We start from the raw sequence: 288,358 nt of genomic DNA, 5'->3' as shown, positions 1-288,358 counted from the left end.
GGGACTTGAACAAAAAAGAGAGCTTTACTGAGTAGTTAACTAACTGATCTGCAAAAACACCTTTCTAATTTAATAACACTCTGCTTAATGCTAAAAAGCAAGATAATGTAGCTAATGAAAAAATGGAAACAACCTAAATATCTTTCAATTAAAACGGATAAATAAATTACAGTGCTTTATAGCAGTTAAAAATGAATGAATTAGACCTGCGTGTGTTAACATGGATAGATCTTGAAAACATATGTTGAATTAAAAGAAAACTGTTGAGATGAATGGATAAAGAAGAAGTGGTATATATATACAATAGAATACTATGCAGCCATCAAAAGAAATGAAATCTTGCCATTTGCAACCATGTGGATGGAACTAGAGGGTACTGTGCTGAGCGAAATAAGTCAATCAGAGAAAGACAATTATCATATGATCTCTCCGATATGAGGAATTTGAGAGGCAGGGAGGGGGCTTTGGGGGGTAGGGAAGGAAAAAAATGAAACAAGATGGGATGGGAGGGAGACAAACCATAAGAGACTCTTTATCTCAGGAAACAAACTGAGGGTTGCTGGGGGTAGAGGGGGTAGGGAGAGGGTGGATGGGTTATGGACATTGGGGAGGGTATGTGCTATGATGAGTGCTGCAAAATGTGTAAGCCTGATGATTCACAGACATGTACCCCTGGGGCAAATAATACATTATATGTTAATAAAAATCATTAAAAATTTTAAAAACAGAAAACAGTTGAATGATACATGCAGGACAATACTTCTTTTTTTTAAGATTTTATATTTATTTATTTGCTAGAGATAGAGCGAGAAAGAGGGAGAGCAAGTGCACAAGCAGGGGAGCAGCAGGCAGCAGGAGAAGCAGGCTCCCTGCTGAGCAAGAAGCCCGATGCAGAACTCCATCCCAGGACCTTGGGATCATGACCTAAGCCGAAGGCAGACTCTTAACCAGCTGAGCCACTCAGGCATCCCAGGACAATACCTCTTAAGTAAAATTGTAAACACAAAGTAATATATTGTATTTTAGATATATAATACACATAGCAAAAGTATAAAAATACAGACCTGACCAGTTAAAAAAAATAGAATAATGCTTACTTCTGGGGTGGAAGGGGACTGGAAAGCTATAACAATTAATTATAATGCATAAACTTTATTTGAATCCTTGTTTGGAGAGAAAAATAACCATAAAAGTCATTCTTGGAGTAACTGGGGTCATTTTAACATGGACTCAACACTATAATTTCATCAAGTTACTGTTAATTTTTCTAGAGATAATGGTATTATGATTTGTGTAGAAAGTAAACCTTATTATTAGGAGATACATACCAAAGTCTAATAGTATCTGCAACTTACTTTCAAATGATATAGCAAAATACATGTTGTACACACACACCCTAAACAGATAAAATCACCATAGGGCTTGGTAAAGAACAAGAGTCCCTAACTGACCTGAGATACTAACACAATGGTTGTTTCTAAGAGAATTACAGATGAAGGTTGATGTTTTCAGACCCAAAATCCCCAGTAGGAGAGTGAAGGCCAAAAACCACAGGCTTGTTTCTCTAGTCTAGCCTACGCTTGGATGATTTCTACTACCTGCAGGACCAATCTGTCCTCTCAGCACACTCTGCTCTCTGCCATCATAGCTCCAATTAACACACAGAGCAATTTTCCATTTATTTGTTTCTATCCCCCACCAGTCCATGAGGTTCATAAGGACAGGGATGGCGTCTGTCTTTTTGCTCTTGTATCCAGCACCTAATACAATGCCAAGGTACATACTAAGCACTTAATAAATATTTCTTTAATTAGTAATTATGGTCATCTTCCAGGAAGAGGATGACCCATTTCCTCTCCCCATCTACCCATCCATGCCACAAGACACAACAGATCTCATAAACTTGCCCCTTGGAATTGATTTCTGATCCACAAACATTTGTTAAAGCACTTTTATACTGGAGTCACCGCTGAAGCTGTCATAATCCCTGTGCCTATCCAACAGTTACTTTAAAAAGTGTTTATTTGCACCCACAGAAAATGTTTGCATGGTAGGATTTGATGAACCTAAATATTCTTTACTTTCCTTCTCATCCAAAAGCATTTACAGTCTCTCTGAAGCCCTAGAAACAGTGCTAGGCAGATAAAAATCCCCTGCTCACTTATACATGCAAATTAACTAGATTCAGAAACTTCATTCCCTAAATCCATTACAGATTCAGTAATCAGAAATCTCCCCCATGTTCTGACATAATGCTTAGTGCTTGCATCCTTATTAAGTTTTCATAGATGGACAGACTTACTATATATACCCACAACTTAAATACACATATTTCACTCAAAACATTACCTGGAATATTCAGTAGGGTAGCCAGGGGCATTCTTATTCCCTTGTAGTGGCGGAGAGAGTGGCCAGAAAGATCAGTCTGGCTGACCAGGAAGGTGTTGCCAGAGAAGAAAGGGTAGCATGAGGTGAAATTTGAAAGAAGAGGTTGATGAACTAGGTCAATAATGGAATTACTCCAAAAAATTAACAGGTAAGGAAATATAAGAGGTATTTGCAACAGGCAAATACGATTCTCAAGAAATATGGAAAGCAAAGGACAAAGAGAAGAAACAAGAGAAAGAAGTAAAGAATGAAGAAAGCAATAATAAGAAATTCTCTGGGGGGTCCTGGGTGCCTCAGTGAGTTAAAGCCTCTGCCTACAGCTCTGGTGATGATCCCAGGGTCCAGGGATGGAGCCCCACATTGGGCTCTTTGCTCAGCAGGGAGCCTGCTTCCCCCTCTCCCTCTGCCTGCCTCTCTGACTACTTGTGATCTCTCTCTGTCAAATAAATAAATAAAATCTTAAAAAAAAAAAAAAAGAAAAAAAAGAAATTCTGTGAAAGATATGTAAACAGTTCCAGAAGGTTGATAAGCCACATCTTTCTACCTAACTCAGACCTTCCTACTTAATGCAATTGATGTGCAAATACAATTTCCACTATTGAATTATTTTTGAATGTATGAGAGGGGTTTGCCACTTAAAGTAGTCCTTTTGGTAAACTGTAGCTTTTTAAATGAAGAATCACTCGGTAATTTACCTTTTATGCTGACACAGATTTTCATCATTTTGTTGGAAATCTGGAACGCCTGTAATTTTACCATTCTTTCTGAATTTGTAGCCAAAATTTCAAAAATTTCCCAGAAATCCTAAAATTTCCTGAAATTTTATTTCGATCATTTAGCATGAGGAAACCGACACTAATCCATTTCTTAAACCACTAAATTGCAAACAAATCTTAAAAGTTAGAAGGATGTGATGTTCTCATTTAAAAATATAAATACTGTCTAATTAATATAATACTGGATACAACCAATGATTTCCAATGAATCTTCATGGAAACACTTTTTCAGAATATTTACTAGCCCCTACCTCTGATAACACTTTAAATCTTTCATGTCAAATGTTTTTAATTAATCTGGTGTTCTAGTTCCCTTAGGAAATAACTTTTGAAATATAAGATTAATTATATTGCCTAGATTAAAGCAAGAGGCATTTTTGTTTTATTTTTAAAACGGGCTTTTCAGTCTAAGCTACAGCTGCAGTAATCTTTTCTCCCCCCAAAAAAATCCTCGTAGATATCAGCCTTCAGGAAAGTTCCTCTATAGCAACCAGTGGCCTGCCCACAAACCTTAATTAGTTTGAGAGATCATGACATAGACCCTCTTCAAACTGGATAGGAGTGGTAGCTCTCTGTGGAGAAATAGAGCTAGCTTTTGTACCAGGTAATTTAAGGAGCAGCAACAGGCTAATATGTAGACAAGAGAGGGTAGAGCATGTGGTGTGGTTCTCAGCAGAGCGGCAGGCCTCTAATGAGGCCCAGTAGTGGATAGCAGCTGGTAAACTTGGGGCTCAAAATAGGAGGCTCTGAGGGCCTTTATTTGCTAACAAAAGACTGCAAATTGCTCAAAGGCCTGAGTAGGCAATGAGAACATGTTCATATGGTGAGCCAGTATATAAAATTTTCAAAACAAATATTACAATATATGAATTTACATTGCAATAAGAATCAGAAGGGTTCCGTGATTGTAGACATTTTGGTAAGAATAGGTACAAAAGTTCACTATTAAATTTTGTGTAAGAAAATCACCACCTGCTCTCTGTCTGTTCTGGAATACCCCGACTGAAATGCATGCAGGCCGTGTTATAACCATTTGTATAGCCATGCCCTGCGCTCCGTCTGCAAGCCCAGCAAATGGCAGTGAAAGCATGATGTGCCTTATAGAGTATTACAAAATTAATGGAATTCATGCATAATGGAATTAATTCCTAGATACCTAATAAAAATAATATAACAATTGTATGAACCAGAAGAAAAAGCTCAAATCTCATGTGATAGGAGCTGGAGACCAAGACTGACCCAGATCTTTAGGACTGATTCTAATTAGGTTCTTGAAGATCCTTTGTACAGTTTGTTTTTGAACAGCAAGCATTAATTTCAGTAGTTCAACTGGCAAGGAGGCATAACCAGGGACTCCCAGAGCACAAACCTCCATAGGAATATTAAATATACAATTTGGTTAAACACCAAATTTGATCATTTGCCGTTTCCTAGCACTGCTCTGAGAAATTTAAGACTGTTTCTACAATTCTGTATCTCTTGAAAAAAAATTTTTTCAATCATTAAAAAAAAGCACCAGTATAAGTAGTAATTATTCTGTGTGTCCTCTTTTAAGTAAAAGGAGGATCTCCTTGCATCCATTACAGATCCAAAGTCAAAAAAGGACTCAGACTTGAAACACTGTATCACAGGCGATGCTCCTTCCATTCTCTTCTGATATGCTGAACCACTCGTTAATCACAGAGAAACCCCCTTAGCAATTCCTGACATATGTCGTAATTCCAGGGCTTTATTACTACTCTATTGATGTTTCTGGATCATTCTAATTGTGACCCCACGGTTGCTAACTGGAGGTTATTTTTGATTCACATTTTCCTCCACATCTTCATCACCACGTTTTTCCAATCCTTCATCTAGAACATGTCTCACTATGTAGCCACACTCCAGCTCAAGCCACAACGTCTCAGCTCTGGATCAGTGCTGAGAGGACACACTGCTACCTGCTGGAGTCCCCATCTTGTCAATGCTGTTCAGCCCTTGAGTGCCTCAAGCTCTAACTCTCTTAACCAAGAGCCTACAGTAGCTCCTTATTTCCTGAAGATCTGTCTAATGTTGAAGCCTTCCACCAACCATTCTCAAGTCCATACTTGGTATTTCCTAGAAAGCTCTACTTCCCCAGCAGCCCTCCACTCCCTCGTGCCAGGGCCTCATCCCTGTTCCATCTATCTCCCTGCTTTGCCCCTGCCATCTCCCATGCGATTCTTTTCTCACTGTTGCACATGCATCTTGGTACTCAAGCTAGACTGAAGGCAGGAAATTAATTTCCTGCTGGCACTCAAGTAATTTAAAAAACACATATTGAGGGCACAGAATGACTCAAATATGGTGCTTTTTAATTTCTGGTACTCCAGATATGCACACTGGAAATGCAGATTACAACCTACATCACATATCACATACAATTTTTAAAGTTTATTCCTCCATTTGGGATGATTCATGCTACAGCCTCTGTCCATCAGAGAAGATAAACTACATTATCCAAACAATGACCAATTCTTTCATGTCACCCAATACGTACACATTCATTCAAACACTCTCTGTCTCCCCTCCCTACCGACTATGCAATTCATTAAACCGTATTCATTGTTCACAATGTTGCCTGTAACAGCCTCACTAGAAATTGTCTTGTCAGCCATTGGTGAATAGGCTAAGTATTCAATCAGCAGAAAATGTGAGCAATAATTAACATAGAGGAAGAGGACAAAGACATGTAGGCTCACTTTTGCCTGTTCACACCATGTACCCCTTATCCAGGCAGAGACTTGACTTCATTCCCATTAAATCTTGGTGTCCATGACAGACAATGAATGAGGAAGAATCCTGAGATCTAAAGAGAGTTTACTTCCATAAACGGTGTCCACAGCAAGCTGATCTTCCCAACTAGAATTTTTTTTCCTGTTTTCATTCCTCATTATTACTACAAACACAGATTTTTATTTATAATTCATGCCACAGTAAACTGATAAGACCCTTTATTTCTGATTCGCTTCAGCAAATGGCAGCAGAAGCAGAGCATACAAACCAGCAAGTGTGTCCCTTGGCTGCCATTTCAAACCCAGTCCCCCACCACCCACTCTCCCTCAACACAGCCCTCTTCAAACCCTGAGGAGCTGAGCCCATCAAAAGTCTCTGGTGTACGATGCTCATTCAATTACAAAGTCCATTCGATGTTATTATGGACCATAATGAAAATACGCGCCTTGGGCTAAAGGAGTGGTCTGGTCAGAAGTGAGAGAATAGGAGCCACTCAGCAGGGGCCAACCAGAGCACCAGGCAGCCAGGGTTGGTGGCCCTAGGGGTCAGTCATTTGTCACAACCTGCAGTCACTGAGCTTCTGGCAACATTACCTAACCACCTCCATGCCACACTACAGTTCCCCCACTGACAGATGGAGCCCTTGGTTGAAATATTCCTGGGCCTTTGGTGAAAAGAGTTATGCTTGATTTTCATATTAGCAACTTTCTTTAACCCATAAAATGATCATTTCTAAGACTGATTTTGCGCAGTGACCATCTTCCTTTCAATTTTACTAGGAAATCCCAAAACTGAGAGTGACCACAGAGCTATTAGCTTTTACTCCAGTGGTAAGGATAACACTCTTTGCAGACATCTTCTCTTGTGTGTATGAGTGCTTGGACAACCATTTCCATTTAAAAATATGATTACTAAGCATACTCTTTTTTTTTTTAAGATGTATTTATTTATTGGGGGGGTGGTCAGAGGAAGAGGCAGAGAGAGACTCTCAAGCAAACTCTGCTGAGTGTGGAGCCCAACATGGGGCCTATCTCACAACCCTGAGACCATGACCTGAACCAAAATTGAGAGTCAGATGCTTGAATGAGTGAGCCACCCAGGCACCCATGTTAAGCATGTTAGCTCTCTTACTCATATGCTAGTTAGAATCCCCCATTGTGTACAACACAATTTTAATTACTTTTTCAATTTCTTTCTTCCCAACTGGATTTGGAACACTGAGGAAGGAGACAGAAATCACTTCTGTTTTGTTCATCAGCATATGCCCAGCCACTAAGACAATGTCTGCCCATGAAAAAAACAAACAAACAAAAACAAACAAACAAAAAAAAATTTTGTTGAATAAATAGTTAAACTGTGAAAGTGACATATTAACTTTGATTCTCATTGCTTATCATCAGGACATCTATGTCCAGCATTTAGATATAAGACAATGGCTTCCAGCTGTTGCTTATCTCAGTATCTAGTAGGAATGATCATCACCAAAAACTATACCTTCTTCAAATACAGAGTAGAAAAAAATCAGGAAAATCCTGAGAGAATAAAATCCTAAGAGAATAAATCCCAAGAGAATCACCAATACCATCTTAGCCTTTTGTTTTGTGATCTTTTTAAATGATAGGATTGTTCTCCTCCATGCAGCCTTTGGGTCTTAGCAAAGATAAATTGCTCCTGACATCCTTTACGAAGCTATCCCGGCTGAGTTGAGTCTATATACAAACAGGATACAGAGATGTTATCTCTGGCCTTCTTTGGCTTCAAAATTTACACTGCAGCAATACCAAAGTATTTGCAGTTTATACCTCCACACCTTTGTCCATAATCTTCCCTCTGCCTGGAAAACCCAGCCTTAACACCATGCCCCTCTTCATTTGTTACCACACTCTTGTCCTTCAATTCTTAGTTCAAATCACTTCCTCCAGGAAACTTTCCCTGACTTCCCTACTCTGGGCATGGCAACCCTCCTTGTACCTTCCATAGAACACCGTGCTACCTTTATCACCACATACTACATTATATTGAAATTATCCGTTTACTCATCTGCATCCCCCTAGATTATTAACTCTGAAAGTGCAGAGATTGTGTCTTACTCTTCTAATTTCCTCGCTCCTAACACAATGCTGGACAAAGAGTAAGCTCTTGCTAAATGTGAAATGAACTGATTAGACCAACAGTTGTTGCTTAGGAAGGGCAAAGATAGAAAGGCCTGGGCACATCCACCTGGAGAAGCAGCAGGGCCTGAGTTTAACAAATTGTGGTAAATCAGGGCAAGGCCAAAATTGTTCTGTGAGAACAATGGGCTGTGAGATTCTGAAGGGAGCAAGGAAGAGTGACAGAGGACAATGGTCCTGACCCTTTTATCCACTGAAGTTTTGTATTTGGCCCAATATGTTAAGAAATTAAACAGACCAAAAATATAACCAATTCAGAAAAATGAATGAATAATAATAATGAATAACAATAAAAGGTTAGTATGGGACAAAATGGTAACGCAGATTACATAAGTAACTTGTCAGAAAGAACACATGTTCTTGCCAAGGAAGACCCTTGTGCTGGATGGACCACAATACAACACTGTGGGATCTAGGGGCACCTGGGTGGCTCAGTGGGTTAAAGCCTCTGCCTTCGGCTCAGGTCGTGATCTCAGGGTCCTGGGATCGAGCCCCACATGGGGCTCTCTGCTCGGCAGGGAAACTGCTTCCTCCTCTCGCTCTGCCTGCCTCTCTGCCTACTTGTGATCTCTGTCTGTGTGTTAAATAAATAAATTAAAAAAAAAAAAAAAAAACACTGTGGGACCTGAATCTGGAGGCACATTTTGCTGGCAACAGCACTTTCTGTTACTAACTGGGTACCTTTCCATTTGAAAGGTTTGGTTTGTCAGGAGAGGTAAATCATATCTCATTTTCAGCTTATCCACTGCTACCTTTTCTCACTGCCATAGTCACATTCTTGCTTCTGTGTAACAAGGGCACAATAAAGTTTCAAAAGGGCTCAATGAATTGAGTATGAAGATCTCCATTAAGACAACCTAAATCAGATATAACATATAATTTATATTTCCCTAAAATTCCATGATCACGAACAACTTTTGATGACTAATTAGTACCCACTGCATGAGTCTCATCATAAAATAGAAAATCTGCTTTGCAAAGTGTATTTTAAAGTCATTTTTATTTTTTAAAGATTTTATTTATTTATTTATTTATTTATCTGGGGGGTAAGGAGGCAAGGGGCAGATGCTCCTAAAGTCATTTTTAAATGTCATGAAAAGAAATAGCTGAAGCCAGAATTCCCCCCAAAATTGTTCTTTTAAATACAAATCCCAGAAAATGTTAATAAATAAGGTGACCTGTAGGGTTCTAAGGCAAAATAACTTTCAGAAACACTGAATTAAACACAAACAGCCTTCTTTACTACAGGACTTCTTGGGGTCTGTAAGTTAATATGCGTTGTAAATCTCTGAGACAATGATGCCTTATGCAGCATTTTATCAGTGAATCTGAAAACCCTTGTTCATAGCATCCTTTGGGATGCCTACACTAAAGATCTTGGAAGTTGACTGGATAGTCTTGAACCAGTTGGTCAATAGCTACTGGTCCATGGTAGAAACAGATACTAGTTCCTAAAATTATAAGCCAGCTTCCAAGCTATCCATCCCCATACAATACATGATAACCCTGGGCAACGTCTGCTCCCAGGTCCTCCCAGCTTCCTAAGAAACCTCACAAAGACATAGCAGATGCCAGATGAATCAGCTGTACTCAAGCAACCTGCATCCTTGGGCAGGAGGATAGGGAAATTAAGTAATGCAAGTCAAATACACTGGCGTGTCCAAAAAAATCCCAAGGATCTATTGCCTAATAAAAGATACTAGATATTAGATCTTTTGACCAGATTCAAATATCAAAGGAAAGCAAGACTGTACCAGAATTTTATTTTATTTTTTTTAAGATTTTATTTATTTATTTGACACAGAGAGAGAGAGAAAGATCACAAGTACACAGAGAGGCAGGCAGAGAGAGGCGGGGAAGCAGGCTCCCCGCTGAGCAGAGAGCCCGACCTGAGCCGAAGGCAGAGGCTTTAACCCACTGAGCCACCCAGGTGCCCCTGTACCAGAATTTTAAATAGTTCATCTAGTTTTATTCTACATGGAATTAAATTGGCATTATGGGTCAAAAGTGCCCTTTGGAAAACTGAAAATTATAGGCATATAAATCAATTTGTAATGAAAAGAAGAAATAAGGAAAAGCAGCGGCTCCAGAAAAATCACAGCCAAGTTGCAGTGCAGGCTGGAAAGTGGGCCCCCAGGAGCTGGAGGTAAAACTGGGAAAGACGAATTGCAGTGGACTGTCCTTGGTTTTCTGCGTCTTGCCTCACGATGAACCCCATGATAAGAAAAGCAGCCACTGGTGACAGCATACCAACGGCCTCCCACTACAGGGCAAGCGACACTATGCAGCGGCAACAGCAAAGGGACTGGGATGGAGCTAAACCCAACGACTGTCCTCTACAGGCCAGACACAGAGAAGAGAGGATAGGGGAGGAAAGGCCTCCTCTCCTTTGCTTTCTCATCTTTCAGATGGGAAATCCCGTCTTCTTATGCAAATGCATCTGACTTGGAGAGAAACTACAGAGCTGAAGGGCTATAGATGCAAATGCAGAGAATTACCTAATTGTTCCATTCTATTCTATCCTATTTCTCTTCAAAGTATAGAAATTCTCAATCACATTGATTTATTTCCTCCATTCAAAATGTTGGTAAAATTCAGTTATTGCTGTTTTCATAACTAAATTCCCAGGTTTCTCATTTTCCCTAATACGGGGTTGGTTTCTTAAAAATGGGGGTTCTGTGGAACGAGAGCTATTTAACAACTAGTATCCACAGGGGTGGAGGACATTCTTGCTTCAGATGGTTTCTCATTTATTCTAAAACCACATAAAATTTTTAAACTCAGTTTCCCAAAAGTTTCAGATCCAACCACTGATTTCAATTGTCTATTCTTGAAAATAGAGCTTGAAAATAGAAAGATGCTCTGCCCATTCTGTGTTTGGGGGAGATGGATAGCCAAAAGAAACAGAAATCATAGATAACTGAATGCCATATATATATATATATATTCACACACACACACACACACACACACATATACACACACACATGTATATATATTAAATATATTATATATATACATATATATGTATATATGTTAAATATATAATATATATTAAATAATATATAATAAATATATATACTATACATATATAAATTTTTTTCCATTTTTCCTAAAATTTCTGTTGTCATAAAGTCATTCCCCAGGGCCAATCTGGTCATTGATATACAACGTAAGAGGGTTACAACACTACCTCATTGGAAGCCAAAACTCAATTCAGTGAAACAGAAAATAAAATGTTGTTTGTAAGACAATCTATATTTTTTCATATTCTATAAGGATCATGATAATATGCAGCCTAATATTCATCTTCCTCCAAATTTATTAGAAGTATTCACCAATTTTCAAATTACATTACATTTTTAGACAAGCTTGTATTAAAAAAAAGTCAGTCACTTTCTCCAATGAGTGTCTTTTTCAATGCTAATTCATTTCAAAAGATTACATAAAAATACCTATGTTACTCAAAAAGTGACAAAATGTTGCCAATCTGCAGACAAGTGGAAGCACACGCTTGCAGTCCTAATGCGCCTTCTCCTATTCTGGCGGTGAACCAGTTTCTACTCTTGGAAGTCAGCTCCAAGCAGCCTTTTGTTTGTTTGTTTGTATCTGCTAGAGGCAAGGCCAGAGGGCCCGGATGTATAAAAGTAACTCACATTCAGCAGGAAGGCCTCGGGCCTTTGTGCCAGTAGATGTGCAAAGAAGCTTAAGTAAGTGTGGGAAAACAGCAACTGTGGATCAGAATTTGCCATAAGGCAAGACCTAACACGGTTTTTTTTCTGGTTTACCACAGACAGATGGAATAACAGCATAATAGACTTGGGCAAAGGGTCTCCTGAGCTATTCTCTCCATTGTACACATACAACTGAGACAGTAAAGACACAAAGGGACGGTACTTAGGAAGGAAGTGTCTCCTTCAGAGCAAAGCCCTCTCTCGTTCATTATTTTCATCAAAAATCTGAAAAAAAGCATTGATGCAAACTGTTCCTACGCTTCATGCTTGAAGATCAGTACATTTGTTTTCTGAGGGTCAGATGTGCCAGATAGGTACCAGTCTTCACACTCCATGCGGCAGGCAGCTAAGGAAAGGACAGCCAAGATTTTCATAAGGCTGTGTCTTAGCTCAACACTACCTTAAAACGTAAATCTGTCCCTTGAAAAACTAGCAGGATTTTAGCCCCTGGATATCACAAGAGCAAAGGACAACAAAAAGAGCCTCAGGAAGTGAGGTAGCCACACCCATCCAGCTGAACCAAAACTCCACGAGGCATAAAACTGAACTGTCACTCGAAATGAATGGGAACAAAAAGGGCAGAAAAAATTCCTAAATAATTTCTATCATTGACTCACCAAGGACTTTTATAGTCAGTTAAATTGTGACTGTTGAACAACTGAAGACAGAAAGGATAGCAGAAAAGAGACACTTCTCTCAAAACCACTTACACAGATGGAATAAGTTTGGCCATGAATTTATCATTGTTGAAGCTAAGAAAGGTTACCTGGGGCTTCATTATACAATTTTGTCTATTTCTTGCATATGTTTGAAATTTTCTATAAGTTTTTAATTATATTTGTATAGCTTTTCAGTTTTTCAAACAAAATCTGCATTGTTATAAAAAGTGTGATGCTCGTTTTACAGATTTTTTAAAATCTGATGTTAAGAAAACAGCCTGATGAAAATAAGAATCTGCTTCCAAACGCAATTATTCCCATAAAATAAGTTGCTTTCAGACACCAAGAAGGAATAACTTAACTACATAATCCTTTTAGAGAGATTTGAAAGTGATTTGGGGAGTTTCCCCAAATTTTCTAAGCTTTTCTAAGGAATATGATCCTGAGTCAAAATTTACAATATGGAAAGAAATTAAAAATCACTGTATTCCTAAGCACAGTCTTTGCTCAAAACCAAATGTCTCTAAGAAAGTCACCCCGCTCTCTAGTGTCCACTAATATAGATTAATACATACCAAACACATCTCAACATAATTTCAGTCTGTTCTCAGCATATGTTTAAATTCAAAAAGCAAAGCCTTCTCTTTTCCTTTTTTGCCAGCCTAACTCTTTATGTACATACTATGAGTATAGCATATATGACCCTTTTTTTTAAATTGGGGTCTTCTGGGGCACCTGTGTGGCTCAGCCTGTTAAGCATCCAACTCTAGGCTTTGGCTCAGGTCAGGATCTCAGGGTCCTGAGATGGAGCCCCTGCTAGGACTCCTCACCAGCAGGGAGTCTGCTTGGGATTCTCCCTTGCCTTCTGCCCCTCACCCACTCATGTATGCATACTCTCTCTCTAAATAAAATCTTAATAAATAAATAAATAAATTAGGCTTTTTCCCTATCTTTATTGGGTAAAACTGACAAAAATTGCAGATGTTTAAGGGGTACAACTTGATGTTTCAGGATATGTGCACATTGTAAAATAATCACCGCGTTCAAAAGTAATTTTGAAGGTTATCCAGCAGTAATATTCATGCACAAAGATTTATTTTAAAGCCACTGAATATTTTTTCAAGCAAGTCCCATTTATTTTATTCAATGAAGAAAATTTCTACAATTTAATGTTACCAACATATAGTAACATCTTTGGGACAAGAATCAAAATAACATGCCTTTAAATAAGACTATTAAGACAAGATTTCCAGGTAAGCCTAAAAGTGACATTTGGAGAGAAGTACATTATAGTTTAGAGAAATTGCTGGATTGGTTTAGCCTATGTAATTGAAAGTAATGAAATAAATAAAATCTTTAAGAACAAGCTGTGGCAATTTCAATACATCAACTTAAAACACAGTGAAGAGAATACAACCTAACTTACACCTAAAGGAGCTGGCAAAAGAATAGAAAAAAAAAAGCGTAAATCCAGCAGGAGAAGAGAAATAATAAAGATTAGAGCAGAAATCAATGATATAGAAATCAAAAAATGAAAACAAAAATAAAAACAGAACAGTTCAACAAAACTAGGAGCGGTTGTGTGAAGGAATTAACAACATTGATAAACACCTAGCCAGACTTATCAAAAGGAAGAGAGAAAGGACCCAAATAAAATCATGAATGAAAGAGAAGAGATCACAAATAACACCAAAGAAATACAAACAATTACAAAAGAACATTACGAGCAATTACATACCAACAACTTAGAAGCAATCTGGAAGAAATGGATAAATTCTTAGAAATATATAAACTACCAAAGCTGAAACAGGAAGAAATAGAAAACCTGAACAGACCCATAACCAGCAAAGAAATAGAATCAGTAATCAAAAATCTCCCAACAAACAAGAGTTCAGGGCTGGATTGCTTCCCAGGGGAATTCTACCAAACATTTAAAAAGAATTAATATTATTCTTCTGAAACATTTTCCAAAAAATAGAAGGAAAACTTCCAAAATCATTCTATGAAGCCAGCATTACCTTGATCCCAAAACCAGACAAAGACCCCACTAAAAGGAGAATTACAGACCAATATCCCTGATGATCATGAAGGCAAAATTTTCAGCAAGAGGTGCCTGGGTGGCTTAGTTGGTTGAGTGTCTGCTTTTGGCTCAGGTCATGATCCCAGAGTTCTGGGATTGAGCCTGGAGTCAGGCTCTCTGCTCAGGGGGAGGTCTGTTTCTCTTTCTGCCCCTCACCCTGTTCATGCTCACTCTCTTGCTCTCTCACTCTCACTCTCTCTCTCCCTCAAATAAATTTAAAAAAAAAAAAATTAAAAAAAAAAAAAGAAATTACCAAACTCAACACCCAAAAAAACAAAAACAAAAAATCTGTCAAGAAATGTGCAGAAGAGGGTCACCCGGGTGGCTCAGTGGGTTAAAGCCTCTGCCTTCAGCTCAGGTCATGATCCCAGGGTCCTAAGATCAAGCCCTGCATCAGGCTCTCTGCTCAGTGGGGAACCTGTATCCCTTCCTCTCTCTTTCTGCCTCTCTGCCTACTTGTGTTCTCTCTATCTCTCTGTCAAATATATAAATAAAATCTTTATTAAAAAATAAAAATTTAAAAATACTAAAAAAAATAAAAGGTTAGACAAACCATAAGAGATTCTAAATCTCAAGAAACAAACTGAGGGTTGCTGGAGGGGAGGGGGGTGGGATGGATGGGGTGGCTGTGTGATGGACATTGGGGAGGGTATGTGCTATGGTGAGCACTGTGAATTGTGTAAGACTGATGAATCACAGATATGTACCCATGGAACAAATAATACATTATATGTTAATAAATAAAAATAAAAAGTTAGGAGAAGATTGGAATGTCATTACAAATGGCTAACAGACACATGAAAAAATGTTCATCATCACCAGCCTTGAGGGAGATTCAAATCAAAGCCACATTGAGATACAAGCTTACACCAGTTAGAATGGCCAAAATTAACAAGACAGTAAAAAGCATGTGTTGGGAGAGGATGTGGAGGAAGGGGAACCCTCTTACACTGTTGGTGGGAATGCAAGTTGGTGCAGCCTCTTTGGAGAACAGTGTGGAGATTCCTCAAGAAATTAAAAATAGAGCTTCCCTATGACCCTGCAATTGCACTGCTGGGTATTTACCCCAAAGATACAGATGTAGTGAAAAGAAGGGCCATCTGTACCCCAATGTTTATAGCAGCAATGGCCACGGTCGCCAAACTGTGGAAAAAAACCAAGATGCCCTTCAACGGACAAATGGATAAGGAAGATGTGGTCATATACACTATGGAGTATTATGTCTCCATCAGAAAGGATGAATACCCAACTTTTGTAGCAACATGGACGGGACTGGAAGAGATTATGTTGGGTGAAATAAGTCAAGCAGAGAGAGTCAATTATCATATGGTTTCACTTATTTGTGGAGCATAAGGAATAACATGAAGGACATGGGGAGATGGAGAGGAGAAGGGAGTTGGGGGAAATTGGAGGGAGAGATGAACCATGAGAGACTGTGGACTCTGAGGAACTAACTGAGGGTTTTGGAGAGGAGGGGGTTGGGAGGTTGGGTGAGCTTGATGGTGGGTATTGTGGAGGCATGTATTGCATGGAGCACTGGGTGTGGTTCATAAACAATGAATTCTGGAACACTGAAAAGAAATTTTAAAAATAAATAAAAATTTTTTAAAAAGAAAGAAGAGAAAAGATTGGAATGTCATTTCCTTGACAAGCTCCTCATTCATTAATATGAACATTAATATTTTAAAGTTCATATGCCAGTGCTCTATGATTAATATCTAAATTCTAAAAGTTAATAGAATTTTTAATAAGTAATAGCATTTCTTATCTACTAACAATTCAAAATATATCATCTATTTGACTTCTTGATGTAAAAACAAAACTGAAAAGTATGTGCATCTGTTTTCATTACAATTGACATCCCTTATTCATTTTATACTGAAAACATCTACACCTGAGTATCTTTCTCATTCTTCTTACATCTTGCAAGAAGAAAGGAATAAGAAGTGGTCAGTCTAGTAGCTCCCTGCAAACAACAATAACTCTCCTTGGATCCAGGGGGAGTTTAAGGGAAACTGTAATAGAGGTACCACTTAGCCACACAGCATCACAAAAGTAGTAATTACCTACAAAACCTGCTGCTTCCCTCCCATTTCCCTGTTTTCCTCTCCTGACATTACAAGTGGTGTCGACAGTAAAATAAATAAGCTTCATGTGAGCCCCAGGAGAACCGAAACAGAGTCATGTACTAATATTTTTAAAAGAACAGAAAAAATAACCTGAGAGGAAGTATTTCTATTATTGTTACAGGAAATACAAAAATAGATATAAATAAGTACATGTGATTATTTAAGTTGAATATTAACTTCCATTGGTATATAGGGTGTGCCTCACCTTGTTGGTCATGCTTACCAGGTCACCTGGGTCCACAGCCCCTCATTAAATGTCGTCCTCTATTGCCTAAGTACCCTGACACCAGCACTCTAAAAGGCTCAAATGGGGAATCAAAGCAAATGTACAGCTCCAGAAAATTTAGAGTTTAATTAAAGAGGTGAACATTTATGAAAGACAATTTATAACCAAGGGATAAACAGCCTCATAATCGTAAATTATGAAGAGGTGAAAAATTCATACATAAGAAGTAAACATAAAAACCATAGGACTTACCATAGAAATCCACTTATCTTTTGCTGGTCCATCTAGTTTTATGAAAAAATTAAGATGTTTCTCCATATTCTATAACCCAGATTACAAGTATAGGAGAAATAAGAAAGGGGAACCACAGTTTCTTTTCGTTTAGACTACAACAGTAGGAAAGAGCTTCGTGAAGGGAAAGACGTGAGCTAAGACTTAAAGGAAGAACAGAAGACATTCCAGGAGTAGGACACTGACAGAGCATGGCACTTGCACGGGACAGAGAAGATATTCACTGAGGTTCCATTTGGAAGATTATGGAGACAACAATAAATGAGGTGAAATTAGGAACAACTGTACATAGAGGAGTGGGGAGTTAGGAATTGAGAGGCTGCACAATTATAAATTCTTAATGATAAACTCACAAAATCATTCAATCAGAGAACCACAGGGTTATAAAGGATCTCAGAAATCACTTAACAGAATTTCCAACTGCGTGCAATAAGAATATCCCATGTGATCATATAGCTACTTCTAGAAAAGCTGCAGCAAGGGAAAGAAAATTCACCACCTCTCAAGCGACAGAGCTAAAATCGTTAGCAATGTCTCCTTTATGAAGTTACCATTGTTTGCTGAAATTGATCTAGGGAAATATATAAATATTTTTAAATATGTCATCCCATTTTCACATGCCAGGCTGTAAGTGCCAAGAATAAGTTTATGTTTGTGGCACTGCTCAGAAGAATATATGAGAGGGGCACCTGGGTGGCTCAGTGGGTTAAAGCCTCTGCCTTCGGCTCAGGTCATGATCCCACGGTCCTGGGATCGAGCCCCGCATCAGGCTCTCTGCTCAGCAGGGAGCTAGCTTCTCCCCTCTCTCTCTGCCTGCTGCTCTGCCTACTTGTGATCTCTGTCAAATAAATAAATTTCAAAATAAATAGATAAAAAAATAAATAAAGTATGCCAGTTTAGCACATTGCCTCCATTACCTTTCTGCAAAAGTAGAAATTAAACAAATTTCTACTTTAATTATGAGAGAGTGGGGTTTTTTTTTTGCATTTTTATTCCATAAAGAGTCCCCATGGGAAATTCATGCTTTTGCAATTCCAATTTTTCTGCTGAATGAACTATTCCCCAACCCATATAAATAATTTGCTGTTGAGAAGGGAGAGGATCAAATATGCCACAGTGGTCCCTTTATAATCATACGAAGCAGGATTTCTCAACCCTAACACTACTGACATCTTGGGCCAGATGATTCTTTATTGTGGAAGACTGTCTTATCCATTGTAGGATGTTAAGCAGCATCCCTGACCTCTGCCCGCTAGATGCCAGCAGCATCTTCCTTCTCCAATCCCAAAAATCACAAATGTCACCAGATATTGCCAAATATCCCCTAGAAGTCAAAACTGTCCCTTGTTAAGAACCACTAATATAAAGTTATGGTCTTGGTTAAAATCTACTCTGGGCTCTGCATTCCAGGCACATTTCTAAAGTGGTGGAGACTGCCATTTCTGGCTTACATCCACATAAAATCTGCTGTTTACTCCAGTCTCTTCAGAGAAAAGTGTGAACACCCCGATCCTTGACAAATGACTTTGATTATTAGATTGTACCACAATGTGCATCAAAGTACAAGGACAGAGCTTTAGCTCTGCTGTCAAGACAACCGCTGCCTCTTCAAGCAAAAGGAAAATCAAAGACTTGTAGGATGCCAGTTGAGTCGGAACCTGAAGCCAAAGGCAAAGGCTGTGGCCACGGCTGAGCACCTGGCACTTCCCTACGCGAGCTGAACACTCAAGAGAATGGAGACTTCAAATGAGCTTCCACCTAACAAGCTGCAATTTTGTTTCATTGGGGGGAGAGTAGGGGATGAGTTATGGGAAGAAACCAGAGGAAAATTCAACATGACAGTCCATTTGCTAATTCAGCGAGGAGGATTTCAAGACAATCTTCAGAATGCAGCAAGACAAAAGCATCATTATCCATAATTACTGCTTACCAGTAGCACGGATTGATAACAAGCTTCCTCCGCTAATCTTACCCCGTCATTATGAGAAGAGGCGATTAAACTAATTAACAAATCAACTTTTCTGTGCAACACTGAGTTCAGTAGCAAAAAATAATGAGCAAAAGCTAGTTATTCGATGAAATAACTAGGAACGAAATGAGAGAGAAATCTGAAGTTAACAACAATATGAAGTGGAAGCTTGAATAATTGACAAATGCATACATTTTGGCATTAGAAAATCGGACGGTGCACTGGCAAATATTGGGCTATTTGTTTAAAGCCCCAGTTTAAATGGAAAGTGCTTTACTAGATCATGAAAAGCATATATAATTTTAACAATCATACATAGTCCTGTATGTGTGACATAAACAAACATAGAATAATGCTCACTATTGAGAAGTCAGACTGCCAGGGATCCTCAGTCATCTTGGTCATGGATACTGACTCAAAAGGAATTTTTGAAAAGTCCTTGCAGCCAGGGTGCCTGGGTGGCTCAGTCAGTCAAGCGGCTGCCTTTGGCTCAGGTCATGATCCTGGGGTCCTGGGATGGAGCCTCATGTCAGGCTCCCAACTTAGCCGGGAGGCTGCTTCTCCTTCTCCCTCTCCCTCTGCCCCTCCCCCTTGCCAACCCCCAACCCACGCTCTCTCATGTACTCTCAAATAAATAAATAAAATCTTCAGAAAAAAACAAGTCCTTTCAGCCATAAAATCATATTACTCTATAGGTAGAAACAAAGAACTACTCTCAGAACATTACTGTATTTTGTACTCCTCTCAACTTCCCTACTCTTTTTTTTTTCTTTAAAGATTTTATTTATTTATTTGACAGAGAGAGAGATCACAAGTAGGCAGAGCAGCAGGCAGAGACAGAGGGGGAAGCAGGCTCCCCTCGGAGCAGAGAGCCCGATGCGGGGCTGGATCCCAGGACCCTGGGACCATGACCTGAGCCTAAGGCAGAGGCTTAACCCTCTGAGCCACCCAGGTGCCCCTCAACTTCCCTACTCTTGAGGAAATGAAAGGGAACCATGTCTTATAATCTATCTCTAGCTTAATGCCTTCATATAGATCATAGGTGCTCAGTAAGCATCCTTAGCAACACTGACCAATGTGGTGGTCACAATCACAAGTGGCTACTGAGCACCAGAAATGTGACCAGTGCGACTGAGGAACTGAATTTTTAATTTTATTTAATTTTAATATATTTTAACTTAAAATATATACTCAATTTGTTTACTGGGAAATTTAAAATATTTGAAACAACTTGGATATGTGAATCTACACTTTCAACTGTAAACTTTATGAAATCTAAGTAAAGAACAAGTATCTAATAAAAATTTAGCATTAGAATTGAGATGTGTTGTAAGAGTAAGATATACACACCACATTCAAAGATTTAGTATGACAAAATGAGTGTAAAATATGTCATAATATTTGTATACTGATTACATGTTAACATGATATTTTTATATATTGGGTTAAATAAAAGAAATCCCTAGAGATCATTACACCTGACTCTTGTTATTTTGCTTGATGTGGCTATTAGAAAATTTTAAGTTACGTATTTGGCTATTAGATAGGACTGGTCTTTAGAGTGAATGAATGATATGCAACATACAATGGCGTATTGGAATCAGCAAGAGAAAACTGACTGATGGCAGCCAAAAATGATGTCTACAAGTAGAGAGAGACCAAAAAAATCAACAATGCATAGTTACCTAAAGCCATTTAAAGTATGGGTATACATTCGTACCTACTTCAGAGGTGACTAAGAGTATTAGAGTTATTTATTCCTTATAATTGTTCACCACAAAAAAAGGGAAAAAAATCTTTTCTGCCTACCATGTTTAAAAAGATGTGATAATGAATCTCATATTTTAATATTTAGTAATAACTTCCATTTGTCTCAAAATTTCACTAATAATTAGCAACTCATTAATTCCCACAACAACTTTGAAGATAGATATTATCATCACCTTTCCCATTTTGTAGGTAAGGAAACAAGCTGAGAGAAGTTCAGTAATTTGTCAAGGTTGTGCATTTTTACCAGAGTACTCTAGTATCTCTCTCAAAATTATTTTCCAATATTCACATATACATGTGCTTGACCAAAGCATTGTTTTCCTCTGTCTTTGAATACTATCCTCTTTAATGGAGTCCTTGACCTGGAGAAGTTTGGTCAAATCCACCCTGGGGATGATATCCTGCTGTATGTCACATGTAGACCTTCATAATTTTCTCAAACATTAGCAAATAAAATCTAGCCGCTGATGAGGCTCCAGGAGGAGATAAGCTGATAAAGTCTTCCTCTTCGTTTCTGATTAGGAGTAACTATAATTTCTAAAATTCTCTATGGTTCTTCTACATGGTGAACAATAACCTAGCAAGGACTTAACAATAATACAGGAAAACGAGAACGTGACAATATTTGTATTTCATTCCCCACGATGATATACGAAAAGGAAATACAAATATTGTGATTTTTTTTTTTAGGTAAGTAGAAATTATCCTTAATCTCTGTGACTTCTTTCAATGTATAAAAGGTTTCATGAGATAAAAGGTAGAGAGAAGAGTAAGATGTTCTAGGACACCTAAAAAGATGAAAGGTTGACTGAGAGTAGAGGAAAAGGGTGAGAATTAAGAAGATTAAATAATTAAGCAAACAGATTGAATGAAGAGAATCAAGGGATCAAAAGGCAAAATGCGACTGAAAGATCAAAAGATCTAAACCCCATGTGAAATACAAGGGAAGTGAAACTGAGCAGCTTAATAAGGCTTTCCTTTAGAGGGGGAATAGCAGCTACATTTGAGAAAATGGAGCACTTTTTAAGCGTAAGCATTAACTAACGTAATAGCACAGAATGCTTGATACGCTATGTACTCAGCAGCTTAGTTTCTCCATTTTCCATCCATTGCCTTGTTGTTTCCTCACTGATGATTATTTACTTTTTCTAAACAAAAACAAATTATTACACTCTAAGTCCAGGTATTACAATTTCAAGACATGGAAAAGTAAGCATATAGAATGAGATTCTTAGTTTTCTTAAATGGAAGATCAGAGCATCATCTCTTAGTAAGCCATTATCTGCTTTTAACCTATATGGTTGATATGAGGAGTGAGAACAGCTATTTAAAAGGCTTGTGGACTACAGAATGTCCAGGTGTCTGTAAATGGTGACCACTGTTCTGCCTTTTCCTGTGAGTGCCTTGAAAAAACATCAATCTACGGACCTTTCATTTTCTTCTGGTAGCTTCAGGATCATTTGTTCCTTGTTAGGATCCAGGAATCAAGTTTTTCTTTAATCTCATTAGGGCCCCACAGTGCAAGCAGACTTTCCCAGAAGCTGCTCTGTGATTTGTATTTGCTGCATTTTTCCAAACAGGAAATGCAAAGGGAAGGAGCATGGGTGGCCTGTCAATTCTGGACACTTTGCCAAAAGGTCTGGCAGTCATCACAAGGATTTACCCAGCTTGCTTTGCAGGGCACCTAACCTGACCAGAGTCAGCAAAGAACCGATACCTGAGAGCCTACCAAATATGGTGGAGCAAGACTGAATATGACCAACAGTGTGTGCTGTCACCAGAGACTTTAACACAAAAGGCTGGGGTCAGAAAGAATTACTTTATGGAAAATATAATGTAGAGTCTTCTTATCTTGAAATGATACCTTTCTCCAGATTCTTCTTATTACATAACTTTTACAGATCTCCTTATGCTTTTGTCCCTTAGAAAACATGTATCTTTAATATGACATTATTTTTTTAAATCCATTATGTTTAAATCCCTTCAAATTATTAAAGAGTCATAAAAGCAATCACAATTCCAAACAAACTCAACAAACAAAATCCACATACAGAGATGTGTTTGCATATGACTTATTTTTTTGTGCTTATAAATATTCTCCTTTTCATCTTGCTTCTTTTAAATAAGCTTTTGGACCTTCAAAAAGAATATACTTTTTTTTGCATTCATTTGAACATCTTTTCCAGTTTAGAACTTGTCTCAAGAGGAAACCTTGAAAGAAAATTAAAACTTCTTTTTTAAAGCCCACAGCAATTTATTAATATTTTACAGCTTTTCAATATAGTTGTATTCACAAATTGGATTTGCACTGTTTGATATAAAACAATTGTTTTATTCCCACTTCAAGTGCTCCACTGTTTTCAAGCTTGTTAATTAAATGTTTTATTTTTTAAAAATACTGCACAAGTTTCTCAAAACTTCATCTGCACCTGCTCCATACATGAAAAGATGTCCTTGGAACAACTCCAGTTTATTAAGTAGGAAGCCATTATTTTCACACAAGAATTCAGTCTTTTACCTGTAAGCTTTAACAGGAGTTACCACGCATTGTATTCTTTCATCTTTTATCTGCTGTCAATTAATACAAGCATTTTTAGTGCGTGGGGGTGGGAAAAGACATGTCATTTGGAATGTCACTTCCATTGCCTGATATTCCCACATGTGTGCTCAACTGTCACCTTTGTAAAGCTATTTGGTGGTCCTATCTTCCAGCCTGGCCCTTTTGGTCTTTGCCCATCATCCTTTTCCCTAACAAGATTGTGTAGTATGATCTGATGAGATATAGGGACTGTATGGAGCAGTAAAACGGCTACAACTTCTCCAAATGTCCATACCAGAGCCCAAATTAGTAAAATGCTTCCTAGCATAGAAAAGAAATGAAGACACTGAATCCTATAGGAGCGGAAAGACCATATTCATTCCTGCCAGCAACGTCTGAAATTGGAAGACTAAACACCAAGATAAACAAGACTACAGTGAATGCATTTTGATCACACATCAATTTAAGATGTCTGAATGTCATAATGATGGGAACCATCTAGGCTTGCTTAGGAAAGAAAGCTCATAGTTCACGCTAAAAGAACGGCCAGGGGTGCCTGGGTGGCTCAGTGGGTTAAGCCGCTGCCTTCGGCTCGGGTCATGATCTCAGGGTCCTGGCATCGAGTCCCGCATCGGGCTCTCTGCTCAGTGGAGAGCTTGCTTCCCTCTCTCTCTCTGCCTGCCTCTCTGCCTACTTGTGATCTCTTCTGTCAAATAAATAAATAAAATCTTTAAAAATAAATAAAAATTAAAAAAAAAATAAAAGAACGGCCAGGATTCAAAAATATCAATGATATTTTGTCAAGTGAGAAAAAAATGGTAGATTACAAAACCATGTAAGGTAAAATTTCATTTATATGAAAACCACATACGTCCACATACATGATAGGGCAGAGTCTGGGAGGTAACAGACCAAAGCACTGACATTGTTTTTAACTAGGTAAGTAATATTATGGGCACTTTTAAAGTGTCTTCTTTTTGCTAATTTGAACTTTCTGATTTTTCTGCAATAAGTAAGTACTTCTTTTCTGACTTAGAAGCATAAGCTTTTTAAAAATATTTTTAGGGGCGCCTGGGTGGCTCAGTGGATTAAGCCTCTGCCTTCAGCTCAGGTCATGATCTCAGGGTTCTGGGATCGACCCTTCATGGGGCTCTCTGCTCAGCAGGGAGCCTGCTTCCCCACCTCACCCCCCACCTACCTTTCTGCCTACTTGTGATCTCTCTCTGTGTCAAATAAATAAATAAGAAATCTTTTAAAATATATATTTTTAAAAGACATGTTGAATGGGGTAAAACAGCTCTTTAATCATCAACTGAATCAGTAAAATAAATCAAGAAAATTCATTTTTAGAAGATATGCGTATTATTTAATAAATAGTTTTAAAGATATTTTGACAATCATAAGAAAATTGTGTTACAAAGTTTTTAAGAATAGGGTACCTGGGTGACTCAGTGGGTTAAGCATCTGACTTCAGCTCAAGTCATGATCCCGCAGTCCTGGGATCAGAGCCCCCGAATAGTCTTGAGTAGGGTTCCCTGCTCAGCAGGGAATCTGCTTCTCCCTCTCCCTCTGCACCCACCTCGTGCTCATGTTCTCTCTCTCTCTCTCAAATAAATAAAATCTTTAGAAAAAGTAAAGTTTGTTGAACACTATATCACAAACTAATGATGTAACAATGAATCTTGGAACACTGAAGAAATAAAGTTTAAAAAAAGGAAAAAACTAATGATGTAAGTTGGCTAAATGAATATAATAAAAATAATAATAAATGATAAAATAAATAAAAATTTAAAAATAAAGTTTTTAAGAGTATGAAAATATCTATGTCTCAAATATTTTTTCTTTCCTTTTTTTAAATTTTTTTCCAAGATTTTATTTATGTATTTGACAGACAGAGATCACAAGTAGGCAGAGAGGCAGGCAGAGAGAGAAGGGGAAGCAGCCTCCCTGCTGAGCAGAGAGCCCGATGCGGGGCTCGATGCCAGGACCCCAAGATCATGACCTGAGCCGAAGGCAGAGGCTTAACCCATTGAGCCACCCAGGCGCCCCATTTTTTTTCTTTCTTGATGTCGTAAGCAACTAACATTGCTTTACAACAGGCTTTTTTTTTTTTTTTTTTTTAACCTGCTAATCCAGACATCTGAACCCAGACTGGACTCCATAATATTTCATTTCCTCTACCTCCATATAACCTGAAGATAATTGGGTCCTACTTCTTTGTCAGTATTCTATCTCAAAGATAGATGGACCTTTAAAAAAAAAAAAAAAGACAGATGCATCTGTCCCATCAATAAAGGTAGAGATCTTAAAGCAAAGAGAAGAAAAACTACATGACTACATGCAGTCCCCCTGGAGTACAGTTGACAATCTAGTACTCTAGGTGGTACTACTTAGTGTAAGTGGGTTCATGTCCCAAGAACATACTGGCAACAGAGATACAGAGGTTTGTTCAGTTTTGTTTTCACATTGTTTAGATGTTTTGTTGTTGTGTATATATACCATATTTTGTTTATCCATTCATCTGAAGATCAACACTTGTTTTGCTTCTAACTCTTTGCTATTACGAATAATGCCGCTATGAACGTGAGATCGCAAATATCTCTTCAAGACACTACTTTCTATTACTTTGTCTATGTACTTAGAATTTAAAATTACTGGTTAAATGGTAATTTCGTTTTCAATTTTTTGAATAATGGCCATACTGATCCCATAATGGTGTAGAGATCTTTCACTTCTTTGGTTGGGCTTAATTCTCAATATTTGTGGGGTTTGATGATGTTGTAAGTGGAATTATTTTCTTAATTCCCTTTACAGCCTGTTCATTTAACCTACATTTTTGCTTATCTTTAAAAAGCTTCATTCTTGGGCGCTTGGGTGGCTCAGTTGGTTAAGCAACTGCCTTCGGCTCAGGTCATGATCCCTGAGTTCCGGGATTGAGTTCTGCATCGGGCTCCCAGCTCCACAGGGGGTCTGCTCCTCCCGCTGACCTTCTCCCCTACCATCCTCTCTCTGTCTCTCTCTCAAATATGTAAATAAAATCTTTAAAAAAAGAAAAAAAAAAAAGCTTCATTCTTAGTCCTGATCTCAGCACGTGCCCCCCGAGCTCCCCACCTCCCCCTGCCCTCCAGCCCAAGGCCCCCGGAACCCAGGGCACAGTTCCAGCAGCAGCACAGAAAGTGGCCAGTAGCAAGTAGCGCTATAGAACCACTATATCAACAACCTCATGGGGCCTGTCAGGATGGCCGTCCTGTGCTATAAGGACTCCCCCTCCATCTGGGCCACCAATCTGGGGAAATCTTTGTCAACATCATGCCAGCTGAGGTTGGTGTCCTGGTTGGCAAAAACAGGTCAAGATCTCTCACAAGTGGGCTGACACCTGGAGACCAGAAATGTTCTGTTATCCTCGACTCACTGGTGCGGAACAGAAAATTTACCATGGATATTCCTACCAAGAGCATCAGCTGAGCTCCCACTTTCAACATCACTGTGACCATGACTGCTGCGTTGCTAGTCCTGTTGATGGGCAAAGAAGGTGTTCACGGTGGTATGATCAACAGGAAATGTTATGAAATGGCCACCCACCTGTGGCGTTGCCAGTACTGACCTTGTCTGTCCCTTTCCTCCACCACTCCCACTGTTTTTGCCCCCCTCTCCTTCCCATACACTCACATACACCATTTTAATTTGAGGAGGGACATAACCCCACATCCCTTATTGCTGCCAAAACTATGTGGCTGGGGGCTGGGGCTAGATGGACAGACACCTCGCCCTACACATACCTATCCTGTGTGTGGCTGGAAAACTTTTTTCAGATTTTTTTAAAGATTTTATTTATTATTTGACAGAGAGAGACACAGAGAAAGAGAGAACCCAAGCAGAAGCAGAAGGAGAGGGAGAAGCAAGAATCCCACTGAGCAGGGAGCCCAATGCGGGGCTCAATTCCAGGACCCTGGGATTTTGACCCCCGCCAAAGGCAGATGCTTAATGACTGAGCCACCCACCCAGGCACCCCAAGGTTTTGTTTTGTTTTTTTAATAAAAGGGATTCTATTAACAAAAAAATAAAGTAAAATAAAAAATAATAAAGATCTTCATTGTTTCATTAATTTATAAAATGCATCCACATGTCAGGTCCCCTTATTTCATAGATAGTTCTGGAGGCTGGGAAGTCCTCAATTATGGCACCAGCAGATTTGGTGTTTGAAAGGGCTCACTTCCTCATTCATAGATGGCACCATCTCACACCTTCAGATAGGTTTTGGACACCTGTTTATAACTCTCCTACCTCCACTTTCTCCTCAGCCACAACTTAGAGCAGCTGCCTCTGGAACCATTTCTCCTCTTAAGAGCAGAAACCAAGCATACATTTTGCAAATTAGTGGCTTTCCCATTTTACAAGGCTGGCAGAAAGTCAGGAGCCAGAATAATGCGTTCTATGGCCTTAATCACATTGCCTATGGACTCCTACCTCAGAAATACCATGAATGATAGAGATGTATGAAAGGAATGAAAAAAGTCCATCTAAAGAAGTTCCCTTTTTCCTCCTCAATGAAGGAAGTATTTTGGCATCACAGTTGATACTGATTTGAATAAATAATAAAGTATATGCTTCTCTATCTGTCCAACAGAGGTTATTTGGATAACTTCTAAGATGTAAAATAAGGCACGTTGTGTTATTAAGTTCGTCATGATGATTGGTTATTGATCTGGCAAGGGACTGGCAATATCATTAACTGATACTGCTCTGTGATTGATTTTAATGTAATCCTTAAAATAGTTTTTATTTAAATGTCAAGTGATAATTTAATAATTCTTTTTGTCTAATCAATGTTGAAATATTTTTCACTTTGATCACATCTTAAAATCCAGTCTACAAATTTAAGGCATTTGCTTTATCTCTCAATTTAGAAATTTACTTTCTCTCTCACGAAATATAAAGAGACAGATTTTATTTTATTTTTTTAAAGATTTTATTATTTATTTGACAGAGAGAGAGAGCACAAGCAGGGATAGTGGAAGAAGGAGAGGCAGGCTCCCCACTGAGCAGGGAGCCTGATGTGGGACCCAATCCCAGGACCCCAACATCGTGACCTGAGCCAAAGGCGGTTGCTTAACCAACCGAGTCACTCAGGCACCCAAGAGACAGATTTTAATATAGAGATAAAAAGATACAGGTATTATAAATATATAGATATTGCTAAATCATTTGAGAGTCAGGTGCATATATTACAACACTTCAACCCTAAATACTTCAACATGCATCTCCTAAGGAAAAGGACATTCTCCTTTACAACCTTAATACAATTACCACATTTAGATAAATATTAATTCAATGCTATTGTCTTATATATAATCCATATTCAGATTTTCCTTGTCCTTTCAAAGTGGGTTTTGGGGATGTCTGTGGTATGTATGTTTATTTCCAACCCAAGATCCAATCAAGGATCACACATGGCATTTAACTGTTACCTCTTTAATGTCCTTTAATCTAAAACAGTTATTCAGCTTCTTAGTCCTTTTTAGCCTTTCATGATATGGACATTGAGAAGAATCTAAGCCAATTACTTTGAAAAATACCCCTCAGTTTGGGGCGCCTGGGTGGCTCAGTCTTTAAGCATCTGCCTGTAGCTCAGGTCAGGATCCCAGAGACCTGTGATCAAGCCCTGCATCAGGTTCCCCGCTCAGCAGGGAGTCTGCTTCTCCCTCTCCCACTCCCCCTGCTTGTGTTCTCTCTCTCACTATCTCTTACTTTCTGTCAAGTAAATAAATAAAATCTTTTAAAAAATAAAATAAAAAAGAATACCCCTCAGTTTAAATTGACCTGTTCAGGGTGTCTGAGTGGCTCAGTTAGTTAAATGTCTGCCTTCAGCTCAGGTCATGATCCCAGGGTCCTTGGATTGAATCCTTGGTTGGGCTCCCTGCTCAGTGGGGAGCCTGCTTCTCCCTCTGCCCCTTCCCCTCTTTGTGCTCTCTCTCATTCATTCTCTCTCAAATAAATAAATCTTTAAAACAAATTAGTAAAATATATTGACCTGTTCCTCATGATCAGGTTTAGTTTGAACATTTGGGGCAGGAGTGCTGTGTGGTTGCCACTGGGTCATTCCAAGTGCATTTCATCAAGGAACACAAGTCAGTTTGTCCAATTACTGGTATATTAAATTTGATATATTGGTTACAATGCCCTTGACAGATTGAAAAGTTACCTAACAAATTATCTGTGGTGTGGAATTAAGATTTTAACACCACCAAGTTGTAACAAATCTGTCCCAAAGCTTTATAGTTTTATGCAGAAATTATATAACTCTTATTACAACCCAAATTCCAAGTCTAATAGTTTATCTTCTCCCCAGCTAGTTCTGAGCCCTCCCTCCAGTCCTCCTCCCACTCCTCCAACCTTTAACCCACAGCTTATTATGCTATCTTTCCTCATCTCAGTCTTTTCTATTTTTCCATTTGAGCCCGCATTCCTTCATCAGCAAGTCCTCCCATACCCTGGGAGTTCTACCCTTCCATGAGTTCTCCCTATACCTCCAGAGTTAACTGAAACCTACACTTCCCACCATCCTAGGGCTCAGCACCCCTGCAGTCTCTTTCTAGTGAAGAACTATCCCTTACTGTTTCTCAAGGGATTCAGGGACAACATTCTCCCATCTTCTTTTGCCTTCAGACAACTCTACTTCCACACCAGTCTTTGAAAGCCGTGTTGTGCTTCTGCACCACCTTCCACAGCTCCTCATAAGTGTCATCTGCCAATCTCCAGAGCTCTCCTCCCATGATCATGGCACCTGGTTATTTTTTTTTTCCTCTGTCTTGGCTACTTTCATCCTTCTTTGGGACCCAATATCCTTTTTTATTTTTATTTTTTAAGTTTTCCAACAGTATCACATTTCTTGAACATTTTAAACCCTAAAGATTTTACCTCCATTCTTCAGCTGTCCACATCCATCACCACAGCTTGGATCTTAAAATCACCCAGAAAAGTCTCACATCTAAAATCTCAAACTCTAATATCCCCTCATCCTTCAAGCTTCACCCCACCTGACTCTACTGTACATGTAATCTTCGACCACATCATGCTGAAGCATCTCAACTCCTTCTTCTCCTCCAAGTATAACCCTATACAAACTCCCTGTGCAATTGCAAGGCCATCACCTCCTCCACCCCCTTTGCAATGACTTACTAGAATGACCTCCTCACTCACATTCTCTTACTTGTACAGTTGCTAAGCTCTTCAGGAAAAATTGTGAGGAGCTCCTGCTTCCCATTTCCCCAAATGCTCCTCCCCAGGCACCATCCCAGCCACAGTATTACCAGCCACCCTGGCTTACACACCTGAAATATTAAAAGTTAACAGTGATTCATCTCCTTCCTTAACCTCCAGCATGAAATCCATCTGCAAGTGCTTTAGGCCTGTCTCCAAAACATATGCCAGCATCCAACCACTTGTCATCACATTTGCTAGTAACACTAGAGTCCAGGCCACCATCGTCTCTCCCTTGAAGTACTCCCATCACTTACCAGAGAGCCTTTCCTATTCTACCCAAGCCTTACTCCACAACACTTTCCCCACCCAGCAGCCAACATAATCTTTCTAAATATCACTGCCCTGACTAAAACCTTTTCATGGCTTCCTACTACACTTAGAACTAAAGTCATTGTCCTTAACTTCAGTTGCTGAACCCAGACTGACCTCACCTCTACCTGCTTCAGGTGCCTCAGCTCATCCCACTCTTTCTTCAGAGTACCAGACTCACTGCTGGCATAAGGCACTTGCATTAGCTTTGTCCTGTCCTATACCTTTGATAAACAGTGTCTGGCTCCTCTAGTCATTCAGGTCTCATCTTAAATATTACTTCCTCAGAAAGTCCGCTCTAGGGGCGCCTGGGTGGCTCAGTGGGTTAAGCCTCTGCCTTCGGCTCAGGTCATGATCTCAGGGTCCTGGGATCAAGCCCCACATCAGGCTCTCTGCTCAGCAGGGAGCCTGCTTCCCCCCCTCTCTCTGCCTGCCTCTCTGCCTACTTGTGATCTCTGTCTGTCAAATAAATAAAATCTTAAAAAAAAAAAAAGAAAGAAAGAAAGAAAGAAAGTCCCCTCTAACAATCTAATCCATAGAAGCTCCCCATCCCTCCCTGTCACACCACTTGATTTTACATAGCACTAGGCCCTGGTATCATGCTTATTTATGCATTTGTCCCTGTTGTCTTCTGCCACTAGAATGTAAGCTCCATAGGAAGGAAATTTGTTCACCACTATACTCACTAGCACCTAAAATGTTGCCTGACAAAAAAAACAGGCACTCAAAAAAACTTTGCTGAAAAAAATGTACATTGGAAACAAATATAAATTTATGACTTCACTATGTTTTCTCATCAGTAAAGTGAAGAAGAATAAGATTATGTAATGTATAGGATAATGATGAGAATCATAGAGTTAACAGTATGTATAAAGGGCTGAAAACATCCTATATTGTTTACTATAGTTTGCTATAATTATTTGTTAAATAATTATTTAACTGTTTGCTATAATTATTTGTTAAATGAATGAAATAACAAAAACAAAAAGGGTTACCACTCAGTAAAAAAAACTCTGCCAGAACATCCACATACTGATTTGCTAGTTTCATTTAAAAATATGTATCAACTGCCTACTGTCTTCCTGTTGCTATGAGTGGCCCTGTAGTTATTAAATATATGTGTGTGTGTGTATATATATATATATATATATATAGTTTCAGTCCTTCCAGAGCTCATATTTTAGTAGAGATCATGGATTCATAAATAAAGATTTAAAATGTATTATGGGGGTGCCTGGGTGGCTCAGTGGGTTAAAGCCTCTGCCTTCGGCTCAGGTCATGATCCCAGGGTCCTGGGATTGAGCCCCGCATCATCGGGCTCTCTGCTCGGCAGGAAGCCTGCTTCCTTTTGTTTCTATGCCTGCCTCTCTGCCTACTTGTGATCTCTGTCAAATAAATAAAATCTTAAAAAAATAATAAAATGTATTATAAATACTATAATGTAGATGTTTACTAAATGCACTAGGAGTGATTAGTACTGAAGGAAAATCCAGGAGATCTTCACCAAAAAGAGGACATATGAGAGGACATAGGAGCTGGACCTTTCTTTCACACTGAGGAAAGAAACAGCACTGTAAGCAGAGGTAACAGCAGTAGCAAACTTCCGTCCAGGCCTCAGTTCCCCTGTTCTGCCACCAGCCCAATTCATCACCCCACCTATAGACCCAGTCCTACCCCTGCTCCAGTGATGAGGTGATACAGTGACATCCTGATGGGCCCAAGGTCACAAGAGATCAAGTGGAATTAAGACTACTGTCTGTCGGACACCCATTCATTTCATGCTGAATCAGTAGTATAAGTGCCTTTCCTAGCTGCCAAGCACTGTCCACACAAGCATGCTGGATCTCTGGGATCCATTTGTCCTGCCATCTCACACACATGGAACAAGTAGAAACCTCCCCCATCTTACCTTGATAATAAATCAACATCATCGCTGAGTTGCAAATTGGTTTGCCATTCCTTCTTTTGCACTCCCATGGGATATCTCAGAAATCCTTATTTACCTGCCTTGGCCCTTTCCCAAACCATATCCTCTTTAAGAGCCCCCCGATAGCCTTTCTGATTCTACTCTTGCCTCATTCCACAATACCTTCCTCACTCAGCAGCTCCTGTGATCTTTATAGGTTTTATGATTGAATAGTGCCTGGCATGAACCAGGCACTCAAAAAATGTTTCAGGAATGAGTGAGTGACTGAATGAACAAAATAACCCACAAATGGATGGATGTAAGACTTTATTATATATGCACACATCCTTTTTATTTTCAGTAATATTTATATAGATATGCTAAAAATATTGCTGTCTACATATTATGCTGCATATCAATATCATTTCATGTGAAACATTAGAAACTATTAGAAAGAATGTAATTGATACTATAGTATATGATATCTGAACATACTAAATACAAACATAAAATGTTAGTTAGCTATAGGTAGATAATAAATCTATTAAAGTAGAAAAAGCTAAATGTTTATTTTTGATTAAAAGGAAAACTATTATTCTTTTACTGCTCTTGGGACATATAGACAGTATACATATAACCACTCAATGCTATCACTAAATGGGAAAGGAAGCTCTGTTTTATTTTGTGCTCCTCAATTTCCTGCCTTGTTTTTCATAGGATGTTTCCTAAAAGAACAAATAACCACTAAACCCAAACTTAATGGGGAAAAAACCATACATGTTTATGTAACATGTGTTATTACCTACCAATCAGAAGAGTTGTGGGTAATTAGACTTTTTTTTTTTTTTTTTTTTAATCAAGGGCCACTTCTCCTTATACTGGCAGATTTCCACTTGTTTGCCTAAATTCTGTTTGCTTGCCTTGGGTCTGACAGGCAAAGGATATGGCCAGCTGGTTCCCAGAGCAATTCACTCCCTGGTCTGAAGAAGGCCTGAGAGACATGTCATAAAACAGCTGCCTCTATCTCCCCAACCAGCCAGAAATAAGCCGAGCAGAACAAAACCTTGAATTTAAAAAAAAAAAAAAAAAAAAAGGAAACCTCGACTTTTCATGCAAGGACAAAAGGTGGTTATTAGGCATACCAGGGAGGTTCTTTTATACCTGATAATTACATATAAATTCAGGACATGTAACAAGAAAAAAATCATTTCCCTCTTCATTTCCTTAAAAATGTGATTTCTGCAGTCATTATATAATTACTGGTATTTTTCAGTAACATTATTAGGAATAAATGGGTTACTGTTTCTGAAATTATCATAAAGATAAAAATACTGAACTTCCTTGTTAGAACTGGTTGTTGAGTAGGTGAAAAAGGGAAAATGGTTTGTTTCTCTAAAATTCCAAACTGAACTTCTTCTATGGCAAAAGGGATCAATCTGCCATTTTTCACCTTTAAGAAAGTGATTCCTCCTATTTTCTCACATACCCTTTTATGCTGTTCATCTTGCTTCAATTCTGCCTTCAAACTTCTTTATTACTGCTGACCTATAAGGAAAACTCCCCTAGAACCTAGAATCCCACTGTTCCATGCTTCCTGGCCAACATGGTAGTGAGGAAAAGAACAGGAAGCAGAGTCCCATTTTTAGTTTCTAAGCTACTTTGAGGGTTTAACCAAAGTCATCTTTAACAGAAGTCTAACGAAGTGATTTCTCATATCTTTCAACGTTTTTCTTCCTCTGCCTTCTACACCCTCAACAGTTTTCCTTCTTAGAAAACCCCACATAAAAACCTGGACCAATGGAAACCTCCTTACATCATCCAAGCTAACAACCTCAAATTCCATTCCCAGCTGCAAGTTCCAGACCCAGCTATGGAGACAAGAGATGGTAAGCAGCTAACCATAAGATTAAAACATTCCTACTAATATGATTATTCATGTGCTAGTTTTTGCTTCTCCCATTCTCCTTCCCAGATAATATCATACCTTAACCTGGTTACAATTCACACGTAAGCATAAGGTCCTTAAGGGAGGACACTACTGTTGGGGTGTCGCACACGATAGCCAGAAAAGAGGAAAATATTTTCATCAGGCCGACCTTTCAGCTATCCTCAAATCATACAAACATCAAAAACATCAAAACTATGCCAGGGCATAAAACTGACACTATTTATAATTGTCATTACCTCGAAAGTTTACAGCGGAGGAAGGGACAAATCTCCCTCTGAAATGCTTGTTCCAGGCTATTTCTCAAAGCCGTGTCAGAATTAGAGTAAGCGAGTTATAGCTGCGCCAAGAACTTAGCCACAGCCCACTCCTCGGGGAAGTGTGAGTGAACTGGCTAAAGCAACCAACTACAGAGACCTAAAGTTCAAGAAGAAGGAATGACAAATGCAGAAGGAATGGTAGAATTAGAAAACCACCATCTTGCACCTCTAATAAAAGAATGGATGTAAGCAAGTTTTATCCGTGGCTGCCAAAAGCATTTGTTGAAAAGACGATGACTACACCTGACCACAGTAATCAATCTTGGTATCACTAAAAATGAGACACGCACACCTTACACACCTCCTGAAGTGATACAAAAAGAAGCCATGTAGCCTCACCTATGAGGTATTCTTCCCCCCAACACACAAAAACACTGAACCCTAATCTAATCAACTCTCTAGCTGTTACTACCAGTTTACAGAAAATAGAGGGGGCAGGGAACAGAGGAATGTGTTAAATAACTATAGGGAAACAAGCAATCAGAAGGCAGAGTCGCAATGTGGAAACTGTGAAGGACAAATGACCTGGTTTCTTCAGTAAATAAAAGTGGTGGTGGGTGGAGAAGGTAAAAAGAAGAGAACTATTACAAATGTGAAAGGACTTTAGAAACATAAAATCAGCGCCATCAGTGGACCTTGTTTAGATCCGGATTCAAACACATTCAACTGTAAAAAGATAATTTTAACACAACTGAGAAATTTCAACAGGGACTGGGTATTAGATGGTATTAAGGAGTAACGGTCGATTCTGTCAAGTATTAAGAACTGATAAAATGCTTGGAATTTAAAATACTTAAGTGAAACCAAATGAAACAAGATTAGTAAAACATCAGGAAGTTCATTTTGTCTCTATATTGGGAGATCTTAGAAAATGCCCATAGTAAAACTCTCTTCCTTGTTTTTTGTTTGTTCATTTGTTTGTTTGGGGCTTTTGTTTAATTTTATAAAAGTTGTGAGACAGCCTTGATAACTTTATTAGGTAGTTATATCCCTCAATATTTCTTTTTTTTTTTTTTTTTTAAAGGCCTGATTTGAGTCAGAAGGTCCAGCTAGTTAAAAGAAGAGACAGTTCTTCCCACAAACCATAAAGGAGGTAAATCGACATCTTGGCCAGGTGTTTGGGAACTGGCAGCACCAAGCAGAGTAGGGGAGGCTTGTGTGAAATCTTGGGACCTTCCACAACTGGCTTGACAAAGACAACGATCCAAAGTTCCTCACCCGAAGCACAGACCTGCTGGCTGGTTTCCCACTCCTCTTTGCCAGCTGGCTCCAAGGGTCTAAAAGCCTATGCTCTCAGCTCCCAGGAGCAGAGGGCAGGAAAAAAGAAACAGCTCTACTTGCAGATGGAGCCCATGGTCTCTGAGCCAGCTGTCCTCCTCCTAGGGCTCCCTGCCGAGAGACCCAGAGGGCTGAGACTCACCGCCATGGCACCAGGGACCTGGGAGCCAGTCACTCTCAGCACTGAACAATCCCACTGGGCTGGGCAGACTCAACACGTTATTTCAATTTTGAAAAGAAAATGTAAACTGGGAAAATCTGACTGTGGAATGGGTACTAGATATTAAGGAATCGTTCACTTTGCTCGATTATATTATGGTTCCGGAGAAAATGTTCTTTTTTTTTTTTTTTAAGATTTTATTTATTTGACAGAGATCACAAGTAGGCAGAGAGGCAGGCAGAGAGAGAGAGGAAGGGAAGCAAGAGCTTCCCATCTGAGCAGAGAGACCGATGCAGGGCTCGATCCCAGGACCCTGAGATCATGACCTGAGCTGAAGGCAGAGGCCTCAACCCACTCAGCCACCCAGGCGCCCGTCTGGAGAAAATGTTCTTGATACACACTCAATTATTAAAGGCTAATACGTCATTATAACTATAACGTACTTTAAAATACATAAGCAATGAAAAATAACAAAATGTTAACAATTAATAATGTCACAGAACTACACTTGCTAAAGTAAAATCGAACAGACAACGTAGGGCACATGAGAATATGTTTAAGCACCGCACAAGGACTTTCATGCTCTGCGTATTACTTTCTAGTCTTTACATAAATACATATACTTCAGTAACTACAATCATAATGGACAATCAGTTTTATTCAGCTTTTCTCACTTAATATTTTCACAAATACTCTTCCACTGTTTTATCTTAGTAATTATTTTTTTAAGATTTTATTTATTTATTTGTCATAGAGACAGAGAGAGAGGGCACAAGCAGGCGGGTGGCAGGCAGAGGGAGAAGCAGGCTCCTCACTGAGCAGGGAGCCCAACGCAGGATTCAATCCCAGAAACACAGATCATGACCCGAGCAGAAGGCAGACCCTTAACTGACTGAGGCACCCAGTGTTCCTCTTAATAATTATTTTTAACATTGCTTCATAGTATACCATAATATTGATGTTCCCTAAATAACCATGTTAAGTCTGAGTACTTAAGTTGCTCTCTTAGTTTTCCTTTCTCTCTTTACTATAAGACTTAGTGCTGCAGTGAAAAACCATGTGCATATGGCTTTATGCTTTTGCCAAATTGCTAAATGTTTTTCTAGAATAAATCCTCAGAAATGTGAGTTCTGAGCACAAATATATAGAGATAGAGACAGAGACAGAGATATCTATCTTCCTGGCAATTTTTTTCCACATTGCTGGACAGTTTTAGTGACATCAACAAAACGTACTCAATACCAATTTCAGAATATTACTGGCATTATCTTAAATTTTTATCTAATTTTCATATTTAAGGACATTTTAATGTGCCTATCTTTGATTTCTATGAGAAAGAACATGTTTGCACACCTTTGTTTACCAGCCACTTGGTTAATTCTTATTGTCTGCCATTTAGTTACTGGAGTCATGAGACCTCCTCATAAATTTTAATGAGCTATTTACTTTTTAAATTTTTTTTTTTAAGTAATCTCTACACCCAGTGTGGGGCTTGAACTCACAACTGTAAGATCAAGAGTCTCATGCTCCACTGACTGAGCCAGCCAGGTGCCCCATGAGCTATTTATATATTGCTATTACCTTCTGTTATTGGCAAAGCTAGTGTTTTCCTTACACTATAATTATCTCTAGTTTTGTTTTTGTGAGGAGTTAACATAAACTTTTGTTATTTATATATTGTAACATATCAGACTTTTTTTTTTAGGTTCTATTTCTCAACAAAACAGAACAACACCTCTAAGATCACCCTGACCTGAAATGATGTGTATTTACCAATAGCCCTGGACACAGTAGAATACTACTGAACACTTTGCAGCTGTCCAATTATTAATATACTTGACTCCTTTCTATTGCTCACATTCCCCTACTCAGTCACAAAATCCTATGGATGTTACCTCAGATTTAACTCTATGCCCTCTTCATCCCTATTTCCACTGTCCCTCACAACCTATCAACTGAAATGCTAAATACGACTGCCTCCTAATTGGTCTCCCTGCCTCCCAAACTGTCCTTTTACCATCCAAACTGCCTGTCAGTACCAGCTTAAACGTTACAGGGGCCCTCTCTTTATGACCCCTGTGCAACTCCCCAGTCTCTTAAAAACAATTAGCCAACACGCTTTGAATGTTTACCCTGTGCTATGCACTTTGCAAACAAATTCAATTAACCCTCACAAGAACACTTTAAGCGGAATGCCAGTGTTGTTCCCATTTTACAGATGAATACATTGATGCATACAGAGGTTAAGTAATTCAGCCAAGTTTCCATGGCCAGGAGGATACAGAGCCAGGATGCAAACTTGGCTCTGCCTAATTCCCAAGCCCATACACTCTCTCTTTTTTTTTTTTTTAAAGATTTTATTTATTTCTTTGACACAGAGAAAGAGATCACAAATAGGCAGAGCAGCACAGAGAGAGCGAGGGGGAAGCAGGTTACCCGCCGAGCAGAGAGTCCGATGCGGGGCTCGATCCCAGGACCCTGGGATCATGACCTGAGCTGAAGGCAGAGGCTTAACCCACCGAGCCACCCAGGTGCCCCCAAATACACTCTCTTAACCACCGTACCACAATTTCTCACAGATGGATCCTCGACTCTCAGCAATACTGCCTGCCTGCCACTCTGCCCGCCAGCAACACTGCACTGCCTAGAATTTCTCTCACTCTGCTGCTGCTCTACTTCTGCTTGCTGAGTCTCTACTCAGCTTCTTCGTTCATGCTATTCTGTCCCTGGAAATGTCCTTCCATCTCCCTTTACCCTTGACCTAGATGATGCCTACCCATCTTTTAAGACAGTTGCAAGTGTCACCTCCCTATTTAACTCTTTTTTTTTTTTTTAAGATTTTATTTATTTATTTGACAGAGACCACAAGTAGGCAGAGAGGCAGGCAGAGAGAGAGGAGGAAGCAGGTTCCCTGCTGAGCAGAAAGTCTGATGCGGGGCTGGATCCCAGGACCCTGAGATCACGACCTGAGCTGAAGGCAGAGGCTTAACCCACTGAGCCACCCAGGCACCCCTCCTATTTAACTCTTTTAAGTCTTTCCCTATTTCACTCCTTCCCTACTTTCACCCTCCTCTCTCTGACTGAGAGGTGCCCTTCCTGTGTGCTTATCGCCATCACTATACCCAGCATATCATGCTTTCAGTTTCTGTTTCTCTGTTTGCCTCTCTCACTGGACCATGAGCAGCTTGAGACTATCGCAATCACCCTGTATCCTGAGCCAGTAGAATGCCTGGTACACGGTAGGCTCTCAGTGCTTCATTGTAGTTTTCAAAAGAATCAGAAATTCAGGGTGTCTAATCAATTAATTCTGGCATATTTGCTGAATTTCTATGTGTAAAGCATGCCAAGGATATGTTTTTGACTTATTTATTTATTCCAGAGAGAGAGAGTGAGCAAGCATAGTGGGGAAGAGCAGAGGGAGAGAGAAACAAGCTGACTCCATGCTGAACATGGAGCTGACATGGGACTCAATCTCATGACCCTGAGATCACAACCTGAGCCAAAACCCAGGGTCAGATGCTCAACCAACAGTGCCACCCAAGTATCCCTGCCAAGGATATCTTTAAAAGCAAATGACGTAATCCAATATATGCATTTGACAAAATAAGTAACTTATGAGTATCACAGACCACCTGCTGTGGAAGTCCAGAAGAAGAAAAGACGACCTTGAGCTGGGACAGTCAGGGAAGGCTACAGAGAAGAGGGGAGATTTTAAAGGGGATGGAAAGATGAATAAGGCTCAAAAGCAAAGCTACATATCAATCAAGTCTAATGTATAAGCAAATATCCGGGCTGGGGACCCACAACTAGCAATGGAAGGCAAAGCTGAGAAGTTGATGCTCTTCCTCTTGATCTTGTGCTCTATCAGACCAGCTGTGCCTTTATCTGAGTGCAAGGTGCCAGATTCAAGTTTTATTCCAGAGCATTTGTCAGTGATGAACATCTCACCTTACCTCTGTGACAGAAAGTCACAGAAATGCTTCTAAATAAAAGCCTAGAGATGGTTAGATCATGAGATACACTAATAATGATAAAATGTCAGAAACATGTGCACCTCCATGTAATGAATTCAACATCTTTCCTAAGGTCATGGAGGTCTTCCTGCAAAATACATGTCATTCTGTTTACATCAAACACAGAAAACTCATTTACAAGTGAATGTCATTTTCATCTTTGTTCCATGGCCAAGTGCATCTCATTTGCATTCATTTGTTTCCCTACTGGAGTGCCTGCCACTATTCTACAGCTGGTGTGGATTACGCTCTGTACGTACTACTTACCATAGGCCCACACTAAGGTCTGAGTTATAGGTCTGAATTATAATCCCAAAGATGGTTTTACATAAAGTGCTTTTAAATAATACACATCACAGGGAAATCAAAATTTGATGGTAATGTTCACAGGAGAGAATTTTAAAAGTTCAAATGCATGTGCACACAAAAACTTATTTTCCATGTTAACCTAACATTAGGATTTCCATGTTGCCTGACCTGGAGAAGTACAGTGCTATAGCTCAGGTCTCCCAAAGATTATCTGCCAAATTCCCAAGAGAACAAAAGGACAGATGGAGGCCCTCAGTGTTTGGTCTCCCTATTGCAGAATATGGTCAAGAGCGAAGGGTGACTAAGCCTTACAATCACAAAGACAAGGAATCAGCAGTCAGCCAGTCATCCATGTCCTAGGTTGGTCTAGTTCTGACACTGCTGGTCAGCTCAGTTCACTGACCACTTCCCCACATGCACCTCATCTACAAAATACCTGCCCCTCACCTACAAAATCACTTAGCACAAGCTATTCATTGAAGCTTTCTTTATAGAAAATAACCCGACTGCCTTCAATAGAAGCATTGGTTAAATAACCTATGTTTGTGTATATGATAGAATATTATGCAGCTGTAAAAGGAAAAATGAATGAGGAAGCTCATTTGGGGCTGCTCTGCAAAGAGCTTCAGAGTATATGATTTTTTAAAAATTCGAACACAAGATACAGGGAAAAAATCTCCAGCTTAAGTATATCCATTCTTGAGTGTTTATACTTAACAAAAAGAAACTAAAATAACTGGTTACAAAGTACAGATCCAGATTTTGTAGGTTCTGCAACTCCCAGAACTTGGCAAAATCACTTTAAGAAAAATAAACTTAAGAAAAATTTAAGAAATTAAAGAAAAAGACAAAATTAAGTACAGGTCCTGCCAGTGAGTTTCACAATTAATCTACCACTAGCAATTATCTCTGGGTGGACAGGAGTGTACAGAAATGAGAAATTAAGACTTCTAAATATAAACTTATTTATACAGTTATTATCTTTGAATACATGAGCATATTGCCTCTTTTAAAAAAACAAAGTTAACTTATTAAAAAATGCCTCTAGGGGCACCTGGGTGGCTCAGTGGTTGAGGCCTCTGCCTTCGGCTCAGGTCATGATCTCAGGGTCCTGGGATGGAGTCCCACATCGGGCTCTCTGCTCAGCAGGGAGCCTGCCTCCTCCTCCTGTCTCTCTCTGCCTGCCTCTCTGCCTACTTGTGATCTGTCTGTCAAATAAATTTAAAAAAAAAAATCTTTAAAAAATGCCTCTCTCCAGGGTCCAGTGTTGAAGGTATCACTCCTTCTCTACCTCTTTCATTCTATCCCAACCTTCCTGTTCTAGCTTGATTTCATTCCTACTACCTTGTAACTACTGGGATTCTGCCTGAGCCTGGCTCTTTCCAGATGATAATGGGCCTGGCATTCTATTTTGATTTTGATTTGAGCCCTGTATTTCTCTTTCTGATCACCCTCAGGTTCACCATCGGCAGAGGAGCTTCAGGCCAACCCAGCCCTACCCCTGCACCTTGTGTGGCCCAGACTCCCAGGAATCCAGCCTGCTACATGAGAAAGGAGTTTGAAAACTGACAACTATATCACTGGTGATCAATCCCAAGGGGTGCTAGAAGCCTGGGAGATTTTTTTAGGTCCTAACTTGGGAATAGGTCCCAATAAGTCCTGGAGTTCTCAGCAGAACCCAACTACCATACCTTTCTTCCTAGAGTCAGTAGGAACACTGGTAGTGTACTCTAGACTAACCCCTATATGCACATCTTTGTGTTTAATAAAACCAAATCAGGGGGCACCTGGGTGGCTCAGTGGGTTGAGCCTCTGCCTTCAGCTCAGGTCATGATCTCAGGGTCCCAGGATCGAGCCCCACATTGGGCTCTCTGCTCAGCAGGGAGCCTGCTTCCCCCCTCTCTCTGCCTGCCTCTCTGCCTACCTGTGATCTCTGTCAAATAAATAAATAAAATTTTTTAAAAAATCAGGCTAGACTGAACTGAACCCAGCCTTATAAGAATTTACCAGAATCTAAATAATTTCAAGTCCCTACAAGCCAAAGATGGTCTCTAATTTAACTCTGGTTCCAACTGGAAGAGTCTGGGAACCCATTAATCTTTCAGCTCACCTCATCTCTGTCCTGTGAAACATTCACTGGATCCAGTTACTGAATTTCCGGATACCTCCTATGTCAGTCAGATGACAGTGCTTTAAAGAGAACATACAGAATGTTGAGAATGAGGCTGTGTAGTCATCAGGTCTAGGGATGAATCCTGGGAATATTTCTAGCTAGCTGTGCAACACAAACCTCATTTGCCTTATCTGGAAAATAGGTTGTTATAAAGATTAAGTGAGATAATGAAGGTTTAATGAAATGAGTGCTATCCAGGAAACTTCAAGGCAAAGCTGCTTTTTTCTCACTTTATGAGGAAAAATATTGGCCAATATGAATATCATTAATTCCTAAACTACCAACTCAAACCAATAATACATAAATTGATTTGGGAAACAAATGTGGGGCACAATATATGTACAATCATATACAAATGACAAAAGCAGTACCTGAGACCACATTTCAGCAATGTAACTTTAAATAATTCAGAAAGCCTATCATATAAATCCTCTAATGTGCTTTCTTTTCTCTATGTCTTCTTGGTTGCTAAGGCATTTCTTTCTCCAGCTTGCTGAAAATTACAAATAAGCTTATAAAATGTGACATGTTACATGGACTCATTTCTTATTGGATTGACTTTTAGCATACCTGAAAGCATTCTGTTGCTCACAGATGTGTTCTGCTATGGTCCAATGCACTCAAGTGCGCTTAAACCTGACCTGGTCTTGTCTCCATTTACCTTAAGGTGATAATTCAGGAATCAACTGCTCAGTGTCGGGTATAGAATCTTATCTTTCTGCCGGTTGTCAAGGATCTAATAAATAAATAGATAAATAAGTAAACAAATAAATATCTTTGACCTTTACTATGTCCTTATGTAAAGCCATCTGCTACTGCATTTCTCTTCACTATATTTCCTGTCACATAAGACATTTCCACCTGAGGCTTTCTACACAAAATCGCTGGAATTGAGTGTCTCCCTTTCAAATACAACTTGCCATGGAACGTTGGATTTTAAATCACTCTCTACTTAAATACTCATAGGAACATTATGATACTGCCAACATTAAGAATAGGAAATGTGTATTTGCAGCCATTTCCTACAGTATACAAAAGCATATGTGGATAGGAGGGGAAAAAAGGCAGACAATATTCATGATATTTGGATATCGAATAAGTTTCATTTTGTAATAAAATTTCCTCACTCTACATGAAAATGTTCCTCAATCCGTTTGATTCTAATTGCAAAAATCTGCCTTTTATGCTATCACGTTCATCTTTTTAATAAATCGTGCTTTACTTCTTATCTCCTTACATGAACTGTTAAAATTTAAACAAGAAAACATATTGCACTTGAAATAAAATCAGTGTCCTTAAAGGATTTACATGCATACAAATAGTCCACCCAACCTTGGTTCCTTTTTTAAGGACCTCGAGACCGTTCTCAAGCCAAAGGATTTAACAAATTGTCTGTCGTACAACTGGTTACACCTAATTTGAATTAAACTACAGTCGCAGATGACAGAAGCGCTCCTTTCATCTTTTGTAGGAAGGTCACCCAGCCCGGAGCGAGCGCCACGCTCCTTCTGGAACTAAACACGTGGACCCAGACGTCTGTTGAGTCCTCCCCTTCACAGCTCACACCTGGGTGGTCAGGGGTCAAGTCTGACCTCCCCTCGGCGCCAGAGCCTATGCACCCCCCCCCCTTCCCTTTGGGGAGGCAGCAGATGGCGAGGGCGCCGCAGCGCTGGTGCCGCAGCTCCCAGCCACAGCAGGGCAGGGGCACGTCAGCAAGGACTAGTCAGACGCCAGGAACTCCCTCCGCCTCCTGCTGCGCGCCGCAGGGGTAGAGGGTGGAAGGCGGGTCCCGCGTTTCTCTCCCCACCAGGGCTCCCAGGCACTACACCTGAACGTGGCGAGACTCCCACACGTCTGCCCCAACCCAGAACCCAAACACCCCTGTTCCCAGGGAAAGCGAAGCCGTGAGCTGCAGGAGCGCCACACTCACTCCCTGACGCCGCGGCACCCACTCAAGCTGCCACACGGCCAGTGGGTCCGGCTTCCTGGGAGGCCGCACCTGCCCAAACCTTCGCGCGACGCCAGCCTGCGACCAATAGCATCCCTGGGCTCCAAGGGATGAGCCAATGAGAGCGTTCGGACTGAAAGGGAGCAGCCAATCACTGCCCTCACGTTCCGGGTGTCCCAGCACCCACACCACCAAACGCTCCTTCCGCTCCCCTGAAGTTCAGGTCTAACCTGGAGCCCCGCGGCCACTAACCCCCTTCCCTCTAGTCTAGGCGGGAAATGAACTTTCCGCAGAGCAGAATGTTGAGGAATTAATTGCAACTCTTTCTGTGTGTTTCGCTTTCTGCTCGACACGGGAGGGGAGATGTGCTCGCGCTCACCTCCTCCGCAGGCTTCTCCTTAAACTCACCGCACAGCCTTGCGTGTCAGAAATTAGTGAAAACAGACAAAGAGCGTTTTTCCTGTTACTTAACCGCTATGAGGCGCTTGAACAGGTCGATGTCTGAGCTTAAAAGGGGAAGGTGACTTGATAAGGGGTCTGACGAAATTTCTCTTTAGCCACAGTATGAAAGTCCTTTATTTACTGAAGTTGGGGCGAGTTTGTCCTGGGCTAGAAGTGACCCAACAGGAGGGCGAAGTGCTAATGCTTGTAATAGGGCGTCAACCCTTATCTCGTTGGTCGATGTCCACAAAATCAGAGTTGCTAGGGTTATTTTAATATTGTCTGAGAGCCTACTATATGCATCAGGCTTTATTCTAAGCAGTTTACCTGCATTAACTCATTCAATCCTCACAACCTCCCTATTGCTTATTTCAACCTGTTTTACAGATGAGGGAATTGAGGCAGTAGAGAGACTGGCCCAAGATACCAAGTAAGTAAGTGGGAGAGACAAGAACCAGTGTCTGATTTGTTTAGATTAGCAAAACATTTTAATGTTCAAATTTACTAAGGTCCAAACAACCTAGATACTTTTACTTCTAAAATATGTAAATCCTCCCATCATTTTTTAATCTCTTTATGCAAAATATTTAGTTAAAATCTTAGAAACTTCCAGTGGCTTTAGCATAACCTTCAAAGTTGTGGTTGTGGTTATCAGGATGAGAAGGATGGAGTATTGGAGTCTGATAACGGGAGACAAAGGGATTGGAGATTAAAAGAAGCCATCTGAGAAACACTAATTCAACTGAGTCACTTAAATAAGTAGAATTAATGTTACTGATTGTATATATCACTGATTTGACTTCAACATTAAAATAATCACATTCATCATATATGATAGTGTGCACATCCATGGACAAATATACAGGTTATCTGAGGCAACCTATGGAGAGTTACAAATGACCTGCTATTAAGACCCTTTTAAATCTATATTCAACTTTCATTTTTTATACTGAAATTTATTTTAATAACCTAGTCAATATTAATTTATAAAGGGGAAAAGAAGGCTAGGGGGTTTGTCGTTTTATTAAATCTTTATCAATTTTTAATGTATTTCCTTTGACCAAACTTTTTAATTTATTTCTCTAAAACAGTAGTTATAAGACTTAGTAGTGAGCGAGGTAATGAAAGAAAGAAACAAGATTTTTACAGCAGAGAAAATTTTCATGTTTTAAATTTGGGCAGCCTTTCTCACTTTCCCTGAGGACTTACACAGTCTGATTGCAGGAAAGTTTTCCAATATTTCCCTGTAAGGATGGATTTTGTTTCAAGCAATAATTGCTTGGAAGGACAGGACTATGATTCTACGTAGGCAGTGAGAAGTAAGTCCTGGGTACCTAGAGCAAGCTGAACAGGCGAAAGCTTGGGTTTACATGCAGTCTGTGTGTCAGGGCATCACTGAACCTAGTGCGCCAAGCCCATGGTCATCTTCTGCAGGGAGGAAAGAACCACAAATAGCACGAGGATTTGGCATAGAGTAGGCCCTCAATAAGTGGCAGTTTCATTGTCACCATATAGACATGTTAAGCCACACATATTTTTTCCTTTCTTTTTGAGCTTTCTTTTACAAAGCAAAACATTTTCTGATCAGTCGATGCTAAAAACCTAAAATTCCCTCAATAAGTTTTCTCATAGGAAAAATGTCCTTTTGCTGATGAGCCCCTATAGAAGTCAGATACCTTCTCCCTCCCTCCACCCATGTCTCTTGCTGTGATGGGTTAGAAAAAGTCCCTGCCAGCCACCCAGGGACTGAGGACCTGGTCCCAACTGGGAGACAGCAGGGAGGTGATTGCTGCAGTACTCAGGATCCAGAAAATAAAAGTCATTTTTACCTGAGTTAAGTCATCAGGATCATATCCAGGTCATTTAGTGACCTACAAGAATCTTCCCACCAACCTCTAGGAAGAGCACTACAGACCTGGGCTCTTAGGGTACCCGACCTTAGGGGAGGGGATAACTAATCCTCCACTTTGAGGTAACTTCAGTGAAATCCTCCCCTGAATAAGGGGTTGGGGGGGGGTGGCGTAGGAAGGGGAGAGGGTGCTTTCCAATTTTAGCGCACAGAAATCTATTTTTTATCATAGTCTTCCATTAGCTAGCATTAAATTTTTATATCCATAAATAAAGTCATTGTTTCTAATTCTGTTCTTCTCATTGTGGCCTCCCAGTGACCTTGAAATGTGTATTTTCTTGGGGCGCCTGGGTGGCTCAGTGGGTTAAGCCGCTGCCTTCGGCTCAGGTTATGATCTCTAGGTCCTGGGATCGAGCCCCGCATCGGGCTCTCTGCTCAGCAGGGAGCCTGCCTCCTCCTCTCTCTCTCTGCCTGCCTCTCTGCCTGCTTGTGATCTCTGTCTGTCAAATAAATAAATAAAATCTTTTTTTAAAAAAAAAAGAAAGAAAAAAAAGAAATGTGTATTTTCTTGACGGTAAAATGAAACACATACCAAAAGCACAAGATCATTGAAAAGAGTGCATGGAGAGAAGAAAGCTACACAGACCAGTAGATCAGTACCTCCCTTTAGCATGTGTTGAATGAATGCTAAAGTGTATGAATCATAAAAAGCACTGCACAAGTTTCCCTCATTTGCATCCCAAGGAAAATCCCCTTGTCAAAACAGTTCATAAGAAGAAATAATGATTCTACAGTTCTGTAAGTCTTTTTGATGAGGAATATGCATTTTTTTTTCCTTGAAGGTCATTAGTTCTTTCCTAAACACGAAAACTCTTAGCATAATTAACAATGGTTTCAGAAAACAATTGCTTTGCCTGCTATCTGGGAGCCTGTGAAGTGCACATATTGAAAATGCTGTATTTCCCTATTAAAACACCACTTAACATTTATTTTATGAATAATCAAAGTCTTAGGAGTGTCCTATGATTCATTTTGTTATGGAGTCTCCTCACAAATTGTTTTCAAATTAAACTCTCTTTAAAAGATCTACTGAAATCGTTATGTGAAGAAACTCATTTGTATTTTATTTTATTAAAGATTGCACAAACTGGAACCAAGACCAAAATACTGAATCCACTGTACACCATTCAGTGTAAAACAACATACATCACATTTGTACTCTACCAAATAAGACATTTTCCTTAAAATTATATATTGCGTGCTTTTAGATTCATGCTTTAGATATTTTACATTTGTCATTATTCTCTTATAAATAATTACAACTTGACCAATTTGTACACCTGCTACCACTATATAGTCAATACGGGAAGGCGTCGTCTTTGACCCGAGAACAGATGAAATGGAAACAAATGTATGGTTGTCACATCTACCGAACTGTGACTACTATTTTGCCTATATCTTGAAATGCTAATGTAAAACACACACACACAAAAAGTCGTTTCAAAAGGCACAATTTCCTCCACAGAAAAGAATAATTTTAAAATACATGGCAATCCAAAATTGGCGCCCTCAAGGGCGCTGTGAAGTTCACATAAATGCGATCTTAAACCTTGAGAGTAGACCTCCTGGGCGTTTCGTGGGAGTGCCTATCCGCCGAGTCCAAGGGCCTAGGACGCGCGGACACCCGCCGCCCTAGGGCGGCGCAGAAGGCCAGATTTTTTTTTTTTTTTTTTTTTTTTTGAGACACTTCTAAACCTTTGCTCTGAGTTTAAGCAGCGGACCTGGAACCTCTCACTCTCCCAAATCTGGCGCCCGACCAAAATAAAAACGGCTCTGTCAACCGGATCCTTCGTATCTCCCGGAGCTCCTCTTCTCCCAAAACAAAGCCACCCCCACCTTCTCATCTCTGTCCACGCCCCCGAAGCCCACCCTTTCCCGAGCCGACTCGTTACGAGTTGCGCTCGCCGCCGCCTCCAGCTTCGGGGTCACTCTGGTCGTCCGTGAAGCAGACGTCCACATCGCTGTCGTTGTCGCTCTTGGGCTCCCCGGGCTCCGGGAGGTAGTCAGGCTCTGCGCCTGGGCCCTCGCCCGCCTTAGCGAGCAGGTTTTGTCCGGGGTGGCGGGACTTGACGTGGCGCTCCAGGTCCCGGCGGCGCACCAGCACCTTGCCGCAGAACTCGCAGCGGTAGGGGGTGTTGCCCTCGGCGTGCAGCCGGATGTGCTTGTTCAGATTGCTGGGGTCGCCGAAGGGCCGCAGGCACACTTTGCACTTGAGCGGCTTGTAGCCCGTGTGCGTCCGCATGTGAATCTTGAGCCCGTATTTGCGCGAGTACAGCTTGCCGCAGTAAAGACACAGGTGGCCGGTCTTGGGCTTGCCGGCGCCGCCACCTCCACTGCCGCCACCCCCAGGGCCACCCGTCGCCACGACGGCCGGTGGCAGCGTCCCCGAGTCCAGGCGGCCGCGGCTCTTTCCGGCCGCCATCCCCGACAGCTGCTGCGTGTGCATGGCGATCTCTCGGTCGATGCTCGCCAAGGAGCCCAGCTCCGCAGGGCTTAGAGCGGCTGCGGCCGCCGCCGCCGCCGCAGGCCCGCTGAAGTAGGAGATGGACTCTGGATACTTGAGCAGCCCGCCGAAGTGCAGTTTGAGCGGGTAATAAGCGGCGGCGGCCGGCGAGCCGTAGAGTAGCTCTCCGTTGTAGACGGTAAAAGCGGGCATGACGGCAGGCAGGTGGCTGCACTCGCCACCGGGGTAGGCTTTGAGCCCGCCCGCGTCGAGGGCCGGCAGCGCGCAGCGCTCGACGGGCAGCCCGGTCGCAGAGGGCAGCTGGGCGAAACGCGCTCCCGGCAGCGCGGCCGCGGCGGGCTGGGCGCGCTCCACATGCTTGAAGGCTGACGCCTCTTCCGGGGGGCCAGGGAGCAGAGGGAAGCCGCGCAGGCCCCCGGAGCAGGGTAGGCCAGGCGCAGGCGGCGGGGGCGGTTCCCCCGCGAGAAGGCACTTAGAGTGATGATGGTGGTGGTGCGCGTGGTGGTGATGGTGGTGGCCCGTGCTGCCCGCCGCGGGGTTCTCTCCGCTTCCGGGGCGCCCGCCCGCACGGCCCCCGCCCAGCAGCCTGCCTAAGGCCAGGCCGGACCCCGGTTTGCCGCCACCCTCTTCCCGGTAGGGGTCGCCGAGTGCAGCCGCCGCCGCCGCCGCCCTGGCCAAGCCCGCAGGCTTAAAAGCGGAGCGCACTCCGGGGTAGAAGGCCAGGCCGCCGCCCCCCGCTGGGGAGCCGCCCACGATGCCAAGGAAGTGGCCGTGTCCCCGGGAGGCCCCGCTCATGTCTAGGGCGCGGTCCGGCTGCTCCTTGCCCTTCTTGGACTGACCCCACTTGGCCAGGGGCGGTGAAGGGGCGGAGGGCGCAGAAGAGACCTCCCGCTTAATGCTCTCCCGCGCTCCGCAGGCCTGGAGGGGCGGCGGGGCCTGCGGGTGGGACCGCAGAGGGCCAGCGGGGGCGGCCGCGGCAAAGTCAGGCGCCGGGGGTTTTGGAGAGAAGTGAAGGCCATCCGCGGCCGGGGCAGCGCCTTGGCGAGCCGCGTGCTCGTGGTGCAGGTAGGCTCGGCTCCCGCCGCTGCTGAGCACGCAGTGGAAACGTAGGTGGGCCTTAAGGCTGTTGGGGTATCTAAACGTCCTCCAGCAGTACCAGCAAATGTAGCGCTCCTCCCCTGGGCGAGAAAGAGTAGGAAAGCGACCCAGTGAGAGGCGGACTAGCAAGAGAGAAAGAAAGCGCACCCAAGGCAAAGCCCAGATTTTGACCAGCGGTATGAGGAGGAAGAGGAGTATTCTTGGGTAGAGCGAATAAGTGAGTTAGTTCGGTAGCCCCCCGTAGCAAGGACCCCGAGAAGCCCCAAATGGCCAACTTTGTCGACATCTCCATCCCCTGGGATTACTCAAGAGGCCAAAGGGGTGACCTGTGCCTTTCCAACGAAGACTTCCTCCGGGCCATCCCAGCAAATCCTCGTTGGGAGGGCAGCGCTCAGGCAGACTGGCCGGGGAAGAGACCAGAACAGAGAGCAGCTGTTGCTTTAAATCAAGTGTTGAAGCTGTGCTGTGCCTGGGCCCATCTGTTGGCGTTTGCAGAATAGGTGGCGTATGTCAAGGAGTTTGGATAAACTGAACAAAGACCAATCTAATGGTCGTGAGCGCCTCATTACCAGGCGAGACAATATCTTGTATGTATGGGCCATATGTAATCATTCCTTTTCATAGAACAATGCCTTTTATGTCCACTATGCACCCTTCTCACCCCCTCCCAGCCTTAAACATTTTGCCTGAGGTTTTCCTGGAGCGTGACCAACTGAAGGACCACATAGGGACTATGATCTGCTATTCTTCAAAATTATTTGTATCTTTATTTCCTCTTTAACCCCACTTAATTTGATGAGAGAAAAGAAAAAGCCCTGTGTCCTGATATTCTAAAAAGTGAAGGATGATGTTGCATTATCTTGTCAGTTGTTTCACCTGGAATAATTAATTAACTCCTAGATAGCTACACAAATCCAAGCTTAATAATAAAGTTCTTGGGAAAGATAGTTTATTTTTTATGAAATAAATGAATATATAGATAGATACATGGAGATACTCAGCTTTTAATAAGTGTACAACTCTCTACCAGGAACGGTATACAAGTTTTTGGCATCAAGTCTTTTTTCGTGTTTAATATTATTAACATTACTTCTTTTAATTTTGCCAGGTTCTGGGAACACAATTAAGAGACACATGTATGAAACAGATTTTGATCACATGGTAGTTAATTTTCACTTAAAAAGGGCTCCTTACATCTGGACACAGAACAACGATCTTGCAGTGGGTTTCTTTTTTAATGTTACAGTTGATTGATAATACTGAAGGGTGTTTGTGAGAAAGAAGTTAGTTGAGCCACAAGGAAGTACCTAAAATATGTCTGTCTCATTAAATTTAGTGGAAAAGTTAAATTCCCTTCCCCCTTGTACACAAGCAGTTCAAACTTCTAAAACATCACTATAAAAACAACTGGAAGAAATTCCAGATCTTCCTCCCTTCGTGTATTTTACTTTTGGCTTTGCATAAAGCAAGTAGTCCCCCTAGATAACTAAGATGGAAGTTCAAGTAAGGATCTGTTTATTTCGGCTGGAGCCAAGGTAGAACAGAAAGCAAAAAGGGGGAGGGGGTTGCCTGTGAGAACTTAACCTATTTGTTTATGGAAGACTTGGATAAAAATCATTTCAATGGTTTTGCTACCTTGTATTGAGCAGCTTTCAAAATAAATCTTGGTTGGGGGGGGGGAGAGATTTCTTGGGTTCCCTTAATGGGTATGCTGATTTAATATCTTAAATAACCTCCCTTCTCAGAACCTTCCTCTCATCACCCCTTTTTAAAGGAGTTTTCAGAGGCTGCCCCAGAATGACTCTAGTCAATTGCAAAGCCAAGAAAGCTTTATCCGTAAAACAAAGGGTTGGTACTTTACTTAAGCCTACCATGGAATTTAAACCCACTGGAGTTAGTCAATAATGGAAGAATGGCAGCCATCTCTACTTATTTCTTCCTCTTTTCAAGGGGTAAGCAAATGTGTTCCTGTTTCAATATGTTCCTTTTTCAGTTTATCCTAACCAACTGACATGTTCTCTGGACTCTGAAATCCAGCAAGGTATGCCAAAAGTATCAGACACACTTCATAAGTGACGTTGCCTCATCTCCTTGGTGTAACCCTGAGGTTGCCAAGATTTCAAGCATTTCAAAGGTGGGGAAGTCAGGGTTCAAAATAACGCATGCATTCCCAAAAGGAAAATGGTGTCTATTCTGACATCATTTGGCTGAAATGAAAACACAAGGGCCACCACTCAAACAAGTTGCTTTTGTACTATTTGAGAGTGCCTAAGGAGGGGTGTTCTGTGTAGAAATGTCTGGCCCCGCCCGAGAGGTCAGCAGCTGTTAGAATTGTCATGTGGTGGCTGATTTGAGAGTTCTCCACTACAGGGCTTTTATCATGTTTCTCTTTTACTGGAAGAAGTTGACAAGAGAATTTAATACAGTGTGATACAAGGAACAAACTAGGATAATGTTTTATGAATACTGTATGCACAAATCTACCCACAAAATAGTGATACTTTGAAGTGAAGTGATTCATCCTTCCGAATAAACTTCGTTCTGTCTTATTCATGAATGTTTCTTAATGCTCACATTTGTATTAATTTCTTTAACCCTATTTCTAAAGTGATGAGACTTAAGCAGGCAATTCAGGAGAAGAGCACGTTAAAATATTTTACAGAATTCATTGTGTTGACTTTAAACATAACTGTGTCTTTAGGAGAAACTGCACACTAAAGCAGTTGTGAAGGAAAAAAGTCTTGGAAGCTTTGTCAATAAAAAGGGAGGTCTCAAGATCTTAACTATTTTAGCACCTCCCAGCTTTCTTTCACAGAAAGTGTTCTTCAGTGTTCTAGGGAGGTTTGGAAATGTTCTTCTCTTTAGTCACTGCCCCTTAATTTGCATAAATCCACTCTTGGCTTTGGAAGGGATCAAATAAATCTGAGAAGAAACTGGGATACATCCCAGATTCAATTTAAGTACGGAGGGGAAATGAATAAATACCATTTAAATGGTAGGGCCTCAGTACCTGCCAACTGACCAGCTGTAAGTACCGTAATGCTTCTAAAATGCTGTAAAAGTACATCACTCTCCTTCAAACCAGTGAAGAGAAGCCCCTCCACCTTCGAAAAGCATTCCGAGTCTGAGTTATGCTTTTTGGAGCTCATGATGTGATTAATAATATGTTAAGTCTTCTTTATTGATTCTTAATTGAGTAAATGATTGTCTCTGGGTATGTAATAGGAAAAGATGACCCCATGAAGTTCATAAAGAATATTTTGGGGGGCATCTGTGTGTGTCAGTAGGTTAATCACTCTCAAGGTCCTGAGATGGAACCCCGTGTGGGGCTCCACACTCAGCGGGGAGTCTGGTTGAGGGTCTCTCTCTCCTATCCTTCTGCCCCTCGTCCCACTTTCTCTCTCTCTCAATAAATAAATCTTTTTTTAAAAACAGTTTTTTGGGATGCCTGGGTGGCTCAGTTGGTTAAGCCGCTGCCTTCGGCTCAGGTCATGATCCCAGCGTCCTGGGATCGAGTCCCACATCGGGCTCCTTGCTCAGCGGGGAGCCTGCTTCTCCCTCTGCCTCTGCCTACCACTCTGTCTGCCTGTGCTCATGCTCTCTCTCTCTCTCTAACAAATAAATAAATAAAATCTTAAAAAAAAAAAAAAACAGTTTTTTCCCTGCAATGATGAGGCAGATTTTTGTCTCTGTTATCCTTTACTGTTGATTTTAAGGAGGTAGTGGTGACATTGCTTAGCGTGAATTCAGTTTTTTTTTTAAGATTTTGTTTAGTTTTTCAACAGAGAGAGATCACAAGTAAGCAGAGATGCAGGCAGAGAGAGAGAGAGGAGGAAGCAGTCTCCCCGCCACGGAGAGACGCCTATGCGGAGCTCGATCCCAGGACCCTGGGATCATGACCTGAGCTGAAGGCAGAGGCTCTAACCCTCTGAGCCACCCAGGGGCCCCGTGAATTCAGTTTTATACAGCTCAGGGGAAAGGCCCTGTCAGTCCAGGGCTGGACTCTTACCCACCCAGCTGGCCAGAGACCCTCTCAGACTTGGTACCTTTCTCGTCGTGTGTTGGAGTTGCAGTCGTGGGGATGTCAAACCACTGAGCTAGAGAGTTGGAATACCACACCGTCAGCTCCTCCCCTGGCTGGACATCTCGAAGCGCTCTGTAGAAAATCTGGGACACAAGGAACAGGACAGCTTGCTGTCATTTCCTGGATAATCGGTCTAAACACATCTAAAAAGAAAGGTTGGAATGCTTGTTCTGACGCTGTGTGACCCTGGAAAATCTATTGGCTCTCTCTGAACCTTATTTCCCTCATTCTTCAAACGGGGAAAATAATAGTATCTACTTTACAGGGTTGTTGGGATATTTAAATGAGACCTCCAGCTGAAGAGCTTTGCTCCTGATATTGGTGGCCACCTCAGTAACGTTAGGTAGGTAGAATTGGCAGTGGGGGGAAGCCCACGGTACCTGTCCTCCTGGTAAGTCTGCAATAGCTTCCAGAGTCTGTTCCTGGGGGTTCCTGGCTGCCCGGATTAACCCTATCCATTCCAGAGGAGAGCCCCCCGACTCGTCCACCAGCTCCCCTCTCACCATGCGCACCTGCAACACAAGCAGTGGTCGTTCTTCCCCGCGCCACGGCCAGGCCCACAACCTAGAGGGAAAGTTTATCCAACACCCCACCGGACTCAGGAAAACGGTTGTGTTCACGGTGGCCAGACCGCTATGGGCTGCTGGGAGGAAGGTAATTCCTAGGACCCTTGCCTGAAGGAGGGAGAAGAGGCTGGCTAGTATGACAGTTCCCCCTCTCCCCCCACCTCGGCGATACCAAGGTCGAGAGCATCCTCCCTGAGCGACTGGGGGTATCTGGTACCTAGACTTTCCCCACTCCCACCCTCACCCCATTTCTCGCTCCTGCAGTTCTGAGACTTGCCCGAATACCAGGGGAGAGACGATTTGAAGGCAGCCCCAGAACCCAGAGTTTCCTCCACCTTCTTCTCATGCCTCCCGACGCTCGCTGCACAGCACCTAGGTGCCAAAGTGCCCGGGAGCCCGGTAGTGAGAGTGTGCGAACAAAGCACTGGACAGCCGGCCATTTAAAAGCAATTAAAGCGCATTTAAAGAAGGCTCTAGACCGCGGAGGGTGGAGGGGGTGGTGGGAGAATGATTACGAGAGGAGCCAGATGCAGGTCCCGCTGGCAGGGCGCCTGAGCAATTTCTTACAAGAAAGCTCTCAGCAGAGACTAGGCAAACCTAAGGACCTCCTTCTGCCGCCCCCACGGGACTCCTGCCTTCTTTTCCCGGTCGCTGTGAGCCGACACCTGCCTGCTGGGACGCCTCAGGGCGGGCGGGGCCCTAAAACCCCGCTGCGATCAGGGGTCTATCCGCTGCTCCAGAGTCTGAGCAGGCGGGCTGGCCCCGACGCCTCCCAGTTGCGACCCTGGACTCCCAGAGCCCGGCTGCGGGCGCGCGGACCCGGTGCCCCACGCGGATGGGCCCTTCTCGCCCTGGAAGCCCCAGCTGGAGCCATCACCTGGCTCACCCTCTCTCCATTTACCCCAACCCTCCAGCAGACATCCGCGGAGGGGAAGAATGGGCGGGGGGACCTGGGAACTGAGAGATTCCCAAGGATTTCCCCCGCCCCCCAACACATGAAATTAAGGTAAATGCAAGCCTTAAAGTAGCGCGTTGAAGGGAAGAAGTTAAGAAAAGCCTTCAACGCCCCGTGCGTTGTGAAACAGAAAAGGCGAATTTACAGAGAGGCCGGGCCCCGCCACGCCTCTGCGAACGAAACCCCGGAGTTCCAGGGAAACCGTGGGTTCCGAGTGGTCCCTGCGCGTAAAGAGTCCCATGCACCCCACCAGGGGCTGTCCCTCTCAGCCATGTTCTTTCCCCTCAGCTCGGCCCACGTCCAGCTCTCACTTAATACGACTTGCGGGGAATTACCGGAGTCCCCCGGGCCACCTGGCAGAACTGGCAGGTAACGACTCAACCACCCCCTTTCCTCCACTTGCCCTATCTACCCCTGCCAGGGCCAGGGCAAAGGAAGGCGAAAGGCTGTGGGCGGAGGTCGGAATGGCTAATACCTTTTTCCTGGGCCCTGGTTCCCTGCGGTCTGACAGGTACTTGCCCAGCTTGAAGGTTCCGGGCACCGGCCCCAGGCGCAGGCCGGCCGGAATGCAGCAGTCCGCACTCACGCTGGTGGCCGGAGCGCGGGCTGCTCCGTGCATTGCTGCCGCCGCCGCCAGGCAGACGCTCGGGTACGCCGGGTCCTCCGCAGGGCTCGAGTGACAGTGCCCGAGCCGCGCGTGAGCCAGGGAGCCGCACCCCGACGTGCGTCCTCCGCCCGCAGAGTGACGCGGGCGGGCATGCACTGCGCCTTTTCAATCGGGGCGGGCGCCTTTTGGCACCGCGAGCGCAAGGGCGCGGAGTTTGGTGAGAGAGTTGCTCTGCGGAGCAGCTGCAAAGTCCCACCCGAGAGGGTCACATGGAGTGGTTCCCTCAGCCCTCTGCATAATCGAGGCCTCTGAATGGCTGGCGCACAATGGTCCAGGCGACCTTCCCATTCCTAAAAATCCAATTTGTCAAGGGCGAAGAAAAGGCTCTGGTGAATCAAAGGTCCGGCGGGACCATTAATCCTCAGCATGGGGTATTGTCCTCGAGACAGTTACGATATTTTAAGTGACAAATCCACTGTATAATTTCTCCATAAATTTTGCTTCCTTTTATTGTTCTCCGACAAACCAGTTTTGGGAAATAAGTGACTACTTTAAGTCTACTTGGCTGATTCCTTTGAGCCTTGGTCTACTTCAAAGATTTTTAATTCTCTCCCCTTGGCTTTATTGTAAAGGAGATTAAACAAAGAGATGGGGACTGTTTGGAGGACTTGTTAACTTCTATTGATTTCTGGCGTGTGCCATACAGAAATTAGGCAGGTACTTGATGGGAAAACACCAGAAAATACCTACACTTTTTAAATAACGACCATATTACCATTTCAGGGGATTGGGTCCACGCCAGTCGTCTACTTAGAACCCCTTTTTCGTTTCTTCTGTCCAGTTTCGCCCCGAAATATGAAGCGTCCGGACTAGTTTTGGTAGACGTGGTCCGTTGTGCACCACTGCTCTCGGGGGCACCCCGGACCCGCAGTTTCTCTGGGATTGGAAAGCGGCCTCAGAGCCACGGCTTTGCCGGCGAACCTATGCCCTTGTCCCCAGCAGAGGGTTGAAGAGAGGGGTGTGCTGATTGGGTCTTTTTAAAATCAGGTCTCCCTCACATGCCAACCGACCAACTCAAGCCCTGATTTGCTTTTACGTTTTAAACGTAGAGGAAATCCTTGGAGTTAACTTTTAAAAAAAGGGGGGGGGGGGAGTACTGTATTAAAGGTTCCGGGAAAAAAAGGTGAGGTGGGCATTGGGAACTCCTACTTTGAGCCCAGTTCATGAACTATGAGAACGTGCGTACTTCGGGATTTAAACCAGAGTGCCAGAGTGCTCGTTTTCTTTTAAGGAAGACTCCGATTTGTGCAGAGACATTTCTTTTCATAAGATAGCTGAGTAATTGAGTTCATCAGATACTTGTGACAGTTCTTCCTGCACCTGCCACGCTACGCTCATCGTGGGAGGCCCTCCCCAAACCCTACGCACCACGATGCGGGCCCAACGCGGTATTCCGGGAGCGGCGTGAGAGGCTGTGGGTTTCTGGCGTGTGTTGGAGGCCCAAAGATTGTACACTTGGGCGGAGGACTCCCAGCAGCCACTACACCGAATTCTCCACCGGCCTCTGCCAGCGGAAGTTGTGGTTCTTAGGTCACTGGCCGGGGTGAATGTGATTAACAACAGCGGCCGGACGCAAGGTGGCGACACTGGTAACTCAGCGGTTGCTCTCCATCAGGCCCTCAAAGAAGCTCCGTGGCACCCCTCGATGGAGACCTGCGTTCACCATACTGGACACTGTCTGGAGGCTCGGGGTCCTTTAGTCTGTCATTCGAGACTCGGGGAAACGTCAGTGGATTACTTCAGAGCCTCATTCTTCTAATCCATAAAATGGGAACAATAATGGAACTTCAGCTTCCACTCAGCGTTTCACTCGGGTTTTTTGCGAAGGTCAACAGCAATGATCTGTGCGTAGAGTGAGTGGCTCGCCCAGACTCGAGGTTTGCATAAGGGGGGAATCCAGGTCAGGTCAAGGGTCTCAAGTCTAAGCATCTCCAGTGAAACGGCGCGGTAACACGTGGGGGGCGGGTCTGTGCTAACTCAAGGCCTGTATAGACCCGGCTGCTGGGGCTGGGAAGAGAGACTCTTGGCGGGTCCAGGCGGCCACATTCTTCGGCCGCTCTGACCAGGCAGCCGCGCCATGCCCAGGGCCACTTTCTGAGGGAGCTGCCACCAATTTTTCCTCTCAAACCTCCAACTGCCCCTCTTCGTGCCGCGCAAAGGCTGCGCCAGCGACGGAGAGGAGGGAGCCTTTGATCCGTCGGCCCATGAATGGCAAAAGCCGGGGGAGGGGAGGAGGAGAGGAAGCCCCTCCGAAGAGTCGAGGGCAATAAATTTAAGCCATGAACATGTCCCTCTAACCTCTGGCCTGGCGACTCCGGGATGACACCCAGTTTAAATTACCAGCACTGCGAGCGGGAAGGGGCGAGAGCGGGGCCTGGGTTCGGGGCTCCTCCCCGGCCCTCCTTAATGAGTGAAAAAGCGTGAACGACACGCGAACAATTTTATCAATAGGACCATGTAAAGGCCGACTGTGAGGAAAGTTATTTATTAATATGGCCAATTGTGGCTGGTTCCCAGCCCCTCGAGAAGAAAGGGACTGCGCCAGAGGCATTCACACCAGCTCGCCGAGTTTTATTCTGTCCTGTGGCTCAGAGTTGAAGTTCCCCAAGTGAAATAAATTGTCCACAAAGGAGGAAAGGAACACATTTTCTTTTATTTTTTCTCCCCTAAAAAGCAAGGGTGAAACCAATCTAATGTGCCCAGTGGAGCAAGATGGGCCGTGAAAGGCTGGGTGTTAAAAGTAAAAGCGGGCTGTGCAGCAAATGGGATGGAAAATTAAATGAAATTAAATAGCTTGAACGGCCGTATTGTCCCTTATTAAAAAGACACATTAATTACATGGTCTCAGCCTTATTCAAAGACAATGTTGAGACTCAATCAAAACATTCCACTCGGCTTTTTTATGGACTTAAAATGGGCGTCCAGAGGCCCCGTTAAAGCGAAATCCCTTCTGTACGGAGGTGCGGGGAGAGGCGGGTTTGGGGGCGGTCCTGCACACTGCCCACCGCGGAACTGCGCGGGCACAACTCCCTCCCAGTAACCGGTTGCGGGTAAGGAGGCAAGGCGGCTGAGGGCCGGCAGCAGAGAGCTAACTCCCCCCACTGAGTTGCTTCCAGACTCGGCTGCGTTAGGGGGGCGGTCCCCGCCCGCGCCGCGCAGCGTCCTAGAGCCGAGCTGGAAATGCTGCGGGCGCCGAGCACGTGTGACCCGGCTGGGCTCCGCCTAGAAAAGAGGCCCTCCAGCATATGAGCGCTGGTTTAGCCGCTCTATTCCGAACACCCTTCTGCAGAGCTGGGGGTGGCCCGGGCGCAAAGCCCTTGGGCTTCGGGTCCCCAGGGGGGCCGATTCGGCAGCATCCTGAGACCCTCTCTGCCTTGAGGCCCCGGGTGTTTGGAGAGTCGCCCGCCCCAACCCTGGCCCGCTCGCAGAGTGTCGAATCCCAGGATGGAGGGAGCTGCCCGAGATCAGGGACCAATGGCGAGGACGCGGGGCAGATAGAGCCCCGGAGACTCCGCGGAGTTGGGGCTTGAGGTGACCCGGGCCGCGGCCCCCGAGGGTGTCTGCCCCGGCCCGGCCGGCGGGTCAGCGCGGACCAGCTGCGCGGCCCCCGAGGCGCGGGTGGGACATTAAGGCCGGGTCTGAATAGGGCGGCGGCGACGGGCTCTGGGAACGCCACCAGATGACACGCAGGCGACGGAGCCATTTTCTCCTTAATTGCGAGGCCGGTGGGTGCGCCGCGGCCGGTAGACTCCAAACGCACGGCCAGGACGCAGCCCGGACGCCGCTGGTGGGTTTTGTGGTGCCTTTTTTGTTGTTTTTTAAGTCCTTCATTGGAAGCGGCTCAATAAAAGTATTCAGAGTGCCTCTCAAGTTGCCTTTTAACCGGAGTTCCCCAACTTATTTCTTGGTTCTTTCGGTTGACATGGTGCAAAGAAAAGTCAGCGAGCGTGTTGCTGAATTGCAATGTCTCCGGGCACCTCCACATTCAGCGCTCCTCTGCCGGCCGCCGCCGAATGAGCCCGCACTCAATTCGATTTTCCTTGCTGTTGGGCACATTTAGGAGCGCCTCTATTTGTGAAGTTCATTTCTAGGCAAATGTATTCAAGAGCTGATGGGAATGAATAGGACCGTGTGTCAGCCGCCCCTAATTGGGATTAAAGCACTTAGGAGCATATGCAGAGAGTGACAGAAATTCTCAGGTTGCATTGTGTTCAGACTTCCACCCGCTTGGACACTCCTCCTCCAAGGGAGATTTATAAAGCTTGCAGGGAGAAACTGAGGAAAGAAAAGCGAAACGGAACAGAACCGGGCTAATGGCTCACGATGGGGCTGCGGTTCAGCAAGTGGTGGTGACAGCTTCTGAGAAAAGATGCTGGGGGATAATTGAAGGCGGGCGGGGGAGCGGGTCTCAACTCTTTAATCAGAAAGGCGGAGTGTTAAAAGGCGAAATAAAGATGTTCTGAGATTCCCAGACGGTTTTTTCCCCCTCTTTCCTTCCCCCCACCCCCGTCTTCCCCTTGAAGAGCTTGGCTTTCTTTCTTTTTATCTCTGCCTCCCATTCCCACCCCCAAAGAACATACCATCTCTTGGGCCAATAACAAGAACAATTTGGTATTTGAATTAGGAAAAAAAAAGTCAAAAGAAACAAAAATATGAGGTTTTTTGTATGTTAAGGAGAATGTCACACCCAAATCAGTCAATGAAAATGTTTCCTGATGTGTTGAAGTGTGTGTAAAATACACACATGCTGCATTAAAACACAAGCAGAATGATAAGTATTTATATAAATTCAGACTGTGGAGGTAGCTACATAGTCTCTTGTAAATGGTCACCCTGAGGTGGCTGTGGCTTTCCCAGCAGAAGGTGACAAGGACTTATAGAAGCTAAAAATCAGCCTGGAGCTGAGGCTGAGACAGTTGTCTAAGCAGAGAGCAGTGACCGCCTCTTTTAGCCCCTGAGAGCAGAGGAGCCAGAAATGACAGATGAACACTGAACAAAAGAATATGAGAGAGAGAGACCAGATATTTCTAAAATTACCTAGATTTCCTTGTTTGTTTCTGACTTTATTTAAATCCACATGGAAACATTGGTTCCCTGCAGGGGTGGGAGTATCCAGTCCTTGAGGACAGGAAGACTTCTCACAGTATCCTTTTTGGTGTCATTTTGGATTTGGTACCATAAGAATGTATTTCCAATTAAAAGTTACTTTTGAAGGAAATCTTGCCATCTGTGACAACATGGCTGGAATTGGGGGCATTATGCTAAGTGAAATAAAGATCTGACAAAGAAAAAAAAATAGAAGTTATTTTTGAGATTTAAATTCTTTAAAAATATATGCATGAGGCAAAAGAAAAAGAGGGAAAAAAGAAAAGGAGGGTGATGTGTGGATCTGAAGAAAGGGTAATAGCCAGTAGTTTTATTTTTTTAATATTTTATTTATGTATTTGTCAGAGAGAGAGAGAGCAAGAACAGGCAGACAGAGGGGCAGGCAGAGGTAGAGGGAGAAGCAGGCTCCCCGCCGAGCAAGGAGCCCAATGTGGGACTCAATCCCAGGACGCTGGGGTCATGATCTGAGCTGAAGGCAGCCGCTTAACCAACTGAGCCACCCAGGAGTCCCTAGCCAGTAGTTTTTATAGTAAATCTTTACTCAGAGTTAGGCTCTCAAACCCAGTATCTCTAAAGACACCTGTTGACACCACCCAATCCAGGGTCCCGCCCCTCCTGCCTGAGCCCTGGTGGGAAAATGGGTTCTCCATCTTCTACAAAGGGGATTCTGAGCAGAGAAGATGATCATGTGACAGAGGGACAGTGATAAGCCAAACATTTTTTCTCTTTCAATTCCTCAAAAGATCTCAAAACCTCGTTCCTCTTCAGGCTGTTCCACCTCATGAAGCAACAACTTTTAAACCTGTGTTTAGGAGGCACAAATTTTTCCTTTAATCCATGACCCGGTTTTCAACTCCTTGGAAAGAGATGCATAATGGGAGGAAGGTCTCCTGGCAGGTGCTTTCATGGCCCCTAAGACAACCTGTGAGCAAAGGAAGTTCATTATATGGTTATTATGATAATAATAGGAAACAATAAAAATACCTGGCTATGTCCCAACTAAAACCAAAGTCAGCTTCATAGCCAGCATTTCTGAATAACAATTAGTTAAGTTCACTAGTAGTATCCTGTCTGTGTATTCACCTAATGTCACCACTAATTATGTATTTGTCTGATTTAAAATGCAATATGATCACTCATGTTATTCATGTTCATGTCATTCATGTCAATGACCAAATGATGATACATTTTAGTTTCCTGAAAGTATATTTGAATTTTATATATCCTTATTTTATAGCAGGGATTCACATTCAGCTAACTTTTCAAATCTGTACATAATCACAACATAAAATTAGATAAGATTATAAAAGATGAATTTTTATGCACATACAAGCTATTTTCTTTGTTAAACAACTTTATTGAAACAAAATTCATATAACATTCAATCCACTCATTTAAAATGTACAGGGGTGCCTGGGTGGCTCAGTTGCTTAAACATCAACTCTTGATCTCAGCTACTTTATTTTTTTTTTAAGATTTTATTTATTTATTTGCCAGACAGAGATCACAAGTAGGCAGAGAGGCAGGCAGAGAGAGAGAGAGAGAGGAGGAAGCAGGCTCCCTGCTGAGCAGAGAGCCTGATGTGGGGCTCGATCCCAGGGCCCTGGGATCATGACCTAAGCAGAAGGCAGAGGCTTTAACCTGCTGAGCCACCGAGGTGCCCCTCAGCTACTTTAAGTAGATAGATAAATAAAATATACAATTCAGGGGCGCCTGGGTGACTCAGTGGGTTAAGCCACTGATGATCCCAGGGTCCTGGGATTGAGTCCCGCATCGGGCTCTCTGCTCAGCAGGGAGCCTGCTTCCCTCTCTCTCTGCCTGCCTCTGTCTGCTGTGATCTCTCTTTGTCAAATAAATAAATAAAATCTTTAAAAATATATATATACAATTCAATTTCTTTAAGTATATTCACAGGGTTGTACAACCATCACAATATAATCTTAGAACATTTTTATCCCTCTCCCCAAAAGAAAGCCCACGCCCATTAGCTATCATTCCCCATTTGTTCCCAAACTACTGGTTTTACGCAACCACCAATGTATTTTCTGTCTGCAAAGATTTGCTTTTTTTTTTTTTTTTCCAGTGGGGGGTGGGGGGAAAGGGAATCAAGCAGACAACACAGCCAGTGTGGAGCTGGCACAGGCCTCGATCTCACAACCCTGAGATCATGACTTGAGTTTAAATCAAGAGTCCAATGCTTAACCAACTGAGCCACCCAGGTGCTCTAAGATTTGCTTATTTTGTATATTTCATATAAATGGAATCACACAGTATGTGGTCTTTTGTGACTGGATTCCTAGCATAATTTTCCAAGGTTCATGCATGTATCAGTATGTTTTTCCTTTTCGTAGTTGAATATTATTCCATCGTCTAGATATACCACATTTAGCTTATCCGTTCATCAGTTGTTAGGTCTTTGGATTGTTTCTACTTCTTTGCTATTATGTATAATGATGATATGAACATTTGCATATACATTTTTGTATGTATATGTCTTAGTTCTTTTGGATTTTGTATGTATATGTATGAGTTCTTTTGCCTATATATCCATGAGTGGAATGGCTTGGTCATATAATAACTCTATGTTTGATTTTTTTAAATAACTATCAAACTGTTTCCAATTTTATAGTCCCACCAGTAGTGCAGGGGTGTTCGAGTTTCTCCATATCCCCTAATATGTTTTATTATCTGTCTTCTTAAATTATACCAGCCTGGTAGGAGTGAAGTGGTACCTCACCGTAGTTTTGATTTGCATTTCCCTAATGACTAACTGAATAGTACTCAACCATTCTTTTATGTGCTTCTTGCCATGTAGATCTCCTATAGAGAAATGTTTATTCAACTTCCTTGCCCATTTTTTAATTGAGTGATTTGTCTTCTTATTATTGAACACCATACTTTTTTAATCATTTTTAAAATGACCAACACAAAACAGATTGTTAGGTTTAACCATCATAATGACACTAACAAGGAGATTTTATTATTTGTATTTTACCAATGAGGAAAGTTCAGAGAGGTTAAGAAGCTTGCTTAGGGTCACATGGTAAATAATAGATAAAGAATTCTTCTTACATCCTTCTGAGTTCAAAGCCCAGGGCATTGTCACTTGACCACCCCGCATTCAGAAGAGTTAATTGACTTCATATATCTGCTGGCCTCTGTGAGGATCATTAAGTTATCATGGAATGTCCCAGGATTGAGAGAGGTGGGCCCTGGAGTCAGACTGCCTGGATTCAAATCCTGTCTCTGAGTCTTATTAGCCATATGAATTTGAGCAAGGGTAACCTTTTTATTCTTCAATATTGTCATCTGTAAAAATGAGTAATAAGACCTACTTTGGGATTCCTGGATGGCCCAGTGGGTTAAGCGTGGAACTCGTGATTTTGGCTCAGGTCATGATCTCTGGCTTGTGAGATGGGAGCCCTGCATCCAGCTCTAGGCTGGATGTGGACCCTGCTTTAGATTCTCTCTCCCCCTCTCCCTCTGCCCCCCCTCCCACCTCTTTCTCTCTCACCCTGTAAAAAAAAAAAAAAAAAAAAAAAAAAAAGACCTACTTCACAGAGTTGCTGAGAAAATTATGAGCTGTTGATACAAAGTGCTTGTCATAGCACTCGGGACATGGGATATACTCAAAAATGCACTCAGTCGGGCACCTGGGTGGCTCAGTGGGTTAAGCCTCTGCCTTCAGCTCAGGTCATGATCTCAGGATCCTGGAATCGAGTCCCACATCGGGCTTTCTGCTCCTCAGGGAGCCTGCTTCCTCCTCTCTCTCTCTCTGCTTGCCTCTCTGCCCACTTGTGATCTCTGTCAAATAAATAAAATCTTAAAAAAAAAGAAATGCACTCAGTAATGATATTAGTTATTAATATTTTTATGATAATACTTATACCTACCACTTTCTGAGACCTATAAGGTACTGTACTCACAGGCTGGAAATTGTACATAATAAATCAAATGCAGAAGGACTTCTTGACACCGAGCAGGCACTTAGGCAGTCACATAAGATACAGGTGTGTGTACCTCAGGGCAACAAATAATGGATGAGGCAAGCCTTGGTTTATAGACATAATCCTGCTAATAAATGAAGACGGAGTTCAAAAATACAAATATTGTTGTTCTGCAACACTTCATAAAATAATGGAGCAAGGTGCTGGGCATCAAGGGGCGCCTGGGTGGCTCAGCGAGTTAAAGCCTCTGCCTTCGGCTCAGGTCATGGTCTCAGGGTCCTTGGGATCAAGCCCCGAGTCAGGCTCTCTGCTCAGCGGGGAATCTGCTTCCCCCTCTCTTTCTGCCTGCCTCTCTGCCTACTTGTGATCTCTATCAAATAAATAAATAAAATCTTTAAAAGAAATAACTAGAACCCAAAGAGCAAGTCAACTACATATTACATGCCTCTGAGTGGAAGTATGCAACATAGGTCATGCCAAAACAAGGAAGCAAGCAAGCAAACAAAATTAAACCTGAATCTGATTGTTTTGATAATAGGAAATGGAGAGACAGATGAACTTGATAAGCAAATCCAGAGGCATACTATCGGGGGAAAAAAAACCATTAATTAACAGACTATGGAGCCCTCTACTGAACAAATGATCTGTTTTGTTTTTGTTTTAAGATTTTATTTATTTATTTGACAGACAGAGATCACAAGTAGGCAGAGAAGCAGGCAGAGAGAGAGGGGGAAGCAGGCTCCCCGCTGAGCAGAGATTCCCAGGACCCTGAGACCATGACCATCATCCCCAGTTGAGAGCCACTGGATACAGATGAAACCAAATCAGTATTTGTTTAATTTAAGTGACAGTTACATGGGGACTCATTATACTTTCCTCTTTACTTTTGTATGTGTTAGAAATTTTCTAAAATAGAAAGTCATTTAAAAATAAGATTTTTTAGGGCTCCTGGGTGGCTCAGTCATTAAGCGTCTCCCTTCGGCTCTGGTCATGATCCCAGGGTTCTGGGATAGAGGCCCAAATCCGGATCCCTGCTTCTCCCTCTCCCACTCCCCCGCTTGTGTTCCCTCCCTCACTGTCTCTCTCTCTGTGTGCCAAATAAATAAGTAAAACCTTTAAGAAAAATAAGATTTTTTTAAAATCCAGTAGGCAAGAACAGATCTGGAGCAGGTAGTGGGTGTGTATACATTGTCAATATTCCACTGAAATCTGTGGGAAAAAATAGGTCCTTTGGTTACGTGATCTTTTAAGAAGCTGTAGCAGAGATGAGCCAGAGAGAATGTGCTGAGTTGTAGAGTCTTCAATCTAAAAGGCCATCTGGAATTCTCAAAGCTACAGGGGTGCCCCACCAGGCCTAAGGAGCCCACAGGCAGTGTCCAAAGCTGTCACAATCAAAAATGTCCCTCCTGTGGCATTGAATAAAACTCCTCCTCTTCTTAACTGGAACAGAGTCCACCAAATGTGGTCTGTGGTTAAGTCAATTACACGTGGACTAAATTCATTATATTTATACAAATACCTTCCTCTAAGAAAATCAGTGAAGTTATTCTACATTCATCCTTGACCTTTGCAGTCTCGTTATTTCTCTTATTGAAACCAATAGGTGGGATGGAAGGCAGTGGGGAGGGGGTGAGTCCCCTCTATCATGGAGTTTGGGGATATGGTATCCCTAATTTGATGTCCCAAGACATGTGTGCGTCATTGGAAATTCTTATGTATTATGGGTTGAATCGTGTCCCTCCCCCAATTCATATGTTGAAATCCTAACACCCAGTACCTCAGAATGTGACCTTATTTGGAGACTGAGATTTCCCTACCACAGAGGTAAGCAAGTTAAAATGAGGTCATTAGGATGGGCACTAATCCAATGTGACGGTGTTCTCACACAAAGGGAAAATTTAGACATAGATATGAATGTAGGGAGCACATATGAACGTGGGGATGGCCATCTACAAGCCAAAGAGAGTCCTAGAATGGATCCTTACTTAAATCCAAGGTTGTTCAGAGGAAATCAAGTCTGCCAACACTTTGACTTTGACCTCCAGAACTGTGAGACAATACATTCTATTGCTTAAGCCACCTAGTTTGTGGTACTTTGTTATGGTACCCTAGCAAACTAGTCCACGTACAAACATCAGAATCCTCTTTTAAAGTTTGAATCATAAAAAGATATTAGGTGGTTCTGAATCTAAGCAAATGGCAGAAAGACTGACCTGGAGACTACCACGCCACCCCCCCCAGGAAAACTGCCAAATTTAGACCACAGGTGGCTCCACTGGAGATAGCCACTGCACAGGACACAGATCCATAAATTGCATTGCTGACTCTGAGCATGGACCTCTGCCAATACTGCCTCAGGGAATTTGATATCTCTGCTACAACCCTCATGAAAACGGATTCCATGCAAGTATTTGCTTTTTTACATTACATAATTCCAAATCAAAGTCCTGGACAGTAGCATCTGACTTAGAGCATAAACCACATTGCTATGACCTAGATGCAAAAAGAAATATGAGAAAGTGAGCTTCTCACTTACAAACAGGGGAAGGATGAAGCCACAAGGTAGGTAGTCAATAGATGAAGGTACAAGGCAGTTAGAATTGAAGGGTTTTCATAGATTCTAGTGGCCAAGAAAAAGCATGATGTAATTTCTCCACATTGCCTTAGTCACTGTTGCAAAATCTTCTGTTTGCTACCCATGTATCCATTCTCCCCATCGTCTTCTTTTTTTCTTTAAGATTTTATTTATTTATTTGACACAGAGTGAAAGAGAGAGAGAGAGAGCCAAGTAGGGGAAGCAGGAGAGGTAGAAGTAGGCACCCCGCTGAGCAGGGAGCCCGAGTCGGAACTCTATCCCAGGACTCCGGAATCATGACTTGAGCTGAAAGGAGACATTTAATGGACTGAGTCACCGAGGTGCCCCATTCTCCCCATCTTCTCACAAAACCCTGACTACATTACATTACAGCTGGCTATTGTTGTCTGGAACAAAGACTATGTGTTCCAGACTCTTCCTAACTAGATGTGTTTGGGTAAGTTCTGGTTAATGTGATATAAGCAGAACGTTTTCTGAGGCGAAGGAGACAACTTGGACCCCTTTTGCTTTTTCTCATGTCTGAATGCAGACATAATGGCTGGTGCTATAGAAATCATCTTGGTCCATGAAATGTTTTCTGTATATGGAAACCATGTGCTAAGGATGCATAAATAAAAGATACAAGGAGGCAAGACACCAGATGACTTAATGGGCCACCACATCAACACTGGATTATCTATGTCTGGACTTCTTTTAGGTCAGAATAAATCTGATGTCTTTGGACCATTTGTTTGAGTTTGTAGGGAAAATGAGCAGGAGGGGAAAGAGGGTCTAATTACTCACAGCTAAAAGCAATTCCTAAATGGTACACTAACAAATGAAACATGTTGGTTTGTTTCTTTTTGGGTTTTGAATTTGTTTGTGTGTTATTAAAAAAATGACTTTTTAGATTTCCTTGTAATTTGTTAATTCTTGTATTTGGAAGATTTATAAATAAATAAACCTTTGAAATTGAGATACCACTGATTTTATTTTACCCAAAATACTTGGAGAATTAAAAGGAAATTATAAGTTATTACTGAAACAGGAAACCTTCTCCTGAAAACTGCTGTTTAATTTTTTTAAATAAAGACATCCTTTGGGGCGCCTGGGTGGCTCAGTGGGTTAAAGCCTCTGCCTTCAGCTCAGGTCATGATCCCAGGGTTCTGGGATCGAGCCCCGCATCGGGCTCTCTGCTCAGCAGGGAGCCTGCTTCCACCTCTCTCTCTGCCTGCCTCTTTGCTACTTGTGATCTCTGTCAAATAAATAAATAAAATATTAAAAAAAAAAAAGACATCCTTTGAATCCAGTCCAACACTGGTGTGCATTCAGGGATTTGTGGTCTGTGGTCTAAATTGTAGACATTATCAGTTGTCCCAAGATTTGAGTATATTTTGGTAGTGTAGTTCTTAATAAAATACATCAAACTATCTGCATGCCATCAATCTTCTTCGGTTTCTTATTTTTCACAACTGATTAATTTAGACATCCCTAATATTAAACAGCTATGTGACATATTTTATTCTTCTCCAGGAAAAGTAACAAATGCAAAATTGTGTTAAGTGCATGACGAAAAAGCAGCTTCCCATCACTGAACATGAAGGAGGTAGTCCCCTGCTTTCCAAGATCAAACCAAAGGCCATAACAATATGATCTATAACTTTAGCCCTGGTAATGACAACAGAGGACTTTATTTAATTTCAGCTGCTTAATTTTAAATCACGTAAAGAGTTGATTTGAGAGAAAAGAATAATAAAAAAGAACTGGGAAGAGAGAAAGAGGATCTAGAGGGGCAGGAGAGAAGAGGAAGAGAAGGGAGGAAAAGTAAGAAGCTTAGAATTCTTTACGATTGAACAACAGAGAAAGATGGAATGACTTGTGGATTAGTATGATTGCAAGCACGGGAGAAATGGATTCTGCTGGGAGAGCATCCAGAATGAAGACATCATAAGGAAAAAATATATTTCAGCAAGAAACTTTCTCTCCTCTGATGACTTAACAGACATTTCAGTGTCTACTAGTCACAAAAAGAGCGGTATAACAGAAGAGAAGCTCTCAGAAGTCACTTATTCCATTCTTAACCCAGAGCAGGAAGCACATGTGTTTTTAGGATATGTAGCCAAGTAGTTAATTAAGTTGACAGGCTGAAGGCAAGTTTCTCGTTCTTTTTAAATAACAACTTGACTTTTGTTTTTACAACCCAGTGATGTTGGGTAAAATAAGACCAATAGACAAATACTAAATCAGGACAAAGCTTTGTTGTTTTGTATAAGAAAAATATTTAGGGAGCACCTGGGTGGCTCAATCAGGTAAGCATCTGACTCTTGGTTTCAGCTCAGGTCTGAGATCCATCCCAGAACTGGACTCGTGCTCAGCAGGGAGTCTGCTCAAGATTCCGCTTGAGATTCCCTCTGCCCCTCCCCCCGCCTCACAGGTTCACACACGTGTGCACACTCTCTCACTCTCTCAAATAAATAAACAAATAAAATATCTTGGAAAAAAATTAAAATTAATTAATTAATTAAAGAAAGAAAGAAAAATATTAGGGCACCTGGGGGGCTCAATCGGCTAAGTGTCTGACTCTTGGTTTTGGCTCAGGTCATGATCTCAGAGTCCTGGAATCCAGCCCCAAATCCAGCTCCATGCTCAGTGAAGAGTCCACTTGAGATCCTCTCTGCTTCTCCCTCTGCCCCTCCTGCTTCTGCTGTCCCTCTCTCTCCAATAAATCAGTAAATCTTAAAAAAAAAAAAAAGAGAGAGAGAAAGAAATTTAGAAAGATGCTGCATTTTTTTAACTTTTTCTTCTTTTTTTAAGATTTTTTATTTATTTGAGAGAGAGAGAGCGTAGACAGAGTGAGAACACAGTGGGGGAAGGGGCAAAGGGGGAGGGAGAAGCAGGCTCCCCACTGAGCAGGGAACCTAATGCAGGACTCAATCCCATGACCTGAGCCAAAGGCAGATGCTTAACTGACTGAGGCACCTAGGCACCCTGAAGATACTTCATTTTTATCCCATACCTGGTTCTATTACCTTCAACCATACTTGAATTCATTTTTAGATAATTAACTTATTAATTTTTAAATATATACTAAATTGTGCAAAGTAAGAGTTTTACCCTGCTGAATTCTCATTTTTGCATCTCACTCTGTCACATCTTAGAGAAGTTATACAGCATTCTAAAAAGAATGCTTTGAGTTTCACAATTCTTCCAGTAATTTTTCTTCTCTTTTCAATAGTCTTCTCCTGTGGTCCACTGGTACATAATCATCCTCCTCAGATCAAGCCTCCTGGTATCCATGTTCACGTGTAGTATCCTCTCAGGGAGACTCCGCACTTAGCCATGTGACTTGCTCTGCTCAATGGGACATGAGTACATGTAACACCAACAGAAACTTGATAAGTATGTGCACTTTGGGGCTTGCCCTTTTTGATATACTGTTGATGACCATGTGAAGAAGCCTGATCTCATCTCCATAAACATAAAAGATCACATGGAGAGAGAGAAAGGCCCAGCCCCCAGCTGCCTACTGAAAGATTACGGTCACTTGAATGAGCCTAGATGATACCAGCGAAAGATCCATCCAGGTAAGTCCAGACCAAACTGCAAAATAGTGAGTAAATAAATAGTTCTATGCCTCTAAGTTTCAAAGTGGTTCACTATTTGGCAACAAGTAAGAGACAATACTTCCTATGAGTGAACACGATTAAATATAATAGATATAAATGGGAGGAACTGCCTTGATTTAAATGAGCAGCTACCTAGAAACGTGAGAGCAACCTATTTAGACAAAAAATAGCCAACAAAATGGGAGTTTTGACTCATCACAAGTGTAGGAAACACTATTGAGATGTCCATCCAACTGTCATTGTCCCCGCTTCTTTCTTGCTAACAGAACCTAGACTGTAGGGTGCCTGGGTGGCTCAGTGGGTTAAAGCCTCTGCCTTCAGCTCAGGTCAAGATCCCAGGGTCCTGGGATTGAGTACTGCATGGGCTCTCTGCTCAGCAGGGAACCTGCTTCCTCCTCTGCCTGCTTCTCTGCCTACTTGTGATCTCTGTCTGTCAAATAAATAAATAAAATCTAAAAAAAAAAAAATAGAACCTAGACTGTATTGGTTAAGTGCTTTAGGGAATGCTAAAACCCTTTAAATCTCAGGAAGTGAATCTTGATTAGTTTACTTCAGCCACAGCAATTCTTTTCCTTTTGTTTGTGATTGCTTTAGGAATGGGCATGTGAGATGATACAGTCCAAAAAGACATGAAGGCAAGTTTTCTGGAAATAATGGGAAAAGCTTAGCCTGATCTTAAAAAGAGGTGTCCAAGAGGAAAGAGTCCCATTATTTCTGTCTTTGAATGTTGTATGAAGACGAGACTTTTAGAATAGCAACAATCAATCATGAGGGAACAAACCTGAGGATAGAAACCAGCATTCAGGGGCGCCTGGGTGGCTCAGTGGGTTAAGCTGCTACCTTCGGCTCAGGTCATGATCCCAGGGTCCTGGGATCAAGCCCCACATCAGTAGGGAGCCTGCTTCCTCTGCCCTCTGCCTGCCTCTCTGCCTACTTGTGATCTCTTTCTCTCTGTCAAATAAATAAATAAATAAATAAATAAAAATTTTTTTAAAGAAAGAAAGAAAAAAGAAACCAGCATTCAAAGGAGGGCAGTGACTTGTCTTTTAAATAACCAGCCTTAGAACAGTTCTTCTTTAGGTAAATAAACATCTGAAATGATAAATGGTATTAAAAAAAGATAAAAGCAAGTTAAATGGTAAAGTACTGATGGAGGAATGTGCTATTTTATGAGAAGGCTAGGAAAGGTTTCTCTGATAAGAGGACAGTTGAGACTCAAAGGATGAGAAGGAGAAGGCCATGTAAGATATCTGGGGGAGGTGCAAAGGCTCTGAGGCAAAAGTGTGCCTAGTAAGTTCCAGGTATAGCAAGAAGGCCAATATGACTAGAAAAGATGGTGTGAGAGAAAAAGTGGTAGATGAGATTAGAAAGAAAATAATTGGGCCTATTCATGTAGGGCCTTCTGAGTCATCTTAAGAACTGTGGATTTTACTTTAGTGATGTGGGAAATCATTACAGAGTTTTGAACATGTGTGTAACACATTAGAATTTTAATTTAAAAGGACCACACTGGCTACAATATTGACAATAAACTAAAAGGGACAAAAGTAGAAACAAAGACTAGTTAGGAGACTACAACAATATCCAGGAGAGAGATGATGGTGGTTTGGACCAAAGTGGTGGTGTTGATGAAAAGAGGTAAACTTCTGGAGATGTTTTTAAGGCAGAGCCCCCAATTTTTCCTGATGAATTGAGTTAGAGTATGAAAGAAAAAAGGAATCAAAGATGACACTTAGGTTTTTGGAATGAGCAAATTGTTAGTATGGATTTGTCATTTGCTAAGATGAAAAGCACAGATGGAGCAGTTCATGTTAAATTTGAGCTGTCCGTTAAACATACAAGTGAAGAGGGAATTAAGTAGGAAGTTGGAACATACAAATTTAGACTAGAGGAGCATTCAGACTAGAGATATAAACTGGGAAGTCATCAGCATAAAGTCTGTACTCAAAGTCATGATAATGGATGAGATTGTTAAAGGAATGAGTTCAGAGAAAGATGAAAAATCCAAGGACTGAGCCCGGAGGTAATTCAACTCTTAGAAGTCAGTGAGGTGAGGAGGAACCAGCGGAGAAGACAGCAGAACAACCAGTAAAGTAGAAGGAAAACTAAAGGAGTAGTGTCCTGGAACTGAGGTTTCTAGAAAAAAAGAGAAAGACAATCTTTGTCAAATGCTCCTGAAAGGTCAAGTAACAGGATTAAGAGTTGATCATTAAAATAAATAAAATCTTTTTTTAAAAATAAGAGTTGATCATTAGATCATGCTGGTAACATGGTGGGCAAAGCTGACTTTGGCTGGAGTTTCCAATGGACTAAGGGGTTCAAAAGAGAAAGGGAAAAGCAGAAGTAGGGACAGTGACCATAAGCTACCTTTTAAATGAGTTTTGCTATAAAGGGAACCAGATAATAGAGGGTGGTAACTTTAGAGGGATATGAGATCAAAGAGTTTTCAAAGTTTGGTTGATACTACAGCTGTCTTGTCTGATCATGGTACTGATTCACTCAAGAGGAAAATATTGATGGCTCAAAGAAGAGGAAGGGACAATTGCTGAGTTAACTGAGGGTTAAATCAGTATGGCCAGTGGCAACATAGCCCTGAAAACATCTGGCATATTGGAAGACAGGCTTAACAATTCAATCCCTAATCCTATCTATCATCAATTCTCATCAAATCACAAAACTGAGAAGGCCCTAATGGCTGTCTAGTCCAGCCCTCTCCATTTTTAGAAATATCTCATTTTATTTAATTTTATATAAATTCAATTAATTAACAAATAGTGTATTATTAGCTTCAGAAGTAGAGTTCAGTGATTCATCAGTTGTATGTAGCACCCAGTGCTCATTACATCATGTGCCCTCCCTAATGCCCATCACCCAGTTATCCCTTCCCCCCACCTACCTCCCCTCTGCAACCCTCAGTTTATTTCCTATAGTTAAGAGTCTCTTATGGTTTCTTTCCCCCTCTGAGTTCATCTTATTTCATTTTTCCCTCCCTTCCCCTATGATCCTCTGTTTTGCTTCTTAAATTCCACATACCAGTGAGATATATGGTAATTATCTTTCTGACTGACCTATTTTGCTAGCATAATACCCTTTAGTTCCATCCACATAGTTGCAAATGGTAAGACTTCATCTTTTTGGTGGCTGAGTAGTATTCCATTATGCATATATAATATATATGCGGATGACTGCAGGCAGGAAGGCTGACCTGAAGGGTCACCCTCAGCATGGCCACCAGTTCTCACATGAGTAGTGGTAGGGCCCCAGTAAATTTGAGTGAGCAGGATCTAAACGAGCTTTAGGGGCATTCATCCAAAGAGTTTTGATTCTGGGGATTGAAATCAAGGTAGTTTATAGTCTAATTTGAATTGATCACCTCCTCTGGGCAACCTTTTTTTCTCCCAACCCTGACTGAACTTCCACCTTTTAACAAAGTCCTACCAAACACCACCATAACCTAGTTACCAGACAACTCTGAAAACTTATTTGTATTGCATCTCATGAAGTCAGATATCTCAGAACCAAAGGAACATCAGGAGGCTCCAGATCCTAACCTTCAGATATTTTTTTAAAAGATTTTATTTATTTATTTATTTGACAGAGAGAGAGAGAGAGAGAGATCACGAATAGGCAGAGAGGCAGGCAGAGAGAGAGAGGGGGAAGCAGACTCCCCGCTGAGCAGAGAGCCCGATGCAGGGCTTGATCCCAGGACCCTGAGATAATGACCTGAGCAGAGGCTTAACCCACTGAGCCACCCAGGAATCCATAAGCTTCAGATATTTTTTAAAAACACACATATATATGTACAATATAAGTCAAATAAAATAAATATGACTCTTCTAAGTTGCCCAGTTAAAATAAATTCCACAGGACATCTTAACTTGATACTTAATGATACTGGAACAGGTGAACATTTGAGAGATGTGGGTTCTTATTTCAGGTCTCCTTTTTACTCCTATACTCTAGCCATATTTGAGCTTCCTTGGCCTCAACATTTTATGGTCCAATAAAGGAGAGATACTTCCTCTCTCATTATAACAACTAAATAATTCCCCAAAATGGGGGAAATCCCACAATGTCACTTTCAAGTCATCAAAAAACAAGCATTAATTCAGGGCAAGTTATTATTTCTAATAATTCTCTGTAGACATAGGCTATGGGTAAGCTCTTAAAGTTTTAGTGTGCTTAAGGACAAAACAATTTAAAGGCAACTGAGGGGTCCCTGGGTGGTGCAGTCAGCTAAGCGCCTGACTCTTGCTTTTGGCTCAGGTCGTGATCTCAGGGCCCTTAATCTCAGGGTTGTGAGACAGAGCCCTGCATGGAGCCCCGAGTGGAGCACCCACCCCATCTCTGGCTCTGCACTCAGCACAGAGTCTCCTTGAGATGCTCTCTCCCTCTCCCTCTGCCCTATTAAAAAATTAAATCTTAAAGGTAACTGAAATATTTAAAGAGGTGTACAAAGTAACAAAATGTTTATATAATAATGAGAATACTAAAGATACAGGCTACACTTTATTCAAATTTAGTCCATTTTAAGGAACCATAGCTATGCTGTCAAGGCTTAGCTCCCATATAGCCAATAAAGCAATTTTAGAAATTACTGATATTGCTTAAATGCTGTATAACATTACTGACAAAGTACTAATTTTATTATTTTATATGACGAAGATTATGACAATGGAGAATTAACTAGACTCCACACAATATTTACAAGGACAATAAAGTAAATTCAATGAATGTGTTGATCATGAAAACCACTCCTACTTGTTTTCATTCTGTCTATATAATGGAAAACTAATTCTCGAGCCTTCCTGTTATTAGGATGGAAGGCTGGGGGATAACACATGGAAAAGAAAAGTAAATATTGCTTGATCTCAGGAAGAAAGTTTTATGCTCTTCTAAGTTGGAAAGAATTTCTGAAGTAAGGATGGTTGTAATTTCTTCAAAGCTCTAACCTATGGCATCTCTTTCTTGGCACCCAAGGTAATAAATACTGGAGAAAGTTAAAATTAAGAATCTGTCCCTTTTTTATATTACAAAATAAATCTAAGACTAAAGATACAGAAATCTGGTAGGCTGAGAAATTCATTTTAAAACTAGATACTTGCATAAAAATGGTATTAGTTGGAAAAGAAAAGAAGAGCTTTTGCTCTCAGCAAACTTATTCCTTCCAAAACACACTCCAAATTAGGGAACACTTTCTACTTTGTTTGGTAGAATTGTTCCATCTGAGAAGATCAAGGAAGGTTTAGCTTGCATATACAAATTGAAAAGAACCAGTGCTTCAGCTACTGGTGAGTCCTGTCCTAAAGAAAGTTTCTGCCCAATAGGGGAGAAATAACTTCTGCCCAAAGTTTCTACCTACTTTTCAATAGGTAGTTAGATCTCCAAATCAAAGAGAAAAGAAACTTCAGATGTTCATTTGAATAATTTGATGACAATATCTGTAATCTAAGTATAAGATGTGGATATTTTGCTTTGCTTTTTCTCTTGCAAAACTGGGGATTGAAATAGGAAGACAATTGCTGGAAGACAATAAAAAAGAGGAACCAGTTTTCAACAGTTGTTTTCACTAATTTTTGTAGCTAGTATTTTCCCTTCTGTATTTACAGCTAATTTACTTTTCAGCATTGTTTGGCCTTTTAAAAACTGGTTGGAGGGGCGCCTGGGTGGCTCAGTGGGTTAAAGCCTCTGCCTTTGGCTCAGGTCATGATCCCAGAGTCCTGGGATCGAGCCCCGCATCGGGCTCTCTGCTTGGCCAGGAGCCTGCTTCCTCCTCTCTCTCTGCCTGCTTCTGCCTACTTGTGATCTCTGTCTGTCAAATAAATAAATAAAATAAAAAAAAAAACTGGTTGGAAATTAGTAATAGCATCAGAACTCTACCTCCTTTTTGGAAAATAAATTCCAACAAACTATTCTACATTCTAGAAATATCGAATGTTACAATGAGTGCTGGGATCTCAGAAAGATTCCTCTTTCTGGAGCAACGCAATTAGCCAGTTTTCCAATGATTAAATGCGGTCATCTACAAAAAAAAAAAAAAAAAAAAAAATTGCTCGGGCATAAGATTATACTTCCTTACATCTAAGTGACGATCGGGTAAAGAAAGTTCCAAGTAAATCTCCCTCAGACAAACACAGAAGTGAGAAAGGAATGAAGTGTGACCCCATCAGTCCCCCCATTTGCTTTTCCAGCACCATAGCAAAATTGCGTGACCTCGGACGGATGCTGAGCAAGCCGTAGCACTGAGAGGAACGCCGGGGATCTTTGCGTGTATGGCCGAGACCCTCCCCAGACGCCTAAGAAGGAGGTCCCAATCCCTGTGCTAACTGGGACGGCACCACACTCGGCGCTGCTAAGTTCGCTGCGGTGACCAAAGAGGCTTCACCGGACAACCGGCCTCACCGCGAGGCCTCGCCTCTGCGCCTATGGCCCGAGCGCGGGGTGGAGGAGCGCCCAGGTTTCCTCTGGGGCTTGGAATGGATGGGGTCGGGGGCCTCTCCCCCCTCTTTCGGGGGTTGGACCCTTCAGGCGGTCAGGCTGTTTTCCTAAGGAGGCGGAGAGGAAAGGCTCGCCCCAGATCCCCGCGCAAGACCTTTCCCTCTTTCCTGTGGACATTTCAGGCCGCTCCAATACCTTCATAGAGGTCGGGGTGACCTTGGGATAACGCACTCACAGATAGCCACGCCCAGCCACAGAAGCCCTCGCTGAAGTGAATGCACCCACGCGCCTCGGGGCTGGTTCCAGAAGCTGTTGGCAAGAGGCAGGAGCCGCTGGACAGCTCCTCTGTGGCTCCTCTTGGCCCTCTGCCTGGCACTACCACCCCGGGTGCCGAAATCAGAGCGAGGCAGGTGCCCTCAGGACTGTACCAAGCTGCCGTCAAATTCCCAAAGCAGGAAGCGTTTTAGTGATAAAGACATAAATGATGATAAAAGAGAGTTCGGAACTCATAATCGTCTGTTAAAGTTTGAGTAACAGACCTCTCACAGTGAGCACCGTACATTAATTCACGCATCATTCATGCTTCCCATGAACACGTAATGGGTGCTTATTATGGAGCAGCTGTGCTCTGGTTGATTAGCATCATTCTAGGCCCTTCTAGGCCCTTCACATACCATCTTCCCCCCATGTTTTCAGGAGCACTGCCAAGTGACTATAAACAGTTTCAGAAGGTCTGTGAAGCTTGGTGACCATTGCAAAGAAAAACAGGGTCATGTGCAGGAAAAGATTGTCCAGTTCACTTTCGTGGTCCCAGGCTCATATTTGGAATCAGACCAAAGTTTTGATGTTTGGGAGAAAATTGTCCAAGGTCAAGGATTTGGTGCACCTCAGTCAGTTCTTGCGGCAAGATCAGGAAGACTCCAAACACTATTTTCATCATAATTATTTACTTATTTTTTTTAAGTTTTGAATGTGTAAAATAATTCCCCTTAGTCAAAGAGTTAAAGCCACAGCTGAATAAACCTGCAGTCAAGTTAAGTATCCAATCCTAAGGATAGATACAGACAATCGATGAGGGTGACTGTAAAATGTAGTGATTGGTTTTCTGTGTCCCACGGCGGGTAATAAAGTTCTGTATATTATGAAACACAAACAAAAATGCATGCTTATCGAGACGGAAGACTTTTTCCATTAGGAAACTTTTGTAGGTGGAAATGTTGAAATTGTCAGTTGAACTGTCTGGTGAAGTCTAACATTTTCCTTAAGTAAGACACAAGTGACAGGAGGATACAGATGCAATAAACGTAGTGGGAAATTAATTTTTCCTTTGCTAGTCCTAATTTTTCCTTTGCTAATCCCACCCCCAGCCCCGTATTCGCCACGCAACAATGTTAGCGTTGGCAGTGTGTGGAGACGTCAGGCAGAGTATGTAACAGGGCATCAGAACTCTTAACTTAAGTAAAAGCACGTTCCCTGGGCTTCCGAGGCCGGGCAGGCTGGCAAAAGCTGGCTCAAAGAGGAGACTCACACCGCCGGCTTGCGGGGCGGCTGCGGCTGCTTCCCGTGGGCCCCCCACGCCGCAGCCGCGCGCCCTCCTCGCGGTCTGTCGCGGTTCTTCGCGTGTAAGATACAAGAACTTCAAGTTCTGTTTGGAATTCCGTGCGTGAGACCGGCCCGCGGGCACCGCAGGTTTCTCCGGCTCCAGCTGAAACCCGAGGCTTGGAGAGGGAGCGCCGCAGTCTCGGTTCGCCGCTCCGGACGGAAGGGAAAGCCCCCCCGCCCCCCGAGGACGCCCCGCACCCTGCGCGGGTACCCGCGGGAAGCAGCCGGGGGGTGGCGCAGTGCCCCAAGCCGCCCTCTAGGCTGCGCTTCAGGCACTAACTCGGCCTTCAAACCCGAGTCCGCGCCTCGTCCAGAGCGAAGTGGGTGGCGTCGCGAGGAAGAACGTGGCGGGGTTTTGCTGTTTTTGTTTATGTTTACGGGAATTTTTCCTTGGAGGCTCCCCCCCTGCTACCTGGAGGAGGCGGGGGAAGGGCATCGCTCCCTGGAGTCCTGCAGGACTGAGCCGCAGCAGGGCCGAGGCAGTCGACAGGTGTGTGCCCGCGAACCCTGGAGCACCGGGAGGCGTCCGGGAGCGAGAGCCGACGCCGCCAGGCGAGTCTGTCGGGAGGAATCGTCTCGCGTTGAGCCTCTCCGGGTCTGTTAGTGGCGCTGTCCGTCGTCCGGCGCTGCGGGAGCCGGAGGTGCTTGAACCGGACGAACGTGGACCCGGTAGACGCGCACGCCACCCAGCGCCGCCCTGCTCCGCTTTCAGCCGGGAGGGACGTCCTCGGTTCGGCACAGTACTTCGCGTCTGGATTAGTTCCCTAGTGGCAGCCTCCGAAGGAAGCGCCATGTAGTCGTCACTTCCCTATTCCCAGCTTTTAGAGCTGTAACCAGCGCACAGAAACGCTCGGGAAAATAATGGTTCATTCATTTAACAGGTGTTTGTTGATTGCTCATGATGTGCCAGGCACGGATGCTGACTTGAACCACGCGGACCAGGCATCTGGCCTCAACACGCCTGTATTTACAGTTAGTTGAATAAATAAAGAAAGAATTAGGCACCAAGAACAGCTGTAGAAAAGAAGATGGCACCTCTGGGCCACCTTTCCATAGGTCACCTCAAAAAGGACAGGACAGGAAAACGGAGTCCGGGACATAGAACTAAAACCACCCTTCCCTCTTCCTTGTGTTTCCAGGGTGAAGGGAATAGGGTAAAGGATGACAGGAGGGATCTCCCGCAGTGATCAGCTCTGCATTCTGTGGGCAAATTACCTACTTTCTTATGGTATGAAATGCTCTGGTCTGAATGTCTGTGTCCTCCCAAAATTAGTAAGTTGCAACCTAATGTCCAGTGTGATGGTATTAGGAGGTGGGGCCTTAAGGAGGTGCTTAGGTCACCATAATGGCCCCCTCATGAATGGGATTAGTGCTCTTAATAAGAGACCCCATAGGGATCCCTTCCCCTTCTGCCATGGTGAGGACACAAGGAAGAGACAAGCTGCCCTCTGTGAATCAGGAAGTAGGGTCTCACCAGAGAGCTGTCTGTGTCATGATCTTGGACTTCCCAACCTCCAGAACTGTGAGAAATAAATGTTTGCTGTTATTAAGCCTCTCCAGTGCATGGCATTTTGTTATAACATTCTGAATGGACTAAAATGGTCCATATATATATATATATATATATATATATATATATATATATATACATACTAGGGAGAGAGGTCTGTAAGGTCTAAATATAATTTGCCAGTCTACTCTCATGACATTAAGACAAAGAGCATAAATAAGGAAATAAGGGACAATAAATAAGAGAATAAGGGAATAAATAAGAAAGGGAATGAGAAGAAAGGAGTTCAGTTCAAGGATTGAAAACAAAGAGAACGGGGACGCCTGGGTGGCTCAGTTGGTTAGGCAGCTGCCTTGGCTCAGGTCGTGATCCCAGCGTCCTGGGATCGAGTCCCACATCGGGCTCCTTGCTTGGCAGCGAGCCTGCTTCTCCCTCTGCCTCTGCCTGCCACTCTGTCTGCCTGTGCTCACTCTCGCTTCTCTCTCTATGACAAATAAATAAATAAAATCTTAAAAAAAAAAAAAAAAACAAAGAGAACGGTGGGCTTAATACTACGTCCCAGGTCCCTTCTTACAAAGAAACTGTAAGTTTAAGTTTAAGAATTCCTCATTGTTTTAACATAGATCAAGGACTGATAAAGGAATTAGAATCACAGAATAAGTAGGTCCTCACCCTGATCACCTCCTTGGGAAGTGGAAGTCTTGATGATACTTGTTACTCCAGGCCACCTGGGTAGCTCAGTTGGTTTAACATCTGCCTTTGGCTCAGGTCATGACCCAGGGACCCTGAGATCCAGTCCCACTACCCTCTACTCCCTGCTAGATATCTCTGTCTTTCTCTCTGTCTCAAATAAATAAGTTCTTTAAAAAACAAATAACAACACTAGTTACTCCACTTCTTTTTAAGCTACTTTAGCCTCTGGCTATGAAAAGATCCGCTGGGATCATGTTCTGTGCTTAGATCTTATTGTAAAGGTGACTAAGTAATGACACAGAGAGGTCAATGCCACTGAAAGAAAATTAACGTTACTCACAGTTCCCCTGGAAACAAGAGGCGCAGCTCACCACATAAGGCTACAGGAGGAACACCAGGTTTTGGTTAGGAAGAAAAGACAGGAGCAAGCAGTATGTTTAGGTGAGAATCTTTATTTGGGTTCCTGTGGTAAAGGTAAGTCAGGGCAGAGTGAACAGTTTAAGTTTGGCTAGTTTGGATAATTTCCTCAGATTTGGGGCTATATGGGTGGTCCCTAATTGCCTGGCACTTGGTCCTGGGATGATGGAGGCAGAGGAATATTGCCTGCTGGGGTATAAGGGCTAGATAAAGGAGCTCCAGCTCTGGATCGGCTGGTTTGCATATCAAAGACATGCCAGGAGCTGAAAGCTTCGAAATCTCTACAAATTGGCTAGCCCTGATAAGGGCAGTCGCTCCCCAGCCAGAAGGATTTTTTAAGATGTCAAAACATGGTAATAGACAGAAAGTAAAAAATATGATTAATACAGCCTGGGGTAAGAGAAAGGAACAGAAATTTCTTGTTTTCTTTGAACAGAATGCCCCTGAGAGTCTAACCTCTGGTGGGCAACATTCTTTTCTTTATCTCTAGAAAATGACTTTGGAAAAGCTGTTGATTAGTTTGGATGGAGGGGTGATGGAATCAAGTGAAAAAGCCAGAAAAACAGGTTCAGAGAAGTAGGATCCAAGGAAAGAATGAAGTCATCAGGCAGACTCGTGGTGGGATATTGAGGTAGGTTTATACCATCATCAAGTCTGTGTAGTAGGGTTGAGCTGGTTTTTCCAAAGGAGTGGTTCCCTGTCTAATGGGCTTCTTTGAATTTGGAATCTGAGTCTGTAAAATCTTTCAGTTATTCAACAGATCTCATTTTCCCAAGAACTTCTCTGTATATGACCCCAACATTGGGAAGTAGGCCCAGCAGGTATTATTATTCTGATTTTAAAACTTAGTCTCAGATAAATTAAGTCATTTGTCCAAGGCTCTGTGATTAGTTCATAGAAGAACCCTTGTTAGTGTCTTGGCCTGGGGCATAGCTCGGTATTCTGTGTGCCATTCCTAAACAATATATTTCAGCAAGCACATTTTTAAAAAAATGTAAATCAATACATATTCATTGAGGGATTGCTAGTAATTAAGTGCCTCATACAGTACGAAGGCCTTTGGGAGTGTGATTTTTACTGGTCCTTAATTTATTCAGTGTGGACACATAGCTGGTTTGTTCCTTCTTAGCAGTATCAGTAGGACACAGAAGTCATACACACTCCAGATACACACACTGGTTTTCATCTTGGCCCTGCCATTTTATATATGTGGATCTGGCTCTTCACTTAACCTTTCTGCCCAAGTTTTGTCATCTATAAAAGGAGCGTACCATCTACTTAACAGGCTTGTTAATAGGACTAAATAAAATATGTACCTGCCACTATTGTTAGCTATGATAACGTTTCAAGTGCCAAATTCGATTTGACATAGATAGAAGGTCAAGAATTGATCCCCCAGCAACTAAATAAGGATTTCTGTAATCAATAATGTGAATTTAAAAGAGAACTCATGATAAAAATGTTTCAAATTGTTATTATACTTATCATTTGTAAGGAGAGATAGCATCAGAGCAGTAACTCACCAAAGTCAAGTGTTTTCTATTACAGTTAGACTGAACCATGGTTTTCAAATTAAACTTTTTTTTAAAAGATTTTATCCATTTATTTGACAGATTGAGAGAGAGAGAGATCACAAGCAGGCAGAGAGAGAGGGGGAAGCAGGCTCCCTACTGAGCAGAGAGCCCAATGCGGGACTCGATCCTAGGACCCTGAGAGTCGAAGCCAGAGGCTCAACCCACTGAGCCACCCAGGTGCCCCCAAATTAAACTTTTAAGTGGGCTTATCTAAAGCAATTCCCTTACTGACCTTGGGTAGGGATTCTCTTGCCTCCAGTGTTGCCATTAATCACCTCTAGTTAAATAATTAAGTCCCATAAGACCATCTGAAGCCTTTCATTATGTGCTATATTTCTTGATATCCCTCCTCCTATCACATCAGAAAAAGAGAAAAGAAGAAAAGAAAAATATGATAATGTTTCTCAACCTTGGCACTATTGGGCTGAATAATTCACTGATGTGGGGGGATGTCCTGTGCATTATAGAATGTTTAGCAACATCCCTGGCCTCCAGCCAATAGATGCCTAGAGTGCCCACCCCACTGCTGAAGAAAAATGTCTTCAGAGAATCCCAAATGTTCCATGACTGTCAAAATAATCCCTAGTTAAGAACCACTGACATACAGATACAATAATGAGCAGCAACAGAAAAGGGAGTGATTTTCTCCCCCTCCAAATGCTTCAGTTTAAGACCAGGGACGACCTTGTCCAGAACCTCTCAGTGGATTTTTTTTCTATTGCATTAGCCAGGATTGCACATGCCCATGCCTCAACCAACCACATGCAAGGCAAAAGGGAGCCAGCACTGCCTTTAGGGTCAGTCAGGTGAGATACTGCTCTAGTATCTGAAATTTAGAGTATATATCATTTAGAGTATGTATAATTCAGGGCCTGAAATTTAGAGTATATACAATTTTTACAATAAACCTTTTTAGAAAAAAAATACAGAAAAATTGCAGAATAATATACAGAAATTTTCTGTATATCCTTTACCCAGTTCTCACTCAATAATATTAGCATCTCATATAACTAAGGTACAACTTGTCAAAATTAAGAGGCTAATACTGGTACTATTAACCAAATTCCACACTTTATTCAGATTTTTCCCACTAATGCTCTTTTTCTGTTCCAGGATCCCATCCAGGATATCACATTATATTTAGTTTTCAAGTCTCCCCAGTTCTCTCTGGTCGGTGAGAGTTTATCAGTCTCTCCTTGTTTTTGAAGACCTTGGCAGATTGAGGAATCCTAGTCAAGTGTTCCTTAAAACATCTCTCAATTTGGGTATGATGCTTTTTCTCATGACCAGTTATGGGGTTATAGGCCTTTGGGAGGAAGACCAGGAGGTAAAGTGCTCTTCTTGTAACATTGTGTCTGGCGTATATACTATCAACATGACTGACCACCGCTGTTGTTAATTTTTATCATTTAGTGAAAGTTGTGTTCGCCAGGTATCTCCTTTACAAAGTTACTATTTTTCTCTTTCCATAATCCATTCCTTGGAAGCAAGCCACTAATCTTAGCTCATACTCAAGGGGAGAGGGATTAAGTTCCATCTCATGGTGGGGGATAATATTTACATATATTATTTGGAATTCTTCAGTAAAAAAGTTTTATCTCTTTTTATCCATTTATTTATTCAATTATATATCAGTATGAATTCAAAGAAATGTATTTTGTTATGTGAGTTATAATTGCTCACGTTGTTTCAGTTTAGGCTATTGGGGTCTCTTTTAGGTTGACTCCTGTGTTCTGATATAGTCCCAATCTTTTGTTTTTGGAGCACTTCTTTTCTCCCTCATTGGTAGTATGAGCCAGGACCACCTTGTCTTTTCTCTGCTCAGTCTTAGAATTAGCCATTTCTCTAAGGATCCTGGGTTCCTTTTATTGGAGTGTGGTATTTACAAACCAAGATTTGGGTGTGAGTATGCTCATTACAGTTGGGTATCAGTGCTTTCAACTCCTCTCAGGAGATGAAACTAAAAAATAGATATGTTATATACATGTATATGAATACTAATGCCTGTATACAAACTTATGTATACCTACTCCATACCTATCTGTATATACACGAGCAGAGCTAGTTCTGTAATCTCTGATTCTAATCCATTACCATAGAGTTCATTCTGTCTTTCTTTCCTCGATGATTCCTAACTTCCTTCTCTGATGATGAGAAACCTGGCTCCCATTATGAATTATCCACTTATGTGTTCAACCTCAGCATGCATATTCAGAATTATTAATCTATACTCCTGTGAGAAACCATTTAAAAACCAAAGTACAATGTTTATGTACAGTTCTTTCTGTTTTTAGCCTTTCAGGTTCCAGTGGAATACATTTTTAAATGAGAACGTTTATAGAGAAGGAAATCCCACAAAATTTTTTGCTCAAAGCCTCACACTCTAGCAGTGGTCCTGTTCTCTTTTCCATTAATTCTATTATTATTTTAGTGCTTGGTGCATATTCTCCCACATTTTTCTTCTTGATCAAATATAAATAAGTACACAAGGATATAAATACTGTATAGGTGTATTTGTTCTACAGAAGACATTTGGCCTGGGGTTAGAGTTTGAGAAAAGGAATGTTTTAGAAGCAACCCAAGCACTTCTAAGGCAAAGTCATGGTTAAGGATCACCACTCTAAGCCAATCATGGTCATTCTAATCAAGGCTACCTCTAGACAATACTTTTTGTGTGTGACCTTTACCTATGTAGACAAGCAAATAGAAGAAATAAGTAGAAAATGAAGTAAAGTGGAAAGCTTATGATGTAGACAAAAGCTGAAGAGCATACCGACAAAGTTAAAGGGAACAGAGATGATGAAGGAGACAGAGAGTGGGGAGTCTGTATGGGCCAGTTGGGAACAAGAAAACAGAAAACACACAGAGAGAAATAAGTCTCAATTCAGGACAGTTTTCTAGGTACAATTCTAATGTCAATCATGTTTCTTTATAGTGAACTGTAAATTTCCGAAACTTTAGCAACCAAAAGAGTCTAATTAAAAGATATAGATTGAAGTAAGAGTGAATGAAAAGAAGGAAGGGAATTGGCAAGTGTTGCAGGGAATAAAGGATTGTAATGGAAGAAGAGAGCATTCTGTTCATAACCAGATGATAAGATCTATTCTGAGTTTGGGTTTGAAGAGAAAAATATATTAAAGTCATATTTCAATCATTTGAGACAGATGGACTTCCTCAAGGCTTGGGGATCTGAGTCTCATTCTTGCAGACTCAGAAACCTAAGCTTACCATATCTAGATCATCTCTCAGGTGTGGCCACACAGTAATCCATCCCGGAGAAATTAATATATTAAAAACCTAATATAAATTTATTGGTTTATATGGACAATTAATAATTGACAAATTGATCGGTTATTTTTGTTTGCTGTTGAAAGCATTATATTTCCATAGGCAAATCCATGTGAAAAGCCAAATTACTATTGGGAGATTGCTTGGTAAGTATACAATTTAGATCAATAGGAGTTAGTTGCAGTTAGTGTTATCAAGTTACAACACTCATATGTATCCACTTCTATTCTAAGAACATACCTGCTGAAGAGCCTCGATCTTTGAGTCTTTGAGCCAGAGCCACTGAAGGTACTGCAGAAGTCAGAATAATACACCCCGCCCCTGTAGTCAAAGATATCTCAAAACTTAATACCCAGAACCTGTAAATATGTTAGGTTAAATGGCAAAAAGGAATTAATATTGCAGATGGAATTAAGGTTGCTAATTGGTTGAATTTAAAATAGATTATTCTAGATTATTCAGGAGGGTCCAATGTAATAAACACAAGCTTTTTAAGTATGGAAAAGAGGCAGAAGAGTCATTGTTAAAGTGATGGTTTGTGAGAGTTAATTGGCATTATTAGCTTTGAAAATGAAAGGGACCATTAGCCAAGGAATGTGGGCAGCCTCTGCAAGTTGGAAAAGGCAAGAAAAACAGATTCTCCACTAGAGCTTTTAGAAAGGACCACAGCCCTGCTGACTCCTTGATTTTAGCTCAGTGATACCCACCCATTTAGGACTTCTGAGCTCTAGGATTCTGAGATTTTAAAATTGTGTTGTTTTAAGCCACTGTTTATAGTAATTTGTTATAGCAGCAATAGGAAAATCATATATTCTGCTAATTTGACCTTTCAGATTACCATTTATATATTCCATAAATTTTCCTTTCTTCCTTTCCTTTTTAAGCAAAATAATGTAATAACTTAGTGTTAACTTTTAGTTGCGATCACAATCCTGACAGGCATCCCCACGTGGATCACCTTGACCGGACTGAAGTGTTTACCCATATTTGGATTTCTTTTTTGTTCTGGGGAATCTTCTTAGAAATGGGTCATTTTTTTGGTCCCAGGGCTCTTCAGGCAATAAGAATATTAGGCTCTGGTTCTCAGGTTTCTTTATGATATACACTGTGTTCTCTCAAAGGCCATTCTAGACTCCCTGAAACCAGAAAGTGAATTCTGGAATCCCTAAACTGTTTGGGGATTCTAGACCTAGAGGTATACAGGGCAGAGCAAATGCCTCATGGCATAAGTAAACTGGCACACTGTAAATCAACATACTTGATTATTTTTCCCTGTGGAGTGCAGAAGGATTAAAGTATCAAGGACTAGAATTAAGAAGCAGAGTACCTATTTGTATCAAGGTAGCACTATTTTCCTTGTCTCTGAAAACAGAGTTCTTTATAGTCCAGATTGTAGAATCTAAACTTGTTTTAAATAATAAAAGCTAAAAGTACAAAAAAGTAAAATGTAAGAGTTATTGAGCTCTTACCATGCACTAGGCACTATTCCAATTTCATTTAAGGTTCATTTAAACCTCTCCAGAACTCTATGGCTTAGGAATTATGATTGTCCCTGTTTTACAAACGACGAAACTGAGGTTCAGTGTGATTAAGTAGTTTGATCAAGTTTACTGGCTTAGACGGAATGGAATTCATATGTGGAAGTTCTGATACCCAGGGGTATTTAGAAATGGGGCCTTTGGGAGTCAGATAAGTTTAGATGAGATCATAAAGGTGAGGCCCTCATGATAGTATCCTTATTTTCTCTCTCTGCACCACTTTTTGTGAGGACTCAATGAGAAGACACCCATCTGCAAGTCAAGAAGACAATTCTCTGCAGGAATCAAATCTGCTGACACGTTGATCTTGGACTTCCCAGCATCCAGAACTGTGAGAAATAAATGTCTGTTGTTTAGGCCACCCAGTGTGTGTGGTATGGTTACAGCACTCTGAGTTAAGATGGTTAAACAACTAGTAAGTGGCAGAGCTGTTACCTGAACTTGATCAGTCTAATTTAGAGAATGAGTTTTCTTTTTTAAAGATTTTATTTAGTTGACAGAGAGAGACACAGTGAGAGAGGGTTCACAAGGGGGAGTGGGAGAGGGAGAAGCAGGCTTCCCACTGAGCAAGAAGTGCAATGCCGGGCTCCATCCGGGCTCCATCCGGGCTCCATCCGAGGACTCTGAGACCATGACCTGAGCTGAAGGCAGACGCTTAACAACTGAGCCACCTAGGCACCCCAGAGACTGAGTCCTTAACTAGTATCTTTTACCATAAGTTAGCGGTTTACTCATCATCCGCAAATACATGTATCCAGAAATTAAAATAAAGGGATGCATAGTGAATGACTAAATAGAGGAAAGGATATTTCCACAATAAAGACTATTAGTACCAAGGCAAATTACAAGAATACTTTAATTAAAAGTGAGAAGATGTGGATGCCTGGAAGGCTCATTTGGTTAAGAGTCTGTCTTCAGCTCAGGGTCATGATCCCAGGGTCCTGGATGGAATCCCGTAGGAGGCTCCTTGCTCAGCCGGGAGCCTGCTTCTTCCTCTGCCGGCCTCTCTTTCTCTCTCTCCCTCTCTCTCTGTCTGACAAATAAAAAAAAAAGTGAGAAGATGGTCTCCAAAAATAGTGTTTGGGAAGAGAAACTTCTACTACAAGCCTGGAATAATGTGTTTATAGTAGTTTAATCATTATAGTTTTATCAGGAAAAGCTCACTGCACTGGGAATCAAAAGAACTAGATGCTTGCTGTTTTCCCACTAACCAGCTAAGTAAGCTTGATAAAGCCACTGCATTTCTAGGCTCTAGTTTCTGAGAATAGCATTCATACTTCTGAAGAAGGCATTGTAGGAAAAAGAATAAAGGGGCACCTGGGTGGTTCAGTCGTTAAGTGTCTGCCTTCAGCTCAGGTCATGATCCCAGGGTCCTGGGATCGAGACCCATGTCGGGCTCCCCTCTCCCACTCCCCCTGCTTGTGTTCCTTCTCTCTCTATCAAATAAATAAAATCTTTTTTAAAAAAGGGAATAAAAACAAAAACATTTTATTGTATCCACAGGAGAATCAATATTAGCATCAAGAATTTATTGATCATATGCCTATTTGAAAAGTACAAGGTAAGTAAAAAATTAGAAGGGACAAGACTGATTAATTCCAGTAAGTGATTAAGTTAAGTAAGTGATTGAGTAGTGAGGACTGAGAAATAATGCTAAAATTATAAAGAAAAGTTAAAAAAAAAAACTATCAGTAAAATTAAGCCTACATGACTCGTCTTCTTTTGCATCCAGGTAAAGTGGGATTTCTAGGCATTTTAAGAGCTTTTATAAATTGCTCTATCCCATCAGAGATTTCCTTAAGTTAAGTTGGCTTTTGGTTCAAGTCAGTTCAATTCAACCTACATTTACAGGGTATCTTCAGAGATGATTTGCCCTGAAACTAAGCTTCATTCAGGACTTGAACAGCCACTGGGAGTGCCAGAGCTGCTAGGAATATGAAGTTCTGGTGGGAAGCAGAAACCGGGTTGCAGACAGAAAGCATTTCTATGTAACATTTTTGGTAAATTGCCTAAAAATATCCACAGAAGAAAGGGACCTGATCTCCAAGGCCTTAGTCATTTGTTCGATTTCTATTTTGCATTCTAAATACTCAGTTTTCAACCTCTGTCCATAACACTACATTCTTTCTCTTTAAGCACCTTGCCCTCCATTTATACATCAGTTTCAAATACCAGTATCTTCTGTGCTTACCATGTGTTATGCCTTGAACTGATAGAGATACAAAGACAAAGGAGCACACAGTTTTGTAGGAAGAAGAGTGCAGAATTAGACATAAAACAGTACTAGTCTAGTGGTAGAAACAGAGTGTAATCGGGGCGCATGAACAAAACACTTGACAATATTAATTTGTGTCCTTATCTTTTGAAAGATATTAAACTGCCCAAACCTCTGGGAGTTGGAATTTTGAACCTCTGTGAAGTAGTCTGTGGCCTGGTGTTTCTTAAGCTACCACTTTTCATACTTTTTTGACTGTGATCTGGAGTGTGGCAGACGTAAGTGTTCATAAAAAGTACTACATGTCCCCTGCATTTCTCAGCCTCCCTTGCAGTTAAGGTAGATCATGCCCCTATTCTGGTCAATGGGTCAGGAGAGGAAGGGATTGTACTGTTTCTGGTTCAAGTCTCTTAACACTAATTAAGAGCCAGTGAGAGTCCTCTGTGCTCTCTTTAGAAAGATTTTTAAGCCTAGAAGCAAAGAACCAAGAGGCAATAGTTGAAAGATGAAAATATGCTAGATCCTTAAAGATCTGGAGGACAACCACCAAGGAGGTCAATCTACTCCACATCAGACTTTATGGTAGTGACATGTGAAATATAAAATATTTTTGTTAAGTCACTGACATGCATTTCACATCTGGGCCCAGTGTGTATGCGTGTGTGTGTATGAAACAAAATTTTAAAATAATACTACTGTAATACTTGCTGTTTCTGACATAGTTATATTTTCATTCAGGAAAATGCTTATCAGACTTACAATGTTACTACACCCTAACTGGTGTCCACCCACAATGTGAAAAATAATGTTTTTAAGGGGCGCCTGGGTGGCTCAGTGGGTTAAAGCCTCTACCTTCAGCTCAGGTCATGATCCGAGGGTCCTGGAGACCGAACCCCACATCCTGCTCTCTGCTCAGCAGGGAGCCTGCTTCTTCCTCTCTCTGCCTGCCTCTCTGCCTTCTTGTGATCTCTGTCAAATAAATAAAATCTTTAAAAAAATAATATTTTTAAAGTTTTTCTCTAATTTTACTTTTTTAAAATTCCAGTATAATTAACATACAGTATTTTAGTCTCACGTGTACAAAAGAATGATTCAACAATTCCATACATTACTCAGTGCTGATCACTGATATGTGTACTCTGAATCCTCTTCACCTTTTTAACCGATCACCACTCACCTCCTCTCTGGCAACCACCAGTTCTCTTATGCTTAAGAATCTGGTTTTTTGTCTCTTTTTCTTTCTCCATTTGTTTTGTTTCTTAAATTGCATGTGAATGAAATCATATCCCATTTTCTTTCTCTGACTTATTTTGCTTAGCTGAAAAATAATGTAGTAAGCTGCTCAAAACATTGGTCGTCTAGGAACAGCTTTCAGGTGTATCCAATTATTTAGAATAGTAAGATTTACAATAAATGCAATGTCACAATAATAATAAAAATGGGAAATACAGAGTATTTCATTTTGTAAAATTAAATTATTGCATTTTGGCTGTATGTTTCTATTTGGCATCTATATGTGAATACACACACATACATACATACATACGTAATAAAGGAAAAATGTTTTTCACTGTTCTGCAAAACCGGTAGTCTGTGGCACTGAAACGTATTGCTCTAAAATTTGCATTTCAAAAATAAAATAAAATAAAGTAAAATAAAATAAAATTTGCATTCCAATCCTAAAGGACTCCATTAAGAAAGTATTCGGCTTGGTGCTGGCAAATTTTGGTAGATCCTTGAGGACAAAATAAGCTTTATTCCTCTTCTCAGTAACAGGAGAAAGAACTGAAGTCAGGAAATCTTATACTTTAACGAAGTGCCATAGCGGCGGCCTGTAATATGAAGCAACAAGATCCCAGACCGGCCTAGCTTTCCTCCCCACTCGCTGAATGGACGCAGCTCAGAGAAAACAGCTCGCGAGCTCTAGGCCGGAACCGGTATGAAACTCTCGCGAGAGCCTCCCGACCGCCGGGAGCCTTCAGTGAGCACTAGTTCCCGCCCCGTCAGTGCGCCCACAGGCAGCCTGCTCCCGCCGGCTGGTTTCCTCTGCTACTGCGGGGCGGGCCGGAACTTTTATCCATAGGAACGGGTTTACACTGTAGAGTGTTGCCGGCCGGCGTCAAGGAGAATAGAGAGCCATCCTCTTCCTCTCACCGTAGCCGCCGCGGAGCGGAGCCGAGCAGATCAGATCCAGGAGCGCGGTTACCGGGCGGGCTGGGTCTATGGTCGCTCCGCGGGCCGCTCCGCCGGCTGGTGCTTTTTTATCAGGGCAAGCTGTGTTCCATGGCAGGGAACTTTTGGCAGAGCTCCCATTAGTAAGTGATCTTCCGCCTCGTCGCCCGGGGCTTGCTCTTGGGAGTCGGTGAGGACGGGGCCTGCGACTCCCTTTGGCCTGGATCCCGGCTCCTGTCCCGAGCGCTGCGGGGTCTCCCGGGAGGTGGCAGCAGCCGGAAGCGGGATGCACGTTTCTCTGGCGACTCCCCTCTCCCCGCCCCCTGGCAGTATTTCAGGGGTGGCGGGGGGGAATATCTGTGAGCGGGGAAGGGCAGGGGCTAAGGAGGTTCGGTCTCTGGGGAAGGAAGGAGTTTAACTTCCAATTCTTGGATAATCTAGGCCTGGAAGCGGGGTGGGGTGGGCTGCGGTGGGATGGGGGAGGGATGGGCCCAGGTATAGGAAGCGTGGCACAGTTCCGGACTGTGAGGACGGCTCCTCGGGACAGTTGGGGTTCGCTTTTGCCTGGGCTCTCTTCCGTTGCGGGCATTGTAGTCTTTTGTCATTGACCTTCTCTCTTGAGTGGATTTAATATTATTCCGAGGAGAGAGTCCAGAGTCAGTCTTGTGTCTGCTCTCTAACCGCTTCTTGCCATTACCTTATGCCTAGGTGGAGTTGTATTACTGGTTAGGTACAGGGCAGGTGCTCTCAAATTATCCATTTCATTAGTCTGTGCCTTATATTTTAGGCATGTATTTTCCTGTGACTTCGCCAATTTCTTGAACCTATTTCATGAGTTTTTGTTTTTGTTAGTGACCATGGAAGAGCTAGAGCAATATTAAAAATAAGTAAATAGATATATCCCATAAATACATTTGCTTAGGCCGAAAGGTGGGTGATGCGACTAACAGAACATTGACCAGGCTTTCCGCTGTACGGTTGAAAGATGAACAGAGCTTGATACTGTTATATTTTCGTGTAAATATGTCTGAATGCCAAGAGAGCATTAATAACTGTAAGTTAAACTTTGATTCTGTGAAGATGATGGATTCCTATTCATTCTGCTTTTAGTCCTTTGTAAGAGAAGAAAACAATGGGGTTGGAAACCTGTTTTCAGAAAAGCTGGTTTGCCCCTTGCTGTAAATGATTCTGTGGAGATGAAATTCTGTAGAAGCCCTACTTCTGATCATATTTTTATTTGGCATTCTTTGCTCAGTGTAATACTTGCTTGGGCAAAATTAAAATATAGAAAATTTAGTAGAGAAGGGCTAGTATTTTGATAAACTTTGAAAGAAGGTGAAAGACTTGATGGGTAGCTAGGTGTTAGTTATCAGAAGTTACAGCCATTTTTCAACTTAAAAAAAAAAATCCTACCTGCCTTTTGATAAATGGTCTCATTATGCTTCATTTATTTTTGGCATAATGAGACCATTTATCAAAGGGGGAGCAGGATCTATGATACTTGTTTTTTTTCACTTTCGAAACATAAAATTGTTATACTGTTAAATGTGCCCCCCCCCCAAAAAAAAAGTGTTTAAATGTGCTTTTTTGAAAGCGTCCTTGCCTTACAATTCAAATAGTCCTGGAGAAGGGGGCCACTGAGATCTCTTGAGGATCATGAAGTGCCTGATCTGCAGAAGATTCCAAGTGAGAAAGACAAGGCAATCAATCTGGGAAAACAAACCAACAAAAAGATTACAAAAACCATCGTTCTAGGTGATTTTGGTAAAAGAGGAAAATTGACGTGATCTATGTTGTATATCATGGCTTGAAGATGCACAGTTTAACATTTCTGAAATGGGCATGACAGTTTTTTTCTTAGTAGCACGTGATATAATGGTAAATTTTACAAACAGTGTAATCTTAAATTTTATGAGATTTCCTATTTATAAGTGTTCTTGGTTTAACCTCCATACTATATGCTGTGAGGAAAAACTTGAATACTTGTGAAATTTATTGTTTTAAAAACCTTAAATGACTGTAAGGGTGGAATTAATGATAATGCCAGAACATAGTGAATCACAGTATTTTCTAGAAAGTTGAAGTAGAGCACAACACATTCTTTGACCTTACTGCAGTAAAAGTGGAAGGGCACTGAATACTAGGGGTTGACTGAACTACTGAAGAGATAACAGAAATTAAAAAGTACAAAATCAGTTCTGGGTATTTTATTGTATCAAAGAGGAAACTGAAAATACAATTACATAATATCAAGGAAATAACCTGATGAGATCAATATATATCCATACCTATGGGATGTAGCCATAGCCAGTTATAAACTAACATCCAGAATAACTGAGAGAATAAAAATAAGTCAAAATAGTCTACTTAAGAATATTAAAAAGGAAATGGTGAAATAAATCCAAGGGGGCAAAAAAGACTTAAAAAGGTAACACTGATATTAACATATTAGAAGGAAAAATAGTCAAATTATAAGCGCTGATTCTTTGGAAGGGAAAATCAATACAGTAGACTGAACTGTTGAATCAAAGAAAAGAAGGATGATACAAAGATAAAAAAATTAGGAATGAGAAAAGTAAGTAAATCCAGACGTACCTTTGGGTCATCTCCATGCTAGTAGATTTGAAAGCCAAAGCAGGGGTGCCTGAGTGGCTCGGTGGGTTAAGCTTCTGCCTTCAGCTCAGGTCATGGTCTCAGGGTCCTGGGATTGAGCCCTGCATTGGACTCTCTGCTCAGCAGGGAGCCTGCTTCCTCCTCTCTCTCTCTGCCTGCCTCTCTGCCTATTTGTGATCTCTCTCTCTCTCTGTCAAATAAATTAAAAAAAAAAATAATAAAATCTTAAAAAAAAGCGAAAGCAAATTAAGCTTCTGCCCCTTAAAAAAATGCTCTAGCCTACATTATGTCATGGGTTAAATGTTTTCGCATTTTCAAGAGGATCTACTGAAATTACTCCAATTCACACAGAAAGAAAGCTTTTCAGTTCTCTCTTTGAAGCTACAAGAACACTGAAAATATAGCAAAGGTAGCACTGAAAACAGTCTCAGTTTTGAATATTGATACAAATGTAAATTATTAACAAGTAGAGTCTAACATTACATTAGAAATATAAAAAAAATGATAGTCATTTTATTGTAGAAATATAGTCAGTATTAGGAAATCTGTTAATGAACAGTGAAGGCATCAAAAGAAGCCTATTAATCTACTCTTGACTAAAAGAAGTATGTTGCTTTCTTAACATGGTAAGAACATCAAAACATGAATAAGAGATATTTAATGGTGAAACATTAGGAAAATTAGGGTGCCTGTTTAACATTGTTCTGAATTGCTACTCAATACAATTAATAGAATGAGGTATTAAAAATGATAAAATTGTCAGCCTGTAGAGATAAAATTAACTTGAAAATTCAGCTAATTGAACAGTTATTATAAACAATAAATGTTTAATAAAGTGACCAGTTACAAAATGTAAAAATGGAAAGCTTTCTTTTAAATGAATAGCAATGGAAAATAAGAAATACACAAGAATAAACTAAAGAAATGTGCAGGACCTACCAGAAGAAAATTTTAAATTCTGTAGTAGAACATAAAGATTTTAATAAGAGGAGTTTGAATTCTAGCATTGTAGAGATAACATTTCTCTATTGATCTCTAAATTTAATGCAATTGGGACTTGACATAATACTTCTAAAGTTCAAGTCTTGGAATAATTGTGAGAATATCCAGAAGTTTTTTAAAGAATAGCAAGTGGCAAGGGGGATATTTTCCATATGAGATTTTAATAATTTAATCTTACATTTTAAAATAGGATGACATAGGAATAAGAAAAATTGAAAGAAAAAGGCCTTAAGTATATTAGAAAATATAGGTGATTTTTTAAAAAAATAATTTTGTGTTAGGAAAGGCCTTCCCATTTGTGACCAGCATAAAATCAGAGTGAAATATGGGTTAGTTTTAGTAAGTGATTCATATATCTCTTACAAATAATTAAATGTTAAGAGATCATGCTAAACTTAGGAAATATTTGTAGTTTATTTGACAAATGATTTATTATCCATAGTATGCAGATTATAGGGGCGCCTGGGTGGCTCAGTGGGTTAAGCCTCTGCCTTCAGCTCAGGTCATGATCTCAGGGTCCTGGGATCAAGCCCTGCATCTGTCGCATCTGTCTCTGCTCAGCAGGGAGCCTGCTTCCCCCCTCTCTCTGCCTGCCTCTCTGCCTACTTGTGATCTCTCTCTCTGTCAAATAAATAAATAAGAATCTTCAAAAAATAAATATGCTTTAAAAATATGCAGATTATATGGCAAGACTCTCTAAATCGTGACGAAGACCATTCCATTAGAAAAATTGTCATTAGAATTACAGTGTACAAAAGAACTCTATTTGGCCAATAAGGCATGGAAAATGTTTAACCTCAGAAGTAAACTAAAAAACAAGACTCCCTTAGACAGTAAGGTACTACTTTGCCTTTAACTTGTATAGTATTTAAAAGATTGGCAGTAGTAACCCATGGGGGGTTAAATATCTTAAAACACTCTCATGTACTGTTAACAGGAACGGAAATTGGTATGACACATGGAATACAAACTGACAATGTAGAACAGAGTTACCAGCAAAACCTACTGATCAGTTCTATTTCTGGGAAATTATTTTAAATATATTATTAACCAGATATGCAAGGGTGAATTACAAAGCTGTTCATTAAAGCATTATTTTTAATAGTGAAAAATTAAAAGCTGCATGCCTTTTAATAGAAATTAACTAAGTAAGTAACAGTCCATAATACTGTGCAGCAGTTTACAGGTATGCTGAATAACAAATTTGTTGACATAGAAAGACTTCTAGAACATACTCAGTGACAAAAGGAAATTGCAGAATAGTGCAGAATAGTCATTTCAATTTCATATCTCTGGTTAAAAATAGTAGACTTGACTATGCAGGTGGAGGAGACTATTAGTGTAATAACTTCTGAAGCAGCTTTTAACATGATTGGAATTTGTGAAGTAGGGAAATTAAATACTGTAGTTACTCATGAACAATGAGAAAAGATACTTTTTTTTTTTTTTTTAAGATTTTAGTTACTTATTTGACAGAGATGAGAGGCAGGCAGAGAGGGTAAGAGGGGGAAGCAGGCTCACTGCTGAGCAGAGAGCCTGATGATCGATCCCAGGACCCAGGGACCATGACCTGAGCCGAAGGCAGAGGCTTTAAACCACTGAGCCACCCAGGCGCCCAGAGAAAAGATACTTTTAATCTAAGGCACCATCATTTGATGCCAAATAATTATATATATATGTGTGTGTGTGTATCTATATATATCTATCTATCTAATGATTTTATGTATCACTAGGAAAAAATGTGTTGCCAGTTAAAAGCTTAAGGCATCAGTGATTGTAAGATTTTCTTGATACCAGAGTATTAAAACCAATGAAATAACAATATAAGGTAGTGAGAGAACAAAAAAGAGAGACACAAAATTAGAGTGAAATTTTTTTCAGGGCATATTTACATTCATTACTGAGATAATTCTCAAGAGTTTCAAGAAATGTGAAAAATACTATCTTCTAAGGTTACTTCTTACACTTTGTGTTTTTCACAATGTTCATAAATTGTTCAGTCTTAGAATTTTTTTTTTGTGACTTTGTTAGTTGATTTTCTGTAACATATCTTAACATCTTCATTCTAGTTTACAATGGATTTTGGATAAACAAGATCTGTTAAAGGAACGCCAGAAGGACTTAAAGTTTCTCTCAGAAGAAGAGTATTGGAAATTACAGATATTTTTTACAAATGGTAAACTTAAAAAAAATTGACTGAAATGGTATAGTTGGTGACCTCTGAATTAAATCTTTGTACAGTAATTTGTGATGAGCTGTTTTAGTCCCTACTTAGTATTTTTTATTCATGTATTCTTTTTATGACTTACCTTCATTTAAGTAATCTAAATAAAGTCTTGTGGATCTTACGTTGCAGAGACACTCAAGACAGTTTGAAGGTGTTCATTAATCTCCCTAAGCCTCTATAATGTGTTGTTAAACCCAATTTAAGATTGGCTAAAGCAAGTATTTTGAGGATAAATGGATTCTTTGGGCTGATATCCTATATTGGTCATTCTTACAAATTTGCTTTGGAGGGAGAGGGACATGGTAGCTTTGTTACATGATCTTTCTAACCCTCAGTTCACTCTTCTGCAAACCTACCTCTCTGTTGTTTAGAGAATTTACTATCGACTTTTTAAAAAATTTTACAAAGTAGAAATTGTAGTGAGTTTGATAACTCTCTAATATTTTCTTTTTTACATTTATTCTAAAGATAATATAAAAACATTGAAAATACTTAAGGTAGAGGGAAATAATTATCATTCAACCTTCTTAATAGAAGAATAGTGTTTGCTGTAGGACACTTTCTATTTTTTATTGTTTATGCATACCTGTATTTTTTTTAACAGATTTGCAAATCCTAGTACCAGCCCAGTGTGATCCAAATAGAGTTTTATAGCATATGTAGGTTTTTCTTTTTGTTAAAAATTAATACAGTCGTTATTTAACCACATGAAAGTTGTTGTTCAATGTCAAAATTATAGAGATAACAGAACATTTAAAATTGTATTATTTTTCTTTTAGTTATTCAGGCATTAGGTGAACATCTTAAATTAAGACAACAAGTTATTGCCACTGCTACGGTCTATTTCAAGAGATTCTATGCCAGGTAGGACTTTTATTTTGGGATTATGTCACACCTATTTGAGACTCCTACATAATGTTGATTAGCTTTAGTATAAATGAATCATGAGTTTGCCACTAGAGTTATCTTGGTTTTTGTTTTGTTTTGTTTTTTACAGTGTTTTCTAAATGAGTGATGTTTAACTTTGTTTTATCATATTTTAGGTATTCTCTGAAAAGTATAGATCCTGTATTAATGGCTCCTACATGTGTGTTTTTGGCATCCAAAGTAGAGGTATGAAATAGTTTTCTGTTCTTCATTGAAATATAGTCAATGTACATTGGTTAATCTGTCCTGATTTTCACATTACCTGTATAAAAATAACAACAGACGGTGATTTATGCAAAATACTGAGATTCATGCAAAATCAAAGATATACATGTCTTTATATATTCGTTTAACGCTTATGTAGCATTTACTATATACCAAGTGCTATTCTAAATCCTTTTACAACTATAATTGACTCATAATGTGATTTATAATCCTCATAAGAAACAATGGGGTGTATGGTAGTAATATCTTCCATTTCATAAAGGAGGAAACTTAGGTATATAGAGGTTGAGAAACTTGCCTAAGATCATAAAGCTGGTAAGTGGCAGAGCCTGGGAACCTGGTTGACTCTATTAGAAATAATATTAAGACAGACTTTCTAGAGCTTATGGTTTTCTAATTATAAGTGGTGGCTTAAACAGAACCTGCTCTGTTGTTATTACTGAGTTCTTAATAGTGGGAAAAGGAAGTGTTTATAAAAAGCCCATGGTATGGGTTGGTATTTCCAAATGTTACCATGTAATTTGATGTATCTGAAGTGCAACCAATATGGAAAATCTAGACAAAATTTTATAAATTTCTATTCTTGAAGATTAACTTGGGGAGTTTAATTTGTTTTGTTTGTTAAATACCTTTTGTTGTATGATTTACTGAGTGAAAGTTTTCATTCTAAGAATTTTGGATAAAGAATAATTCCTGGATTGGGGTGCCTGGCTGGCTCAGTTGTTAAAGCATATGACTCTTGATCTCGGGTTCATGAGTTCAAGCCCCGCATTGGGTATAGGGAATACTTTAAAAAAAAAAATTATTCCTGGAAAAAATATGTATCCCTTCATATTTGATGATAGCATTATGTTTATAATCTCTAACTGTGACCAAATGTTTCTGTGTTTTGTCTAGTTGTGTGGGTATTATATAGAAAGGACTTTTAAGACATCTGAGGCATTTACTTTTTAGTATCAGTTACTATGGTTTAAGGTTTGAGTATAAGTATATATGCACACATACATAACCACCCCACCCCACAAAATAAGGATGTAGGTTGAAGGTATTTATATAGACTAGGTTCAGTTTAGTTCCTTTTGTTGAATAAGGAACCAATTTTTGATTTTTCTGTTTTAAAATGAAGTGAAGGCTTTAGTAATCTTATGAGGTTAATCAAATCAAATGAGACAGTATATGTAAGGTGGATCACTTCCTAAATTTTAGTTATTTTTACAATGGTGGCGTACTAAGTTCAAAGAGGAAGTGGGAATTGACATTAAGAGTCTTGGGGCACCTGGGTGGCTCAGTTGGTTAAGCATCCGACTATTGATTTCAGCTCAGGTCGTGATCTCCAAGTCTTGGGATGGAACCCCACATTAGGATTCCTGCTTGTCACACAGTCTGCTGAAGATTCTATCCCTTTTTGCCTCACCTCCCACCCCCAACCCTGCTTGGGCTCTCATTCTCTCTCAAAAAACAAAACAAAACAAAACAAAACTTGCTTTATGGTAAGGCTGAAATTACTTTAAAAAAAAAGAAAAGAAGAAGTCTTATGGGGCATCTGGGTGGCTCAGTCAGTTAAGTGTCTGACTCTTGATCTCAGCTCAGGTCTTTCTCTCAGAGTCATGAGTTCCAGCCCCACATTGGGCTCCTCACTGGCATGCATGGAGCCTACTTTAAAAAAAAAAAAAGAAAAAAAAAAGGAAAGTCTTACATAGTATCATTCTATTATTCTTGTATTCTTCCAAATAGAATAATAGTTTTAGTGGTCTTTTAAATTACTTTGGTGATACTAAAGTTTATCTTTAGAGATTTAGCTGTTCTATTACTAAATAGCATAAGTACCTGTTCATTAATTCAGGGTCAGTTGAATAGGAAGCATACTTAGTATTTTTCTTGCAGTAATCTAAGAAATCTTTTTGGAAACTAATTGGAGTGGAGAAAACTGGCACTGTTGCTTTAGGGCTTAGTTTCTAAATTGGTATCTCAGTGATGTTAAATGACAAAATTATTTAAACATTTGTCTTACTGCAGCAATTTTAAAGAAAAGTAATACATTTTAGAGACTTAAGTACTTTGTGCCTCAGTTAGGTAGAAGATGAAAAACAAACTATAAACATGGGGGATATATAGGAAATGCTTTGCTTTGAATAAACCCAGATACCCTCAGGCTCATTGGGTTACTGTGTACCTGATCTTATCCACTTTTATTTCTCTAGGAATTTGGAGTAGTCTCAAATACAAGATTGATTTCTGCTGCTACTTCTGTATGTAAGTGCAAAAAGTATATTCTGCTTTAAGGATGTAATTCTTTAAAAAAGCTCCATAGGGCCTTAATGTTTTTCAGTTTATGAGAACTATGAAAGATTTGGTTGTGTTTATTAAATTTCCTGGGGTCACATTTATGACTAGTGTATTTGGCTAAAAATAAAGTTAAAAATACAAAAATTTTAAAAACCACTTGTAGTGTTATGTCCAGGACATTGCTTTTTAATTCTAAAAGTGGATAGTAACTATTGTCCAAAAACATCAGTTCAGTGGCTCTTAATTTTAAATAATAAGGGTAAAGAAAAAAACTTATTTCCCAGTTCTGTTGTATTTTTTTGCCTCATAATGACTAGCCATTGTGTCATTCTTGTGGGTAAAATAAACTGTTTCTTTAGTAATTGTAGTGTATGTATTTGATGGGAATTAAGTATGTTGCCTCCATAATTGAAAAACAGAGTGCAGGGAAAAAAAAATGCTGACTGTAGTAGTCAGCCCCAATGCTGTCTAAGCAGCAGCTGTATAACCTTGAGCAAATTGCTTTACCTCTTGGCTTTAGTTCTGTTTACAAAAAGATAGGGTTTAGCTGCCTTGGAGTCATGGCATTAAAGGAAATAATACCGTAGACTAGAGATTGTAAAATATTGTATACAAGGTATTAACATGCTATGCTGCACTTCATAGGTTAAGCACAAAGGTAGCACCTAACAAGATGAAAGATAATGCAGATTTTTTTTTTTTTAATGTGATCTTGCACAGAAGAGGCAGAGAGTTTTTTTTTTGTGTTTTTAGGTTTGTGAACCACACTGATTTTCATATTTTTGGGTCTTTCCCTTTTCTGAGAAGAGTATAATAATCTAATTCAGTTTTTTCCATGCCATATTTTACTCTTCTGAGGATAGCAGAGTAGTAATCAGTTTTGCCATAGAATTTGATATAGCAGATATATCTCATTGATAAGTATTGAATTGCCCTCTGGAAAATTGAATTATTAAACATTCAGAAACAACTGGAAGGTAATCCACCAGAATGTTAGCAGTGCTCATCTGCGAGTAGTGGATTCTAGGTACCTTATTTTATTCCTATGTCATTTTTTGTTTTCCAAATTTTTTAGAAGGTGTGTATTTTTAAAAATGTAAAATACAGGGGCACCTGGGTGGTTCAGTTGGTTAAGCATCCACCTCTTGATTTTAGTTCAGGTCATGATCTCAGGGTCCTGAGATCAAGGCACACACTGGGCTCTGTGCTGAGTGTGTTAGCCTGCTTGAGATTCTCTTTTTCTCTCCTCCTGTCCCTCCCCCTGCTCATACATGTGTGTGCTCTCTCTCTTAAAAAAATAAATAAAATACCTATTACTAAGGTTTATTTTTCATGCAAAGATGTAAAGGTATATACATAACAGTGTTTGGTTCCCAAATGAATAGGAAATTGTTACAGTCTAATATTTTTGTTGAATTTCATAAATGTTACGGTGTATTATATAGGCCCACACAGCTTAGGTTTCAAATTTCAGCTCTCTTGCTTTCTTCGTGACAAATTGAACAAAATACAGTATCTGTGTCTCAGTTTCCTCACCTGCAAGGTGAGGATTAGTAACATTTACGTCAAATGGTTGTTGTGAGGATCAGATGAGTTAGTATCAGTAAAGCTCTTAGAACAGTGTCTTGCTCAGTGTCTTAGTTTGGTAGGTCTGCCTGCCATACAAAGTGATAGAGACTAAGTGGTTTAAAAAACAAAATTATTTTCTCACAATCTGAAAGCTGAAGTCCAAGATCAAGGTCCACAAATTTAGTTTCTCCTGAGGCCTCTCTTCCTGGTTTTCACGTGGCCACCTTTTTGCTATGTCCTCACATGGCCCTTTCTTTGTGGTTGTGCACCCTTAGTGTTTCCTTCTCTTTTAAGGACACCAGTCCTATAGAATTTGTGCCTCACCCTTATGACCACATTTAACCATAAGTACCTCTTAATTACCTATCTCCAAATCAGTCACATTGGGGGTTAGGTCTTCAACACTGAAATTTGGCAGGGCCAGGGGCAGAGAGCACAGTTCCGTCCATAATACTCAGTAAACTTAAGTGCCTACTCATTATCATCAATAACAGGATTATCCTCACTAGAAACACCGTACCAAATGCAGTGATGGTTACAAAGATAAATACAAGGAATTTAAGGACAAGAACAAGACATGCATATATAAATACTAATATAAAAGAAAAAATAAGTGGCATAAGAGAATTAGAGAATGCAGCGAATGTTTTGAGTGATAAAAGGTTATTTGTTAGATGAATCCAGGAAGGCTTAACTGGGATTTGGTAAAGAAAGACTTTGAACCTGGGGAAATGTAGGGGAAAGATAGACTAGGAACATTGAACAGTTTGGTCAAAAGGAAAGAAAACTAATGAGTTCCATTCAGTGAATAGTCAGTAAGGAAAGAGGCAGGAATAGTCCTACCTGGCTAAGGCCAGGTAAAAGAGGGCCTTCAGTGAAGAATCTGCCATTTGTTCTGTTGATGGTGGTAGTATGTTTGAAGGCTTTTTTCTCAATATGAGGATAATGCCAGAATGGTGGATTAGGAAGGTAAATCTGACAGAATAATGTAAGATGAATTAGAAAAGAATGTGAGTTGAGGTAGACAGATTTTAAAGTTTTTCACATGCTACAACATGGATGAACCTTGAGGCACCTGGCTGGCTCAGTAGGATAGCATATGACTCTCAATCTCAAGGTTGCAAGTTTGATCCCCACATTAGATGTAGAGATTACTTAGAAATGAAATCTTAAAAAAAAAAAACAACCATGGATAAACCTTGAGTACATTAGGGTAAGTGAAATAGGCCAGTCAAAAAAGATAAATATTGTGTGATTCCATTTAATACTATAAATAATCAATAGAAAGTAGAATAGAGGGGCACCTGGGTGGCTCGGTGGGTTCATCCTCTGCCTTCAGCTCAGGTCATGATCCCAGGGTCCTGGGATCGAGCCCCTCATCAGGCTCTCTGCTCAACAGGGAGCCTGCTTCCCTCTCTCTCTGCCTGCCTCTCTGCCTACTTGTGATCTCTCTCTGTCAAATAAATAAATAAAATAAAATTAAATTAAAAAAAAGAAAGTAGAATAGAGGTTGTTAGGGACTGGAGGGAGGGGAACATGGGGAATTGTTGAATGAGTTTAGAGTTTCAGTTTTGCAAGATGAAAGTTCAGGAGATGGATTGTGGTGATGGTTGCACAATTGTCAATGTACTTATTACTACTAAACTGCATACTTAAAAGTGGCTAAAGATGATAAAGTTTATGTAATGTGTATTTTACCACAATTTTAAAAGCACCCAAAAAAATCCCTCTGAAATACATATAAAACTGCAAATTGTAGTCAGTGACCTCACCACAGAGTGCTCTGAGAAATAAAAACTAACAAGTTTAAAATAGGAAAATATTATTTTGAAGATAATGAAGTGGCTCAGGTGAGTACTAATGAAGGGTTAAAATGATGTTTGGGCCCCCAGCAAGGAGAACAACAGGCAAGCTAGATTTGCATAATAGAGTCAGTAGAACTTTTACAAAGCAAGGTTTTAAGACAAGTCAGAAATGGTTTTTGAGGTGTTTTGCCTGGGCATTGGGAAGGTGAAGGTGGTACCAGAAGAGGAGAATAAGTTGGTTCTGAAAAGAGTTAAATTTAATCTTGGACACTCAGTGTGTAAATGTATCAGTAGAACATCTTAGAAATGTGAGGCCAATGATAGAAATTTGGAACTTGGTAAAATTTAAGAGATAGAGGTGCATAGTGTCTTGTGCTGCTTAGAAGATGAGTGCCAACTTGGGGCGGGGGAAGAGACAGACTTTTGGGTTTGTGATCTTTGAGAATGTTGCCATCATTAAACACGGGATAGGTGTTGAAGCCAGATTGCAAAGAACTGAGAAGTGAGTAGGTACAGAGAAAAGGAGAATCTAACTGTATTACAAATATATAAAATAGCCTTAGTGAAGCAGGTGAGGGGAGGTGCTGACCTAAGTAACTTTGGGAAGAAGTACAGTCTGTAAGACCAAAGGCAAAAGGAACTGCATACGAGCACTATATTCTAGTTGATAGATTTGATACTTAATGTGGACACAAGTTAATTCTGATACTGCTGTACTTGTATCTGGAATTGAACAATTCCAGTAAATATATACATCCATGGTAAATGGATGGCAGATGTTGGGAACTAGGTTTCTCACTGCTGGAATGGGAATACACAAATAAGGAGAGGAGACCAGAAAGATCCATGTACTGATCAGTTAGAGTTAGAGGCATCAATATGAGCTCATGGTTACCTTAACATCTCAGTAGCAATGAGTTCTCCTTGTGCTCAGATCTTTTTTTTTTTTTTAAAGATTTTATTTATTTATTTGACAGACAGAGATCACAGGCAGGCAGAGAAGCAGGCAGAAAGAGAGGAGGAAGCAGGCTCCCTGCTGAGCAGAGAGCCCGATGTGGGGCTCGATCCCTAGACCCTGGGATCATGACCTGAGCCGAAGGCAGAGGCCTTAACCCACTGAGCCACCCAGGCGCCCCTGTGCTCAGATCTTTGTATCTAATGCCATTCTCCAATAAAAGAACTAGGTCTCCTTGGAGACTGGGACAGGAAATACGCAAGATAGACCTGGTGCATAGTGCCAATAAGTAAGGAAGTGCTTTAAAAAAAAAAAAAAAAAAGGCCCCAAAACAAAAACACCTAGCTAATAGGATTACAAAGGGACATAAAACCCAACTGAAAGCTCTCAGTGGCCAAGGCTAGAAGAATTTGTACAACAACAACAATAACAAAACGTAGTATTGGATTATAATCCAAAGTATAAAAAAAAAAAAAAATCCATGAGTCCATACTGATACAAATAAATTATTGAGTAAATGGGGGAAGAAGAGACAAATTTCTAATACAGAAGAATTTCATACATTTTACATAGCTTAACTACATCGTCAGGGAAGCATAAATTTCTACTTCTTAAGTATTCATTGTGCATAGTGACTTCCTTCTAATGTGTATATTATGAAAAGGGATGGGGGAAATAATTTTACAGTAGACTAACCCAACAAACACTACCTCAGCCAGGTGGTTGAGGTTATTTTCAACTGTGATAAATCACTAGTAATGTGTACCTTTCATGCGATATGATGAAATGGTGCTTTACTTCTGTCATCCTTCCAAGATCCCACAACCCCAGTCTAAATATTAAGTAAACATCAGACAAATTCCAGTGGAGCGTCAAGCAACAAAATAATACTTGGGGGGAATACAGTACTCTTAAAACTGCCAAAGTCATCAAACATGGAAAGTCTAGAAAACTGTCACAGCCAAATGGAATCTAAAGCAGACCTGACAAGTAAATGTAAAGTGGTCTTCTGGATGAGAGCCTGGAACAGAGAAAGGACATTAGGAAAAACTAAGGAGTTCTGAATAAACTATGGACTTTAGTTAATAATGTACCGTACTAATATCAGAGGTTAATAATAAGGGGAAACTGGGTGGTGGGGGGTTGTTTTAGTCTATTCCAGCTGCTCTAACAAAATACCATAGACTGGGTGCTTAAACAATACACGTTTATTTCCCACAGTTCTGGAAACTGGGAAGTCTAAGATCAAACAAAGTGTCTTCCTTGATCAGCTCCATGACTGGCCGTTTCCTGGCAAGCAGACGGTGGCTTTCTCATTGTGCTCTCACATGGCAGAGAGAGGTTGCTCATCCTCTTACAAGAACACTAATCCTGTCATGGGGACCCCACCCCCATGACCACCTAAACCTGATTAATTCCCTGAATTTGGAGGTGGCTCTAAATACCATCACACAGGGGTTGTGATTTCAACATACGAATTTGGGGGGATATATTCAGCCCATAACAGGGAGTATATGGGAACTCTCTATCTTTTCAGTTCTATAAATTTAAAAATGTTCTTAAAAATGGTTTGCTTTTAAAAAGCAAAAGAATATAATTTGGTAAAGGTTTTATGTGTTTTTGATTTTGAGAGAAATTTGAGTATTTTAGTAAGTGATGGGACAGATTATTGGAGGAGGAATGGTTAAGGGTGCAAAAAAAAATATGAACTGTCAGTTGAGCAGATGAAAAACAAATACACAAGTGATAGAGGTAGCAGTAGAGAGGAGGAGTATACTTTCCTCCCAGCTTAGAAAAGGATTAGAATATAGAAAATCAATAGGCAGAGCAATTTTATCATGGAGTAGGAGAGAGGTTAACAGTATCAGGTGAATGTCAGAAAGTTAGGTGTCATAGTTTCAGTGTTAGGGATGCATATTTGTTTTATGTATAGAGATGTACCTTGTTAATTAGTTACCGTTATGTAAGTACCGTATGTAAGTTATGTAAGTACACTTTACATCTTGTTTGTATCACCAGGATTTGTAAAACTCAGAAGCCTTAATATTAGGTATGTCTTCAACTAAAGGAGAAAGAAAAGGAAAGCTTAAGTATAAATTTCCTACTGTCAACTTTAAATGGTTTAGATTTCAATCTTGGCAGATGTTACCTATCTAAATTAGTTGTTAGGTTCCTCAGTTTACAAAATAAAACTTTTTGAAAATAAAATACATAGAATAAATGAAAAAAAAATTTAAATCTCTGTGAGGTCTTAGGCTTTATACAAATGGAAGGGATCACAGAACAGATCCTCTAGGATGTCACTTGATTTAGTGAAATGTTGCATCATAATAACCTGAATACAATTTTTTCCAGTAGTAGTACTTAAAAGTGTACACTCACCATTTTGAAGAGATAGAGGATTGATAGTTAACAGCTTTTTCTTTTGTACTTAGTGACAAAGAAGAGTAGTAACTGTGTGTATGCGTTTGTGTGTGGTGTGAAAAAGTCCTAGAGAACTTTGCACATATATTTATGCTTTTATTAAAGTATATCTTTTGACAAAGAAATACCTATTTATTCTAGAAAGTATAGATTAGTAAAAATCCTTAAATCTCAGATGACCACTATTAACATTATTTGGTTATATTATCCTTTCAATTATTATATATATTTGGAAATATATATATTATATATACATTTTTTTGAATACATAAATAACTTGTGTTCCTTCTACGCTAAATTACTGAGAAATAAAACCAATACCATTCTAAAGTTGGAAAGATTTTAGAGATGAAACCTGCCCCTTTATTTTTTAAGCCGCAGAACCCCTTTTTAATGCAATAAGTATATAATTAAAGCTCTCTGATTGTAATATAGATGGGGGCCTAGGACTTCCTGCCACTTAGTACTTTCCCCTTGACTGACAATAAACAAATCTGGGTCCCTAAGCATCTCTAAGAGCACTTACTAACAATGATTTAGCTCTTATACACTGTGTTAAAGAAATTTTGGTTTAATTTACTTTTTATTTTTCTTAGTTTAAGTCATTTTTTGTTTTTTGCAGTAAAAACTAGATTTTCATATGCCTTTCCAAAGGAATTTCCTTATAGGATGAACCATGTAAGTATATTGCATAAAATAAAACTACTTGTCAAAGCTGTATATAAGCTAGATCCATTTTATGTTAGAATAAACTGTATAGTTTATAGGAAACTACAGTTTCCTATAAATGGCAGTTTCAGATACTATAAGAATATAAACTTTAATTCTAAATTAAAGCTAAATTGCTCCTACCTTTAAAAAAAAAACTACTTAATAGCATTGGTTATCAACCCTGGGTGCTGCCCATTAAATCACTTTGGGAACTTTTTAATAATGCTAATACCAGGGCCTCTCCAGACCAACGAAAACAGAATTTTTAGGCTTGAAGCCTGGGGATTGGTATTTTCTAAAAGCTCCCAGGTGATACTAGTGTGTAGCTAGGGGTGAGAACTATTAGAATGGAACAGTGTGAAAACCATATTTGAAACTTTAATTTAGAAGGTGAGTTTCTGTTAACATTTTTAATAGGCATGTCCTTTTTCTACTTTTGAGGGATTTCATCATCCTGTATAAATTGTATATTTTTGTTTCATTTTCAGTATTCTTTCCTTTAATTGATTCTTAATATAATAAGAGTAACACGTAAGTGGAGATAGTTGCATTTTTGCATTTGTTGAGTGTAAAGTGTATTAGAAAATCTGAAGTTTACACAGCAGCTTTTAAATTAAAAAAGTAAGAATGCTTATATGAGGCTGACTTTTCTATAATGATTAAAATCCTTTATAGTCATAATTGCATGCACTGTATAGTAGTAAAAAAGTAATTTTTATTGCACATGTTCATTTTGATATAAATTTCTGTGTATATTTTCTTGATTAAAAAATTAGTAAAAATTTATGGTATTTTAATGTATAAATTGTTAGGTTAGACTAAGTAGACTCATCTAATTTGTTTCACAATGACATTTATATTTTTTTTAAACAGATATTAGAATGTGAATTCTATCTTTTAGAACTAATGGTAAGTATATTACTTCCTTGTGATTAATAGAATAAAACTTTTTTTCAAATTTAGTGAAGTCAGAAATTCTTTTAAGAAATGATTTATAGGGAGGTGCATTTTTAAACCATCCAAATGATACATGATGGTGAAATCACAGTACCTAGTAGCATCATCACCTATATCCTCTGAGAAGCCTGTAAAATAATTTGTATATCTCACTTAGGATGGGAAAATTTTTCTGTTCTGTGGTAACTGTAATAAAAGGATACAAGCAAACCAGTCAGAACATGAAGCCACTGTAAATTATTTGCACAATTTGTGTATGTGTGTGGTGTTATTTAAAGATAGATTATGTCTTTGGCAGAATTCTGCTCCTCCAGTTGGGAATTACGGATTTATAGGCTAATAAGAGGTTTCAGTGTGTTGCAGATGTGACACTTTGAGTCTCTAAGGGAATGGATGCTGACTGACTGCCAACCGATTTACCAAGGTATATTCCAGAGAGAGCGCTGCCTTCACTATTATAGTAGAGTTTAGGGCTGCCATACTGCTTGCTGAAGAGAATAAGAGGGAAGCAAGCATGAGTTAGAGAAATACATTTTGAAATACACAATTACAAATCAGTTGGGTAATGATAAGTTTTTGTGTCGTAATAAATCTGTTTTTATACATACACATTTTTTAAACTGTTTCTAGGATTGTTGCTTGATAGTGTATCATCCTTATAGACCTTTGCTCCAGTATGTGCAGGACATGGGCCAAGAAGACATGTTGCTTCCCCTTGCATGGTAATTAGAACAGAAGTTATTCATAGTGTAACATGTTATTAGCTAGGAAGGTTGACAAATGAATATGAAGTTTAGTATTTTTAATAAACTAGTGCCCCAAGATACTGTATGTTGAGTGAAATACCTGTTTGTTGAATTTTAATTAACTATATTTATAAATGCTAAATTGATAAGGATCTTTAATTCGATCAATATTTCCATTAAAATTTGATTCTTATCAAAAAACCAGACTATTTACATAAAAATTAAGACAGATTATCTTTCAAATACAGTATTTTTTGTTGTTACTTAACAACAAAATTACATATTAATTCACTGTATAATTTATAAACAAAATTATATATTCATTGTATAATTTCTGGTTTCCTCTGATTTTCTAGTTTTTGAAAAATTGGGAAATCCTTATTGTAATTTATTGTAAGGTTTTAAGTTTTAAAATCTATTTAGCTGTAATTTTATCCATTAAAATATGCTTATTCATTGTCATGTTCATGTATCCATCTTTTTCCCTTGATTGGTTTCACCTGTGTATCTATGCTTTAGTAATAATATAATGTACAAAGATGGGAAATCTGACCCTCTCTGGGGGGAAATGTACAATCATACAAGGTAGTTCTGATTTCAGTAATAATATGATTTACATTTATTTCTATAGGAGGATAGTGAATGATACCTACAGAACGGATCTTTGCCTACTGTATCCTCCTTTCATGATAGCTTTAGGTATGTAAGCATGGTATGCCTTTACTAGTAGAATTGTTACAAGCTTATTTAGGTCATCCCAAAAGAAATTTCACCCTGTTATGCTTTGCATTCTTATGGTTCATGAAGTAATAGACTAATCCTTGCATGTGAACTTGTAATATTATGAAATGCAACTTTCAGAAGTGAGAGTTATTGTCCTTCTTACCCCCCCTTCTTTTGGTAAGTGTTTGTTTTTTGTTTTTTTCCTAAGTCATTTAAGATAATTTTGACCAGTGTTTGAACAGAACGTTTTTGTTTAGGAGGAAAAGTTCAGAATTAAGCCTGCTCATATTACTTGTAAATTATATAGAATAACTGGGCCTGTCTTTTATTCCCTGAGCTCAGTTAAGTCCTCAGAGGTTCAGTAAAGGAAACTCTGGTCGTTGTTGCCTTGCTGGAGGGAGAAGTTAGCTACCATTTTATTTATTTGTGAAAGGTAGTGTAATCGGTTAGAACACTGTCTTTGGAGTCAGATAGTCCTTGATTTAAACTTAGCTTTCTTTACACTTGTGGGAAAAGCATTTAACCTTTCTGAGTTTGTTGCCTTAATTGTAAAATGTTGGGGATACTAACTCCATACAGAATTGTTGCAAATATTAAATGAGATATATTAGAGAACATCAGTAATTGGGGCACCTGGGTGGCTCAGTGGGTTAAGCTTCTGCCTTTGGCTCAGATCATGGTCTCAGGGTTCTGGAATCGATCCCTGCATCAGGCTCTCTGCTCAGCAGGGAGCCAGCTTCCCCCTCTGTCTCTGCATGCCTCTCTGCCTATTTGTGGTCTCTCTCTCTCTCAAATAAATAAATAAAATCTTTTTTAAAAAATTTAAAAAATGGATTAAAAAAATAAAAGAACATCAGTAATGCCTGCCATATATTATGCACGTAATAGTTTCTTTTCCCTTTCTTTTTCCTATCAATTTCCATGATTCTGTCCTCTTGATTTTCGCCCATTCTTTTACCGCCCAATTTCTGGATAAAATACACAACTTCTTTTCACCTGTACAGTACCATTCTCTGCTGCCATTCTCACCTTTTTTAAAGACTTGTCTCAGATAACACCTCTTTAGTGACCCTCCCATCCCCAAACTTCCTACATTACCTCACTCCGGGTTTAGGATGTTTTCTCTATGTTTGTCCTGTAAATGGCATTTTCCACTGTATTTTAATTACCTGTACTGTAATTTCAGTTCTTTGACCTCTTAATCCCTTCAGGGCCTACACCGTACTTTACAGCTTCATTTGGCTTGGGTCAACCAGTATGTCAGTTCACATTTGAGTCACTATTTGCCTAGAATGTCATCCTTCTCAAAATCATGCGGTAAACCAGGGAATATAACTCTTAAGAAGCTGTTGTGGGCTTAAGGTAGCCAAGCTGCTGGTAGGAATTATATTGGGCAAAATTAGGATGTAGATTGTTGTTTCTGGGTTCTTTTACTGTTTTTGTTAGTTTATGTTGTGTGTAATATATATATACTTGACCCTAGAACAACATGGATTTGAACTGTGCAGGTCTAACTATTTTACACAGGTTTTCCTTATGCTTGTCTTAATAACATTTTTTGTTTAGCTTTACTTTATTATAAATATACAGTATATAATATATACACAAAATATGTGTTAATCAACTGTTTATCAGTTTTCAGTCAAGAGTAGGTTATTAGTAGTTAAGTTTTGGGGGAGTCAAAAGTTACCTGCAGATTTTTTTAACTGCAGAGGGGGCTGGTGCCCCTACATGTTGTTTAGAGGTCAACTGTAATTATATTGTATATAGTGCATTATACTTTTTTCTAAGCTCCTTTTAATTATAACACTGAAATTCAGTACTGGGGTGCCCAGTGTTCACCGGACTTGGTCATGCACTAATAACTGAAAACAGAAGCAACACACTGCTTTTAATTGAAATATCAAAAAATAATCAGTTGTTGAAATGTATCAGCGTATTATTGGCCTGTGTGTGCATGAGTGTATGTGTGTGTGTGAAACTGACTTCTGGGTGTATTTTGACCACTCCTTTAAGCCACTGTTCAGGGATTGCTTCCCTGCTCTAATTTCTCATTGGATTTTTTTCTTAACATGCCCTGACTGTCAGAGCAACTGTACCATCCTTATCATACAGTGAAGAGCAGGAAATGTCAAGAACTTTAATATAGTCTATTAATTTTTCTGTCTGTATTACATTAAGTTGATGGGATGGTCATTGGTAACTATTAGATGAATTTATGTAATTTTTTAAAAAGAATGTTGGAAAATGCACATGCAAATTTGAAATGAAGACCTTATCTTTAGTTTTGAGTCCATACATTCCACATTTGTGGTTAAACATGGGCCTTTTTCTTTCATTTTCTTTCCAGCTTGTCTACATGTAGCCTGTGTTGTACAGCAGAAAGATGCCAGACAGTGGTTTGCTGAGCTTTCTGTGGATATGGAGAAGGTATTCTTTTTTTTTTTTTTTTTTAAGATTTTATTTATTTATGACAGAGAGAGAGATCACAAGTAGGCAGAGGCAGGCAGAGAGAGAGAGAGAGAGAAGCAGGCTCCCTGCTGAGCAGAGAGCCCGATGCGGGGCTCGATCCCAGGACCCTGAGATCATGACCTGAGCCGAAGGCAGCGGCCTAATCCACTGAGCCACCCAGGCGCCCCTGGAGAAGGTATTCTTTAAAATTCCCTTAGTTGAGGGGCGCCAGGGTGGCTCAGTTGGTTAAGTGTCTGACTCTTGATTTCGGATCAGGTCATGATCTCAGGGTTGTGAGATCAAGCCACATGTTGGGCTCTGCACTGGGTGTGGAGTCTACTTAAGATTCTCTCTCTCCTTCTCCCCTTTATCCTGCTTGCACTCTTTCTCTCAAACAAAAATTTAAAATTTTTAAAAATACATTAAAAAATAAAATAAAAATAAAACACCCTTATTTAAATATAAACTTGGACATTTTAAAGTTACTATGATATTTACTTAACATGAATCTAAAGTCTTATGATGTCTACAGGCTAAGAAAATTTTTGGTAAAAAATATTAAGAAACATATTTGGCAAGAACAGTTGATGTTGACTGTCTAGGTTATGTTTCTCTTTTGGGTTTAGGCTTCAACAGAATGATAAGCTTTTGGTTTGCTGAGGTGCAAAACTGCCTCTGATTTCCAGGATTATTTAAAAAAAAAACTACCTAGAGACCACTAAATACTACTGTAAACTTTTGTAACAGCCTGTCTCTGACAAACTGGGGTTTGCCCTTTTTTCTACCTTTTCTGCGTAAAATGTTGATAGCATTAGAATCAGTCCAGCGTGAGGTCTACTCGAGAAAGAGGGCTGATTTGGAAACTGGATATGACAGATGTATAGCTGCCAGCTTTCAAGCACCTTAACTCGAGTGTAGAGTAGTTAACAGAGAGACCAAACAATGTCTTTCCTGCACCAGCTCCCATTAATTTGTTTGAAACAACTGGTTTTAGAGGACTGTACTCTGTAGTGGCATACTCCTTCATGATTAAGACCTTGTTCCCAGGATATCACTGATTTGTTTTGGTTTAGGATAGTAGCAAATAGAAGGAAACCAACTGCGGAAATCGATAAGGATGAACAAAGTATACATGTTAAAAGATGAGAGGGTAGAAGGAGAAGCTTACAGAGCAGAGCAGTAAAAATACTGCTTTCAAGTTAATCAAGATTGTCTAATAGAACCTGAATAAGGATAGAGACTATCTTTTCACTGTTTTCTGAGGATGTGTATGATGTGTGTTCTTTATATACTAAGTGTTGCTTGATATTGCCTCTGAGAACTTTTCAAATATTTACTTCTAGATTTTGGAAATAATCAGGGTTATTTTAAAACTATATGAGCAGTGGAAGAATTTTGATGAGAGAAAAGAGATGGCGACTATTCTTAGTAAGATGCCGAAACCAAAACCTCCTCCAAACAGGTACTTTGTAGACTTTAATTACTGATTTCATTTATATATTTCATATATATTTTTTCATAGATTATATTTATTCTTTTAATGAAATTGCTTCCAAAACTTCATGATTTATGTAACTTTTTAAAAAATCTGATTTGGTAGATTGACAATGCCTCATTTTAAAAAATACATTAATCTGATTATCTGTTAACTTTCCCTGATGTAATGGCGGGTCTCTTACAGGTATCCCTCAACATATGGCTATATACAGTGCATAAATTTAAACAGAACAGAATTTAGGGTAGTTCATTTGAAATTCAGGGATAAAGAATTCTGTAGTATCCTATGTCATTTTGACTCTCTGACCTCTCCCCCCGCCCCCACACACACAGTGCTGGCTTTTATCCTGTTTTATAAATTTCAGTAGCAGTTTTCAAAAACTTAGGTGATTGATCTCCTATTGTAAAGATAAATAATTTTTGCTTTTGAGCTACCTGAAGATCCACGGCACATAGTAACATGATTTTGGTAACTGAATCACTTGTGCTAAGAGGGTTTTCTTTGTTTTGTTTTTTTTTTATAGGATCTTTTTATTTAGTTCAGTGATTCTCAGCTCTTGCTGTATATCAGATCATTTAGAGTAGGAAAAAAGGTCAGAAGGGAAATGAAGAAATGCTACCCATCTTAATGATCAAGAAAAATAATTATATAATATTAAGATAGATTTATAGGTTTGATAAGTTAATGTTACCATTTAGAAAAAATTGATACTTATACAAGGAGCTGTTTAAGGCAGTCATTCAAACAGCTACCTTTGGATACATTTTTTGCAGAAATTCCCTGAGTGATTCTCCACTAGTGGCAGGGCCTGAAGCTGCAAGATGATGATGGACAAGATAAGGCAATAATCCTGTTGCCACACTGGTATTTTCAGTTTTAGTTATTTTTATTTTAAGTATTCAGCATTTTCCAAGAAATTGCCATTTTTCTTTCTGACTTATATAAGTTTGCTGTATTTACATGTGATTCTGTTATGCATTTGGACAATAATTTTTTGGGAAGAACACTTCTTGATTTTCATATTTAGTAGGAATGAGATTTTATATGTTAGATTTAATTTTACAGGAAATTTGTTCAGAAGAAGCTCTAATCTCTATGTTGAGTGATACCTGTAATGACAGTAACATCCCATACCCTTATTTAAATTTTTTGAGTGTATATGGACACTAACTTCCAGAAAGCTTGTTTTGTGTGAGGGCACCAAGTTAACATAAGAATAAAAATATAAAACCGAACATTAGTCTTCTGTATTTTAATTTTCCATCTCTTGTCTTAATGATCGGGAATGCCTCTGTTTTGTGGAGTTGTACCATAGAGTAACTAACTTTAAAAATTAGTTGGCTTATTGGGGTGTTGAAAATGAGTCTTTTAATTGGTATAAAATCTCTTTCTTCCCCACTTGAACAGTGAAGGAGAGCAGGGTCCAAATGGAAGTCAGAACTCTAGCTACAGCCAATCTTAAAACATTCCGAAGAATTCCATAGTGGACCAGTTGGAAATAAACCATTGGACAGAATTCAGTTATGTCTTCAATGGAACACAAATGAAAATGAATAGCTTGTTTCTGTCAAGCATATTGGGAAGTGATTTTATTTTTGCAAATAAGTTTTTCCTTACCTAATTTGATTCTAGCACATAATTGATTAAAATCTCTTGATTATAAAAGCATGAAAGGTTCTAAGGGGACCTACAGACAGACTTACATAGACATTTCAAAATTAATAGCTTTTGATTAGTATAATTTTTCTTAATTTGGATAATAGAAATTGTAGCTTTTTATTAAGCCACGAAACATGAAGCATAATTTGTTTAAAATTCTCTTTGGTCATTGAAGGACCAAAAAAGGACATTAAAAAGTGAAATATATGAGGGGTTTTTTCCCTCCTTAAGTTAAACTTTAAAACTGTATTTAAGGAATCAAATCTTACAAAATCCTGGAAGATTTTGGTAATGATGTTGATAATTTCAGGGAAATTAATCAAGTACCTATTGATTTAAAAGTGTATTTTATTCAATAGTTTCAGTATCTTGCCATGGAAGATACTAGCCCAGCCTAGCAGAAAAGTGCAATATGTATAGCATACTTTGACATTTTAAAAGTTATATTAATTCCGTAACCATTTTGAAATGCTGGGCAAACTTTTAAAAAAAGAATCCTACATGATGTTATTTGTATTTGATTCACAGTTAATCAGGCATTTTGAAAGCTAATTGGATAAAACACGATAATATGGTTGAAATTTGGTAACATTTTAATGTTAATTTTTACTCTACTGTGAAAAGTTTTTATATGACATACACACCCTAGTTTATTTTTGTGTCTTAGTGTGGATTTACCAATTTACTACAGGTATCCTGAGCCAGGAACACAATCAGGTTTCAGGCCAGTTTGATACTGGCTATTCTTAATTCTCATGAGTGTAGGACTTTGGACTAAATGTCATGTCAGTGGGACTGTGCTGTCTGTGGAACTTAATCATTTTCTTCAGATTTAAGGAGAGTGATAAAATTTGGAGTCAAAGGATATTGATGTACAATTTAAGGATTAAATTTTTTTATAAATCAATTGTGAACAATGGATTATTAAATTAAATGTTGACTTCCTAGTATAAAACTGCAAGAATAAAAAGTAAAGTTCTCCAGCTATATTGACTAGTGTCTTGAATTTATCTCTTTGAATCTGCCTTATGTTTTCTGAGAGTCCTTCTTCCTTTAGATCAGTATTAAAGTCTTCTATAGTTTGTCAAGTGGGTAATTTCAAATGGCTTATGAACAGACTCTGGAGTTCTGCTTCCTATTGGGGAGGATTAGATAAGTTGGAAAGGAAGATTATGTGTAAAGTCAGTACCAATGATAAATTCAGGTCTCATAGGCTTACAGGGCAGGATAAGAAATGAGGAGAAAAGCTGTCCTCAGGTCTGAAAGAATTAAGGTTGGATTTAGGTTGGAAGAGCAGACTGATTATATATCACAATCATTGACTTGACCCTAATTTTTCACTTAAGCCCACCTTTATTTCAAAGTTTTCATTTTGAAAATTAATACATGTGACTTGCAGTTTTGTTTTCAACCTCTTGTTACAGAAAATTTAAAACAGATACAAGTAAATAAAATAGTGTAACGAACCTCCATGTGTCATTACCCAGTTTCAACAATGATCAGTTTATGACAATTTCATTTCATCTAAACTCACATCCACTTCTCATATAATATGCATATTATTTTTTAAACAAATCCAAGATACCATATTTCATCAATATATTCCTAAAGGTAATGGCTCTTAAAAAACTAAGTGTTATACCTGAACAATTAGTCAAAACAGGGGCGCCTGGGTGGCTCAGTGGGTTAAGCCTCTACCTTCGGCTCAGGTCATGGTCTTAGGGTCCTGGGATTGAGCCCTGCATCTGGCTCTCTGCTCAGCAGGGAGCCTGCTTTCCCCTCTCTCTCTGCCTGCCTCTCTGCCTACTTATGATCTCTGTCAAATAAAATCTTTAAAAAAAATTAGTCAAATAATTGTTAAATCTAGTTAGATCTAAATAAGGATAAATTATTGCAATTGATGAATCCTTTAAATCTTTTTAAATCCATAGATTCCTCCTCCCATCTTTTTTTTTTTTTTTATGTTCAGTTAGCCACTGTTTAGTACATAACTAGTTCTTGCTGCAGTGTTCAGTGATTCATCAGTTAAATATCACACCCAGTGCTCATCACAGCACTCCTCATTACCAGTCACTCTGTTACCACCACCCTACCCTATCTTATTTTTTAATTTTCCCTTTTTGGCTTGATTATCTACTAAGAGTATCTCTCCATATGGATCTTGCTAATTGTATTCTTGAGGTACCATTTAACATACTCCTTTTTCTCTATTTTCTATAAATTAGTCATTGAATCTAAAGGCTTGATCAAGTTCAGATTTAAAAGAAATTTTTTTTTGGTGCAGGTAGACTACTGTGTAAGGTTCTTTTATCAGAGGGCATATCATACCTGGTTGTCTTTCTGTGACTTATCAGCCATTGATGACATGAATTGTTTTTAAAAATCAAATAGTGCTGTAGGCTGCACTGTCTAGTGTGATAGCCACTAGCTACATGTGGCTGTTGAACACTGAAAATTGGGCCAGTCTGAACTGAGATGTGCTATAAATGTAAAAATAGTGTTAGTTTCAATATTTAGTACAAAACAAAAGAATGTAAACTAGTGTTTGTTTTTTTTTTAAGATTTTGTTTATTTATTTGACAGATCACAAGCAGGCAGAGAGGCAGACAGAGAGAGAGGAGGAAGCAGGCTCCCTGCTGAGCAGAGAGCCCTATGCGGTGCTCGATCCCAGGACTCAGATCGTGACCTGAGCCGAAGGCAGAGGCTTAACCCACTGAACCACCCAGGTGCCCCTAAACTAGTGTTTTTAACTATTAATATAAATGATAGGATGATGGGACCAAATAAGACAGTATTAAAGTTAATTTCACCTCTTTTTAAAATGTAAGACAATTAACGATCACCTAAATGGCTTGCATTACAATTGTTGGACTGTGCTGCTGCAAGGCAAGGAAGATGTTAGACCCCTGACCCATTCTCCCTACTGCTCATTCCTGCTCCCCAGAGCAACTTTTAGTTATTTTTTGCTGTTGTGTTACTTCCACATTTCCCAATAATAAGCATATAATTACAGCACTTACTGAGCACTTAGGTGACAAGAATTTTCTCTGCTTTCTACATTATGAAATTGAATTCTCAGAACAAGAGAAGGAAACTCAGGAACAGAAAGTTAACTTACCCAATCACAGGTCAAGTATGTGACAAGAACTTGGATTAGGTTCTAATTCTTAAAACCCGGGCAGCTGGGCTCCAGGGCCCATGTTATTAATGACTTTACTGCCCCCTCTGTTTACCTTCCAGTTTTTAAATTCTTTTTTCAATAGTAAAATTATCTAGTAACTTCCTACTCTGGAAGATGAAGATTTCACTTTCTTATACACCCCCTTTATTCTCCTGTTCCCCAGCAACCAGGTTCTATACTAAGACTTCTGTTCCATAGGGCACCTGGGTGGCTCAGTCATTAAGTGTCTGTCTCAGACTCAGGTCATGATCCCAGCGTCCTGGGATCAAGCCCAGCCGTCAGGCTCCCTGCTCATCGGGAAGCCTGTTCTCACACTTCCCCTGCTTGTGTTCCCTCTCTTGCTGTGTCTCTATCAAAAAAAAAAAAAAAAAAAAAATCTTAAAAAAAAAACAAACCAAAAACTATTGCATTGCATTCCTAATTTAATTATATAATTTTTGTTAAATTAATATAAAATGTACATAGTAACAAGTTCTGTAGTGTACTGTGTTATATTTCCTTTGAGAATATTTTTAATCTTTCTGAAAGGAGTAATTGCCTTGGTTGTAATTTGCTCAATTTGTATCTTTTGTTAATTTATCACTGGAGTAATTTATTACTCATTTATTCCCTAAGTCACTCATAAGAAGACGTTCTTCCCCCAAGTCCTTCATCTTTTTGTTTTGGTATCCAAGATATGGGGAATCCACTTATTTTTCTTTGCCTGCCTTTGTTTTAATGGGATACATCCTCTAGTTGCTTCAGAAAAGATGCTTTTTAAGTAGCACCTTGTTCTTGTTTGCGAATGCGCTGTGTTATCATTCTACAGATAGTCATGTAGGTTTTTCGGTCATTTTAAAATTTTCTTTGATTCCTGCATTAGCACTTTTTCCTTGAAGTTTCTTTTTTCTGTTTGGTCATAATTTTTCAAATTAGAATCTTGCTTTAATTGTCTCAAGATCCATATTTGAGAGACCAAGGGAGATAATTGGGAGGTCTGTGTGCATGAGTAGGACTTTACAGAGGTGGGCCTTATTACACCACAAAACATCTTCATTATTATCCCACCCCTAACATCCTATTCTAAAGCTCTTCTTTGCCAGTGGGTCACTTTTTCTAGAATGAACGCTTCTGACTTTATCTGTGGTAGTACAAGCTGGACTGTTCAGAGTTCTTGGAAGCAAGTGAGGTCAGGGGCCTAGGTATTTCATTATTCAGTATTCAGAGTTTCATTTTACATTCCCACCTGCAGTAAGGGATCTCACTGCCATTCTTACGACCAGATGTTTAACTGGAAGTTTCACCTCCCTTCTTTACCTGTTAATTGAATGCAAATAGCAACCCAAAATACCAGCTGCCTATAAACAGGTAACGTACCATACAGATCCACAAAGCAGCAATAAAGCATAGTATTAAATATTTAGCATAAATTATCTGATGTAATCTTCAAAACAGTACTATTATCCCATGTGAATACACCTTTTTTTTTAAAGGTTTTTAAAAAACTTATTTGACAGATCACAAATAGGCAGAGAGGCAGGCAGAGAGAGAGGGGGGAAAGCAGGCTCCCTGCTGAGCAGAGAGCCAGATGCGGGGCTTGATGCCAGGACCCTGGGATCATGACCTGAGCCAAAGGCAGAGGCTTAACCCACTGAGCCAACCAGGAGCTACCCAGGTGCCCCCCATGTGGATACACTTTAACCAGATCCTACCATTGTAATACTTTTTATTAAATTTCTCTCCTTTTTGGGGGGCGCCTTGTGGCTCAGTCGGTTAAAGTCAGCCTTCAGCTCAAGTCAGGATCTCAGAGTCCTGGGATTGAGCCCCACATTGGGCTCCCTGATCAGTGGAGACTCTGCTGCTTCTCCCTTTCTCTCTCCCTCTGCCTTTCCCCCTGCACGTGTTTGCTCGCTTGCTCTCTCAAATAAAATCTTTTTTTTTTTTTAAGTTTCTCTCTTCCCTTCCTATCCTTGCTCCTAGAGACACCTGTAGCACTGAAAGGGTGACAAAATTAGACTTTTCTGTTAATAATTTGCTGCCGTTTTAGACACTGAAAAGTAACTTTTACTGAATGGTGGGAGAAGCATCAGTTTTCCATTCATCAGTAATAATCAGTTTCTGACAGGTTGGCTATTGACCTACCTCTATCCAGTATTTCCATGGCAAATACGTACGAGAGAGCAAAAGGATGCATTATCACAGAATGCAAGAGACCTCACTAGGATCATAAGGCGAGTAAGAAAGAGGGACTGTAAATGAAGGAAACCTGAGACACTTTAATTCAACTCTGAGCCTGTCCACTCTTGCTACTTTTTCTAGGACCACTTCCTTCTATCCCATTAGGAGAACTACGAACAGTATATACAGTATTTTAAAACATAATTTGGCTGTTCTGCATTTCTAAAACTTTTGATCTACCCTTGCATTAGCAGAGTAAGAGGGGTATTCTCCCATGACTGAAATAAAACAGCCACTTCTTCAATGATGTATTAAATCACCTGCTATGTATATTTTGAGGCATTCAGTACCATAGAACTGAGTAATGATTTTACTCTTAAGACTTCTAGTGTAAAGGTCGCTGCAACTTCAGATACATTTGTTAAATTTTTATTTCAAAATAACGAAGCTTGTCTTTATAAATTTGAATATAGAAAATAAATTATTCTAATGTACGAACCCTTTGCTTGTTCACAGATATACAAGTGCATTTATGTTTGTGTTAATAGGATACATTATCATAAGTTTTGTCTTTTTTTTAAGTACCAGAAATCCAGGATATTGTAACTGTAAAATCTGGTTTAATTTCCTCCAAGTTGGAGATACTAAGTTCCTATCCCATGCTCACAAAGGTAAAACAGAGTGTTTAACCAACAAACATGCTAAATTAAAAGTCTTCTGTGCTCTCTCCCCAAAGGAAATTATTCTGAATTTGGTATTTATTCATCTCCTAATTTATACTTACACTATATAAGTACATCCATATACGTATAGATAGCAGTACTTTGTATGGTTTCAAACTATATTGTACACATTTCTGTAGTATATTTCTCTCAACATTCCCTGTGCAAGTCATGTTCATGTGTACCTCAGTTTTTCCATTTTTATTAATCCTCATCAGCTGTGTCTATTAAGCCCACCCACTGTCTACTGGGTTTTTTAATTTCAGTTATTGTGTTCTTAAATTCTAGAATTTCTATTTGATACTTTTTTTGTAGTTTTCATTACTTTAATAATTTTTGTCATCTAAGTTATTGAATATGTAAGTCAGTTAAAGTTTGAAAATTCCAACATGTGGATCATCTGTCTATAGATGTATTTCTATTGTCTTTTTTAAAAAATCTTTTAAAAATATTTTTTCAATCATGAGGTCTTACATACTGCTATTTCTAATAAATTTTATAGAATTCTGAACAATGAATATGACAAACTGTAAGGAATGTTTGTGGCTCTGTCTCAGGGGTCTATAAACTGTGCCCCATGGGCCTAATCTTCCCTGCCATCTAGTTTTGCCATCTAGTTTGTTTGAGCTAAGAAGGTTTGCCATATTTTTAAATGTTTGAAAAATAATTAAAAGAAGAATATGCGGCAACACATGAAATAGAAAATTCAAAGCTAAGTGGCTGTAGTTTTGTGGGTATCCAGCCACACTCATTCATGTATGTACTGTCTGTGGTTGCTTTGTGCTACAGTAGCAGAGTTGAACAGTTGCAATAGAGACCTTATAGCCCACAAACGTAAAATATTTATTGTTGCCAACCCCTTGCTGTAGATAATGACATCTCTCTCTAAGAGAGGACTTAATTGCTGGTAGGCCCTTAGGTTAGCAGGAAGATCACCTTAATTCAGTCAGGGATTTAGTTGATTCAAAGCCATTCTTACATTTTATGAGGGTTGGTCAACTTCTGGTTCTCCTTTGTTCTGAGGGTATCATTTCCCAGGGGTTCCAACTAAACATCTGGTGTATCTACCCAGGTTCTCATTCCTCGATGGGCCCAGTTCTTCAACCACAATTTCCCTTCTCTCTGAGATCGTGGCTCTTCAAATCCCACCTTAGTATATATGTCCTAGTACATTTGTTTCTATAGATAAATAAATAAGATCAATTTAAAGGCATAAAGGAATTACTAAAGCAGCAAGGGTTTGAAGGGCTATGCTCCCGAGAGCAGGAAAGCTGTAGAGGATGACCCAACATGGAGGGGCGTGTGTGCATGAGTGCATGTGTGTTTACTTGCCAGCCTCTCTCGCTCTTATAGGGAGTTTGCTAGAAACTAGACTGACATTCTCAGAAATAGAAGTTCAAGGTGGTCACATGACTTTTCTACTCCAGATTCCCCTTGTAATACCATTTAGGACAAACCAAGTCCTAATAGTTACTTCTTAGGCCTTATATGGTCTGAATGACTGCCAAAATGAGACAAAACACATTTGGGGGTGAAGAGGCACAGAGGAAAGAAACAGTTGTACCATCAATGCTCTAAGGCATATACTCATCCTAGTGAGAGTCCTTTACATTTAAACTCCCCCCCCCCATTTTCCTTATTTGTAATTGAGATATAATTACAGAAGATATGTTTTCTTTTTTTTTTTTTTAAAGATTTTATTTATTTATTTGACAGACAGAGATCACAAGTAGGCAGAGAGGCAGGCAGAGAGAGAGGGGGGAAGCAGGCTCCCTGCTGAGCAGAGAGCCAGATGGGGGCTCCATTCCAGGACCCTGAGATCATGACCCGAGCTGAAGGCAGAGGCTCAACCCACTGAGCCACCCAGGTGCCCCCAGAAGATATGTTTTCAAGTGTTCAATGAGTTTATACTCTGGTTTCTCTTCAAATCACATAAATCTTTTGCCTTTTAAAATGAGTTTTGATACATGTATTATTACCTGTGTACCAACACCTCACTCAAGATCTAAAGCATTTCCATCACCCTAGAAATTTCCCTCCTTGCTGCTCTTTCCAGTTAATCTTCCTTCTACAGAAGCAATCATTTTGCTATTTCTATCTTCATAATTTTTAAAAAAGATTTTATCAGAGCGCACAAGCAGGGGAAGAGGCAGAGGCAGAGGGAGAAGCAGGCTCCCTGCTGAGCAAAGATCCCAAACTCGAGGCTTGATCCCAGGACCTTGGGATCATAACCTGAGCTGAAGGCAGATGTTCAACTGACTGAGCCACCCAGGCATCCCTGTTATTTCTATCTTTATAGATCATATTAATTTTTTGTTACAAATCATATCACTACCATGCTGGTTACAACACTACCGTAAGCCTTTTAGATGGTGTTAATGTATTTTCATTGTTTGTATTTCACCTATTTTTCTGGATCTCAGATTCTTGGTGTTTTAAGACAAAGTCTGCTTTTTAAAATCTAACTTTTATATATCTTTGCTAGACATCAAACCTCTTCAGAGAAGAATAACATCTTTTTTATTCTCTTTTTAGCATTTGTAATATTTAGCATAGGATCTAAGTCAAGGAAATGTGTTCAAGAAATGATTACTAGCTGTTTTTATTTTATTTAACACATTATGGGTGAAAGATATATCCATCAGAAATATCTGTACTGTATATCATTATAAGAAAAGAAATTTCATGAATTTTCTAAAATGGGAAAATTTACAAATATATTTTTATTATTAAAAAAATAACTTGTTTGATTCGTAGCCTCTTTATTGAACAGAAGCTATGCTAACACAAATGGTCATACATTATGATTAGGTACTATAAGTAACCTGGGCTTGGGAATACTATTGTACTATACTAAACTATTTAAAAAATTCATTTCTAGAATCCTAACCCTTAATACTCCCACGGCAAGTCACATACATTATTTCAATCCTCAATAGCCTTTGAAAATAGGCAAGGGCAAGTAGTATTCTCAACTTAAAACAGTTAAAGAAAAGATGCAACGAATAACTGAGTTACACAAAACCCTTTCCAGTGATGCCAGGGCTATTTTTTTGTACATTTCAATGTCATAAGCTGCATATACAGAAGGAAAGAGCCAACTTGGTTTTTGTTGTTGTTGTTGTTGTTGTTTTTAAGAATTTATTTATTTATTTGACAGAGAGAGATCACAAGTAGGCAGACAGGCAGGCAGAGAGAGAGAGAGAGAGGAGGAAGCAGGCTCCCTGCTGAGCAGAGAGCCAGATGTGGGACCCTGAGATCATGACCTGAGCCGAAGGCAGAGGCTTAACCCATTGAGCCACCCAGGCGCCCGAAAAGAGCCAACTTGTATTCCAGAAATCAATTTCCGTGTTTCTTCTCTGAAAATTCATAGGTTGCCCATTCCTTCCATCCTCCAGCATAGTGTTGAGCACTGAAAACATATAGCAAGGTTAGTGCTGTAAAAATTTCCTCCTGCTTTATAACACAAGGTTGATAGGAACTTTAGAGATGTAGAGATGCCATGACTACTCTAGCCTTTAAACCTACGTAAAAGACTGTTACTTTTGAGTAGGATGAAAATATAGAGGCTTAGTCTCTATCCTGCTATTACTAACACAGTATTAGAAGACATTTTTCAGTCGACCAGTAAAAATATCATATGAAACATTGCTATTATACACACTCTTGAATACAATTTTATACTTCATTTATGCACCTGTTAAAGCCCAGAGATACTGCCGTGTCCAAAGCCTTCTTGCTTCTCACTCCAGCTAAACAAGAAAACACCAGACTGTCTGATTTGGATGGTTTCACTTCATTGTACTTCTCTTTGAAGTCTTTTGGGTTCATCTGTAGAGCTTTACCTACCTCACCCACTGAAAGAAAATGTTAAGAATTTCAATTAAATCTTAGGTACAGTAAATTACTGAATATATACTTTTGTGAGGAATTAATTCAAGTCACAAATCACTTACGTGGTATGTTGACGGACCCAGGAATTTTTCCATACTCAACAATTTCCCATGGCTCTCTAACATCAATTAACATAATTTTTTTGGAATTCAAGAGGTTTTTAAGTTCCTTATAAGTGACATCTTTAAAAATAGCTGTACAAAAATTATGGCAGCTTCCCTTTATTGACTTCAAACCTGGAAAGAATAAAATAATTTTGGTACCTTCAAAGTAACATTGCTATTAATATCTGGAAGGCAGGTCAAAGGAATCCCTCCCCCCTGGTTCCAGCCAGTTTACTATAGTTGATCTTTTGACTTCACTGACCTGTATATGTATTTTGTACACAGCCGGACAGAGCCACAGGATGTCTACCCTCTTGCCTTCCATGCTTAATGGCTGGCCTTGTGCCAGCTCCATATTCTACTCTCTCCAAGCCCTTAATTAGGGGGAACTTGTAAATACACATTCAGCATTTGGTAACTGAATCCTGCAAATAACTTGTGAGTTTAATCATAATCCAAGTTACAATGTTTTTTTTTTTTTTTAATTTTTTTTTAAAGATTTTTATTTATTTATTTGACAGAGAGAGGTCACAAGTAGGCAGAGAGGCAGGCAGAGAGAGAGAGGAGGAAGCAGGCTCCCTGCTGAGCAGAGAGCCCGATGCGGGGCTCGATCCCAGGACCCTGAGATCATGACCTGAGCCAAAGGCAGCGGCTTAACCCACTGAGCCACCCAGGCGCCCCTCCAAGTTACAATGTTAAGAAAATTTTAATTTCCCCTTGCAAGTGAAGATAATAAGCCTACGTTAGATGTGGGAACCTTACATTTGAAACTACACTTGTAAGTACTTAAAGGCTGTTTCTATCTGTTAAATAATTGGTGGGGCACCTTGGCTGGCTCTGTCAGAAGAGCCTGTGACTCTTGATCTCGGGGTTGTGAGTTCAAGCCCTAGGCTGGGTGTAGGGATTACTTAAATAAAAACGTAAATAATTGGTAACATAATATGGCACTGGGTAATAACCTATAAAATAAATCCATGGGTCCACACTGATATAAGGATATAATTGAATATATGGGGAGAAGGGATTATTTCAGTTGATGAATGTAGAATGAATGATGAAAAGAGAAAATCACCATTAGGTTAACATCCAAGTAATAATTATTTCAGCAAGAGCCATTGACAGAAGGTAGAGTTAGTAGGTGAAATTTTGATTAGAAATAGGATAGTATCTCCCCCAGGAAATACTTACTAATAACAAAAGGAAACACCTGAAAGATACTACTTTAACCAATTATTCAAAGATCACTTCACTAGTAATGAGAAATGTCAACATGTATACTTTGATAGGATGCTCAAAGAAGAGCACATCACTTCCTTAGTATTTTTGCCAAAATACATACCCTGAATCAAGTCAGAAGAAAATCTCAAACTCAACCTACAAAATAACGAATACTCTTAAAAAAGTGTCAAAGTTATGAAAGACAAAGGCTGTGGAACTATCACAGATTGAAGCAGACTAAGGAGTCATGACAATGTAATAACAACATAGAATCCTGGATTGGATCTGGGACGATAAAAGACCTCAGTGGGAAAACTGGTGAAATTCAAATAAGGCCTATGGATTAGTTAACAATATTATGTTAGTATTACTTTCCTGATTTCAGTAACTGTACCATGTAAGATGCTTACGTTAAGGGAAGTTGGGTAAGAATAAAGGGAACTCCATTTTATTTTTCCAACTTTTCTATAGGTCCAAATTGATTTTTTAAGCATGAAAGAAAACCCCAAAGATTTTTAAAATAAAATAAAAATTTTAAAAATTTAATAATCCTATTTCACAACAAAATGACTGCTATAAAGTAAATAATAATGCTCAAAGGTTGTTTAAAATATGAAGTATCTTATAAAGTGAAATTGGTATAAACAGTATAAGCTGGCATAGAAAGAGGTTTAAAGATCTAAGTTGAGAAGCAGACACACAACATACCATCTACGAGAATTCAGTATTTGGTAACAATTATATTTCAAAATAATGGGGATATTTTATTCAACAAATATGCAGGGCAACTAGCCAGCCAATAGGAAGAAAGTTTAAGCAGACTATTGCCTCATTCCTTACATGTAAATAAATATAAATTTCAATCTAAAAACTAGTATCTTAGAAGTACCAATAGAAAACATGAGCAGGTAATTTAAACCTTGGGATAAGAAGACCATTCTAAACATGATATGTTTAAAGATATGACCTCATAAATATGCTAAATTTATATATGGGAAAAGAACAATGAATAACTAGAAGACACGTGGCAGGTAGGAACAAAATATTCATAACACAGAAAAGACAAAACATTAGTATTAATAGAGCTTATACAAATAGGAAAAGGACAAAATTCCCAATAGAAAAATGGCCAAAACAGGAACAGGGAATTGGCCTGAATGATACCAATGATCAATAAAATGTAAAAAGATGCCTTATCTCACTACTTATTAAGGAAATGCAAGATACAAACAAAATTTTTCAAATTTTGCCAGATTTGTAAAAATTAAAAGGGATTGATAACATCAAATATTGGTAAAGGTATGAAGAAATGGGTACTCTTTTACAATGTTGGGAGTGTGTAATGTCAAAACCTTTTGAAAGGAAAATTTAGCAGGAATAACACTTTATGTATATATTTTTTACTTCAGAGTTTTACTTTTAGGAATCTATCTTCCTACAGGAGTATTAGCATGAATTCATACAAATGTATATTTATAAATATATTCATGGGCAGCATTCTTTGTAGTACTGAAAAATGGTAAGAAGCTGGAAGTCTATCCATAAGGGAACAGTTATAACTGGTGCATTTATACAATGGCATATTATTTAATGTAAGTTATCCAAAATATAGTATTAAATTTATAAAACTAGTTAGACAGCACTAGATATAAACCAGGGGTTCCCAGACCTTCTTGGTTCATCCTTTAATGTCTTAGTAAATTTTCTGCAGTGTGCATAGGCCCCCCCAAAAAAGCTTCATGGTTCTATTTATTAAATAGTTAAGAAAATCCAAAAGTGAGTTGTGAAAAACCGCATTTTCTTGTAAAACCAAACACTGCTCTATTTTCATTCGTCTTTCTCACTGATAGCAAAAGATGGAAAAATGGACAAATATAGTAGTTAAAAAATTCAGGTTTCTTAGCAATTCCACTCCAAGGTATGTACCCAAAAGATGTGAAAACAGGGACTCAAACTCAGACACCAATGCTCATAGCAGCATTATTCACAATTATTCACAATAGCTAAAAGATGGAAGCAGCTCAAGTGTTCATTCAACAGATGAATGGATAAACAAAATGAGGCTTATACATACAATGAAATATTATTCCGTCATGAAAAGGAATGAAGCTCTAACACATACTGTAGCTTGAAACTACGACATGGAGAATACACTAAGTGAAGTAAGCCAGACACAAAATGACAAATATTTAATGATTCCACTCATGAAATATTTAGAACAGGTAAATTCACAGAAAGTAGGTTAGAGATTACCAGAAGTTGGAGGGAGGGGTGTTATTGCTCAATGGGTTTGAGTTTCTGTTGGGGGTGATGAAAATTTTTGGAAATACAGTGGTAATGATCCCCACAATGTTGTGAATATAATTAATGCCCCTGAATTGTACACTCAAAAATGGCTAACAGACACATGAAAAAATGCTCATCATCATTAGCCATCAGAGAGATTCAAATCAAAACCATATAGAGATACCCCCTCACACAGTTAGAATGGCCAAGTTTAACAAGACAGTAAACAACATGTGTTGGAGAGGATGTGGAAAAAGGGGACCCTCTTACACTGTTGGTGGGAAGCAAGTTGGTGCAGCCACTTTGGAAAACAGTGTGGAGATTCCTCAAGAAATCAAAAATAGAGAGGCGCCTGGATGGCTCAGCTGTTAAGCGTCTGTCTTCAGCTCAGGTCATGATCCCAGGGTCCTGGGTAAGAGCCCTGCGTCAGGTTCTCTGCTTGGCAGGAGGCCTGCTTCTCCCTCTCCCACTCCTCCTGCTTGTCTTCCCTCTCTCGCTGTCTCTCTCTCTCTCTCTCTCTCTCTGCAATAAATAAATAAAAAATCTTTAAAAAAAAAAGAAATTAAAAATAGAGCTACCCAATGACCCTGCAATTACACTACTGGGTATTTATCCCAAAGATACAGATGTAGTGAAAAGAAGGACCATCTGTACCCCAATGTTTATAGCAGCAATGGCCACAGTTGCCAAACTGTGGAAAGAGCCAAGATGCCCTTCAACGGACGAATGGATAAAGAAGATGTGTTCCATATACACTGTGGAGTATTATGCCTCCATCAGAAAGGATGAATACCCAACTTTTGTATCAACATGGATGGGATTGGAGGAGACTATGCTGAGTGAAATAAGTCAAGCAGAGAGAGTCAATTGTCATAGGGTCTCACTTACTTGTGGGGCATAAGGAATAACATGGAGGACACTGGGAGAAGGAGAGAAGTGAGTTGGGGGAAATTGGAGAGGGAGGCGAACCATGAGACTGTGGACTCTGATGAAACAAACAGGGTTTTAGAGGGGAGGGGAGGTGGGAGGATAGGTGAATCTGGTGGTGGGTATCAAGGAAGGCACATATTGCATGGAGCACTGGGTGTGGTGCATAAACAATGAATCTTGGATCACTGAGAAAATGAAATAAAATTTATAAAATATGGCTAAAATGGCAAACTTTATGTTACATATATTTTATCACAGCAAATACAGTAAAAAAGTAAAAATACAGATTTCCCCATCCTCTTCAGATTTTGAAGAGTTGGCTCATGTTATCTATAAGATTCGATCTTAAAATGCCTGGGATAAAACTATTTCTCACTCAACTTTTTTGTGAATTCCCGGAATGCAACAAGTCAGCCAGCTGACTTGGTACAGTTCCTCATTGTTAGGAACTGGAAAACTACGGTAATTTAAAAAATTGTTAAACTCAAGACTGTGGTACTTCACCACAGGGAAACAAATATCACCTCGGCATGTAACTTGTGTAACTGAATCAAAGATAGTTATGTTTTTCTTATATATTAGAGCCAAACTGACATTCAGCTTTCTCTATGCTCCTGTTGGGGTGTGTGTGTGTATGTAGGGGGGCAATGGAGAGCACGTGTACAATCAATGAGGACTAGATTTCCTAGCTTTCCAAGGCACAAATATTCTCTTAACAAGTCTCCACTCCCCCAAACTTCTCATGGTGTGAGCCTCGAGTCCATACTAACTCTTGAGTTAAAGCTATAGTGTATTTTTGGGGTGCCTGGGTGGCTCAGTGGGTTAAGCCTCTGCCTTTGGCTCAGGTCATGATCTCAGGGTCCTGGAATCGAGCCCCACGTCGGGCCCTCTGCTCGGCAGGAAGCCTGCTTCCTCCCCTCTCTCTCTGCCTGTCTCTCTGCCTACTTGTGTTCTGTCTGTCAAAAAAATTAAAAATTAAAAAAAAAAAGCTATAGTGTATTTTTTATACAAGGCCTCTACTTGTAAATCAACCACTTCATCTATTGCATGATCAAAGAAACAGCGATCAGTTCCTACAATGAAGGAAAACTGGCCGTTTGGGATTTATTGTGATGATGTGATTCTCTTGAGGGATTCTCAAGAGTAACACGGGCTATATGTGATTTTCACATTTTTGAGGCTCGTTTTGGAATAAACTCCAGTTTGGCTTTTCCACACTGGTAAATCTAGCCTCGCCTGGGTGCTCCCTACAGCCTACATTATAAGACACAGTCTGAACTCCTTAGCATGTTCTTTCATGTCCTTCAATCTACTTTACCAGCATAATTTACCAGACCTTCTCCTCCTTCCTATTCCTCCTCTGCCTCAAGAACCCTACCCTACAGCTACATCAAAAGTACACATGTGCCCCAACTACCTTTTTATAATGGAAAGAGCAGGGATTTTAGAGTCTGATAAACCAGGTTCAAGTCCTCCTTTGTCCACTTAGCTCTGTAGTCCTGGGAAGATTAATTAAATTCCCTGGGACTTCGTTTCTTATTTATAAAACAGCAATAATATTACTTAACCTTTCTGAGTTGCTGTGAGGTTTAAGCAATATATATGGTGCAATCTTTAAATACACCTTCCTTCATGATATATGCACACAGTTCTTTCTGAAGGGTTCTTTTCTTCCTTCCTCATCTCTACCTGGCACACTCTTACTCTCCTTGAAGACTGTTGAATACCACTTGTCACCAACCCAACAGTTCCACTTCTAAGTATCTATTCTAGTAAGTTACTTGTAGAGATACACAAAGAGCTGTGTACAATAACTACTGAAGAAGTTTTTAGAACAGGAAAAAAATGGAAACCAAAATGTCCATCAAGAGGGGACTGGTTAAATAAACCGTGGTAATCCATACTACGGACTATATGCAGTAGTTAAAAGAGTTATATGTACTGCCATGGAAAGTTTCTGAATACAAAAGTGAGAAAAGAATTCAGAAAAGTATGCACAATAGATCACACTGTATGGAAAGAAGTAACTAGTGTCAATGAGAATGTGGAGAAAAGGGAACCCTCATGCACTACTGGGAATGTAAATTGGTGCAGCCACTGTGGAAAACAATATGGAAGTTCCTCAAAAAATTAAGAATAGAACTACCATATGATCCAGCAATTCCATTCCTGGTATTTATCTGAGCAAAATGAAGATGCTACCTTGGAAACATAGGTGCACCCCCGTGTTTCCTGGAGCATTATGTGTAACAGCCAAGATATAGAAACAGCCTAAGTGTCCACTGATGGATAAATGGATAAAGAAATTGTGGTACACGGAGTGCCTGGGTGGCTCAGTGGGTTAAAGCCTCTGCCTTCAGCTCAGGTCATGATCCTGGGGTCCTGGGATCGAGCCCCGCATCGGGCTCTCTGCTTGGCAGGGACCCTGCTTCCTCCTCTCTTTCTGCCTGCCTCTCTGCCTACTTGTGATCTCTGTCTGTCAAATAAATAAATAAAATCTTAAAAAAAAAAAAAAGAAATTGTGGTACACATACACACACACGAATATTCAGCCATAAAAAGAATAAACTCTTGGCATTTGAGACATGGACCTTGAGGGCATTACCCTAAGTCAGATTGAGAAAGATAAACACCGTGTGATCTCATATGTGGAACCAAAAGCAAACAAGCAAAAAAATAAACAAACCCTCAAAATCCAAGTTCACAGATACAGAGAACAGATTGGTGGTTGCCAGAGGCAGGGAGGGGTGGGGCAGGAGAAATGGGTGAAAGTAAAAAAGATAAAAATTTTAAAATATGTACTTTTTTAAATTAAAAAAATAAGAATTCTCATCTTCATAGGGAGACAGAATGTAGGCCTCTTGGGGAGAGTAAATGATTTTTAGGAAAGATGAATGGGCTCTTAGAAGAATAGATGGGAGGTATGACAGTTTGTGACAAAGGTTGGGTGTGGTGTTGAGTTCTAGTCTCCTTTCCTGTGATGAGTCAATCGTTCTTGGTTGGTGAAACTCTTGGGGAGGGGAGTTATGAAACTGAGTTCCTTTTGGAGGATCTGTCTTAAGGCAGGTAAGAGGAGTTCAGAGAAATCCTCTCTCCATATTTGCTGTTTTTCAAATGCCTATAGCTTAAACAAACAAAAAATCAACCTACCAACCCAAATTTCAGTGTGAGATAAAATGATGACCTAAAAATATTTATTTATTTATTTCTTTTAAATATTTTATTTATTTATTTATTTGACGGCAATGCGGGGCTCCATCCCAGGACCCTGAGATCATGACCTGAGCTGAAGGCAGAGGCTTAACCCACTGAGCCACTCAGGCACCCCAACCTAAAAATATTTAAAATCACATCATATTAGACTATGCAAATTGAAGATCTAGTATAATTCAAAATGGTCTGATTCATACTGTATATACATGTTTAGAAGCTTGCTTTTCTACTACAATTGTCAGGTCTTTTTAGTAAGGAGAAACTTGTAGGAATAAGCATTTTTTTTTTTTTTTTTTTCAAACAGAAAACTTAAGGAATTTAGGATTACTTCTAGGGGCACCTGGGTCACTCAGTCATTAAGCATCTGCCTTCAGCTCAGGTCATGATCCCAGAGTCCTGGCATGGAGCCGCTCATGGAGACCCTCATGGAGCCCCCCGCTCTGCGGGAAGCCTGTTCTCCTTCTCCCACTCCCCCTGCTTGTATTCCCTTTCTGTCTGTCTCTCTCTGTCAAATAAATAAAATCTTAAAAAAAAAAAAAGAAATTTAGCATTACTGCTATATGTCTCTAAGTTCTAGATTCAATTATTCTTTGAAAAAAATTTTTAAAAGTTTATTTGTTGATGTAATATCTATAGCCAGTGTGGGGCTTGAACCCATGGCCCCAAGATAAGGAGTTGCATGCAAGTTCTTCCAAGTGAGCCAGCTGGCACCCCTATTTTTTGAATTACTTAATTTCAATTAGCCTAATGCAATTTAATTATTATATGTTTAAGGGAACTATATATAGAAATCATACACATGATTTGGGTTCTGAATTTATTTTTTCATAAATTTAGCTTCTTTTCTATATTATAATATAGCATAGTTTTGTATTATATGTTTTGCTTTAAAATACTGAGCTAAATTTCACTTAGAGGGGCACCTTGGTGGCTCAGTCAGTTAAGCGTCTGCCTTCAGCTCAAGTCATGATACCAGGGTCCTGAGATCGAGCCCCGCACTGGGCTCCCTGCTCAGTGGGGAGCCTGCTTCTCCCTCTCCCTCTGTCCCACTCCCTGTTTGTATGCTTGCTCTCTCTCTCAAATAAATACAAATCTTTAAAAAAAAAATTTCCACTTAGAAATAGCCTATCATCACTTCCTACCAATTCAGTTTGGTATTCTTTTTATAATTTCAAACAAAGTTTTGATGTGAAAAATGTAACTATTTGAAACATAAAAGTTTTTGCTTAATAATAACAACCATAATAATGGCAACTCACTCTTGTACAACTATAAAATAAATCCTCTGGTTCATCTGTAATCCTCTTTTGGATGTTGACACTTTAGAAATCCCACATTAGTATCTGTTGAATACCGAAAATTATTTCTAGGGATGCCTGGGTGGCTCAATCGGTTAAGTTGCTGCCTTCAGCCCAGGTCATGATCTCAGGATCCTGGGATCAAGCCCTGCATCATGCTCCTTGCTCAGCGGGGAGGCTGCTTTACCCTATCCTCCCCACTTGTGCTCTTTCTCACAAATAAATAAATAAATAAAATCTCTAAAAAAAAGAAAATTATTTCTAGAGACCATGTAATGGTCAATATAAACAACCCGTAACCAAGAAAGAATATATTAGAAATAAGATTGTTACTCCAGAGAGAAAATATTAGGAGGAACATTTGGCGTGCTTCCTTATCGAATGTGTATTTGGGTTTTGTGTGAACAGTTTATGACTTTTAATGTAATCACCTCAATAAATATTTTGACTTTTTGAGAACCACTTGCAGCGAAATTTGAAAAGCAAGCGAACAACCACCCTATGGGATAAAAATATTATTTTAGGGAATCTAGGGAGTAAAAGATTAAAGGGAATCTAAAGATTCTAGGGAAGTGGAGAATTTCATAAGGGGACTCCCTATACTATCTTTGAGCTTCTCAAAGTTACTTGTCTTCTCAACCTCTATTACTACCCAATCACAGTATTTTCCCTTAAATAGCCGCTCAAGTCCCCACGTCCTCTGACTGTCACCTTCCCCAACCTCCCTCCTTGCTTAAAGCATCTTCTGCTGCTGGCAACTGATTCATATTGACAATGCACTTCCGTGTTTTCTGTTGTTTCTCTGGCCGGTTTTGCCGTCCGTAAAATTAGCAGTGGTACTTTAATAGCTCTAAGTGTTACAATTCTAGGTGACTTGCCACGGAGCTCTGAGCGCGGCTCCCCAGTGGGTCACAGGTGTAACTCGCAAAGCTGGGCTCATCCTCAGTCTCCGGCAGAAACTGGCCTTGTTGCTCGCTCGTCTGAGTCGCCAACTGACCTTCCCTGCCCACTCTGGCACCAGTATCTTCCTAAAAGCCACCACACGCGAGCTCCCTGGAGCAACGCTGACCTCTCTCCCTGCGTCCTCGGAGCACCCCCAGACCCAAGTAGCCCGGAATCGGAAAGAACGAGAACTGAATGTAGGGGCTATCTTCCCAGGAGCCAAGAGTAATGGGACTGATTTTTAACTGGACGCCGCAAGCAGCGAGCACCCCCACCAATGCCATTCCTTCCCCGAGCCCGAGGTTAGACGCTGTCTCTTTACCCCGGGACCACCGAGCTCACCCCAGAAGGCAGCCTCCGCGGACGCCAGGATCGGCCGGCGTACACTCCCGAACAGCTGCAGCGGCAGCACCATCGCCAGCTCGCGCCCACCGGGCCCCAGACTTCCTCCTCTGGCTCCTCCTTCTTCTTCTTCTCCGCGGCACCGCCCTCCCCCCGCCCCCTGCCCAGCGACAGGCTCTTGAGCGCCCGCCGGCCGGGTGCTGGCGGAAGCGGGGAGTGCTACAAGGAGTGATCGCGGAGGGAACCGTACCCTACTCTGGAACTTCAAATTGGAAAGTAACTCGAGAGTTGGGGCGCGCCTGGGTGGCTCAGTCTGTTCGGTGTCTGCTTTTGCCTCCGGTCATGGTCATGATCCCAGCGTCCTGGGATGGAGCCCTAATTGGGGCTCCGGGCTCCGAGGGGAGCCTACTTCTGCCTCTCTGCTTGTGAGCCCTCCCCCTGTCAAGTAAATAAATAAAATCTTTAAAAAAGAAACAGAGTTGAGCTTGCTTTTTTTGTTTTGGATTATTATTTTTTAAGGAGAGACGAAGTTTAAAAGTAGAAAGTAGAAAACATACCAAAGATGAAACTAAAAGATTTTTTTAAAGAGATTTTATTTATTTATTTTTGAGAGAGAGAGAGAGAGAGAGAGAGAGAGAGAGAAATGAGCTGGGGGAGGGGGGCAGGCTAGGGGCAGAGGGAGAAACGTGCTCCCCATGGAGCTGGGAGCCCCTAGCCCTGCTCATTCTGGGACCCTGAGGGGACGGCAGATGCTTAACCGACTGAGCCACCCAGGCGTCGAAATTTAAATATTTAAAGTAAACAAATTTTTCCAACTTACTTTATAATGGGATTCTTATTGATTAATTTAAAGGGAACTACATGGACGCTTTTCTAAGAACTGCTCTTAACTCCAATAGCTGGTTCAACTAATGTCAGTATTAAGATAATCTCATGCGATCATCTTTCCCCCACAGCTCTGATATTTGACTACAATTGACCGAAGCTTGCCAGAGTTAGGTCCAACTATTTTATAAAATGCCTTAGTTTGCAATTGCTACTGTAACAAATTACCACAAATTTACTGGCTTCAAACAATATAAATGTATTATGTACAGTTCTGTAGGTGTCAGCAAGCCCATGTTCCTTCTGAAGGCTCTAGGCAGAATGTCTTTTCTTGCCTTTTTCATCTACTAGAAGCTGCTGGCGTTCCTTGGCCAGTGGTCCCCTTCCCCATTTTCAAAGCTAGCAACTAGCATCTTCAAATCTCTAACTCTGACCTCTGCTTCTGTTGTTGCATCCCTTACTCTTCCTCTGACCCTCATGCCTCCCTTTTATAAAGACCTTTGTGATAACTTGGGCTACTTGGGTGATCTAGGATAATTTTCCTATCTCAAGATCCTTAATTTAATCATATCTGCAATGTCCTTTTGCCATATAATGTAACATAGTCACACGTTCCAGGAATTAGAACACCCTGGGAGTGGGGAGTGTTGTTCAGCTTACCACATAAAGTTTATTATTGGGATGCCTGGGTGGCTCAGTGGGTTGAGGCTCTGCCTTCGGCTCCGGTCATGGTCTCGGGTTCCTGGGATCTAGCCCCACATCACATCGGGATCTCTGCTCGACGGGGAGCCTGCTTCCTCCTCTCTCTCTCTCTGCCTGCCTCTCTGCCTACTTGTGATCTCTGTCAAATGAATAAATAAAATCTTTTTTTAAAAAGTTTATTATTACTGTGGTTCATTTCCTTATTTTAAATTTATTCTCAATTTGGTCCCCCAATATAATGAAAGTTGTGTTTAACTGCAAATTAATTTACAATGGAAATTTTAAAAAATTAACTTCTAAATGATATTATTAAAGTATGTGTCCAAGGAATAATTTCATTAAGCAGTCTAAAATTATTCTGTTTTCAATAATTAAATAATTAATAGCACCACTTCAAATTTCTATGCCAGTGCCATCACTTACCATTATGTTTCTCCAAATTATTTGGAGTTTTGCTATAGTTTCTATATGATCTATGTTGTGGATTAACTTTGAATTAAAATGTCATTATATGTTGCAAATTCATGTACTTCCCATGGCATCCCAAAGCTGTCTTGAATACATCAAAACCACAGGTAGTCTGAACACAGATATGGAAACAATGAAACAAAGTGCTTGACCTCAATAAGTCACATTCAATTTGATTTATACTTTTGCAACAGCACATATCATGAAACAATTTTTTTTCCAATGTTCATGACTAAGTATTTGAGATATATTTTTCTGCAGGATTTTTTCTCTCAAAAGGTGAATAGCTCCTCCCTTACCTAGCACAGTGCCAGACTTAGTTTATTTAAGAGTTCTCATAGCAAAAATTCTTGTCAAGAGAGAGCCTTGATTATTGTTCCTCGGACAAGTGTCCAAGTTCTTCTTTCAGAGAAGAGTCAAGAAGGCTTAAAGTGAGATGAAAGGGAGAAAAATAGTTTAACTTTTCTGGGAAAGATCTACCAGTCCTGAGTTAATATGCACCATTAATTCTCCAACAACTCCTTTTATTTCTTGGCATAATGCAAGTGAAAGGCAACTTGAAAGGAGGCAATTTTCCCCATTTCTTTCTAAGTCACATCAAGCCTCCAGATATTTGACAAATCAAATGAAGATTAGGAAATATTTTTCCTGCAGCTTTTTTTTTTTTTTTTAAAGTGTTTCTATTAGGGGCGCCTGGGTGGCTCAGTGGGTTAGGCTGCTGCCTTCGGCTAAGGTCATGATCCCAGGGTTCTGGGATCGAGTCCCGCATTGGGTTCTCTGCTCAGCAGGGAGCCTGTTTCCCTCTCTCTCTTTCTGTCTGCCTCTCTGTCTATTGTGATTTCTCTCTGTCAAATAAATAAACAAAATCTTTAAGAAAAAAAAAGTGTTTCTATCAAAACTTAAAATAACTATCTGTTGACTCCGCATTTCCATTGCTGTCTCCTAATGATTATTTGCACAAGTAGGCAAAGATAAAGATAAAGGTACATCAACAGAAAACTGATGGGGAAAAAAATGATACATCCATTTTAAGTGTAAGCAACTAGACAAAAGAATGAGGCTAATATAGGTTTATGTGCAAGATATACTGTCAAGTGAAAAAAATCAAGTTGTAAAATAGAATGTAGACAGCTAGAAATCAAGATAGCTTTGGAATTCTATCATTTCCAAGAAAAATTGTATGGTGTTTGCATAATTGCTGTTTCTTTCCCCCTTTTTTAAAAAAAAATATTTATTTATTTATTTGACAGAGAGAGAGATCACAAGTAGGCAGAGAGGCAGGCAGAGAGAGGAGGAAGCAGAGAGCCTGATGCCCGGCTCGATCCCAGGACCCTGAGATCATGAACTGGACCCTGAGATCATGAACTGAGCCAAAGACAGAGGCTCAACCCACTGAGCCACCCAGGCGCCCCATCTTTCCTTTTGAGAGAGAGCTAGCACGAACAGGAGAGGGTGAAAGGGAGAGGGGCAGACAGAGAGGGAGAAGCAGACTCCCCACTGAGCTGGGAGCCTGAGCCACCCAGGAGCCACCAGGCACTCCTAATTTTTAAATTTCTTTGTTCTAATTCAGTCCCCCTTTTTTTAAACTGTAAATTGAGAGTCCAGTATATGATACATTTTTTAAAACCCTATTTACACCAATGCAGTTTAGTATGGAAATTTAGATTTATGCAGGTTTGCATATCTTCTTTTCCTCCATGTTCTGTTTCAAATCTGAAGTTAAAATAAATAAAAACTTTGATTTGTGATGCAGACAGTTTTGACTTAACAATTACACCACAGTACGACCTGTTCTTATTTGGGGAATTTTTTCCCTAAAGAAAAAAATTCCCCTACTCCAAAACATGAGTAGTGATCCTTATACCCAGCACCTTAACAGGCAAATTTGTACTTAGTTACATTTGTCAAATGGGTAGTTTCCATAAATACAATGTAAACACCTAGTGACCTCCTTTGCCAAGTTCTGTACATAGAAGTAATGCTAATTATTTCGTAACAAATTAAGTAGAGATTTTACGGGAAAAACCAGAGTTTTTTTTAATTTAACCTTTGGTATCTTGGACTCTTAACCCAAGGTTCCATCGTTAGGCCCACCTGTCTCCTGGTTGAAGAGTTGTGAAGGATTACAAAGCTCAGGACTCACGCATAACTAGAGTGGATGTTTGCAACATCATTAAAATATTTTCAAAACGATTATTTTTACTAAACATATGCAGTGTGCAGACCACTTTAACGGATAATCGAGCTTCGAAGAACTATAGGTGAAGGTCAAGAAATTTCCTGTCTCGGTAAGTAAGCGAGGACAGGTAAGCCGATAATAATGAAAAAAAAAAAAAAATGCGAGACAACATACGACAAATGTCAGATGTGATTTTATTGCAGTGTGACAGAGAGAAGTCGGAAGCTATCCCTTCAGGCCCTCAGCAACAAGTGGGACTTAAGCCCGACTCCGGGAAGCCCTTGAACTGCTCACACCCGAACACCATCGGGACGCAGCCGGGAGTTCATTGCCATTATCCTCAGGTTAGCCCGCCTGCGGGGCTCTGCAGGTCCACAGAACGCAGGCGCGGCGCGACCTGCCCCGCAGGGTCCACGCCCCACTCCGGGGCGCCGCGGCGAGGGACTGCGTCAAACCCCGCCCCGGCTGCGGGGCTGGCACACGAGGCCCCGCCCCTGCCGACCGGGAGGTCAGCCGCGCATGCGCAGTATCTTCTGGTTATAGACCCGGCGACTCGGCCCGGCGTGGTGAGTCCGGACTGAGGGGCTGGGGTCACCGTAGTGTCTCGGTCATCGCTTCTTTTACCCCAGCCCCTTGTGGCAGGACAGGCCTGGGAGAGAGGCCTCTTACGCGCCCCCGTCTTGCCGATCCCGGGGGTTCCCGGCGGTCACCGAGGGCCGCTTGAGTGCGGCCCGGTTGGGCGCCGGCGGCGGAGCCGGGTGGTTTGGGCGGGAGGGGTTCGCAGGGAGGGGCTCGAGTCTCCGCTGTATCTGGAAGCAGGCGCTCCCCCGACACCCTTCCCGCCTTCCTCCCGCGCGCTCTCCTCACTACCCATTTTCTCTTTAGAAACTTGGGGTGCTGTTGTTAGCGACTGGAGGGTAGTGTTTGGAGCCCTGGAGAAGGGCTGCTGGGGTCCAGGTCTCCATCCACCTCTTACTGGCTCCGGAACCAGAGAAGTCACTTAACCTCTGTGGCTCTCAGGTTCAAGTGTGACCTGGGGGCAGTCATAGGAACCTGTCTCATAAGGTGGTTGTAGAACTACGTGAGGAAGTATCCTTGAGTGCTGAGAGCGGAACGTGATGCACGGCCAAAGTGTGCAAGTGCTGTTCATCTTTTTGAGCCTGGTACTAAACGGAGAGTGTGTCCTCTTCCTCTCCACGGCGAAAATAATTGCCCAAGAGTCCAAGGGTAGGGAAAAAATATTTTTTTTCTTGAGACTATGGGCTTTTGTTTGTATAGGATGTTTAAAAAAAAAAAATTTCTAAACAACTTAGTTGCGCATCCTACAGCAGAGAAAAGACAGATGTTAGAGTAATACTGAAATTGAAAAATGAAGTTTTGTTTGGGAAACCGCGTGGAAAAAAGGGCCAGAACTTACTTGTCCTGAAAAGAGTTAACATATCAAGCCTGAGACTGCTCTCCTTAGAAAGGCCTGCTTGCTTGTTTGGCGTATGGAAACAAAATAGTTCATGCAGTACCCTGTGGTTTATGCTGAAGTTAGCAGCCTCCAGGAAAACCCCAGTCCTGTGAGTCTGTGATGGGCTACCCTGGGCAGAAACATTGCACGGACGTTGCTGGACTTTCCTTATTGGGAGGAAGAGTGTGCTCTGTTTGACCCTTTCTGGGAGGAAAAGAACACAAGGAAGCCTGCACATAGATTCCTGCAAACTTCATTTGTGTCTTTCCATTATGCTCAGGTTGTATGTCCATACTCCACTGCCCTAATAAAAGTTAGCCTTGAGTCCAACTACGTGCTGAGTCCTGTAAGTCCTTCCAGTGAATCTCCAAATGTGACGGTGGTCTTGAAACTCCCCACACACAATATTGGTGATAGAAAGTACTTGAAGCTCTAGTAATTAGATTTTAATTTTGTCTCTTTTTGACTAAAAAAGGAGAGAAAAAGCTATACAGATAAGTAATTGCTAAATAGTGGGTTACTATCCAAAATTATTTCTCTGTTTAGACATATTGCAGGTCTTAGAAAAATCACTGGAAATTGACTGCATTGCCAAGTGAAGTTTGAGTCACTGTCTTTTACAGACCTTTTATAGATTGTGGTCAAATACCTTTTCTTTTTGTTATTCTGCAAGCAGTATCTATGGGTTGATGTCTGTCTTTATCAAGATAAGGATGTCTGGGAAGCTGGGGAAAGGTGTGGCCGGTTTCTCATGGCCCATTTTTCCTGGATTTTTTTTTTTTTTTTTTTTTTTTAGTTATGCCTGCATTTTCAGGACATCCAGTTGAAATAGTTGGAGGTAAGTCTGTAAATTTGGGGTTGGAAAGAGCAGATTGCCTTCTGATTATATCTTTTTTCCCTCAATAAAGTAGAAGACTAGATACTATTTTGAGAAGAAGGGAGATGGAGGAGTTAGAGGTTTAGAAGAGTGAGAAAGGTTTCAAATGGCTGTGTGAAGAGTAGGTAAATAGGTTTTCCAGAAAGTGTAGTAGATAATGTCATGTCTCGATCCATTTGAGATTGAGATTTTGATTATGAATTTAGCGGACCCAGTCACCTTTCTTACAAGATTTTCTCCAGCTTGTTTGGATGCAGACGTAGAGAAAGTGGTTAATTGGATTCATTTAGGTTTGGGGTTCTGTTGGGGGGGTTTGTGGTAGTCCTTAAGGCTGGGCACACATATTTTGTTCTTTCTGTATACATGATAAGGTTACACTCTTTGTACACACCCCACATCCCACTCCCTTACCCGCATGTCTACTCGAAGTTGAATGTGTCGAATGACTTGCTTGGGCTGGTAAAATACAAGCAGACGTGACATACATCATTTCCAAGTGAAGCTTTAAGAACCAGCACTCCATTTGCTACTTCCGCATCTCTGCCTTGCTATAGTGATCATCTCACTTGGTGAGATGCAGCCTCTTGCCAGCCTGGGCAATAAAGGTGAATACGAGTGGCTGAAGAGGCAAAGCTGGAAGAACTTGAATGTGTGATTAGAACTTGAATTAATGTTTTTGCAAGGTAGAGCTACAGGGGTTTATAGCTAATAATATAACTATATATATACGTATATATAGTTATAGTGGAAGTTTGGAGGGAGAAGGCAATCAGAAATGAAATGCTCAAGGAACTCAGAGCCCTCGTGCGTCTCTCACCCTGAAGGCCATAATTTGTTGCAGTTCCGTTCAAGAGTGATGACCTCTGGAGTTAAAGAAATGGCTCTTAAAATGGTAAACTAAAAAGCTCCCTTATGTGGAATATGGTATAACTGAATCAAGACCCAGAATTTATTTTTTTATTCATTTTTGAAGATTTATTTATTTTAGAGAGAGAATGTGTGTGCGCATGAGCACAGGGAGGGGCTGAGAAAGAGGGAGAAAACCTCAGACTTTCCACTTATTGAGGAGCCCAGCAGGGGGCTCCATCCCATGACCCTGAGATCGTGACCTCAGCCAAAATCAAGAATTGGCCGCTTAACCGAGTGAGCCACCCAGGCACTCCAAGATTCAGAATTTGTTATTGAGTTGAAAGATTCTTCCACCTTGATCAATAAAAGCAATTAAGCAAATAGCCATGAAAATTACAGTGTAGCTTAACCATAGAACAGATGATATTAGGTGGATTTTGGCTGAGCTTTAACAGAGACTCCAAATACAGTGATTTTTAAAAAATGCTTAATTTTTTATCTAAAATCTTAACAATTAACTTCGGATTTTTAAAAAATATAAAGGACAGAGGTAAGTAACACCTTGGAGACAAGTGTGGGACATTATACAATGTTGCTATTGAAAGTGTGGTCTGTGGGGGCACCTGAATGGCTGAGTTGGTTGAGCGTCTGACTCTTGGTTTCAGCTTGGGTCATAATCTCAGGATCCTGAGATCAAACCCCCTGTTGGGTTCCTCACTCTGTGGGGATTTTGCTTGAGATTCTTTCCCTCTATCTCTCCCTCTGCTCCTCCCCATGGTCGTCTGCATGCTCTCTCTCTAAAATAAATCTTAAGAAAACAAAACAAAATAAACACACCTGGTCTTTGGGTCCACAGCAATGGCGTACCATTGGGAGCTTGTTAGACAGGCAGAACCTCAGGGCATGTGCAAGACTTGTTGAATCAAAATCCACATTTTAACAAGATCTTTAAGGCGACTCATATGTGTCCTGATTCTTAAAAAAGCCAGTGTCTTAGGAAAGTGTAAGATGGGAAGAATACTTGTGGATTAAAAGATGTGAACAGTTAGCATGACATAACCAATACAAAGTGCAAACCTTGTCTGAATCTTGATTTTTAGAAAACAAGTATGGAAGACAATTATGAGTCAGCTGAAGAGGTTAGAATATGATGGAACCTCAGAATGGGGAATTACTGTTAATTTTCTTAGATATAATAATTATGTGGCGATATATATGAAAATGTTGTTATTCTTAAAAAAGATACAAACTCTTTGCAACTTTGAAATAGTTCAGCAAAAACAAATATACTCGTGTGTCTCTCTCTCTGTACACACTGATACTAAGGTAAAACAAATGGGGCAGATGTTCTAGATGTGGAATGTAGGTAGTAAGTATATAGGTGTTTATTATATTGGTCTTTTACCTTTTCTGGAAGTTTAAATTTTTTCATAATAAAAACGTGGGGAAAAACCCCACAAAAAATGCAGTATAGCTTAAAACAATTTCTGTCAGTCATTGCTAGGTCATATGGTGCAGGTAGAAGGGCTCTGTTGTGCTGGGCACATGGCTTCCGTCCCTGGTCCATTATGGCTTTTCCAACTTCTGTTTCCTAGCTAGTGGGACAGGAGAAGAGGCAAGGGGACCATGTGACCCAGAAGGAGCACTTATTCCCTTGATCAAACCTTTTTTTTTTTTTCATCCACCTGGACATCATGTATTTGGGGAGTAATTGGTAAAAGTCAAATGTAGTATGCATGTGTATATTGGTTTATAAAGATGTCTTTGGTTTCACCTGATGTTCTCTTCTTCTTTTGATGTACTAGGGCCCAACTAAAACTGAAGTCATTTCTATTTTAATATACATTAAGTAATATACCTAAAATTTTAATTTTGAGGATTAAAGTGTATTCATTTCCCCCTACCCCCGGCCTTTTCAGTAAGTAACAGATGCGGGTGAAAGAGCCTTCCAGAGCTTTGCCTGAGAAAGCCAAAAGAAGTAAAAGGCCTGCTCTACCTCATGATGAAGACTCTTCAGACGACATTGCTGGTAAATTGTGACCTCTGGCATCCTGAATAGCATTGTGGAAAATAACCATATGTTTTTAATCAATAAGTCTTTTGCTCTTTATTTCCACTATTTTCTGCATGAACTGTAAAATCAGCTTGTCTAGTTCCAAAACATCTGGGTGATGTTTTTATTGAGATTTCGTTTAGTTTATAAAGTAACTTAGAATTGGCATCTTTTTGTTGTTTTCTGTTTCTCATGACCTGTTAAAGCCAGGCCTTCAAGCCTGGGGGGGTAACTGGGGAGTTGCTGGCCTCAGGCTCACTTTTCTCTTGAGCTTCATGCCTTCTGTTTCAGCTTTTCTGAGATTTTTCCCTACTTTCTCATAGCTCTCCATTTAAAAAGATGTTTTTAATTTTTATTTCCACTTTTAAGTATTTTTAACTTGGATAATGTTTCAGGATAGATTGTTGTATTGAGGGAAGTCTGAATTCTGTCTTTAAGCATTTGTGTCATTCTGTGAATATGATTTTTTTTCTCAGGGATTCTGATGATTCTTATGTTAGCTCTTCCCTGCCTGTCTTCTAGTTATTTTTTCTCAAATCCTCTGAAACTCCTACTTCCTTTTCATTTTGCTTGCTCTTTTCCTTTTTATCTTTTACAGTGTTTTCTGCAGTGCACCCTTTTTAGTTTTATCATCCTTTTTGTGGTTTTATTTATTTGTTCTTCCATTTCGATCCTGAGCTCTACCAGTCACTTCCTACTGTTTTGCCACCTCATGCGGGAACATTTGCTTCTTCTGTTTTGTATTTTTGTTTCACGGCGGTGATTTCTGTGCCATTTGTTTTTCCTTTTTTTTTATATTGGATAGAAATTGTGGCTTTAATTTTTCCTTGATTTCTCATTCTTTGATGTAGGGTTGCCTTTCTTGGACCAGGTAGTTTTAGGATATTTGTGTAAGGAGGAGGGCCATAGCACTGTCGAGACCAACTGGAGTTTTGAGTGTGAGCTCAGTTAGCCTGTATTTCTTTTCACCCAACAGGGTTATGCAGCCCTGAGGTTTCTTCCAGAATCTGAAGATCTCTTCTCCCCTCCTGCCGTAGAGACAAGACTGTTTCTGGCAAATTTGGCTTCTTTGTTTCTCACTTAGTGAATTAGAAATTGCCTTCTTTTGCTTCTTAAAACAAAACTGGCTCTAGGGGCTCTGCTGCCAGAGTTGTTGCAGCCCGGAGATTTAGGTTTCATTCTGCATCTGCGAAGCATGCGGGGTTCTCTGTGAGACCTACCGCTGCAGTGTGCTTTCTGCTTCCTTCTGTATGCACTCCTGTTTGAGCTCTGCTGTGTTGTACGGGGAGGGCCCTGCCACTGGATTTATGACATGGGGCTTCAGAAAATGAACTGGGCGTTTTTGTTTTCTACTCTTGTTGACCTTGGACAATTTCTGGGAGGAAAATGGGGAAGTGTTGATTTTATTTTTTATTTTATTTAATTTAAAGATTTTACTTATTTATTTGAGAGAGAATGAGAGGGAGAGTGAGCACGAGAAGACGAGGGTCAGAGGGAGAAGCAGACTCCTTGCTGAGCAGAGATCCTGATCTGGGGCTCAATCCTAGGACTCCAGGATCATGACCTGAGCCAAAGGTGGTCGCTTAACCAACTGAGCCACCCAGCTGTTGACTTTAGACTATCATTTGTAAACTGGAGGACTTTCCTGTAAAGTTTTTTAATATTTAAAGTGAAAAACATGGATTTTAATTTGTTGTTTTTTATTTGTTTATGTGAAACAACTCTAGACTTTAATGTATTTATATATTTTATTCAGGAATCTCAAGAAGACTTATTTGGCAGATGAAATTTACACAGTTGTATGATTAAAGAAATTACAGAAGACTGAGGAAATTTTATTAGCACAGAAATTTTTTTTACATCCCCCCCCAAAAGATTGTGAATATTATTTAAACACTGGTTAACTCTTGTAAGAAAACATAAAACTTTGAAATTTACTTATAAAAAGTGTGTGTGGTTGAGACATTTAAAAGCTCATAGAGTTAATTTGGACTCCTAGAACCTTTTTATCATGAATTCACTTGTCTCTGGATTCATTAACTATTTCAGTTTTGTAAGTCTGAATGGTAGACTCAGAGAATAGTTAAGTTGTGTCCTGGCCAGATCCAACCCCAGAGATGATATAGAAAGTATATGGAATGATTTCTAGCCTTAGAAATTTAAAATATAAAAAACTCAAAGCATTGATATCTAGTAACCCACTTCTAGGTCCTGTATTTGTGTGGTCATCTATTAGTCTTCCTCAGAACACCCCTTTCTTTAATGGCATATGTCCTTGCTTTTCAAATATAGGACACTGGAATTCCTCCTTTTGTGTCTATTCTTATAACTTGCTTTTGGTGTAAAATTAGAAGTCCTAATCTTTCACCAGATTTACACATTATTTTTGTTGAAATTATGTTTTATAATAAGTCACTTGTCAGGAGTCACATACTTAGGCTTCAGGATGAAGAGAACTAATGCTTCTTCTCTCACTAGTTAACTAATAGGTGAAAAGGAGTGCTGTGCACTTGGGAAGGAAAGTGGAAAAAGTTGAAACATACATACTCCTGCTTCCCTCTTCAAGTTACTCAGTCTTTCCTTTGTTGTTTACTTTTGGTGGATAGTTGTAGTTCTGGTGTTTAAAATAGTTGAGGTGGAAAAATAGAAGTGTTCAGGTATTTGGGAGAAGTGGAAATGTCATTGTGTCCTTGGGAGAAGAACACGATTATCTGAAGAAGTAAAAACATATTAGTTGATTTAGTACAGTTGTCTCCACACAGTGCACCCGGTGGGACTCTGTTATAAAGGATAATTAAGGACCATGCAGAATCACTTGTTATTTGGAAATATTCATTAAGGAGAATTCTTGTTCCTGTAAATTATGCCATTGTTTGTTCCTCTTTCTCCTTTCTCTCAATAGTGATGAAAATAGCATCTGAGCAGAGGTAGGCTCTGTGAAAAGATTTTGTGTGTATATTTATTTATTTATTTATTCAAAGATTTTATTTGACAGAGAGAGAGATCACAAGTAGGCAGAGAGGCAGGCAGAGAGAGAGGGAGAAGCAGGGTCCCTGTCGAGCAGAGAGCCCGATGTGGGACTCAATCCCAGGACCCTGAGATCATGACCTGAGTTGAAGGCAGAGGCTAAACCCACTGAGCCACCCAGGTGCCCCTTTGTGTGTATATTTTAATGAGAAGGAAAATATTCAAAATGCTTGACCTGCTCACTAATAATCTATTTATTTATTTATTAAACTCTTTATTTTTAAACTAATATTTGAATTAATAGGAAGGTTCAAAGAGATATACAAGGGGGTCCCATTCACCCTTCACCCAACATCTGGTTGGGTGATTAACATCTGATTTAACATCTGGTATTTCTTTTCTTTTCTTTTCTTTTTTCTAAGATTTTATTTATTTATTTGACAGAGGCTTTAACCCACTGAGCCACCCCGGCGCCCCAATATCTGGTATTTCTATAGTACAATGTTAACACCAGGAAAATGGCCTCTGTACAATCCTTAGAACTTATTCTGATTTCACCAAGATATGCAAGACCTCGTGTGTGTGTGTGTGTGTGTGTGTGTATGTGAGTGGGTATAACTCTGCACACTTTTATTACATGTGTAGTTTTGTATAACTGACAGAACTGAGAGACTCGACTGCCCCATCACCACCCCAAGGTTTACCTGTCTATAGCCACACTCCCTGTTCTCCATCCATGGTCCCTGGCAACCACAAATCTGTTCTCCAAATCACCAATCATGTTATTTCACAAATACTTTATAAATGGTACCATACAGTATGTATCCTTTTGAGTTATTTTGTTTTTCGGATCTCTTTTCTTTTTAATTACAGCATTTTAATGCTACTGACTTTTGCTTACCGATGCTAGCTCTTTGGTTTAGCAAAGAAAATGTTCCCATTTTGTTTTGTTTCATTCGGCAGGTTTCACTTGCCAGCATGTAAGTCATGCTATCAGTGTGAATCATGTGAAGAAAGCAATAGCTGAGAATGTGTTGTCAGTTTGCTCAGAATGTTTAAAAGAAAGAAGGTGCTGTGATGGGTGGCCAGTACTTCCCTCTGACATTTGGTTGTGCCTCAAGTGTGGTTTTCAGGTGAGAAAATTGATTTTTATCTGTGAGTTTGTCTTAAATATTTTTCTTAAATGCTTATTGTAAGTTGGACTATTGGTAATGTTTAGAACTTAAAATAAATTTATTCATGTTCAGATAGACTTCTCCAGGGTTGAACTAAGAAACATTTGTTAAGGTAAAATAAGAGGTTTATTATCTTCAGAAAGCAATCACGTGTGGTTTAGAAATACTTTGAAAGGGAATCCAATCTACTTGGAGTAGTTCTCATGTCTGGACCTGCCTTTACCTATTTGTATTTACTTAAGAAATAGATCCAAGATTTTTTTACATCTTACTAGATTAATTTTTTTTCTCTCAAAAGGATTCTTTTTTTTTTAAAAAAATTTTTTAACAGCTTAGAAGCTAGTAATATCTGTAATATTTTTTGAATAACATTTAAGATGTCTACAATTCTTCTAAAATGAGAGGAATGCTTATTACCTCACATAGTTCCTAAGTAAGAACCCTTCAGGATTAGTTAATTCAATGAAAAGAGCACTGAAAACTGAAATTTCTTCTGTTTTTCTTTTGTCCACCTTCAATTTCATAGCTTTTTGTGGCCAAATATGGTTCATTTATTATATGTCATACAGCAAACCTCAAAGGCCAGAAAGAGGGCAAAAAGGACATCCCTTTCCTGTTTTTTGCTTTTCTTTTTAAATTATTTTTGTTAACATATAATGTATTATTTGCACCAGGGGTACAGGTGTGTGAATCATCAGGCTTACACATCTCACAGCACTCACCATAACCCATACCCACCACAATGTCCATAACCCCACCACCCTATCCCTATGCCCCCACACCCCAGCAACCCTCAGTTTGTTTTGTGAGATTAAAAAACTTTTCCCAGAAACATCTAGCAGACTGCCCCTCACGACGCACTGACCAGAACGGGATCTCATTTCTTTACTTAGCTGGTGAGGGAGTTTACTGTGATTGGTCTGAGTCTCATTAGTTGCCAGTGGGTTTGGGTGGAGGTGTGGACAGTATTAGAAAATGTGTTTATAGGAGGGGGTGGGGACTGATCTGCAAGGATGTTTGGTGCTCCACAGTGTGTAAGGAAGAGAGTATGTTCATTTTTTTTTTTTCAAGATTTTATTTATTTATTTGACAGACAGAGATCACAAGTAGGCAGAGAGGCAGGCAGAGGGAGAGGGGGAAGCAGGCTCCCTGCTGAGCAGAGAACCCGATTCGGGGCTTGATCCCAGGACCCTGGGATCATGACCTGAGCCAAAGGCAGAGGCTTTAACCCACTGAGCCACCCAGGCGCCCCAGTTCATTTTTAAATAATAGGGAAATGAATTCGGCCCATGATTGTTTTAGGCAAATACTATATTACAAAAAGCAAGTTAGCCTCCTTGCAAGAAATTAAACTTAATGAGAATCTATATTATTTTCTGAAACTTTTCTCTCCTGCTTGAAATTAAAAACCAAAACTTTTCTTTTTTTTTTTTTAATTTTATTTATTTATTTGACAGAGATCACAAGTATGCAGAGAGGCAGACAGAGAGGCAGGCAGAGGGGGTGGGGGGGGGAAGCAGGCTCCCTGCTGAGCAGAGAACCCGATGTGGGGCTCGATCCTAGGACCCTGAGGTCATGACCTGAGCCGAAGGCAGAGGCTTAACCCACTGAGCCACCCAGGCGCCCCAAAACCAAAACTTTTCTAATCATGAGTATGATTTAAGTTTTGATTAATTTGAAACAAACCAATAGGTAAATGGTACAAATAGCATTCTGTTCATCTTTAGGGATGTGGTAGAAACTCAGAAGGCTATCATTCACTGAAGCACTACAAGAGTTGGAGAACAGAATCTCATTGTATTACAGTTAGTCTGAGCACATGGATTATATGGTAAGTTGGATTTTCTTACTGCTTGTGTCCACTACAGAAAAATATCATTTTCTTTGAGCTTTACAAGGTAAACTATTTAAAGATATTATGCCTTCTTATGCTTTTTATCCTGAACAAAACCTGTGGAATACTTTAAGAAAATTCACATTACCTGTGAATATAAAATTTAAATAAGGAATAATTTAGTCATCCCTCTACTTTTTTTTTTTTTTAAACATTTTCTTCATAGGATAAAGAAACGTTCTTCCTAGTTGATTTCTCATAATCAACTTGCTAAGACAGGAATTCCAGAGTACTAGGAAAGGAAAGTGCTTCAAAGCAGTCAGGTGGTTTGGTGATTCCCTGGAGGGGAAAAGGTAAGCCAGGTGATTCTACTGCTTAATCCTGGCTGGGAACGAAGTTCAGTTCCCTCCTTTTACATATAAGGACACTGAGTATCATTTACTTTTTTATATTTACAAAGTAAACGTCCAGGCACTAAAACAAGTCTTTGATTCCCTAGTTTATTACTAGCCTGGCATACTGGCTTCAGTGGCATAAATGGATACTTCCCAGATGTTTTACCACAAAATTTTCTTTTTAAAATGTATATATGCATCTTTTTCAACAAAAATTTTCTAAAATTTTCAAAAGCTTTCAAGTCTTCCTTGAATGAATTTTCAGAGGTTTTCACAGAAATACTTTAACTTTGTGTTTTTAACTTTGTGTTTTCACTTCTCAGGTCTAAAATTAACGTAGCGATATTTTGGCTTATAGAAGAAATCATCATCTTATAATATAAATTCATGACATGGGTCAGGTGTTGCTGCATTTGTGTTTTTGTTGTTCCCAAGTAATAATATTGGGGGGAATGAGGAAAGCATAGAGAAAGATTACTATGTAAATGATACATTGGAGTAAGGGAGAGGAAGAGGATGATGCCATGGTGTGGCAGCTGAAGAAATACTTCTCTGTAGCCTGAGTGGAGCAGTGGTCTCCAACAGTGGGCCCATCACAGTCTCCAGGAAGTCTTGCGAAAATAGGCTCCTGGGCCTCGGACTAGAGAATCTGATTTAGTAGTTCTTGGGTGGGACCTAAGAATTGCATTTCTAACAAGTTCCTAGGATTGCCGATGCTGCTGGCCTGGGGACCACAGTTTGAGGACTGCACAAATAGAGGAAGGTGGAGGGAGAGTTGAGTGGCACCTGGTAGAATAGGCTTATTTCAAGTGAGTCTGTGTCAGAACTTCTGTTATAGCTCTTAGGACCATAATAATGGTGTGAATCATGATGTAATTTCAGAAAAAAAAAACCCTCAAAAAACCAAAAAAACAAAGTACACAAAAACCAAAATAAGTTACCTAGCATAATAGTGTTGTTAGTTTTAACTTTATTGATTTTGTAATTTTATTTTATGCTTAATTATTTAATTTTGCTTTCATAGATATATAGACCTATAAGGACAATCAATTATTGATTATTTTGTGAGTAGACTGTTAGATATGTATAATAATGAAAATAATTTAAGTCATATTTGAGGAAAAAAATTTTAAAGGAAGAAATTCAAGCTGGTCATATGCATTTACAGAAACTTAGAGGTTGGGACTATTTTCTTTTTCCCATCTAATTCTTTTTTTTTTTTTTTTTTTTAAGATTTTTTGTTTTTTATTTGACAGAGATCACAAGTAGGCAGAGAGGCAGGCAGAGAGAGAGGGTGAAGCAGGATCCCCGCTGAGCAGAGAGCCCAACTCGGGGCTTGATCCCAGGACCCTGGGATCATGACCCGAGCCGAAGGCAGAGGCTTTAACCCACTGAATCATCCAGGCGCCCCCCTCCCCCACATCTAATTCTTAAACCTTAAAAAGTTTAATAATTTTTGGGGTGCCTGCGTGGCTCAGTCATTTAAGCGTCTGCCCTTGGCTCAGGTCATGATCTCAGGGTCCTGGGTCCCACAGGACCCACATCAGGCTCCCTGCTCCTCAAGGAGTCTGCTTCTCCCTCTGTCCCTTCCCCCTTCTCACATGCGTGCTCATATTGTCTCTCTCAAATAAATAAATAAAATCTTTTAAAAAAAGTTTAACAATTTCAGTAGAAAACTTTACTAATTTTGATTAAAGGCCAACTTGAACTAGGAAAAAAAAACCTTGGAAACCCTAAAAAAGAAAGGAATGTGGTAGATTTGATTTAATTATGGCTAATAAAGTGTTGCTCAGGGCGCCCGGGTGGCTCATTGGGTTAAGCCTCTGCCTTCGGCTCGGGTCGTGATCTCAGGGTTCTGGGATCGAGTCCCGAGTCGGGCTCTCTGCTCAGTGGGGAGCCTGCTTCCCCTCTCTCTCTGCCTGTCTCTCTGCCTACTTGTGATCTCTCTCTCTCTGTCGAATAAATATATAAAATCTTAAAAAAAAAAAAGTGTTGCTCAGTAGTGGATTTAATGCTGCTTTAACATTATCTGTCTGTCAGATAAATGGATGAAATCTTTAAAAAAAAAAAAATACAGATTGGATCACATCACTTCCCTGCTTAAAAAACTCCTCATGGATTTCTTTCCATTACACTTAGGATAAAGTACCGGAACTTTAATTTGAATGATAAGGCTCTGTATGAACTCTCTCCTGCTCATTTCTCTAGACTTACCTAATGCCTCACTCTATGTATATTACCCCCCATTTTATTTATTTATTTTTAAAAGATTTTATTTATTTACTGGACAGATAGAGATCACAGGTAGGCAGAGAAGCAGGCAGAGAGAGAGAGAGAGAGAGAGAGAGAGAGGAGGAAGCGAGTTCCCTGCTGAGCAGAGAGCCCGATGTGGGGCTCGATCCCAGGACCCTGGGATCATGACCCGAGGAGAAGGCAGAGGCTTTAACCCACTGAGCCACCCAGGCACCCCTACCTCCCCATTTTAAAGACAAAACTGGGTAGATATCAACTTTACTACTTTATTACCTGGTGTGCAAAATTATTGAAGATGATTTCATATTTACTTACATATTTATATTTTTTTCAGGTGTTACGAATGTGATGAAAAATTATCTACACAGTGTAATAAGAAGGTTTTGGCTCAAACGATTGATTTTCTCCAGAAGCATGTCTCTAAAACACAAACAGGTAAGTTAAGCAGTTGCTAAAGAAATTTGTATTAATGTATAATATTTTATATTTCATACAGAAAGTTTATAAGTTCATAAATAGTACCTTAGATTTTACTGAGAGCTCTCCACACAAGTGCCATACATTCTTAGGTAGTAATCTTGTGATGTTATGTTGTGTTGTATTTACGTAACTAATATGAGAAGCTAGAGAGGGTAGTGACTAGATTGTGGGCTTCTGAGTCAGACCAGTGCTGAGTTTGAATTCAGGCTCCACTTAAATTTCTTACTATCTGTGTGTCCTTTACTTCTTAGTTCGCTGACATTAAAAATATGATGATAATTCCAATGTGTGCGGTTACTGTGAGCCTTAGAGATAATGTTTTCTGAAAATTTAGAAATGATGAATGTAAAAATGCTTGCATGGTGCCCAACACCTGTTTATGGAGTGCTATCTGTTCTTCGTTATGTAATCATAGTGTGGTTCTGACACTAACCACTAGGAGTTAGGCTAACCTTGCAGATTAAGGGCTTGCTTAGTCCAACTCAAGATTAAACTCACTTCGGACACCATCCTCAAGCTCCCGGGCTTTCAGGCTGTCCACATTTCTGACAAACTGGCTATAAATTTAGGGGTTCCCACTATCCTTCTTAGATTGAATAATTTTCTAGAATGACTCAGAGAACTCAGGAAAGTCCTGTAGTTAAAATTATAGTTTTATTATAACAGGAAAAAGATACAAATTAGGACCAGCTAAAAGAATAGACACGTAGGGCAAGAACTAGAAAAGTCCCAAACACGAATCTCCTGTATCTTCTTGTGGAGTCAGGACACATTCCCTCCCGGCACACTCTGATTATCAGACACGCAAAGTATTGTTAACCAGGAAAGCTATCTGGAGCTGTGGTGTCCAGAATTTTTAGTTGGTGTTTCATTGGATAGGTACTACTGCTGGAATCATTGGCCACGTAGTTGAACTCAGTCTCTGGTACCTCAGCCCTCTAATCACACGTTGGTCTTTCTGGCATGGCTAGCTGCTATCCTGAGTAATCTTATTAGCATAAATTATCTAGGGGCCCACCAAGAATAAGAAAGACACTCCTTTCCCTCTGGAAATCCCAGGATATAGGGGTTACTTCTCAGGAACCTGGTTAATGAGAGGCCAAATCCTTTCTCATTCAATAGTAATGTATTATTGGGGCGCCTGGGTGGCTCAGTTGGTTGAGCGACTGCCTTCGGCTCAGGTCATGATCCCGGACTTCCAGGATCGAGTCCCGCATCGGGCTCCCAGCTCCTTGGGGAGTCTGCTTCTCTCCCTCACTCATTCTCTCTCAAATTAATAAATAAAATCTTTAAAAAAAATAGTAATGTATTATATATTATAAACTTCGTTAGTTATGTATGTTGTTGTCTAACATATAAACTACGTATAACACATGTTAATCTAAATGAAGAGTGTGTAGGGAAGCAGTTTCTTCATTCAGAAATATTAAGTGCTTACCACATGCTGGGTTTTATACTTTATTCAATATTAGTGATAAAACAAAAAACAGTTTTATATTGCCCTTTTGGAGTGTATAGTATAGTGGGAGAGATAGACCAAAAATATATGTATGTGTTTCTGATGAGTGCAAGGGAAAGAAGAGATTGCAGGGATAGGTAATAATCTAGTGGTCACAGTGATCAAAAAAGGCCAGTATAGCTGGAGTGTTGGGAGAGAGTAGAACGAAATGAAGAAGTGAGTGGGGAAAGAAAGTAAGTGGGAGTTCATGAAGGATACTGTAAGGAATTCCATGGTAAAGAATTTTTATTTCATTGGCAGTATAATGGAAGCTATTAAAGTGTTTCGAGCAGGGGAGTAATGTCATTTCATCTTTTTAAAATAACATTACTCCGATTTCTGTATGGACTGTTGGAGTTGAGAGCGAAGGTAAGGAGATAATTAAGAAGGTCAGAGGAGGTTGTTGTGGTAGGGCAAATGAGAAACCAGGAGGGGCACTGGTGGAAAGTGGGTGGAGTAGATGTAGTGAGTGAGGGAGAGTGGGGAGAATCCAAACTCGTATCAGGGTTTTGGTACTAGGTGAATGGGTGAATGGACATGATCATTTTGAAATGCCTTTGGTGCAGAATTGAACTGCTTAGTAGGTGGCATTCAGAAACTGAAAAATTATATTAAAATATACTATTCATTAGCTATATTTTCTGTAGCCCAATATACAAGCATTTTTGTTAGCTATTGCTCAAGACAATAATGGCAAACAAATTGGCGAAGGAACTGGAGGAGGTAAACATGGGTTCTGGACAGCAGTAGAAATGATTAATTTTTTTCAACTCATTTATTTATTCAGCAAACATGTATTGAAACATTACTCTGTCCCAGGCATACTAGTCATAGCTCCAATTCTGCTCAAATAAAGAACCAGGAAAATATGATGATGCTAGACATTTAACACTTAAGGAACGGCTTAGGGTCTTAATGCTGCCTCCTGAAGACTGCACATTTAGTGTGCTTTTTTGGTCTCGAGAAGATATGTGGGGCTATCCAGGGGTGGCAAAAGTACAATTACAGAAATATTTTATCTGGATTTTTTTTTTCTATCTTAGAGTTTCTTTGAGATTAAAAATAAAGCCAGTCTGATTTCATTCCATTTCTACAGATTTCTTGAGTATTTATTATCATAAAGTATATAAGGTAGGGAGCATGGAATGATATGGTCAATAGAAAGAACATGGGCTTTGTCAGGGTGTGGGTTCTGGCATTCAAATTTGACTCTTTCAATCACTGGCTCTTTGACCTGGGGCAGGTTACAGTTCATCTGAGCCTCATTTTCCTCAGCAGTTCCTCCCTCTTTTCCGTGGTGTTTTAGGGAATAGAGATTGATGAGTTCTTAGCCTCAAGAATAATAATAAGCAGAATAAAGTTGTATTTTGAGTGATGTTCAAACAGAGTACTTCAGATATTCAAAAAGGGTTAAAATGTTCAATTGAAAAGGACTAAGAAAGAATTGTGAATGAGTTGGCTTTCAAGCTGACCCTTAAAGGAAGAATTTTGGGTAGGCAGAGACGAGAAAAGCAATCATTTCAGGTAGTAGGAAGCACCAGTGTAACCCTTAATTGTGTTTGTGGAACCATGGGTAGCACCTGGGATAATGGGAACAGGTTCTTGAGGGAGTTAGAGAGTGTGTCAAGCCTTCAAAGTTAGGGAAAGACATAGTTCTGAATTCAAGGTTTCCTGAAGTTCCAGGTCAAAATGTCACTATCTTTCTGTTCCAAGCTACAATATCTCTCAGGCAAGTTTGATTTAAAATAAGATGCATTGACATTCTAGAAGTAAGTTTTTTGGGATAGTAATCTGCAATATTCTTTCTTGTGTGAGGCTTTATTTTTATAAAATACATTAAAAATCAGATCTGAAAGTTCTGTTGAGGTTTGTAGGAATGCCGATTATGATTATGCAACTATTTTAAATGATAATTGTGAAAACTGTAGAAATATAAAAATGCATATGGTAATTTAACAAGAATATGAAACTAAATTGTGTTTTAGGAGGGAAGATAAGAATGTTTTTAAAGGATTCTGTTTATATTTTGCTCTAAGAAAAATAGCTGCTGAGAAAAGCCTGTACCTATACTTTATACATGTTTTTAAGTTATGCAAAGTCTCAACAGTTTCATGTCTAATACATTTAATTTAGCTACTCTGCACAGAGAATCTCGGCCAGTGCCCCCACCATTTGTAAATACCACCAGCTCAGTGAATCTCAGCTTTTGGTCTCAGTAGCCCTTTAGATTCTGAAAAAAATAGCGAGGACTTAAAGAGTTTTGCTTGGGTAGGTTATAGCTATCAATATTTATCACATTAGAAATTAAAGGGAAGGCTGGGTGGCTCAGTTGGTTAAGTGGCTGCCTTCGGCTCAGGTCATGATCCCAGCGTCCTGGGATCGAGTCCCACATCAGGCTTCTTGCTCGGCAGGGAACCTGCTTCTCCCTCTGCTTCTGCCTGCCTCTTGGCCTACTTGTGATCTCTCTCTCTCTCTCTCTGACAAATAAATAAAATCTTAAAAAAAAAGAAATTAAAGTAAAAAATTACAGTATTTATTAAATCACTGAAAAATAGCAAAAATTTCCATGACATGTTAACACAAATCATTTTTTTTTTTTTTAGATTTTTATTTATTTATTTGACAGACAGAGATTGCAAGTAGAGAGAGAGGCAGGCAGAGAGAGAGGAAGGGAAGCAGGCTCCCTGCTGAGCAGACAGCCCGATGCGGGGCTGGATCCCAGGACCCTGGGATCATGACCTGAGCCGAAGGCAGAGGCTTCAACCCACTGAGCCACCCAGGCACCCCTACAAATCATGTTTTAAGGAAAGATAACTTTTTTGTAAAACAACACAAACTTAATAAATGGCATTGTTTTATATTTTTGTAAAGCTCCTTAGTGTCTAGCTTAATAAAAGTAGTTGCATTCTCCTAACTACTTCTGTATTCAGTCTATGATATCATGGTGTCTACTCTCTAGAAAACTGCATTATATAACTGAGAATGAATGGAAGAGAAAAAAAAAACCCAAATAATGTCCTAGACTTATTATGAAAATACTTTTGACCTTATGGACCAGGGAAAGGAGGAGGGTGTCTTCAGATCCACTTTTAGAACTGCTGAACTAGCATATTTCTGTCTGCATTTTCTGTCTTCAACCTTATTTGCCCTGAGTTTCAGCTCACATCCTACTTCAAGGACACTGTCCCAGTCTTTTACCTTATCTTTCCTACTTCTGTGCAGCATACTTTAGAATCTAATGACACAAGGTTTTGTGGTGTTTAGTTTTCCTGTATATGTGTCTTTTAAAAAAATTTTTTTTTAATTTAAATTCAGTTAATTAACATGTAATGTATTACTGGTTTCAGAGGTAGAGTTCAGTGATTCCTCAGTCTTATATAATACTCTCTGCTCCTTACATCATGTGCCCTCCTTAATGTTCATCACCCACTCTATGTGTCTTTCTATGAAACTGCACGTTCCTTGAGGATTGTACCCTGGCTTATATTCTCTTTGATTCTCAGTGTGGCTAAGCAATAAATACTTGCTGAACTGAACTGAGCTAGCATGTGATGAGTTTTTACTGAAGAAGTAGGAAAAGCTTTGCATTTTCACCAAAAAAGCCCTATTAATCTCAAAATTATCTTATTTATTCATTCAGCTTTTAATATACTTGAGCTTCTACCTTGTGCCAGATGCTGTGCTAGATATTGGAGATACAACAGTGAATGAAACAGATCTATTTCTGTTTCTGCTATTATCGATCTTCTGGTCAAGTGAGGGTTATGGCCAAATCACACTTAATTGGTTAATGATTGCTTACGTACTGCTGTGATGGTGCAAGTGCAGGGGACTATGAGGATACTTCTGAGTTGTAGTGAATGTAGGCTGGCTATTTTTATTATGAGCCAGAGCTTTTTTTTTTTTTTTTTTTTTTTAGTTTTACTTATCACAAGAGAGCGCGAGTGGGTGCATGAGCAGGGTTGGGGGGCGGGGAGAAGGAGAGGGAGAAGCAAACTCCCCACTGAGCGAGGGCTCAGGATCCTGAGATCATGACCTGAGCCAAAGTCAGATGCTTAACAGGCTGAGCCACCCAGGTGCCCCTAGAGCAAGAGCCTTCAGAGCCAGGAGCTGAAGGATATGTAGAAATTACGTAGACAAAGAGGAAAGGGGTGTGTGTTCAGGTGGAGGAAATAGTTCATTGATGAAGGAGCTTGATTTGTTCAGGGAATTCTGTAGAGCTGTAGGTTGAGTTTTTTGATGCTGGGGGGTTGGTGAGAGGGTTGGACTAGATGTAGGTAGAAACAGATATTGAAGGGCCTTGTAAGTTTAGAGTATATCCTGTAGGCAGTTAGGAACCACTAATGGATTTTAAGTGGAGAATTGAATAATTAGTTTTGTATTTTAGAAAAATCACTAACAGTAACATGGAGATAGACAGAAATGCCTATATATATATATATGCCTACTCAATCATGTGGCGGTATCGATTTATTATATGACTGAAGATTTTCTGAGGCTTATGGTTCACTAAGAGTGGAATTTTGAAAATAGACAGGTGAGGTAATTATTATTTGGTTCCTAGGTACAGGAGTAGCAGGGCAGGCAAGTTTTTTCTTTTTACTCTTCAAAGATTAAACTTTTCAGCTGTAGAAATGGGCAAATTACATTAATACTACATGACTGGTTTAGGTAATTGCATTAGGCAGTTGAAGAAACCCCAGTGCAGGTTCCCAGAAGAATGCTTACAGCTGTGTAGCTTTCACATCTGATGCTAGGATTTGCTTTAAAAAAAAAAAAAAAAAAATCTGTTTACACCTCCTCCTCAAACACATACCAGAAAATTGAAAACAAGTAAAATCCTCATATAATAAGGTCACATATAAGGTAAGATTTTTAAAAAAGCAAGAAAACTTTACTGTGAAAACCAAGAAATATGTATTATTAAAAAAGTGGGTCACTGTTCTCTTAAGGCTCATGAGATATGTCACTTTGATAGTCTTGTAAATATTCTACAAATACTTAATGAATATAGGTATTCCTGATGAACTAATAGCATTGAATATTGATTTGCTTTTTGTGAACTAGATGGATGATTGACAATCCCATATTGTTTTCTGAGTAATTTTGGCCCATAATTTTTAATACTGGAGGGATGCCACTTTCAAAGAACTTAAAGAGGGCCTGAAATATATTCTGTTAAATTCATTAAGCTTATGCTTTTGGTATAAAAAGATACAAGTTATGTTGGTTCTTTCAGTTTTATTAGGAATAAGTTTGCTGTATCTTTTTTTTTTTGGCATGTTTGAGATCTGAAATAATGTATCTGAGGATAAATAATATTGTGCCCTTTTATAGTAACAATTTGAATATAATGTGGTACTTTATAGCTTTTTATAAAAAAGGAATACATTTTGTTTTGCTGTAAAGTGACCATCAAACATCTCATAAATTTATTTGAATTTTCAAAAATAAGTACTAAAAATAGTTAACTTTCCTGTGTAAAAGGGGTTAGGGACAAAAAGATGTTGGGCATTTAAAAATAACTTATTGTAACCCGTAGGGATAAAAATCCACAGCTCTCCATCCAAACTACAGAACACGAAATTATCTGAGTGACTATTTTCTCAGTTCTCTCAAAGACAGCATTAACTAGTTCCTTTGTGAATACCTAGGGAGAAGTTAATTGTATACAGTGAGTGCCTAGGGCATTAGGGCTTAATTCTTTTTCGGAACCCTTTGAGAAGGGCTGCTATAAACTTTAATAAAGGTATAAATTCACACCAAAGACCTCTGGCAATTGATTACATCCAGCCTTTGCTAAAGAGTAGTGGCCTTTTCTTTCATATCATCACTAGCATTTCATAAGTGTCTTAAGTTATCAACTTATTAACCTTATAATCCATTGTTACCCAGACAGATAGTAGATCATAGTGGTTAAATTTGTGGATTCTGAAGCCATACTGCCTGGGTTTGAATCTCCTGTCACTAAAATCTGTGTGCCTTAATTTCATCATCATCTCTACAGTGGGGACAATTATCAGATATAATAATGCTCTCAAACTCTTTCTTTAAAGAAGCAAATTACAAAATAAGTTTACTTTCCTTGTGCTTGTGGGAAACTCAAGAATCACCAGTGTTCCCTTTTTGGTTTAACCAAAGTAATTTACAAATCATCAAGGTAATTTAAAAATATTTATAACTTTAAGAAAAGGTAGACATTTAATATTGCTTGGCAACAGTTTGCAACGATGTGGATAGAACTAGGGGGTATTATGCTAAGTGAAATAGTCAGAGAAAGACAGTTATTGTATGATCTCACTGATAGGAGGAATTTGAGAAACAAGACAGAGGATCATAGGGGAAGGGAGGGAAAAATGAAACAAGATGAAACCAGAGAGGGAGACAAACCATTAGAGACTCTTAATATCAGGAAACAAACTGAGGGTTGCTGGAGTAGAGGGGAATAGGAGGGATGGGGTGGCTGGGTGATGGACATTGGGGAGGGTATGTGCTTTGGTGAGTGCTGTGAAATGTGTAAGACTGTTGATTCACAGATCTGTACTCCTGAGGCAAATAATACACTATATGTTCAAATTCCATTTGAATTAAATACCAGGGAAATGTATTAAATTACAATATAATGGTAATAACAGAAAAAAAATATTGCTTGGCAACAAATTTACTAGTCACTGTTTTCATTTTCCTCCCATGAAAGCTGCATCTCTTTGTACTTGCTCTTTATTTCTGTAGGTAGTTTTTTTTGGAACTTTGGACAGTTGAGAAACACACCTTAAATTTTGATGACTGTTGTTATGCTGCCTTCCAGAAAGATTATACAGAGGGTATAGTTGACAAGAATCCCTATTTTCCCGTATTTAGCTTTGTTTACAGTTTTTAGGGGTTTTATTTTTTGGCAATAATGAAGTTTGAAGTTTTAAATGTCATCATTACCAAATCCATCAATCTTTCCTGTAAAGATTTTTTAGTCTTTTGGGCCATGCTTTGAAAGACTTTTGTACTCTGTGATTATAAAGATATTCACCTACAATTTCTTGCACATTACTTTTCAATATATGTCTGATTTGATATTTTTAAATTTGATTTTAAAAAAATCAGGAACTTTGTATTGAGGTCATATTTGTGATAGGTAAATTTGAGCTACATAAGATTATTTTTTAGATAGTCTTAGCCAAGTCGTTGAAGAAAAAAAATTTTTTTCTTTTCTGGTTCTGTGATCACCCAGTTTTCTATCTTGCAAGACCTGAGGTATCTATAGAACCTATCAGGTCTATTCAGTTAACCAGAAACTCTTTGGGTACTCAGATTCTAGGCTTAAAGGGAAACGACAGAGATCTAAAAGAGCTTTAGTAATTTTATCTGGAATGCCTGAAGCTTTCTCTTGATGTTCTCTGCCTTCTGGGTCTATGTTTATCTTATTACAAAAGTACAATATCTGATGACAGTGTTGTAATATAAAAAGATAAGGAGGGTAAGCTAGAGTAAATCCCTTTTGATGTAATAACTTTGTAACCCTGAAAATCTTTGATGAATCTTTCTAATTATGGGCATTTCATGGGTTCAAGTAAAAGTTGAGAACAAAATAAGTCATTGGTAATCAAATTTTATATAGTTTGTCTTTTTTGTTATTGCTGTAACAGCCTAATCCTTTTTTTTTTTTTTTAAAGGATTTTATTTATTTATTTGGCAGACAGAGATCACAAGTAGGCAGAGAGGCAGGCAGAGAGAGAGAGGGGGAAACAGGCTCCCCGCTGAGCAGAGATCCCAGGACCCTGAGACCATGACCTGAGCTGAAAGCAGAGGCTTTAACCCACTGAGCCACTTAGGTGCCCCCAGCCTTATCCTTTTAATTATACTGTACTTCAGAACACCTTGAAGTTCAGTCCTTAGTGCATTTAGTTCTGCGTTTATAAAGGAAGAGTTCGTAAAGTGAGAATGACCTGAAATCCCTGCCAGATTGAGAAAGCATTGTTGTCTCTATAAACAAAATGATCAGTAATCATTCATCATTAATAATTCATTACTCTTTATTAAAACACACACACGTCAGTATGTCAAATTATTGAGAGACTGATTCAGATATCCTTGTTTTAAGATTTATTTGAGGGGTTGGGGGCAGAGTCAGATGCTTAATGACAGAGCCATCCAGGCGGTTCAGATACTCTTGTTTTAAACTAGAATCTTAAATTCTCAGCTGATACTTTCTTAGTGAGCAAATGTACATATATACTTAATTGCTAAAAGTTTTGCTAAGATGTTATGAATCTGAGGTTCAGTATCTCTATGTTGGCTGTCAATCAGTCTTTACACTCATCAGTCATAAGCATTCAAATATAAACACTTACACATAGTGGCTCATATAATGCCTGAGACAACAGAAATTTAATAAATCAGTTGTATTTGAATTGTTACATTTTATAAATGTGCTGTTTAGTAAAACAAAAAACTTGCACTTTAAAACACATTTAGGGGTGCCTGGGTGGCTCAGTCATTTAAGTGTCTGACTCTTGATTTCAGCTCAGGTCATCATCTCAGGGTCCTGGGATAGAGCCCCAAGCCCCGTGTCATGCTGTGCTCTCAGCAGGGAATCTGATTGAGATTCTCTCCCTCTCTCTCTCTACACCCACCCCCCTCAGCACTCACACACACACTCTCTTTCTCTCAAATAAATAAATAAATCTTAAAAAAAAATTAAGCACATTTAAATAGTTTTTAGAAAATGTCATTTTATTTCTCGTTAAATTATCTGATCTATGTAATAAAGTCTAACAGCATAATTGTGAATATGTTCTCACAGATTTACATGTAGAAGTCAATAAACAAACCCTTGCCACTTGTGTGAAGTGGCTATTTAACCATGAAATAAACTATTTTTATTGCGATTGCCCTGTGGCTATGTTCTTTCTGGCAGTGCTGTCCATATTTGGTGGCTCTGCATGGAGAGCCAGGTGGTGCTGAAAAGCATCGCACAGTGAAGCGTGGATATATCTAGGTTCGACATTTGTCATCCCTTACTGCTGAAGGGAAGGGTAAAATCTGTTTTTCCATATGTTTATGCTTTTTTTTTTTGCCCGCAGTTTTGTCCAGATGGTCTTATGAACATTGTTTACTTTAGGATGCTATCCCAGATGTTTTGAAAACTGATGGGTAATGTGGTATGCAGATACATAATCATTTGCATGTTACAGTTTTTAAAAATGCTATTTGTTCTTCTAAGAATAAAATATAATTTATTTCTGGAAGTATTTTTCAAGTGAACGATTAATGTATTAAAATACAAAAATATGAAAAATATTACACATATATGATTAGCATATATAGTATATATATATGATACATATATAGACATATATACTACATATATACATTAGTATCATCTGCAGTTTATTTTCCCCAACGTTTTTTTCATGTTAATAAGCAAAAAAAAAAAAAAATTCTGGCAGTGTTAACTGAAGGAAGTACTTTTGAGGCGTGTTTTGTTCAGGGTTGTATATACCTTGATATGTAAGACGCTCCTTCCTATCTTATTATAATTCTTCTCATTATACATAAATCAGAAGAAATTAGGTGGTAAAATGGCAATAGATTTATTATTTTTTTTTATTTATTTATTTTTTAAATTTATTTATTTGTCATAGAGAGAGAAGCGAGAGTGAGCACAGGCAGACAGAGTGGCAGGCAGAGGCAGAGGGAGAAGCAGGCTCGCTGCCAAGCAAGGAGCCCGATGTGGGACTCGATCCCAGGACGCTGGGATCATGACCTGAGCCGAAGGCAGCTGCTTAACCAACTGAGCCACCCAGGCGTCCCTGGCAATAGATTTATAATCAAAAGATTATCATATGACTTTGGGCAAATCAGTTAACCTGTTGGAGACTGAGTTTTTTAAATGTAAAATCAGAGTAACAACCTTGCCTAAAAAGATTTAATTACTCTATCTGAAATCTCTTCAAAGTCACTATGAAGCCATCTAGTGGCAGCAGCAAGAACGAGAGCCGAGACCAGCTGATTCTAGGCTCTACTTGGAATCTCAGATGTAATGAAGAGGTGGACGTCTCCCACGTGCACACCCAGCCAGGGGCCATACGGGGCCTCCTCTTGTTTGTGCAGTGTTTCTTAACCACTGACTGGCTTTTTTCATTTTTCATTTTACATCCAGTTGCAGGTTAGAATACTGTCTTGCTTTTTCCTGCTTTTCCTTCTCTGTGTGCCTGGTTTCTGCCCTTGAGTAACCTTTCCATTGATTTTACCAGCCTTTGCCCCCAAGTTCTAGTATGGGGTTTAATTATTACTTGTTTTAATATATGAAAGACAGGAGAAGAGATCTATCTTGCTAGTTCTTTTCTGTGTTAATTCATAACTCTAGGGTTCAGAGTCAAAAACAACTCTTCAGTATCTGGACAGCAGCCATCCTGTAACAACCAGTCATGTTTAAAGAATAAGCCAACAGGAGAACTCATGTGGCTCAGTCAGTTAAGCAATCTGACTCTTGATTCCAGCTTAGGTCATGATCTCAGGGTCTTGGGATCAAGCCCCATGTAGGCTCTGTGCTCAGCGGGGAGTTTGCTTAAGATTCTCTCTTTATCTGCCCCTATTGCCTGCTTGTGTGTGTGCGCACTCTCTCAAATCTTAAAAAAAGAAAAAAAGAATAAGCCAACAGGAACAAAGGGAAAAAATGGGCAATAGGGTTTATGGGAAAATATTATATCATGGATAAAAGTTGCTAAGACATGAAAGAAAAATATTTTCCGGGGTTCCTGGGTGGCTCAGTGGGTTAAAGCCTCTGCCTTCGGCTCAGGTCATGATCCCAGGGTCCTGGGATGCAGCCCCACATCCCGCTCTCTGCTCAGCAGGAAGCCTGCTTCCTCCTCTCTCTCTCTTCCTATTTGTGATCTCTATCTGTCAAATAAATAAATGAAATCTTTAAAAAAAGAAAAAAGAAAAATATTTTCCATGCAATATATTTACTTAATGAAAAAAAACCCTTAGAAACCACTGTTCATTTTTCTCAATGAGGTATGAAAGCCACACAGTCAATATAAAAGGCAAAACTCATATTAGCAATTCCCAAAATCGATTAGAAATAAAAGCTAAGCTTGAGGACAAAAACCCAGGAAGTTACAGGAAATGATTAAAGAGAAGAAAAAAGTGAGGGCAGATAAACGATGGACGTGAACGATCGCTTATGAAGGTATGGATTTTGGCACAAGTAACAATTTTGGGGAGACTCTCCAGGCTGTTTTCACCTACTTACATAGTGCTTACCTTGCCATGTGCTTTGCAGATAGTCGTTCTGCATTTAATCCTTATGAAAAGCTTATTAGAAAGCTTATTATCCCCCCTTAATTGATGGCTTTTCTTTGGCAAAAGTCACAAGTGCTGAGTCAAGCTCTATTTGAACCAATAGGATGTGTATGACATCAGTCTGTCCTACCTTAGATTACACTTTCTTTTTTTTTTTTTTTTTAAAGATTTTATTTATTTATTTGACAGAGAGAAATCACAAGTAGCAGAGAGGCAGGCAGAGAGAGAGGAGGAAGCAGGTTCCCCGAGAAAGCAGAGAGCCCGATGCAGGGCTCGAACCCAGGACCTGGGATCATGACCCGAGCCGAAGGCAGCGGCCCAACCCACTGAGCCACCCAGGCGCCCCCCCCCTTTTTTTTTTTTTTTTTAAAGATTTTATTTAGATTACACTTTCTTTTTATGGTGTTTGCTTTCTGCTTCTGTCCCTGAAAAGAGGGCGACTTCCAGCCCCGTTCCTCTCCCTCAATGCTATTGTGTAGCAGGGCAGGTTGGGAGGGGTGTCTTAACTTATTTACTCTTAAGAACACATCAGAAACATGGAGGGCTAAGGTGCTACTGAACCTGTTTAATCCGGTATGTTTTCATTTATATTGAATTTTTATTATATATGTTCTCCCCAACATTACACCTCTATGTCAGAAAGAGCAGTGAGACATTTTCTGATCTCCATCAGTCTGATTGGGGAGACAGTCAAATATTTAAAAATTAATTAGCAGTGCAAGGCAGTATGTCACATTAGATGAATAAAACACATAGTTGCAAAGAACTACAAAATCTGAAGGATGAAAGGAATTTAAAAATGATATTTCGGTTAGGGGCCCCTGGGTGGTCAGTTGGTTAAGCGTCTGCCTTTGGCTCAGGTCATGATCCCAGGGTCCTGGGAGCCTGCTTCTCTCTCTCTCTCTCTCTGCCTGCCCCTCTGCCTACTTGTGATTTCTCTCTCTCTCTGTCAAATAAAATCTAAAAAAAAAAGAAAAAGAATATTTAGGCTAAAACCAAAAGATTTGAGAACTTGGAAGTTTCCTGTCAAACTCCAAATTATATATATATATATATAATAGATTTAATAGATTTTACTTGAGAGAGGGAGAAAACAGAAGTGGGGGGAGGGGCAGAGGGAGAGGCAGAGAATCTCCAGCAGACTCATACTGAGCATGGACCCCATCATGGGGCTCCATCTCATGATCCTGACATCAAGACCTGAGCTGAAATCAGGAGTTGGCTGCTTAACTGACCTGAGCCACCCAGGTGCCCCTCAAATTATATTTTAATTCAGAAAGTAATTTGCTGTTCAATAGATGTGATCATGTCAGTTTGTAAAAGTTAGAAATTATTCTTTTTTGAATTGTTTTGAAACATGATGAATTGATATAATTTTCATATCTTCATTAACTATATAAACCAGTAAACCCCAAACACGTACTTATATACCATACATATAGGCATTTTACTTTTTATATTATAATATAGTTCTAATTTTTTAAGCTTTTTATTTTGTTGTTTCAAACTTATAGAAAAGTTGCAAGAACAATACAAAAACTGCTATTATATGGTGATTTTACAATTCCAGTATTTCTTCTGTGTATTAGTTGGTATTTTCTTGTATGGGAGAGTTTTTCCCTTTTCCTCCAATTTGAAAAACCTGTTATTGATCTGACCCATTCTCATTTTGTTCAGTGAATAGTAAACTACTACAACCCTTCTTTATTTTAATATTCAGGTTGTCCCAGAGTGGACCAGTGGAACCGTGTTCAGAATGGTGCATGTGTATTTTTGACCTACTCATTACTTTTTTTGAGCACTTCCTTATTTTCTGGCACAATAAAAATGTTATAGGCTTACTTTGTTTCTTTGCTGTCCTAGGTTTAGAATCAGCCTTTTCTTCAAGGAGTCTTCATTTCTTTTAGTGAGGAATGGTATTTAGGAACAGAAATCTGGATGTTTTCTTCTTGTTTTTTTACTTTATTCTTTTATATCTAACTATGTAATTCATCTGGAATATATCTCTCAATGTCGTGTGGGGTATAAATATATAGCAGTAAGATACAAACAGGAGATATTTATTTGTGTTTGTATTCTTGCCCTTCAGGGACACCAGTTCAGGGGAAAATCTTAATTAATGTATTCAAATTATTTCAAATTATATATTATATATTATTACATATAATATGTATATATTTGATTTTATGTCTTATGTCAGTTATGTTTTCTCTAACTTAGGTGCATTTTCTAGAATCCTAAAACTTTGTGAGGAAAAATGTGAAACAGGTGAAAAAAAGAAGGGAAGAAAAGGCAGCAGTGTACCGTCTGTGAAAGGAATTTCAAATTTAGGAAATACTTGCTTTTTTAATGCAGTCATGCAGGTAAGAGCCATCAGGAATCTTTGTAAAATGTAAAAGATAACTTTAATTAATTTATATTTACTGACACACCTGTAAACTAGCAATTGACTGCTGAAGGTTCGCCTAGAAATTTCCGTTTTCTTTTTGTTTTAGGCTGTCTGTAGCCATTGCTGCTCACATACATATGCCGCATTTTTGCACAGTGCTTCTGGAAGTCCTTCTCTGTTTTACTGTGGTTCTGTCCATACTATGGACATCTATTGAACGTGAAATGTGCTCAGTCAGGTTTTTTAAATCTTAAAATTATTTTTTGCTCTGCTAGATGACATTGAGAGTTGAAGAGACCATTTATTCCATAGAATCAGAGGCATATGACAGCCGAATCAGAAGACTTTTTACTTTTGCTTTCTTTTAGAACTTGGCACAATCTTACATTCTTATGGAACTGATGAATGAGAACAAAGAAAATGGGACAAAACTCAAGATTTTTCCTTCTCCAGACTCTCAGCTGGTAAGAAGAATGACTACTGGGATAATTGCTCTTTTTAGATGAGCCACTGATGGTACCAAAATTGATCTTTTGTATTTCTCAGCACTGTTAACTGAGATGGTGTTTTGAAAAAGTATTTTGAAAAAAATAATTCAAAAGCATTTTGTGAAAATAATCTGATTTTAAAATTCTAAAGTAAGACCTCCAAACATACGTGGTTCAAACATATGTGGTTCAAACATATCATGGGTCAAACGATACAAAAATATTACGGCAACTTTCAAACAAAAGGGGTTTGGACTTTATTGAGCAAAATGTCTAGGACTCCTATTTTGGAGCATTTGCTTAAATATGACATTTTAGTTCTTTAAAACTAGATTTTATTTTAATAGTGAGCATCTAAAGGTTTTTTGGAGCCTAGTCTGAAAATAGGTTTTTAAGCTAATGAGAAAAGAAAAAAAAAAAAAAAAAGCAGCCCTTAATATTCAGAAGCTGGTCTGGCACCCACAATTAGGCCATATTTTTCAATCTCACAAAATACCAACCTCAGGCCAGGTTACTCAGAGACTGATAAAATAAGACAAAGTAAAGCCACTTGTAATTTTTTCTAAACTCAGACAAGAGCAAGGTTAGTCTACCGCTTAGAAAAATCCCAAGCACCCTCTCTTGACCAAAGTGAGAGACTGTGACTTCTTTGCTAGTTACAGGTTTAGCCTCATTCTTGTCTCCCAAAGAGACTAGAATTTTGGTTACCCTAACTCAAAGATAAAATGTATTGAGACACCCAGTCTAAGAATTGTCTCCACTTTCTGACAGCAGTCCACTAAGAGCAAACTTTTGCTTCCTTGGACTCACCCCCAGATTATTCAACCAAAGACCGTATCCTCTATCAGTTCTTTCCAACACTGTCTTATTGAGACACCGCGTGGTTTCCCATGGTGTGTGTTCTTCCTAAATGCAACAAGTAATAAACCCCTCTTGTTCAATTACTAGTGCGTTCCTGGTAGTCCTTGCCGAGAGGGCCCTGAGACCAGTAATAACTTTTCAGTTAGAAATTGGTGTGTGTGTGTGTGTGTGTGTGTTTTGGAGGAAGAGAATGTATGTATAGCTCATGCCTTTTGAAAACACTTCAGAAAGGGGAGTTCTAAAAAGTCTTAGCCTAATGTAGTAATCTTATATTTTTCTTCCAAGGAGGCAGTTTTGAAAGACAGTATTGTATTTCTTTGTTGAAGGCAGCCTGTAAACTTACTGCCTGTTCAGCCCCTTAAAATTTTTATGGCAGATCCCAGTGCCCTCTGCTAAAATGTAGTGAGGTAGTGAAAACTACTCACTGGGAGTTAGTGCGTAGTCATTTGAAAAGATTTCCTATTAAATGTGATTAAATGTTAGGTACTTTACATGTGGAACTGTGTCTTGAGATGACTATGGCAATTAGATATTATAGCTGATGACTTGCGCTTGTGTTCTTCTAAGAGGAGAGTTTCAAGCTTAGGTCTTCGGTCTTTGGACACAGAGTTGACCTGAGCTGGAGAACTACCAGTGTAGATCACTGCTCTTTGAATCACCAGTTTTACTTTGTCCTTGGTAATCTATATGCCTTTTGTTTATTTTCCTTGCCTTATTGTACTGGCTCTAATCTCTAGTAACATATTGAATAGAAATGATGAGAGCAGACATCCTTGCCTCAAATCCCCAGAGTAGGGGAAAAATATTCAGTCCCTTTCATTACCATCGGGAATTAAGTTAACTGTAGGATTTTCATAGGTGTTTTTTTCATTTCATTTCATTTCATTTCATTTACCCATCCCTGTTCTCTATGAGCTGGTTTTTGGGGGTTTTGTTTTGTTTTAAATTCCATGTGTGAAATCATGTGGTATTTGTCTTTCTCTGATTTATTTCACTTATAATAATGCCCACAGGGTCCATTCATGTTGTTGCAAATGGTGAGATTTCATTCTTTTTTTAATGGCTGAATAATATTCCATTATATGTGTATACTGCCACATCTTTTTTATCTGTTCGTCAATTGATGGGCCCTTGGGCTGATTCTGTAATTTGGCTATTGTAAATAATGCTGCAGTAAATGTAGGGGTGCATGTATCCCTTTGAATTAGTGTTTTTGTATTCTTTAGGTAAATACCCAGTAGAGTGATTACTGGATCATATTGTAGTTCTATTTTTAATTTTTTGAACCTCCATACTGTCTTCCACAATGGCTGCACCAGTTTGCATTTCCACTAACAGTGCACAGGGTTCCTTTTATTCCACATCCTCACCAACACTTGTTGTTTCTTACGTTTTTGATTTTAGCTATTCTGACAGACATGAAGTAATACGTCATTGTAGTTTTGATTTGCATTTCCCTGATGATGAGTGATGTTGAGCGTCTTTTCATGTGTCTTACGGCCATCCGGATGTCTTCTTTGGAGAAATGTCTATTCATGTCTTCAACACGGCAGAGAGCACTTTTGATATTCAGAAGCTATGAAGAATTATAGCCTGTCCTTTCTGTGGTTTTAGTCAGATGATAGATTTTTAAGGATAGTGGGTATGAAATATATATATGTATGTATGTAATATATATGTATATATGAAATATACATGTATTTTATGAATACATGAGTGAGATAATGTATTTGATATTGTCTTAAAAAATAATGTTCTGTAACATCCTAAGATTATACTTGGGGTCTGTTTTTTATTATAAGGAGAGGGGGTTACTAAAAATTCTAGAATAAAGTGGGTTTCTTCTTCACACAATTCTAGCTGCTTTTGTTAAGCTTTATGACTCTCCCTGGTAAAGAGGGAGAGTGGTGTACCAATTTTGTGACATAATTTCCCATTCCTTATTTTATTAGTAAACTATTTGGGGAAAAGAAGGGTATGGAGTTTTGCTAACAAATGTAATTTGTGATCATATGTAAAGTACACATATCAAGTAGATCAGTAATTTTGCTTTTAGGAGAACACTTTTTTTAAGTAATCTCTACACCCAACGTGGGTTTCAAACTCACAGCCCTGAGATGGAATTGCGTGCTCTCCTGACTAAGCCAGCCAGGCGCGTCTAGGAGAGAGCACATTAAGGGACAGTAATGAGCAACTAAATATTGGTGATTTTACCTTTAAGCTAATAGTTTTATTAAATAAGAGGCAGAGGATATGAGAATACCTGTGTTTTTGAAGGTAAGGCTTTTAATTCCAATTTCCATTTTTAATATTCATTTTATATATGTAGGAATGAATTTTCTTAATACACTTAAGGCAACTTAGTTCATTTAAACAAAATGTAACTCCTAGATTTTTAATAATATTTAATTTTAAAATTGCATATTTCTGACATAGAGTTGATCATGTTTTTAAAGGACCCATTAATAGTGGAACTTTCAAGCCCTGGACCATTGACCTCAGCCTTGTTGGTGTTTCTTCACAGCATGAAGGAGACTGAAAAAGGACCACTTTCTCCTAAAGTTCTTTTTAATCAGCTTTGTCAGAAGTGGGTGCACCTAAGTTCTTGATATAAATAATAATGAGTTGTAAAATTCTAACGTATCAGTGTGTTGTGAAATTCTAACATATCACTTGGTATGAGTAGTTTTCACTCTTACTCTAACATCGCTATTATTGTCTAGATTCTCAAGAGAAAGGACTAATATTTATTTACTTGCAGCTCTATGCTTTATGTAAATTATATCTCAGCATTCTGAATAAGTGCTTGTTTATCCCCATTTTATAAATAAAGAAACTTAGACTCACAGAAGTTGAGCAGCTTACCTAGTTTTTTTTTTTTTTTTTAAGATTTTATTTATTTATTTGACAGGCAGAGATCACAAGTAGGCAGAGAGGCAGGCAGAGAGAGAGAGAGGAGGAAGCAGGCTCACTGCTGAGCAGAGAGCTCGATGTGGGGCTCAATCCCAGGACCCTGAGATCATGACCTGAGCTAAAGGCAGAGGCTTTAACCCACTGAGCCACCCAGGCGCCCCAGCTTACCTAGTTTTACAGTGGCAAAGCCACAATTCAAATAGATGTCTGTCTTGATTCAGAAGCCCATGATGTAATAACAAAAAGTAAGAAAATTACAGAATTATAAAACCTGAAAGGTGCTGTAATAGGCCATCTCAATCTAGTTTTCTTATATTTACTTTTATTTTATTATTATTTTTTTTACATACACTGTACCCCCTGATGTGGGGCTCAAACTCATGACCCCAAGATAAAGAGTTGTATGCTCTGCCAACTGACCCAGCCAGGTGCCTTCTTTATTTTTATTTATTTATTTTTTAAAAGATTTTATTTATTTATTTGACAGAGATCACAAGTAGGCAGAGAGAGAGGGAGAGGAGGAAGCAGGCTCCCTGCCGAGCAAAGAGCCCGATGCGGGACTCGGTCCCAGGACTCTGGGATCAAGACCTGAGCCGAAGGCAGAGGCTTAACCCACTGAGCCACCCAGGTGCCCCCTTCTTTAGTTTTAAAGACGAGCTTCGAGGTAAATAAAATTTAAGTGAATTTCTCAAGATAGCACTGTATGTTCAAAACCAAAGTCCTTGTGTGCCAGAAATAAATACATACCATAAAGGACCTGACTTAACTTTAGTTCTTTCATATATTCTTTCATCTAAAGAATTTGAGAGCTCATTTGTGTCAGGTGTTTACTAGAATCTAAGGGTACAATGTGTAATATATTAAAAATAGATACTGTCATGGAGCTCATGAGCTAGTCTTATCTCCAGGCTTTAAAATTGCATTTTAGGGGCGCCTGGGTGGCTCAGTGGGTTAAGCCGCTGCCTTCGGCTCAGGTCATGATCTCAGGGTCCTGGGATCGAGCCCCGCATCGGGCTCTCTGCTCAGCAGGGAGCCTGCTTCCTCCTCTCTCTCTGCCTGCCTCTCTGCCTGCTTGTGATCTCTCTCTGTCAAATAAATAAATAAAATCTAAAAAAAAAAAAAGCATTTTAATTTAAGCTAGTTATTTGTGCATAGTATTATATTGTATTTTATCTCCTAGAACTTACCAATGTTAATTCTTGTTAAAAAATTCTAATTGTGGGGGCGCCTGGGTGGCTCAGTGGGTTAAGCCTCTGCCTTTGGCTCAGGTCATGGTCTCAGGGTCCTGGGATCGAGCCCTGCATCGGGCTCTCTGCTCAGCAGGGTGCCTGCTTCCCTTCCTCTCTCTCTGCCTGCCTCTTTGCCTACTTGTGATCTCTCTCTGTCAAATAAATAAATAAAATCTTTTAAAAAAATTCTTATTGTGGAAAGGACATTTAGCATGAGCTCTGCCTTCTTAAAAATGTTTAAGTGTACATTGTTGACATAGGTACAATGCTAAACAGCAGATCTCTAGAGCTTGTTGGTCTTGCCTGAGTGAAACCTTATGTCCATTGTTTATGTCTATATATTCATTTCCTCTTCACTCCAGCCCCTGCTGGACACCATTGTCCTCTCTTTGATTCAATGACTTTGCCTATTTTAGATTGCTTATATAAATGGAATCACGCTATTTGTCTTTCTGTGACTGGCTTATTTCACGTAGCAAAATGTGCCATGGTATTTTGAATATAGTACAAAATATAGAGGGTTTATTATGTGTTTCATTTGGTTGGCAAATGCTGTTTTTTTCAAAGCCCAAAGAACAACAACAAAAAATCCTGGAAAAGTCTCAGAGACTTTGGTGCCTCACAGAGTTAAAAAGTTTTTAGGATTCTTTGTGCTTTCGAAATTTGTTTTTGGCTCTTCCAAAAATAACTTTTATATCTTTTTGTTGTTGTTGTTGTTGTTTTTAAGATTTAATTTATTTATTTGGCAGACAGAGAGGCAGGCAGAGAGAGAGAGGGGGAAGCAGACTCCCTGCTGAGCAGGGAGTCCGATGTGGGGCCTGATCCCAGGACCCTGAGATCATGACCTGAGCCAAAGGCAGAGGCTTTAACTCACTGAGCCACCCAGGCACCCCCTTTTTTTGTTGGTTTTATGAAGACTGACAAATTTTAAAAAATAAGATGATAGGTGCTCATGATAAAAATTTAGAGTACTATTTGTACTCTGATCAAAAATCAAAAGTGATAGCGAAATAAGTCAATCAGAGAAAGACAACTATCATATGATCTCCCTGATATGAGGAAGTGGAGATGCAATGTGGGGGGGTTGGGGGGTAGGAAAAGAAAAAATAAAAGACGATGGGATTGGGAGGGAGACAAACCATAAAAGACTCAATCTCAAAAAACAGACTGAGGGTTGCTGGTGGGAGGGGGGACAGGAGAGGGTGGTGGGGATATGGACATTGGGGAGGGTATGTGCTATGATGAGTGCTGTGAAATGTGTAAACCTGGCAATTCACAGACCTGTACCCCTGGGGATAAAAATACGTTATATGTTTAATTAAAAAATAAATAAAATTTAAAAAAAATCAAAAGCGATTTGTGCAGGCACAGACATATATACAAATTGTTTGCAACTTGCTTGTTTTGCTTAATATCTTTATTTTTTTAAAGATTTTATTTATTTATTTGACAGACAGAGATCACAAGTAGGCAGAGAGGCAGGCAGGGTGTGGGGGTGGGGAGCAGGCTCTCTGCTGAGCAGAGAGCCTGATGCAGGGCTCAATCCCTGGACCCTGGGAGGCTTAACCCACTGAGCCACCCAGGTGCCTCTGCTTAATATCTTTTTTACATTTTTCCATATTACATGTGGAAATGACATATTTGATTTAATGTGTGTGTGTATTGCCTTGTGAAAATACTTCTGTAGGATGAATAGAATTATTGGATCAAAGCAAATTGCATTTGCTTTACTATGTTTATGTTAAAAAGAAATTTATATTAAGAAAAGTAATTTTTTAAAAAAATCTGGTGAAGACTTAAGCCATATACCTTGTGTCTGTTTTTGGACTCTGTTCCACTGATCTGAATGTCCACCCTTACCCCAGTTCTGCACTGTCTCATTACTGTAGCCTCATAGTAAGTCTTAGAATTGAATAGTGTGAGTGCTCAAACTTTCCTTTCCTTTCCCTTTTTTTTTTTTTAACTACTCCAGGTCCTTTGCTTTTTTATGTGAATTTTAGAATCAGTTTGTTCATTGGGATTGCATTTGGAGATCAATTTGGAGAGGACATCTTAATGTTGAGTCTTCCAATGATGATTATGAAATATCTTTTCAGTTATTTAGGTATTTGATTTTCCTCATCAACTTTGTGGTTTTTCAGCTTACAAACCCTGCACTATCTTGTTATATTTACTTTAAGTATGTAATATTTTTAAATACTATTTATTATAAATTGGTACTTTAGAAAAATTTCAACATCCATTTGTACATTCCTAATATACAGAAATGTACTTGAGTTCTGTATATTGATCTTGTTTTGCGTATTGATCTCGTTTTTGTTCCCTTGCTCAGTTCACTTACTGGCTGTGGTAGTTTTATGTAGATCTTCAGGATTTCTCATTTTGAATAGGTGACTCTTTTAATATGTTTGTTGATTTTTCTCTTTTTCTCTTTAAATTTTGTATTGGTAGCTCAGATAGGCTCCATTAAAGCTTCTATATGTCATCACAGAATTCTTTATCCCAGTCCTAGGTAGAAGAAGAAAGAAAAAAATCTAAGTTTAGCAAATTTTCTTGAGTGGTTTAGAAAGCGGTACTGCTTTTTGCACAGTTGAGATGGAGCTTATAGGCAGAGACGTGGTAGAGAATGTTCCTCCTCTGTTCACGAGCAATTTCCATCCTGTGCATCTGCTTCCAAAGCCAGAGACTGGTTGTCCTACCTGCCACCTGGCTGATGAGGATCTCTGAAGGATTTCCCTGGTTTCCCCTTGCAGCCTTCTTCCATTCCACAGACCTTCCTTAATCCCTACAGTACAAATGTCATGTTATGCAATTTCAGCCTTATATGGATTCCAGGCATGGAAGCCCAAATGGGGTTAGGATTTGTGTCCCTCTTGGTTTCTATCCTCAACTCTGATCTAGAAGATGAACAATATCTACCACATGCAGAAAGGGAAGCCTACAAGGGGAGTAAATCAAAGTCTCAACATCTTGCTGCTTTTGCTACTTCTTAACAAGAGTGAGTAACTGAAATTATGGCTCCTGTTATAGGCTAGATTCACTACTATTTCAGATAGCTTTTTTAGTACCAGGGACTCATGGTAGTGCATTACTGGCGTGAATGTTTATTATGAGATGAGGAATAATGCTTAAAGTATGGGACTTAAGAACCAAAAGATCTGGATTTAGGTCAGTGGCACTTAGCTTGTTCTTCAGTTTTCTCAAATGTAAAACAATTCATATTAACTATGAATTTCTTAACAGCACTGCTGTGCATGTCAAATGAGATATGTTACACATATCCTAATGAGACCATTGTAAACTCGTACTACCACAACATATTCTTACTCTTTTATATTATTTAGACAGAATTCTTTCTTCGTCTTCAAGCACTATCTAAATTTAGTACTTATTTTTATTTAAGGCAAAATGCTTATTTTGGTACTGGAGTTTATTGCAGAAAATACTACTTTTTAAGGTTACTGAAATCATCTAAATATTTGCTCTGTTGAAGTCTCCATGAACAGCACCTGATCCTTTGATTAATATAAGGAAATCTAATTGGTCAAATCCTTAAAATAAATACATTCATAGAGATACCAGATTGTAGTTCTTTATTTTAATATAATTAACCTCTTGTTTTTCTTTTGGTTATTCAGGGTGGGAAGATAATAGATCACAGTGGCTTGGGTTTGAATACTTTTTGTTTGCTTGTTTGCTGTGTGACCTTGCAAATTCTGTAAATAATCCCTCTAAATCCTCTTATATAAGCCGGAGAAAATAGTGCATTCCGAACTTGTTTGAGGATTTGGTGACTTGTCAGATATAAAGCTTCACATATGTACTGTGCATGCATGTAGTAGTTGCTTGATAAATGGTAGCCATATTATTCTCTGTGTACTTAAGATCTCATCCTAATTGGAACAGTGACCACATCTGGTCTTTTTACTTAGTAGAAAAAGGACTACATTGAATCTTTGACTAGATGCTATTTAAAAATGATTTTAGATGATAGTAATATATTGTTGATGAAATGATATTTTTTTCTTTCCTGTTTTGTTTTTAAATCATAGGGCCCCTCGATTTAAAAGTTTCCAGCAACAGGACAGTCAGGAGCTTCTGCATTATCTGCTGGATGCAGTGAGGACAGAAGAAACAAAGGTCAGGTTTTGTTAAGTTTATCGCATATACTCTTTAAGAAGAGGGTACAAAACTGAAGGAATTAATTTTTACCATCATTTTAATGTAGGTTAAGAAGTAATTTGATTTTTCTTTCTACTTATTCCTTTATATATATTTTTGCCTCTCCTAAGAGAATGTTTTCTCTTACCCTTTTGCAGCCCTATTATCCTTTATTAGTTAATACCATTTGATTATAAATAAAAATATCAATTCAAGCTGGCTTAAAGAAAAGAGAATCTAAGACTCTAGGGACAGGAAGGTTCTCAGGAATCCAGAGAATATTCTCCTAACTTCCCTGGGTTCTCTGGCTCTGTAGATTCTCTTTCTTCCTCTCCCCTCAGACGGAGCTGTCGCTGTGCTGCTCTCTCTGAACGCTAAATCTGCATATTGTGCAGATGTTGCAGTTCCACATGTATTAAAACAAAACTGGCTGCTTATGAAGCCCCAATTCTGAATTCCCAAGTGAGAAACTTTGTTATCCCGCATTGGATTAGGATCTACTCAGGGATCAGTCCCTTGTAACAAGGGAAGGAGGATCCCAGCCTCCTGGATCAGGGAATGTTTCTGAGAAGAGAAGGAATGGCTCATGGCCTGGATAGATTTCCCCAGTGTTCCTTGTAATCCTGTCCCTTAATCAATTGGGTCATAGTTGACTTTAATATTAAATGAGTGATATTCATCATTTTTTGGTAGAGTCCTGCAAAAGGCATACAATTTTTCAGAGAAAATGCAAGATATCAAAGATGTCAAGTACATAGTACATATCCTCCTTATTTTCCCTTTTTCACTCAGAGGGGACATTAATAATCCTTCATAACAGTTCTGCTGAGTCTGGATTTAACCTCAGAATCATTCTCAACCGAGCACTGCAGACAGGCCCTGTCAATCGTAATTGTCTTAATAAGTCAAATCCCGTTTTCCATTCAAGATAAATATACTTCTTAATCTATATTAACATGTGGTAAAGCAACCATCTGAAAATGAAGTACTCATATGCTTAGGTAAGGTGGACCTTTCTCTCTCTCTCTCTTTTTTTTAAAATCCTACCTTCAATGGTAATACTGCAGTATTCTAGCTTCCAGTGAAGAGAGAGTTAGGGTTCTGATATTTTCTTATAAATTATCTCAAAGAATGAGTTAATCATTCTCTCCTGCTACCAATGTTTATTACAATCCTGTTCTTAATTGTCTATTTATTGACTTTCATATTAAATTAGTTGAATTCAACTTTTGAAGGTGTCATTCTCTTTTTAAGTTTTACATATACATTTTATATATATATATAATATATATTTTAAGTTTTTATATTAATTCCAGTTAGTTAACATATAGTGTTATATTAGTTTCAAGTATACAATATAGTGAGTCAGCACTTCCATACATCACCTGGTGCTCATCACAGGTGCACTCCTTTATCCCCATCACCTATTTCACCCATCCCCCTGCCACCTCCCTTCTGGTAACCATCAGTTTGGTTCTCTAGAGTTAAGAGTCTGCTTCCTGGTTTGTCTCTCTCTATCTCTCCCTCTCTGTCTCCCCTCCCCCTCCCCCTGGCCCTTTACTCATTCATTTTGTTTCTTAAATTCACATATAAGTAAAATCATATGGTATATGTCTTTCTCGGACTCTTATTTCTCTTGGCATTATACTCTCTAGTTCCATCTATGTTATTGCAAATGGCAAGATTTCATTATTTTTTATGGCTGAATAATATTCTACTGCATGTATAGACACAGATACATATATTACATCTTCTTTATTCATCAGTCAGTGGACTCTTGGGCTGCTTCTATAATTGGACTATTGCAAATGATGCTATAGTAAACATTGGGGTGCATGCATCCCTTTGAATTAGTGTTTTTATATTCTTTGGGTAAATACCCATTAGTGCCATTGCTTTATCACAGGGTAGTTCTATTTTTAACTTTTTGAAGAACCTTCAACTATTTTCCACAATGGCCGCACCAGTGCGCATTTCCAACAGTGCGGGGGGCGGGGGAGGGGGCGTGGTTCCTTTTTTTCTACATCCTCACCAACAGCTGATATTTTTTGTGTTGTTTATTTTAGTCATTCTGAGAGGTGTGAGGTGATCTCCTTGTAGTTTTGATTTGCATTTTTCTGGTGATGAGTGATCATGAGCATCTTTTCATGTGTCTATTGGCAATGTGTGTGTCTTCTTTGGAGAAGTGTCTCTTCATGTCTTCTGCCCATTTGGTAATTGGATTACTTGTTTTTTAGGTGTTGAGTTGTATCAGTTCTTTATGTATTTTGGATACTACCCCTTTATTGGATTTGTCATTTGCAAATATCTTCTGTTTCTTGCCTTTTAGTTTTATGGGATTGTTTCCTTTGCTATGAAAGAGGTTTTCTATTTTGATGTAGTCCCCCAATAGTTTATTTTTGCTTTTGTTTCTCCTGCCTCAGGAGACATACTTAGAAAGAAGTTGCTACAGCCGGTGTTGAAGTTGTTACCATCTGTATTCTCTTCTAGGATTTTTATGGTTTCAGGTTTTACATTTAGGTCTTGAATCCATTTTGAGTTTACTTTTGTGTCTGGTCCAGTTTCATTCTTTTGCAGGTAGCTGTCCAGTTTTCCCACCATCATTTATGGAAGAGAGTCTTTTTCCGATTGGATATTCTTTCCTGTTTTGTCAAAGTTTAATTGACCATATAATTGTGGGTTTATTTCTGGGTTTTCTAATCTGTTCCACTGATTCATATGTCTGTTTTTGTGCCAGTACCATACTGTTTTGACTCCTGCAGCTTTGTAATATAACTTGAAGTCTGGAATTGTGATGCCTCCAGCTTTGCTTTTCTTTCTTAAGATTGCTCTATTTGGGGTCTTTTGTGATTCCATACAGATTTTAGGATTTTTTTGTTGTTTGGTACAATTTATATGTGAAGCCATCTGGTCCTGGACTTTTGTTCGTTGGGAGTTTGATTACTGATTCAATTTCTTTGCTGGTTATCTGTTCAAATTTTCTATTTCTTTCTATTTCACTTTTGGTAGTTTATATGTTTCTAGAATTTATCCATTTTTCTAGGTTGCCCAATTTGTTGACGTATGGTTTTACATACTACTCTTTTATAATTGTTTGTATTTTTGTGGTGTTGGTTATTTCTTCTCTCTCATTTGTAATTTTGTCTGAGTCCCTTCTCTTTTTTTCTTGTGAAGTCTGGCTAGAGGTTTATCATTTTTATTGATATATATTTTATTTTTTTATTTTTTCAGAGAACCAGCTTCTGGTTTCACTGAGCTGGGTTTTGTTTTTGTTTTTTAGTTTTTGTATTATTTATATCTACTCTGATCTTTATTATTTCTTCCCTTCTGCTGGTTTTAGGTTTTATTTATTGTTCTTTTTTCTAGCTCCTTTAGTTATAAGGTTAAGTTGTTTATTTGAGACTTTTTTGACATCTTGAGGTAAGCATGTATTGCTATAAACTTCCCTCTTAGAACTGCTTTTGCTGTATCTCAAAAGTTTTGGGCTGTGGTGATTTTATTTTTATGTGTTTCCATGTATTTTTAAAATTTCTTCTTTTATTTACTGGTTGGCCCATTCATTGTTTAGTAGCATGTTATCTGACCTCCATGTATTTGTGGTCTTAATAGATTTTTCTTGTGGTTAATTTCTAGTTTCATAGTGTTGTGGTCAGAAAAGATGCATGGTATGACTTTGATTTTGAGTTTGTTACTACTTGTTTTGTGGCCTAATATATGATCTGTTCTGGAGAATGTTCCACGTGCACCTGAAAAGAATGTGCATGCTGCTGATTTAGGATGGAATGTTCTGCATATATCTGTTAAGGCCATCTTGTCCAGTGTGTCACCCAAAGCCATTGTTTCCTTGTTGAATTTTTTGTTGAATCTGTCCATTTACATAAGTGGGGGTGTTAAAGTCCCCTACCCTTATTGTGTTATTATTGATTAGTTCCTTTATGTTTGTTATGAACTTTTATGTATATGGTTGCATAAATATTCACAACTGTCATATCTTCTTGTTGGATAGTCCCCTTTATGATTATATAGTGTTCTTTTTTGTTTCTCATTCTAGACTCTGTTTTATTTTTTTTATTATTATTATTTTTAAAGATTTTATTTATTTATTTATTTGACAGGCAGAGATCACAAGTAGGCAGAGAGGCAGAGGGGGAAGCAGGCTCCCTGCTGAGCAGAGAGCCCCATGTGGGTCTTGATCTCAGGACCCTGAGATCATGACCTGAGTCAAAGGCAGAGGCTTAACCCACTGAGCCACCCAGGCACCCCTAGACTCTGTTTTAAAGTCTGTTTTGTCCAATATAAGTATTGCTGCCCTGGCTTTCTTTTGACATCCATTTTTGTGATAAGTGTTTCTCCATTCCTCACCTTCAATCTGCAGCTGACTTTAGATCTGAAGTGAGTCTCTTATAGATAGCGTATGGATGGGTCTTTTTTTTTAAATCCATTCTATCACCCTATATCTTTTGATTGAAGTAATTAGTCTATTTACATTCAAAGTAATTATTTATATTGCCATTATATTACTTCTTCTATAGTTGTTTCTGAAGATTTTCTGTGATCCTTTCTTGTCTTTCTCTTTTTCGTGGTTTGCTGGGGTTTTTTAGTGATCTGTTTCTCTAGTGACATATTTAGTGATATAATTTCTTTCTCCTTATTCTTGGCATATTTTTAGTGGTTCTTGATTTGTGGTTACCATTAGGTTTGTGTATAACATCTTCTACATGTAGCACCTTATGTGAAGTTGGTGGTCATTTAAGTTGAGCCCATTCATTACTCCTCTCTTTCCTACATTTTAGGTATATGATAATATACTTTATATCCTTTTATTTTGTGAGCTCCTTGACTGATTTTTTTTTTTTTTTTACAGAAATACTCATTTTTACTGCTGTTGTGTTTCCTACCTTCATATTGTCACTTTTGGTCTCTCCTTTGTTGAATAAGTTTTCTGTGCTTAACTTTAAATGGACAATTTCTGTGGAGAATTTGAATTGGAAAAAACCAGTTTTTTTCTTTAAAAGATTTTATTTATTTATTTGACAGACAGAGATCACAAGTAGGCAGAGAGGCAGGCAGAGAGAAAAGAAGGGAAGCAGGCTCTCTTCTGGGCAGAGAGCCTGATGTGGGGCTCGATCCCAGGACCATGACCCAAGCCGTAGAGGGTTTAACACACTGAGCCACCCAGGTGCCCCAAAAAACCAGTTTCTTAAATAAGTTATACTACCTAGTTTCTTGGGGATTTTCAGTTATTTTGAATATATCATAATTTGAAAGAACTGATATATTGATAAGATAATACTACATCATGTTTTACCTATAATTTATTTTAAAAAATCAATTAAGGGATTTATAGGTAAGTTTTGAGGACATTAGCACAATCCTCCTGAGCAAATATTTGATCATATTTTCTTTGATTTAGAAATTGATTTAGAAATTTAGGATGGGAGATTCAAACTTAAGTCTTTCTTTTTTTTTTTTTTTTTTTTAAGATTTTATTTATTTATTTGATAGAGAGCGATCACAAGTAGGCAGAGAGAGAGAGAGGGAAGCAGGCTCCCTGCCGAGCAGAGAGCCCAATGCGGGGCTTGATCCCAGGACCCTGAGACCGTGACCTGAGCTGAAGGCAGAGGCTTAACCCACTGAGCCACGCAGGTGCCCCCAAACTTAGGTCTTTCTGACTACCAGATGAATGGTACTTTTTAATTCTATACAGTACTGCTTATTAAAGTTTAGTTTTAATGCTTGATCATCAATGATCAACATAAAAAATTTTTAAGCTTGCTATTTAAAAGTTAACCATTTAACCATGTGGTGCATAAACAATGATACCTTGGAACATGGAAAAAATAAAATAAAATTTTAAAAAGTTAACCATAATTATTTCACTATTTGATATAGTATTAAACCTGATTCAGTAACTTTGGCATATTGATATTCTTGTTGAGGGAGTCGATACAATGCAACAAGGTGGGGGAGAAATACAGAGACTTGTATCTTTTTTTTTTTTAAGATTTTATTTATTTTAATTTGACAGACAGAGATCACAAGTAAGCAGAGAGGCAGGCAGAGAGAGAGGAGGAAGCAGGCTCCCTGCTGAGCAGAGAGCCCGATGCGAGGCTCGATCCAAGGACCCTGGGATCATGACCTGAGCCGAAGGCAGAGGCTTTAACCCACTGAGCCACCCAGGCGCCCCAGAGACTTGTATCTTAAATGATAAATGCATATTGATGCTTCTGAGCCTACAGACAATATAGGAGTTTAAGATTAATTCAGACTATCAATTTCTAGATGATTGTTTTTCTGGTATGATTTGTAAGAATATGTTTACTACATGGTCCTGTATCATTGTAAATGGAATTAAAAATTACCTCTACATTGTTTTTCTTTGTCAGTATTAAAATAATACTATAAAATCTATCCCTATCATTTTCCCCTATCTTACTTCTGTTACTTGATGGCATTCTTTGTCACAATTAAATTGAATTAAATTAATTAAATTATTTGTTTTGTGCATTAGGATTCACAATATCTTAAAAACTCAGGCAGTACAGTGGGAAACCTGGCTTTTTGAAAGCTCTCATTCCTTTGTTTGAGGGTTTAGATGGTGTGGCAAAATTAAAATGTCAGATCTGTGGATGTATTCACTCTTGTAAGCAAGGACAGGCGTGCGGTCAGTTACAGTGAGTCCCCGAGCAGGAGCTGCATTGTTTGGCCTGGGAACGCCACAGCTGGCAATCGTGCCGTTGTTGTAGTTTGTCACTGCCGTGTGTGTTTTGATTGAAGAAAGGCTCCAGCGTGATGTCTGCCACCAGAATCTTGTAGTAATGATGAACAACTACTGACCTCCTTTCGTAATTTTTCATTAAAGTTTTTTCCTTATGGCTGTAAAGTTGTGAGCAATACCACACTCCTGCCAGGTAGAGTGCTAAAGGGAGCATTTGTGCAAAAATTGTAAATTTCTCATGGACAAAGTAAAATCAAATTTACTATAAGAAATTCTTTTACAGGCAGCCTTTTCAACTTACAAGGTATGTGCTTCTTCACTGTCTTGCTTTTAATTTAAGCTATCACCAAATTGGTGATACTACATTTTTATTTCCAGAGATCTATCACTGATACATTATTGGTTAGGATTATTGTCAAGGCAAGTTAACTGTTTCAGTTAACTTTTCAACCATGAGTGTTATGCATTCTTATTGAAAGAAGTTTATGGTGGAGATTTAAAATAGTTGAACCTTGACCCTGCTAATTGATTAATGTGCTGCAGTTGTTAGCAGCTCCCTGGCCAAAGTCTGTCTCTCGCGCTTGCTCGCTCTCTTTCTCTCTCTCTCTCTCTCTCTCTCCCTCTTTTTTTTTTTTTTTTAACTTAAATGGTTCAAAGCATTACTCTCAACAATGAGAGGCTGTAGCTGGACCTAAACTCATTTATTCTATTCAACTTGATGAATTACCTATTAATTAACTCCTTTAACAGTTTAGAGAATATAAATCTGTGGCCAAGATACAATAAAAAAGCAAATGTCTAATAGTTTAGAAGTTAATAATTTAAACAGCTCCATTGTTTTTATTAAGAGTTTGACATTATAGCTTACATTTTAGAAAATGTCAAAGACTCCTTAAATCATATTGAAAGTCACTTTTGAATTGGTAAAATATTCAAATTATAAAATATATTTATAGACTTATAACTTGGTTTAGAGTTCTTTATCTTTGCTAGCTGGAGAGGCTTTTTACAGTGATACTAAGTATTTACAGGTGAATATGGCATTTATTGGAATCTTTAAGTCCATTTTCCTGCATGCAATTCATTCTAATTTGTTTATTTTGATTCAGTAAATAATGTTTTGAAGGTGTAAAAGTCAACTTTAGCTCAGTATCTGAATTACATCAATTTTCAAATTTATTGCATCTGAATTGGAGATTATTTCAATGTTTAATGGCTTTGGGGACATATTTTATAATTGTGATTTTCTTCACATATATTTCAAGATAGTATGACATGGCACGGATCACTGTTTACTTTTGTACCCTACTTTGTATATATTTATGTTTTTGAATCTTGAATCAACTTTCAAAATATACTTGAAGAGAATAGTCAGCAGTTCTAGGAAATATAATGTGCTGATTGTAGGCCAGTTAATAAATGAAACTCAGTTTCACAATTATTGGGGGAAGGTATTAAAAACTTACCATGAAATCTATCCTACGTACAGAAGAATGTGTGTGTGTATATATATATATATATATATATATATATGTATATATTTACACAGTTTAAAGCATAAGGAAAAGTCGTTTTCCACTAGAAACCCTCCTCACCATCACACCCAAAGTTTAAAAAAAAGAATGTTTTTAGTGCCATAGAAGCCACCTGTTCTTTCTTTTCAAACATGTCTTCTTCATCAGAGGAGATGATTTTTTTTTTTTAAGATTTTATTTATTTATTTGACAGACAGAGCTCACAAGTAGGCAGAGAGGCAGGCAGGGAGAAAGGAGGAAGCAGGCTCCCTGTGAGCAGAGAGCCAGACGTGGGGCTCGATCCCAGGACCCTGAGATCATAACCCAAGCCAAAGGCAGAGACTTAACCCACTGAGCCACCCACGTGCCCTGATTTTTTTTTTTTACTTTTACAGTAATCATTTCATTTTCTTATAGTTTTGAGAGCGACCTGTGTATGCTTAAGCCATAGATTGTTTAGTTTTACATAACTGGTTACTAAGTACAAACCTATTCCCATTATCAGATGAAGGATCCCAAAAAAAGAGGGACTGAGAGAATCTCTAGAACATTGTCTGGCTTTGGTGTCTCAGAATTTCTAAGCGTTCTTTCTGGGGAAGTCAGTGGGCAAGATCATGAATGTATCCTGAGCCACGCTTGTCAAAGTCAAAGCCACAGACAGACCAGGTGGCTAGCTCTCTGGTTCAAAAAGGTTAAAGGCTGCTCTGTGTCTTCTACTTCTGAGTTCATTATGACCCATCTCCTTGCTCTCAGGAACAGGTCAGAGTAGAACAACTTTGGGTTAGGTAATGTGTATCCTCTGCTGATCCACAGCAGAGCTAGGGGAGGAGAATAAGGACATTAGCAGCTCATTCCCCATATATTCTGTTCTCAGATTTAAAACATGGTACAGGAACAGGGGGATCTTGGTGGTGACAGTCTGTCTGTCTCCTGCTCTCACTGCTTTGGTTTGGGTTGGTTGCCTCCCACATTTGATGTACAGGCATTGTTCTGGAATTCCCACTAACTATGCTCCTGGGAATTCTCTTGCCTCTTTTTTTTTAAAAATTATTTTTCTATTTTTTATTATGTTAGTCACCATACAGTACCTCATTAGTTTTTGATGTAGTGTTCCAAGATTCATTGTTTATGTATAACACCCAGTGCTCCATGCAATATGTGCCCTCCTTAATACCCATCAACGGCCGACCCATCCCCCCACTCCCCTTCTCTCTAAAACCCTCAGTTTGTTTCTTGGAGTCCACAGTTTCTCATGGTTCATCTCCCCCTCCGATTTTCCCCAACTCACTTCGCCTCTCCTTCCCTCAGTGTTCTTGTTATTCCTTATGCTCCATAATTAAGTGAAACTATGTGATAATTGACTCTTTCTGTTTGACTTATTTCACTCAGTATAATCTTCTCCAGTCCCATCCATGTTGATGCAAAAGTTGGGTATTCATCATTTCTGATGGCTGAGTAATGTTCCATTGTGTATATGGACCACATCTTCTTTATCCATTCGTCTGTTGAAGGGCAGCTTGGCTCTTTCCACAGTTTGGCTATTGTGGACACTGCTGCTTTGAACATTGGGGTGCATATGGCCCTTCTTTTCACTACATCTTTGGGGTAAATACCCAGTAGTGCAATTGCCAGGTTATAGGGTAGCTCTATTTTTTTTTTTTTTAAGATTTTTTATTTATTTATTTGACAGAGAGAGATCACAAGTAGACGGAGAGGCAGGCAGAGAGAGAGAGAGAGAGGGAAGCAGGCTTCCTGCTGAGCAGAGAGCCCGATGTGGGACTCGATCCCAGGACCCTGAGATCAAGGCAGCGGTTTAACCCACTGAGCCACGCAGGCGCCCGGTAGCTCTATTTTTAATTATTTGAGGAACCTCCATGCTGTTTTCCAGAGTGGTTTTGCCAGCTTGCATTCCCACCAACCGTGTTTCTGCCTTGCCAGCCTCTGTCATTCCCTTTCTCTGCAACCTCACCAGCCTCTGTCATTCCCTGACTTGTTAATTTTAACCATTCTGACTGGTGTGAGGTGGTATCTCATTGTGGTTTTGATTTGTATTTCCCTGATGCTAAGTGATGTGGAGCACTTTTTCATGTGTCTGTTGGCCATCTGGATGTCTTCTTTGCAGTAATGTCTGTTCATGTCCTCTGCCCATTTCTTGATTGGATTATTTGTTCTTTGGGTGTTGAGTTTGATAAGTTCTTTATAGATTTTGGACACTAGCCCTTTATCAGATATGTTGTTTGCAAATATCTTCTCCCATTCTGTCAGTTGTCTTTTGATTTTGTTAACTGTTTCCTTTGCTGTGCAGAAGCTTTTGATCTTGATGAAGTCCCAATAGTTCATTTTTGCCCTTGCTTCCCTTGCCTCTGCGCTGTTTCTTATATTCCATATATGAGTGAAACCATTTAATTGTCTTTCTTTGATTGACTTATTTCACTTAGCATAGTACCCTCCAGTTCCATCCATGTCGATGTAAATGGTGGGTATTCATCCTTTCTGATGGCTGAGTAATATTCCATTGTATATATGGACCACATCTTCTTTATCCATTCATCTGTCGAAGGACATCTTGGCTCCTTCCACAGTTTGGCTGTTGTGGACATTGCTGCTATGAATATTGGGATGCATGTGTCCCTTCTTTTCACTACATCTGTATCTTTGGGGTAAATACCCAGTAGTGCAATTACTGGGTTGTAGGATAGCTGTATTTTTAACTTCTTGAGGAACCTCCATACTTTTTTCCAGAGTGGCTGTATCAGATTATACATATAAGTGAACTCTTATGGTGTTTGTCTTTCTCTGACTTATTTCACTTAGCATAATATCCTTCAGGTCCCTTCATGTTTTTACAAATGGCAAGGTCTCATTCTTTTTTATGTCCAAGAATTTATTGCATTGTGTGTGTATTCCATTAGAACATTTTCTTTATTCATTCATCTTTTGATGGACATGTAGTTGCTTCCATATCTTGTCTATTATAAGTAACACTACAGTAAACATAGGGGTGCATATATCTTTTCAAATTAGTGTTTTTGTTTTCTTTGGGTAAATACCCACTAGTGAGGGGCACTTGGGTGGCTCAGTCAGTTGAGCATCTACCTTCGGCTCAGGTCATGATCCCAGGGCCCTGGGATCAAGTCCTACATTGGGCTTCCTGCTCATGGGGGGCCTACTTCTCTCTCTCCTCCCTGCTGCTGCTCTCTTTCTCTCTCTCTCAAGTAAGTAAATAAGTAAATCTTAAAAAAAAAAAATACCCACTAGTGGAACTACTGGATCATATGGTATTTCTATTTTTAATTTTTTGAGGTATCTCCATACTGTTTTCTACAGTAGCTGCACCAAACTTACATTCCCACCAACAGTGCGCAAGGGTTCCTTTTTCTCCACATCCTCACCAACACTTGTGATTTCTTGTCTTTTTGATACTAGTCATTCTGATGGGCGTGAGGTGATATCTCATGGCAGGTTTGATTTGTATTTCCCTGATGACTAGTGATGCTGAACATCTTTTTTTGCGTCTACCATTTGTATGTCTTCAATGGAAAAATGTTGTCTGTTCAGGTCCTCTGCCCATTTTTTAATGTATTTCAATGCAGACAGACCAATGTCTGTCAGAATATTTCCTCCCCCCACACTGATTTTTTTCATTGCTATTATTTATTTCTCCATATCTAATTTAGAACTACTCTCTCCCTTCAATCTCTCACATTAAAAAAAAAACTATTGCTATTTTTACTGGAATTATGTTAAATGAACACATTTAGGGGGCAAAAATGAAAGGTTTATTTAGGACCTGTCAAAGAACATGGTGTGTCTTTCCATTTGATCAGGTTTTCTTTTGTGTCTTTCAGTAGTGTTTGTAAGTTTTCCTCCTTTAGGTCTTACACATTCTTTAAGTTTATTCATTATTTTATCTTTTTAGTTATTATAAATGAGGCATTTTCTTCCATTGCATCTAACTGGTTTTTGTTTGTGTGTGTGAAGGCTATTGACTTCATTATATTTACATACCCCATATTAAATTCTTTTATTATTTATAGTAGTTTTTCATTTCAGTTTGTTCTTTTGGCTTTTCCAAATAAAAAATCATGTCATCTGCAAATAATTTTATCTCCCTTAAAATTTTTATACCTCTGAGATTTATTTTTCTATCAAATGCATTGACTAGAACATCAATACAGTGCTAAATAATGGTAATAAATTAAGGGATTTAATCTTATAATGTTTTTCTTCTTATATCTGTTAATATGATGGCTTGTATGAATAGATTTCCTAATATCCCTGCATTACTGGAACAACAGTCTTAATGATACTATATTATTCTTTTAATGTGCTTCTGTATTTTACTTAGAGCTTTTTTCATACGTGATGTTGGCATGTGTTGTATATATTCTCTGTCAGCTTTAGTAGCAATATTATGCTTCATGGAAATAATTTGGACGTTTCTCTTTTTTATGCTCTGAAACATATGTTTAGTGGCATTCCTCTGTGAAATCATTAGGGCTTGGAGCTTTTTGTAAGGAGTACTGTGTAACACCATTCTTCTCTCTCTGCTCATTCACCTACCCCATGAAAGCTGGAAGGTACTCTGTCTCTTCTGGGACTCATTTCCTAGAGAATTACCTAATTTTTTCTGAATTTTCAAATGTAATTACATGAGAGTGGAGCAAAGTAGTCTCTCATGATTACTTGAAATATCTTTAATTTTGTTAGCGGTTTCCTTTTTCTTAGGTTGATGTTAACGCTTTTCATTTTTACTTTGATTAAGATTGGCTAGTAGGGGGCACCTGGGTGGCTCAGTGGATTTAGCCTCTGCCTTCGGCTCAGGTCATGATCTCAGGGTCTTAGAATCGAGCCCGCATCAGGCTCTCTGTTCAGCAGGGCGCCTGCTTTCCCCCCACACCTGCCTCTCTGCCTACTTGTGTTCTCTGTCAAATAAATAAATAAAATCTTTAAAAAAAAAAAAAAAAAAGATTGGCTAGTAGATGGTGCACCTGGGTGGCTTAGTGGGTTAAGCCTCTGCCTTCGGCTCAGGTCATGATCTTAGGTCCTGGGATTGAGCCCCCGAGTCCTGGGATTGAGCCCCTGTGTCCTGGGATTGAGCCCCCGCATCCTGGGATTGAGCCCCTACCTCCTGGGATTGAGCCCCCGCGTCCTGGGATCCTGGGACGAGCCCCTGCATCCTGGGATTGAGCCCCGCGGCCTGGGATCTCTGCTAAGCGGAGAGTGTGCTTCCCCCTGCCTTTCTGCCTACTTGTGATCTCTCTCTCTCTGTCAAGTAAATAAAGTCTTTAAAAAAATTTTTTAAAAAATTAAAAAAAAAGAAAAAAGATTGGCTAGTAGGTTTATTTACCCCTCACCCAAAGAATCAGCTTTTGATTCATTTATTAATCTCTTCAGTTTACATACTTTTATTTTCATTAACTCTTTTGTTTTGTTATTTACTTTCATTCAGCTTTGATATCCTTTTCCTAAATTTATGACTTGGCTGTTTAATTCATTTGTTTTTATTCTTTTTAATCGTTTTAAATATTTAAGGCTGTGAGTTTTCTTCTGAACAGTGGAAAGTATCTGGCTTCTGATATGTGGTACTTTTATTATTCTCTGGCAAGTCTGCAGTTTGAGGTTCATTTTTCTTTGATATAATATTTTTTTAATAACAGAATTAGGTACCATTTTCAGGAAGTACAGGTCAAACAGTGGCCTCACATACGAAAACCTGTGATTAAGACTTTACTTAAAAAAAAAAACAAAACCAAAAACTTCTGGAGGATAATTAACAAGCTTTCCTCTCACTGCACTGTTAAAAATGTGAATTAGAGAAGATTAAATTCATCCACTAAGTAGAGACATAATTAGTATAAAAGATGATAATTTATTAGCTCAAATGTCTTTATTCTTGGAATCCGGTTTTCATTCTGAAAAAGTTTTCTATGATATTGGATCTCTCCTGAAACATAGGTAAGAGCTATGGAAACATATAAATCTCGTCATTTCCTAAGAGCTGCTAAAGACTTTAATACTAATACTCATTATTGACAACTGAATTCAAATAAAATGATAACTAGCCAAGATTTGGGGTATTCTTGCTATAGAAATTATTTGATGTTCTGGACTTGCTCATGTATGTATATAAATAATCTAGATGAAGATCATAGTGACTAGTTTAATAGCTTCTTATATAGAAAGATTTTCTTCAATGGATAAATTCCACATTGTCTCTGTGTTACCTTTTGTCCTGATTAAAATGATACATCATTTTAGGGACAGAGTGGTGGAGTGGGGGAGAGGAGGGAAAAGAGGGAGAACTTACTCTAAATCTATAAGAATACATTCAAGTATGGACTCTTATTAAATTCTTATTTGTTCTATAGCGAATACAAGCTAGCATTCTAAAAGCATTTAACAACCCAACTACTAAAACTGCTGATGAGGATACTAGAAAAAAAGTCAAAGGTATGTTGATTCTCTCACTGTTAAAACTTTCTGCTGAAGAAATTGTAAGTTTCTTTTCAGGGGAAAAAGAACTGAGCATTTATGTGAACTAATTCTATAAAGTAGTGGCCTTAAAGGGAGAGTGTTCTTACTCCCATGGCTGCCAAGATAGTCTAGTTAGTCATAGAAAGAAAATTTTAGGATGTGTCCATGTGAACTTTAAAAACTAAAATTAGTATCAAATATACAGACTGACACTGATACCCTAATGTGAGGTTTCCTAAGGGAGATGTGAAAGGTTGTTGAAAGCAGTAGCCTCACTTGGAAGTTCCATTTCATCATACTGTATCATTTTGCATTTGACCTGTGCTTGGATAAGTCGACTTACGGCTATTATACAGTTTCAACTAGTCAAATGCCTAAGCGGTCCAAAGATTCCTGCATGGAAACCAGTTATTGGAGAGAGTACTAAACCAAGCATACCTGTTACTTTAGTGTCGACTCTTCCTCAGCCAAAGTATGAGGCAAAACCAGTGATTATCTAATCAAAGCTAATTATTTATAATTACCAATATTTAAGTGTGGGCTTATATCTAATGATATGAGTGATTTGCTTTGTCCTAACTATATATTCTGTCTTCAGATATTAACAAAGTGTTAATATGAAGTCATCATTTTTAGAAGGTGTTCAAAATATTATTTATATTTTATTTATTTTCTTATCTATTTTTTTGTCATTATATATATACTACAGGTCTGTAATTCATAAAATGATTGTACGTGCCCAAACTATATACAGTTAAGGGTTCAAGATATTTTTAAATTATAGTTGACACACAATGTTACATTAGTTTCATGTGAAGGATTCAAGATTTTTTAAAATGTGGATTCTCATGTATGCTTTGGTTTTTTTGTTTGTTTTGAGATAGTGCCATCTACTGTATGTTTAGAATAACTGCCCAGTTTTGCTTTTCCTTCAGTTTTGTGTGATCTTTTCTATTTTTAATCCAGTTTTCTTAATGAAACATCTTAGTTTGCCATAACTTCTAGTAATTGTTATGTTAAAGATGTTTAATGATATATCTAGCTATGAGTTGGCTGTGACATTCAGTGCTTCAGATAATGTTTTAAAATGATTTTAAATGTTGTTTGTATTAAATTTGAAATTAGAGATCCAAAAAGGATTGAAGTTTGAAAGAGGAGTGAAGTTTGTTAATATATATTTTTTGTCATAATTTACTGTGTAAAGTTTTAAACCTCTGTTAAAGTAGGGAGAATAGTATGATGGAGCCTCATGTACTCCTCACCCCTCTTAAACTACATTGAAGTCATGGCATGTTATGTTTTACCTATGTTCTCCTAACCCATGATTATTTTGAAGCAGATCACAGGCATAATTTTCTTTGATTTATAAATATTTCCCAAACAGAATAATTTTACCATTTTAAACTGAATACACACAAACACACATACATATATAAATGTTATATATATATGTATGTATTATATATATAAATGAGTTACAAATTGCCCAAATTAATTCTTTACACTATGCTATGTTTACTTGTCTTTTACTACTCTGTTGTTTCCATAGTTATCGCCTAGGCATCGGTAGCCCTAAAAGCATAATCTTCTTTTTCATTCCCCCCGTTACCTCTGCTTTAGGCACAGAGGCTTTAAAGGGTTTAATGCGAGCAGTTGAGCTATAAACAATGGTTATTGGTCTACTTTTCTTGCCTCAAGTTTAAGAACAGTTCATCATTTCTTGGAATCTGCTGTAGCTGGTAATCAAATTTTCTCTACAGAATTATAAAGGAGAATGACATTATATAGTATGATCTATGTACATTGTACAAAGAAGTATATTATTAATGTACTGGACATCTATCTTCAGATTTCTTTTAAGTAAACAGAGGAAAAGCATGTTACATTGTTAGGTTGATGGCTGACTTTTTTTGCATTAAAAAGTATTATTTTTACAGCATATGGAAGAGAAGGTGTGAAAATGAACTTCATAGATCGGATCTTTATTGGTGAATTAACTAGCACAGTCATGTGTGAAGAATGTGCAAATGTAGGTGCTTTGGAATTCACTTCAACATGGAATAGATTACAGTGATATCATTTTTTGTTTTCTTTCACATATAATCATTAGCATTTATTTTTGTTTGTGACAGATGACTACCTTGTAGTTTTCAAAAGTCATTAGAATATCTCCTTCACTCCCAGAGGAGAAACATAATTTATAATTTTTTTAAGTGTTATTTTTCCTCTCGGCAAGCCTGTGAAGTTCTTTTAGCCTATTTTAATGTGCTGGAATGTGTTAGCTATTTGTTTGGATTGAAATGAAAGAGAAACTTATGGGAAGGAGTAACTATGTTCTATAACTATGCATTGCCCTAAAATATGATTCTAATAGAAATAATTTAAGGTAGTAACATAACTTAGGGTAATCTACCACATTTTATTTAAAGTTTACATTTATGTAACTTGAAGTTTTGTTTAAAGTAGACTCACCTTTGAATGTAATGATAATTTTTATTTTGAATGCCATCTGTACTTTTAACAACTTAAAACACATAAACATTTTTTATAGGTTTTCAATTACTTGGTAAAAGTATTTCTGAAAGCATATGGCTTGGAGTATGATAGGTATAAACTTTTGTTAGATTTTCCTGTCCCAGATTTTGGAGTACCTTTCTTTTCCTCTGTAGTCTTATAAAATCAGGATTATATGTTACATCTCCTTCTAGCCTGTCATGTTGAAGCACAGCATTTGTCAACATGACATTACTTAAATTTCTAGTATTTTCAACATAGAACTTGATTTCTCGCTCACAAGCTAGAGAGAATCCTTTTTTTTTTTTAATTTTATTTTTTATAAACATATAATATATTTTTATCCCCAGGGGTATAGGTCTGTGAATCTAGAGAGAATCCTTTTAAACAGAGTTCACCTAAAGAATCTGCAAAACACAGTCAGGCACTCTGGCTTTTTTTTTTTTTTTTTTTTTTAATGTTTCTATTTGCATGTAATTTAGTTAATCAGTTTTATTAAACACAGTTTATTTTGAAGTTACTTTGAATATTCTAAGTTAGTCGTATTGGCAATATTATAAATTTCAGCTGGGTTGCATTTATTAGGTTTTGGGATATCTTGTTTTGATTAACAGTATGTGCTGCTCTACCCAATTAAAATCATGGTTTATTCCAGGGATGTTTTTTAACTTGAAATTCTAAGTTTCCTGGGAAGTTTGATTTCTTTAAGACTTTATAAAACTCCATTGTCTATATTAGAACTCTAACTGAATTTCTCAATATGTTTTCTTTTTAAGATCTCCTCAGTGAACGATCCTTTTATTGATATTTCACTTCCTATAGTAGAAGAAAGGGTAAGGAGAAACTTAATGAATCTTCTGTGAAGGCATTTATTCATTCATATACTTAGATATTTGTTGAGCATATGATCACATTATCTGAGAGTCTTTTTTTATACAATAATGGAGTTCATATACTGTATTTGATACTGGGATTTATGTATATATGCATAAATTATGATATAGTTCTTACTCTCAGGGACTTCAAACTGTTATGTATTATAGTTTGAGAATTAATGTTAAGGAAATTATCTAATTTCAAATGAGCTAGAAATCTTAAAAAGTAGATGATATCCAGAATATTTCCTAAAGAAGTTTTGTGTTATGTACATGACATCTATATAGGTTTCAAAACCTGTACTTTTGGGAAGAATGAGTAAATGTAGACGTTTGCAGGCGACAGATAATGGTCAGTACAGTGACACTGTTACTATAGAAAATACTCCTCAACCCAGAGCCACCAAGAACCAGTCTTCGTCTAAAGATAAGGTAAGATTATATGCATTTGTGAGACATCTTTTTAAAAAACTTTTTAATAAAAAAAGTTTCAAAAATACACAAAAGTAGAGAAGGTAGTATAATAAATTCCCATGTACCCATTTCTCAGATTCACAGTTACCAGATCATGGCTAATCATATTTTATCTATAGCTGTCCCACATTCTCCCCTTCCCCATCTCAGATTATTTTGAAATAATTCTTAAATAAAAGATACTTTTTTGAAGACATAACCACAGCACATTATCCTAACTAAAAATATTAACAATTTTTAATACTGCCAACATCTAGTCATTATTTAAATTTTTGTAGTTGTCTCATAAATACCTTTTTTGTTTTTGCTTTTTAATGTGTACTTGAATTTAGGATCTATAAAAGATCTATAGGGGCGCCTGCGTGGCTCAGTCATTAGGCGTCTGCCTTCAGCTCAGGTCATGATCCCAGGCTCCCTGCTTGGCGGGAAGCCTGCTTCTCCCTCTCCCACTCCCCCTGCTTGTGTTCCCTCTCACTGTGTCTCTCTCTGTCAAATAAATAAAATCTTTAAAAAGTAAAAAAAAAAAAATCTATCGACTGCAGTTGATTGCCATCTCTTAATCACGTCTCTTATATCTCTTTTATTTTTTTATTTTTATTTTTTAAAGATTTTATTTATTTATTCATGAGAGACAGAGAGAGGGAGAGGGAAAAGCATGCTCCCAGCAGAGGGCATTTGTTGAAGAAATCAGGTCATTTTTTTTTCCCTATAATTTCTCACATTCCCACATTCAGTAGTAATTTATTTTGCTATTGCATTTCCATGGTGTTAATAGGTTTCTTTAGTCCCTTTATTTCCTCTCTAAGGCAGTTCAATCTAAAAACCTAACTAGGCTCAAGTTTTATTATTTATTTGACTTTTGGCAAGAAAACATTTGTTTAAAATTTCATTTATTTTGAAGGAGAGAGAGAGACTCCGTGCCTAGTGTGGAGCCCCATGTGGGGCTCAGTCTCCGAACCCTGACATCATGACCTGAGCTGAAATCAAGAGTCGTATGCTCAACTGGCTGAGACACCCAGGCACCCCTTAGCAAGAAAACTTTCAACTGGCGGTGTATGCTTCCACCAAGGAGACGCACATGATGTTTGATGTCTAATCTTTGATGTCACCAGTCATTCATGACTATTGTCTAGACCCATTATGTCACTAGGGACCTAGCTGGTTGTTGAATTATCCCATAAAAACTTAAAGAAATCAATCTAAATTTGTACTTCGTTTTTTTAAAAAAACAAACTTTTTTTTTTTAATGTGATATGATTTGTATAACTTGGCAAGTTGATATGTTATCAGGCTTAGCTTTTTCTTTTAGACTGCTCTTGAAGTGGCCGGACTCCAGAAAAAGGATTGTAACTTAAAAGCCTGCCTCACAGCTCTGTTCTACAAAGACTTGCTACTTTCTCCACAGATTAGTAACTGCTCTTGTGGGTTTCTTGTATCAAGATTAATTTTAAATTAGAACTGTTTGTTATTATATCTTCTATTGATTGTAGTTTAGGTAGATTTAGGAAATGGATGTCAGAGGGTCTAGAAAAAGCATTTATTCAAGAGTCGTGGAACATGTAAATAAGACTTGCATTTATTTTCAGTAAGGTCAAAAGATTCTTTTCTATGAAAATACTGTCAACTTACAGAATCAACTAGTTCGTGGCAGAAAATGTGTAAGAAAATGGTCATCTGGAGAAGGTCGGGCAGTCGTCATGCACCGGAAACGTGGGCCCCCCGAGAGCACCGCGAATACCGAGTCGGCTCTGACTGAAAGCGCCACGGATGGCAGCGAGAGGGAGGCCGGCCCTTCTGAGAGCAGCGCTGATGCGGACAGCGAGGCTTCAGAGTCCGAAAGTGCTTCTGAGCAGGCTGTGCTGTTCGTGTCCCCCCCGGGCTGCCGTGGGCAGCCACGCGCCCCCTCTCCGCAGCCGCCGGCCGTTGGACCACCCACCCGCGAGCCTGGCCGCGGTGAGGAGCGAGTGGCCGAAGCTATCTCTGAACTTCGTCTGAGCAGCCCTGTAACTGGAGAGAGAGATTTTGATAGAGAAAATAAGCCACGAAGTGTTCCAAGGAGTGTATGCTCTTCGGAGGAGAAGCGTGTGCTGTCTCCTCGCCCCCCAAATGCCTTTCAGACCCTTTCTCGGAGCTATGTGACTGCCTCTAAAGAGTGCTCGCTTCAGTCCTGTTTCTACCAGTTTACATCTATGGAATTACTAATGGGGAATAACAAGCTTCTGTGTGAGAATTGTACTGAGAAGAAACAGAGGCACCAGAAGGAAACCGGTTCTGCAGGTGAACATTTAGGTTTTTGTTTTTCTTCGTCTTCACGGGGTATTTGATAGTCAGTGACCACTGGGTATAGATCCGAAATAGAGGAACCTGAGACCCTTGTCCCTACACTTAAGCTGCTTGGAAGCATGAATTACCTTTTTCATTGTTGTATCTCAGCACTGAAGATAGTGACTGCACTTCTAAATAGATTTTTGATGAAGTCAATTGAACAGGAAATACTCATCTCTGCCTTGAAAAGTGCAAATCCACAGAATCTTATTTTGGTGGACTAGCTCTCTGAAATCTTTCCAGAAGAAATTTCCCTAGTGCATCTCTAGCCTTGATATGGAGAGAATACTCCGCTTCTTAGTGACTAGTTGTTTCAAAATGCAGGCTTTGTAACCAGTTGTGGTGAGGCGCATAGATCAGGAGAAGCTGCTGCTGAAAAGATAGTTTGTTACATACAGTTCTGAGGAGGAGGGAGGACACTAAGCCACGCCATGCAGGGCCACACCGGGAAGCACCAGAGTTGGTCAGGAGGCAGGAGTGAGGAGAAGACAAGAGCCTTTTTGTAGCTTCCAGGGAAGGAATTGGAATCAATGAATTTGGGACTGATTGATTAGTTTTGAATAATTCCAGTGGGCTCTGGGACAATGGGGCTGTCTCTAGTTGGATAGTATGTGACACTAGTGTGATGAGGGCACACTTTGATTGGTTTGCATAGGAGAGGCACTCTATTATTTACTGTATCTAGGAATTTGCTAGTACTGGCTGAAGCCTTCCTTATAATGTCAGCAAGGCCCTAGGTGTCAAAGTATCAGAATAAAGACATGCTTAATACACTAGTAATTAAAGAAATGTCTAGATGGGAGAAGTAAGAAATACCAGTTTCTATTAATCTAAGTTAAATATGTTGTGGGCCATATTCAAATCCCACCCCAGGTACTTTCTAACAACCTCTTACTGAAATGCCTTGTGGTTCCCATGACTCATGATCTCCTTTCACTACAATGAGTAATGACCTATTTTTTCAACTACAGGTGTGTTTCTGGTGGTCTTTGGCTGGAGGGCATTGACATAAGTTGCTTTAGTCCATCTGCTTCCTAGCTCCCAAAATTTTCATTGCAAGTGTCACCTCCCCTAGTCTTCGTCCTCATAAGTATGTGCTTTTTAAAAAAATCGCTTTCATTTCAGTGGAGTTTTGGAAAGGAGTATATGAGGCACCCTTGTCACCAGAGTCTAATTTCTTTAACATGTTTAAAAATATATGATGCTTCTTCATGAATGTTAACTCTGTTGTATGGTATATAACGTATAAAATGGAATTTTACAAATAAATTACTATATTTTATATAGAAAAGAAAGCAGAAGGAGTTTATACTAATGCCAGGAAACAATTGCTCATTTCTGCTGTTCCAGCCATCCTAATTCTCCATCTCAAAAGATTCCATCAGGTAAAAGCCCTTTTAGTAGCACTGTAGTAATTTTGTCATATGTTTCACAGAGCCCTATGCCTTGTAAAATGCTGTCAAGGATTAGACAGTAACTTGTTTAATATAAAAATTTGTCATAAGGGATTTACTGCTTTTTCAGCCACAATAGTTTACAAGAATTTCCTAATTAAAATTGTTTAATTCATAATACTGTATTTGATGATTTGGGTGGTGGAACCTAAGTTGTGTGTGTGTGTGTGTGCGCATGTGTGCACACGTGTATGGAAGAGAGAGAGAATGAAAAATAAAGTTTATTAAGAATCCTTAGAAGCAGGGAAATAGCAAAGTGCACATAACTTTCTGAGTTCTCATGAGCCCAGTGAGAGGGATAGGTGGGCTGGACATGGTTGACTTGGACTACCTGCAAAAGGGCTACAAAATGCAAATGTAGGGACTTTATAGTGAGAGGGAACCTAAATGTTTTTAGTGGGTCAGATTTTTCTCTATGCTTAGTTTTAATCCAGTGCCTTGTCTCATTTTTTGTTTTTGACTTTTTCATTTTTTTTTTCATTTGATATAATGATTTTAAAATTTCTCTGAAAGACTAAATAAGTGACATACTAAAACTTTTTGGAAAAAGTTAGAATGGGCGATATTTTTTTGACACCAGTTTAAAAATAAAACTATATCATTAGAACAGTATGGTTGAGATTGTCAATAAATAAAACATGAATATTACTTAAAACTCTTGTTATGATAAAGGAAGAATCTCAAATCAGTTGGGAAAGAGGTATTCTCTTTTGTTTCTAAGTTTATTTATTTTTAAGTAATCCCCACACCCAGTTTGGGCTCAAACTCAGGACTCTAAGATTGACCCCAAGATCAAGAGTTGCTTGCTCCTTCACCTGAGCCAGCCAGCACCCCACAGGGTACATTATTTGATAAAGGATTTAGGAAAAAGAGCTGAAATTTAAAAATGTAAAGCTTCCCTCTATACCATATATCAATACTATTTTCAGATAAATATTTTAACTGTGTGAAACGAATCTTCAAAAGACTAGAAGAAAACTTAAATGAATATTAACCTGACCTCTGGGAAGAAGATTTTTCTTCTTCTTCTTCTTTTTTTTTTTTTTTGTTGTTGTTTTTTGTTTTTTTTTTTGGTGGGCAGCAAAGCAGAGTTTATTGAATGATAGCAAAATAGCAAGGTGATAGTACAAAGCTCCCAAGGAGGGAGGGGACTCGCGGGAGTTGCCTGGGAGGAAGATTTTCTAATCATAAAACCCATGGAAGAAATCTCAAGGAAAAGATTAGGAGTTTTGATAATGTATCTGCAACATTTCGGGCAGGCCATAAGTAGGCAGGAAGAGGTTTTTCTCTATACACCCCCATCCGTATCCACAGAAAAATTAGACTAAATTGTTGATTTTTTAAAAGATTTTATTTATATGATGGAGAAGAGAGACCGTGAGAGAAGGAACACAAGCAGGGAGTGTGGGAGAGGGAGAACAGACTTCCTGCTGAGCAGAGAGCCTGACGTGGGGCTTGATTCTAGGACCCTGGGATCATGACCTGAGCCGAAGTCAGATGTTTAACAATTGAGCCACCCAGGTGCCCCTAAATTCTTGATTTTTGATGGCCAATAATTAGAAACTCAGTGGAAGTAAGTGGCCAAGGAGAGCAGGAACGGATGTCTTGTGTCTCATTACATGAGAATAACTAGTGAAGGGTGTATATGCACAGTTACTCTGAACAAGATAGGGTATTATCACATCTGAGAAGCCGATTTCATGATGTACCACAGTTATTTTATATTTGGTACTGCATCTCAATTTAGGAACTTACAGAAAGAATTCATGCCCTTAGGAAATATTTACAGACTAATCAATGGTGTCAAAGTTATATATCAGTTTTGGATTATTCGTTAGTCATGTTTTTATAGCTATTAAGAAAGCTAACTTCTAGGATTTTTCTTTTGGTTTTACTAACAGTGATTTAGATGGTTGTTGCGTTAAAAATTGTTTTTTTGTTCTTTTTAAGGCTGGCTTGAGTCTTCGAAAAGTAAACAGACATGTAGATTTTCCACTTGTGCTTGATTTAGCACCATTCTGTTCTGCTACTTGTAAGGTATCGTATATATTAAGATGTTTAATTGACATGTAAATAATATGCTTAGAAGTATTAGGCCTTTGTTTCTTTCATACCTTCATTCATTCATTCATTCATTCAGCTTCTCTGAAAGAGAATTTTATCATTAGTGAAGTTAAATCCATAATGTGGGACATTGAACACACTGAATGACTTTTGTCCTTTGGGAGACAGAGTAAGGGACAGTTGAAAAGCTGTGTAAACCATGAGGCATGGTGGTCAGGAAGATCAGTGCTGCTTGTCAGTGCTGCTGGAAGCAGATAGTTGCAGAGAGAAGTAAGCAGATCTTGTGACCTCTCCTGTTCCTTGTGAATGATGTGCTTGATTGCCAACAGTTTTAGCAGTTGTGGAGTTCATTCTCTTTTGTGAGTCAATATTCTAGTGCATTGTTTTTCATGCCATTTCATCTACACTACTGAAAATAGTATACTTGTCAGCTGAATATGATACTTTAAAATCGATAATACTTTAGTAATTAGATATAGAAAGCAGACTGGTTTATAATTGCTTGTATTTGTATGTATGTAAGAACTATGTAGGTGAAATCAATGGCTTTGTCTCCCTTGAGGGAACCACATGTTATGGGGTAACATGTTGTTCTGTTCATAATTCCTGGTTAGCAGTCTAGATTTTGTGGTATGGAATGGAATGCCTCTTGTACTTAATATTTTTACTACACTGATTAATCAAAACAAAAATATCTTAAAAGCAACTATTTGGCAGATTCAGTTTATCTGCTGCAGAATACCAGCACTATCTATCAATTAGTAACACTCCATATTCATAGAATTTGATAATGTGGCAACAGGGTTTGTATTAAATTTATAAAAACACATTTTTAAAAGGTACTTTTTACAGAGAATTTCCAAAATACACAAAAGTAGACAGAACAGGAACCTATATAGCACCCATCACCTAGCTCTAAAACCTTAGGTATGTGGCCAGTCCTGCCATATCCACATGCTTACCTACTACTTCCCATGTTATTTTGAAGCAAACATCAGGCATTATTTCCTTCATAAGTATTTTTTTGTGTATCTATAAAAGAAGAATCACTCCCTCCCCTTTTTAAAGAACATAACCACAATACCATTTTCACACTTAAAAAAACCAAAACCAAAAACAACAACACTCCTTCATATCATCTAATGTATTTAATTCCAGTTATCTCACAAGTGAAATTTTAAAAATGAATTAGTATCAAGTAAGGTCTATACATTTAATGATTGGATGTCTTCTAGTCTCTTTTAACGTATAGTTCCCCTCTCCCACCTCTCTCCCCTTTTCTCCCTTTTAATTAATGTTTTTAAGAAATTGAGTCATCTTTCTGGCAGTTTAGATTTTGATAATTCTTCCCTTGTCCTCTTTATTTCCTACACATAGATAGTTGGCTCTTAAGAGCCTTGAACAGATACAGGTTTGATGCTTTTTGTTCCCCCTGCTAAGGCTATTTTATAGGGCATGTTTTTGTTCTGTTTTGTTCTGTTTTGTTTTAATCAGGTGGCACATAATGCCATTTACCTTTCTTTCTGTGGTATTAGCAAGCAGTGATGCACAAGTGCTAGATCCATGAGTTCATTAAGAATTACAGAATGGTGGCATTTTAAATCTGTCATTCCTTCTTCATTGATTAGCTGAGCACATCTATACAGAGAGAAATTCCTTTAATCTATTTAGTTATAATAGAGTTTTTATAGAAAAGGCTGGATAAATGTTTGATTCTTAACCTCTCCCGTTCTAAACCAGTTTTCAGAATAATGAATTAAATCAGTGGCATCCTTAAAAACTATGATCAGTTAATTTATGATTTTTTAAAAAGATTTTATTTATTTGACGGAGAGAGAGCTCTCAAGTAGGCAGAGAGGCAGGCAGAGAGAGAGGGAGAAGCAGGCTCCCTGCTGAGCAGAGAGCCTGATACGGGGCTTGATCCCAGGACTCTGAGATCATGACCTGAGCCAAAGACAAAGACTTAACCCACTGAGCCACTCAGGCACCCCTAATTTATGATTATTAATTTATGAATTGAAACACATTAAATATATTTCAGCTTACTACACTTTTCTTTTTATTTGTGTTCTAATATATTAGTAGAATATAAATGGGTCCGTAGTTGGCTACTGAAAGGCTCTTCAAGCTGGCTTCTGGGTTCTCTTGATATAACCTTAGTGGTTTCTCTCTGGACGATTATGCTTCCAACTGGAATATATTATTCACCTGTTTAATTTTTAAATTTTCATTTAGGGATTTCTTTTTAAATTCAAACTTAAATATTTAAAATTTTGCTAAATACATAAAATATTTACATAGTTCCAAAAACAAATGTATTAAATGAATAAAACAAGGTGAATTCAAATAAGTATAGCTTTCTTTCTCCATGTTCATTCCACCTGTTTCTTCCCTCCCTTTATATATAAACCATTTAAAATTTGTTTATTCCTCTGTAATTTTTAAAAATATAAACAGATATGTGTACATGCGTCTTCACTCTTAAATAATCACAGCTTACAATACGTATCCTTTTTTTTTTTTTTTTAATACCTTACTCTTAACATTATATCCAGGAGATTATTTCACAGCAATATTTTGAGATAGTCTGCACTCTTTTTTACAAGCAACGTAATACTCAATGCATCATAATTTATTCAACCAGTCCCCAGTTTAATGGGGACTGATTTATTTGGGTTTATTCCAATTTCTTTTTAATCGAAGTGTAGTTGACATACAATATTATATTATTTTCACGTATATAATACAGTGATTCAACCTTTATATACCTTACAAAGTGATCTTGATAAGTCTAGCTATCATCTGTCACCACACAAAATTTTTACAATATTATTACCTATATTCCATGTACTGTACATTATATCCCCATGTCTCCAGTTTTTTGATATTACGAATATTTCTGCAGCTAATTGTCAAAATAATAACTAATAGCATTTTTTTTACATTTTGCTCATGTACCTGTAAGATAGACTCCTACAAATAGGATTGATAAATCCAAGGGTAATACCTGTGTAATTTAGGGGCGCCTGGGTGGCTCATTGGGTTAAGCCTCTGCCTTCGGCTCAGGTCATGATCTCAGGGTCCTGGGATCGAGCCCCGCATCAGGCTCCCTGCTCAGCCGGGAGCCTGCTTCCTCCTCTCTCTCTGCTGCCTGCCTCCCTTGCCTACTTGTGATCTCTGTCTGTCAAATAAATAAAATCTTAAAAAAAAAAAAAAAACTCTGTAATTTAGATAACATGAAATACCCCTGCAAAGGGGTTGTACCCCTTTGTGTTCCTGCAGGCAGTGTGTGTGAGTACTCTTTTCCTCACAGCCTAGCCAACAGAGAATGTTGTCAGGCTTTTGCATTTTGCCAGTCTAATACATGTGGAAACACAACTCATTGTTGTTTTAACAATGCGTTTCTCTTGGTTTAAGTAGGACATACATTTGACTTAATTTTCCTTTTTATAATATTTCATGAAAAAAATTACTAATTTCACTTTTTCCTTTGTCTAAAAGAATGTAAGTGTGGGAGATAAAGTTCTCTATGGTCTCTATGGCGTGGTGGAACACAGTGGCTCCATGAGAGGAGGTCACTACACAGCATATGTGAAAGTGAGAACACCCTCCAGGAAATTATTGCAGCATATCACTGGAAAGACATATGTACCTGGTATGGCATCCTAAGTTCATGTTATTCCTAAAAACAAATGAATGTGTTCTTCCTTTTCTGGAAGAGGTCATCTGTTTCATGGATACCTCTAGTGGATTCACTTCGTTAAAGTCAAGTGAGAAATACCTTGAAGAGTACTTTGATCATCTTAAAGAACCTTAAATATCGTAAGACTGTCCCCTTCTAGATGGTGTGAGGTGATACACTGTTTTTCAGGGTGTTGAGTCATCGTGTATTTCGGTGGAGTGGCATTTTACTTAACAACACCAAAAGATTTTGAAGACCTACCAGGTCCTCAGAATAGAGTGGGGGTTGAAAATGTGCACACTCTGCCTATGGATGAGCAAGCTTTACTTCTTTTCTTTCTATTTCAGTGTGAATGATTCTTTTCCTTGAGCAAATAAATATTTATGGGTCTGTCTAATATTTCAGTAGGTATTTAGAGTGAAGTGATGCCAATATTGCTTTGAAAGAGTTAGTTGATTTTGGAAGATGTGTAACACAAGAAGAAACACACCAGTAAGATCTAGCATTAGATAGATAGAGTTGGTGATAATGTGTTGTTATTTATAATGTAGAATAAGAACATACTTTTTGTAAAATTATACTTCTTTTTGTCTTGTTAGATTTGAAGGAACCTGATAGTGAATCGACAGGCCAGTGGGTCCACGTTAGTGACACTTACGTGCAGGTGGTTCCAGAATCAAGAGCGCTGAGTGCCCAAGCGTACCTTCTTTTTTATGAAAGAATATTATAATTATCTGGTAATACTTAGTGATGATGATGATGATTTTAGATCACTTTTGTTTAAATGCTGCAACCATAACCATAATATAGTAATGTGCCTTTCTAGTCTTTTCTGTAGGAATAGCATGTCCCTCAAATGCCTCTGAAGATTTTTACCACTTTGGTGAATCCTTTTAATGTAAATCAAATTTACTCAGTGCTTCCAAACTTATATTCTTAAAATACATGTAAACAAATGTTTTTAAGGAATGTTTATCCTAGGAAAAAAAAAGAGTTTGCAGCAGTAGAGGAACCCCCGCCTTATAATGTGGCTTATTACTATCAGCATTCAGAAATGATGCTGGCTAATCAAATTGTTCCTTAAAACAGTGTTTACCAAATGTGAGTTACATACCATCTTTCTGATTTCATATATGTGTGTGTGTGTGTGTGTGTGTGTGTGTGTGTGTATGTGTATGTATTTATCTCCTGTGCCATTGTTTAGTTATTTTTAACCTGAGTTTTTTGGCTTACATTTTTAAACGTAGCCTTGTTTTGAGCATGTTTCACATTTTATGTGCTAGTTATATTATTTCTAATAGACATTAAAAATACATAGCGATTAGAGAAAAATTGTTCATCCATGTAGCACTCCGCTTCATGTCTCAGGGCTGTCCAGCAGTGTACATATATCACTGTGTGGGAAACATTGTTATAACATATACTTACACAGTAGGTACAGTGACCTCGTGATATTTTGTGATTCCACCTTATAAAAAGATACCACTGTAGCTTCAGTAATAGGATCCTACACATAATTTATTGATTAGCTTGTTGCTTTGAGGTTTTGACAACTAGACAAATTTTGAAGTATATCATCAGTGTATTATTTGCAGCCTGTTCATGATGGAATTGAAGATAATTTGCATGTAATTAGCCAACGTCAAAATATAACTATTGATAATTATAACAAGCAGAATTGGTAAATAGAAGTTGTTAATCCACATGGGATCATTGGATACTTTGAAATATAAATTACCAAGTTATATTATTATACTTGACAGGGAAATATAATTTTCTAGTTCTGTAGGTCAGTAAATATTAATCATGGTTTTGGAATTTGTGATCACTTTTGTCATCAACAAGCATCATTAATAAGTTCATGTGGGCTTAGCTTGTATTTTAATGAGGTGTAAAGTTGGCATTTCAGTTTTTAAATAAATACAGTAAAAATTTGGTACTTAAACCCTTCCTCTAGAATACAAATTATTGAGCTGTCTTGGCTTAATACTTGGCATGAACATACTTCTATTATTACTTAGGCATAAAATTTTAAAAAATAATGGCTACTTGGGTCTGGCATTACTGAATCAAAACCCATACCTGCATGGTTCAAGCATTCTAATCATTAGTGCCAATACATCATACTACAGGCAGCTACTGGCTAAGTGCCTAGTTCCAGTTCATTTTCCTCTTGGGAAGGAAGGATACGAATAGGGGCTGTAGATAATGTGTGGAAATATTTAACCAAACCTTTGACCCTTCTTAATATTTAAAAGGTTGTATAATATTGTCAAGTTTACTGGTGCTGCCTTTTGATATGTGGTTAGGAGGAATTGTGATTAGTGTTAAAGATGGTAATAATATATAAAACTCAGAGCTTAAAAATGTCATTGCACAAATTCTATCTTTAAGGTATTCAAATTTGAAATAATAGTGTTTTCTTGATTTTTTTTAATGTGATGGAGAAATATATCTTTATAAATTAATTGCAAACTCAGGTTGGGTCCTATAAAAAGCAGTTTGAACTGTTAAACAATGTTAATTAAACAATGTTTTGTGTTTATTTGTAATCCATGAACATTGAAGTTTTCAGTACCAGAGCAGTGAGTTTTTTTTGAAAATATTAGTTAAACCTCATTATTCAAGTTAGCCATATTGGTAATGACAGTTACCATCTTTTCCCCCAAATGTAAATATCAAATCACCTCATCTTTCTCCTAAAAAAAGATACCATTAGGAGGCACATATTTTTCATTGGATGGTCACTTGCTTCCTGTTTTATTGGTAGATGGACAGACACAAGAAAAAAAGTGAGAGAAAGAAGGAAAGGGAAAGGAAGGAAAAAGGATAGGAAAGAAACAAGAGCATTCTTTTCTCTTGCCTCTTGGCTTTATCCCTTACACAGCTCAAGTCAGAGATGGTGAGATAGGTGAGGGCAGGAATCAGGGAAAGTGCCTAGTCCTCTTTTCATTAATAGGATGCCCAGGAAATGCACCAGTGCTGTAGTTATCAAAGAGGAGACAGAATGAGCTTTATTCTGCGTACCAGTTAAGACGATTTTTCATTGAGTGATACATTGTAGCTTTAGAACATTACCTCAGTACTCAAGTACTGCAGTAGTTCTTATGTTTAACTTAACATTTGTTCAGTAAGTATGTATTTTTTGAATACCTGAGATGGGTCAGACACTGTGCTGACACCATTTTAACATGTTTTAAAATGGAGAAACCTATGTATGTTTTAGACATTATTCCAGAAGTAACATGAAAAGAGAAACTTTATTTTCATCTCATGGTAAAAGAGCAAAGTCTGAAATCTACTTTTTTATGGCCTAGGGTTTCTGAATATTTTTCAGGGTCTGCTGGTAAATGGAACAAATTTGATTTTGATACCTAAGAATTTCCTAAAGATAGATTTGTAATAGGGAAAGTATGTTAAGTTACACATGGGCCTACATTTAATTTCTTGTTTATTCTGAACATTTTGAAAGCACATTTGCAGGGGTACTAAATTGTGAAGCTGCTAGAATAACAATAGTTTCTAGATGACCTCAGGAAACCATACAAGTAAGTGAGAAATGTTTACAGATTCTTGAAATAACTACCGTTGTGCTTGGCCAAGTGAGTTTAAGAAGTAAAACAGAAGTTTCACTAGCTGTATTTAGAAACTGGTTTACAGGGTATGTCTAACCTGTTTCCTCTGTTTTTTCCTATTTAAAATGATAAAATTTTGATTATGTGTCAATTATGGGAATACTTTTGGCATAACCAAATATATTTCTGTATTTAAGACTTTGTTATTTAATGTTTTTAAACCAGATGTGAAAACCACCTTTTTGGGTGGCAAGGAGAGTGGTAGTGGTGTCAGTTCTAAGAGGAGTTGATTCCTGTTTTCTTATTTTAAATGCTCCAACAGAGCTATTTTACTATATATAATAGCTCTTAGCTCGCATGCGCGATGATTTTAGTGATTTTTATACAACAGCTGAATAAAATTTCCTAAAGATTAAGCTGTGAACTGTATCACTTTCACCCAATTTTTATAGTACAAAATACCATTCTGCCTACTTCTAAATTCATATTCATAATTTGCATGTTATCTGATCAAATAAGCCTAAACCAAATATGTGCAATAAAATTGAGCCTTTATATATTATCTAGTCCATTAAGAAAGATGATTTTTAGATATTTAAAATGTTTTGGTTCATGTAGAAATCGTCAATTCAAATGTTTAAAAGATAGAGGACTGTATTTTTAATTTTGAGTAATGCTGGTTATATACCATTCCTACTATTTTATCTTTTTTGCAGTGTTTTTAGAAAATAGCTATATAACTTATTGAGCACTATTTTGATGTTACTGTATAAAAATGCATAATAAATATTAAATTTTTTCTTTGTTTCGCAGTTGGTCCTGGAGTTTTTGCAATGCACAATATTGATAATATTTATCAACACTGTATTTGCTTACCTAGCTATATTCAAACTATCCTTTGCATTTCAGAAATTCATTATTTCAGAACAAAAGATATTACAGGTCACTTTCACTCAAATTTCAGTATCTACCAAGGGTGAATCTTCCTCTTTTCAGATGTTTCTCAAAATATTTGGATTATTTAGACAGGATTATTCCTTAGGAAATATTTTGTCTCCCTGTTTGGATTTAAGCTCTTTTGGGTCATGAAGCTCTTTGAGATTATGATGAAAGTTATAAACCATCTATCATTTGTTCACTAATATAAAAAGTATTTATTGAAGTTGTGAGTTGGGGGAAGAGGAGGGTTTTAATTCTGGACCCCTCTTCACTCTTGCTAATGACAATGTAGAAGTTGGGAAGGGATATCTTGACAGTTATGTAGTCTCAGAAAAATATACAACCCAGATTTTTGTATGTAATTTCAGAGGTCCATGGACCCCCCCCTCAACCGAAGCCATTTTCATACATTTTTTAAAGTTGCTCTCAAGCAGAAATCCAAAACATTTACATTCCAATATGCATTAGGACAGCCTTGTTTTTGCTGCAGTAACAAATAACTCCACAGCCCAGTGGTTTAATACAACAAAAGTTTATTTCTTCCTCACCCAATGTTCCCTTGTGAATCTGGGCAATCTTCATAGCCAACTATTTTCCAATTGATGACTTTGTAATCCAGGCTTTTATGTTGTGCTTCTATCATTTTAACACCAGGTCTCCCCACTCTAGCAGGGGAAGAGAGCACTAAACAGTCTTGCACCAGCAATTTAATTCATCTTGAATGTGTCGCTCACAACCCACAGGCCAGAAGTAGTCACATGGTCCTGCCTAACTGCAAAGAGGGATAGATAGGATGGGTAAGAAAGGGTAAGTCTCCCATGGGCTGTCTTGTTTCATTAGCAAAATCCAGAGTTCATCCATGTGGCAGCATATATCAGAATTTCATTCCTTTTCAAGGCTAAATAATATTCTTATATATATATATATACACACACACACACCACAGCTTTAAAGAATTTTATTTTTCAATGTTAAGATGGATGATATATGGAACTTAACAGTATAAAGATTCATCTTGAATGGTAGGAATACTTCTAAATTCTATATCTTTACCACATCTCATTTAACTTTTTTTCCCATTTAAACTTGAGGCTAACTTGATTCCACAGCAATGCAAAATACTAACTTGAACATACCCTCCCTTTGAATTTTCTACTTCAAACACTGCAAACAGGGAAAGTTAATAAAAATTTAATTGACAGAGTCTGCTAATCTGTTAGTCATAAATAGCAGATTACCAATACTGCCAAGATGGTGGCTGCTTCAGTACTTTCTGATCAAAATGCAGAATGACCAGACCGTAGCAGATAATGTACATGATCACTCTTTAGACACTTTAATACAAAAACATTCTGAGAAAGTTTGGGGATGAAATACATGTATGTGTGTGACGTTTCCTTCAGATACTACCTAACATTACAGGGAAATCCTAGCTGATAAGTCAGGGAAAGGGAAATGGAACTGTAAACTTCATTTCCTGGGGTGCCTGGGTGGCTCAGTTGGTTAAGCGACTGCTTTCAGCTCAGGTCATGATCTCAGAGTCCTGGGATCAAGTCCCACATGCAGAGAGCCTATTTCTTCCTCTTCCTCTGCTGTTCCCTCTGCTTACGCACGCTCAGTCAAAAAAATAAAATCTTTTAAAAAATACAGTTCTTGATTTGGCAATCAGTGATTGCTGAAAGTGTCTTAAGTTGGCACAAGGAACAAAACATGAGTTATTTAATAATTATCTCCATTTGGCAAGGGGTTTCCAAAATTAATGGCCTCTATTGGGTTGTTCAAAATCTTCAGTCATCTGACAAATGGAAAAACTCTTATATGATACACAGTATGCTGACTGGTTGGAGAATAGAGATAGGGCCGGGATAACTACCAGAAAATTGCTTCAAATCTACTAGGGAAATCAACAAAGAATTACAATATGATTATAGGAGGTCAGTAGGAACATGCAAAAGTTTCAGTAGGGGGATTAGGTTTCACAGACCACTTTCTCTAATTCTAATGTTTCTCAGAGGTGTGCCTGGGTAGCTCAGTAAGTGAAGTGTCTGACTTTGGCTCAGGTCATGATCTTGGGGTCCAGAAATCAGCCCCTAGTCCTATTCTGTGCTCAGTGGAGAGTCTTCTTGAGATTGTCTCTCACCTCGGCCCCTCCCCTCACTCATGCATGCATACGCGTGACTGCACCCGCTCTCTCAATCTCAAATAATCTGGAAAAAAAAAAAAATCTCAGAAACAAATTGGAAAATCAGACACTGTGCAAAAAAAAAAAATCTGGAAAATAAAATCACAGACCAAAATTAGAGATAACCACTGGTAAAATGTGGTATATGTCCGATGTTTTCCCCCACGAGTGATTTAAAAAATCTATTAGATTGTTGTGTAGTCTTTTTTGTGCTAATTGGAAATTAGGGAAAAAGGCTAAACGAATGAAACTTTTCTCCACTCACATTATGGTATTGCCAGGTGTAATTTGTAAGGGTTTCTCCCAAGATAAAATTTTATTTCGAAGGCCACTTGAATTTGAGGATCAGCCCATCTTTAGCTGAGGACTTTCTTCTAATGCTCATCCAGGAGTATCAAGGTTTCAAGTGTTTTATTAAGGAAGACTGAATTTCATGCAACTGACATCTATATCCTCACATCTATATTTATCTTCTTTATCCAACTAGATGCACTTAATTTTATTTCTATTGTAATATGCCCCCCCCTTTTTTGCACAATTCAGTAACTTGGTTCACCCTTCAGTCACGCAAAAGTTTCCTATTACTCTTTAGAAAGGCATTTTCCAAGATTTAGTTGAAAATAAATACCGTATCTTCGGAATAATTTTGTGTTCCTTGTAACTTGTAGTGCTAGCCCGGAAATAGATACTTTTGATATTTTAACGTCGTTCGCATTAACACACCGTGCAATCGAAGTATTCCATTCGAGGAACTGCATAGCAAAAGTCCTTTCGGGAGGCCATCTTGTAGTCGAGAGAACGGGAGTAACAGAACAGAAACTGATTTCCCCACTTCTCCCTAAGGGTCATGGGTAAAGAACGAAATATCGGGACCAACTGGGTGACGTAGAGTTGAGCAAATGTTGCCGGAAGGGGGCGCGACGTTTTGAAGTTAACAAAGAGCGCAGTCGCCGCGGGTTTAGTTAAGGTCTCTGAAGTCGCTACCTTCGAGACTGGCCATTTCACTAACATCCGGTCTTCCTGAGGTTGAGCCGTCAGCGACGCTCTGTTAAGGTCCAAGCCTGGAGTATTCCAGATGTTCCAGCAGAAAAATGCCGCTGTGGGCGTACTGAGCAACCCGCTGGAGTTGGTTCAGTTTGACCCTGAGGCCTCTCCGTAGTCTGAAAGCGCCGCGAATTCAGCCCCCCCCCCCCTTTTCCGAAGCGAAAACGTTCCTGGCGGGGAACGTACTTCCCCTTGAAGGAGATCACGTTGCTAAAGTAAAAAAAAAAAAAAAAAAAAAAAAATCGAGAGCGTTCTCTACCGAATACTTAGGCACCTGGCTTTCTGGGCATTGTAAAGATGAAAATGGGCTCAGCACGACTCAATTAAAAGGTATCCGACAGGAATGTTAAGACACTTGCACGGTGCCGACTACGAAGTCCCAGGAGCTTTGCCCAAAACAAAAATGGCGTCGAGGCAAGTTAACTAGATATGGTCACGTGCTCAAAGACCAGGATGGGGGACAATATGGCTTCAGATGACAAGCGGATGTTATTATTATTCACTTCCGGGTGCAACCAATCGGGCGCCATCTTGTCTTGTTCGTGAAGAAGTAGAAGCATCGAAAGGTTTGGAGAGGTATTACAGGAACGGTGGCGACAACGGTGTTCCGGAATTAGAGTGAGTAAGTGGTGGAGAACGATTACGCGTGGGGACTTGGCAGTCCATTACAGCCTTCTTGGCTTCCGTGGCGAAGCTAGCATAACTTAAACACGTAGGCTGCGTACGCTGCTTGGCGCGACCGCTGGAACCTCATCTCCTTAAAGCGGCGGTGTCCGCCCGATTTGGTGAGTCAGAGCTATGCTCTCAGGGAAAAGGAAATGTTGTTACTGAAGAGAATGCTTACGACCTCTTGCTCTATGAGTTTTCTCTTGGATGAGAAGGGACTAATTGTTGGGCTCCTGACCGGCCGTTAAGCACTGCGCGTGCGCAGTGGGAACCCCCTTATGGGGAGGGGGTACAAGGGGGCGGAGGAGGCGGAGGAGGCGGGGGCCCGGACCTGGACCTTTTGCGCTGTGCAGTTCCGAGTACGCAGGCGCAGCCAAGGGCAAATGCGTCCAGTTAACTACAACTTCATTTCCTAGTTTGTATTTTTGTTGTTTTTTTTATCCGGTGATGGACATCATGTCTTAAGGTCCACGAGGGAAAGAGTAGTATCCAACATTTCAATTTTATTATTTTGTAGTGAATATTATTATCTGAACATCACGGGCACTCGACAGATTTTGATTGTTGATGGCTAATTCATAGAAGAGCAAAATAAACTTGAAATTTGTGACGAGTGCAGCAAAGCAAAAAAAAACAAAACTTGGACACAAAAGATTCACCTGTAGGACTATCTCGTGGGGCTCTAGGGGTAGTAACAGTAAACAGGTTCTTTGAAGATGTTCATGAAACTATTTTAAACATACTTATTAATAGTTTATTTTTAAAAAACCTTTTTTGAGTTACAGAAAAAGTGAGCAGATGGCACAGAGTTCCTATATAAACACCCCCGCCTTACACACAGTTTCTTTATTATAAATCAGTATGATATGTTTGTTACAATTAGTGGACTAATATTGACACATTATTATTAGAAAAAGTCTCTAGTTTATTGATATATCCTGAGTTTTAACCTAATATTTTTTTCTGTCCCCGGATTCCGTTTAGGATACCATGTGATATTTAGTTGTCATGTGTCCTTCTTTTGGTTGTGTGACAGTTTTCAGGCTTTCTTAGTTTTTGATGACTGTTACAGGCTGAATTTTGTCCCTCCAAAATTCATATGTTGATGTCAGTACCTCAGAAGTAACCATGTGTGCAGATAGTGTCTTTAAAGAAGTAAAATGAAGTCATTAGGGTAGGCCCTGATCCCTAATGACTGGTGTCCGTTATAAGAAGAGATTAGGATACAGAGGGACGACCGTACATATAAAAACATAGAAGACAGCCATAATAAGCCAGAGAGAGAGGCCTTCAAACGAAACCTGTGGATGTTTCTATCTTGGACTTCTAGCCTCCAGAACTATGAGGAAATAAATGTCTGTTCTTTAAGCTACCTAGTGTGTGGTACTTTGTTACAGCAGCCCTAGCAAACTAATTTAGTGACCGTGACAGTTTTGAGGATTACTGGTCAGGTATATTGTAGGGTGCCCTCCTACTGGAATTTGTCTGATGTTTTTCTCATGGTAAGACTGGCGGTAGGGGTTTTGAAGAGGAAGGTCGCAGAAGAGCAGTGCCTTTTTCAGCACATCCTATCAAGGGTATGTAATATGAATGTGATTTACCACGTTTTTTGACCTTGATCATCTGCTTAGTGTATGTCAAGTTTCTCCACTGTAAAATTACTCTTCCCTATCCATCTCCTTTCCTCACTGTACTCATTAGAAGTAAGTCTTTTTGCACAGTATACATTTGAGGGTTAGAGAGTTACATTCCCCGTCCTTTAGGGTGGAGTATCTGTGTAATTTACTTGGAATTCTTCTGCATGGGAGATTTGTCTGTCCCTGCCAATTTACAATATCATTTATTTATATTAGTATGGACACATGAGATATTTATGTCATAATTGGTTATAATCCAATGTTACTTTATTTTGTTGCTCAAATTGTTCCAGCTTTGGACATTGGGAGCTCTTTCAGTTGTCTACTGTGACCTGCCTCCATCCTTTTAATATTTTCATTAAAAAAAAATTTTTTTTAGCACTTTCTTCTTGGCACTGTAAGGTATTCCAGACTCATTTTGTATATATATTTTTTTAATCTCAGTCTGAAGAATCACTTATTTCTCTTAAGGATTTGGATTCCTTTTGTTGGAGACTTGTATTAGAACCAAGATATGTGTGCTCTCTGCTACTGGGGTGTTGTTTCCTTTAGGCTTGCTTGCTCTCTGTATGTTTATTTTTTTAATTATCACTTTTTTTTCCCATATCTGTAACCAAACTATCCAATTCTCCAAAATTTTGAGTGCCTCTTTTGATGTAAGCTGCAAAGTATTTCAATATATAGTAAAATGTATGTCTCATCAAGGAGCAAAAGTTTGTTTTTTACTTTATTTCAAATGATTATAAGGTTAGCCTTTACTGGGGCCATTTCCACCTAACCTGAATTGAAAAATGACTTTCTTTTACTTTGAGGTCTGGTCACCTGGTATGTAGGGCTGAAATGGCAGGGGAGAAGAGGTTTGTTGCATTTTATGGTTTTTACACTGTGTATGTGATGTGAGAAACATTTCATCATATGCATCAAAAGCATGGATGTGTTTCTGTATCTCTGATTTTGCAGTTGATGCTTAAGTACACCCCCCCACACACACATACACACAAAAAGGAGGGGCAGAAGGAGAGGGGAAGAATCTTAAGTAGGCTCCATGCCCCGTGTGGACCCTAATGTGGAGTTCCATCTCACAATCCTGAGGTCATGACCTGAGCTGAGATCAAGAGTTGATGCTTGACCGACTGAGCCATCCAGGTGCCCCTTATTTATTTTTTTGATGCGTTAAGTGCTTTAAAACAAACAGTACATTTTTATCCTCATTCATCTTTGTCAGTCTGTGAGAGGACTTCTGCAAATATTAATGATGTCCTTTAAACAAGTAATTTGGGCGCCTGGGTGGCTCAGTGGGTTAAGCCGCTGCCTTCGGCTCAGGTCATGATCCCAGGTCCTGGGTTCGAGCCCCACATCGGGCTTTCTGCTCAGCAGGGAGCCTGCTTCCTCCTCTCTCTCTGCCTGCCTCTCTGCCTACTTGTGATTTCTCTCTGTCAAATAAATAAATAAAATCTTTAAAAAAAAAAATAAACAAGTAATTTTAAGAGCCGTAGAGCAATGAATATTCTAATGTAGAATCATCTAAGAAATGGATAAGATAAATGATCATTTCTGGTTGTATTCATTTCTTAGAGATACTGTAACAAATTTCCAGAAACAGTGGCCAAAAACAGCAGAAATTTATTCTTTCACAGTTCTCTGGGCTAGAAGTCTGAAATAAAGGTTTCTGCAGGGCCATGCTTGGTTGCTCTACTCCCAGCTCCCCACCCCTGTTGTAGGGGAAGATCCTTCCTTGCCTCTTTGTCTCCTCCTAGCTTCTGGCGGTTCCCAGCCATCCTTGGTTTTTCTTGGCTGTAGGCACATCACTCCAGTCCCTGCTTCTGTGGTCATAAAGTTGTTCCGTGTGTGTGTCTGTGTTTCTAATAAAAAACATCGTTGGATTAGGACCTACGTTAATCTAGTATGACCTCACATCTTGAATACATCTGCAGAGACTCTCTGTTTCCAGAAAGGGTCACACTCATAGTTTTTGGGAGTGTGGATAGGACTTACACCTCTCTTTTTAAGGGGTCACAGTTCATTCTATAACACTTGTCATAGTCATGAGTTAGATTTTTCCAGCTGTATGTGATAACTTAGATGATCTGATCCAAATCCCAGTTGTTTCTAAGGAAATAGCATAATAAATGGGATTAATTTAATCCCATAAAGGGAAAGGCCTGCAGCCTGCCTGATCTGTAATCAGATTTTCCAGATTTGAGAAGTTGAGCCTAAGGGTCATTAAAATTAAGGATAAAGGAAGGACAGATATATTGGAGTTGATTTTTGATGTTATAAAATCAGAGTAGTAGTAACAGAATATTATTTTCTTCATTGAATATTAGTGTACTTGTAAATAAATTTTAGCAAAGAGTAAAGTATTTCACCACTTATTATGGGCAAAGCAGCATGGAGAATTCAAATAATTGTAAGACTCTGCCCTCAAGAAGATCTTGTTTTGAGGAAAGAAAAAAAAGAAGGAAATTCATTGTAAGTCTCTGTAACTGTATACTGTATCATGTTTAACTTATCATCTTGGAAATTTTCAAATAGTACAAAAGTAGAGTATAGTGAACCCTAATGTACTTATCACTCATCTTTAACAGTTACCCTTCCAAATCATTATTAAACCAATGTGTAAATGTCATTTTTAAGGCAATGAGGCTGTTAAGATACAGGGCTATGTTACTTCATTGAAAAATACTGAAGTTACGGGGCACCTGGGTGGCTCAGTGGGTTAAAGCCGCTGCCTTCGGCTCAGGTCGTGATCCCAGGGTCCTGGGTCTGCTCAGCAGAGAGCCTGCTTCCCCCTCTCTCTCTTCCTGCCTCTCTGCCTACTTGTGATCTCTGTCTGTCAAGTAAATAAATAAAATCTTTAAAAAAAAAAAAGAAAAGAAAAAAATACTGGAGTTACAAGATAAATTTTTTTATTATTGCTATATGTGCCTCATATTTCTGTTTTCCAGTTATGTTTATTAGTGAATAAGAAGGTTTTATATGTTGAAGATAAAGAAAGTGTGGGTTTTCTAAATCCTTGCCATCAAATCACTTACCAGACATGTTCTTTAATCAAGAAATAATTAATGAAATCCTTTATCAAGCATTGTGCTAAATGCTTAAACATACATAAAAGTTTATATTAAATTATTTGAATACACTAAGTATTTTCTTAAAATCTGTCCTTTTACAAAATTCAGCAGAACTCTACATTTTATTCTCATGACCAGAGATACCCTTTTTGGACTAGATTATAGAAATTTACTCCAAATCCTTCATAGGAAAATGAGACAGAAGTCAGGTAATTTGTCCATAGTCTCATCATTATATTACTTGTGTGATGTTTATTGCCAGAGTCACTCTGGACTGTGCTGGTCAGCTTCCTTTGATTCTTTGTCTCTTTTAAAACATCTGTAGATTTATTTTTAAAAATACGCACTTGGGACACCTACGTGGCTCAGTCATTTAAGCCCCTGCTTTTGGCTCAGGTTATGTTCCCAGGGTTCTCGGATCAAGTCCTACGTTAGGTTCCTTGCTCAGTGGGGATCCTGCTTCTCCCTTTGTCTGCCGTGCCCCCACCCCCACTTGTGTTCTCTGTCTCTCGCCTTGCTCGCTCTCTCTGACAAATAAATAAAAATCTTAAAAAAAAAAAAGAAAAAAAATATATATAAAATAAAAACACGCTCATGGGGCATCTGGATGTTTCATTCGTTTAAGCATCCAGCCCTTGGTTTTGGCTCAGGCCATGGTCTTTCTTGGGTGTGGGATTGAGCCTTACATCGGGCTCTGCCCTCAATGCAGAGTCTGCTTAGCCTGCTCCCTCTGCTCCTCCCCCTGCTCGCTCTCGAGTTCTCGCTCTCAAATAAATCTTTAAAAAAAGTAAAAATACACACTTGTGGTAAAATCATTCAAAGAACACAAGGATTGAAATAATCATTTTCTGATCTCTGTTTTCACTTCCTAGAGCTTATCAGTTTAAGAGTTTTTCGTAATTTAGGAATTTTCTATACTAAATTGCACTTTTTTTTTTTTTAAAGAGTTATTTATTTGAGAGAGATAGAGTATGTGTGTGTCTGGTGGGGAGGGGGCAGATGGAGAGAGATCTTAAGCAGACTCTGCACTGAGTGTGGAGCCTCACGTGGGGCTTGATCCCAGGACTCTGAGATCATGACCTGAGGGAAACCAAGAGTCAGACATCTAACTAACTGTGCCACCCAGGTGCCCCTAAATTACTTTCCTTTTTTTTTTTTTTTTTTTTTAAGATTCTATTTATTTATTTGAGAGAGAAAGAGAACAAGAAGGGGAGCAGGAGAGAGAGGGAGAAGGAGGCTCCCCCCGTAAGCAGGGAGCCTGATGCAGGGCTCCATCTCCAGACTCAGATCATAACTGAGCTGAAGGCAGACGCATAATGGACTGAGCCCCCCAGGCACCCCTAAATTGCATTTTTTAAATAAGATTTTGTTTATTTATTTGACACAGAGAGCAAGGGAGAGGGGCAAAGAGAGAGGGAGAAGCAGGGAGCACAATTCAGGGCTCCATCCCAGGGTCCTGGGACCATAATCTGAGCCAAAGGCAGATGCTCAGCCAGCTGAGCCACCCAGATGCCCCTAAATTGCATTCTTAATTGAAAAACCTCAAGTGGGATCATAGTTTTTTTCACTTCTAAAGGCAGTTTATTTATCAGTATATGTCAGCATATAAAAGTCCATCTTTCTCGTTGTAATGGCTGATTAACAATCGACTGTATGGTTCACTTTTATCTCTGACTTTGAGTGACCCTAAACAGGTGTTCCCTGTTACAAACATGCTGCAGGTTTTTGGGTAGTATGATGAGAATACTCCTGTGGTTTAAGTTCTTAAAGTGGAATTGCTACGTCAGAGGGATGTGCATTTACAATTTTGATAAAATACTGTAATGCTAAATTGTCTCCCCAAAGACTATTGGGTATTTTTACCTTCTTCCTCATTCAGCATTTATCCTCTGTAGCCAAGTCAAGTTTCTCAACTGCAGACTTAATTGAAGCATTTTATTAAATACCTCCTAACTTCTTCTTTGACTTTATTACTGTCACCTTCTTTGCTGTATTTTTATTCTGTTTTGCCTCTCAAAATTTCACATATCTTTTTTCGTATTTTTCTCAGCCTAGGTGTATTAAACACTGTGTATGAATAGTTTACGTAAAAACTTGAGGAGTAAGAGGTCTTGGGAAACATAGTAAAAGTAGAAGTGACTGGTTTCAACAAACAAAACTGGCTACAAGTAATACAAATCAAACTCTTGAAAATATGCAAGTAAAAACTTTTTGTGTGGAGAAAACTTTTGAGGTTTTTTTTTTTTTTTAATAGTTAAAGCTTCAATTTATGATATACTGAGAGGTAGGGACAGGAAGATATTTTTCCAGAGATAAAATGAAATCTGGTTAAGTGTCAGATTGCTTTTAAAGAAGAAAAAAGAGTTGAGTAAAATGGCTTGGCTTGATTACCGATGCCACTGCCCCGCCCCCCCCGGCCCAGTTGTAAACTTGAGTGCTAACAAAAATGATAACTGAGAGTGTCTTTATGGCAATATTAAGCATTAATTTTTGAAGGCTCTTTTGCTGAGTTTTCATGTGTTTCTCACTTAATCCTCACAAGAAGTGTATGAAGTAGACACTTATATGTCCTCCGTTTTACAGATGAGAAAACTGAAAATTAGAGATTGGTTAATTTGCCCATGTTCATGCAGCTAGGGAATGGTTTAGGTAGGCATCATGAACCAGAGCTTGTGCTCTGAAGTCCAGGTTACAAGTGATGGTTAGAAACTAAAAAGGAGAACTGAAAAAGTTATACACGACAACCAGGAAATGTAAGTAAGTGAAAGTAACTTCATAGTGATTTTTTGGGAAGTAAATATGTATTGGAAATGATGATAGGGAGTCAGTACAGTTTTTTTCATCATTAAAGTGGTGTTACTAAATGCACATCTGTTTGCAACTCTAGGAGGCACTGAATAGAGCTAGTTATAATGCTTACATTGTATGAGTTCATAACCTAGGAGAGAAAAATCCATGCATTGCGTTCTGATACACCATTAGAGCTTTGGAAAACACAGCAAACCATGCTTACACCAGCTTTTTGGTTCTCATAAATACAACAATTTCCTTATTATTAACCTTTAAAAGTAAATGGAAGGAGCCAGAGACAGTTCATTTTTTCAGTTGGTATTCAGTGACTGCTGTATGCCAGAAGCCGGAAGATAAAAAGATGAATGGATTTGTCTGTTTACCAACTTTTTAAAAGCTGTTAATCTAATGGGAATAAAATGCAAACGTTTGAAGGACAAATTGTTTTCACCTTGCTGGTGTTAGTTTTTAAACTTAGAATTTTATCGAAAAACCTAAATTAAAGCATTTATTACTTCTTTGTGCCATTTAAGTTAATACCAGGTGGATGAAACTTCTTTTCAAATGTTTGTTGTTCCTTTTTTCTCAGCATATATAACAGTACCTAAGTTGTTGGACATTATTTTGTATTAATAAATTGTTCCAGTAAGTAAAAAGGTATTTTGAGAGGAAAAAATTTTTAAAAAGTTTTGCTTTCATATTTGTGATGTACCTATTTCCCTTAACTTTATAAATGGTAAGTAGTATCTCATTATAAAGTTAATGGAAGAAAAATCTCCGGATTAATTTGGAGAAGATTACACTTCTATGTTGTATCTCTGGAATTTGTTTTTATTCTAGTAACTCTTCATAATTTAAGAGTAAACATATGCTCTTTTTCTTTCCCCCCACCAGGGCATAAGTAATCTTGCTGCTATGCTTCCAAGCTGTCGTCTGAATCAACCTAAATTTTAAACGGAAGGTGAACCTCTGAGGTCAGTCAAAATAGCAGTTGGTATTTCTTCTGGGTGTCCCCTCTTTATTTGTTACCTTTTAATTAAAGTTGTAAAGGGTTCTAGTAAGTCATTTAGCTTTTATTTAAAGGTATAATTGAAAAAGAGGAGAGGGAAAAAGGAGAGAAGAAAGAAAATCTGAAGAGAGATTAGAAAAAGAAGCATATGTAGCTTGGAACTGAAATACAGTCTAGTGGTTGGTTTTAGGTGTGGTGTTATTTAATTTCTATTTTGCCATATTCCAATGATGCTATTGTAATAGACTGTATTAGTGTAACTAGAAGTAACAGTCAAGGTAACAAAAGGGCTACTGTGTATTTCCCAATTTACAGTACTCTTCAGTTGAAAGGTTAGGATCTGCCATTGATAGAACTTTATAACATTCTGTGAATGCTGCAGACCAGAGCTGTACACCCTTTAAGAGACTGAATTGTAGCAGCCAGTTGTCCTATTTGAGTGGGTGTTTCTCACTTGTTAATATGGCTTTTTTATTTTTTGTGATCCTGCAGTGCTAAGGCTTGCTTTTGTCTTGTTTTTAGAGTAGAGGAAAGGGTCAGTATAAAAAGATTCATTTAGTAAAAATTTATTTAATGCCTGCTCTATGCTAAGCCTCAAAAATGAAGAAACATGCCCTCCATACTGTGTGTGTCATTGGTTCTTGAATACGGTTGTACATCATTGTTGGATGAAGTACAAATATACTGGACTTGTAGGAATTTTAAACTTTTTATTATGAAAGTTTTTAAAGTAGTTTAGAGAAAAGTAGACCAGTGTGGTGAAACCCCTCCCCCACACCCATCACCTAGATTCTCTCTCCTTTTGTTTCCCATGCTATTTACATGTTCAAGAAATTTGGGTCTTGGTAGACTCTCTCACTTTCTGGATTTGTCCGATTGTTTCTTTTGATACTGCCTACGTCATTCTTTTGTTCCTTATAATTTCTTTATTCTGGAAGTAAGATCCAGAAGCTCAAACGGATTCAGTTAAACATTTTTGGTGAACATATTCATAGTGATTCTGGGGACACAATGTATCTCAGGAGGAGATTCCTGATAGTCTTGTAGGGGTGATATTTCAACAACCTTTGTATTTGATTTCCTATCAACTTTTAAGATTTCCTGAGTCAGTTGTTTCATTAGGTTTGGTAATATGTGATTTTCTTTTTTTTTTTTAATAATATGTGATTTTCTAATTCTATTCTACTTCTGCATTCGTTAGCTGTAATTAGAAGAGTTTTCCTTCCTTAGCCAGAGCTGTTGTTTGGGTGCCCTTTTTAAGGAGTCTTGGTTGGGGAGAGATTAAATCACTTTTTTTCCTATAATCTTGAAAATAACTACATTTCCAGAGATCTGTATTGGAAAAAAGTAGATTCACCCCATCTTTTTAGCTAAATTGATTAGAGCTGTGCTTGCCATCAAGCTCTGATACCATCATTAACATGAAATTTTGTGCTTTTGCTTGCCAACCTAAAAATTCCAGTTGCCTCTGGCAACCTGTTGACCAGAATTTTAGAGCTCTGGTCACATAACTGTAACATCCTATAGTTTTTGATGTGTGAGCTTTTAAAATTAAAGAACTCTCATTCTCATTTTTAAACTGTTTATTTTATTAAAGGTAGAAAATCAAATATATTTTAAAAGTCAGGATGTGGGATCAAGGAGGACAGCCTTGGCAGCAATGGCCCTTGAACCAGCAACAGTGGATGCAGTCATTCCAGCATCAGCAGGATCCAAGTAAGGAAACAAATTGAATTTGGAAGTTGGGGAAGGGGAGATAGAGATGAGTGGGAGATGGGCGATGGGATTAAGGGAAATGGAATTGGGATTGATTTATTGGAGCATTTTATGAACAAAATTTAATCTTTTCTCATAAATAATATGGCTATACCATACATACTAGGGAATGGATTTCTCTTCGGGGGACTTCCGCAAAGAGTAGAAAGCTTTATGAGTATTTTATGTTTTCAAAACTGATTTAGTTCTTGTTTTTCTAAAGAAAGAAAAAATCTTCCTTAAATGTGTTGCTTAAGTAAAGCACACTTCTGTTTTTAATTCCAAATCTTAAAATTCTATGTAGCTCATAGTCAGCTGATGTTATGCTTTATATCTCAGTTAAAAATTTCTTTGTATTATGGAATTTATCAGGCATATATGGATGTAGAAAAGAATATAGGGAACCCCCATTTATTACTTAGCTTTAATAGTTATTAACTCATGGCCAGTTTTGTTTCATTGATGCGACCCTTTCCACTGCACTGCTTTTACTGGGTTAATCTGTTTCTGTTCCTTTTTTTAATACCTACATAGCATTGTATTACAGGATAATACTGTGATTTAGTAAATCACTTTTGGATGATTGGGTGTAGCTTTTTACTTTTTGAAATAACTACCATAATTTTGTGTACATGTCATTGCATTGTTACAGTAAGTCCAGTAATTTGGTGAGGAAAAAAAATCCAAGAACTAGGTTTGTTACATTGCTGTTGCACATTTGAAAAGTTTTAGATACATATTACCTAAGTTCAGCTCCATCTGGGCTGTGCCAGATGAGTTCTATTTAATCTTCACTGAGATGTGAAAAAACATCTTACTCTTCTTTGTTTCTTCTATTAATAATACTAGATCAACTTAAAATGTTATGTATAGATATTGGAGAAGGAAGAGGACCTTTAAGATAGCAAGGCAATACATTTTGAATAAAGAATGACTAAGAAGTTGTTAAGCAGTGTATTTTAACTAGAGAAGGAAAAGAGGGTGATGGTGCGGAGGAACATGGATAAATAACTATATTTTTCTGAAGTCTTAGACTTCTCTGTAGGCCTGGGTAGGTCCTGTTTGAAGAAGTGGTGTGTGAGTTTGATCATTTGTGTTATAATTAGTTAAAAAAAAAAAAGAAGACTTAAAGTCTAACTAAACTAAGGTACAGGGGATACATTTCTTAGGAGTTAATATTAGAAATAACAGTTAAGAGTGTTTTACTGGAGTTTTCTGCAAGTCTTATAGTTGAATCATTTTGTAGCCTGGATATGGGTTATTTTCTAAGCATCCTTTCAGCCATAACATACTGTAATATTTAAAATCTCTAGTAAGGAATAACTGAGATGTTTGTTTTACATAGAGGCACTATTCTTTTAGCTCTTAAATTCTGAATGTTAAATTCTGCTATATTAAATTATGTTAGGCCAGATTGACTGGGCTGCATTGGCTCAAGCTTGGATTGCCCAAAGAGAAGCTTCAGGGCAGCAAAGTATGGTAGAACAACCACCAGGAATGATGCCAAATGGACAAGATATGTCTACAATGGAATCTGGTCCAAACAATCATGGGAATTTTCAAGGGGATTCAAACTTTAACAGAATGTGGCAACCAGGTTTGTTGTTTCAAGTTATCCAGATTTTAGGACTATTTTAAAAATAAAATGTGGATTAAATTAAACTGTTTAATTTGCTTAGTTTTATGACTTCTTGAAATTAATGGTCCTTAAAGAATAGGCAGTTTCATTTAGATTTGAATTTGAAATTTTGTGGTTAAAGTTGTTCTGTACTCCGTCTGCTAGCATTGTGGCACTCAGTTTGATTCTTTTCTCGGTTCTTCATTCCTAGGCTGACAGGGGCTGGGAACACTGGAAACCTCACTTGGCATCTAGGGAAGAGAGCATTCTATGTCTCTCTGTTGCAACCTCTGGCCTTTTCAGAAGCAGCACTGGCAGAGCAAAACATGTCTAGCCTCTAATTAAAGAAATACTGTGTCACTCTGTGACAAACTAGTCTGTCAAATATACTCTGCCCCTACTGTCCACCTATCTTTTTCTTCCCTTTTTTTTCAGATAGTGAAGATCTTCCATAAGTTTTTATGTTTTATTTTTTGTTTGCTTTTTTTTTTTTTACTTCACACTATGATTTAGATTTCTTGATGCTAGTTCAGTTTTCCATGTCTTGTGTTAATTATTTTTAGTAGTCACTTCAAAATATTTATAGAGGAATCTTTAAGTATGCTAATGGTGAAGTTTTAATCTCCCTTTCCCTATTGATACTTATTATTGTTTCTCAATGTAAGAGTGGAAAATTCAGGAGGTAAACCTCTAACATCACTTTTTAAAGAATAATGAATATTCTAATCTTTGATACTCTGAGGTAGTTTATTTCTAGTTTTCTTGAAGTTACACCAAATTTCCCCAAATTTGAAAATGTTCTGGTTCCCAAGTTCAAGTTCATAAATAACTTACCCTGGCATTCCTTCTCCCCAACTTTATTCTACTGGCTCTCTTTGTGACCTGGGCAAGTGATTTACCTCTGTGTGCCTCAGTTTCCCCTCTTTAAATTGGCAAAAATAATACCTGCTTTCTCCCTACCTCACAGGGATGTTGTGAGGATAAATGTGTTCATGGAAGAAAGAAATTATATATTAAATCTCAAGGTGTTATTTTCTATGGTATTGTTATTGAATAGAAATAGAAAAATTCAACAAAAAAATTGCTTTGGATTTTGTTACATTTATTAAAATTTTGGGCATTTGATTTTTATATGTTTAGGATATGAATTAGAGTGGAGTTAGCTCATTTGAATTATTTATTAGTTTAATTAATTGCTTATTTTTAAGATATACAAGAGGAATTTGACCAAGAAGTCATAAATTTTTAAATGTTTCTTTGCTGAAAAATCTTTCTTGAGATCTTAAAAATTTGTGTTGATTTTGTTATAACCCCCTGTTGAATGTTTTTATGCCTGAATCCTAAATAGAATGGGGAATGCATCAGCAGCCCCCACACCCCCCTCCAGATCAGCCATGGATGCCACCAACACCAGGCCCAATGGACATTGTTCCTCCTTCTGAAGACAGCAACAGTCAGGACAGTGGGGAATTTGCCCCTGACAACAGGCATATATTTAACCAGAACAATCACAACTTTGGTGGACCACCCGATAATTTTGCAGTGGGGCCAGTGAACCAGTTTGACTATCAGGTGAAAGATATTTTGTTGCTTTAATATTGTAGATGTGCACGTAATCTACCATTCTTTGGAAGTGTCTCATCAAGAGTACCTAAGATCTGTGTTTCACTTTTCAGTCTTGTACAGATAAGGGCATATTATGTCTCAGAAAAGTTATCGATTTTTGAGTATTAAAATCATTAGATTCTTATTTTCTGGTTTTCGGTTTGCTTAGGAGAATGATATAAAGGATCGTTAGGGAAATGTTTGGATAAAATGAAAAATATGTAAGTGCAATAGCTATATGATGTTTTGTTTTCTAATAATTTTAAAGTGGTATATTTAAATGTTGAATAAAGTTTAGAAAATTCACAGTAGTTGAATACATTATTTGTCAATAATAGATTATGGATAAGATGTGAATAAAATACATGAAGAACAGATCATCTTCCTAAATGCAGTTCCTTCTGCTATGTAGAATTAAGACTTTTTCTAGTGAGGTCATTTTTTTTTTCCATTCTAACATGACATGTTAATGGAATTGTACATAATTTCCTTTGTAGCATCTTATTCATTCCTAGGGACATAGAACTCTATGGGGATAGTATCATTATGTGGGGCTTTATTTTCTTTAACTACTCTGCCAAGGGTCCACCCTTAAGCTATAGTGCTAGGCGTCATTTTGAAATAACTGATTGCAGTTGTTAACCTTATAAACTGAACTATCATAATTTAAAATTTTGAAAAAATTCACATTATGGACATAAATGTAACCAGTATTCACCTTGAGAGTAATCTTTATTCATACATATTCAGATATTTGTGGTATACTCATGCTTGGTATACAAATACGACCGTTTTTTGTTTGGTTTGGTTTTGAAGAAATGTAGAGGCAGGGAGCTTCTACTCACACCCTATTATCTTGATAGATCCCTATGCTGACAAGCCAGAGAGCTCTGTTGGCGATGGGCTTAAGAAAAGCCTCTGAATAGCAAAACTACAAAGAAAATTTAATGATTCAATAACTTTTATTTTGTTTAAAATAGATAACTTCTTGCAAGATTGCAGAAACAAGTTCCACTAAGAAATAACTTGGAATTGATTTAAAAATTTTTTTCTTGTATTTTCTAGTTATAGAAAAATTGACATTTGATACCTTGGTAGTGGAAGGACTAGTTTATAAATGGATTCAGAATGAAAAAGGTTATATATATATATATATATGTATATATATATGTATATATATGTATATGTGTATATATGTGTGTGTATATATATATATATATAAATATCCTTTTCTCTACTTCTTGAAAATAGTGTATTAGCTGAATTTTAGATGGCTCTTCACATTTACATAGGCAGAAAATCTTTATCTTTCTTAAGAATAGTAAGCCTAGGTTCTTGGGGTTACAGAAATATCGGTGGATGTTAGAACCATGGAATTCTTGGATTTGCTGCACACATGGATTTCTACTGTCCCAGTTCATAACACACGTGTGTCCCAGAGAGTATATTGTATTAATGTGAAGAAAAATAAACTGCAATACTCTTTCAGCATGGGGCTGCTTTTGGTCCACCGCAAGGTGGATTTCATCCTCCTTATTGGCAACCAGGACCTCCAGGACCTCCAGCACCTCCCCAGAATCGAAGAGAAAGGCCATCATCATTCAGGGATCGGCAGCGATCGCCTATTGCACTTCCTGTGAAGCAGGAGCCTCCACAAATTGGTAGCTATTTAAGTTTAGTGAAGCACAATTGGCATGATTTCTTGATCATGTGAAAATACTGTCTTATTTTCTTAAATTGTTTTGACACTTCTGATATGTTAGGAATTGATAGTTAAAAACCCTATCATTTTATAGTCATAACCCTTAAAATTACAAAAAGGATACTGGTATAAAATATAAAAAGTTCTGAATAATTTTCTTTAAAAGAAATTGTTACCTTAAACTCCAGATTTTGTGACGAATTGTAAATTTATCATGGCCATAGCATCTTGATATTTTTTCAGTGTTGATAGTTTGATACATTATGCCAATTTATGAACAGTTGCCCCTTTTAAAATCTCTTAGTTGTTCTCTCTTGTCTCTTTCCATTCTCCATTCATCTGATACGCTAATGTCAGATTAATTTTTCTTTTATTATTTCACTTTCCAGAAATATTTTGGCAGAAGATTTAAATTTTTAACATAACTACCTTAAGTCTACTGACAAGTTACAGACTTAAACTACTTTATATTTAGAAATCCAAATTGAACATTTATTATGCCAGAATGTTCAAGTGTTAACTTTCTGTTACGAAATAGACATTTTAAGAAGATTCTCACTTCTTTTTTAACATATGGAATCATACTTGTTCAGATGAATTCTCAGTGTGAAAGTAGACGTACTTTTGTTTGACTCTGTTCTGTTTCCATATTTTAGGAAGCAGTGTAGTCTAAGAGTTTGGCTTCGAATTAGTCCCCATCACTACTACTGTCTCTTTAATTTTGAGCACATCACTTAATTTTATAAGCCTCCGTGTTCTTATTTGTAAAACAGATTGAGTAATAGTGATTTTTTTTTTTTTTTTTTTTTTTAAGAATTAAGCAAGATGGTGGTTTTAATGTGCTTTCATAGTGCCTGGCTTATTATAAGCATTAACACAATATTCACGCTGTCATTAAAAATGATTTTAAAAAGAAGCATAATGGTTAATGGGTTCCTTTACTACGGTCTTACTGGAGAATGATAGTTATAAGCACTCAAGTGGCACCAGTTTGTAGAAATCCAAGAATAAGGAACTCATGCATTTGTGATTTTTACTTAACTAACTTAGAAATGTTTCTTTTCATGTGAAACAGATGCAGTAAAACGCAGGACTCTTCCAGCTTGGATTCGAGAAGGCCTTGAAAAAATGGAACGTGAAAAGCAGAAGAAATTGGAGAAAGAAAGAATGGAGCAACAACGTTCACAATTGTCCAAAAAAGAAAAGAAGGCCACAGAAGATGCTGAAGGAGGGGATGGCCCTCGTTTACCTCAGAGAAGTAAATTTGTAAGTGTTAGAATTACTTAACATGAAAGTCCATGTGATTTATATGTGAAAATTACTGAAATAAATAACTAATAATGAGCACTGAAAGTAACAAAGTTAAATCTTTAAAGCTTCATCATTTAGATGGTGTGAGTGGCTTAGGAATTTTTTTATTCAGCAATAATGTGCTCTCAGATGACATGGTAGCCACAGCACTGGCCAGTATGCAACTGGCCAAAATAGGTAGGCCTTCCAAGGCCATTTTGTGCTTCAGAAATAAATCTTGAGATAGCAAGGTAACTAGATTTAAGCAGACATTGGTTTAGCTTAAATGTCACAAATGCCATAAGTTACTTTTATCTTTTGACAAAAGAACGATGCCAAAGATGTGTTTTTTTGGTGGGTATTATGAAGATAAGAACCAAAAGACTGCCACTATTAAAGTTTACCCTTTTTTTGGGTAATTTTTAACTCTTTAGATGAAATAATGGATTTCCAGATTTAATAGGTTTAAGTGTCAAAAAATTGTTTGAAGATTCTCTTCCCTCTTCTCCCACATGCCGCTGGGCTTGTGTTACATGTAGTCTTCCCCTGGTTCAAATAGTCTTTTGAACTAGTCTGAAATTAGTGTTTCAGTGATCACCTTGTCTTTCACTTAGTAGGTTTTTTTTTTTTTGAAGATTTGATTTATTTATTTATTTATTTATTTATTTGACAGAGAGAGAGAGAGAGAGAGAGAGAGATCACAAGTAGGCAGAGAGAGAAGGGAGAAGCAGGCTCCCTGCTAAGCAGAGAGCCCCATGTGGGGCTCGATCCCAGGACCTTGAGATCATGACCCGAGCCAAAGGCAGAGGCTTAACCCACTGAGCCACCCAGGTGCCCCTACTTGGTAGGATTTTTAAGGGTAACTGCGGGATACTTCTTTGCCTAAGAGTCGTCCCCCTTTTAAGGTGTGCTATCTAGATATTGAAAACCTACAGCCAGGAACAGACAGACTGCTGGCATTTCCTCCATCTGAAGTACATCTCATTTCTTAACCTGCCCATTTCATAGCGAAAAAGAAGCAAATTTCACTGAATTTCAAGGCCAGCTAAGATCTGCAAACTGACTTCAGACTTTTTAAATTTTAAGTCACATGGTTTAGGTAAATACCTTAAATTTGTAGTTATTAAAGTTACATTGAATAATATAAATGTGGTCTACTTATCCAAAGTTCTATAAGCCACTCATTTCAGGACCATCATATATAGTGGATATTAATTCAGTCAGTTTTGGCATGTTATATTCCTGGTTATTATAAAATAAAGTCAAAATTGACCAAGGAAAAATTGAAAAATAATTAAAATACTTGATTCTCATAAGCTATCTTGTAATTTTAGATTTCTTTTCAGGTAACACTTTATACTACTAATTGAAGGCTGTCATTTTTATTTATCTGTTTCTTAGACTTTTTAATTTGGGGTTTTAAAGTAGTGTGTAAGATAATGATTTTACATTGTAAGCCTGAATTTGGGTTACACATACTATTACTTTTACTATTACTCATTACTAGGATAGTGATGAGGAAGATGAAGACACTGAAAATGTTGAAGCTGCTAGTAGTGGAAAAGTCACCAGAAGTCCATCTCCAGTTCCTCAGGAAGAGCACAGTGAACCAGAGATGACTGAAGAAGAGAAAGAGTATCAAATGGTAGAATGTTAAATTTCTTAACCATGTACTGGATTTTAAAAAATTTGTTATTTTTATTATTTATTATTTTTTTTGGAGAGGGAAATTGGGGACAAGAGGGAGAGAGAGAGAATCGTAAGCAGGGTCCATGCCCAGCACGAAGCCTGGCATGGGGCTTGATCCCACAATCCTGCGATCATGACCCTGAAATGAAGACTCGGATACTTAACCAACTGAGCCACCCAGGCACTTCAGTTTATGTGTTTTAGAATAATTTTCAAATACGCAGTTGCTTGGAATGGTTGATACGATCTCTTTAAATATGTTTTATAAAGTGGCTTTGCTCATTAATTTTTTTTAAAAAGTCAAACTGTAGGGGCACCTGGGTGGCTCAGTGGGTTAAAGCCTCTGCCTTCAGCTCAGGTCATGATCCCAGGGTTCTGGGATCGAGCCCCGCATCAGGCTCTCTGCTTGTCAGGGAGCCTGCTTCCTCCTCTCTCTCTGCCTGCTTCTCTGCCTACTTGTGATCTCTGTCTGTCAAATAAATAAATAAATAAATCTTAAAAAAAAAAAAAAAGTCAAACTGTATTAGTAACTATAATAATTAAGTTAAAAATAATATGCATAAATGTATGTAAACACGTAAAATATCCTTCCATAGATGTTGCTGACAAAAATGCTTCTAACCGAAATTCTACTGGATGTCACGGATGAAGAAATTTATTATGTAGCCAAAGATGCACACCGGAAAGCAACGAAAGGTATATTTTGGGTGTTCTTGGTTTTGTTTTTCTGGGAGTATTTTGGTTTTGGTGGCTCTTTTGGACTCTTTTTGGTTGTCCTTGCTGAATTCTAGCAGATATTTGAATATTTTCTTCTTGCATGTTTTAACTCTCCAGGAAAGGTTAGGTTTGTAGACACCGTATTAAAACTATGTGAATATTTTTCTTTTATTACCCAACTTGCCTGAGCGCAAATTAGCAATTAGGTTGTTTTTCTATAAAACATATAGTGGAAAAATTCTTGATACTTGATTTATTTCACCTGATTTTGTTTTTTTATAGATACCATGGTATTGGTGTATAACTTCTAATACAGTTTAGTTTCACTAGTGAATTGAATTACGAACCTTCAGTTTTCACAGTTTACCACTTACAGTACTTGCAGAAGAAATTCACCCATCCCCACCCCCTCTATTTTTAGTAACACAAAATATATTGAAAAAAAAAATAAAATTATGGACCATACCTCAACAATAAAATAACTGATGTAGTGGTCAACATTTTTCATCATTATAAACCAATTTCAGCTCACCTCAGAATTATAATTTCAAGGCCAGACATGCTACTGGTTTAAAGTGAATGTTATGTTTTTAATGTTTCTTCTCTCCCCAAAAAGCAGCAATAGTAGTAGATTTAACAATACCATAGACTCTCATGACTATGAAATCGTGGCTATTTGTGTTAACATGTTGTTCCTGTTGTTGATGTGATACAAAGCTCCTGCAAAACAGCTGGCACAGTCCAGTGCACTGGCTTCCCTCACTGGACTCGGTAAGTGTTTTCCTTATTTGTGAGAGGGCCTTAAAGAGAAAATCACACTTACCTTGTCTCTCTACGTGTTCTGTTTTGAAACTGTACTATTCCTACTCAGTTTTAAAACCTAGGTCTTAGGCTTATATCATTCTCTAAAAGATTTGCCTTTTTTTTTTTTTTTTTTTGCCTAAAGCGTTCACAAAGGGATTATTATAAATCATTTTAAATGTGACTAATTCATAGTTTATTGGGGCAAGTTGTAACAGTTCATAATTTAGCTGTGATAATATTTAAGCTCACTTTCAGAATTATTCGCATACATGCTTTAGGGAAGAACCTGTCCTCTAATGCTTTTAAGCACCTTTATGTAGATTGTGTTGTAGTAAGTTGAGTTTTAACATAGAGGAAAAGAGTTTATTTTACCATAGTATAATAGTAGTGATGTGTTCATAATTTGCTCTTTGCATGATATATTCTCAAATATATGAAAGCTTAAACGTGCCTTTTCCGCATCATATCAAATTAATCTTTGTGGGGACCAACAGAAATGGTTAGAAGCAAATGCCCATGTGATTTTGTGATGATTACTATGTAGGTCACTTCAGGGTGGGGAGTAGTTTTAGCACCATACCATTTCTGACCAGTGAGAATTACAATATTCTAATTTTTTTTAGGGAAAAAATACTTTGCATACTACCTGGGATTTCTGAGCTTTGAACAATGAAAGAATGAATTTTACAAGTATTTTCAGGATCATCAGTAGTTGAATTGACTGTGCTTTAGTGAGCCTTTGTTATTGCCCTGTTAAATGGTTTCGTTGGTTTGCGCGGACAGTAAAACAAACCATTATCACGATTCCTTTGTGGTGAGAAATACATGAACTATTCCAGAAAGAATGAAATTCTGTTAATTTTCAGGAGGGATCTATAAACTCCTTAAGAATTGGAATTTATACTTCTCCCCACCCCGAATAAGCATATTCTTCCAAGAAAAGGCAATGAAAAAAGAAATTAGCTTTCTTCTCGGACCTTAAAAATTTTTTAGTGTATAGAATAATTTTTCCATATGATAGACTGGGCTTTATGCACACAGGTGGACTGGGTGGTTATGGATCAGGAGACAGTGAAGATGAGAGGAGTGACAGAGGCTCTGAGTCATCTGACACTGATGATGAGGAATTACGGCACCGAATCCGGCAAAAACAGGAAGCTTTTTGGAGAAAAGAAAAGGAACAGCAGCTATTACATGATAAACAGATGGAAGGTACATCTTTAGACGCCCTTAATTTTTTGTCTAGTTCTGTTTGTGTGTGTGTGTTTTTTAAATAACCTAACAATATCAGGGACAGAATTAAGGTTAGAGTATAGATAATATGTGACATAACTGAAACTAAGGGTTTTTTGGCTTATTTGTAGTTTTTCTCAAAACTACAAAAGCTTGTAGTATTCAAAATATATAGTTTGTAAAAGGTAAACTTTGTCTTGTTTTGTAAGACATTAATTTCAGTAGCTATAAGTTAGTGTATTTTCATTTCTAAAGTTCTCATGAAAAAGAAAGCTTTTGAAACAGAAATATATTTGTAAAACTAATGTAATTTGTAGCTAGAATATTTAGTGTGTAGCTAGTATATTTAAGGAAATAGAGGGATTTTAGAAGCTTTTCTATGCAAAATACTGTATATGTTCTTTATAGTTTATATAATGATATTAGGAATACTGAAGGAGTATTTTGAAGTTTTTGGAAAAATCATACTTGGACGATTGGGAAGGTAATTATTAAGAGTTAGCAGTTGAAAATTCCCTATAAAATTACTTACTTACCTTTAAGTTGCCTTATTGGACAAAAGGGAAATCTTTTTAGATTGCTTCAAATGTACCTTTACACTTCAGTACCCTCTTGCTGTATTGTCCAGGAGCATGGCTAACTACTTGTAGCTATTGAACATTTGAAATGTACCTAACCCTAAATTGAAATAATGCTGTAAATATGTGTAAAATACATAATAGATTTGAGAGATTTTATGTGCCCCAAAAAAGCAGAATATCTTAGTACTCTTTTGAATTTATTACATGTTGAAATGATAATGTTTTTGATATATTGGGTTAACAAACTATTGAAATTAAGTTTATCTTTTTTTAATTTTTTAATGTAACTAGACAATTTTTAATTGCTTATGTGGCTTGTATCCTATTTCTGTTGAAGAATGCTGTTTCACTGTTACGATCTAATAGCTTGAAATTTGGTAGTTTGGGAGTTTTTTTCATTATACATTGACATTTCATAGTATTTTTGTCTTTTTCTCTTTCAGAAGAAAAGCAGCAAACAGAAAGGGTTACAAAAGAGATGAATGAATTTATCCATAAAGAGCAAAATAGTTTATCACTACTAGAAGCAAGAGAAGCAGATGGTGATGTGGTTAATGAAAAGAAAAGAACTCCAAATGAAACTACGTCAGTTTTAGAACCAAAAAAAGAGCATAAAGAAAAAGAGAAACAAGGAAGAAGTAGATCAGGAAGTTCTAGTAGTGGTAGTTCCAGTAGCAATAGCAGAACGAGTAGTACTAGTAGTACTGTCTCTAGCTCTTCATACAGTTCTAGCTCAGGTAGTAGTCGTACTTCTTCCCGATCTTCTTCTCCTAAAAGGAAAAAAAGACATAGTAGGAGTAGATCTCCAACAATTAAAGCTAGACGGAGTAGAAGTAGAAGTTACTCTCGCAGAATTAAAATAGAGAGCAATAGGGCTAGAGTAAAGATTAGAGATAGGAGGAGATCTAATAGGAATAGCATTGAAAGAGAAAGACGAAGAAATCGGAGTCCTTCTCGAGAGAGACGTAGAAGTAGAAGTCGCTCAAGGGATAGGCGAACCAATCGGTCCAGTCGCAGTAGGAGTCGAGATAGGCGTAAAATTGATGATCAACGTGGAAATCTTAGTGGGAGCAGTCATAAGCATAAAGGTGAGGCTAAAGAACAAGAGAGAAAAAAGGAGAGGAGCCGGAGTATAGATAAAGATAGGAAAAAGAAAGACAAAGAAAGGGAACGTGAACAGGATAAAAGAAAAGAGAAACAAAAAAGAGAAGAAAAAGATTTTAAGTTCAGTAGTCAGGATGATAGGTTAAAAAGGAAACGAGAAAGTGAAAGAACATTCTCTAGGAGTGGTTCTATATCTGTTAAAATTATCAGACATGATTCTAGACAGGATAGTAAGAAAAGTACTACCAAAGATAGCAAAAAACATTCAGGCTCTGATTCTAGTGGAAGGAGCAGTTCTGAATCTCCAGGAAGTAGCAAAGAAAAGAAGGCTAAGAAGCCTAAACATAGTCGATCGCGATCCATGGAGAAATCTCAAAGGTCTGGTAAGAAGGCAAGCCGCAAACACAAGTCTAAGTCCCGATCAAGGTAGTATACTTTTTAAAGTATTTTGTCTGATTTTTAAAAAAAAATTTGACTGAATTTATTCAAAGTTGAAAGTGTCCTTTCTCTCTCTCTCTTTAATAACAACTCAGTTTGGTACTTGATAAATGAACATAGTCTTAAGTAATTTTAGAAATCCTATATAATAATATTTATTTAAAAATTGCAGATTCTTTAGTTTAAAATACATTTTTATTTTTAAATTTGTCTTTTCCCTTTTTTTTTCAGATCAGCAACCCCTCCCCGTCGTAAACGCTGAGGAATGATGTGGCAAGAATGCCATGATGTTTAAAAAATTCCATGAGTTTTAAGGGCTTGTCTCATTATAGAGGCACATTGTGGCTGTGTAGGTGAAACCAGAATCTTTTTTTTTTTTTTAATCTGTAAATAGGTGTACTTTTTCCAAATGCTGCTCCAAGTTACTTAATAGGATTTCTTTGTATTACATTTTTTTCAAAAAATAGTGCTTAATAAGACTATAAACATGCCATTCTCTTTCAGCTGTAATGTTCTTAAAATTATTCTTGAATGTACTGTGATGTCAATAAAGCTCTTCAGTTCATTTTTGTTAACCTCTTGCACCTTAATTTTATGATTTTAATCTAAGGAACGTACTTTTATAAAAAGGCAGCTGGAATTTTGTATAACAGGTTTTAAAGGTACTTCCTCTCATCTTCCCCAAAGAAAATGGTTTTAACTTAATAGTTTGTCAAAGTTTGTAAATTGTACCCATGGATTTTTGTCAAATTCTAACTTTAAGGGTGTGGAAGAGGGCCAAAAATAGACCTTTACTTTTCATTTGGAAACATTTGACAGCTTTCTAAACTTTTTTTCCTATTTTGAGGATTTTCAAGTAATATATTCTCTGTGTATAAAGTATGGTTTTCTTCTGTACAGTGAAATTGCTGGAATCAATCAAGCCAGTGCACCATTAGAGTCATTTATAAGGAACAGTTGTGTTTGACACTAGCAGTCAAGTCTGGAATTATATTCTGCAATTATCCACTTCTGTTTTAGAAGCATATTTCAAACACTGGGGATATTACAGAAATAAGACTCACAATTCAGTATATTTATTTATATTTTTAAAGTATAATATGACCTCAACTCAGTGGAGGAATGCTATATTATGCAGGTTTGTGTCAATTTCATGACATTAAAATGGTCTGGTTTTGTCACTTTCTTAACAATTATGATCAGTGAGTGGTCTAGCTATTTAAGGCAGTCAAAACTTACAAGTAAAATGAGGCTCTGCAGGCATTTAAATGCCCAGCTGCTTTCAGGGTCTGTTTTTGTGTGATTATTGTCTTATGCCACAATCAGATACAACTCTGAAAACAAATGCTTTTAAATTTTAATTTAAAAAGGAAAAAAGCAGGTGCAGGTCACGGAAAAGTTTTAAAGTATGCCTTCTTACCAGCAATAGTTCATTTTAAAATAAGCCAGATTTTTGCCAAGATCAGTGTTTCTTCAAAATGAAGGTAGAAATAGATTTGTAAGTGTGCTCTTGTACCTCTACATAGGTTCCTAAATAATTTTGAACAGTTACGCATTTATCTAGAGGAAATAAATCAACTGTGAATAAATGCATGTTTACCAAAATGGTTGTTTTACAGTGCATTTAGTTCTGATATTTATAAAGTTGATATTCACAGAATAACTTTTAAATAGTTTGGAATTCTATATAGTTTAGACATCAGTCACGTGGAGACAAAATGAAAATGTGCAATATTTTTTATGTAGGTGAGCTAACACAATGTACCTAATTGCAAAATTATCAGATTAATTTGTAATAGATAAGTTGTATAACATTTTCATATCTTAAAATGTTTTTTAGATCAATCTTCAGGTTAAAATAATATTTTCAAAATAAAATTCTACAGAAAAGTTCTGTTGGCTATGATATGCACATTTTTGGGCAAGACAAATGACAAGAGCCAAAAATAATATTTGACAGTTTTATTTACTCTTCCATAATATGCAAGCTTCTTATCATTTAAATCTGTAGATATTTTTTAAAACACAGTCATGATATATGTGATTATTAGTAGATACATCAGTGTTATAATTAGATATTTGGGTTTTTTAGGTTTTATGGATAATTTAGAGAAATCATCATTTCACTGACATGTAATTAAGTATGTTTACCTTAGTGGTAAGATTTTATAAAATAGGGCTTCCATGATTTGGGATGTGAATGCTAACATGCATAAGTTAACTAGATACATAATTTGGTTATGAAATCTAAAATGACACCACCAGAAAATCCGTAGATTCAATTTTTGAGACAATCATTGGTCTGAATTGGTTAATAAAACTGTCTTTGGGTTCTCTTTTAAAATATTTCTAGTGTATTAATCATACTTGTTTTTGTGCAGTGGGGGTAAACCACACCATTAAGAGAATAAAATGTAATTTGGAAGAGGTAATTATAAGATTTGTTTAATGAAGGCCCCAAAATATAAATAAAGACTGGTGTGGAATCTCAGTGTATATGTTTTCTGCCATTGTAAAATGTCTTTTTTTAGCATCTGTTTCGAATGGTATAATACACAATAGGTGAACTTCCCAAACATCTATTTTTTTTAGTGTCTAAGTTATTGTTTCTTCAAGGAAACACATAAAGTATAATTAATTAGTAGTTGAGGTTTTTTATTTTTGTGAGAATTTTTACAGAGGAATTGTATAAGGTTCAAGTTCCTGTAATACTGTCTTATGGAAACCTTTACATTTAAATGGAGTTTTTCTTATATACATTAAAGTCTATTTTCATTTATCGAAGTTTCTAAAATGTACTAATCATGGTTTAATGGAAATACTAGATCCACTGGATTGTCCTGATTCTGCTGCTTAATATATTTTGGGCAAATCACATAAACAACTATGAGCCTCAATTTCTTCAACTATGGAAGGGTGGAATTTGATTCTTTCTAAGGTCTTTAATATTTCTAGCCCTTAAGTTTTTCAGTTTTTTTTTTTTTTTTTTTAATTTTTTTTTTTTTTTTTTTTTTTAAGCATAACAGTATTCATTATTTTTGCACCACACCCAGTGCTCCATGCAATCCGTGCCCTCTACAATACCCACCACCTGGTGCCCCCAACCTCCCAACCCCCACCCCTTCAAAATTCTCAGATCGTTTTTCAGGAGTTTTTCAGTTTTAAATAGAGTTTGGCTGTAATACCTAACACTAAAGAAAATAGTTTTTTTATTAGCCCTTAAAATAAGTCGTGTGATGAACTACATTATATTCCATAAAGGTTTATCATGTACAGTTTTCCTCTAAGTACACAAAAAGATTAAATCTGCCACAATCTGATTATGTGAGTATAAGTTAAGGTGAAATTATCCTAAGTTACCCATTTATGTGGAATTCTGTAAGTATGAAAATTTACCAGTTAAACTCTGAGTGCGTGTGTATCATTTCAAAGTGATAAAACTGTTAGCTACAAGGGAGCAGTTTGCCCTTAATTTGAGAAAAGTTTTTATACTTGAATTTCACAATACTAAATAGATTTTTAGTTTTACAGTAGAATAAATTGTAGACACTGATTTACCACACATGGGTGAGACCATGCCAGTGGTCAAGGAAATACTCCCAACAATGGCCATATACCACATTACAACTGCCAGTCGTACCAACACAACTTGGAGTTTAATAAGCATCGTTGGGAAAGCCTTTGTTGATATTTGTAGAGTATAATGAGCTAGTTTTGCTTATCTGGGCCAAACTAGTGGCTATTAAAGAGGCTTTTGTGTCAGTATTAAGGCAAATCACTGTTTGCCTTTGTTGAAAAGGCAGTGGGAAGACCCTGAAGCCCGGTGAAGGGGTACGTTCAAAGAAAGTACATTTAAATAAAGCTTTTAAAACTTTATTTAATCATACTTGCACTCTGCTTTTTCCTTGGATTTGTCATTCTAATAAATACAACACATGCTAAATGTCCTTCTGTCCCAGAGCTTTGTGCCTTTGTTTGGAGAGATGCCGTGTGTCCTGAGAGAGGAACTCCGAAAAGGACATTAAAAAAGTCTGCAGCCACTCTTAGGAGGAGGTCAATATTTTACTAAGAAGCCATAAGTGAAAGACTATTACTGAGCATTAAATTTCACTAATTCAGAGAACACTTTACCAATTTGACCGTGCCTATTGAAAATGTACAATGATTTTTTCCTTTAATCTTAAAAATGTATCATTGCTCTTATTCAAGGAAAGGCTTCTATACATTTAGAAGTAAAGTTAATACCGCTTTAGTTTTCAGTGAAGTTTGTCTGGCTAGAGTCTTACTACATAACGTATGCCCTGCCCAGAATATTATCAGGTCACTTGGAGAAACTGAATTTTCAGTTTAGACTTCTAGCCCCCTGACATTTGAGTTCCTTGAAAGGGGAAAAAATTCTACCTTTAGGAAAGAAGTGCTTCCATGCATTTGTGATTCTAAGGGTCAGTGGCATACAGGAGTATAAATGTGGGAGACTTCTGTTAAATATTAAATAAGAGTTACATGAGAATAAAAGCTCGTTTACATAGTATGAAGTGAGAGGATCCATGACTACGTTGGCCATGAGGTTTGAGGGGGTCATACAGAAATAGGCTATAATAGAGACTTGAAGTTCTCTTATAACAAACATAGTTGCATGCGCAGTTTGACGAGTGTTGAGCGTGAAGAGTATAGTCCCACGCTATTAACAGCCATTAATGCAGCCATGAATAGACTGGCTCCCGACAGTGTGAGAGTGGATCTCGGAACCTTTCTGTTGGGGGTCTTTTGCTGGAGGGACCGGAAAGGAGGTGGATCCTTTCACGACGTGGGGAGGCCGGAAGCTGAGCTCCTGCGGGACTCGGTTTGTAGGAGGGCTTAGATCTAGGTGTTGGGGTACACAGGCTGAGGGTGCTCGCTTCAGCAGTTCGGCAGGTGAGTGTCGCTTAACCAAGTTGGCACTGTGAAGGCCCCTCACGCAACCCACCGAGGGTGCGGGTAGGGGCCGCTGTTTTGCGCAGGCGCGGCAGAGGGCGGCGGGCTGTTCTGAGCTCCGCGCGGGGTCCGCGCAAGTCTACTTTCGGTCTGGTCTCGCTGTCGATGAAACTCCCGGCCTGGGCTCTCGCCTCCGGTTCCCGGAGACTGGGACTAGGGACTATTGCCCCGGCTGCGGAGCGCGCAGTCTCCCGGCCGTCGCCGTGTATCCAGAGACCTTTTTGGTTGAGTCCTTGCCGCCGGCGACCACTCTGCCTGCAGGAATCGGAAGGTCATGTACTTTCTTCCCTAGCCGCCGCGCGAGAGGACTCCGGCTGCGGTCTCAGAGTTCTTGATAGCGTTGCATTTGTTTGGTTTGCACATATCTTCTTTTTTTCAGAAAGAATTTAAGGCATCATTCTACTTGTTTTGGTTAAATTCCGCAAACTCTTGGCAAATAAGATCAAGGAAATAACTCACTGAACCTGAGACTTGCAGAAGACAGTTTGATTAACCAGAAAGTTAAGTTTACCCTTTATATGAAACTCATTTAACAAATGCTGTGTGCCAGGCACTGGGAGTTTGTTTGTTTTTAAGATTTATTTATTTTTAGAGATTGAGAGCCATCCTATAAGGGCAGGGGCGCGGAGGGAGAGAGAATTCAGGCCGACTCCCCTCTGAGCCCGTTGCTGGGCAGAGCTTGATCCGGAGACCTGGAGATCACGACCTGAGTCTAAACCAAGAGTTGGACACCCAACCAAGCCACCTAGGCACTGGGAATTTTCTAATGAAGGACACCTCAGAGATCTCTTTAAAAAAATGTTAGAACTGAAATTAGGATATAATGAGTGAAACGGGAAACTTAGAGGTCCAGCACAGAGTTGATAAGTTGGTGCTCTAATGCAATGAAAAATAGTGCAGCCAATAAAAATGATTTAAATCAGTGTGTGCCCCCATGGAAAAATGATTCAGATACAGCATTAAGAAAGTAAGTTACAAATCAGTATGTATTATGATTTTAGACCTATATATGGAGCTATATGAGAGAACAGAAATACATAGACATTTTAGCAGTGATTATATGTGGCGGAGGTGGTTATCCATCGTTTTATCATTATATATTTTTGGAATTTATTTTTTCAGCAAACATGTCTTATAATCAGAAATTTAGAAAAATATAAATATTTTCAGATTTTGGGACTGAGTATAGAAGGAGTATCTAATACATATTTAAGATCAGGGAAAGTTTTTTTTTTTTTTTTTTTTTCAGGGAAAGTTTTTGAACAAAGTATTTAGGAAGCTGTCTTGAGGGAGTTGGGCAGTTTTGGAAGTCATTGGAGTGGCCAAAGGACTAACTTGAGTATCTGTGAGATTTCTGGGAAAGTGCAAAGTGTTCCTTGAAAAGGAAGGCTGGAAGTGAGGACTGGCAAGGGATGAGACAGACTTTTTAGGCCATGACAAGTCTGTGAAAGGCTACCTATACTCCTGAGAGTGACTTTACCTTGAGGACAGAGGGAAATTACTGAAGGAGCAATATAATCTGACCTGTATTTAAGAAAGAACACTTGGCAGCTGTGTGGAAAGTGGAATGGTGGCAGGAAAGACTACGCCCAGGGAGACCTTAAGAGTAATCTCGACAGTAAATTATGATTGCTGGAACCAAGGTATTGGTAGAGTAGAGGTTTTGTTCACTGTTGGCATGGTACATCATAGGCTCTGGATAAATGAAGTTTTGAATGCATTAAATGAAGTTTTCCTCTATGTCTTTAAAATCTCAAATACCAAAATGATCACACATTCAAAGTAGAGAAGGAGTTGGTAGGATTCTATTTATTAATACAAACTCAATTAGTTTCTCTCAGTTGTGGTATGGTGGTTTTTAAAGCTCTTGAGAATTCTGTCAATACTGATAACTGGGGGGCTAATTTTACAGAAGTAGAGGAGGAGTAGGGATGATAAGGGTCATTACTGAGTACAGAGCAGAGACTTTTAAAGTCTCTGATGTGCAGTTTCATAATAATAACTTAGATTTTTTATCTACGTATCACAGTTTACATAATTCTCCAATAACACTTCCTTTATCTACCTGAAGTCATAAAGAAGGTGGTATTTGAACTAGGTCTTAAATGTAGTGTAGGTGGAAATGGTGGAAGAGAGAGTAACATGAGCAAAGGCCTAGAAACACAAACTTGTGTGTGTGTGTGTGTGAGAATGTTGAAATGGCCTTGGCCCAGACTATGAAGATCCTACTGAAAAACAAAACAAAATTTAAAAAACATAAAAAGCTCAAGAGAAAAATATTCAGAGACTATGAAAAGACAAGCCATGAAATATAAATGACCATTTGTCTTAGTCCATTTGACTACTGTAGCAACATACCACAGACTGGGTGGTTTATAAACAACAAGTCTATTTCTTACAGTTCTGGAGACTGGGAAATCCAAGATTCAGTGCTGATAAAAGCCCATTTCCTGGTCCATAGATGGAGCCTTCTTGCTGTGTCCTCACATGATAGAAGAGGCAAACTTGCTCTCTGGGGTCTTTTATAAAGTCGCTAAACCAGGGCTCTACTCTCATGATCTCATCACCTCCCAAAGGCCCCACCTTCTAATATCATCACTTTAGGGGTTAGGACTTCAAAGAATAAATTTGGGGAGAACACAAACATTCAGACCATAGCACCATTAAGAAAGGACACTTAACCACACTTATGATAAACTCAGAAAACACTGAGATCCCATGTTCACCTATTGGATTATCAAAAAAAAAAAAAAAAATTGATAATACACTGCATGAGTGACTGTCAGTGTATTATTGGTGTGGGGAAGCCAGCACTAGAGACTGGTTTTACTCTTGGTGTTGGGAACTGGTTCAACATCTGTGAGTGGCAATTACAAATTTATAAATTCACATGCCATTTAACACAGTCATTCTTGGGATTTCACCTACAAGTACTCTAAAATATATGAAATCACCTATGGAATTCATTATACCAGGATGGTTAAATTTTTACCAACTTGATAGGTATGTAGTGGCTTTCATTTGTATTCTCCTAATGGTTATTGATATTTTATATCTCTTCATGTGCTTATTTGCATCTGTATATCCTCTTTGATGAATTGTCTGTTCGTGTCTTTCTATACCCATTTTATAAGAACCAGACCCATTGTATAATTGGGTTGCTTGGTTTGTTGTTGTTTTATGGGAGTTGGGTTTTACTGTTGAGTTTAAAGAATATCCTCATATAGTCCAGATATATAAGTCCTTTGTGGGTTATGTGTTTTGCAAATATTTCCTCCCCGTCTATGATTTGTCTTTTCTTCTTCTTAACAGAGTCTTTTGCAGGATGAAAGGTTTCAAGTCTAAGTCCAACTTAATCAATATCTTCTATTTTGGATTGTGCTTTTGGTGTCAGATGTAAGAAGAACTCTGTGCCGAACCCTAAGTCATGAAGATCTGTGATAGTTTCTTCTAAAAGTATTATGGTTTTGCATTTAGATCAATGATCTATTTTAAGTTCACTTTTGTATAAGATGTGAGATTTAGGTTTAAGTTTTCTTTTCTGGTCTATTGGTATCCAGTTGTTTCAACACCATTATTGAAAAGACTATTTTCTCCTTCGTTGGACTGCTTTTCAACCAGAGTCAAAAAATCCGGGCGCCTGGGTGGCTCAGTGGGTTAAGCCGCTGCCTTCGGCTCAGGTCATGATCTCAGGGTCCTGGGATCGAGGCCCGCATCGGGCTCTCTGCTCAGCAGGGAGCCTGCTTCCCTCTCTCTCTCTCTGCCTGCCTTTCTGTCTACTTGTGATCTCTCTCTGTCAAATAAATAAATAAAATCTTTAAAAAAAAAAAAAAATCCGTTGGGTGAACTTTATAATTTCCGTAGTATTTTCTTTGCTCTAAGGTCTACTTTGTCTAAGTATTTATTGAACAATTGAATGTTCTGCTGCAGAGTAACTAGTTCATAAAACAGGTTTCTATGTAAGTTTGAACATGTAGACTGGATGAGTGATTATTTTAGGATAATATGTATACATACACACGTACATACAGGTTTTTCTTTTGGAAAGAGTTTTAAGTCTATGTATAAATCCATTTCAAGTAGCTAACGTGACAGAATTTGAACTTGTTTTGACAAATAATCTCAGAATTAATATCATCCTAGGTTAAAAGGTCACATAGTTTTATTTTAAATCTCATTTCTTATAATTATGCAGAATAATATTGGTAGAGAAACTGATGGTATGAAAAACTTTTACATATACATTACTTATTTTTGCCAATTAAAATTTCAGATATTTGATTAGAGTTAATTGGCAGAACGCAAGGTATTTATTTTATATTTTAGTATAAATCCAAAAGTAAGGGGAAAACCCTTTTGTATATCAATTATAATATGAGATTGCCATGTAAAATAGTTTCTTCAAGTATATACGTATTAGGGATTTATACTGTGCAGTTTTCTCTAGGCATTTAATTTTTATTTTCAGAGGAAACTGGCTGACTCAGTTGGTTAGAGCATGTGACTTTTTTTTTTTTTTTAAGATTTTATTTATTTATTTGACAGAGAGAAATCACAAGTAGGCAGAGAGGCAGGCAGAGAGAGAGGAGGAAGCAGGCTCCCTGCTGAGCAGAAAGCCCGATGTGGGGCTTGAACCCAGGACCTGGGATCATGACCTGAGCCGAAGGCAGCGGCTCAACCCACTGAGCCACCCAGGCGCCCGAGCATGTGACTTTTGATCTTGGGGTTGAACCCCCCCATTGGGCACGGAGATTACTTAATAATGTTGTTTTCAATTTATTCAGAGAATCAGTTCAGTTGGACTCCACAAACTAACCCGTGGGTTTTCAGTGAATACAGCATCATGTGGTTCAAATCCTATAGAATAACTTTTGCCTGCTTGAATAGAATGAAAATTTACAGGTAAGTTTATTCATTACTGTGGCAAGTATTTACATAATTATATATAATCATAACCTAGTATTCATTATGTTTAATAAACGCTGCTAGTATGAAATATCTTATGTGCTTTGATTAAGGTATCTTTTTATTTATCTAAATATTCTTACTCTTCCAACAACTTTTATATCTGGAAAGTTTCAAACCTACAGAAAAATTGTAATACAGTATACATCTCTTGCATACCCTTTATCTATATTCAAAGGTAGCTTTTATTTTATTTTTAATGTAAGACTGTATTACCTGGAGAAATCCTTTTGCTTCCACACTTGTGACAAGACACAAATAATGCAGTGCTTAAAATCGTAACTGATTGGGGTACAGCATAAATGTGATAAGGTAATTATACAATTCTAGGTGGTAAGATTGAATCAAAGTAATATCTTTCTGTAGTTGTATTTTATAAACTAATTTCTAACTTGTGAAAAATATTGCATAGAGTTAAGGTATGAACTTTGTTTTCTAAGTGCTTGCTCTACTTCTTGTAAATAAGCTAGCTCCTGTAAAATTGGGTGTATGTGAAATCACTGGTAGTCAGCTGAGCACCCACCTACTGTTACCTATTGTATATTAGTCATTGATTATTGAGGCTTTGCATGAAGCACAGAAAAAGATGGTAATATTCATAAGACAATATTAAAGAAGCATGATATTTAACTCGTAAAAGGATAATAAGTCATCAATGTAGAATGTACTCTATGTAGCTAAGAAAAACACACTAAAAATTTGAATGGTATTACCTATCCTAATGTAACGACCTTATTCTTTTTTTACCTAAGAAATTCTGGAGGATTTTCCTATGATATACTTTGACATGGAATTTGGTATAATGTCTGATCTATTTGGTCCCTGTTTGATCCCATTTGATTTTTCTTTTTAATTAGGTGAATTATATACTTTTCTGTGCCCTTTTTTTTTTTTAAAGATTTATTTATTTATTTATTTGACAGAGAGAGAGAGAGGTCACAGGTAGGCAGAGAGGCAGACAGGGGCAGGGGGAAGCAGGCTCCCTGCTGAGCAGAGAGCCCGACATGGGCCTCGATCCCAGGACCCTGAGATCATGACCTGAGCTGAAGGCAGAGGCTTAACCCACTGAGCCACCCAGGCGCCCAGGGCCTTTATTAGATTATCCATTTGACACGTTTCCCGAGTACCAACTGTGTTCTAGGAACTGTGCTAGTCACTAGGAATAAAATGGTAAATAACACAGTCCATACCCTGCCCTCATAGTGTTTAGTGGGGAGACATGATCAAATTGTCACATTATTCCATGAAGAAATGTAAGGTTATGTGGGAATTAAAGTAAGGGGCTATAACCCAGTTTTGAGAGTCAGGGAAGACTTCTTAGATGGCATTGAATTAGGTGTGCAGAGGAGGGAAGGGAATGTGAGAGAAGAATGGTCCAGGTAGAAGAAACAACCTGTACAAAGTTCCTGAGAAAAGGGTATGTGGGGTCAGTGCAAAGAAATGAAAGGCCTGTGGGGCTGGAATGGGGAGGATGAGGAGAGTAGTTAAAAAGTGCATTTGAGGAGGGAAGAAATTGGGGACCAAATAATTCAGAGCATTGTAGGCCATGCTAAGGATTTTGAGTTTTTTTCCTAATATCAGTGGGAAACCATGGAAGGATTTCAGGTGGGAAAATAGCATGATCATATTTATATTTTTGGGACACTGTGGATGCATTGTAGGGAAAAAATTGAAGGGAGATGTGGTAGGAAGCAGGCAGACTAATTAGAAGGCTAGTGCAATAAATAGTTTAACCAAGAGATGATTATAGCTTAGACTAGGATGATAGTAGTAGAAATGAAGAGAAGATGGGGGCACTTGGGTTCAAATCCTGGTTCTACCATTTACTTAATCTAAGTCTCACTTTTGTTACTTGTGTAATAGGGATTGCGATATAACCTACTTTATAGAGTTGCCCGAACAATGAAATAAGATGACACGTGACATATACGGAGTTCTTAAATAGTACCCACATTTAGTAAGTGCACAATAAGTGGTTACTATTACTATTTCTACTTCTACTACTACTGTTCCTATTATTATGTTATTATTTTCATTCCTATTAGATATGACCCAGAAGGCCAAGTCTTATAACATCCCATTTCTGTTGCAATTTACTTTGAAAGCAAATTAACTTTCTTAATGGAACTCTGTTCCATCTGTGAATATATATATTTGCAGTGTGATTATGAAAACCTGGTTTTATTTATTTATTTTTTTTAAAAAAAGATTTTATTTATTTATTTGACAGAGAGAGATCACAAGCAGGCAGAGAGGCAGGTAGAGAGAGAGGAGGAAGCAGGCTCCCTGCTGAGCAGAGAGCCCAATGCGGGGCTCGATCCCAGGACCCTGAGATCATGACCTGAGCCGAAGGCAGCGGCTTAACCCACTGAGCCACCCAGGCGCCCCGAAAACCTGGTTTTAAAGCATCGAAAATGAGCCATTCATTTAGAATCTAATAAATTGTAAATTAGAGTATCTTTCTACATAAATAGATTCTATGTTACATTTTTAAAAATGTCTCTTTTTGCCTGGCTCTTCCTTTTGATCCCTTAGGTACCCTTGGACAAGACTGTACAGTACTTCTCAAACCACTGTAGACAGCAGTGAGATAAAAACATTCGTGGCCCTGGCTCATAGGTGGTGGGATGAACAAGGAGTGTATGCACCTCTTCATTCTATGAATGACCTGAGGGTGTCATTTATTAGGTAACTCTAAATATTTTAAAATGTAACTCTTCAATAATTTATCTTCTTTTGAGTTTATTTTTCTCTTGATTTATACCTAAGTTCAAAATGCTGCATTTTGGGGCGCCTGGGTGGCTCAGTGGGTTAAGCCGCTGCCTTCGGCTCAGGTCATGATCCCAGGTCCTGGGTTCGAGCCCCACATCGGGCTTTCTGCTCAGCAGGGAGCCTGCTTCCTCCTCTCTCTCTGCCTGCCTCTCTGCCTACTTGTGATTTCTCTCTGTCAAATAAATAAATAAAATCTTTAAAAAAAAAAATGCTGCATTTTAAGTTTGCTTTAGAAATTAGAGAGATTCTGGGGCAGCTGGCTGGCTCAGTCAGTAGAGCATGTGACTCTTAATCTCAGGATCATGAGTTCAAGCCCCACATTGAATGTGAAGCCTCCTTAAAATAAAAAAATAAAAAAAAAAAAAGAAAAAGAAAATTAGAAACTTTTCAATGTCCGTTGTTTGAGCCATTAATTTTTAAATAACGTTATTCAAAATCTAGGCTGCTTTTATTAACTGATTTGAAGCATTTTTGGACAATTTCAGGCTGCTTAGAACTAAATTCTTATGAAAAGGACCTAGGATCTTATGGCATCAAGGTCATTTCATACCCACTTTGACCTTTAGGCAGTCTTGATAAAGAGGCACCTGCTGGTTCAGTCACTAGAGCATGCAGGTCTTAATCTCAGGGTCATAAATTCAAGCCCCACGTTGGGCGTGGAGCCTACTTAAACAAACAAACAAAATATATCCTTAGGTATCCTTATTATATGTAACGTTTATTTTATTTTTGTTGCTTTTTAAAGATTTTGTTTATTTGAGAGAGAGAGAGAGCGAGCATGGGTGTGAGGGGAAGAAGCAGGCTCCCCGACACGGGGCTTGATTCTGGGACCCTGGGATCATGACCTGAGCCAAAGCAGATGCTTAACTGACTGAGCCACCCAGGTGCCCCCATATAACATTTATTTTAATATAAATATAATTAAAATTCATATACAGTTCAACTTAAAAGTGTAGTATACAATGCTGTTAGGTATATATGTCTGGGTGTATATGTGTGTGCTTATGTTTGTGTATGTGGTAGAGTGTTACTATGATTATCTTAGAATTAAGTTAACTTGATTTGGATGCCTATTTACATGATCATGAAAACACCACTAACTTAGAAGATCAAAAGAGAATCAATTTAGAAGGGAATCTCAGCAAAATCTGAAAATATAGATCGCCAGTATGCTGCTTCTAAGCCCTGTAAAATAACTTATTTGTTGCTGACATGAAATGTGTCTATCAAGTACTGACAATGTAGCTAAGAGATTCCTCAGCTAACATGATATCTTAAGCAAATAAAGTTAGTAAATCTAAACTAGATTGTTTTTAGTTTTTCTTTAGATTATTACTGAAGTAATAGTTAACATATAATTATTACTAGTTTATTTTAGAAGCTTTACTTAAAACCTCCTTCCTGCTTTTTTTTTTTTTTTTAAATTTTTTTTGTTAAGATTTTATTATTTACTTGACAGACAGAGATCACAAGTAGGCAGAGCAGCAGGCAGAGAGAGACAGGAGGAAGCAGGCTCCCTGCAGAGCAGAGAGCCTGATATGGGGCTCGATCCAAGGACCCTGGGATCAAGACCTGAGTGGAAGGCAGAGGCTTTAATCCACTGAGCCACCCAGGCGCCCCTCCTTCCTGCTTTTGATTGTTAAAAAAGTCTTTAATGCTGAAAAGAAAAGAGCTATTTACCCCCAAATATCAATAATCCATTTTAAATGAGAGTTTAGGGGCACCTGGGTGGCTTAGTGGGTGAAAGCCTCTGCCTTCGGCTCGGGTCATGATTCCCAGGGCCCTGGGATCAAGCCCCGCATCGGGCTCTCTTCTCTGCAGGGAGCCTGCTTCCCCCTCTCTCTCTGCCTGCCTCTCTGCCTACTTGTGATCTCTGTCTGTCAAATAAATAAATAAAATCTTTAAAAAAATAAAATAAAATAAAATGAGAGTTTAATATATCCTCAAAAATTATACACTTTTAAGATTTTATTAATATTTATTATATATTATTAAAATGTTTATATAAATAAAATAATAAAATAATAAATAAAAATATTATATATATTATTAAAATTAATAATTTGTTTTTGTATGTTTTGGATTTTTAAAAAAGAGACAATCTGTTAAAAACAGTTGCTCATCACCAGCCAGGAAAACCTCTGTCTGGGATGAAGATTCTTGATGTTGGCTGTGGTGGTGGATTGTTAACTGAAGTAAGTGGTTTACAACTTTCCTGCCATTTTTAACTGTGAAAAAAATTTTGAAAAAGTAGGCCTACGACTCATTTATCCTTTTAACAAGTAGTATTGTTTATTAAAAAAAAAAAAAAAAGAAATGCCTAATGTTCTTCTTCTTATTTTTATCAGCATAAAACTAATAAATGGTTTTTACTTTCTTAAGAACATATATAAATATTTTAGAAAATTATAGAGGATTTTTTTTGGTGTTTTTTGTTTTTTGTTTATTTTTGCACAAAATTGGGCACTGGTCTTTGAAATAGCTCAGAAAATTTTGTTGTCTCTTCTAAGAGATTGGGCCGTTTCCACTAGTTTAAATGCACTGATAAGCCATTCTTTTGCACTTGCTTCAGTACAAAAACCTAACCGAGTACTGCCTGCTTGTGGTGTTCTCCCTGGCCTAGGTACTTTAGAGTACTTAGAAAAATACTCATTCACCTTCCGCAAAAAATATTTGCCTCCACTTGTAGTATATTTATGACCTGCAGCTCTGTTTTATAGTTTTCTTTCAATAACTGCGTGGTAACTTTCGTGCACTTCAGAGATGTTAATACTCTATTGTGTGTGTGTAAGTGTACCTATAAAATACAGAACTCTCTCAAATAGTTCTTCATAAGTTTTTTGTTGTGACTATTTTTCACTCCTAAGTTTTTATTATGGTAATTGTAAAATGTGTACAAACTAGAGGAAATGATATAATGAACTTCGATGTACCCAATAAGTATCCAATAATTATCCTCTCGTTATTAATCTTGTTTCCTTTTTAATAAGCTCTTTATTGCTAACATGTATTCTGTTTTCTTCTTGAGGATAACAATTATTTTATCCTATTAGCCTCTAGGGCGGCTTGGAGCTTCGGTTATTGGAATCGATCCTGTGGATGAGAACATTAAGACAGCGCAGCACCATAAATCATTTGATCCAGTGCTAGAAAAGAGGATAGAGTACAGAGCATGTTCCCTGGAAGAGATTGTGGAAGAGACTGCAGAAACATTTGATGCTGTTGTAGCTTCTGAAGTTATAGAACATGTGATTGATCTAGAAACATTTATACAGTGCTGCTATCAAGTGTTAAAAGTAAGAATTACTGGTTTACTTGTTTGTTTCTTCTGAATGTGTGTATGTATCCACAGCTATAAGTGTTTCATAATACTTGCAATCAGTAAACTAGGATTAGGGGATAACATCTCTGCTGGGGATTATTTCTGCTTCTCAGCTTGCACTCAGTCCTGGGGTTTTCTTGATACAGTATCTTGATATCCAAGAATCTTGAAAAGTGTTGGTCCTGAACATAATTATAAACAATAGATTTAAAGTGTTTTTTTTTTTCCCATTGGTGGACTCTGGATTAAATAGCTAATAAATATCAAATGACAATTACTAAGAAATTGATTTGGGGGGGCGCCTGGTGGCTCAGTGGGTTAAAGCCTCTGCCTTCAGCTCAGGTCATGATCCCAGGGTCCTGGGATGGAGCCCCGCATTGGGCTTTCTGCTCTGCTGAGAGCCTGCTCCCTCCTTCCTCTCTGCCTGCCTCTCTGCGTGCCTCTCTGCCTACTTGTGATCTCTGTCTGTCAAATAAATAAATAAAAAATCTTAAAAAAAAAAAAAGAAAGAAATTGATTTGGATTGATACTTAAAAAACAATTAAAATCTTTATTAATTGTATAAATTGACTTAGGTAGCATTTCTTAAATAACTCTGTATGTAATATTTTTAACAGTTTTCAGCTTATAGAGAAATATTTCATATATATGATCTTACTGATTTTCCCTACAACCAGATGAGGACGGTAAGCAGGTACTGTCGTGACCAACTTGGCCCAAAGGAGATCAGAATTTGAGAGATGTCAAAGGTCACTTGGCCTTTTTTTTTTTTTTTTTAAGATTTATATATTTATTTTATGGGATGCCTGGGTGGCTCAGTGGGTTAAGCCTCTGCCTTCGGCTCAGGTCATAATCTCCGGGTCCTAGGATCGACCCCTGCATTGGGCTCTCTGCTTGGCAGGGAGCCTGCTTCCCCCTCTCTCTCTGCCTGCCTCTCTGCCTACTTGTGATCTCTTGCTGTCAAGTAAATAAATAAAATCTTTAAAAAAAAATAAGACTTAGACATTTATTTTAGAGGTTGGGTGTAGAGGGGGAGGGAGAGAAAGTCTTAAGCAGATTCCTCACTGAGCGGGGAGCCCCACATGGGGCTCGATCTCACAACACTGAGATCATGACCTGAGCTAAAACCAAGAGTCAGACTCTTAACTGACTGCGCCATGCAGGCACCCCTTTTTTGTTTTTTTTTTTTAAATTGAGGTATAGTTGGGGCGCCTGGGTGGCTCAGTGGGTTAAGGCCTCTGCCTTCGGCTCAGGTCGTGATCCCAGGGTTCTAGGATCGAGCCCCGCGTCGGGCTCTCTGCTCAGCGGGGAGCCTGCTTCCGTCTCTCTCTCTCTGCCTGCCTCTCTGCCTACTTGTGATCTCTCTCTCTCTGTCAAATAAATAAATGAAATCTTTAAAAAAAAAATAAAAATAAATAAATTGAGGTATAGTTGACATACAATATTGTATGAGTTTCAGACGTACAGCAGTGATTTGACAATTATCGAATTATGAAATGCTCACCACAATAAGTGTACTTACCATCTGTCACTATAAAAAGTTACTACAATATTACTGACTACATTCTCTGTGCTGTATTTTTCATCTTCATGACTTGTTCTAAAACTGGAAATTTATACCTTTTAATCCTTTTTACCTATTTTGCCTCTTACCCCCCTCTCTTCTGGCAACCCCAGTTTGTTTTCTGTATTTATGAGTGTTTCTAGTTTTTGTTTGTTGATTTGTTTTTTTTTATTTCACATGGAAGTACAGTCATGTGATACTTGTCTTTTTCTGTCTGACTTCTTTCACTTAGCATAATACCCTCTATGTCCATCCATGTTGTTGCAAATGTTAAGATCTTATTCTTTTTTTTTAATAGCTAATATTCCATTGTCTATATATACCATATCTTTATTCATGTACTGATGGACACCTAGGTTGCTTCCATGTCTTGGCTATTGTAGATAATGCTGCAGTAAACATAGAGGTATATATATATATATATATATATATTTTACAGCCCCCCATGAGGTACATATCTTTTCAGATTAATGTTTCTTTTCTTCAGGTAAATACCCGAAAGTGCAATTGCTGGATTCTGTGGTATTTCTATTTTAATTTTTTGAGGAACCTCCATATTGTTTTTCATAGTGGCTGTACCAATTAACATTCCGCCAAGAGTGCACATGGATTCCTTTTCCTCCACATCCTCACTTGTTATCTCTTGTCTTTTTGATATTAGCCATTCTGACAGGTGTGAGGTAAAATCTCATTTTGGTTTTGATTTGTATTTCTCTGATGATTAGTGATGTTAAGCATTTTCTCATGGGTCGGGTGGTCATCTGTATGTCTTCTTTGGAAAATGTCTATTCAGGTCCTCTGGCCATTTTTTAATCAGTTTTTTTTTTTTTTGGTGTTGTAGGAGTTCTTTATATATTTTGCAGATTAACTTCTTATCAATTATATCATTTACAAATATTGTTTCCCATTTAGTATGTTGCCTTTCTGTTTTGTTGATGGTTTCCCTCGCTGTGCAAAAGGTTTTTGGTTTGATGTAATCATAGTTGTTTATTGTTGCTTTCATTTCTTTTGTCTGAGGAAACAAATCCAGAGAAATATTGCTAAGGCTGGTGCCCAAGGGATTGCTGCCTATATTTTCTTTTAGGATGTTTATGGTTTCAGGTCTTAGATTTAGGTCTTTAATCCATTTTGAGTTTATTTTTATATATAGTGTAAGAAAGTGGTCCAGTTTCATTCTTTTACATGTAGCCATCTAATTTTCCCTACACCATTTTCCATTGTATATCTTACCTCCTTTGTTGTAGATTAATTGACCATATAAGTGTGGGTTTATTTTTGGGCTTTCCATTCTATTCTTTTGATCTGTTTTTGTACCTGTACCACACTGTTTTAATTACTGTAGTTTGTAGTACAAACTACAAAATCTTGGATTTGGATGTGATACTTCCAAATTAATTCTTTCTCAAGATTTGGGGTCTTTTGGGGTTCCATACAAATTTTAGAATTATTTCTTCTAGTTCTGTAACAAATACTATTGCAATGTGTTAGAGATTGCATTGACTCTGTAGTGTAGACATTTTAACAGTATTCTTCCCATCCATTAAGTATGGTATATCTTTCCATTTATTTGTATCCTCTTCAATTTCTTTCGTCATGTCTTATTCAGAATTTAGTCTTCAGTATTCAGTGTTCAGAATTTAGGTCTTTTACCTCCTTGGTAAACTTTAATCCTAGGTATTTAATTCTTCTTGTTGATAAGATTGTAAATGGGAGTTATTTTCTTAATTTCTCTTTCTGCTAGCTCATTATTAGTGTATAGAAATGCAACATTTCTGGGTATTAATTTTGTATCCTGTACCTTTACTGAATTTATTTCATTCCTGATCTTAGAGGAAAAGCTTACAGCTTTCCACCATTGAGTATGATGTTAGCTGTGGGTTTTTCATCTATGGCCTTTATTCCGTTGAAGTATTTCCCTCTTTACCCACTTTGTTGAGAGTTTTTACCATGAACAGATGTTGAATTTGGTCAAATACTTTTCCTGGATCTATTGAGATGGTCATATGATTTTTGTCCTTCATTTCATTAATGTCTTGTATCACGTTTGTTCATTTGCAGATACTGAACTGTTCTTGCATCCCTGAAATAAATGCCACTTGATCCTAGTGAATGGTCCTTTTAAAGTATTCTTGAATTTAGTTATTGGGATATTGGTTTATTTTCTAGCAGTGTTTTTTCTGGTTTTGGTGTCAGGGTAATGCTGCCCCTTTTCAAGGAATTTGGAAGCATTTATTCCTCTTCTACTTTTGGGATAGTTTGAAAAAGATAGGTTTTAACTTTTTAAATATTTGGTAGAATTCACCTGTAAAGCCATCTGATCCTGGACTTTTGTTTATTGAGGGATTTTGTGTTTTTTTTTTTTTTTAGATTATTTATTTATTTGACACAGAGAGAGAGATCACAAGTAGGCAGAGGCAGGCAGAGAGAGAGAGAGGGAAGCAGGCTCTCCACTGAGCAGAGAGCCCAGTGTGGGGCTTGATCCCAGGACCCTGAGATCATGACCTGAGCCAAAGGCAGAGGCTTAACCCACTGAGCCACCCAGACACCTCTATTGGGGGTTTTTGATTACCAATCCAATTGTTACCAATAATTGATAATGTTCAGATTTTCTGTTTCTTCCTGATTCAGTCTTAGAATATTGTACACTTCTAGTATTGATCCATTTCTATGGGGTTGTCCAGTTTGTTGGCATTTAAATTCTCATAGTGGTCTCTTCTAATCCTTTCTATTTCTGTGTTGCTGGTTATAACTTTCCCTCCTTCATTTATCTGGGCCCTCTTTTTTCTTGGTGAGTCTGGGTAAAGGTTTATCAATTTAGTTTGTCTTTTCAAAGAACCACCTGTAGTTTCATTGATTTTTTTTCTCTTGTTTCTTAGTCTCTAATTTAATTCTGGTCTGATCTCTATTATTTTCCTCCTTCTACTGATTTTAGGCTTTGTTTATTCTTTTCCTCTTTCCTTTAGGTGTATGATTAGGTTGTCTTGTTTGAAATTTTTCTTGCTTCTTTGAGGTAAGCCATTGTCATAAACTTCCCTCTTAGAACTGCTTTTACCTCATGCCAAAGATTTTGAACCATTGTGTTTCCATTTTCATATGTCTCCAGGTATCTTTTAATTTGCTCTGATTTCTTTGTTGACCCATTGGTTGTTTAGTTGCATGTTATTTAGACTCCACATTTTTTCCAGTTTTTTTTTCTTGTAATTGATTTTTAGTTTCATTCTGTTATGGTCAGAAAAGATGTTTGATATGATTTCAGTATTCTGAAATGTATGGAATCTTGGGGCACTTGGGTGGCTTCATCTGTTAAGCATCTGCCTTTGGCTAAAGTAATGATCTCAGGGGTCCTGGGGTCAAGCCACTTGTGGGGCTCTCTGCTCAGGAGGAAGTCTGCTTCTCCCTCTCCTCCTGCCCTTCCCCCCAGCCCCGGCTTGAGCATTTATGATCTCTCTCAAATAAATAAATAGAATCTTAAAATAAATTATTCATTCTTGTTTTGTGGCCTAACAAGATTCATCCTGAAGAATGTTCCTTGAGTGCTTGAATGAGTATTCTGCTGTTTTTATGTAAATGTTCTGTATCTCCCTGTTAAGTCTGTCTGGTCTAATATGTCAATCAAAGCAACTATTTCCTTATTGATTTTCTGTCTGGATGACTTAACCAATAATAGGTGTTAGAGTCTCCCCTCCCCTCTCCTCTCGTCAACTTAGGTGCTTTCTAGTATCCTGTATTCCCGATTGCTGACGTATTCTTCTGCATCTTCTAATGTGCAGTTGATTCCCTCGTGTATTTTTTCATTTCAGTTATTGTATTCTTCATGTCCTATTTGTTCTTTTTTATGTGTTCTGTCTCTTTCTTGATTTGAACTCTCAACTGAGTTCATCCTCTCTTCTCAAATCTGGTGAGCATCTTTATTACCATTACTTTGAGCTCCTTATCAGGTAGATTACTTATTTCCATTTTGTTTATTTTTTGTGTGTGTGTTTATTTTTTGTTTTTTTTTTTTTTTTTTTTGCTAAAATTTTAGCTTGTTCTTTCATTTGGAACATATTCCTCTATCTCCCCATTTTCCGTGTTTGTTTCCATGTATGTCAGCTACGTATCTTGGTCTTGAAAGTAGTGGCCTTGTGTCAGGAGGCATCGTGGGGCCCTAGGGTGCCATCTTCCCAGTCACCAGAACCAGACATTCTGCTGTATGGGCTGTGTGTGTCCTCCTGTTGTGACTGGGCACACGCTGGTGAGCAGGGCTGACCTTCAGCCCTGCTGTGACTTCTGCAGGTGTACTGGTGTACGGAGCAGGTTCCCAGCCATGCTGTCAGAGTGGCTCAGCTGCAGCTGCTGCCCATGTGCTGGTGTGTGGGGCTGCCCATCCTCTCTCCAAGGAAGGAGTTGCTTTGAAGAGGCCCGAGCCCTGGCTGGGGCTGCCATTGGGTGTGGTAGGCAGTAGTTGCTTTGGGGCAATGCTGATCCTGACCAAGGCTGCCTGCTGGGTGTGGCAGGAGTTGCTTTACACGGGCAATTTCCAGGGCAGGTAGATCTACAGGGGAATGCCAGGACAGGGTGAGTGGTGTTAGCAAGATAGATGGAGAATGTCAGAACTAGTTCCCACAAATCTGACCAACTAGGCTGAAGAAGGACAAGAAAAGTGACATCTTTCAGTATTTCCATGGCTGAAGAAATCTCCTACAGATTACTGACTTTCCAACACATGCCCTAAAGTTAGTCAGTAAATCTCCATGTAAAACCCTGGCGCTTTTTAAACTGCTTTCTCTGTGCTGGGTGTCAGCCTGAATGAGGTATTGTGCTTGCCCTTTAAGAGCAGAGTCTTGGTATCCGGTAGCCTTCTGGCTCTCTGAAAAGTTAAACCCTCTGAATTTCAAAGCCAGGCAGTATGAGGGCTCATCTTCCCAGTGTAGGTCCCTGGGACCAGGGGGGCCCAAGGTGGGGCTTGAGCCCCTGGCTCCTCCGGTAGACTTCTGTGCCTGTCATAGCCCTCCCAATTATAGGTTACTGTGTCAGGAGTTTGGTTCCCTGCCGCATCTCTGCCCCTCCTACCTTTCTCCATGTGGCTTTTTCTTTATGTCTTCAGCTGTGGAAGAGCTTTTCTGCCAATCTTCATTCAGCCAACAATTATATGTAGTTGTTGCCTTGGTCTGTCCATGGGAGGATGTGAGCTCCAACTCTACTATCTTCCGAACGAATCCAGAGGTCACTTGGTCTTTATGTCAAAGTTCACTAGGCACTTAAGTGGGGCTTAGGGTCACACCTTTTGATTTCAAGTCTCGTTCTTCCCATTATATTATAGACTTAGTCCTCTGAAAGTGGTTCCAATTTTTTTTTAATAAATCTCCTAAAGTATTATTGTTGTTGTTATCGTTATTACTGTATTGACTGTGTTGTTAATGTAGAGGTAACACCCTGAGGTCAAGAGCTAGAAGAATGAAATGTTTAGCTCTAACCTAAATAGAGCTTTTTAGAAATACTTTTTCTGGGGCGCCTGGGTGGCTCAGTGGGTTAAGCCTCTGCCTTCGGCTCAGGTCATGATCTCAGGGTCCTGGGATCGAGCCCCACATTGGGCTCTCTGCTCAGCAGGAAGCCTGCTTCCCCTCCCCCTCTGCCGGCTTCTCTGCCTACTTGTGATCTCTCTCTTTGTCAAATAAATAAATGGAATCTTAAAAAAAAAAAATACTTTTTCTTTTTACATAAGTTTAGTTTTAGAGAAGATTACAAAGATAGTACAGAATATTCCCACCTGTCCTTCCCCCAGTTTCTCCAATTGTTAACATTTCACATAGTAAAGATAGGAACTAGGGTGAGGCAAATGAGGCATGTACGGCACAAACCTGAAGGAGACACTCAGGCTTAGGTGCCAACCATGCATTTACACAGTCCGGAAAGTGAGCACTTCCCTCAGTTTTGTTCCTTAGGCATCTCACTTGTCTCCTCATAGTCCTAGCCCTGTACATAACCCATTGTGCATTTCTTAAAACGGAGAAATCAACATTGACATTATGCTATTAACTACACTACAGACCTGATTAAATTTCATCAGTATTTCCACTAATGTCATTTTTCTGTTCAGGATCCAACCCTGGATTCTACATTGGATTTAGTTGTCATGTCTCCTTAGTCTCCTTAAGTCTATAACAGTGTCTTGGTGTTTCCTTTTTTTTTTTTTTTTTTAAGATTTTATTTATTTATTTGACAGAGAGATCACAAGTAGGCAGAGAGGCAGGCAGAGAAGGGGGGGAAGCAGGCTCCCCGCTGAGCAGAGAGCCCGACGAAGGGCTTGATCCCAGGACCCTGAGATCATGACCTGAGCCAAAGGCTGCAGCTTAATCCACTGAGCCACCCAGGCGCCCCTTGGTGTTTCCTTTTAAATGAGCTTTATTAGGCTTATCTTCTATTTGCCAAACAAAACTCCTTAATTTTTACTTTTTGTGCTGTGTGTCAGTATGTATGAATGGAGGTTCTTTCACACATATTAGGAATGTGTGTGGCGTTGTGGAATTTGAAGCTAATTTTTGCACTGATGGAAAGCCTATTATTAAAATGACCGTTGCTCACTACTGTTTCCTTAAATTTTGTAGGACAATGATGAGATACCCATAAGTGATTTTTTTCCCCAAACTCTATTGAGATATAATTGACATGTAACTGATTCTTAATAAGATATTTTAGAACACTAGAGTTTTAGAAAAGTTACAGTGTATCACAAAATAATACCTTATATTTCAGTTTTTAATTTAATGGCACATTGCAGTATTTCAGGGTCTCATCTTTCTTTTTGGTTTTGGGGTGGTATTTGAGATATAGTTGCTCTCTCCCTACACACACAAACACGTGCACACGCAATTATTAGAAGGACTCTTAAGCATTTTATCCCCATCAGGCCGATGAGAATATGTAGAAGAGGGAGGAGACATTAATCTTTGCCATATGTAGGAGTAAATATAGGAAACACCATGAATGTAGCCACTAAAAAATGTCAGACTAGGGGCATCTGGGGTGGCTCAGTTTGTTGCATTGTCCACCTCTTGGTTTCCACTTGGGTCATGATCTCAGGGCCATGAGATCAAGCTCCACCACTAGCTCCGAACTTTGGGGAATCTGCTGGAAAATTCTCTCTCTCTCTTCCCCTTTACCTTTCCCCCAACTGGTGCTAGTGCTCGTGCATGTGCACTCTTTCTCAAATAAATAAATAAATCTTAAAAAAAGACATGGCAGACTAAAGAGTCTCACAAGGGGTGCCTGGGTGGCTCAGTTGTTAAGCATCTGCCTTCGGCTCACGTCATGGTCTCAGGTCCTGGGATTGAGTAGGAAGCCTGCTTCTCCCACTCCTGCTTGTGTTCCCTCTGTAGCTCGCTCGCTCTCTGTCAAATAAATAAATAAAATCTTTTTCAATAAATAAACAGTCTCACAGATGGTTTGTATTCATGTAAGTGCTTATCTTGATCTCTTCATATTGTTTATACTAATGAAATCAAAACAAAATAAAAAAAAACATTCAAACCACAACCATTAATGTTTTTGTCAGACAACACTGATTAGCACAGGATGTGGCTCTGTAAGCCGCACAGAACAAGTTAGACAGGCTCGAACCCAGAGAGAAAACAGTGTCAACACATGTGAGATTGGAAATGTGGCCATGTAACAAGGAGGAGTAGCCCAATCCCATTTCTATATTTTTATTATAAAGTATCTGATATGTGCAAAAGCAAGTTTATAATATGTCACAGTAGTATGAGTTTAACAGTTGTAAGCACTGTTGCATAAACCCAGTGAGTACATCTGTAGTAGACTGCCTTTTTTTTTTTAAGATTATTTATTTATTTGACAGAGAGAGATCACAAGTAGGCAGAGAGGCAGGCAGAGAGAGAGGGGGAAGCAGGCTCCCCACTGAGCAGAGCCAGAGAGTGGAGATGCAGGGCATGATCCCAGGACCCTGAGATCATGACCTGAGCCGAAGGCAGAGTCTTAACCCACTGAGCCACCCAGGTGCCCCTGTAGGAGACTGCCTTTAGTAATGAATTTCCCAAAAGAAAAAAAAAAAACTATTTTGGTAAATTATACTTTATTTATATTCACGTATCTTAATTGCACTTAAAGTATTTGGAAGGAAGGAGGAGGGTGGGGGAAGCCAAGCCTTTACCTGATACTCCTGACATCTAAAATGGTACTTCTATCTGTATGGTTTTTTTTTAGCCTGGTGGTTCTTTATTCGTTACTACAATCAACAAAACACAGCTGTCTTATGCCTTGGGAATTGTCTTTTCAGAGCAAATTGCAGGTATTGTACCAAAAGGTACTCATACATGGGAGAAGTTCGTTTCACCCGAAAAGCTAGAGAGCATTCTGGAATCAAGTAAGTATTAAGAATGTTTCCAGTTTTCACAGCCTTACTGAACGTTTAATGTATCTACAATCATTAATCACACAACCTGGCACTTAATTAAATGGGCCACTATTTTCTGGATGTTGGTTTCATCTCTCAGCTAGATTATAAACTCCTTGAAGTTAGGCATGGGTATTAGATACCACTTCTCTCTCTCACCTGTGGCACCTAACCCAGGGCCATGCAAATCACAGATGATCAGTGAATACTGTTTGGCTGCTTAGTCATTATTTGCTTAAGGAGGAGGTGCAAATGTCTGTCACTTACACATCCCCACTTGGTCCTGTGGAGGCCCTGTGTGTATCAGCTTATCCTACATATTATTTTTTCTGATTCCTCCGTACTCAGGTACACTTTGAACTTCCTTGTCACTTTTTATGTATTTTATGCTACTTAGAGCACGTCTTGTATTACAGTTCTTTTGGTGTTTTTAAGCCCCTTTCTGGTCTGTCAGCTCTGTGGAGGCCAGACTGTCTCCTTTTTGTACTCCCTGCAGTGCCTGCCTGTGCTTCACACGTTGTGAGCTCTTGATTTATGTGGTGAATTCCTGTCAGGTCATAACATGTAGTTGGTGTTTGGTACTCCTGCTGAGTACTTAACTCATGTGTGTCTCGGGCTTTTTTTCACATCACAGTATATCAGTAAACTTGATTTGGAGTATTGAAATAGTATCAATCCAAGGCAATGGAGGAGGTTCTGAAGATTTCTGCAAGTGATATTGCTGAAAACAGAGTAGGAGAAAGTACTGTAAGATGCTTGATAGGAATGATCACTTGTTGGCAGATAGTCTCTTTTTTCAGATTTAAATTTTTTTCAGATTTAAATATTTATTTTTTCAGATTTAAATATTTTGGGGGGGCAGATATTTCCTAATAAAAGCTTATGTTTACTAAGTACTTACCAAATTCCAAGCATTGTGCTACTTTATACGCATATCTAATTCTAACAACTCTAGGACTGTATGTTCTGTACGTGTGAGAACATTGAGATTCAGACAGGTTAAGTGACTTGACTCTGATCACCATCTAATAGGTGCCAGGTTGGGATTTGAACCCAAGCAATTTGATTTAGAGTTTCTGTTCTGTGCCATAGTAAAGAATGATATGTACTTGGTTACACAGTATTTTTTTTCCATCGAGTCAGGAATCTTTTTTTTTTTTTTTAATTTTATTTATTTATTTGATAGAGAGAGGCATAGTGAGAGAGGGAACACAAGCAGGAGGGGGCTGGGAGAGGGAGAATCAGGCTTCCCGCTGAGCAGGGAGCCCGATATGGGGCTCCATCCCAGAACCCTGGGATCATGACCTGAGCCAAAGGCAGACACCTGATGACTGAGCCACCCAGGTGCCCTGAGACAGGAATCCTGTTTTTTTTTTTTTTTTATTAATTTTATTTTTTTTAAACATATAATATATTTTTATCCCCAGGGGTACAGGTCTGTGAATCGCTAGGTTTACACACTTCACAGCACTCACCATAGCACATACCCTCCCCAATGTCCATGACCCCACCCGCCTTCTCCCAACCCCCCTCCCCCCCAGCAACCCTCAGTTTGTTTTGTGAGATTAAGAGTCACTTATGGTTTGTCTCCCTCCCAATCCCATCTTGTTTCATTTACTCTTCTCCTACCCCCTTAACCCCCCATGTTGCATAGGAATCCTGTTTTAAATATAGTCACATTAGAGTCTTGGCATTTGGAAAGTAATTACTTAACAAAATCTACTCTTTCTGATTGTTTTCTTCAGATGGTCTGTCAGTTCACACGGTGGCAGGAATGCTCTACAACCCCTTCTCAGGTTACTGGCGTTGGAGTGAAAATACAAGCCTGAACTATGCAGCTCATGCTGTGAAATCCATTGGACAGGAGCCCCCGGTGCCTGCTGGGTTTGTTTTCAGGGGGGAAACAGAGGAGCTCCATGATAAAGACTCCATCAACCCAGGTGTGCAGGAAGAGCTGAAGAAATGAATGGCTTCGAAGGACTATGTATAATACGGCTTGAAAGTCTCATGTTTACATATGTGAAAATACTCTGTCTTTTAGATTGTGGATTGTGAGTGGATTGTGAAGAAAAGTGGATTGTGGATTGTGAAAAAATTGGATTGTGAAGTGGATTGTGAGTGGGTTGTGAAGAAAAGAAAGTCAACAAAAAGGGCTAAAACCTTGGATAAAAGTTGTGGTTGTTTCATCTAATGGCCACTTTCAAAGGATGATTCTGTGGGTAAAAACTTTTGGCAAGGTATTGTGTAATCTAGGCATTTAAATTCCTCAGCCTTTGTTTTATAAATAGGGTATACATACTTGACTTGACGGATTATATATATTCATCCAGCGTGTGTGCACATACGTATATGCTGAAATGGGTTTTCATTTAGAGGAATCTGCATTATCTATGTTCTTTATCGGGTTTTAGCTAAAGACAGTTATGCTTCTGACATACGAAAACCAAATACAGTTTTATTCCTCTTATATATGGGAGGATAAAATGCATTTTTTCCTTTAAATTTTACTTTGTTGGAAAGCAAATGGATTGTTAAATATATACTACATTTGGATTCAGACATTAAAATCAAGAAGTCCGGATAATGTCGGGCATACTTCTATACAGTTCCATAAATGTTTTATTGTGACTTTTTTTTTTTTTAAGTAGAAAGGACTTTTTAAAACTCAATTAAAAATTCGGTTATGGAAATTTCTTCTTCAGCTAACATTTTTATAATTGAAGGGACTGACTTGAAATGTACTTTTATGCTTCTTGAAGTGTGTGAATCCCTGGCTTTTTCTGAAAGTCCAGATGCTCTCTATAGAGACATTCATAGAGGCCATTGACCCAGTGTGAAACACAAACACGGATTGAATACATGTGACCCAGGTTGAAGGTCAGCTTTTTACTTCTTATCATTTTTCCCATTTACACTCAGGTTTGCTGTATTCCTTTGTCAGTGTCTGTTAGACTTAGGTAGGCAAACACTTCCCAGCCACCTTAGTTTGTCATGTACTTGTTCTCAGCAGCATTTCAGGGGAGGAAACTGAAATTTAAAGAATTAAGAGAGGAATTATAAATTCAGTTGCTATGGTGTGATTAGGGGGCTAAAAATTAGGAGCTTCCATTGGCCTCCATTTAAAAGTCAGACTCTTAGTCTGAATTCTAGTAGTTTTATTACCAAAACAAAGCTTCCTCATTCTATCTGTTAAAAAAATAAAGTGTTGGTGTAAAAGGGTAATCTAAGAACAATGTAATGGAATTGGTTAAAAAGTAGTCCCCCCCAAACAAGTGTATTTATTTTAGAGAAAAAAAACACTTTCAGTTATTAAAAATACATTCTTAAGTGATGTAATTTCAGGGTGATTCAGTAATAACTACTTCTGTGTTTCACTTGACTTCCAATGGAATGAAGAGATGAAAATTTCATGCCTCTGTGTATAATCTAATTTGATCTTTCAGGCCAATTTCAACTAAATTTCAGGAGAAATAGGTTCAAAAAGATACTACAAATTGTTTTAAGTGTGTACTTGTGGAATGAGGATTGCCCAGCCGAAAACTTAATTCTGAGAACTAACAGCTTTTGAAAAGCGGTAATCTAGCGAGTAGGGCTATGCTGGGGAGTTTCATCTGCAAACCTTCCCTCAGGAACTCTGGGTTCTTGAGACTGCCCTGCAAGAGATAATGATGGAGACTTTATGACTAATGGTCCAGCAAACAAATGTAAGCCTGACTTAGAATGGAAAAGAACAAGGCTCAGAGAGCAAGAAGGTGAATTTGCAGGCAGTCTTAATTTGGGGTGAGGGGAACAACCATGGGAAGCTGGGCAGTGACCTTGACCACCTTGCTATAGTCATGAAGGAAGTCAGATTGCTCAGTGGGACTGTAATTCTAAAAACTGCTTGACCATTTAAGGTTGGCTCAAAGGGCTACAGATTAGGAGAGCAAAACTTTCAGCACTTAGCAGTAGCTATGAATGATGGTAGGAAGGGTCACTGGCAAGGCTGGTGGTGACGAGAGAGATAAGGGGTATAGCTTTCCCCAAAATTTTTGCAAGGAACAGTAGGATCTAGCACCCAGCACAAACACGCAAAAACCCCCTGGGAACCTGGAGGAACCTTCTGGAAGCAGGATTCTAGAAACTAGCCTGATTAAGAGACTAGAATAAAAAGCAACGGCAGTTGTTACGAAAGCGTTGATTTTTTCCCAAAGTTGCTATGTTCTGGGGAAAATCAGTGCCATCCAGGTGTATAAAACACCGCTGTGTTTGTGTGTTCTATATTTTTCCTGAAGACAAAGCATCACAAAAGAATTGTCTTTAAATCTTTTATTTTATGGAGCACCTGGGTGGCTCAGTGGGTTGAGCGTCTGCAGCCGGCTCAGGTCATGATCCCAGGACCCTGGGATGGAGCCCCAGGTCAGGCTCCCTGCTCAGTGGGGAGCCCTTTTCTCCCTCTCCCTACCACTCCCTCTGCTTATGCTCTCTCTGTCTGTCAAATGAATAAAATCTTTAAAAACTTTTATTTTATGTCTAGACATATACATGAGGCACTAGAAATGCTATCACATTTTCTTTCCCCTAAATCAGGCCTGAGTGCTCTCAAATGAAAATGTCAAAATCATTGCAACTTGTGACCTTAAGAAACTTTCTGGTTTTTTGATCAACATGTTTGGATTTGGAAAACAGGTGCTGTTTGGGCACTAAGGTTGAACATTTTTGTTTGATTATGATTTGTTAACTGAGTCATTTAAACATAAGACCCACGAAGAGCCGTTCTTTGTAGTTGTATTGCTTTGGAGAATTTGTTAAAGGCATTCCCATGGTTCCACCTGATTTCACAGTGGATAATTGGAAATTATCTTAGAGATACGTTGATATCTTAGAGATATCTTAGAGAATGACGTGTGTCCTACGTTTCCCTTCCACACCACAGCCAAACATATCAAAAGGGTTTTCTCCCTTTTGTCATTATCTCTCAGTCTGTTGGGCCCCTCTCCATTACTGTTTCATTGAGACCATTTTCACCAAAGTCACAGATTGACCACGTGACTATACCCAAAGACCATTTTTCAGCTCTAATCTCATTCGTTGACATTGTTAATTACCTCCCTCCTTTATTCTCTTATTTCCATGATTTTACCCTCTTTGACTAACCACTTGTTGTCAGCCTGAGTTCCCTTTTCTTGCTCTACCCACGCACCTGTTGGCTTTAATTGGATGGTTCCCTATACCCATACTTTTATAGTCTCCTGTAAATAAATCTGCCTCAAATTATCATATTTTGGGTGGGCCATCTGCTTCCCGCTGGGACCCTCACTGATAAACTCACCCACTCCCAACCACTTCTTAAGACCCTCCAGTCATTTCTCATTGCTCTGAAGGTTAAAGTCCTAAATCCCTTACCATGGCTATGGAGTCCTGACGTGATTTGACCCTGCCTACTCCTCAAGCTTCGTCATTTATTTTTGACAAGTTTGCTGCATTATTTTTTAACTATCTTATTTATTTATTTTAGAGCTATACAGAGAGTGTGTGTGCAAGCACGATGAGGAGCAGAGGGAGGGGGACGAGCAGACTCAGTGCCGAGCACCAAGACTGGCAGAGGGCTGGATCCCAGCCGCCCTGAGATCATGACCTGAGCAGAAATCAAGAGTCAGACACTTAACTGATTGAGCCACCCAGGCGCCCCAAGCATGCTGGATTTTAATAACAAAAGTGTTCATCATAGTTCTTTTGCACTATATTAAACTTTACCTTTAAAAATAATTATAAAATAGGGGCGCCTGGGTGGCTCAGTGGGTTAAAGCCTCTGCCTTCAGCTCAGGTCATGATCCCAGGGTCCTGGGATCGAGCCCCGCATCGGGCTTTCTGTTCCACAGGGAGCCTGCTTCCTCCTCTCTCTCTGCCTGCCTCTCTGCCTACTTGTGATCTCCGTCTGTCAAATAAATAAAATATTTAAAAAATTTATAAAAATAATTATAATTTCAGATTCACAAAAAAAGTGTCAAAAGCAATCCAAAGGGTTCCCATATACCCTTCATTCAGCTTCCCAAATGTTACCTTTGACCACAATACAATGATAAAACCCAGAAAATTAACTTTGATAATCTACAAACCTCACTTAAGTTTTTTTTTAAAAGATTTTATTTATTAATTTGACACAGAGAGAGAGAGAGATATCACAAGTAGGCAGAGAGGCAGGCAGAAAGAGGGGGAAGCAGGCTCCCTGCTGAGCAGAGAGCCCCATGCGGGGCTCGATCCCAGGGCCCTGGGATCATGACCTGAGCTGAAGGCAGAGGCTTTAACCCACTGAGCCACCCAGGCGCCCCCCATTAGTGTTTTCTTTAGGGGGAAGCAAGATCCCACATTGCATTAAGTTGCCATGTCTTAGTGTCCTTTAATTTGGGACATTTCCTCATTCTGTCTTTGTCATTTGTGACTTCGACAGAGCACTGGACATTTGTTTTAAATGCACCTCAATTTGTATTTTTTTTTCTTATTTTTCTTCACAATTAAATCCGGGTAATGCCTCTTTGGCAAGAATACCACAGAAGTGATGTTGTGCCCTCCTCAGTGCGTCCTGTCAGGAGACTCCTGATGTCGGTATGGCTTGTTACTGGGGATGCTGAGTTTGGTCACATGGCTAAGGTGGGGTCAACCAGATTTCTTCACTGTAAGTTACCATATTTTTCCCTTTATACTGAATAACTACCTTATAGTAAGATACTGTGAGAGTATGTAAGTGCTGTGGTTTTCATACTCTTGCCCACTAGTTTTATCATCCATTGATGGTTATTGCTTGAAGCAATTATGACTGTGGTGTTTGTCTAGTGGTAATTCTCGTCTTTCTTTCCACACTATTTATGGAATTCTGAAAGGAAGAACTGTCCCTTCTCCCCAATTAACTCATTTATTTAATTATTTATTTTCATTAGAATGGACTCACGGACATTATCTTCTATGGGTTACAACCCACTGCTATCATTTTTCATTACTCAGGTTGTTCCATATTTGGCCATTGGGAACCCTTCCTGTGGCCTTTCATGTCCCTATGGCTTTTCATGCACTTCTTTACTTTCTAGCATCACAGGGGGTCTCCAGGCTCAACTTGATTTGTCTTGATCCAGCCCAGGAATTCAAGGAACCCCAATTCCTTTTATTGGAGAATAGTATTTAGAACCCAAGGTCTGAGCACTAAGTATCCTTCTGCTGGGGCCTCGGTGCTTCTGGGGCATCGGTGCCTCTAGGGTATCTCTGCAGACGGAGCTAGGAGGTATATGCAGGCACACACCTGCCCACGTGTGAATGACCATGAATTCATACCGCTACCTCTGATTGCAGGCCAGTGTCACAGTGTTTATCCCACCAGTCCCGCTTGCTTTATTTTACTTACTCAATCCTCGCATACTCATAGTTTCACAATTGCTAAACACATATAATTTAATCTTAGTATATATAGTTAAAATACTGTGTTCCAAAGTTATATTGACTTTATTCTTTTTTTCCTTATCCGCTTCAATCGGTTGTATTGTTCATTGTAATTAGTTTGTGATTTGTAGTTCATTTGCATTCAGTTAGGTTCATAGTTACCGCTTGTATTTCTTTTGGGGTTCTCCCCCCCCAACATCCTGGCTGATTTAAATTACTAAATTTAAATTATAATCTTATATATCGTTATAATTATAACTTAAATTATTACTTTTAGAGTATGTATCACTAAACATGGTTCTAAAAATCAGAGCTAGGGGCGCCTGGGTGGCTCAGTGGGTTAAGCCTCTGCCTTCGGCTCAGGTCATGATCTCAGGGTCCTGGGATCGAGCCCCACATCTGGCTCTCTGTTCAGTATGGAGCCTGCTTCCCCTTCTCTCTCTGTCTGCCTCTCTACCTAATTGTGATCTCTGTCAAATAAATAAATAAAATCTTTAAAAAATAAAATTAAATTAAAGTCAGAACTATATAAAAAGTTATACTTTGAGACCTATCGCTCCCCCACATCTCTTCCACTCCCATATTCCCTACAGCCTATTCTTCCCACTCCATTCCTCCTGACTCACTGTAGGTAACCAGTCTCATTATTCTTCCGGTTTCTCACATATGTGTGTGTGGGGGGGTGCGTTTGTGCAAATAAACAGATGCGGGCATAGTTCCTTATTTCCTGTCTTGCTTACAAGAAAGGTAGCCAGCCACAGTACCATTTCACACTTTGTTTCAAGTCTTGTGTTGTTACATTCTGCTACTGCGGCTTGCACAGGTCCCCCTCCACTCAAGAACATTCGAACCCCCTATTAGCCAGCATCCTCTCTCCCCGCACCTAGTTCCCCTGTACCTGTCCTTCAGACCGAAGCCCAAGCATCATCTCCTCTGGGAACGTTATCTTTGACTGTCTGGCCTAGGGCAAATACCGCTTTTAACTTTATGCCATATTTCCCCTATCACTTATTATTACAGATTTAGATTTGTTTGTGTGAATAGTTGATCAGGATCCATCTCAAACCCTATGTGGGCTGGACCATTGTTCTGTTTCACTCATTATTATATCCCCTGACCCGGCTCAGTGCCTGGCACTTGATATTTGTTTGTTGAATGGGGAAATGAGTGAATGAAATGCTGGTAACAAATTTGTGACATTTCAATAAAGTCAAGTCATTTGGATAATCCAACAGGTTATTACAGGTTATTTTGAAATAATAGGCCACTTACATTTGCTTCACTATGGGACTTCTACCTTCATAAAAACCCAAAGAAATAAATTCAGTTTTTCTTGAGGTTCTGTAAAGTATTTAATCTGTTTGTCTTTATTCTCAATTCCCCTTTTTCTAAGACTACGGTCTGTTTTCATCTTTTTGAACAGTAAGCCATGCCATTTCTAATGCCTGAAGAGCGCCCCCCCCCCCTTTTTTGTTCCCTAATAATGACCTCTCAGTGACCCTCTTGACTACCTGCCTGTTAATCGACTTGGCCAAGCTGGTGGATGTCCCCTTAATCTCTTCTTCCCTTCTGTAGCAACCAAACCCCTTATTTTAGCTACATTTCTTGACCTTCCTGGAAGCTAGATGTGGCCATATAACTTAATTACGGCCGATGAGATGTGAGTGGAAATGGTATGTGTACCTTCCAGGATGTGTCAGTAGGGAGCATGCTCTTTTCCTTCCTGTTCCTCCCTCCTGCTGGCTGAAAGGGAGACATGGTGGCTCGAGTTGGGACAGTCCGCTGAGACTTAGAGCTGGAGCAACAAGGTAGCAGAGCCCTATATCAGGGTTATAGAATGAGGGAGGGCAGGAGGAAGAGAGAAAATGCGTGACTATCCGCTTGCTTTAGCCACTGCTGTTTGGGTTTTCTATCACAGCCAGATCGAATTTTAACTTATTGTGGTTTGCCTAACCATAACATCCAGACCTCGCGTCAATTATTACCATTTGGTGGATGGGAGTAAATAACCTAAACAAACATCTGTTGAAAGGAAGATCCCGCACATAGGAAAGCAGTGATTTAGGGATCCTCCCAAGAGTGACCCTCTTTAGCTGTAGGAAGTCAGGACTGTGTGGGAAAGGGGAAGAAGCTAAAAGAAACTTCCTCTAGGGAAAAGTCCAGACAAATCCAAAATGGGAGACCTATACAAGTGAACAGACCCAGACTGTGATGAGATCGGTACAGAGCAAGAACTTAGATGCGGTTCTGGCTAGAACAGCAACAGCAAAACAGCTATAAAATATTTTTGAGACAATTGTATAAATTTGAACATAGACTAGATCTGAGTTAACTTTATGGAATTATTAGGAACCTTCTTGTGTGTGATAACATGGTGTTTGTGAAAGCCAATGTCTTTATTCTTAGGAACTACAGAGTTGGGAATATAGGTAGTGAAATACAAGATATCTCAACTCACATTCAATGGGTTTAAAAATGAAAACAGGCCATGTTGTTAGAAAAGGATAAGGGGGAAGCAGGAACAGTGAGATAAAGACAGATTAAATACTTCTCAGGACTTTGTGAAAACTATATTTATTTAGGTTCTGGGAGTATGTGTGTGCTTCCACATAAACACAGAAAAAGTATGCAGTAACGTTACTAACTGGTGAATTTTGGTGAAGCGTGTACATGCGTTGTACTATTCCATCAATTTTTCTGTAAGTTTGAAACTCTCAGAATAAAAAGAGAAAATATTAGTGATATTGTGATATTGAATTGGTCTAGAAAAGAAATTCTGCATGAATTAATGTAAATTCTGTCTCATGCTGTTTTTTAAAAAGAATTCGTAAGTCATATTGGCCACTTGCTGTAATCCTTTCCTTTTATGGAATGCCAGACCCTGTGTGAAGGGCTCTGCACGGATTATCTCATTTAAACCTCACAGCAGCCCCTGGAGGTAGGGATGATTGTCTACTCCCACTTCCACAGGGCCGTTAAATGTTTTCGGCATCACACAACTAGTAAGATTCAACCAGGATTTGAGCCCAGGCAGTGTGATTCGTGAGCCTGTGCATTTTGCTACTTTTATCCTTGTACCCTGTGTCTGTGCCATCATGGGTCGGAGTAGTAGCCTGACCTCACACAACGACCTATCACATCTCTGAGTTGTCTGAATGCAAGGGAACGTCTTCAAACCATTAAACCCAACAAAGCTTCACAAGGTTTATAGACTGTGCTATTTGCCTCTGTTCTCTTAGAGTGTCATTACTGTTCTTCAGCTAAACCAACTACGTGCTGCTCATTGTAATTTGATAAAATGCTTTAAAGACCCAGAATAAAGTGATATCCTTACTTTCTATAGTATAGTCCTAGGTTTTGCTATTGTATTAATGATAAATTGAGGATAAGTATTAAAATCCTACACATCAATAGTATCTTAGTCAAGCAAAAAAATCAGAGTGTTGGACACTATTTGAGACATCTTTATGATGTACGCTGGGGACGCTCATGAGGGCTTCTGTGCTGTGGTTGACCTGGACCCTCAGCATTGAGAGGAATCAAATAGAGATTTAGGAGACTCTTTTTTTTTTTTTTAAAGATTTTTTTTTTTATTTATTTGTCAGAGAGAGAGGGAGAGAGAGCGAGCACAGGCGGACAGAATGGCAGGCAGAGGCAGAGGGAGAAGGAGGCTCCCCGCCAAGCAAGGAGCCCGATGCGGGACTCGATCCCAAGACGCTGGGATCATGACCTGAGCCGAAGGCAGCTGCTTAACCAACTGAGCCACCCAGGCGTCCCCAAATAGAGATTTAGAGAGACTGCTCGGTAACCAGGCATAGGGACAATTATGCTTCCTGGAATTATTTTTCAAACTTGGACTGGAGATGTCCCTGCAATTCCATAACACATATTTTTATCATTACAGACTTACAGAAATGGGCTGAAAATCTAAGAATCCTAAGAAAATATCGATAGAACAATAAAGATGGAAACAAGACCAATGCAAGGAAGTGTTAGTATAACCAACACATAATTGCTTTTATTAACTGACAATGTGACTTTATTAGAAAGGAGATTCTTTGTTGATTATTACTAATGAGATGCATGTTAGCCTTCTCTGAATCAAAAAATTTAAAAATATATATAAATAAGTAAAAAGTTCTGACCCTGGGGGGGGCGCCTGGGTGGCTCAGTTGGTCAAGCGACTGCCTTCAGCTCAGGTCATGATCCTGGAGTCCCGGGATCGAGTCCCACATCAGGCTCCTGGCTCCATGGGGAAGCTGCTTCTCCCTCTGACCTTCTCCCCTCTCATGCTCTTTCTCTCTTTCTCAAATAAATAAATAAAATCTTAAAAAAAAAAAAAGTTCTGACACTGAAGGTTTGCATGGAAATCAAACAAAAGAATTTATTGTGAATTCTTGTATTCTTATATCAGTAAACCTCTTGTATTCCAGCAAGAAAAGGATGAGCACTTATAAATGAGCCACTGTTTAGGAGCTGAAAGGCACCAGTTGGACCATGTATGGAAACAACATGTTCTCAAGATGATATGGCAGAGCTGAGAATGGGGTGTGTAAATATGGTAAATATGGACACCAGACATTTCCATTTTGCTCAATTTGAATTTTTGTTTCTTTTTTCTCTCTAATTTTTTAAAAGTAGGCTCCACCCCATGGCCCTGAGATCAAGAGTCCTACACTTTGTCAACTGAGCCAGCCAGGCACCCCCTTGGATTGTTGACAGGCAGAACCTAATGGACATAGAACTCACAGACATCATGTGAGATCTCCATTCATATTATAAAGAAAATAAAGTTATTTTCTTTACTCTGTAACAGACCCTAGGGGCACTTGGGTGGCTCAGTTTGTTAAAACAGTCCCTGTAGTATCTGGGGTCTACAGACAGGCTTCTGAGGTTCCAGAAACCCTTTGAAATAGGGAACAAAATTATTAGGGGGGGCACCTGGGTAGCTCTCCATCTTGGGGTCATGAGTTCAAGCTCCATTTGGGCATGGAACCTTTTTTCTTTTACCCTAAAAGAAAGAAAAGTGTGTGCATGCATGTATTTTTTTTTTTTTTTTTTTTGCTGAGAACGTCCCATAGCTCTCATCAGAGTCTCAAAAGGATTTTTGACCACACAAAAAGGTTAAAAATTACTATACTAAAATGCTTCAGTGAGAAATATAGTCTTTACTTGGCAGAGTATGTCAGGAAAAGAAAAATACGGTCACTCTATATTTTGCCTATAATTTGTAAAAGTGAATATGAAGACTGTCAAGATTTGTGAAAGGCAAAAACTGGGATATTTAAATTGCCTCTTTTAGGTTTTTTTGTTTTGTTTTGTTTTGTTTTTGTAGGCTCTATACCCAAGTGGGGTTTGAACTCATAATCCCTAGATTAAGAGTCATAGGCTCTACTGACTGAGACAGCCAAGTGCCCGATTTTTGGTCATTCTTTTTATATTGAATTGGAGAGATGTTCTGGAATTCTGTTCTTAGACTTAGTTTTATCAGGATGGCATGGTGGAAGGCCAGCCTGAATTAATTAACTAAGAGATTTATACAATATTTAAAGAATTTCAACTCATGGGGTGCCTGGGTGTCTCAGTCCATTAAGCATCTGGTTGTGATCTCTGGGCCGTGGGATTGAGCCCCATGTCAGGCTTGGCACTCAGCTCAGAGTCTGCTTGAGATTCTCTCTCCCTCTCCCTCGGCCCTCCTCCCTGCTCTCTCTCTCTCTCAAATAAATACATAAAATCTTTAAGAGAAAGAATTTTAATTCCCAATGCTACTTTTATTTTTTTATTCTTTTTAAAAAGATTTTATTTATTTATTTGGCAGAGATCACTAGTAGGCAGAGAGGCAGGCTGAGAGAGAGGAGGAAGCAGGCTCCCTGCTGAGCAGAGAGCCCAATGTGGGCCTCGATCCCAGGACCCTGGGATCATGACCTGAGCTGAAGGCAAAGGCTTAACCCACTGAGCCACCCAGGCGCTTCTCAATGCTACTTTTAAATAGAGATATATAGATTAATAGGTAGATGGCTGGGTAGATGATGGATGGATGGATGGGTGGGTGGATTCATGATAAATACTCAGCTATGTTAGCAGAGAACTTAAGGGGATGGCTTTAGTCCAGTGGGATATCTAAGCACCTTACCTCCCTGCCCTCAGCTACCCCCTCCTTCACACATACCACGAGGTGGCACCCAGACCCACCTCAGAGTGACCAGGCCTTTACCGGCCTTTTCTTACTCCTTGAACACCCACAGACCTGGCAGTTTTGCATCCAGAACTTTCCCTGAGAACCCAGAACCTCCTCAAAGGAGGCTGGAACTTAGCTCTTCTATAGGCAGATCTCTCTGTGCTCCTGAGATGACATCTTCCTTTGAAATCAATTGGTGCAGGCCCAGACGACTGGGGCTCCAGGGACCTGTAGAGGCCCAATGCTTTTGACGTTCTTGTAGCCCAGTAAGGATCCCTGTGAACCATAGTCACTGACCAGGATTTGGATACCCCATACTGATTCTTTTCTACAATCTCTCCTTGAGACTCTTTCTTGAGTTCTTCTTGAGTGATTCTATCTCCCACTGCTCCCTTCTACACTTCCTGCAGCAACCTCTAGAAGCCCCATTTCATGATTTATCAATTACACTCCTTCTCAAGTCTTCATTGAAGTTTTCTTTACCTGCTGCTTTAACTGGCTTGTCCTCTGAGGATATAAGTTTATCTGGAGCCATTTTGAGAGGAAGTTTCACATTCTCAGAATTGAGAGATGTAGTTTGTGTCCTTTTTACTCGTGGCCATAACTCTTGTGTAAGAGCTCTCCTGTCTCCACGCCTCAAGTCTGGCTGTCCTGTCCTCTCCTTCTCTATTGCTAATCCCCTACTTCTAATCACTCCCCTCAGTCACAGCATCTCTTTTGTCCTTCCCCTTCTCGTGTTCTCCCATCTTTCTGAGGAGCTCCAGTGTCTATGCGGATGGTTTGTGTCCTACCTCATCAGCAACAGGACCTTGTCTCTAGAGGTTTCTACCTTTATGGACACTCCTAGCACTTGCGGTGCTAAGAACATCTGAAATTGAAACCCCCACTCAGAGGAGGGAGCCTCTCTGAAACAAGGATAGAAAACCAAGAAGCCATAGAAGAAAAAAACCTGAAAAATAACAAGCTGGGGAAAATATTTGCAAATCAATTCACAGAAAAAAAGCTGTTTTTCTCAATTAGAAGCTCCTATAAATCAATAAAAAGTACTTGTACCCAGTAAAAAATGAACAGTTCACAGAAAAGTCAGTACAAATGCATTTTAAAGAAATGCACCCAAGTTCACACATAACAAGAGAAGCACAAATTTAAAACTACAGTGAGACACTTCCTCACCAAATTAGTAAAGATCAAACATTTAATATGTGTGGTAAGGGTATGTGTGAAGAAACAGACACTTTCAAAACTACTGAGGATGTAAATTGCCCTCTATGACGGGCAATATGGCAATATATGTCATAATTACAATTCATGGTTCCTTTGGCCCTGAAATTCCACTTCTAGAAATGTGTGTGTGTGTGTGTGTGTGTGTGTGTGTGTGTGTAAGTGGGTAACCACTATTTTCTGTGCTGCTATAAAAAAATTCAGGAATCTTGGAAGTTCTACATTTAAGATAAGAAAGAAAGGAAACTAATATACAGGACAGGCATTTAATGATAGAATTTTGTGTAAAAATAATCTAAAACAATATATACATACATATATACAGGTACATGTATATATAGAAAATGCTTTCATATTGCATAGAATATCTCTGGGAATAAACACAGAAGCTGGTGGCTCTATTTGTCTCAGGGAGGGGAACTGGGCTATGAGAACAAAGTTAGGAGGGAGACTGTGTCTCTTAGAGTCCCAGCAAGAAACTGAAGACGCGGGGCGCCTGGGTGGCTCAGTGGGTTAAGCCGCCGCCTTCAGCTCAGGTCATGATCTCAGGGTCCTGGGATCGAGCCCCGCATCGGGCTCTCTGCTCAGCAGGGAGCCTGCTTCCTCCTCTCTCTGCCTGCCTCTCTGCCTGCTTGTGATCTCTCTTTGTCAAATAAATAAATAAAATCTTAAAAAAAAAAAAAACTGAAGATGCACTTAAAGTGGTTATTTTGAAGAGGGGCAAAAAAAGACTATTTACAAAACTGCAGTGCCCCAGGGCTGACAGCAGCAGTAAGTCATTACCACCGCTCCTGCTGAAGGAAAGGGGTATGGGCTTGGTTCCTGAAACCCACGGAAGGTGGCAATGTGGAGAGAGCTTCCTGATTGGAGCTATGGCCCAGGTGACTGCAGGAGAAGACCCTACGGCTTAGTCATCCCTTCCTTGTTCTCCTCTTGTCCTCCAACCTCCGTCATGGGGCAAACTGCATGGGGGACGTTCCAGTGCACACAACCAGAAGCCACGGTGTGAAGAACTCATTGATGTCATTCATGCGGTTCAGCCTCAGGGGCGAGGAGTGGGGCGGCAAAGAGAGCACATCTGGAGGCTAGGGGAGAGTATCGGGCTCAGAGATCTACTTTTCATTGCATTCTTCTTTGTAGCCGCTACATTTTGTACTGTGTTTATGTATTTATATTAAAAATAAATTACACAGTCTCTTTTTTAAAGAATGGATGACTGTTTACTTCCCCCTCCAACTATCTGTCACCTTTGCTTTCCTTTTCACAACCAAATTCATGGTGGGCATAGTCAACACTTACCATCCTTCCCTTCATTTTTCAAGCCTTGCTTATGACCCCTTGACACTTGAATGTGCTCAGCCACCAAAGGTCAGTAATGCTGGCTAAATATATTTTACTCTCTTTTTTGGGAGCATGTCACACTACTGATCCCACTTCACACTTTCTTAAGAAATCTTGGTTTCTGTAGCCCCAACACCCATCTGGCTTACCTCCTGGTTCCCTCTCCTTCTTAATTTCCTAGGTCAGTGCCTCTCTTCCTTTGGCCACCCTCTAGATGTGGTGTTCTCAGCGTTCTGTCCTTGGCCCATTCCCCTCTCACATAGCATTGACTCTCACATTCTCATGCCTATTCCCTTGTCTTTAATGACTCCCAGCCATCTCAATCCTGGGCCCAGATCTCTGCTCTAAACCTCACACTTGGAGACATCTCCACTTGGGCCTTCTGTCAGCTGTTAGGGGCTGAATTGTGTCCTCCTAAAATCCATATGTTGAAGTATTTCAAAATGTGATGATATTGAGAGAGAGGCCTTCAAAGAAGTAATTAAGGTGAAATGAGGTCACTAGGGGGGAGCCAATCCACTCTGACTGGTGTTCTTATAAGAAGATATACTAGCTTCCAGCTCTACTGTCGGTGAGGATTTGGGATGCCTGGGTAGGGTAGTGTTTGGTCTTTTCTCCACAAGTCATGCCAAGAAAGCAGAAGCCTTACAATAAAATCCAGGGTAACATTATCAATTAAATTTTCTATTCTTTGAGTAGTTTATTTTTTAATATTTTAGAGCTATTTTAATAAAATGGCATCTTAAATTTTACAATGTAAAACCAGCGATAGTACCAACCTCACATCCACTTATTGTTACCACAGCAGCAAGGTCTTAAATCTTTTAAACTGTATTTTGAAACATGAAGTATAATACAAATTTTTTCCAAGTATCAATGAAATTTATAAAAGAATCCTATTCATTTAGTTATGCTCTTTGTGTTGGCACTTGAAAAAGTTCTGTACTAGCAGTAATCTCCCAGGATCCTCTGTCTTCTCCCCATTTCCATCTCCCCACCACTCCCCCGCAACTCGCCTGCCCCATGGCTTCCTCTGTCAGCTCCTAGCACTTAGACTAGGACCTCTCAAAAGGCATATCCATTCCTGTCTCTTCTAATTGCTCCTCTTGAGTCTTGATTCATTTTCTCTCCATGTCTAATTCTGCTGCACCAACTCTTTTATCTGTATGTCTGGTGTTCAAACTCAAGAACTGTGACTTGATTGGGCTGGTTAAGAACCATTGAACATGGAGTGTGTATGGTGGTGGGCAGGGGGAGTTCCTTTTGGACAGAGTTTTTGGTCCTTTTCAGAAGCTGGTGGTCTAGACCACTTTTATTTTTTATTTTTTTATTGTTTTATTTAAACTCAATTATTAACATGTAGCATATCATTAGTTTCAGATGTAGAGTTCAATTGATCTAGACCACTTTTTAAAAAATTTTTTATTTATTTATTTGACAGGCAGAGATCACAAGTAGGCAGAAAGGCAGGCAGAGAGAGAGGGGGAAGCAGGCTCCCTGCAAGCAGCCTGATGGGGGCCCGATCCCAGGACCGTAGGGCCCGATCCCAGGACCCCAGAACCATGACCTGAGCCAAAGGCAGAGGCCCCAACCCACTGAGCCACCCAGGTGTCCCTGATCTAGACCACTTTTTTTTTTTAAAGATTTTATTTATTTATTTGACACAGAGAGAGAGATCACAAGTAGGCAGAGAGTCAGGCAGAGAGAGAGAGGGGGAAGCAGACTCCCTGCTCAGCAGAGAGCCCAATGCGGGGCTCGACCCCAGGACCCTGAGATCATGACCTGAGCTGAAGGCAGAAGCTCAACCCACTGAGCCACCCAGGTGCCCCTGATCTAAACCAGTTTTAATCAAAGTATGGTTTCATCTTACCAGGAAGCTTGTTAGAAATGCAGAATTTCAGGGGCGCCTGGGTGGCTCAGTGGGTTAAGCCGCTACCTTCAGCTCAGGTCATGATCTCAGGGTCCTGGGATCGAGTCCCACATCGGGCTCTCTGCTCAGCAAGAAGCCTGCTTCCCTCTCTCTCTCTCTCTGCCTTCCTCTCCGTCTACTTGTGATCTCTCTCTGTCAAATAAATAAATAAAATCTTTAAAAAAAAAAAAGAAGAAATGCAGAATTTCAGACCTCACACCAGAACTACTGAGTTAGAATTTGTATGTTAAAAAGATCCCAGGTGATTCATATGCAAACTAATGTTTGAGAAGAACTGATCTAATTGTACCTTATTTGATCATCATGGCAGAGCTGCACCTGAAACAAGTTTGGGAAGCACTGATTTCCTTGTCCCTTGTCATATCATCATAGCCAGGGATAAATAGGCATAGCAGTATTAGCATAAGGAACTGTCTGAACCCACCTTTCTCCAAAGGTGACAGTATAACTGGTAGGTATTTGAGGCTTGATAGCCATCGGATTTAGACATTGTTCAGAATAGAATGGTGTAAAGATGGAATACCATGGACAGCGCTCCAGCCTTGGTGCATGAGAGACACTGTAGATGGTGGGAAGCTCAAAGAGCTGTTGGTGTAAGACACGGTGGGTTTGAATCCTGCTCTGGGAATTGAACTTGTTAACTTACCTTCCTTAGCTTCACCTTCCTCATTTGTAAATGGGATGGCAATACTTATCTATCACAGGTTGTTTTGAAGCATTATTGAAAAAAATATCACTAGACAGGCAGGTCTCATGTACAATAAATATTAGTCCCTTCCCTTTTCTTGTGTAAAATCTCAATTAGAGTTAATCAATCAATCAATCAATCAATAATAAATCTTGCAAAAGGAAAATAACAAGATCCCTCTAGCTTGGGGCTAATGTCCCTGGTTATGACACCAAGGCTATCAGGATTGGTGGCAGTGGTGGAAGAGGTGGACATCTGGCACCCACAGTCTTCATACCATTTCAATAGCTGAAGGAGAACTGGGAGGGGAGCTGGAGGGCAGATATACTTAGCTCCCTCCACCTTCACCCTGCAGGGCAGGGGTCCTGCACAGCCAGTGGGGGTTCAATCTGGGATCTGGCTCTACACATGGGATGCTGAGGACCCATTCTTGGAAGAGTCAGTTGTTGACCCAGTTCTGTTTGGTTCCCCTCTGGCTGTTAATTACACCGCCGCCATCCTCTGGAGCTGAGCCCCTGCCTCTGAGCCTTAGTCTTCTCTTTGTGGCTGGATTGCATCCCTTTGTGGAGCAGCGTGGCTGTGTAGGGCTCACCCGATCTTGCACAAAGGTTGATTAAGGCTGCTGTGCCTTTGTAACTGGAGCTGCTTCTCTTGTTCACCGTAGCTTTGCTCTGACATTCTCATACCAAACTTCTGTCCACTTCTTAATGTCTACTGACTCCTCAGAGATTACTCTGCTTCCTTTCACTATTATACAAGCTGACTTATAATACTCTTTCTTCCATGCCACAGGTCTAAAGGCTAAATTTTAATCTGCATCACATTAGGATTATAGTTTAGCTTTTTTCATGAAATTTTCTCTTACATGGGCATCTAAAAGATGTTCGCTTCAGGGCATCTCTGGAAATTTAAACCACATCTGAACTAAAGACCAAGTAATGCTCAAAGATGGTCTGCTGGGACCAGGAAGCAGCAGTTGGCTGGGCTTCCATGAGTGGGTGGGGCAGGTCCACCTGCCAGAGGAGCTGTGAGGGTAACATGCAGCCAGTGGCTCTCTGGGATCAAAACATTAAATTCATCTGGTTTCTAACTTGTTTCCTGGACATCGAGTTTGCCAGTATTGATTCTCCCTTTTGTCTTCCATATTGCTTCACTGCAGGTAATTTATGCTCATCCTCAATGACTGAACCTGAACTCTCAGGAAAATTATTCAGTACCAAATAACAAATGGTCACTCTTTAAATACTGGCTTAACATTTAATGAGAGCAAAAGCTTAGTGCTATGTGGGAAGGGCGCAGAAGAAGAAGGAAGAAGAATCGCTGGTGCAGAGCTCCTTGTCCCATCTCTGCACAGAGCATTCTTTTTCTTTCTTTCCTTTTTTTTTTTAAGGTTATTTATTTAAAAAATAAAATTTTTTATTGTGCGCTCTGTCAAATAAATAAATAAAAATTAAAAAAAGAAAAAGTTCATTTGTTAAAAAAAATAAAAATTTTTAAATAAAAAAATAAAATTTTTAAAATAAAAAAATAAAGTTCATTTAAGCAATCACTACACCCAACGTGGGGATCGAACTCACCAATTGGAGATCAAGAACCACATGCTCTAGCCACTGAGCCAGCCAGGCATGCCAGCACCAAGCAT

The 288,358-nt window shown here is 38.8% G+C and overlaps 6 protein-coding genes across 18 annotated transcripts; 4 read left to right on the top strand and 2 right to left on the bottom strand.

Moving 5' to 3' along the window:
* Nucleotides 1-44,984: 44,984 nt before the first annotated feature.
* On the bottom strand, nucleotides 44,985-57,246 carry PRDM13 (PR/SET domain 13). Its single transcript, XM_047732017.1, has 5 exons — nucleotides 57,103-57,246; nucleotides 55,487-55,618; nucleotides 55,069-55,189; nucleotides 49,353-51,102; nucleotides 44,985-45,243 (listed from the first exon to the last, which is right to left on the bottom strand). The coding sequence occupies exons 1-5, from the start codon at nucleotides 57,244-57,246 to the stop codon at nucleotides 44,985-44,987; spliced, it is 2,406 nt and encodes an 801-aa protein (XP_047587973.1).
* A 36,620-nt stretch (nucleotides 57,247-93,866) lies between these two features.
* On the top strand, nucleotides 93,867-119,760 carry CCNC (cyclin C). Of its 2 annotated transcripts, XM_047733605.1 has the most exons (13): nucleotides 93,867-94,138; nucleotides 99,680-99,786; nucleotides 100,617-100,701; nucleotides 100,881-100,950; nucleotides 103,191-103,242; nucleotides 110,651-110,706; nucleotides 111,613-111,648; nucleotides 112,327-112,418; nucleotides 113,074-113,141; nucleotides 115,516-115,595; nucleotides 116,960-117,078; nucleotides 117,888-117,978; nucleotides 118,522-119,760. In XM_047733605.1, the coding sequence occupies exons 1-12, from the start codon at nucleotides 94,107-94,109 to the stop codon at nucleotides 117,937-117,939; spliced, it is 849 nt and encodes a 282-aa protein (XP_047589561.1). In that variant the 5' UTR covers nucleotides 93,867-94,106; the 3' UTR covers nucleotides 117,940-117,978; nucleotides 118,522-119,760. The 2 variants fall into 2 exon arrangements, with proteins under 2 accessions (XP_047589561.1, XP_047589560.1); XM_047733604.1 differs by lacking the exon at nucleotides 117,888-117,978 and having other exon boundaries at nucleotides 93,874-94,138.
* A 7,909-nt stretch (nucleotides 119,761-127,669) lies between these two features.
* TSTD3 (thiosulfate sulfurtransferase like domain containing 3) lies at nucleotides 127,670-139,209 on the bottom strand. The gene is made up of 4 exons (XM_047734887.1): nucleotides 139,061-139,209; nucleotides 128,790-128,963; nucleotides 128,531-128,690; nucleotides 127,670-128,245 (listed from the first exon to the last, which is right to left on the bottom strand). The coding sequence occupies exons 1-4, from the start codon at nucleotides 139,131-139,133 to the stop codon at nucleotides 128,173-128,175; spliced, it is 480 nt and encodes a 159-aa protein (XP_047590843.1). The 5' UTR covers nucleotides 139,134-139,209; the 3' UTR covers nucleotides 127,670-128,172.
* Nucleotides 139,210-143,685: 4,476 nt separating this feature from the next.
* USP45 (ubiquitin specific peptidase 45) lies at nucleotides 143,686-214,888 on the top strand. 4 transcript variants are annotated; one of them, XM_047733889.1, is made up of 18 exons: nucleotides 143,688-143,800; nucleotides 148,327-148,445; nucleotides 152,400-152,569; nucleotides 154,339-154,442; nucleotides 157,428-157,528; nucleotides 172,593-172,735; nucleotides 173,130-173,225; nucleotides 176,567-176,697; nucleotides 182,305-182,392; nucleotides 197,017-197,098; nucleotides 199,060-199,151; nucleotides 200,413-200,469; nucleotides 200,800-200,943; nucleotides 202,617-203,262; nucleotides 204,598-204,695; nucleotides 206,715-206,801; nucleotides 210,330-210,483; nucleotides 211,110-214,888. In XM_047733889.1, exons 2-18 carry the CDS (start codon nucleotides 148,346-148,348, stop codon nucleotides 211,238-211,240), a joined length of 2,424 nt encoding a protein of 807 aa, XP_047589845.1. In that variant the 5' UTR covers nucleotides 143,688-143,800; nucleotides 148,327-148,345; the 3' UTR covers nucleotides 211,241-214,888. The 4 variants fall into 4 exon arrangements, with proteins under 4 accessions (XP_047589848.1, XP_047589845.1, XP_047589844.1 ...); XM_047733888.1 differs by having other exon boundaries at nucleotides 143,690-143,800; nucleotides 152,397-152,569; XM_047733892.1 differs by lacking the exons at nucleotides 199,060-199,151; nucleotides 202,617-203,262; nucleotides 204,598-204,695; ... (1 more) ...; nucleotides 210,330-210,483; nucleotides 211,110-214,888 and having other exon boundaries at nucleotides 143,686-143,800; nucleotides 152,397-152,569; nucleotides 200,800-200,942.
* Nucleotides 214,889-218,761: 3,873 nt separating this feature from the next.
* On the top strand, nucleotides 218,762-242,534 carry PNISR (PNN interacting serine and arginine rich protein). 7 transcript variants are annotated; one of them, XM_047735246.1, is made up of 13 exons: nucleotides 218,762-218,868; nucleotides 227,309-227,388; nucleotides 229,021-229,139; nucleotides 230,587-230,775; nucleotides 232,145-232,368; nucleotides 233,891-234,062; nucleotides 235,179-235,369; nucleotides 236,901-237,038; nucleotides 237,679-237,778; nucleotides 238,517-238,570; nucleotides 239,645-239,815; nucleotides 240,861-241,947; nucleotides 242,191-242,534. In XM_047735246.1, the coding sequence occupies exons 3-13, from the start codon at nucleotides 229,052-229,054 to the stop codon at nucleotides 242,219-242,221; spliced, it is 2,445 nt and encodes an 814-aa protein (XP_047591202.1). In that variant the 5' UTR covers nucleotides 218,762-218,868; nucleotides 227,309-227,388; nucleotides 229,021-229,051; the 3' UTR covers nucleotides 242,222-242,534. The 7 variants fall into 7 exon arrangements, with proteins under 7 accessions (XP_047591202.1, XP_047591203.1, XP_047591207.1 ...); XM_047735247.1 differs by having other exon boundaries at nucleotides 218,776-218,872; XM_047735245.1 differs by having other exon boundaries at nucleotides 218,804-219,035.
* Nucleotides 242,535-246,938: 4,404 nt separating this feature from the next.
* Nucleotides 246,939-270,645, top strand: COQ3 (coenzyme Q3, methyltransferase). 3 transcript variants are annotated; one of them, XR_007128350.1, is made up of 8 exons: nucleotides 246,939-247,261; nucleotides 251,718-251,835; nucleotides 254,434-254,586; nucleotides 256,766-256,865; nucleotides 257,724-257,966; nucleotides 267,759-267,918; nucleotides 269,694-269,985; nucleotides 270,061-270,645. XR_007128350.1 is itself a non-coding variant. In XM_047735252.1 (7 exons), exons 1-7 carry the CDS (start codon nucleotides 247,039-247,041, stop codon nucleotides 269,912-269,914), a joined length of 1,218 nt encoding a protein of 405 aa, XP_047591208.1. In that variant the 5' UTR covers nucleotides 246,939-247,038; the 3' UTR covers nucleotides 269,915-270,645. The 3 variants fall into 3 exon arrangements, 2 of the variants coding, with proteins under 2 accessions (XP_047591208.1, XP_047591210.1); XM_047735252.1 differs by having other exon boundaries at nucleotides 269,694-270,645; XM_047735254.1 differs by having other exon boundaries at nucleotides 246,942-247,204; nucleotides 269,694-270,645.
* Nucleotides 270,646-288,358: the final 17,713 nt, after the last annotated feature.

Source organism: Lutra lutra, chromosome 6 (genome assembly GCF_902655055.1).
Source record: "Lutra lutra chromosome 6, mLutLut1.2, whole genome shotgun sequence".
Lineage (NCBI taxonomy): Eukaryota > Metazoa > Chordata > Mammalia > Carnivora > Mustelidae > Lutra > Lutra lutra.
This window is presented reverse-complemented; position numbering and strand designations above follow the sequence as displayed.

Coding starts and splice junctions, on each gene's coding strand:
- PRDM13 (XM_047732017.1), bottom strand. CDS start 57,246: ATGCACGGAGCAGCCCGCGCTCCGGCCACCAGCGTGAGTGCGGACTGC. Junction 55,190..55,486: donor CAGACTTACCAGGAGGACAG/GTACCGTGGGCT, acceptor CTTGTGTCCCAG/ATTTTCTACAGAGCGCTTCG. Junction 45,244..49,352: donor GGCGGCGGCGAGCGCAACTC/GTAACGAGTCGG, acceptor GCTCCCTTTCAG/TCCGAACGCTCTCATTGGCT.
- CCNC (XM_047733604.1), top strand. CDS start 94,107: ATGGCAGGGAACTTTTGGCAGAGCTCCCATTA. Junction 100,951..103,190: donor TTTTGGCATCCAAAGTAGAG/GTATGAAATAGT, acceptor TTATTTCTCTAG/GAATTTGGAGTAGTCTCAAA. Junction 112,419..113,073: donor ATGTTGCTTCCCCTTGCATG/GTAATTAGAACA, acceptor TTATTTCTATAG/GAGGATAGTGAATGATACCT.
- TSTD3 (XM_047734887.1), bottom strand. CDS start 139,133: ATGGTGCTGCCGCTGCAGCTGTTCGGGAGTGTACGCCGGCCGATCCTG. Junction 128,964..139,060: donor CGCGGAGGCTGCCTTCTGGG/GTGAGCTCGGTG, acceptor TATTCTTTCCAG/GTTTGAAGTCAATAAAGGGA. Junction 128,246..128,530: donor GTATCTCTGGGCTTTAACAG/GTGCATAAATGA, acceptor ATATGTTTTCAG/TGCTCAACACTATGCTGGAG.
- USP45 (XM_047733888.1), top strand. CDS start 148,346: ATGCGGGTGAAAGAGCCTTCCAGAGCTTTGCCTGAGAAAGCCAAAAGA. Junction 182,393..197,016: donor TGAGGACAGAAGAAACAAAG/GTCAGGTTTTGT, acceptor TTTGTTCTATAG/CGAATACAAGCTAGCATTCT. Junction 203,263..204,597: donor GAAGGAAACCGGTTCTGCAG/GTGAACATTTAG, acceptor TATTTTATATAG/AAAAGAAAGCAGAAGGAGTT.
- PNISR (XM_047735246.1), top strand. CDS start 229,052: ATGTGGGATCAAGGAGGACAGCCTTGGCAGCAATGGCCCTTGAACCAG. Junction 237,039..237,678: donor AAGAGAAAGAGTATCAAATG/GTAGAATGTTAA, acceptor ATCCTTCCATAG/ATGTTGCTGACAAAAATGCT. Junction 239,816..240,860: donor ACATGATAAACAGATGGAAG/GTACATCTTTAG, acceptor TTTCTCTTTCAG/AAGAAAAGCAGCAAACAGAA.
- COQ3 (XM_047735252.1), top strand. CDS start 247,039: ATGAAACTCCCGGCCTGGGCTCTCGCCTCCGGTTCCCGGAGACTGGGA. Junction 256,866..257,723: donor GTGGTGGATTGTTAACTGAA/GTAAGTGGTTTA, acceptor TTATCCTATTAG/CCTCTAGGGCGGCTTGGAGC. Junction 267,919..269,693: donor AGAGAGCATTCTGGAATCAA/GTAAGTATTAAG, acceptor TGTTTTCTTCAG/ATGGTCTGTCAGTTCACACG.